The 288,358-nt window shown below is 36.5% G+C and overlaps 8 protein-coding genes across 17 annotated transcripts in view; 4 read left to right on the top strand and 4 right to left on the bottom strand.

The window, feature by feature from the left end:
* Positions 1–2,332: 2,332 nt before the first annotated feature.
* Positions 2,333–55,031, top strand: LOC128993918 (protein NDRG3). Of its 9 annotated transcripts, none has more exons than XM_054418031.1 (11): positions 2,333–2,583; positions 5,882–6,085; positions 9,267–9,311; positions 34,912–35,111; positions 36,000–36,120; positions 37,383–37,524; positions 38,211–38,357; positions 38,678–38,923; positions 39,744–39,828; positions 47,486–47,570; positions 54,583–55,031. In XM_054418031.1, the coding sequence occupies exons 2-10, from the start codon at positions 5,907–5,909 to the stop codon at positions 47,533–47,535; spliced, it is 1,215 nt and encodes a 404-aa protein (XP_054274006.1). In that variant the 5' UTR covers positions 2,333–2,583; positions 5,882–5,906; the 3' UTR covers positions 47,536–47,570; positions 54,583–55,031. The 9 variants fall into 9 exon arrangements, with proteins under 9 accessions (XP_054274006.1, XP_054274003.1, XP_054274004.1 ...); XM_054418028.1 differs by having other exon boundaries at positions 47,486–47,524; XM_054418030.1 differs by having other exon boundaries at positions 2,334–2,583; positions 47,477–47,570.
* A 696-nt stretch (positions 55,032–55,727) lies between these two features.
* LOC128993909 (epidermal growth factor receptor) lies at positions 55,728–198,705 on the bottom strand. 2 transcript variants are annotated; one of them, XM_054418009.1, is made up of 20 exons: positions 112,231–112,347; positions 82,231–82,369; positions 70,438–70,604; positions 69,924–70,092; positions 68,425–68,626; positions 67,713–67,836; positions 67,372–67,569; positions 66,390–66,691; positions 65,590–65,952; positions 64,807–65,083; positions 63,925–64,086; positions 63,342–63,518; positions 62,973–63,109; positions 62,095–62,365; positions 61,293–61,578; positions 60,542–60,772; positions 59,582–59,865; positions 58,834–59,053; positions 58,058–58,219; positions 55,728–57,628 (listed from the first exon to the last, which is right to left on the bottom strand). In XM_054418009.1, the coding sequence occupies exons 2-20, from the start codon at positions 82,328–82,330 to the stop codon at positions 57,360–57,362; spliced, it is 4,101 nt and encodes a 1,366-aa protein (XP_054273984.1). In that variant the 5' UTR covers positions 82,331–82,369; positions 112,231–112,347; the 3' UTR covers positions 55,728–57,359. The 2 variants fall into 2 exon arrangements, with proteins under 2 accessions (XP_054273984.1, XP_054273985.1); XM_054418010.1 differs by lacking the exons at positions 82,231–82,369; positions 112,231–112,347 and adding an exon at positions 198,533–198,705.
* A 4,399-nt stretch (positions 198,706–203,104) lies between these two features.
* LOC128995192 (mitochondrial-processing peptidase subunit beta) lies at positions 203,105–215,665 on the bottom strand. Its single transcript, XM_054420127.1, has 8 exons — positions 215,547–215,665; positions 211,517–211,735; positions 210,381–210,552; positions 207,395–207,551; positions 206,431–206,612; positions 205,018–205,301; positions 204,176–204,379; positions 203,105–203,472 (listed from the first exon to the last, which is right to left on the bottom strand). Exons 1-8 carry the CDS (start codon positions 215,613–215,615, stop codon positions 203,332–203,334), a joined length of 1,428 nt encoding a protein of 475 aa, XP_054276102.1. The 5' UTR covers positions 215,616–215,665; the 3' UTR covers positions 203,105–203,331.
* Positions 215,666–217,395: 1,730 nt separating this feature from the next.
* LOC128994986 (adiponectin receptor protein-like) lies at positions 217,396–235,734 on the top strand. Its single transcript, XM_054419848.1, has 9 exons — positions 217,396–217,525; positions 220,210–220,375; positions 223,708–223,812; positions 224,550–224,654; positions 225,266–225,437; positions 225,866–226,046; positions 228,631–228,818; positions 231,726–231,919; positions 234,042–235,734. Exons 1-9 carry the CDS (start codon positions 217,518–217,520, stop codon positions 234,171–234,173), a joined length of 1,251 nt encoding a protein of 416 aa, XP_054275823.1. The 5' UTR covers positions 217,396–217,517; the 3' UTR covers positions 234,174–235,734.
* A 13,135-nt stretch (positions 235,735–248,869) lies between these two features.
* Positions 248,870–249,646, top strand: LOC128995462 (uncharacterized). The gene has a single exon (XM_054420481.1). It carries the CDS (start codon positions 248,870–248,872, stop codon positions 249,644–249,646), a length of 777 nt encoding a protein of 258 aa, XP_054276456.1.
* A 605-nt stretch (positions 249,647–250,251) lies between these two features.
* On the bottom strand, positions 250,252–253,672 carry LOC128995463 (uncharacterized). Its single transcript, XM_054420482.1, has 3 exons — positions 253,159–253,672; positions 252,604–252,792; positions 250,252–251,570 (listed from the first exon to the last, which is right to left on the bottom strand). Exons 1-3 carry the CDS (start codon positions 253,670–253,672, stop codon positions 250,252–250,254), a joined length of 2,022 nt encoding a protein of 673 aa, XP_054276457.1.
* A 2,825-nt stretch (positions 253,673–256,497) lies between these two features.
* Positions 256,498–288,358, top strand: part of LOC128995868 (uncharacterized) — a 97,450-nt gene continuing 65,589 nt past the window's right edge. Inside the window, exon 1 of the mRNA XM_054420894.1 lies at positions 256,498–256,687. Within this exon, the coding sequence (XP_054276869.1) occupies positions 256,639–256,687 (49 nt within the window). The 5' untranslated portion in view covers positions 256,498–256,638. The remainder of the gene's footprint in view (positions 256,688–288,358) is intronic.
* On the bottom strand, positions 264,644–266,757 carry LOC128995869 (rho-associated protein kinase 1-like). The gene has a single exon (XM_054420895.1). The coding sequence runs from the start codon at positions 266,751–266,753 to the stop codon at positions 264,744–264,746; it is 2,010 nt and encodes a 669-aa protein (XP_054276870.1). The 5' UTR covers positions 266,754–266,757; the 3' UTR covers positions 264,644–264,743.

The raw sequence follows: 288,358 nt of genomic DNA on the forward strand, positions 1-288,358 counted from the left end.
GCATTGCATAAAATAAACCAGCCACGTATGAAATAGAGCTGAATGAAATCATTGACTAGGAAATAAAGGTTTTTGTTTCCCTTGTCTGTGATGAAATGGAAGGATTGTTTTAAACTTTTTATTTATTTTTAGCACTAGCCAATGTAATCTAAAATTAACGGAAATTAATTCAAATAACCCAACCATAAACAAAATAAATCTATCCTGATAAATAAATGGTATTTTTTGTCTAAGCGCAGCAAAAACAGCAGTTATTTTTAATACCCAAATGCGCTGTGGGTCTAAGCGCAGAAAACATACTACTATATAGTCTAAGTCTAAAGTCTAAAAGTAGGTACTTTTCTTCCAAGGGAGTAAAAAGCCTTGTTAGTCCCTAAGGAGGGAAAATTAGTTGTTGTAAACTCAGTTGTAAGCTTCGATTGTAAGCAATCGTATTATCGAAATTATGAATAGACTGATTTCATCGGTTATATTATTAAGAGTTTTATGATATCGAAGTGCTTATTGTGTTCTCCACGCCTTTGTTTTATGATACTTGAGACGCAAATTCCTATGAATAGTCTATTGTCTATCGGTTATTTATGATATTAATTGCTTATTAAAAATTCACCTTCTAAAATATCTTCTCGGATTCAATAAAAATAAATGGGGTTTTGTAGCTTAAAAATCACGTGAAAGAATTATAATTTTTCATTCATTTCCAAGCCTGAGAGCCATCCTTCTCATGCCCCAGAGCTACCCTCATGCCTGAGATCCATCCTCATGCCTGAGATCCATCCTGATGCCTGAGAGCCATCCTCATGCCTGAGATCCATCCTCATGCCTGAGATCCATCCTCATGCCTGAGAGACATTCTCATGACTGAGAGACATCCTCTTGCCTGAGAGCCATCCTCATGCCTGAGAGCCATCCTAATGCCTGAGAGCCATCCTCATGACTGAGAGACATCCTCATGCCTGAGAGCCATCCTCATGACTGAGAGACATCCTCATGACTGAGAGACATCCTCATGACTGAGAGACATTCTCATGACTGAGAGCCATCCTCATGCCTGAGAGCCATCCTCATGACTGAGAGACATCCTCTTGCCTGAGAGCCAACCTCATGCCTGAGGGCCATCCTCATGCCTGAGAGACATCATCTTGCCTGAGAGCCATCCTCATGCCTGAGAGCCATCCTCATGCCTGAGAGCCACCCTCATGCCTGAGAGACATCCTCATGCCTGAGAGCCATCCTCATGACTGAGAGCCATTCTCATGACTGAGAGACATCCTCATGACTGAGAGACATCCTCTTGCCTGAGCGCCATCCTCATGCCTGAGAGCCATCCTCTTGCCTGAGAGCCATCCTCATGCCTGAGAGCCATCCTTATGCCTCAGAGACACCCTCATGACTGAGAGCCATCCTCATGCCTGAGGGCAATCCTTAAGCCGGGTTTTCCTAGGCGCGGAGTCGGCCAGCGGAGAGAGGAACGCGGAGAGCGGACTCAGCTTGTCTTAGGTAATTTAATGTTACTGTTTTCCTAGCAGCGGAGCGGAATGCCATGTTAATTTCAATTCCGCTCTCCGCGTTCCTCTCTCCGCTGGCCTACTCCGCGTCTAGGAAAACCCAGCTTTAGGGTCGATTTACACATATCAGCTCAGCCACAGTTCCGTTACAGTCCAGTTACAGTTCAGTCTCAGTTGCATCCGCAATTTCTCAGTTAATTGTCTGTCAGTTGGTTTCAGACAGTCTTCCGTCCCTAATATTTACAGCAATTTACAGTAAAAAATTGTCAATTATAAACCTATATTCTATCAAATTATCATTGTCCATCTTGTTGATTGTTACAAACCGTACTTAAAATATAAACATAACCATTTATATAACAATAATAATATTTCCTAACCTCAAACAGTTCCATCAGGCGTCTGAACAATCAAAAAATATCGGTGGAAAGAAATCTGAAATTGACTGACGGATGCCGGCAGAGCGACTGTCGGGAGAGTTTGGCTGTTTACTTACGGGACACCCTGTATTCCAACCTACCTGTAGGTATATGTAACTGTTTTTAACTAGGTATATACGTAAGGTCAAAGGTGTTTTTTGCTAGGACAAGGAATCATTGCCGGTCAGTTTTGGCACTCATCATCAGCTCAGTTATCATATTCAGTGAGATCGGTAAGGAAGATTCTTGCAAAGGAAGTTTCTAAATTGGACACGAGAGTGAAGCACTGAACAGAAGAAATTTAGTTCAGTTGTTTGCCACTAGAGAGCATTCCTAATTCAAACAGCTGATTCAAGGTTTCCCCTCCCCACTATGCCCAGCGCTCATGCTGTCTGCTACCTTCTTAGCCTTTTGTCTGTCATAGCTTCTGCGTCATTCGCAAACGTGAATGTGATTTTGTTTATCGTGTTCTGAGAGTAAATGCTGATTAATTTGTTGTGTTATTTAAAAATATTATTTTGTTAAAAATCGTGGTTTAAGTTTCATTAGACTAATACACAAGTGTATGTGACTAATTGTCTGCATTTAAATTATTTGTGTAGTGTGTTTGGCGTACTCTAGAGAATTTTAGTGCTGAGTGAATCAATATTACCTAGGTGAGACAAACAACTGTGCTTTGTGGTCTTAAAATTTACTGCTACTATAGAATAGGGCCTAGGTTTTTTTTTTAATTGCGTGTCAAATTACATTGAGTAAATTATATACATAAAAATGATAAGACATAGGCCTAAGTTTGTCTGTTGACACAAAATGCAGCTAACGCATAGGCTATAGGTATTATTCAAAGGAACTGTGTTAACCCACATATTAAAAATAGCTAAATAGGCTAGGCCTAAGTTATCATTCAAATTTAAAATTCTAAGAATTTCTGTAGGGCCCTATATAAGTTATCCCTTGGGGGTTTGTCAGTTGCCGCCACCAAAAAAGGATGTAGGCCTACCTATTTATTCATATCAAGTAGGAACCTAGGTCTTCTTCGTCAACTTTAATAATTGTCCATGTAGTCTGATGTAAATGCTAGGCCTTGCACGTACTTAACCGCTAGATGAATAACTTACTGTTTCTAATCAGTTTAAAGTAAAATACACTGTAAATCTGCATTTAAATCAAGTCAGTTCAGTAACTAACTTATTTGGGTACACTTCCATATCTGTTGTCAAAAACAACCTAATGAAAAATTATTCGATTTGTCGATTATTTCATTCGATATATCAATTGATATTTTTGTTCGGTTGTTTTTGAGAACAGATACGGAAGTCTACCCACATATTTTACTTAACAGCCCAAGGAAAAGTAAGTTAGTCAGTTAAGTACACAAGTGGAAGGATATAATTTTGCAGTCAGGTCCTTACTTATATATAGTGTTTGACTTCTTTATTTAATTGATAACAACACCCTATGGCCTATCATGTCCTTTAATTGTCATCCTTAAATTTGTGTGGCAGGTAATTTCACTTACACTGTACCTATGCAGCCGGTATGCCAACACTTAAAGAACAGTAAAATACAGACAGCCTAAACTTAATACATTTGACTATTAATACAACAAAAATAGTCAATGCTAATACCCTAGGTACCAGCAGAGTATCAAGTAGGCCCATGGTATCTTGCCACAAATCTTCCGTTATAGAGTGGATTGATAGAAAGAGTAACATTTAGCTTTATTGCGTCTTTTGAAAAAAACAAAATTATTGATAGGTTGACAATCCTATAGGCCTAGGGCAATTTTTTGTCACTTAAACTGTTATTTATACTGTTAAGTAAAACAAACAACTATCTAAATTTTGTAATAACTTCTTGATCAGCATTGTACGTGTTATTAAATTTACGGAAAGTAAATAAAAGTAACGTCTTATAACACTTAGAACATATATTTACGCATATTCTGTTACTCACAAGACGGTAAATTTACAAAAAAGATGGCAAGTGGTGATCGATTTCGATTGGACACTCCAATCATCATCAGACCCAATAGGAGAATCTATTGTGATATTTCTATCTTCATCGAATCTATCTATCAAGATTCGCCTATTGGGTCTGATGATGATTGGAGTGTCCAATCGAAATCAATCACCACTTACCATCTTTTTTGTATATTTACCGACTTGTGAGTAACGGAACAGTATAAGCTTAAATATATGTTCTAAGTGTTATAACTAGTTTCTTTTATTTACTTTCCGTCTATATTTTTAGTAGCCTAGAACTGTTCATTAAGTTATGGCGAGTTCTTGTGACAAAACATCCTTCATTTAATCTGCCTAAAAATTAATTTAATTAAATGTTTAATTTTACCATCCCGTGTTACGTAAAACAAAATTACTTGTCGTACACATGCTTATAATTGTAGTTTCACAATGGAGCTTGAAACAGTTTAGACTGCAAAAGCATGAAATTCATATAGAATGATTGCATGAGATTTGAGGTTGTGCATTTTGTTGTGAACGTTTTGTATGCAGAGTGTCCAAAACATTTTAAACTTAGTTCTATGAAGCTATAGGCTACTATGCAATTTTCATCAACATTTAGACAGCAACAGCTTGAACAATTCTAAAAGTCAGAAGCCCCAGACCTTGCATATAATGTAACCTAATTCAAATCAGTAATAACATGTCTCAATGGGTAAACAATTATAATCTATGTAATGTGGAATAATGTTCAGATAGGTTTTGAAAAACCATTAAGTACAGTAGTGTCAACACATTTGTAGGTACCGGTACCAAATAAATTAAAAATTTAATTTTATAAGCCAGGAGTTTTGAGATCAAGATTAACAAGAATTTACAATTTGTAGATGCTTTACACAAATTTGGTTTACAAGTCTTCAATGGGAACATTTTTGAAATCATTCAAGTACATATACATGTGTCAAGAAGGCCCAATATTAAAAATTTGTTTGTTTTGTAACCAATCCTACAAGGCAAAATATACATTATGTTCATTTTAAATATACATTAAATTTTAACATTTTCAAAACTGAAAAGTAGTTCAGCAATTTTATAACTTAATTATATCAAATTAATTATTCAGTTTTTAATCAGATTAGAATAGGTTATTGTTTTCATAGAAACCTTTTGAATATTGAAAAGTTTAAAGTGTTTTTATGGACATAATACATTTAAGCTATGGTATCCAAGATACCAAAACTGATTAATTGTCCTGTTAGCTGTTACCATTTGGTTTTGCCAGTTATTACATTTGTTTAGCCTCTAGTTTGACTGATTATCACAGTATTTTTTAAATCCACTTATTTTGATAAAGCGTGCATTTTAAAAACTCAAAAAGCTTTACAAGTGCAATGACTGGATTACCAAGCTTAAGTTTATTTTACAAGAAGCTGTTAAATTTAAAATGTTTTATTTTGTTAAGTTTTTAGTCAGATTTAGTTGCCTTTTTTTAATTTTTGTAATGGTGGAAACAACTGCATGTGCCGTAGAACATGCAATGGCTATTATGAATGACCGATTGTTTTCATACTTGGTAGCTAACACCTTAACTACCTATTGATAGGGTTTAGCAACTCATACATATTTTCAATAATTTAGCTGTAATCTCCTTACTCACAGTTTACACTCATGCCTTCATATGTACCTAGTTGTCTTAAATGCCAAAATCACCAATTTCTGTTTTAATTACAAAACACAATTATTATTATTGCACTATCTTTAATGTGGTTCAACATTCTCAATACCTGCAGCAATACTGTTATATCATTAATGAAATAAATTCTGAATTTTGCTAAGCCTAAACTGTAGTTCTGACTTTTTTTTTAAATTTAATGAATCATTTTAATTTACTCCCTATATCCTTCATGCATATCATTTTATAATTAAGATTTTTAACATGAAGTTGTTTCCACTACAGCATGTCTCAGTGTTAGCCTGTTTTTGTGTGTAGCCTAGCCTAACCTAACTGCGCCAACATGCCGGGAGGGCTCGGGGCCTCGTACAGGTCCCTTGCAGACGATGTATACAAAACCACGACCATTCCAGACAATAAGTTTAGCGTGGTGGAATCCGTCAAAAAGGTGTTTAGTTTTACAGCAAACCAGAAACGCTCGGAACCTCTCATTGCAAAGGAACCCCAGCCAGTCATCACAAAGTAAGTTTGGATTTTTGTGATTTTTTTGTTGGATAAGCAGTTGAAGTATAAAACATTTATTTCAGAGTAGATCTATTCATTTTTTAAATGATTCAGGCTAATACTAAACAGTTACTAAATGTTACCGCTATTTATAAAAAAAATTGAGGAACTGAAGTGCTAAATTAATGAAAATGCATTAGAAAAATCCCATAATGAAAAAATCATATGACCAAAACTCAAGTTCTTTTAAGATTCTGGATCATGTTTATGCAAATAAAAGGTAAACATATCTTTAATACTGTCAAGTGATCCAATTTTTATTCTTGACAACTACTGGTTTCAAGCCTAAAAAAGTCTGAGATGGCTTTTCATAACTCTATAGGGTTGCCATCATTTGTTGACCCTAGATCCAGACATTGGCAAAATCTGGGGGTCTGGGGGGTATGTAATTTTGTAAAATTAGACACTAAAATTTGGGGTTTTAAGCATTTTGAGACGTATTTCTTTTAATTAGGTAACCTAGCTTAAGCTGGGTTTTCCTAGGCGCAGAAGCGGAGAGCAGAGAAAGGAACACGGAGCGGAGGGCAGAAAAGAGATTAATTTGGTGTTCCGCTCCGCTTCTAGGAAAACAGTAACATTAAATTACCCAAGACAAGTGGAGTCCGCTCTCCGCTTCCGCGTCTAGGAAAACCCGGCTTTATACAAACTTTTCAGTCAATGACAAGTATTAGTAAAGCTACGTTTCCATTCCTACAAGTCGCAGGCACAAGTCGCGGCACATGTCGAGACCATGTCGCGGCACATGTCGCACGTAGTTTGTCATGCCGTTTCCATTCCAGGCACAAGTCCCGCGACTACAACTGGCAGACAAGGTATTTGCTCTCTTATTGTGGTGTGGTGAGGTGCAGTGGCTGATTTTGATTACCGGTATATTGTGTTCTACAAATCGCCATGGATGACAAAAAATCCTCTGCTTTTTTGTTTATGGCTGGTGCATACAATGAACTTAGAAGAAAAAGAAGAAAACGACCTAGATGGTGGATAAGAAGTTTTTTTGGCTAAAAGGCCTTCACTCATATTTGGGTTAGAATCCACACACATAGTGACTCCCATCTTAAATAATCGATAATTGATAATTGACCATTAGAAGGAGCATTTAATTAATTGATGAGAGATTTGCTCGTACAAAGTGGCTTCAAAAATTTCCTCCAACAACTCGACGAAATTTGAAGTTATAATTACCTGTCATCTCTGAGCATGCAGTAGTTCCGAGGATCTGCACATGCGCGAGTTGCAGGCACATGTGCCCGGCCGTTTCCATTCCAACTGGGCACATGTGCCTGCGACTCGGGCACATGTTTTGTCGCGCAGTCGGCAGGCACAAAATTGTGCCGGGCACTTGTGCCAGGCTGTTTCCATTCCTACAAATTCTGAGATTTGTACCAGGAACACGGCGGGCACATGTGCCCGGCACAAATATGTAGGAATGGAAACGTAGCTTAAGCATTATGATAAATAAGATACCTACGCTATTACTTTAGCAGCTGTACTGTTACTTGCTTTAGTTAATTTAGCCAGCTGTTTGCTAGGAGGATTAAACATTAATTAAAATTGTTTAATCCTCCTAGGCTGTTTGGTAGCTTCAAAAGAGTAAACAAGATCTGTCAAAGGGTAAAATTACCCGATTTTGCCACTTTGTCCAGACTTCAAACTGGACACTCAAATCCAGACTGTCCGGACAAAATCCGGACGTATGGCAACCCTTTAACCCCAGGGATGATGAGAAACATTTTTGTCTTGAAAATTAACCTTAGGTTTGAAACAAATGGAAAAAGGGTTGCTTGACAGTATTGGGTAATTAAACCTTTTATTTTAAACCGTACCAATTTTTCAATAGTTCATGGTCGATAAATACAAACCATTTGTATTGCGTAGTAGTTGTATTTGAAATTAGTAACAAAACAGAGTGGATACTTGGCAGAACTTTTACAATTTTAAGTCTCGATGATAAGATATGACTTGACAACAACTCCTCAGTTGTTGTTCAATCCAGCGTCTAGAGGTTCCAATATCATCGTAAGTATTGAACCTCGTACTCTCCCCGTCCAAGTATCAAGTATATCTTTGTGTTCACTGCATGTAATTTTACAACTTTAATACCACCCCGCTATATTTTAGAAACAATTGCACTGCTTAAGCATTCACTTAAACTACCCTTAGTGTATTTTTACTCCTATTTATTTTTGCATAGTTAACTGTTATTCCACATCAGAGAGTAAACTGTTTCTAGATATAAGCATGATCTACTTAGCACCTAAAAAGAAACATAATAATTGGTTCCTTCTGAAAATAAGTGCACAAGGTATGCAATATCCTATAAGACTTTTGTAATGATATGTACATGTTCTTTATCCAGTTTATTGTTTGTATATAAGGTTTAGTGGATCCATCTTCAGTTAAAAGGTTATACTCTAATTTTATAAATCGGTTGTTTTAGAATCTATTACAAATACTGTCCTCACATTGACTATGTGAGGACAGTATTTGTAATTGATTGGAATTTAAGGTGCAATGTTAGCATTTCAATTTTAAATGCTTGCAAAAAACTCATTATTTATAATTTCACGCCCTTAAATTTTGGGTGCAATACAAATTTTTGACAAGCACCTACAAATAGCGAGGAAAATTACCTTGGTAACATTTTTTATCTATGGTAACATGTCCAACCAATCATTCATTGTTCACACTCACAATTCTTAATATTATGATTTGATGGTTGATTTATAATAATTTATGTTTTTGTAGTTTAAAAAATTTGTTATGTTATTTATGCTTAGTCATCTGGGAACTAAATCGGATGTTCAAACGGGGATTTACAGGAAATAAGTCTTTTGGGCATAGAGTAGAGTCTCAAACCATAGAGGACAAAGTTGACGAGTACTGTACAGTCTTTTTTGAGCTTTAATGGGGGTTTTCTCTGTGAAGACATATGTACTAAAGAGTATTTATTATGAATAATAATATTTCATAGTTTTCTTGAAGCTGGTAAAATGGTACAATCTTAAACCGAAATCACCCTTTTCCCTGAAGATGGACTTATTTTCACTCTCTAGTACTCTAGTATTATGTCAATGAGGAATGATGTACGTAGGTAGTTAGGTTGGGCATGTTCATGGTGTGAGATGTTTTTGATGTTTAGGAAGATGCCTGCATCCGCGGCGCCGGAAGAAACTGCCCTGCTCGGGTAAGAGATTCATGTTTACAGGGCGGTGATGGTGGTCATGGGTTCACAGTGTTTTCTGTTCTTCTGTTCACTGCTGCACCTAAATGTCGCTTGTCTTTTGTTCTGTTTCTCATTTCAGTGTCATTGTAGTTCATTGCCAGGATAACTACGGAGCTTTTTTGTGAATTTATAAGTTTTTCATTAGACAATTAAAAATTTTTGTGATTTAAATTCTTGTTCAAAGGGAAAGGAAACTTGAGTTCAAACCCTAAAACTATTTTGACGGACCAGTAACAGGTTCAAAGTTAAATCAATAAATGAGGTGAATCATTCAAAAGTATGCAGATTGAAAAAAACTCAAATTATAAGTGCGAATATTTGACACATTTTAATGGGATATGAACCAAATAAAGAAGATTTAACATTAAATTCAACCTAAATGATCAAATACAATGTGTGATTATCATTTAAAAAATGATTTGGTTCCATTAGCCTTAATGAGTCTATGTAAGCAAATTGAATTGTTCTTTTCAGAAATACATACCTCATTAATTCTGTCATAAAATTATATTAAGTTAAAGATAAAAATCTTAATCTTAAACTTGGGGTTTTTAAAGGTGTTGGAATGCATGTTTTATGTTGAATGGAAGTGATTGTAAATGCATTTTGTACTTTTCCAAGACCAATTGAACGTTCAGTGTGTTTTGTGTATTGCATGTAAGTGTTAAGAATTAGATGAAAAACAAAATGAGTTATTTTATTTGATTTAAAAATTATTAAAATTTGTTTATGTTAGAAATTTGGTTATGATATCAAGTGACTACGGTTGATCTTCTCTAGAGTATAATCTATCACTATCAGTTTATTGATTTTGTGGTGGACACATAACGATTATTATTTTTGTTCCTTTTTGTCTATTTGGTCAAATCTAAGTGACCAGTACTACAGAATATTTTACACTCATAACCTCAAATATCTAAACTAATTATCAGTAATTATTATTACAAAATTGTTCCCTACTAATTGCAATATATTCTACTCGTATATTTCTGAGAGCTTGCTTTGGAAATTATTTGAGTGTCTGCTTTTACGTAACTTATCGATCGCCCAGAACTATCTAAAAGGTAAGCTTGTAAATACAGTTGGTGTAAATGTTACATTAGCCTATAACATTTCTGAATGCACAGAAGCGTAGATGCATTTGCTTGGCTTCTGCATCGTAGGTCTTCTCCAAAGTTCGTTCGGAAACATGATTCTTTGCTTCTATATTCCCGATGTCTTATGCAATCACGAGAAACATCAATACACTTTTGTGAACCTTACAATACATTTTCTTAGTTTTGGGTTGATCAGTGCTTCCTGTCCGTTGTAATTTTCCTTTAACTAGAAGAAAGTACAATGCACAAATAAATTAAAATAATATTTGAATAGTTGAAAAAAAATGCTTTCAAACAAATTCTTAAATAATCTAATGTATTTTAAATTGTATTTAAGCTCCTTGAAATTAAATAATAATTTCTAAAGACCAACTGTCTTCATGTAAATTTTTCAGAAGCACCTCCTGTTTGGTTTTATGCCTTGCAATGAAATAATAAATTCTAAAGACCAATCCTCTTCATATAAATTGTTTTAAAAAGTGTCCATTGTTTCTATACGCTGAAATGAATATTATAATTGTTATATAAATGCTTCTTATCGTTATGAAAACAATCAATTCGACCAATCTCCTTCACATACATTATTTTGGCCACTGATGGTTCGATTAAGGTAATAAAACAATCAATTTGACCTTACATTATATTACGCTCTCGTTAGCTCTATAAAGTTCAATAGGTGATGTATCGTGCCAATAAAGCAAGGATTTGATCAGATGGCAACATAGGTCAGCAGGATTTATTATATGGACATAAATCAGTACCATTAACTACTGAGGACTGAGGGAAGGGTTGCTCATGGCTCAGAGGTATTGATTTCTCTGTCTCTACCAGGTCTAGTTCCCCACCTCCACCCGATGTACGCTAAAAATCTACCTTATCGATTGTATGACTATGTCGATGTATCGATGATAAGCTGCATTTATCAGACTGTATTGCTGGAAAGTAGGTCAAGCCTCTTTGTACTTGAAATAAATTGTTGGGTCTAAGAGGACGGTAAGGGCTTTGGGGAGTTTTAGTGCGGGATGTTTCTTGATGGTTTGGAATTTAAAGTGTTTTTTTATATAGTTACAATATCAAAAGGGCTTGCAGGATTAAGTATAGGGGTGAACTGGAATTTATGGGATATCTAACACATTTTTGCTCTGTGATTAACTTTACAATTTATTTTCTAGACTTTATAATAATGTACACAGTAAATCTAGACAAAGCTATTTGTTGCTAAAAAACATATACAGTAATAAAATTATCACAGATAAATTCAGTATCTAACACGAATATCCGTGGTATCTAATAGTCAATGTTATTAGCCAAAATATTTAAGTAACAGTTAGACAATAGACACACATCTTTATTAGTAATTTATTTAAGAAATGCATTACTATAGCGTCAAAATATAAAAATAGAAAATAGTTCATGTTTTTTTTAAAGAAATATACAATTACATTTTTTTTTATTGTTCAGAGAATAAGCGGTATCTACAATCTTAGAAATTTTTGAATCTAAACTTCTTTGACATAAAGTCTTTCAATCAACAGTTTTTTATATGCGAAACAATTTTAGAGTCTGTAATTTTACAATTACATCCAGCCTATCAGATAATAATCTTGATAACAAAATTTGTATAACAATCATTAATCGTAAAGATGAAATATTAAATTTATTTTCAAACAAAAATACTATCTAAAGGAAAGGAGGAAAACCTCTTCTAATGAGGTTTAAAGCAGCATTACACTTGAACCTGGTCTGCTAATAGGATTTGAGCTCCAAAGCTAAAACAAAAGCCTTAGGCTTGATGAGATTGTGGGGAGAAGTTAGAGGCATTTGAAGTTCATTGTGTTCTACTTAGTTCATGTGTAATTTTTTTGTTTCTGCGGCAAGGTGATTTTCTGTGCATCGTGTAAGAGAGCTCAAACAAACCCGGAATATTTCATTATTTTACATAAATAATCTTATTAGTGGTCTTATAAGCAACATGGAAGAAGTGTGTATTTTGCCCATAAAGACTTATCAGCACTTTGCAGACTTGAGTCCGCTATCCCATTTCACCATTAATCTTAACCTTACAGATCATTTGCTAAAATGAGTCTGGTTTTCCTTGAATTCGGTGAACTTTATTGAATAATACGTTGTAAATAAGTTGACTTTATTGTTCTAAACATCTTAAAACTGGTTTTATGTTTTTATGGTTGAAGAAGTCCTCGCACTTGGTCATAATATAAGTTGAAAAAAAAACTATCTTTAAAGCTATTTCACGAAAAGTGTTGGATTTTTGGATAAAGAGAAATTAGTGTTCCCTAGCCAATTCTTGTTGATCCTTTCAGATATTGAATTCAAAAGGTTGTATATTATATGTATTTGAACCTCTCTGAACTACTGTAATGTATTGAAATTTAACTGTGTATTTTGGGAAAAATCTACATGAATTATCTAGCCTGATATGAAAATTACTTCCCTTGCTCAATGCTCAAATTAACATCTACCACATTTTATAGCCGATGTAAATTGTTTCGGACTAATATAAACCTAAACCAGATTAATTAAAATAAAGTCTGATTCACTAATTTAGACGGATTAATAATCCAAACATACGTGAATCATCAGGTAACATTTCCCAAGGTAAAGTTTCACTATTTTGTGAAGAGAAGAAAGAGGATAGAATAAATGGGATGTGAAATTCACAGTTAAACAGTAGAATGAATTGAGAGGAACGTTTACTTGTTTTATTCCATGAGATCCTTTTAAGAAGATTAACTCTTTACAAGTTTGACAGTAGTGTGGGAATTGTTTATTGTTAAATAATACAATGTATTAATACTGATATATAGCCTTATTTATAAGCTGTGTTTCAATGTTAGTTCAGTTGGGTTTATGCAAACAAATATTGTTGTTTACATTTTGTTAATCTTTTTCCAAAAGTTTTTTAAAATTATTTTACTAATTACAACAATTTAGTTTTAAACATATCATAACCAAAGCGTTAAACAATATTCACTCAAACTACCCTAAAACAAGAGCCAAACATGTAGTCTACATCAAACTCTACAAACATCATCACACTCTAAAAGTCACCAACAACATCAAATACAAATGATTAAAACAGGCTTTAGATATTACTATAGAATGAGAATCTACTTGCACTATTTTAAGTCAGTGAAATTGCTATACAGGAGAATATTTTTAAGAGCCTGTCAGAATACTGTCTCGCCCAAGTATGTTTTAAAATGTCGCGGCTTCATGAATTTGTTTCATCAACATATCCTGTTTCAACAAAATGAAAATGAAAAGAATGAATAATTGTCACAGTTTTTGTAATTATTTCATTTTTGCTCTTGGACACAAATCACATTGTATTTTTAAATTTCATACCAAGTGTACAACTTAAGAGTCCTTGGAAGCTAGCAGCCCTGATGGATAATTTTAAACAGCTCCTAAAGAGTTAATTATCATCCAAAAATATTTTTTCAATCACTAAAGTGATTATAATAATTTAAATATCTAATATACTGTGGGATTAGAAATTCTCTTTGTGGCTTTGAATTGTTTGCCAAGGGAACAACGGCCATCCATGGAAGCCAACGGCCATCTTGAATTTGCCCAAGAGCAATGTTAATTTTGTTAATTTCAAACAGCCGCTGAAGAGTTATTTACCATCTCAAATTATTTTTTCAAATACCAAAGTGATTGTAATTTAAATATCTAGTATACTGTGGGATTAGACATTTTCTTTGTAGTTTTTTAAATTGTTTTACGAGTTAGAATATCTAGGCCCCAAGGACTTTGAAGTTTGGACACCCTTAGGGTACAGAATACAAGAGAAGCTAGAAGCACCTGCCCAGTTTTAAAAACACCTGTCCACACCACCTGGCTCCTTAGCCTTGGTCTTTAAAAAAAGTTAAAATTTATACTTTTTCTGGCAGCTTACACCAATATGCCTTTTTATTTATAGGATTATTTATAAGTACATAAAGGTTACAGAAGGATGTCAGAGACAACTATTGAAGCAAAATAACAGACAAAAAGTTTCTCTTTGAAATGCTAAAAGTATCAAATTGATTCACCTGTTTAGTGCAAAAGTTAAAACTGAATTATTTTCAAAAAATATTGAGATTTTACCTTTTTAATATTGTATATCTTAAGCTCTTTATTAACACTGTTAAAATCAGCATGGTTTGTCATGTTCTGTTTTATTTCATACAATTAAAACCATTATCTCAATAATTGCTTAGAATCCATCCAATTTTATGATTTTTTTACATTGGAAAAAAACAAATAAATTATACTCGTATGATATGATTAACAAAATTAAAATGGTATTTAGCAATTAATTTGCCCTGATATGCATTTAATGCAAGCATAGAACAAAACTATCAGAAAATATGATGGAATAAAATTTCAATTTATATAATTTGTCAAGACATGTTTTTTGCTGATTTGCTCGTTCATCAACTCTTTATTATATTACTTACAACATTACTCACTTAACCTCATCTTGTAACCGGAAGATTGAGGTTAGATGGATAAGGTTGTTTTTGTCACAACTGGTTTGCCTTATAGGATAACAAGGTCAGTTATCCAACCTCAAGATGTCTCAGTTTACTGCCACAGTTGCCTCATTTGCATCTTTGAGGGATTTGATGAAAACTACTTTTACTCGAGGCGTTTGAACCTCGTTTTTTGAATACGGTACTGAATTTCATCTTTCCTAACCCTGGACCAGGATAATCTTGGATTAGTTCGGTTATTTTGTTCTATAATACTCTTGGTAGAATATTATTGACCTATATTAATGATTTTATTTTGGTTTATTTGCACTACGGTTACTGATATATAAACTTAAATATTTAGATGATTATTTACTCAATTTTTATAAAAATATATACAGCTGAGTTTAGCTGAGTGCTGAGTGATTATTGCACTCACCTGACAATAAGATTTCTGGTTTAATTCTGAGATAAGTCAATATCAGTGATTTTAAACTACTTTTGTTAAAATCAGTTACTTTTAGTCAACAATAAAGCTACTCAGTGACAACTTTTATCTCGTATCTACAAACTGTCTGGTAAATTGTGAATTCAACTACCCAATCATTAAATTTAGGCAAAATTTTACAGATTTTATTACTTATTAAATTTCAGCAAATAAAGTACTTTCAAAAATTAATTTGAATGAGTTTATTCATAATTTATTTAAATACACATCCTACAAGAATGCATTGAGGTATAATTACAGTAGATTACAATGAACATTGTTCAGTTTCTCAGTCAGCTTCCTTTCCACAATGTTCTAATGTGTGAAACATTCATGGTTATGCACTTGGTTAGCAGATTAGTCACCCATGTGTCATGCCATTTCAACTCCACTTCTTGGCTTGTTTTGAAAACAAATAAATCTGTTCAAAGAATTGATCTGAGTAAAACATTGGCTTTACAGCTAATTTTAAACATAATAGAAGCAATGTGGTGAAAATCCTTTAATTTTAAAGTAAAATGGTTGCGTCACACTGTACTTTTTGTTGTAAAGAAATAAGAATAATGAGAAGACAAAATTCTCAAACTTGTCAAAATAAGTCGAGGGTTACACTTGATAGGTAATGATTACAAACAAACAGTTCTGTAATTTTTGTTGTATTGCAAAATGTATTGAATGGTTTTTAATGGAAAACGTTTTATATCACAATATCTGTCAAAATTAAACAATTTTGAAACTGGTTTAATGTAAGTTCCGTAGGATTTATCTTTATTGCAAAGTCCCCAGGTAAGAGTGTTGAGGTGATATTGTGACAGGAGTATAACCTATGGAAATTTCACCACAAAGAACCATAAATCTGTGAAGGTTCCGTATATAAACTCGCATTACTGTCAGTCACTGTAAAGAGTTAATCTTCCTAAAAGGGCTCTCCCGTAATAAAACGAGTAAACTGTCCTGCTGATCCATAGCATGGCTGATTTTCACACTCCATTTATTTCTTTTCCAGCCTCTTCCTCTCTTTTACCAGGAGAAATAATTTATTTTGTTATTCATGTACATTGAAAACTGTATCTTGTGTTTGATTTCTTTTGTGAGATCGATTTGAAATATCTATTTTTGAGGTTGGTAATTTGCTGTTGAGTTTTCCAAAATTGTCTTCTCTTTATCAGCCTATTCAAGTAATATGACTTGGTTAGTAACTGATTTGTGATTTGTGGGTAGAGTGCACGATCTTCTGTCCTTGACGTTTGCAGGTTCGAATCCTGCCAATCACTCACTTTGAGCTAAGTTATGATGCCTGATGGCCCTTTTGGACTCCTTATAAAAACTAAACAAATGCCAAGGTGTAAAATAACATAAATAAAATAAAATAGTATCGCTATACCCGCTATCCACTTATCTATAAAACCAAAGCTTTATTTGTCTTCCAGACAAGGATGTCTCTGCATTGTATAACTCCCTTCAATAACATATACGATTGAATGCATTAAAGCAATACTCTTTTTGAGTATTTTGCACCAATTTAAACGTCTAAAATTAGTGACATTTTAAAATTCATATCCTTGTTTACACTTTAAATGCAAATAAATGTCGATACCGGTGAAGCTTGAATTTCAATACAAGATATGTCTTTCACTGTGATGTATTAAAAACTAAAATATTTTATTAATTTACTCAAATAAGACGTGAAATAACTCAAAAAGAAGCAAAAACTGATTTTGAGTTTTTAATGTACGTTTTCTAATCGATCCAATATTTTTTTTTTTTTTTCGGCTCACTGAATTCTTTTTCCGACCCAAATGCTATCGGGCGTGGAAATCAGTGAAAGCAGAACAGATGCAACATTGTCCAGTGATAGACAATGCGGGATTTGACACGGAGCTTTCCCTCCAAAAGGACGTGACACCCGCCAAAACCGGCGATACAGTAGGGATAAAGAGGATAATGCATTAACAGTTACAGTGACATACAAAGTCGTCAGGGCGCGTTTTAGTTGAGTTTTTTCTATAAAACTGTAAAATTATAATCGTCGATTTGAAGAATTCAATTTATTTGAGTGTAGGGGTCCTGACCACTGGTACTAAATTCAGGGGCCATATTTATATAATCTAACCTAACTAATCCGGTTATTTAAACAAATATTGTTTTTCTTATCGTCTTCAGTGAACTATGTTTTCACAGAATAATTTGATCACAACACTCTTTACTGTAAGGCTATTTTTAAAACTATCTAAATAATCTAAAATCAATAACGTAACAGAATTTCATCAAACCGTACGAATCCAAAGTTAACCAAATTACTGTTTTCGTCAAGTGTCGTATCGGGATTCACCATGTCTCAAACAAAAATTGAATCGTCGTATTCCGGAAAGAGATACGTGATCAAACTTGTAATGCACAAGTGATTCACTCTACGTGACTTGACGTGGCACGTGCGTCGTGACGGATGTGTTTACGTGACCATCTGAGGTTTGTCTTTGTTATCTCTGTGAGCGTTGAGCTGTTTACTAGGTGTTGAACGTTAATGCGCATTATAGTTGTCGGGATGGAGACAGAGAAACAGAGTACATACATGTAGGCGTGCGAGGTTTTGGTTCGGTGTCTAGCTGGTGTCTACAATTGTAGTTCTCAGATTCGCCACGAGATACCAACACCTTCGCTTACCTCTAACCTCTTCCCTACTTTCCCCGTTTCCCCTCGTATTTTCCGGAAAGGGTTAAAAAGAGGTTTTGCTGCTTCATCGATTTTGATACTTATATTTTCAGATATCTTTCGCCTGATACGAACAATTATGCCATAACATAGGTGTAAATGCGATCTTGATCAGAATACTCTATGAATAATCGAACTATCGATATTACAACGTTTTTATCTTAAAATTATTGATGTTGCTTAACAACTACATCGATACTAGTAATGTTGAAAGTCCTATCCAAACCACAGACATTTTGTGAAATTTGTAATACCTCGTTAACAGCTAAGTTTAATGCTCTAGAAGTGAGAGGTTTTATAGAGTCTATCAATGCTTAATCAAATTGTATAATCATTTATGTACGTTTTTGATCGTGGGTTATTATTCTAAAGGTAATTTATTTGTAAGAAAAAAACTGATTAATCTGTGACGTCAAGTTTTCCTCTGTATACGCTAACCTATTATCACACCTCTAAGGAATTCTGTCTCCAGGAGATTTCACACGTTGTCGTGAAACTGCCATCTCAGCTGAATATCACCTCATGTTGTTTCATCTTGACAAATTTGTAGAAATGTTGGTTTTACAAAAGACTATATTACTTTGGCAATTATTTCATTACCTGGATTTCGGCAAAATCTGTACGTCGTGTTTTAAGGTCAATACATTGTAGTCAGCAAATACTTGTGAAATTCTTTAGTCGGAAACACTATACACACATTGCAATAATTTATTACTATCAAATTCTACGTTAAAACAAGTTACTTGAGACAAGTACGACCAGTAACAATGTGTCGTGTGTGACAATCTATCATGCACTTGGGAACTATTGCGAATCTAGAACTTGTAATACAATGTTTTGAAATATGTTAGAGCGTGGCACAATCGTGTTGTTAGTGAATTTGCAACATTGAATAGTTTGTTTTAATTTAATTTATTTCATTTATTCGCGCTCTAACTATGGAAATGGTATCTTATATATCTACAACAGATAATATCGTTGACTTTTGGATACTGTAGCCAACATACGATCCATATAGACCACATGTGACCTTTTTCCGCCTCTCGCAGTAAGAGCTACAGTGTGAAATAATTTTTTCCTTAGTGTTCTTGTGGAGGTTGATGTTATCTAAGATGCCCCAGCTTACGGTAGCATCTTATAAGTCGTCCAATCATTTAGACTCAGCCAAGTTCAAGTTCGCGTTTTCCACAGAAATCTGTAATTTGCATTAGCTCAAAAGTTCTCATGTAGTTCCAGTTGCTCAATTTAACTACGTCCCCTTTTAATTCAAAAAACCATGTTCAATATTAGCATTTAAATGGAACATCTAGCTTTAACAATATAGTCAAAGATTGCATATACTAGACGCATCGTATAGACGACGTATACCAGAGACAAGAGACACAAGCAGCAGACAACAGACAAGTTAATGAGGTAATGACACCGGGACCGGATGCATCGACGTGACAGAAATCGCAATTTCTTGTCTTCCCTCTTTATCTCTCAGTCTTCATCCTCCGTTCATCGTGTCGTCGCTTCTTGTGCATCTTAACAGCTTTAATGTTTAATTCAGGGAAGAATCTATCAATATATCAGAAATAATTAATCGAATCTTCAGCGTTATTGCCTCTGGGTAATTGTGAAAAACTTCCAATGTAACGTTTAGAATTTATTCCACTATAAGATGAAATTAGTAATTAGGAATTAGTTTCAAATAATAATCGGTAGTACACGAGAATTCTAATAAATTTTGTTTCTAAGCTCGAGAGGATAACCTAACTCCAAATTAGGCATTGAAGTCTTCCAACCTAACTCCAGATTAGCACAAATTGGTTCTGTAGTCTGTGATATTAGGCACTTAAGTTCCCTAACCATATTAGGTACCCTAACAGGTTTAGGTTCCCTAACACCATATTAGGCACTGAGGTTATCATAACACCATAACATAATACCCTAACACTATATTAGCCACTGAGGCTTTCTAACCAAAATCCATATTAGGCTCCGAGGTTTGCTAACGCCATGTTAGGCACTGAGGTTTCTAGCCACTCCATATTATGACCTGAGGTTTCCAACCTCAGTTTTAGACATTGAGGTTTTCTAACTTAATGCAATGTTAGGTACTGAGGTTACCAACCTAATGCCACATTAAGCACTGAGGTTTCCAACCTAGCTTAATATTAGGCACTGAGGTTTTCTAACCTAACGCAATATTAGGCACTGAGGTTTTATAACCTAACGCCATATTATACACTGAGGTTTCAAACCTAACTCTATAGTCTAGATACTGAGTTTTTCTAACCTAACGCCATATTAGGCGCCGAGGTTTCCAACCTAACGCCACAATATGTAGTAAGGTTCTTAACCTATCGCCATATTAGGAACTGGGTTTTCAGGGAATCGTAACGTCCTTTGTCCAGAGCAGTCTAAGGATTCTATAAATTGTTGTTAAAAGACTGCGGGGTGTGAGAAAAAAAGTCTTACAGCTTTGTAGTTTGTAGTGTGTAGTGACTTTCTCTTGTGCAATTTAGAGATTACAATGTCTTCTCTATATTTTCTCTACATAGTTCAATTATGAATTCTGACATCCAATAAACTAAGTAGTCCAGCAATTCAGCACATTCAGCATTCATCGCACAGCGCGTCAATGTATCGACCAACAAATGTAGGTTGCTCGCCATTATCTGACCGCTACAGGCATGGCGTGGCGTGAGTACAAGAGGCATTGATTATCCAGTAACATTTCGTGTTTGATTTAATCTCTTCTGGATTTGTCAATCGATTCGCAAAAATGTGTTTGTGTTTTAGGTTTTCGAGTTGAGGTTTTGAATCGTCAACTTTACAATTATTAAAATCAACTACCAAATCAATACTGTTTTTTTTTTGTTTCAAGACTGAGATTGTGCCCCCCATAACATAAAATGGGCAGACGTTTGTGTAATTTTCAGGTAGTCCGACTTTATAGTCGCTGAGTTACCAATGTTGCCAAATGTTTCGCCCTGGCTATTAGGGTCAAGGTTGAGAGTCCTAACCGCAAACATAAGCTACCAAGGGCAAAACCGTTGGTAGATCCATTTGACAACTCTTTGGATGCAATGATACTGAAGCGTATATATACAACATTTCCTGTTATAAATATAAACTTAGACCCTGTTTGGTCATCGATATTTGAAAGGAGTCTCGTGTGCGTACGCAATATTGTGTAAGGGTTGTGTCGTAGCCGTCCTAAAACTTTGTTAAGTATTGGACAAATGGTGCGTACGAAGTTAACGAAACTTGACACATGGAATGTTGGATGGTTTAAAGTAGTTTGCCGGTTGCCAAACAACAAAGACGCTGTTGAGTCATTACTTTCGCCTCATTTGCAGTAAAGGCGGCAATGGCGAGCAAGAACAAAAGAATGGATCGAACCTGCGATTATGTCAGCAGACTTATGATTACTTCCGAGACTAACAGAGACAGCAGGAAGTCGCAGCTTGAAGTATACGACTGACTAACAACGAACTTTTTATTCTAAATGATTCCTCCCACTGGATACACCTATTTCTTTACAATAACCCTACATAGAGCGTCTTACCTCTTTTTAAAAGTTAATTAATTATTCCTTGTTTGGTGAAGCTGGGTTAGCTAAATGAATCATGTGCTGGGCTAACAATTATGCGGTCACCAATTCAACCCTGAGAAAATTCAATAACTAAAATGGTTGTAAACTTGACCAACTCTTCTGGTCCTTGAGCTTTTTTTGAACAAATGGTCATGACTGAAGAAGCTGCTGTTTTTAGTCAGTAACAAAACTACATAGATCATCTCTTTCCATGACTAGATAATTTTAAGAATGACAATATAGATAATCTAAGCTCACCTTGCATTTATTTCCCTCTTAAAATACGCACCCAGAAGACTGAATGATCAATTATTTAAAACGAAAAGTATGTATAATACATATAATCATACTTCACCAATTGCTTTCTTTTTTATGTTCAGATTATTGTGCGTATTCGGAATTATCATCGCTAACTTCCATGGAACAGTTTTATTTTTAATACCTCCGAACACGTTTTCTGCAAGACATGATTACATTCTGTCACGTTCCTCGTTGATAAAAGATCGTTCATCGACGCCAACGCTCAACGCTCAACGTGTCCCTAGCTCCTCTCATTATGGCTTGCTTCTTGAGTATGTTCATTAATTGGATTTTTATTGACTATTGGTACGAGTCAAAATGTGTTTTTACGTGTACATTGTATATCGTGGTCACAATGCTGTAGTGATAACATTTTTCGTCATAACAATGAAAACTGCTGTTTTTAGTACGTTTTGCAGAGTTGAATTTTTAAAGCCTAAAAAAGAATGAGCTAGAGTCGAGGACGTATAAGCTGTTCCCTTCTAGTAAATAATTTGACGTATTAAGAGTAGTTGTCAATTATTATTATAGATTATGCTTCCTTGTTGCGTTCCTTTTTTGTAATCGGTACCTCGAAGGTTGATCATGTATCGTTCTGTAGAAAATGTTTCAAAGACTATTGTACACTGACATGACCGTTAACAGACAATACTTAATACTTTACTTTGGAATGGCGACCATACGAATGTAGGTATTCTGCCAAGTATGAATAGAAATAAATAGTTTAACACCTCGATAACAGATGCTCGTTTCTAATTGCACAACAAGATGGCTGAGATGGATAATTTTGGAGCTAATTGGTTTTAAACTAGTCAACTTAAATAATTGTTCGGATCGGTGAAAAGTGTAGTTTATAACATGGGTCAAAATAGTTATTTATTTAACAATCGCACATTTTCTGATTTCGGTTTTTCTTTGTCGTTAAATTAAGAACACTTGACAAAAAGAATCACTGATGAAAGTACAACTCACAAAGAGGAAATATACTACGCCAGGAAAATATATAATTTAAAATAAATAAATAAACAAATTAAAAATAAATAAACATAACAAATATAATGAAAAACTAAGTCCAACTGATTAAACCACAATCTGTTGCATTTACATTAGAGTCTTGAAGGAAAAACTGTGTTCTAATCCGGGAAAGGAAAGCATGTCGTAATAGCTTCTCTTTTGATGATATGAATAATTGCAGGTAAAAAGGGTCGAAAATCGAATCACAAATTTTATTTATGTTCAATCGTATAGTTCACTTTAGATACTGAAATAGACATCCATTATAAATGGACCCGCTATATCCAATTTTTAGCCAAAGGAAACATAATTGAATGAACCTCATGACATTAATTGAATTTTTTTCTCTTTTACTTTTAAATTTTGCCATGGGGACATAAAGGACGCTCTATTTAATATTATATGTTGCTATTTAGGTTTGAATTATAAAAATATATGTAATGTATTTTGAAACAACACAGAACTTAGCACACTTGAAATTCGTTGACAGCTGAAAGCTACTTTTATTCTAAAAAAAGTTTCTTTAGCATGGGAATGTAGCCTAATGTCTACTTCACGGCATTGTTTAGTCGAGCATCTATATTATCTATACTTATTATATACGCAAGCAGTTTTTTTGTGACAATTACTCCTCCGAAACTACTGAACCGATTGACATGTTTTTGGTGTCATTGGAAAGAGCGTAACGTGAAGTTGTGCAGGAAACTTTCTTTTTAGGGAAATAATTAGAGAGTGAGGCCCTGGGGCCCTTTAAAGTTTCGTATTTCTCCATAAGATTAACATGGGAAACAAAAATTGTTATGAAACTCCAGCTGTTGTCAGAAATTAAAAGTGAGAAGAAGAACATATGTTAAATGTAAACAGTCAATAAGTTTGATAATTGAACAGTTTGCTACAAACATTTACTGACTTATAACACTAAAAAACTAGAACACTAAAAAACAAGATCAGCTTTTGAAATATGATGAGATATTTACAAACAATTTTGATTGTATTGATCTGTTATGTACATCTTGAGTATTTCCATAATCTTTGAGTTGAATATTTTAAAGTCATCAGAAATTATGATGGTTATTCGTTTTAAAATAACGCCTGTAATACTTAGCAATTGCTCGAATTCGAGCAACCGGTACACTAGTTGTACTTATTACACAATAAACTAACTTTGATCACGTTAACAACCGAAAATTTCATCTTTATTGTACCATGTTTCAGTTAGTTAAAGCTCTAGATTCATTTTGTTCACTTCGTAGTTCAGTAACCCAATAATTTTTACACTCAACTCAGACCATCAAGCCAGAAGCTACACGCGCGGAAGTGTGTCTGAGCGAGCTTGTATAATTATGGCGGTTTAATTAGATCTAGATAAATTGTTTCCTTCTATCACTTGATAGGCAAAGACAAAAACCATAGCCTTTTCGACGCCAGTTCTCTTGTTTTTATTCTGTATTAGTTAAGTGTTGAATTAAGATGCTGTAGGTTTTACTCATGTTGTATACCAATATTTCGTGACGTCATATTTGGCAAAATAAGTTTATGATATGCATTTTACGTGTTGATGTCAGATACAGTTTTTTTTACGAATAACCAGTTTTTATTTTTATTTTCTAAAACTGTCGCCGATCCACGATATTTTGCATAGTATTTAGATGAATCAACAAGTTTCGGAAGACGTATCCTTATCACCGTATATTCGTGTTAAATTATGATAGGAAATGCTATAGCTATAGCTGTAGAAGCTACCTTGACCTGTAGTATCTTACCTAATCTTTAATGCAAACTAAGTTATCTGAGGAAACATGTGAATACGAGTTTCGATAAATTGTTACATATATGTTTCAGTTGAATCCTTGACTTATGGTACAAGTATTCAATGTTATTCAATAATCAATGGTTGAAAATTGTGAGTTGATAATATTGGTAAACTATTTAATTTGGACGGCAATGAATATTTTTTTGTAGTTTAATATTTGATTTATCGTTCAGCTTTGTACAATAACATTGACTATAACGAATGTATAGCTTCATAAAAACTGAAACAACCCTCACGAGCGATCTTTTGACATGATAAGCCCAACACAATATTCATTGGATTTAATTAAACTCGTAAGTTAAACGCGCTGCTACGCTTTGTGACATGGTAAAGCCTGTATCTAGATAAATGACCACACACAGCATTGGATATGAAATGGACGCTATGTGGGTATGCGGGCCTTCCACCACTACAGTGCAGCACCCACACTCCACACTACACTGGCGTTTGATAAATTGCCTTCCTGCCTTTACTACACTGCCTCTGAAAGTCTGAAATCACATATCTCTTCCTGAAATATATTCTGTTACGCCAGTAATCACACTGCGTAAAACGAACTGTGTGTCTTTTTAGGTTTTGATAGTATAGTTTGTTAGCTGTACTATAGATTAAAGAGTATTCTTGCTAATTAATCTTTAATTTAAAGAGTAGAGTAGGTACACTCTTTAATCTGTGTTTGTACGTAAACTTTCAGCACGGTTTGTTTGTAAGCAATATAATTTAATATACTGTAATTCAGTTTTCTATTTACATTACAGTGTTTATTTCAGTTTCACTTTACGTGGACTTGTAGTAATTGTCCGTAATGGTTCTAGTCTAGTCTATATCATTAGCAGTTATCATTCTAGATAGACTGTTTCCTCGTAGTTCTAGTGGGTTAGAACAATGCAATTGTGCCTATTTCATTCTATGCTAAAGAAGGGTTTGGTTACTCAATCGTGCATTCATGTCTCTCCAATATTTCAGTTTTATTTGCCGATATGCTCGATTCCTTTTATTTTAACTTGAAACTTACTTCGGTGGGAGTTAAATATTAGTGCCTCGCATACGTTTGAGTACAATTCCTATGCAAAAATGTTGTTTACTGAACTTGTGTAGTAGAGGGAGTACGGAAGGCCACCGATTTGACACTGAGAAAGTCACAATCTTTTCGATGGTTGTCAACTGGACCCAGTTGTCCTTGAGAGCACCGGGCTTTGAAAATGGTTTTGGGTTAAGAACCAGCTGATCTTGATCAGAAACAAGGCTATCGTCTCATTCATTCCGCTCTCATCTTTCACTTATCTTCGCCGTATTATAAGCAGATGGGTCGGCGTCGTATAACTTAGTTAAAATCAAACTAAAATAGTATACTGTAATATTACTATCATACATTCTTATGAAGTTAGGTTCCAAACATCTGAGTCTCGTCATTATTTTATAGCTTGAAACCACTTGTAAGGGGCGAGGTTTGAACCAAAGTGTTCAGTATAGACGTTCTGCGCTATTATCATACTCACTATTGAATTGCCAACGTGAACGTGGAACAGAGTTGAGTGGTGTGTTAACTTACCAACTGGGGATTGTAGTCGTGTACGTTTCAAAATATCTCCTCGTTGAAACATAAATGTTCGTGCGTTCTAGAATACAACATATCTAGTGCAGGGGAGAGCTCGTGATACAATACAGTCCAATATCCACAACTACGCACGCACGTCTAGACTATAATACGGCTGGAAGTCCTATAGAATTCCAAAGATTCATTTTGTAGAATTTGAAAGCTATAACTGCTTTTGGTTAGTGATAATTCTGTAATTCTGTAAAATTTGAAGCCTGTTTTCCTCTGTTTCTCGTTTCTCGGTAACGTACAGAGTACGCGGATATAGACTAAATACTTGTCTATTCAAGGGGTAGGTTTTACGAATAGTGCTTTCGTGTCATTTTGGAGTGTTTAAGGTTATAAGCTACGTAATACCAGAGGCCAAGCAATAGGGTACAAGTTTTTAAATGAGTGCAATAATCAAAATGTAATGGTAATCAACAAAACGTACGTTAACTAATCATAAAGTAGTCTTCTGCTGCTCCCAAAGAATGATGAATCTTTAAAAGATTACTTTCAATCCTTGACGACGGAGAGTAGTAGTAGTTGACATTCCTTTTATAATTATGAAGAAGTTTTGACGTTCTCACCTTTTACTAAAGCATCTTTTATGTCACATTAACTATCTTTCGTATCAAAAACGGAGGAAATACAATTACGAATTTGGACGCTCTGGATGGCTGAACAAAAAACAAAATGGCTGATATTCGAACAAGAAATCTGCTATAGCGGGCCCATGTAGATGTGATGTCTTCTTCGGTATCTTAAGTCAATGGTGTATATGTTTAATCGATGGTTATGCCAGTGCCCCAGACGGGTGCAGTGCGCTCGATACGGTATTGCACGACAGACGGACACATCGCGTGCTACCAACTTTATTGTTTTCAATCTTGAATTTCATGACCTCTTTACACGCCGGTGCACAGGAATCGCTCCAGACTTTGTAACTAGATTAAAGTTTGTATGTCGTTTGACCGAAAGTTAGGGTTAACTGCAACGTTTGTGATTGCTACTGATTGGCATTGTTTTGGGGTCATCTTTGGTTATGTTATACGTTTGTTTCAAATGCACTTATAATTTTGAATATGGTTAGATGTTGATCTTAAATATGTATCCAGTGTCATAAAAGGTACACTTTGATTTTCTTTTGATGATATACTTGAGTAACACAGACTACACTGAAGTAGGTAGTAGGTTGCCTTTGGTTTTGCACCCAAATAACATAGTTGACTAAGCATCTAATTGAGAATTCTTCTGTAAAAGTTTAATGTTTTAGCTTTCACTACGTAGATGAGTAATCCATTCCTAAAGTTGTAGCTACTTATATGGTAAAACAATCACAGATTAATCGAACCCCAACAGTGTGCTGCAGTCAATCACTATTTCTTAACTTTGTACACAATTTTTAACAAAGACAGACCGAAAGGTCAAATTTATGTTAATCGTAGAATATTTTATGCCACATCATTTATCAAAATATTGGACAAAGATAATTTGTCCATCGAAACATTCAACACCCTGATTGTTATTATTGGAGCTGATAGTTGCTGTGATATAATTTTTAGTTAATTATTTAATTATTAGTTCAGGAAATATAGTTCACTAGCCATTGCCGCAACTCTGTTGTGTTGTCGGTTTATTACTGATGTGGCTGTGTTTACATCGTTATCACCTCCTTATCACAAACCCAACACTGTCGTTAACCAGGTGCGCCCTGATAACGTTATCTATATCTGTGTTACGTTTAATGACCGAGTAAACTGTCAACATTTATCCTTGAATTTTGGACAGTAGCAGAGCATAAAGTGGGTTTATAAATGAATGATGACCGCTGTGTCATGTTGCGATGGTCCTTACTACTATGTAAATCGCAAGGGAAAATATATTCAATGTATATGTAGATTATCTATTGTAAATTGAGTTTTATGAAAGAATCATAGGTGAGAAAGTTTACAGCGTGTTTAACTCCACGAACATTAGTACTCCAAGTTGTTGTAGATGTTGGTTCGACTCCGAGTGGGGATTTTGGACTCATTTGACGTTTATTTGCCATAGGTTACCCGTAATGATGCATTACAACAAAAGAATCGATGTTAAATATAACCAATGACTATTGGATACAGAAGTATTAATAGTCAAAGATATAACATAACCAGGGGTTTGACAGATCCTCACAAAATATGCTTAATTATTTATTGAATCAAGGATTACTTAATGCATACATTAAAATAAATTGTATTATTAGTTGACTCATAAATACCACAAAGTTGTCTTTGGTTGCTGTGGTTGGTTTTGCATAGCCACTACGTTTAAGTTACATAATAAATATCAGGCATATCGTAAGAGAAAAACAATACTAAGGACGATAAGGAAACATATTATGTCAAACGATATTTTATTATAATTATTGTCTAAAACAATACTAAAAAATATCACTTGTAGACCTAAAATTAAACTTAAAATAAAAATAAATTAAACTTTCATGAAATTATATTTAATACAAATAAATTGTGCTGATAAGCGACTGTAAAACGTAGTGAATACGTACTGTTGAAGCTAAAAATATTTCAGCAAGATTAATGCGATTTCAGACTTTCAGAGGCTGTGTTAAAGGCAGGAAGGCAATTTATCAAACGCCAGTGTAGTGTGGAGTGTGGGTGCTGCAGTGTAGTGTGTAGTGGTGGTAGGACCGCATACCCATATAGCGTTTACCATTTCATATCGTGCTGTGTGTGGTCATTTATCTAGATACAGGCTTTACCATGTCACAAAGTGTAGAAGCGCGTTTAACTTACAAGTTTAATTAAATCCAACAAATATTGTTTTGGGACTTATCACGAATAAACAAATATCTGAATTTATTATACAAAAAACTCGCATTAATGCGGGCCCTATAAACATTGGCTTCGCCAATCTGGATTCAGTTTGTAAAAATTGTTTACATATAAGTTATGAATGTGTCACTACGCGATTTTGTTGTACTTCAGTAGTATGTTGATTTTTAGTTTGGAATACACTCGTCACACTTGTTCCTATAATTAGCCAGTGTTCGACATTGGTAGTAGCTGTAAAATATGTCCAATACCAAACATTCGGTGGCTCAGTTGCTCGCACATTGCACGACGGACTACGAATCAATGACAGCGATGTCGTGGGTTCGCGCCTTTGTTCCACCAACACTAGTTTTATTTATCAGCACAGTTCACTCAGTCACTATACCGACTCACTCCTTGCTTTGCGGTATACGTTCCACGCACAGGCCCGAAGTCTTGTACGGACAATTGCAAGCTTGATAGATGCAATCTTCTAAAAAAAATGAAAGGCATGCTTAAATTACACACCATTTCTTTAAACGAACACTTTGTTTTATTTGGCTCTCCGTGGTAAGTGAGCTATTTGCACCACCCTCGCTGTATGGGACTCTCGTGATGATAGGTCATCATAGTGAAATGTGTGTGTTCGCACGCCACCGGTCGCATTATCGTATACTGTAAAAATGTCAAACATTTCCCTTTCAACCATCACTATATCCACTCAGCTAGCCAGCTTGCGAGGCATATATCGAAGAACCAAACCACTTAAATACATACTGCATGCATGTTGTTTTGGCTATTCCTATTTTTAATTGTACTTAGATATGCATTAACTACAGAAATTCATAAAGAAATTGAATTTTGAGCTTGTAATATTGGAAAACACAGTTTCCAAGTCGGTGTTTCTGACCAATGCACGCTAGACTGGATCGCAACTTTCTGTTACAAGAATTGTTTTTAAAACTCGCCAACTGGAAACTCCTCCTCTTCAACCACTTTTGCTCTTTTGCTTCTCGTTTTAAATCTCTGTTAAACATTGCTGGCGCATAGAACGAATTAAAACTTTCCGTTCTTACACGGAATATACGAAGTAGGTAACTATTTTCGCGATTTTCAAAATTTGTTTAAGATAGAGATTTTTTTTCCTTTTTCAATAAAAAATACCTCATATTGCATCAAATAATGGCTAAAATGTGTATAATCAAACTGGAATTAAAGTCCCATCACGTGATTTATGTGTTAACTTAAGGATGGTTTCTGTGTAAAATCACTTTTGCTATGTAAACTTGGTATTGACCTATGAATTATAAAGTACAGTTTCTTCTAACGCTATAAGGACAGATGTGTTAAATTTTGTATGATGAGATATCCTATTTGATCATAGTTGAATGTACCTATCCGAGCGCGCAACCGTCTAAATTAATTTTTCTCCCTTAGTTTTTGATTCTAAGATGGTATTATGACATCAAAGATGCTTTAGTTTACTACACGTTGTCTTTCCTCGTTTGGTTGGTTATTGGCGTATTCGACAAAAATAAGGAGCTCAATTTAACTACGTTCATTTCCATACCAATCCGGACTACAGCTTTGCGACGAGTGGAGTGAATACTTAAACAATAGTCAACAGTTTTAACCAGCACCTAAATTAATCACATTAACGTTATGTAATTATTCACGGCCGTAACCACCCTTGGGGGGAGGGGGGGTAATGGTCGCGTGACAGCCGATGCTAAGGACTCGATGCTATTTTAGTGAATTTGACACGAAAATGCAAAAACGCCGTGTGATCAATACAGCAATACAGCGAATGGCGAGTGTTGGCCTGTAATTATTGTTGTATACACAGCTGGGAGGCGATATTTCCCTACGTAAGTCTACATTTGTCGGAGCATGACACAATAGAGGCTTTAGGCTTAGCAACGGGTGTTATATAGATATGTAGGAGAATGGTAGTGCTCGCCTGGTAATCAAAAGATCGCCGTATTCATCCCGCGAAAAGTTATTTGCTTTTTGGTAGTGACCTGGCCCCAACTGTCCTTGATCATTGGCTTTTAATAAATGGTCTTACATCCATGCTTAATTTATATTTGGGGGCAAGATATGCCCAGCAGCTTCATCGTAATTGATATTAGCTCATCTAACGCTGAATGTGAATCCAAGAAAAAGTAAAATTGGATGAATGATATAATAAGATTTGTTCACGACTGCAACGAGCTGATTCATTAGCCACACAAAGTCCTGTGATCAAGCACAGCTTGGCTCAGTTTGAACGCCACTAAATGTTCTCAGGATAGAAGGCCAATTTTTGCTTGTCAGAAGCACGTAAATTATTTAGCTACCCAGGCCTGAAATTATTTTTAAAACGCTCATAACAAACGCACGTAAAACTTTGTATTTTTCTGTCATGCTAATAAATCAATAAAATAGTTTTTCTACAACATCGAAACTTTGGAACTTTCCTTGATGAAAGAGTCCTGAGGGCTTTTAGAATATGGAACAGACGAAAAATCTTCATATGCAAATGTTGACCATTTTCCTTGAGTATTTCACGATAGGATAAATGGTTTGGTAATTCAATAAGTCATACAGACTTACATTTTTTTTATTACTATACAGTAGGAGTAGATGATTCGCTAAGCCTGCTGTTTAAAGATTAGTACTAAACCTAAAGTTTTGAAAACTGTGTTCTATTACAATTATTACAAATTGTAATTAATTGGAAATTTCACGTGTTGCGAACAATAGATGCTACTGCACCTAATCATCACAAATTTAATTACAAAGATATTTATGTTATGAAAATAATTATTTACTGTGATTCGTAATGTTATGTGAATCGCATGAATCTAGGTTCATTGTGGTACCGTAGTTTTCTTTGTTAAATAAGCCGCCACGCAAGTTTATCTGGTGGAACAATATCTATTGTTCTAATTAATCTTCAGATTTGTTATTCTATGATGGAAGTAAGCATAACGTAATCCCAGCACAAAGACACGAATTAGAAGATTCTATTGATATAGGCCTTCTACTGTATAATATGAAATGTTATTTTATTCATCCTATATTGAAAGGACTTGTTTCTCCTCGCTCTCGTCTACGTTTTCAAAGCCAGTATTTCAAATTGTAGCTAAAACCTATCATTGATTAGCGTATTTTCTAAAAAATATATATAATATTATATAGAAAGATTAGTTAACACTTAATAAAATCTGGATTGACTGTACAAAAATGCTTTGAGGTAAAATGCGTCACCTTCAGCATTCGTTAGAGTTATTATCAAATTATCAGTAATTAGGAACACTTCCCGTACGATTCTTTTACTAATGATGGTATTGCTTGATAATTACTTTCAGTGTCGTTTAAACTTAGTAGTTTTACCAACTCAATACAGCTTTTCTGTCTGAATTCCTTGATGAATTAATTTAATATTGTTCTATGTTCATTTGTTTTTGTTTCCCATATTTTCCTTCACTAAACTACAGAGAATTCGGTCCGGGTCAACAACTAAGTAACATTATTCTATCTATCTATGTACATATAGCCTACCTTAAAGTTAAAATGTCCTCCATATAACAACAAAATCAATCGCAACCAAGTATTATTGAACAATCCTGACCTCTAAAAGCATTGATAAATACAACACCTCAGCTCCATTTTACGTTTAGTGTTAGCGTTAAACGTAATTTTGACGGAGATGCAAAAAATCTCTATTACCAGGTAATGATTACGTTACGTTAAGTTACACCTCATTTGTTTTTGCTTAGCCGTTATAGACAAGTGATAGTAAAATCTTTTGAGGTAGACAACAGTTGTCTGGAAATTGTTTGAAATTTTAATTATCTGCCACACGTATAAAAGTGTTTTCCTTCACCTTCACCGAAGGTTTTACGTTACTACGTCGTTACGTAACGTAAAGTTAGCCTCAACCGTAACGCTAGAGGCGGGGTTGTGTCCTTGGTTGAGGAGATCGATCAGGCCGGCGCATGCTTCTACACCTGGCTGTCATGCCTCATGCCGTCCTATGCTCATGCCGTCACATGCCTCATGCCGTCATAACCACACACTTGATCCTTATATTGATCAACACCTATTGAACTGTCACTTCAGTTTGAATATCATTAAACTCATATTCAACTTGCTCTACTGGGTCGTTATACAGTGAAGAGATGTTTAAATGGAATATTATACTGAACTTACAATGGGGTGGTTTATTTTATTTAACTTCTTGTTTATTTTCGAAGGTGTACTTTTTAGATTGGTTAAACCGTACAAAGTTTTCCCACTAAAAATAAAATAAAAGAAGTTTGAAAAAATTATAAACCAAGTGTGTTTTACAAGTTATTTTATAACATATTTTTTTTAGAAAATGTCTCGATACATTTATTTTTAATATTGGTAGTTTGGTAGTCTTAAAATATGCAAAAATCTTTTTACTTTTCACAAAGATTTTTCAAGAGTGTATTTATTTAAATCGGTCTCATCATTATTAGGTATTGTAATCTAGGGACTGTTAATGAGATATTTTTCTGGAGTCGTTTTTTCTCATTGAGGGATTATTGTCAAAGGATTCTATTGTCTATTGTTTTAGGAACTATTTTATGAAAGGACTAAATTATTTTTTGTGAAACATTCACCGAAGATATGTAGGTACTTGGGTATTTCATTATTGTACCTGCTACACACCCTTTTCTACATGTAATTATTTTTTCATTTAACTGGTGAAAAGAGGGAATTGATTTTCTGTTAAGTTATTTCCTGACATTCGCCAGGACTGCTGGAGAGCATCCAAGCTTCCAATTCAGAAACCAATTACAGAGAGAGTGAACCAACTGTTTGCTGAACTTTTGCCAGAATAAACATATTTGATGCTAATGAAAGATACGTTTATAATGTTTTTATAGGTAATGATTATAATGCAAACTTATTTTATTGACTTACAATTCCTATTTATAGGAGTAGAATTCCCATCCCTTTGTCAAAGATGTAGCCAGTGATTGAGCAAAAATAAATATATTAGTCTTGAGCCTCAGTTTTATAGTTGTTTGTTAATTATATTCCAAACTCCACATATTCACGTTCCCTGTAATACCAATAAGTAGGATGTTTTAACCTATTTTACCACATTGTCTAACTTTATTTACTGTTGAATATTCTCAATAATTTTTGATATTTCTGTAAAGCTTTCACCATAACAATTCCTATGTAAACTTTAATTAGGCTTTTTCCACTCATGTTTTCATGTAATCACCTCACAATCTGTATTAGCATTTCCACTGTGTGTGTGTCTCTGAATCACATTAAAATAGGTTGTGGGTTTTTGGTAGGATAGGAGACTTACCTGAATAGGAAAAAGTCTACTCTGGAAAATGCAACACAAAGACGTTACACTTTATACACAAATTAACTTATATGACTTTACTACTTTACTGTAACACAGCATTTTATACCTCTCTTCCCACAAGAAGACCTCTCCTCTTCCCAATTTCCTCGGTTGAAAGTTCTGTCAAAGACAGAGAAACATTTTGTCTACAGTGTAAAGTTTTTGTGTTTCTTTTGCCAGAAGTCAACTCTTACCCATTGAGGTAGCCCTGCTATCCTACCACACCCTTAAAACTAAGCCCCTGTGCTCTGTGTTACATCCCTGATTTGTCTGACTCTACTAACTCTACGTGTTATTTACAGCACAATGCCTTCAGACAGCATGGACGACATAGAGCTGCGTAACATCCAGCTACAGTTTCCCTCCGTAAGGTCGCTGAGTAGAGACGACCCGTCAGTGGAGGAAGTGAGGGTGGAGACAGACAGAGGCAGTATAATGGTGGCAGTGCAAGGCAACCGCAGCAAACCTGCCATCCTCACCTACCACGACCTCGGCCTCAACTGTGAGTACAATCACTATGGAGAGCTAAAGACATAATTTAATTTGTAGCTAGCTTTGTCAATAACAATGATGAACACCGTTGGATTCATCCACAGACTGAGTGTGCTGTTGCAATTTATAATTTCTGTCATATATACTGACATTACCTGGCCTAATTGAAAGGACATGTTATTGTATTGGAAGCTGTATAATCTTTTAAGATTTAGAGCATGTTTGGTCCTAAGGCGAAATAACCTCAGCGGCCCCTGCCTCTTAGGCGGAACTTCCTTGCGATCACAGTAAAATCGTGAATATTTATTTCCATGATCATGGGCCCATCATTATCGCCACCTTCGATTGAGGCGAATTAATAGTGTTCTAAGAAATTGTCCTTGTACAAAACGCTGTTGGTGGTAAATCCAGTACTGGCTATGAAAAACTAAAAGGAACATATTTATGGCTGTAGCTGCCTACACATGGTTAGTATGGATGAAATGTCTAACCAAGTATCTATAAAAGTCCAATAGTACAGTGAATAATAAAAATGTTTTCTAATTTAAAACATAGTAGGCCTAGCTAATTTCTTATGGTAAGTCTGTACAGTCTTTGTACGTTTTGCCCACAGAGCTAGTGATTTCTCAATATGCTATTGCTTTTAGGATTAAAATAACTACAAGCAGGGACAGCAATTGTCCATTAGGAGTGTAGAATGGGGGGGATAAATACACAGAAGGCACGGTTGTATGATACATAAACATTACATTTTATCATAATCCTTCTAAAAGTGGGAGGTGCATCTACATCACCAAGTTGCCCTAATTGTAGTCACTGACTAAACGTTTTATTTTATCATGGTACATTACAGTTAAATGATCCCAGTTGAGTTGACCATAGGTAATGTATGTTACAGATGTAGCTAGTTTCCAAGCGTTTTTCAACTACAGTGACATGAGAATGCTACTGGAGAACTTCAGTGTTTACCATGTAAATGCCCCAGGCCAGGAGGAAGGGTCTCACCCTCTACCTGACGAGTAAGTCTTCTTGAGTAATGAGGAGTAAGGTATATGGATGAAAATGAGTTTCTATAGTTTCAGTGTTATATCTAGAACCATATATAAATATAGGCCTACTTTGGAAAGTATATGAACACACTAAAGATTTGAAAAAACCTTTAAAAACTTATAAAAAAATAAAATAGTAGTGTTGTTCCTCATTGCATCCTGGGCAATTTTACAGTTTTACAGCTACAATCTCATCCAAAGTAAATTTTACAGGTTTGTTTAGTCAAGAATGAAGGATGAGTGTGAAATGGAGTGAGATGCCTTGTGTAGCTTTGTTTCAGCTTTGTTGTGTCTTCTGTCAGCTGTTTCTTAAACCATGACCATTTATTTTAAGTCCAATCATAAGGGACATCTTGGTACTGCCTTTTTCACAATCTTCTGATTACTAGGCAATCACTTTACACACTCAGCTACCCAGCTTACTAAGACGCTAGAAATGTAGCTCAGACTGTGAGGCAAGATAAACAACCGACTTGACAAACTGTAAACAAATCTGGTTGAAACTGGTTTCTTCCAGTTACAACTGGACCTTATACCTGCTGTGATTCACCTGATCAGGATCTAGTTGCCATAATACAAGCTATTTACGTTATCGAGCTATTTACGTTATCGTTATTGTTGGCATATCTTGTATTGTCAGATTAACAAGCCTAATAATATTCTTAATAGAGCTTGTTGAAAAGTATATGATAATTTTTATCGGAATTACTAAATGTTTATATGACAAAACCAAGTTCGATGAAATATTTAAAAATCAGTAAGATATTTAAATGTATATATACAGGTAGTCTTGAAATAAGTCATTATTTTTTAATAATAACTGTGTTATATATTCATAATAACTGTGATTTATAAATCAGACAAAGTTCTTTTGTAAGCTCGATTTATGAATTGTTGACTTCTGTGATAGAAGTTTTTTACAGATTTTGTAATCACACAGTAAATGTTTTTTTTACCATAGCAGTATGCAAGCATAAATACTTTTTTGTGCATTTCTATAATTTCACAGTCCTAAAGATTGCTGATTCAATTTTCACGGGCTCGATTCTGTAACCAGATGCTATTTTTCATTGGTTCATCAACAAATGATGCTATCCAATAGTTCATTGCTAGTCCAATAAATTTATAGCCACAAGACTAGAGTTTGGACCCCTTACAAAAACCTAAAATATGCCACCAGTATGAACTTTTACACAAAATACAAAAATAAAATTAGTATCTTTACATTCCAGTTACGAGTACCCGACAATGGACGAGCTAGCTAACCAACTAAACTTTGTGTTGAGTCATTTTGGACTCAACTCTGTGATTGGGCTCGGGGTTGGTGCCGGGGGCAACATCCTGGCGAGGTTTGCCCTCAATCATCCCAACAAGGTACAGTCTTAACAAAATTATAGCGATTCAACATTTGTATTGGCTACTATTTTTATTTTTTTAATATACCTATAACTAACATTAATTAGAAAAAAGTTGGTTTTCTTTGGGAAAACTGTTGTACAGGGTACTATGGCTTGAAGTTAGCATGTTCTTTCACCAACAACAGCAATAGGTGGCATGCAGATTCCTCCTAATAAAATCCCTGCTCTAAGAAACCAGTTTTGCCCAGTGATATGGTTGCTCGTAACTCCTGGAAGTATTAAGTAGAGACAGGTCTAAGATCACTCATAAGAGTGTAGGTGAAACTAACAACAAATTTTATATTGATAAATTAGTTAGTTGATTGATTATCTTTAACATGCAATATCAAGTGTATTAATTGAGCTCACGATTGAGATGATGCAGGGCTAACTTGTAGTGCTAGTGCAAATTTAATCTTGTTCAAAATCATTCATAAATTTGGTGTAATCTAGTTTTTAAAATGAGAATTCGCCCCTGAATAACCATCAGAATGACAAACTCTTTCATTTCGCAAACACAACAGAGGAAGAGCAAACCAAACATAATTAAATGACAATAGATAATATGCATGAACAGTTAAATTATTGTACAAACCTAAAGATGCTCTCCTTTTTTCCATACTACGTAGCTTTGCATATTCATAATCTTTTCTATGGGTTCAGGTTGAAGCTCTAGTCCTAATCAACGTAGTATCGACGCAAGCTGGTTGGCTGGAGTGGGGTTACCAGAAAATCAACGCTCGCTACCTCAAGTCAAAAGGCATGACCCAAGGAGTGCTAGACTACCTCATGTGGCATCACTTTGGAAGGGTGAGTTTTGTAGTTTTGAAGCCTTCTTCAACAGAATCGAATAGATGCATAGCACACTAGTAGTTATTTCGTCAACTATTACATTATGAGGAATACAATGGTGGAATAGTGGACTAATACAAGTTTAAACAGTCTCTGTACATGTTGAGTATATGAATTCACATGTCATGTGAATTTTAAAGTTCCATTCAAAATTAGATTGTTCCAAAATCCAAAGAATCAATGCTTCTCCATCATGCCTAACGTAGTTAATATGTAAATCAGTGTCCCATAACAATAAAAAGTAATTTTACTAACTTACACTCTCCCTTTATTTGTAGGGCACAGAAGAGAGGAACCACGACCTTGTTCAAGTGTACAAGACGTACTTTGAACGATTCATCAACCCCGGGAACCTGGCAATGTTCATCGACAGTTACGTGCGGCGGACGGATCTGAACATGACACGTAACGGAGCCACACTGTCCATGCCTGTACTTAACATATCTGGAGCCTTGAGTCCCCACGTGGACGAAACTGTCACTCTCAACAGTCGACTCGACCCCACCAACTCATCCTGGATGAAGGTAAGCCAAGAAACTAGTTAGGTACCCAAAAATTTACATTTAGATAAAATATATGAATTGATAAAAGATTTTATGGTGGAAAATCTATCACAATTATTGAGATTTTTTATTCTGAAACTTAGATTATAATCTATGTTTGACCCGATAAACCATGGCTAGAATCATCATTTCAGCTTTTCTATTAAAATTGATTGCTTTAGAACACAATATATCACTTGTTAACATCCAAATTTGATATTTATATATCACATTATGAACATGAGGAGATAATCAAGTAATAAACACAAGTTAGTTTTGTTATATCAGAACAGCCCTAATGCACGTCCTATTAGATTCCCATGGCTAGATGCGACTAGCCCCACTTGGCATAGTAAACCTAATAATTTGAGGTACAAATAGTTATTACATTTATAACTATTTTTATAATATAATTTCAATGATCTAAAGTAATACTCAGGAGGCCATGGTGGGAATTGCTTTTGACAAGAATCTGCTATTTAGTTAAAACATTTAAAACATTCACTCAACCCTAAAAATAACCAATATTCATTAGGTTACTACCACTATTGGAAATAATCTTTAAACCGGTGGTATATTTTACATGCCACAATCTTGTTCAAGACTGATGGATGCCCGCAGCCAGCCTTCCCAGAATTCCCTCTATTACTTAAGCACATTTTTTATGTTCATAAAATTTCCTACTGGGTCAAAAACAAGACTTTGGATTTCAATAGGAATTGAACTCTGTGAACTAAAAAGAGGCTCATAGGAGGACTTCTTACACACAACCTTTGTAATTGATTCATTTCCCCTGTTCCAGATATCGGACTGTGGAATGGTACTGGAGGAACAGCCCAACAAAGTCAGTGAAGCTTTGCGTCTTTTCCTTCAGGGACTTGGCTACGGTAAGAAGTAAACCCTCTCCCCGACCAAAGCTTACATAGGTTGTGTTGTCTAGGCAATAACTAATCTTGTTATATTGTCTAATGTTATATAATCCAATGCATTGGCATTTCAAACCAAGTAACTTTGAGTGAAAACATTCTTTTGTAAGTTGTTGGACTTGAGGTTCTATTTTTATCTGTTGAATCAAGGGGTAAAAATATAAACTTTGGTTTTGAATTGTTGAATAACTATGGTGTTTTAAATATGATTGAAGGAAGCTTGACCTTGATCTATGTGATATATTTCAGTAAAGCTATGTCATAGTCTGCTGTATTGATGTGGTTGGGCAATAACTATGAATCTCATTGGAATTGAGATATCGATCAATATCAGCGAAATTCAGGTTTATGTCTTGTAGAATTGAACTACGGTAACAGTTGCAATATTTATGTTTTTCAATGTGCAATGACGTTTTCTGGCATTGTGACTTTGAGTTTAAGGTTTCTTTTAATTGTTTCCATATTTTTGTAAATTAAAGTTTCATTTTTTTGTAAATTAATGTTTCATATTTTTAAATTTTGCTTTAAGGCGTATAGGAGGGATGTAAATGTTGGGATCAAAAAATGGTTTACAGCTTACATAACAGACTGTATTTACTTTTTCAGATGGAATCAAATTTATCCGATGGTTAAAGGTTTACTCACATTGTTATATTTTGTTGTCTTTAATGGTTACATCGTGAATATTCTGTTTTATAAACTCAAATAGTATTATGAGATCAAGGTCGGGCTTGTGATGTTTTTAAAAATTAATAGCAATTGAAAATAGTTTGCATGTCCATAGATCAGGTAGGTCCCTCCTTGTCAAAAGTAAGTAGTTTCTCTGTCATCATAATTTTTTTTAAGGTTAAATCATTTTGTTATATAAAAACCTAGATGTACTTCTTTCAAAATGGTTAAGCTGTGAAACTGTAAGAAAGTGTAGCATTGGCATTTTCAATTTGTGTAAAGTGCCAAGGCAAAGTTTCAGTTTATGAAAGTAGGAAAACAAAAAACAATAAGTAGGCCTAATACATTTCTGTAAAATTTTGTCATGTCAGCGTTGGAGGAAAATATTTTTCTTTTGTGGCTTTTGATACCAACATCAGGTTCAATTTGATAATCACTACCCCACTGCCAAAACTTACAAATACAAATTTACTATTTTCAACAAGACAAAAAATTATTGATAGGCCTATTGTTATTTTTTACACTTTCACACCACTAATGAATGAGTAAAACAATGCAATTTATTTATCTTGACTAATGTGCATTTTTATTTGAACAAATATTCAAACAAATGCATATTTAACTTTTTTACGGCCATGCATTTTGCTCTGACCAAGGAAATATTTTTAAATACAAAGTCATATTTTCATGTGATATTTTAGTGATTCGTAACCGAATATTGTGTCGTATACAGGGTGTTAATTTTATCTTGACCAACATTGGTATACGATAAAGTATAAGTATTACAGAAAACCGTAATGAAGAATGCTACATTTCAGTGATCTTTAAAATTTTAAATCATGTTTTTTGTTAATGTAACTACCATTTCCAACTACAAAATGTATTAATGCTAATCCTTATTAATGAATTTGGATTCTTTATGAGATTCTAAGGAGTTTCAATTACTCATTTTTTTAACCTAACTGCTCTGAAGATGAGTTAAAATAGTCCAGTAAAGCATTTATCACTTTACTTTAAAATTTGTTGTATGAAAAATATTTTAGTTTCGCTCTGTTATGAATATTTACATGTTTGATGGAAAGGCTATGGAAAATATTTTACTTTCAGTCATTTATTGGATTTTTAAAGATTCTCTTCAGTTTTTTCTAATTGAAACTCATATTAATAGAAACATTATTTATTGACATATAGTATTAGAACTTGATTGATATAGTTTAAATTGATTTACAGTCAGTTTAAATTTATTAAGTTTTTGTAGAAAATAATTTTACAACTTTGTATTAATTGAATTTCTTGTACTTTTTTCCGACCGTGGTGGTGGATTTACCCTTCTTGTAGGTCTATACTATTTATCAACTTGATGTCGAGCACAGTAGTCTTGAAATAAAACACTAATCACCTGTAATTGTTATGTTTACACAGGCTAAAAAAAGGTTTTAACGAAAATGCACGTTGATTTATAATAATTTGTATATTTTTCACTACCACCATTTGTACAAAATTCTAGCTGTATGATTTGCTTGCAATCCAAATATTTTCTTTGGTTTCAGATTTCTTAAGCTATGTTAAAACTAATTTATTAGATCCCTTTTTAAAATTCAATATTTCTGGGACTGTGTGTACCCTCCCATGATTACTCATTGAAAGTAGACTCTCAAAAATAAAGCAGAAGGGCACTCTGGATTTGGAACAATTCTTTCCCAGTAAAAAGTATTTACTTAGCACTACCTTGCTGCACAAGCAGGCATGACATGTTTGCAATGTAATTAATTAAAAAAATTAAAATTATATATTACTATTACCATATATTGCCAATGAAGATAATGAACCAACTTTGGGTATTTTTTACCAAATAAATTGATGAATGGGTGTAGAATGGAGTGAGGTGCCTTGTAAAGCTTTGTTACTGACTAAGACCAGCTGTTTCATTAGCCAGAACCCAGTTTATTCAGCCTAATAATCTAGGAAAGCTGGACCAAGCTATAAGAAATCAATACAAACCCTTTAAGAAGCGAAATGCTTATGGAGAATAGTCAGACTGGAATTTTGCTACCGAAATGAGCTTCGCGCGGCTGCTACAATCACTTGCACAGTGGCAGCGCTATTCTATATCCTCTCTCTTTAAGCCGATTCTTTGTTTTACTCTCTCTCACTCAGTCAGCTGACTTGGCTGCGTGCTTTCGATAGTCTACCTAGCGGCCGCCATGGGAACTACCTGAAATTCTAATATTCCCAGACTGAATTTTTAACAAAGGCATAAGTTTTGTATTCATTGGTATAAGTCAGTAGTTATTGTGAAGTGTTAGTTAGTGGGGAGCTGGCAAGCAGTTTTTAACTTTTTTATATAGCCTATAAAATATATTTTTCCAGTTTTTTTTTAAGATTTGGATTTATGAGAGTCTACTGTAGATAGTTTATAACAAATACCAATTTTACCCTTTTCGTGGTATGTTTTTTTTAAAGACGTGTAAACTAAAATCAACTATGCTATTCTGATTGTACTTGTATGAATCCATAATGTAAGATCCCTATGTTTTCTGCTCCTTCAAAGCAAGGAAAAAATAAATGAAAATTAATTTTCCACGAGCTACAATTTAAAGTTGGTAAAAAAACTAAAACTCTGAAAAAATTTCAGAACAATGGTTGCTTTTTATTGTGGTTAGATAAAATTTGAAAGTAAACAACCAATTAAACCAATTAATACTAGTATGGTAAATTTTTAAATTACATCAAAGCTTGAGTTTTCTTATAAACATAATGCATCGAGTTTGTACAATGTTTGAGTTGCCAAGTTTCCATGACTAACTCAGCAATGTTGGGTTTTGGTTTTAACCTTGTTGTCGTAATTAATTGTGATTTGATATCTTATAGAAATATTGTCAAGTGTGTGTTATGTACATTGTGTGTTCAATATTGAATTGTGTTTTTGACCTTTCTTGAGTTGGGTAACAACTTGCAACAGTTTTTGTTCATGTAAAAAGCCCTGAAGGGCTAAAAATTTTCTTTGTTTGGTAAATTGTAGTTATCATGTTTTTATTTTTATTTAAAAAAACGTTCCTTGAAAAAGTTACACATTTAAAGTTTTTCTTCGGTTTTATTAAAACTATGATAATTATGTATCAGCTCAAGAAAGGTTTATGTTATTGTTATCAATTTGAATGTGTGTGTATCTTGCTTTTTGATTAACATCCTGCTCAGCTCTATAACTAATTGCCTGAAAGTACTTTAAACTTATATTTCTAATTCAAAATTTGGTAGCTCAACCCAATTTCATAGTTTTACATAGATCAAACCAAAAAAGTAGATTTTTATTTCCTGACACATAAGTAAGCTACGGTAGGCACATGTTTTGTCTTAACTATATAATGATAAATATTTATAAAGGTGTGGTTCTTTTGTAATTTTTAAAAAACTTTTTAGTCTTAAGTAACTTAACCTAAAGCAACTTTATCTTAAAAGAGTAAAAAATATCATACAGCGTTGTAAAACATCGCTTCAAGCCTTTTTAGTTAGAAAGTAAGTCTTTACCTGTTCCATTTGTTGTGCCCCAGTTTAAGAATTTTAAAAATCACTTTGTTCCTCTCCTGGTTGGATTAGATGGATTATTGCTGTGGCGGGATTCTCATTAAGACTTTTCTGTTGTTATTTTTTTATTGTTAGCCAGTTTAGAGGACGCTGGTATAGTTTTAAAGGTGGTGCAGGTTAACATTTCAAATAATAACCTTGTACGGTTGTGAGAGATTGTGAGAGCTGAGCAGGGGCTTTTAGAGGCTTTAGTCTCTCACTGAGGTCTGCTTTGTTTCCATTGTTGCCTTGGCGAGTCCCCTCCACACCCGGTTTTGGTATGTATCACTTGCACTACCGCTTTCGCTACCTGCTCTGGCTTGGTTACCATTACACCCTCGTTTGAGTAAAAAACCAAAATCTATTGTATATTTTTGGTGATGCTAATTTTACAGTTTAGGGTGTGATTGTCTGCGGTCGATGTTTTGGATTTCAGTAAGGACAAGATTCATTGTAAAATTTATCTGGCTTGACAAATTCATGGGTACTTGCAAATATAGTTTTGGTTACTCCCGGGTCTGGGTGTTTTCCTACAGTCCCTCTTCCTCTACTATCAGCTATTCCTTTTCTTCCTCTCTTCATCCCTCTTTCCCTTTTGTGTTAGGTGTTCCTCTCAGAACTTCATGCAAGTTCATGCAGACTTTGAGTTGTGCTGCCATTATAACAATACAGTTTGTGAGGTGTTTATGTCGGGTAGGGCACCTATCGTAAACTTACCTCCGATTTGCTCGGACAGCTCGGGAGTAGTCCAAGGTCTCGCTGACAGTCCTCGTCGCTCGCTTTCCACTTCTGGATCTTCGTAGATGTTACTGTCGCGCCAATCTGCTAGTACACAAGTACACGCTGTGTACCTCGGCACGTCGACGCACCGTACACGAGTTGCTATTAAGGAATACACTAAATATGGTTACTCTTATAACTTGGTGTCAGCACAGCGACGCGCTGACAAGGCCAAGTCGAAGTTAACTACTAGGGCTGATAGATAACTAGGCGAAGATTAGAAAATAAAATAAATACCCAGCTCCTAGGCTTAACGAAAGGTCTCACTTTTCAAAATAAAACAAAAAATAATCTTCTCGGAATTAAAAGAAAACGACGCTAACTCGCGATAAGTAAATAATAAAATAAAATAAAACGTAGAAGGCGCCTATGCCAATTCTTCTTGGCTTTAAGGAAAATAAATAAAAACTCTTGATTAAAAGAAAACAAAAACGTTTTGGATTACTAAAAGTAGACGTAGGTGACTACGACACTACACTCGCAGCGTCGGTCGTTAAACTACGATATTCTATAAATAACGTAATTTATACGATAAACGTAATTTACGAGTAGGGGTATAACGTATACGCTAGTTATAACCAGTGTACTAACGTATCACGATACTTCCTGATTCGTCTCTATGTTTCGCACGCCTTCGTCCGGATACTTTATGTTCGCTCGCACAGCCTAAAGAAGGTTGGTGTGCGCGAACCTAACGCTCGCCACCGACTGTCTACTCGAAGGGTGTTTGGCAAACAAGCGCTCGCCACCGACTGTCTCAAGAACTGTCCACTGTCCGCTGGTCTCGGCTTCTCCCCACCACGTCTACGGCAGCGCTTCAAGGTGACAGCGGCCGAGTCTCGAACTAGGAGACCTGCAGTGGACATGTTTGACATTGTTGCCGTCGTGACGAACCGCCGCGATTAATCGTTCGTGTATATAATAAAAAACTACCCCTAACAAAATTTGACCATTACAAATTTATAAAGATAAATGATTGTTCATTGTAAATTATTGTCTCTAAAATAAAAACAAAAAACCAAAGAAGCAAATTAATTCGACAAAATAAAAAAATAATACCCCCGCCGCAGCAAACCTGCCGACTAAGCGAATTTCCATTTGTCTGAATAGATTTTTAACCAAACCTATTTAAATAACATTAGGTTTAATGAGTACCTAGGTTTGCTGCCAAAAGGAAACTAATAAAGTGTATTTTTTTGGAAAATATTAATAACTTAGTATAAAATAAATAAATTTGCCAAGTTTGATCAAAATATATCCATAAACAAGCAAACTAAAACAGTTGACTTTTTCTCCATAAGAATAACATGGGGATTTTAAATTCACAGTTTTTTGGAATTTTCTCCGTAACCATTAGGCGCACAATAACGCTTCAATATACTAAATTATTTGTTTTTTTATGCTCTACAAAATGGTGTGAATAGAAATTGTAAAATTTTGTGTTTTTAGGGTCAAAAATGGGAAAAACCTATTTTTACCCCATAAAACCCCCCATAAACCCCCGTTCCCATAGTCCGATCATGCTGGTTCGCGAACTCGTTCGAATAAATGTAGGTTTACACGTTTGTACCAAATTTCATCAAAATCGGATGATTTTTGCTCGAGTTATCGTGCTAACGGACACACATATATATATATATATATATATATGAATTTGAACGGATGGTGTTTTTGGCCTCTGGGGACATCAAAATGAAAAAGTAAATCGGTCCCGGGTCTAGGTCTTACCGTGCCACCTACAGTAATAGCTACTTCCCTATAGGGAAATTCGCTAAAAATAAACACACAAGGGTATACAGTTATGCAAACAATAGATTTTGGTCATGTATTTTCACATGTTTACAGGTCTGATTATGTTCCAAATCAAATATTTGCTGTTACGTTATTTTTCTATATAATTGTATTGTTTCGTTGTTTTTACTCTAGCATGAGTTCTTGCATAAAATGTTTCAGCTTGTTAATATAATAATAAATATTGTTTATCTTGTCTGGTTGTAACTTTCATCACAATTAAAGCTAATTAAATTGTAGCTGTTTTTAACAAAACTTGAAACAAAATACCACGGATACTCATTTTGGTTTTGACTTACTTGGGTAAGTTTTCTAACTGCAGCAGAAACCAAGAACAAAGATCAGTATTGATTGTATGCGCCTTGAAAAGTTATTGAAATGTCTGCTCAAACAGTCATTTCGAATAGGAATGGATTTAGTCTTTGCTTTCTATACAGTACTTGGTTACTTACATTTCTATACAGCACTGGTCTTAAGGGAGATGTTTGACTTAAAACATCAGATATTGTGTAAATATTGTAAAATAAATACATTTTAGTTATTTCTGTAACCCTAAGAGATTGGTATTTTGATTTAATGATTTTGACTTTGCTATTTTAAAAACTTAAATGGTGGAAAAAAGTAAGAAAAAAAAAATTAAGGGGTATTTTGCAGATCTATATGTTTTTAGAACGGCTACTGTACAGTGATCATGGAATGGAGTATAGAATTAGCTTGAAGCCCTTAAAAATGTGTTATGAAGCCCACAACTTGTAGATGATATGGTACGGTCGTTGTTGTTTATAAAACCTCTGTCATGTTTCAGCCATTCAAGTGGGCCGCAAAAAGTTGATGTCTTCGGTGTCGGCTGAAGGTAATAGTTAACGTAGTGAGCCAGACGCCCGCTTGATGGCAGCACAGTAAGTGTCCGCTTAGCTCAGCCGCTTGATCATATCACTTGCCAATTTCGCTTCAGTGCCGTGTTTTAAATTTTGCATTGGCAAAAATATTTGACAAAAATAGTTGTTTTAAAATGAGATTCTTTGTGATTTCTGTAAGATGTGGTGACAAGTCTTATCCTTCACACCTCCGTTTACTCCGCAATTCCAGAAGATAGTGAATCTGGTGTGTTATAAATGTAATTTGAAATTTATTCACATAAAGTTTACAAGACAGATTTTTCCCATGTAAACGTGTAAAAACACTTCAATATATAATAGTGCCTTATTCAAATATAGTTGAATACTTTTTCTTCACTACTGTAGTTCAAAACTTTTTTTCACCTTTTTGTTTTCTCCAGGAGTATATTGTATATTTTACTACACATGGCGATCCTTTGCCTACAACTGTTTTATGGATTGGGTATTGAAGATCACTCTTGCTCTGTTAGAACTCGGAGAACTCTGTTTAAACAAGTTTTTTAAGCATTGTCTGTAGAAATATCTTTACTTGTAGCCAGTGCTGGCTTTATTACTAGTCAGACTAAGCAAAGGGAGCCCTAGCATTTTGTAAACCATTTTTAAACAAAAGTTAAATTTTTATTTTTTTTAATTAATCATTGATGAAAATTGAGGCTAGTGGTGATGATATCCCTACGATTGTGGGATTTATTCATGACTTGTTTGGTTTACTTATTGCGTTGCAAGAGTAAATGGAGCTCTGAAAGGACAATTCTTTGGTTATCACTACAGAAATCAATAATGAATTTAGTATGTTCTTTTTACTAAGTTTTATCCATAATTTTACTTAGATTTAACTTAACTACTAATTAGGATAAAGATGTTCAAACATAAAACTCTACAATAGGACGACCTGTCTTTTGGCAGTATCTATATCCTATATTTAAACATTTGTTTCTGTACCTACAATCAAATAAAACCCCTTCTACACTATCTCTACATTAGCACATCTAAATAACTCAAAATTAAATTTTCATTGAGTTCCCAATAGTGTTAAGTAACTTATATGAACGATAGAAATAGTCAAATTACAATAAGAAGTTGTTGAAGATGACTTGAGTTAAGGCCGTGAGCCAGATTTCGAGCATGAATAATGAATGTGTGTGATTATTAGCGTTTAGCTCTCAATGTATGTCTCACACCAAAGGTAATGTCTTCACTTTCCATGCACTTTGTCATTTCAATATTGTTTTTATAATTTTAAACGTTACTTCATACTTCGCATGCTTATATGATTGATAGTTTATTCTCTTGACAATTGTTTCGTAAACGTTCTTTGTTGATCAAACCTGTGTTGAGTATGATGAAATATCCTCAATAACTAACTACCTCTATTTAACAGTTTTTGCCGTAGTTATGTCGTTAAAAATAAAATTAAGATTAAAAATCTCGTCTTGGGCTCCCTCAGTGAAAATGCTTTACTTCAATGTATAAGATATGAAAATTAACAAAGCCAAACTATCTAGGTTCTCTAGATTTAATGGCATAGCTAGAATATGGTGTTTACATAAAAAATTACACACAAAAAACAAACATTCTAGATGAAGTGTCAAAATTTTTTTTTTTTTTAACCATACACAGAAATTTAATATAGATAGTTACAAGACAAATAAATCTAAATTTACAGATATTACAAAAAATTTTGATTCTTTCAATAAATATGTTGGATGCCTGCTCCATCTTCGAATTCTCGAGCAGATCTCCATTTTTTTCGAGATCTTCTCAGGCACATACTTGTTGCCCTTAAAATTGAGCAAGTCAGTCTCGTTCTGATCCAATTAACTACCAGGCTGTAAGGCTTAACCCATTTTTCTGACAATCTCTCAGCTAGTGCTCTTATTAGTGTTTGAAAGTCTTTGCCTAGGATTCCGCAGACTGATGTTATCAAAGGAGTGAAAGAGGCATTCCGGCTTTCACAGGCTGAAATATACTTTCTTTTCTTTTCTTCTTCTGCATTTTGTATGACATTGTCATGAGGTTTGGAAGCATATGAGGGAGCATCGGTGTCTACGACACGGATATCAAATAATGCTTCCCTCTGTGTCTCCCATACCCCTCTACATGCCAAGTCAGCTTTAATTGCAGGCCCGTTTGCATTTCTATTCTCTGCTATAAGGGGTTCTTTGATACAATTCCCCCATGCCTGTTCCATAATGTTTCCTAAAGCATCTCTAATTTCATTGTGTCGTTTGATAATTAGGCCACCTACAGGACATGTAAGGGCATGGTCTGTATTAAATTCTTTCCCACAGCCATCACATTTGGTTGGTAAATGGATCGGTGTCCGACCATATCTCAGTGCCAGGGAATCCCTAAATTCTTGGGGTGACATGTCTAAATTTAATTTCTTCAATGGTACACAGGATAACCAGCTGCCATGTTTTGATTTAGGGTCAGCATTTCGTAGAATTACATTTTGCCTTTGTAGTGAAAAATATTTTAAATTTTCATTTAATAATTTGTTTTCTTCAGTTTTCTTTTGTTCTCTATGGAACTTTAATGCTTTTTTTAAAGCATCTTCATGCTCACTGAACTCAAAAGAGGTTTTTAATGCAAGAGATTGTAAGAGAACTTCACACCCTCTTTTTGACGTTTCATATATGTGTTTAGATTGTACTATTGGATCAGCCATCCCTATTCCTCCACTTTTTACTGTTAGATGAAGTAATTCATGCTCTTCTTTACATAAGCCTTCTTGTAATCCAAACAGATTGGGGAAAAGTGATGTTCTAATAGTGTGCTGGATTGGACTGAACATTTCTGGTTCAACTTTTACTACTCTCTGGAAAAAAGTCCATTCTGCTTGTAATGATTTTGTAGCAACAGTATGGGCTGATTGAGGGTGTTTTTCAGCAATCCCAGCAATATTTTCAACACGCTGGGTCCAAGCATTGATCTTTTCTGTTGCAAACTTTTTCTTTTCTTCCTCGCAGCCAATAAAGCCTCCTAAAAACTTGCTGCCATGAACAACTTCAATTCCCTCCATTTGTATCATTTGTACCTTTTGGGAAATTTCAAAATCATGGTTCCAAATTAGTTTGGTTTTTTTTGCTTGAGGGTAGTATCCATATTTTGGACCAATTTCTTTAAGTTTTTGCCACCATTGTATCACATTATTAAGGGATCCTTGACAAGATGAATCATCTGCATACCAGGTCTGAAAAACATCTGGCATTCTTTTTAATTCCTGAATTAGTGGAAGAGTTGCTAATCCATACAAAATCATTGATAAAGGGTCACCTTGGGTGACACCTTCTTTGCTGAACAGTTTTTTACTAGTTCCAGGGATTATCAAGTCTGCGTTGCATTGATAAGTGTTGTAAATAAATCTGGCAGCTCTAGGCCAATGTAATCTTGCTTGCCACAATGCATTTACTCTGTTAATTTTATTGAAGGCGTTATCAGCATCAACTAATATCATGCACCATTCATTTGTATTGTCAAAGTTCTCATCCATAACAGTTTGCATAAAATGTATTGCTCCCTCTATGCCTGATTTTAGGCCTCCACATAGTTGATTAGTACCTAAAGCATGTTTTGCATCATCACCAAATGCTACTATCATGCATTTAGCTATGATCCGTCTTAGGCATTCTCCAATTCCGATTGGTCTCACTCCGGGACATTTGTCGATGGCTATCAATCTATTTGCCATTAAGGCTCTTATTTTATGCCAAGGTATTATTTCTCCATTTAATTTCATGGCTAAAGAGGCTATTGAAGATCTAAGAAGCGCACTTTTCTTTCCATGTCTTAACAAGAAATCCGTCCAATTTTCTGAAGAGCTTCCTCCTGGACCACCACTTCCATGAAGTTGTCTTGCTACTTTCTCAACATGCTCTGCTGTTATTTCTGTGTTTTCTAGTTTGGGAACTTCACTCATGGTTTCAGGTAGTTTTATTAAATCTTTGTTTGGAATTATTTGGTCTGGATGTTTTTCTTTTAATAAATCATAAACTGTAGTGTTGGTGTCACCGATATAATCATTAGGATTAAGGATTCCTCCTACCATATTTTGGTTTACTACTCTTGATGCATCTTTTATTTTTCCACATTGAACAAGTCTGTTGAAATAAGTTTCTGTAAACTGTTTTTGTTCATTTGCATCAAGTTTTTTACACTTGTTCTTTAAAGATCTATCGCATCGGATGGCCTCATTTACTAGCTCATCATACCTCTCCTCCTTCCACTCATTAATTCTTCTATCAATTAGTCTTCTGATGTCTTTTGTTTGTTTTATCATTTTTTCTCTCTGCAAAATAACAGCAATGAAACATATTACTCTTTCAGAGGTTTCTTTTCCAGTTGCCAGCAATAATATTTCTTCCGCTAGTAATTGTACAAATTTGTCTCCAATGGATCCATATGGCAAATTATATTGCAATCTTTTAAGAGTAACGATCTTTTCCCAACGAGGCAACCATATAGATGGTACTTGATCCTCAGAGGATTGTATTGGATTTACTTCGAAATATTTTGAAAGATAATCAGGAGATCTGCATTCGGTGTGTTTGGGTGGATTAAGAGTTGTCAATGAATCATTAATTTTTTTAGAATGATCTTTGTTCAAGTGATTGAGGAATCTTGCATGACTTTTGAAACTAATCTCACATTCAGTACATTTGTTTTGATTAGTTTTTGAATCTATTACACTATAATTGCTGTCTGTATCTATTTCCCAAGTTTTAGATTTTGGAATAAGTAGGTCAAAATGTCCAGACACAGGATTGCCAGATAATAATAAATTTATTATTTTATTGTTATCACCAGAAGAGATTTTTATTGGAGGCTTCCTCATAGCTATCGTTCTTGTCATTATTCTTGGTTCTGTAGATTGAAGGTATATATGAAAATTAAGTTGGTATATTTGGGATAGAGCAAGGCATTCAAGGGACGTGCCGTATGTTCCATCATTCCTCATTAGTTGAATATATTTATCTTTCTCAGAAGCTTTGCTTTCATCAACTACAAATGTTTTTACTTCTTCCCAATGTTTATTTAAATACTGAACTGCTTGAGTTCGTAATTTAGAATGGCTATTTTGATTATTAAATAAGTGTTGACTTACAGTATTAGTCAAAATTGGTTTAGAGACTAAAAATAATATAGTAAATATAAAAATATTGATTTATTCATGGTTAGAAAATCATAGTGGAAGATTCAAACTTACGCATCAAGAAAGTGTTTTGGAAATCATTACATAATACTCCAAATTAAATATTCAAAGTTATTAGTTATTTAAAGAAATTGAGCAGAAAATCTGTTGAGCCACCATCAATCCATTATGAACTTTTTCCCAATAATTCAATCATGTAACAAAATCATATTTTGTTTTTATATTCAAATTTTTAAAAAATATACTAATTCATATTAAAAATCAAATAGATTTTTTCATAAAACGTCTTACATTATATGTTGCTTCATTTAGTTAATAGATGTCAACAAAGCATGTTTGTCAATGTTTAGGACAAGATTATTAAGCTGCAAGACTGCATGATCAGCTTCATAAAATAAATGCTAATTGTTATCGTTGCTTTCTAGATTATATTCATTTTGTTGTAATAACTTTTCTATGGTGTTTTTTTATTCATCAAGTAAACTTGTCTGAATTAACTAGATCTTACATAGCACATTGACATGTAGAGAACCAATTTTAAAGAAACAATGTAATGTAATTGACCATCGGCCACATTACCTTAAATGTTTCTGTTTCTAAAGACAAAAGTTTAAATCCTAAAGAGGTGGAAATGTTACCAAAACTATACAAAAAACTGACCAAACATTGCTGGGTAGATGAGTTGTTATAGTGCGCACGTAGTAGGTATTAAGAAGGTTACTGGTTCGAACATGAGAACATTAGGCATAAGTAGCTTTTTCATAGTGAACTGAACCCAGCTGTCCTTGATCACGGGGGTTTTTGGTAAAGGGTTCTGGCTAAATAAACAGCTGACCATAGTTTCATAGATACACAAATCATCTCGCTCCATTCTACACTTATCTCAGTGTTTTGATAATGATTATATACTTTATAATGTTAGAGCTTGTATGCTGATATGTTTATTGGAACATTTACACTTTTAGGACCACAAAAATGAATTGTTACGCTATGAAAATTGAATTAACTGTGGGTTTTAAAGCATTTTTAGGGAAACCGAACAATTTGCTAATCACTGACATTTTAATTTGGTAATTTTTTATTTCAAATAACATCACTATACGAACCTTTCTCATTTCTTGATAAAATGTTTTCTAAAATATCAACCCTTAACCTCACATTGCATGGGCGTTTCTTAGTTTCAGGTTGGGTCTATATTAAATTAATAAAGGATGTCTTTATTTGTTTTCATTTTATTAAAAAAAGTTTTAGTCACTGTAGTGCATTTATTCAGTACTACAAACTCAAGTTCTCCCTCTATGTGTCTGAAACATATAAATTTGAAAACTTCAAAAGCTCTCGTTATATTGTGTTTTACATGCCGAATTAATACATAGCGTTCTTGCAACATTCCAAGTCAATGTTACATTCTAGTATAATGGTGTATTTTTTACAAGACACAAGATATATATCTAAAACATAGAACCTCATGCACTAAATATTTGACACTATTTATGTATGTATTCTATGCTACAAAGAAATCAAGATTATTTAAATTTGAATCAGTTTACAACGTTTAGACTGTTCATCCATGGTTGAGGAAAGATATTTGAGAGTCACCGTTATTTCTTTTTTATTTTACCATAAAAAATCGAAAGTATAAGATAGTTATGTCTTCAGCATGAAAAATAACCATCACAAGCGTAGCATTAGCATTAGATGTAGTGGATAAAATAAAATGCATATTTTATATTTCAAAAAGTATAATAGGTGTTCATCAGACCACAAGTATTTTAGACAATTACTCTCATTGAGTGAAGTATCAACTGTTCCTGTTGTGTCATATGTGTGTAACCGTGTAATCTTGGCTCTGCCCAGGGTTGATGGTGAAGACATCTCGGTCCGGTGACTCTCTCCATAGCGTCTCCTGGCCGATTCACATCACGGAGAATCCCATCTCCGAGGCAGCCGTGTGCTAAGCTCGAGATCTGTCTACGCTAGTACTTCACTACACTACTCCAAAGTAGCTTCGACTCTTTATTGTGCTTTTATTATTTATTCTCGTTTCTATAGACATTTGTTGTTACGCCTTTGTACAGTTTAATATTGTATTTTTGTCAGTAAAACTAGGCAAATGATATTTATAATCACTGTACTCGCCTGAGCGTAATGTTATAGTTGTTGTCGAGCTTACTCGCGTAAGCTTAAAGTCGAGTTAGGTTAAGTCACCGGTGAACTCGTTGGAGTTTGTACACGCTAATAAGAATTGATTTGTTTTTATGTATTTTAAGTATTATTAAGCTGTAAGAATATATTTGTTTAAATGATTTTTGTGTTGTCCTTCTAGACCTCTTCCTGAAAATTTTCACAAAAGGGATTACTAACAATTTTGATTGGATTGGTTAAGATCTTATTGAGATAACTTTCTCAATGTAATAACAAGAAAGAGTTTGATTTGTTCCCAATAAGGGCTGATAGCTACAAAGCTTAACAACTATTGATTCTCATTCCATCATCTATATATATAAAATCCAATGTATGCTTGTTTGTATGTTTGTTTGTTTGTTTGTTTGTCCTATATGAACTCCGAAACCACTCGACAGATTGTAATGAAACTTTCAGGTATTATTAAGCATTATTCAAGGATGGTTTGTGTGAAGTTTGGTGCAGATTCATCAAAAAGGCTCAGTGGCTCTGGAGTTTCCAATGTTAACCTTATGAGTATCTAAAATATTAAAACGAAACAGTGTTTTTTATTTCACGATTCTGAATTAACCACTTGACGGATTTTCATGATTTTTGTGTTGAAAGAAAGACAATTTTGAGAACTAGGGAATGTCAAAGCCATAATTTTAGTTTAGGTAATTGGCAAATTGCCAAATTGGTACAGTGAAATCTGGAATGATGATCACCAATGTCGCAATATTAATTGAGGTACGCAAACACCTTTACTTTAATGCTTCTAAATACTGTAAGATGAAAAGTAGGCTAGATATGTATGGAGATGTGTAATTAAACAACAGTTTAGTACAATATAAAGTTTATTTATTACATTTTAATAGGTACAATATTGTACAGTCTGTCAAATGTGACATCGCAGTAGTATAGGGACAATATAGTACATGCTGCCAAGACGATAAGGACTAATTTTAATATTACTAAAATTGATGATACTACATTTAAATGTTTCATTTTTACTTGAGACCAAAAAGCACACTTAATGTGATAAATATTACAAAGGTGTATAAAAGTTAAAAAAGCTTGATTAGAAATACAGAATAAAACTTGTCTGAAAATAGAATCACAATTTGATAAGGCAGCTTTGGCAAGGAGGCTAATGGCACTAGTGGACAAGACTACAACTATTACAAATATTTACATTCAGTGATCCTGCCATTAAGTAAACAGTTACATGACAAAGTACTTTGATGCATAAGTACTTCAGGTATTTAAGTGTTAATTTTTAAGTTTCATTTATGTTTAAGTTAAAGCTACGAAGTGGTTTTACTTTAATTTTGCATCCGGAGCAAAAGACACTCTTGCCAGATAAAAATATTCTATAAAGTAATCAATTTCTCCCAAATATTTCTATTTTACTATCTTTATAAGATAATTTTTCATTTTTATATTATAAATGAGCTAGCACATTAAAATAAAAGTTTAAAAATGTTTAAAATCTTACTGACAATGAGAGGTAACTAAAAAATATTATTATTTTTTAATACATGCAAAATCTACTTGTTACATTGGGCCATGCAAAGAAAATGGAAGACACTTCAATGATATTTCAAGATTGAAAAGGACAATTTTCACTATCAATGATTCATTTAAATTCACATCTTAGTAAAAAGCAGAATATAAAAATATAAATATTTATTACTACTCGAAACAGCTGTGTTAACCTATAACATAATACATAATTACAGTTAAATTTAAAGTCTTAGTTAAAACATGTATAACAAGAGTATCACAGTCGTAAGTTGAAGAAGTGAGAAGACAGTGTCATTTGGCTCCGAGAAAACATCTTTAAAACTAAGCAAAAAATAAAACATTCAAATATAAAAATCGGAATGTAGTAAACTTAACTGCTTCTCACTTCTTCTTTATTTAGTTATTTACAAAAATAAGTTTGATTAACACATAAGTACATAATAATCTTTACTAATCTACAATTTCGCCTACGTCGTTTGAATTTATTAACACGTTTAAATATTTAAACACTGTAACAAATTAGAATAGCCACAATAAAATGGCACTTATATAAATATTTTCACAGTCGACTCGAGTTCGTTGTAAATCGATACAAACAACACCGGGCATGGAATGCGAAACACGGAATGATGTAAACTTCTCCAAAATCTTGCAAATAATCTAAAAATTGAGCGGATTCACCGGTGTACCCGAGACACTACTGAATCTTTGGATGGTCGGTCTTCACACCCTTTAATCGTGGTCTTAAATACTATACATATGTACAAACCTCGAATCACCGATTTGTCTTTTATGAGATTCTTTTTCTACCGTGATGCTGGCAAAAGCCACGTAATATTTTACACTGACTGTATAAATGTACAAGTATACATTAACAAAAACACTGTCGATAGTGAGGCTCACTGTAGCTAACAGTCTGTTTCAGTGGCCTCAGCTATTGATTGCTAAACCGTAGTTTCATTCCTCCGCAGCGGCTGTAGTTCACGCTGTAGCCGGTCGAAGTCGTTGTAGTACTCGTGGTCCGACTCCTCCTCCGAGCCCTTGTGACTACCAAGGGGGTGTGTCCCGGGGGGGTGTGGGCCAGAGGGAGGGTGAGGTATCCCCAGCGAAGGTCCAGCCACCAGGTGGTACTCTGGGTTGTCCACACTCGTCTGGGGTGGGAGGAAGTCTGGGTTATAGTTACGCAAGATTCCGTTGCCTTCCACATGCTCGGCTGTTGAAACAAATACATTGTCAGAATTTTGGAACTCTCTTTGAAATATTTTATTTATTGAAATGTAATTGTGTGGATCCAAATAAATTACTAGAAGGTATGCTTTCACTTCCAAAATAGTTTAATTGTTGAGGATGGATTACTTCAACCATCTAAAACGTTGGCCAGTATATTTGCCATTTTAACAATACAGTCATCTCTTGCAGACCAAGCTTTATAACAATCAATATAAATACTACTTTTGTATTCACAGTGAGAATGTGCAGCATATTTTGTACTGCAAAATGTGTCCATTTTTAGTATTTGTATCTATGAAACAACTTGTACTGATAAAGTAATAGAATTGAGGAGTTTTGCAATCATATAAAGGTGATTTTACAAAAATGTTAAACTAAGAAGAAATTTGTATGTAATGTAACACAAACAAACCTGGCAGTTTGGAGTCGCCAATCAGGTCCATGTAGGTGGAAGGAGCCTGGCTTTGCTGAGGAGAAGGCATCAGGTAGTCATCCTCATCTAGAGGCAGTTCCAGCTTGAGGGCTCCAACTTGGGCCTCCCGTTTGCCAGAACTGCTCCCGTCGTCCGTCACATCTGGAGATACAAGAGGTCTTGGTTATGATCAGGTGAGTAAAGTACAAACCGTTAAATAATTTGATTACAATTTAACTAACCATTTTACATGCATTGGAAAGCTGTACCAATTATAAATTATGTTAGTGGCAATATGTTGAAAAGTAACATTTTGTAAATAAAAAAAACCTAATGACACACAGAAAACACAACCTGATCCGCCATAAAACAATTGCAACATTGTTGAAATGGTTGTGTCATAGTTTTAAAATCAGATTCGCTAGTGTCACAGAGATTAATGATAATGATATTTTTAGACTAAGTCAAGTTAAGAAGGATGAAGTGCTGTCACAATATACAATAATATATTGATACAATATCACATGACCTATCACATTGAAGGCTGGATTAAATGACAAAGATAGGACACTCCTAATCTCCAGGTAAAACAGTTGGTACAAATCTACTCCATTACATACTTAGGTTATTCATATACAAACTTAGAAATTAAACATGTACAAATTCATAGCCAATGGCATTGATCCCTTTTGACATGTCATTTGCATATATCATTTCCCACAGTCAGAAGATAGCGCTTTCACCGGTGATCAACCACATTGCAAAGTGAAGCCTACCTTTATGCAGAGACTCGCTGCAGTATCTGCCAGGCTGGTGAGTGTGCGGGTCTGCTGCAGCGTACCTCAGCATCTCCCTGTCCCAGTTGGTCTGGTTTTGAGGGGTGGGGGAAGGGTGGGGAGACACCCTCTGAGGCTGTAGGTACTCCTCTGTGTCCACCCCCTCCGTCTCCCCAACCACTCCTCCGCTACTTTTCTCCTCCTGGGAGCCGTGGCCGAACTGTGGAACAAGCAGACAATCAGTACTTCTGAGAGAGGTTTGTAAATAGCGCTTTCGCAAGAAAACAAAATATAACATTAGATTTTCTATAGTATCTTTTATGAGGTAACAATAAATATTGCAATAACAATAAATCAAAGAGGGAAATATCATTTTATATTAAATATTTTAATATTTATTCCATATGGCTCATTCAACTGTGTTTGTTTATTAACAGCTGGTTCATATAGATGGAAGGGCGATTACAGTATCCGTATCCAAAAGTCGATGCAATAAAATATTGTTTATGTCACTGATAGATTTTAAGCTTGTTTTGTGACTGAACATTGCTTGTTGCATTTTTTATGTTTTAAGAAGAAATAAGTCTTATTCTTACTCACAACAGTTAGAACTAGAACCTAATAACAATGAGTAAATGGTACCGTATTTAGATTCACAACATGTTTCTGGAATCTTAAAAGTCAAGTTTTATTGCAGCATGTAAACCTAAAGAGAGGCAAGCACTGAATATCAAGATTATCCACTCACCTGGCTAGAGTACGAGGGCAGCCTCATGAACCTGTCCCCGTGAATGACTAGGTAACGGCCAGGGTCTCTGGCCATCTTGGCGAACTCATCGGCCAACTCCTTGAATGTGGGTCTACTCTCTGCGTCCAGCATCCAGCACTTGATCATCAGCATGTAGACATCAATGGTGCAGATGGAAGGTTGCGGAAGACGCTCACCTTTCTCCAGCAACTCTGGGACATCCCGCGCTGACACTGACTCGTACGGTCGACCTCCATAGGTCAACAACTCCCATACTGTCACACCTAGTGACAACAAACATATGAGAAAGGAAGAATAAGCAAGAATATATCTTGAAGTTTTTAAAGGGATGAAGTTCAGCTATAACTTACTTAACTGAGTAAATTGAGAATCATTAAGGAAATTGACAGGAAAGCAGGCTTACCTTTAAATAAGTCCATAGAGACACATAAAACATCACAAAATTAAAAGTAGAAATTTTCGTGGTCACTGACCACTTTTTCAACCACTGGAGATTGGAGAAATGGCAATGGCAGTTGCAATTCAGATTCAGATTCAAATTGCAACTGCCATTGCCATTTCTCCAATCTCCAGTGGTTGAAAAAGTGGTCAGTGACCACGAAAATTTCTACTTTTAATTTTGTGATGTTTTATGTGTCTCTATGGACTTATTTAAAGGTAAGCCTGCTTTCCTGTCAATTTCCTTAATAATTCCTGGCAAATGCCCTATCTTTTTATAAGATAAATTAAGAATCAATTGGCTAACAGATACATTAGTAGGTTGTAAAACCTTAACACTGGTATTTCTTCTTTAGATAGTAGATTGAAGGAAAATATAAATCTGTATTAAAATTTTAAAAAGATTTTTTGGGAGCTCGATTGGATAAAATAATACATACTCAGCCTAATTTCAGGATATTGATTATACAATAATATAAGATATATGGATTAGACACTTACCGAACGCCCAGACATCGCTCTTGTGAGTGAATATCCTGTGCTGTATACACTCCAGAGCGAGCCACTTGATTGGCATCTTGCCTCCAGCAGCTTTGTACTCGTCTTCGTTGATGTCCAACAGCTTGGCGAGACCAAAGTCTGTGATCTTGACACAGTTCGGCGTCTGCACCAGAACATTCCTAGCAGCCAGGTCTCGGTGGACTAGACGCTTCTCTTCAAGATGTGCCATTCCTGGAAATATTGTGAATTTTGTGAATAACTGTGAATAAGTTTTTTCCTAAATATCCTCCAAGAGTCAATCAAACGATTCAAAATGTTTAAATGTAATGCTGTTTATGGATGGAATCACCAAATTTTGGAGTAGGACTCACAAACTACAACACAACTAGGGACAGGGGCCTTGGTTTTAATAATTAGCAGGCTTGCCTAAATGGGTAAGTGTCCACTCTGGCACAAGAAACACAAAATCCATCTTTCATGTTTCATGCTATTCCCACAAAATAATCCAGTTATGGAACTGTTGCCATTCTTAAGTTCAAGATGGTGATTTTAGTTGTAAATAAATAAGGTTCATCTGAACCTGATTGTGCTGAGTGCTGAGTAATGTTCGATGAGTTATAAAATGTACTTCTGTGTTTGTAAGGCAATTTGAGAAGATTTCAAAAAGGATTTTTAAAGATTTCAACATAGATACAGCTTTTAATTTTTTTTAAAATTTTGTTGGACATGTTTCAAACCACTGTCAACATACCTCTTGCGATCTGCGTGCACCAGTTGAGCAAAGGCTTGGACCCGATCTTCTCCCTGTTGTTTCTCACATAGTCCAAAAGACATCCCAGGGGCATCAGTTGAGTCACCAGCATCATGTTGGATGTCATACACACGGCCAAGAGTTGCAACAAGTTAGGATGTTCTACACTGGCCATGATGTACGCCTCCTCTAGGAACTCCTTGCTGGTGTTGGCTCCTGTACGCTCCCTCAGGACCTTGATGGCCACCGGTATCTTTACATTTTCCCCCTCAGGCAACCACACTCCCTGGAACATCCAATAACTCCATTAGAACAAACGAACAAACATTGGTGGATGTAATTTTGAATTAATCTAAAATTTTCAACTAAGTATCAATGAAGTTTGTGCAAATTACACACAACTAACTCACCGAAGAAACGAGTCCCAGTTAGTCACTACGAGTCACTACTGTTTTCAGAAGGAAGTGGAGGAATGAACTGCTAGGAAATCTTTTCTTATGTGAACTAGTTGTGTATCTGTATGTACAGTATTCCTAAGCCAAGTGCCTTTTCCTCCAAAAAACTGTGCAAGTTCTAAGTAATTCTAAGTATTTGTTTTGACTATTATAGTGTGTAACTTGTTGTCATCACACAATATATAATCCTCATCCAGAATAATTGAACTGTAATCACAAGCATTTTTACTCTGCAACAAAACTTGGTTGGCAAATTATAAAGATTTTAACTAGAAACTAATAATATGCGTGCAAAATCATAATATCTTGATTATAAAATGTAGGTGATTTAAAAACCTTCAACATACCCTGTAGACAGTTCCAAATGCGCCGAATCCCAAGACACCTCCTTTCCGCAGCTCTGCCTCCTTGACAATCCGCAACTTGGCCAGGTTAGGCTTGACGTTGGTTGGTCTGAGAGGTTCATCTAAGCCTTGCAGCACCATGGACATCTTCACTGCATTATCCTTGGCCTTCCCCTTGCGCCACTGCCATCCGATGGCCAGCAGAAAGATCATCAGGAGAAACACACAAACCACCGCTCCGGCGAGTATGGCTGACAACTGGTCCGTCTCATGTCTGGAAATGTGATGGCTGTGAGTTAAATCTTATAGGGTTTTGATGAAGATAATGCTAAACTATGATGAAAAATTATATGGTTGATTTGAACATTGTACAGTTCAGTCAGCTGAGATTTCTTCATGTGGCTTAATGTTACATATACAAACTGAGGGAACAGATACAGTTTTGTCTTTCATCAGGAATGGATCTGATTCTAGATATCTAATGCTAGACGCTTTGTATGACTGTAAGAAAATGCTAAAAATATTAAAAGGGCATTTTCATTATACTTTGTCTTTCTCAATATATTTAAAATGCCTCGATGGCCTTGCGAGTCTAGGAGCTGATGAGTTAGGTTCACTTTTACCAAGACTTTTGCCCTAAGCTTAAAGTGCTTGAAGTTACTATAAAATTACTAAGTTGACCATTTTTTTTTTAAATCTTAGTTTATAGACTACTCTAGGCGTTTTGACTATACTAACTTTGGGACGTAAAGAAACTCCTCCCGTTTTCAAGGCACTACGGTAACTATTGATCTACTTACCTATCTACCCTATCTAACCTAACCTAAGTTGACCAAGTAAAACTAAGTAAACACAAAGCTTACAAGTTTGTTAAAACTAACCTTGACGGCACTGCGTGTGGTTGACTCCAGCAGTAAGGATCTCCGTTGTCCAGAGGGAATATCTTGTAGGTCAGCTCAGCAGGACAGTTGGCCGTGCAGTTGAACAATGTGGAATTGTCCTCAGGGTCAACTCCAGGCTGTGAAAACGGTTAAACACCAATAAATAACAAGGCTAATAGTAAATATTCTATAGTCACACTTAACTATAAAATCACCATCTTAGTTAAAAACCTTGTGATATTATAGGTGATCTGAGCTAATGTTTCAGCCTCGTTTGAGACTGCCATCTTCATAGCAGTAACGGAAAATTTCAAAAATAAGGCTATAGGAAATAATGATACTGTATCAATTAACGCTAGCTGAACTTACAGGAAAGATCTTGTAGTTGCGACAGTTGTAGCAATGGTTACTATCTGGTCCATAGCAGCCTCTACACTCTATGTGGCAAGGAACACACTCCTGTGAACGATCATCAGCGAAGTGGTCAGCCGGACACTCATCTTCACACTGCTCCCCTCGTTTGTAGGCACTGCATTCTTGACACACCTATAACATCAAGGTATACTGTCATCTTTTCCACCCAAAAATTAAGTCAAATTCTTTTTATCATTCCACCTCATCTCAAATACCGCAATAAAATTAATCAATTAATGTGACTAAAACCTTTCATAGCAAACCAACATACAAAGGCAGAGTTTTGTCTATGTCTCCTGATTCCACAGACCTAATAACTAACCCTTTTTCTGTTTGCTTTGTTAGTTTTTTACTGTTCTACATAAAGTTCACCCTTTTGTTATTTCTGTGTATAATTGTTTTTCTTATGTTTGTTAAGACTGATAATTAATTACTGTAAATTTTTTTATTATGTAGACATGTTATGTAGAATAAACAATTCACACATTCATTCATCTTTACTTCTCATTTTAACATTTATCTTAGGTGTGAGGTTTACCTGTTCATGGAAGCCGTAGCCGGTACATCGACGACACCTAGGATGACACTTGCGGCAGATAGCCTTCCCTGCGAGTGGCTTGAGTGCGCCTTGCTCCTGTGGCAGCACCCACTCATAGTAGTAGCCATCTGGACACGACTCATTCCTCTGGAGACACCTCTCCTATAAAACAAACAATGTTGACGTGTGGTGCTATTTAATGTAGCCTTTTGATCATTCAACTAATGAAATAATGTTGTGACATATGAGAGATTACACTGAATATATGCAGGATAGATTATAGGTAATCGCAGGCCTGGGGCTCATCACGCAACCATTTAACGTGGTTTGGCCCCGAACAAAATTGTCCCCCCCCCCTTCCTTGTGGGGGAGTTTTTCTCTCCCTTGCGTTTTTAACAATCATAAGCCTCTTGGGGCCCTGTATAATCAATGTTAAACAGCTCTACTCTAGAAGCTTTAAACTTTGATGAAATAACAATATTGTGTTATTGTTTTTTTTGTGAATTTATTAGTCACTGAAATATAATTGATCCACCAGCTGAACTCTATGCCTCTAAAGAAAATCTTCAGTTTTAAAATTTAAATGAGAGCCAAGTGTCTGATTAAGAATTCTTCTGAAAAGGGACAGCTAACTTACCTTAGAAAATTAGAGTGCAGTGGCTAATAGATCTATTAGTGTATCCATTAACCCATAGAGTCTAATTCTTTCAGGTACAGTAAGCTAGCTGACCTCTAAACCTTTTTCATTTTCTCCACAGTATTGGAGTGAAAATATTTTGTATTCTTTTACGCAAATACATCATAAATAATATATAAACATTTTCTACAAGATTACTACTTGGTTGATTATCAACCAACCATCTAGAAGGTGGAAAAACTCACCACAGACGCGTCTTCGTTGATGATCGCCTTCTCGCAGGAGTTGCAGCCGTTGATGCTGATGGTGTTCTCCGGTCCCTGGCAGCCGTACACACAGTTGGGATGGCAAGGCTCACACACACCGTTGCGGCTATACTTGCTGCTGGGACAGAACGGAACACAGAACGGACCGTCTCGCACGTTCTTGCAGCGAGAACAGTTGCTGGCTCCCGGACCCTTGCAGGTGGACTCACACTCTTGATGGCACGGCATGCACTTCTTGTGGTTTGCTTTGTACATTCTGAAAAAAAAAAACAATAGATTAGTAATTTAATGACAGAATATAAAACACTACTTCAAGGAATTTTGGAGGACAGAGCACTTGGCTTAGAAAGAAATGTTAAGTACAAGTATTACATTAAATTAAACTCATGAAGTTTAATTTCTTCTGAATAAGTCTCCTTTTAGAGGTTAAATATAACGTTGGGTGTTATCAACTGCTTGGAACTCTTTTCCAATGTAAGTTAGTTGTGTATTCATTCCCTTTACCCTAAGCTCCATTGTTATATTATATGGTAAAAGAGTGACTTCAAGCCCTAGTGATGAAATCAATTAACTTGTTATTGCAAACATATAGAAAAAGTAGTTTCTAAATGATTGACAGTTCTGGAACACTTCTGGATATTTTTTGGCCCTACTGATATACTGTATGTGTGTAGCCCGCAAAGGTATACAATGGGTTGATAGCCAATTTTACACGAATAGTACAAATTTCAACCTTTCTCTATGTTTAACATGTAAACGTACCCTGGGCCACAGTCCTGTAGACAAGTGTTGTTGAACTCGTAGTTGCCACAACTCAGACACTGGTCTGGTCCTGGACCCCAGCATCCCTCGCTTGTACACTGCTCATCACACACCAATCCCTCCTTGATGCAATCCTCGTCCCTCTTGTTGTTCTGCAGCAGAGTCCCGTGCTCGCCCGACTTCTTGATCCTCTTCCAGTCAACTCCTTGCGCAAAGCACAGCTCTTTGTTTTCCAAAATTGCGATGCTTCCCGAGTGAATCTTTTTTAGGGATCGTAAGCCTAAGGATTTCAGCGACGTTTTCACAATGTACAGCGAGGCAAAGTATTCAGTCAGGGTTCTTCCTCCAATTACTTCCAGGTTTCTGAAAATGGAAAAAAATTGTCACCCATGGATTCTTTAAGTTCTCATAGAGAAATAGAAAATCTGTTTTGAAACGTGTGTATTTTTTACTCTCAGTAGATTAAGTTTTGATTCCCTCAAGACTTTATAAGCAATCTACTCCAGCAGCTTGGATTAACTCCAAACTTCCAAATTATTGAAGCGTAATCAAGCACAGCTCTATTCAGCAAACTAAAAGCAAACCATCATGTAATACTCTCTAACTTAGCTGACATGTTAAAAATTAACCATTTTATACATAATCTGGACATGATCAATTTATATTGGTGTTATTTAAACTATAACAACAATATTTTTCAAATCTATCAACAGAAGTGTAACCTTGACATTAAACACCAGTGCACGAGAGTCCAATATTTTTATAAAAATCTCAAAGATAACATTTCAATCTTGACTTACCGGAAATACGAGAGGTTTTTGAAGTCCGGATGAGATCCTTGGATACTAATGTATCCAGTGACTTCCTTTAGGGTGCTGAACACTTCCAGCCGATCTGGATGCATTTTCTGGTAACGCTCGCCGAAGCTGTAGTTGGAGTAGACCTGCTGGAACCCCTCGAAGGACTGGTCCAGGATGAGGATGTATCCTTCGATGACGGTGCAGTCCTTGAAACTGTCAATGTTACCAGAATGGATGATCTGGTTGCTCTCGCACATCTTGGGGCAGGGACCGTCACACAGGACACATTCACCGTTCACAGCCTGAACAGAACATTGTTGTTAGTCTTCAGAATGTGATAAAAACTGGTGCAGATGTGTAGAGCATATTTGGTTGCTGCACCAATCACCTCATTGAGGGACACCGGTGCTCGTTGAAAATAACTCTGTAGCAAATAAGAGCAATACTGCTAAGGGAAATTTTGTAGATGCAAAAATACCTATGGAAGACAGATCGAAGATAGGAAACAAAAATGAAAGACCATTAAATTGTGGCCAGAGGTTACAACGGATATGGAAAATCTTAGAGTAGCATAAATTATGGCGTTCCTAGACATGTATTGCCATATTTGCATTTCTTCTAATATGGAAAATTGAGAATGAATGATTTTTAAATTATTTATTTCCCATTTTTTATCCCAGGACGCCAGGTTCTAGCTCGGAACTGTTTTTACACATTACTTTCGGCGAGTCTTATAGGGCTGCAGTGTTATCACATTATTGGAAGGATTTGAACCCAGGACCTACAGCTCCAAAGTCCCACGCTCTACTTCTAAACCAGCTCGCTCCCCATGAATATGTTGTATGGGATTTTAAATTATGTTATGTCTTAACCAAATACTTCATCATTCCAATACTTATATTTTGAAAAAAGTATGCTTTAATGCTTTCTTTGTATGGTAAATATGTCACTCATTATATCACATTATGTAAACCACACTAACCTTTTTCTTTGGAGGGCAGGACCGTACGCAGGCGCCGTTGTCCTTCAGTAGATGTTCTGGGCAGTTCTTGACACAGGTTGCCCCATAGGCATACTTGCCCAGAGGGTTGGTCTCCCAGGAGTATGTGATGGGGTTGTACCTCTGCATAGCGGGGCACTCCTGAGTACAGACCCCGTCGTCGTAGAAGTTACGACACGCCTGTACATACACACAAATGAGACTAGATAAATGAACAGTGTTGTGATTGTACTCACTGAAAATAAATTAAATTCTAGCATAGCAAACTGTGACAAAAATCAAGATGAAATGTTATTAAGAAGAAAATATGAAAATTTACTCACCAAGCAATCGCTCTGTTTTGGTCCTGTGCAGCCCCCGGCACAGAACAGGTGACAGCACTCGCGGGGCTTCGGACCAAAACACCTTCCATCGGAACATTGCGGACTGCAGTTCACTTTTGAAAACCTGTAATAAATATTAAAATCATATTAAGAAATAGCAATATTTTAAGTTTAAACCAAGATAAATATGAGTCTTCAAATAAAGATCTTTATAAAAATAAAATGGTAGGATACTGTAAAATATTTGATTGTTGTACATATCACTGAAAAAGATAAGAATATCTATGAAAGCTTTTGGAAATCTTGTGAAGTTTTAATTTCATAAATGAAATCATACCTCAACCTCAAGTTTTTGGACAATTATGTCTCCCGGGCTTAAATACTGTAATTAAATAAGATATAAAAACTCACAAACTATTAAGAATGTTGTGGTGGAAGGGTTTAACTTACTGACAAAAATAAATGAAAATGTAAAAATAAACACGCTACAATAAGTTAACAAATATACAAAAAGGTAGCATTTTCAGTAGTAGCGCCTTTCTCTACCTATCCACCACCAAAAACCTTAAAAATCCTGACCTGAGGCCATCTTTATAAACAAATTTTACTATAACTATTCAGATTGCCTATATAGAGCAGCCTAGAAAAGCTATTCATATATCCGCTTAAATAATAATTTAAAAATTGTACTACAAAACCTTTCACTACGTACCTCTGACAGTTGTCGGGTCCCTCGCCCCAGCAGCCTCGCTCGCAGCTCTTGTCGCACGGTGGACACTCTCTCTCCGGAAGTGTGAAGTTGTAGACGTACATGAACTCCGCTCCCGGTCCCGTGATGATCTCGTCCCAGTTGATGGTCTTCATGTGACAGAGGTTGTAGTTGTTGAGCATCGCTACACTCCCTTGTAGAATGTCTGCAAGAGATGAAGAATAGTTTAAGTCTTGGTATTCATCATACATACTTGATGTAGTAAATATATGATATACACTCACCTCAAGTAAAAGCCCATGGTGGTTTTCATTAAAAATATAGCCTAACTATTTCTCCAAAGGGAACTGTTATGAATAGTTGCAGCAATGTCTCTATAGATTTTAAATCAATTCTGAAATAGTTTAATAAAAGGTGTGTAGGAAATGTAATGTCTCTTGTGGAACAACATTAGATTATAGTTATTTGTGCAACTAGTGAGAAAAGTGAGCAATTGACTCACTCGAGAGAAATCCTTACTCACGAGCCGTAGGCGAGTGAGGAATGGTTTCTCGAGTGAGGCAATTGTACTTTGAACTCGAGTTGCACATTATACTTTCCCTACAGTTACCATAAAACAAATAAATTTGTGAAGAAACATAACCTATTTTTACACAGAAGTGAACTTTTAACATAACATTTAATGTGAAGTGACAAATACAACAGTACAACAGCTGACCAGCTGATTTACAGCCAGTGATGCCAACGTATTTCGCGCGCATACGACGTTGCCTGCATGTTACGCGTTCACTATTTCGTGCCTTCACGTTGCAAATCTGGAGTGAGACAAAGTAATTAGAGTGAGACAATGTTAACATTGTCTCACTGATGAGCGAATTGGCCACTTTGCTTTCTCAAATCAGTGAGAGAACATGTACATTGTCAGGTAACTGTAGGAAAAATTTATATAACACCAAACACCAGACATCTATGAAGGTAAAGATGAGTAAAAGATGGGAGTTGTATGAATCAGATGACAGCTTTTTTACCGACTATGATCAGGCAGATCTTTAGCCCAATGATCAAGGACAGGAATTTTAAAAAATGACGTTTTACATTTGTATAAACGGTAGCTGCAAAGTTATAAAACAGTATCCATCACCACCATATATAATCATAAGTGTGATTCACTTTAAGTTGGGAATAAAAAAGATTTATTTATTGTCAATGCTATACAGTACCAAGTTGGCGCAACAAACATTAATAAGAGTGACAGAGTCATGTCATATCACTCGTAAGCAATCAGTCCTAGTTTGGTTGACTCATGAGTGATAGTTTTCCAAGCAACAGCTGTGACACTGAAAGCGAACTTATCACATGAACTGGAATGGAAATTATACAATAAATTAGAAATGAAAAACTACTTTCAACAATATTCTACAGCCTACAGCTTCATTTTATTGGCTCTCTGGATCAGAAACTTGTATGACTTAAAATGTAGAAGGACGTCGCTTTTAGCCTACCTCTGAGCATAGGCATCTCCAGATTGTGCATCTTTGACAGTGTGACCAGCAAGGCCCACTCGTTGGGATAGTTGTTGAGCTTGAACAGAGTCCGTCCTCGGATGATCTGCAACCTCGGCAACACGATGCGTCTCACATCCACGTGGGAGATGAGAACGTAGCCAGTCACCTGACAAACACATCCGGTTAAACATACAAACTTAGACAATTGGTCAAAACAATTCACTTTTAGATATTTAAGTACATATTCCATCTATGGGCCAGTTGCAGCCAATTTTCTTGTAAAAAAGAACATAGTTGAAGAGCTACTCCCAGAGTGAGCTGCAAAAAGTGTTATTTCTAGTGATAGCCTTCTATGATAATCTGACTGCCATACTTATAAGCTAGCCTTTCACTTTGGCTTGGTTATAAAGTTGGCGAATTCAACAGAAATCATTAATTTACATCAGTAATATCTGATGGAAGATATGTCCATTTTACATGTTATCAAGGTAGTGAAGACACTTCTCCTTACCTCTCTGATGTACTGTAGGAAACTGAGGTCCATGTGTTCGTCCTGCAGCCATGTCAGCTCCAAGTTGCCGTCCACATACGTACAATTGGTGTACCTGTTCTGAAGATTGCGGTAGTGGTGGTCCCTGTTGGACGGAACTGACATTCGCCCGTTCGTCCCGATACATACTGCAACAAAAAATATCATTGTTACTTGAGTTCAATCATGTCGGAAGTTTAGGCGAACACATCAGGTCAACAGCAGATTTGGAAGATGAAGAAAATAAAAGATTATCTTACTATAGGTCGGCCGCTTAGAAAACAACCTCCTCCAGCATTGGTTTAGCATTAGCGCACAGGTCGTTTTCTAAGCGGCCGAACTATAGTACACCTTAAGAGTATCACTCATTATCATTATTTTTAAGACTGCAATGTCACCTAACTTTGCAACTTTCAGTCGAGATGAGAGTAAAATGGGGTTTGGCGATCTGTGTTAATGGCAGCTTTGTTAATGAGTAAGATTAACTGTTTCTTTAGTCAGGATAATTAGCATCCCCATGATCAAGGACAGCTGTGTCCAGTTTCAAAGCTTCAAAACTACTAGATTAACCCTGTATCAGTTCGGCGACTTTCTGATTGTTAGATGAGCACTAACCATAACCATTGTCTTTTAATAGTGCAAGAAGACTTCTCATTCTATAGCAAAATCTGAAGACTCTTGTGTTTGTGTTTTATGTTGGTAGAGTTCGCTGTCTCCTGTCACTGAGTGTGTGGCAAGAGTGTAGAGTGGACTAAATGTTTTTTTTTTTCTTTTTAAGATAGATTCTATAAATTTCCAATTGTGCTTTACTGTAAAAGGCCATGAGGACAACATATTGCTTGTGAATAGATCGTTTCATTTGGTTAAAATCATTTTAAAATAGGTCAAAGTGCAACAAATAGTAAACAAGAAAGTTTCCTATACAAACCGGACAAGACGACCCTTTAAATTGAGTTACTAAAAGGGTGATAAATTCATTAGATAGAATTTTCAACATATGCCATAACCTATAGGGCTTGTTCATTTAATTTGTCTAGTACTATAGTTATAGTGCACAAACAGGATGGGTAGTACGTGAAATAAACCTTGGAAAAAAAATACAAGATATATGACAAAGGCGAACAAATAGCACGCAGGTGTTGGCAAGCCTGAGGCAGCGACTATGGCGATGGCGGCGAAGCTGCTGCTGCTCCACGGAGGTTCATTGCGTGCTGCGTGCTCAGTCCCAGTCCCAGTCGACACCGACTCGCCGCAATTTATTTGGAATCCCGCATGCTGCTTTGATTTAGTGTAATTGGTTATAACTGGTTATTTGTCCCTTTCCAGCAAAAAGGCGAACGCTAATCTCTGATAAAAATGTTGCTCGATGTCAAAATGTGAAAGGAAGTTTTTGAGTTGCTGGAAGTCGGAGAAAAACGGGGTTTCATTATGAGAAATGTCAATATTTTGAGCACAAAGCTAAGGCGTATTTAAACGCAAATATGGTTGGAAGATCAGTGAGGGATAAGTAATTATTACTGATTATGGTCAGTAAAAAAAGTAACTACTGAAGTTTTTTCTGATCGGATAGGATAGTAGGTATAGGCAAATTTCTAAAACAGTAGCATACAATGTCATTTCATCATTATTGTGGTTACGTGTGATCAGTTAGTGTCATTACAATTTGAGTTGTTCATTTTGAGTAATGTATACTTGTATTTATCTGTGGCAAAATAAATACAATAAAATAGAATGTAAATTAGGTAAATTAGGAGTGTAAATTAAGGGAAATAGGTCCTATATCATAAGTCGGTGGAGTTCTGGGAGGACTTATATAATATATATCCTCCTAGGTGGAGTTGCGCTATCAACCGCTCGTTTCCACACAAGTAGTGAGTACAGCTTGTTTGTTTCACGTGGTTGCATAACAATATATTGTTAAGATCACATGTTTATTGTAGCTATTGCTATTGTTACTTGTTATTGTACACATTAATGTTTCCTCGTCTTGCAGCCTCGTGACTCATCCAGTTGTACGACTACAGCCTACAATCAGGATCCTCAAGGTCGAATAAGGCAACGCAATTTCCAAGATCATAGGAATAGCATTAACACGGACTTTGGTAGTTAATCCAGTCTCACACCATACAAGGTCCTTCTCGGTCACAAACTATAATGGGATCTACATAGAATGTCCGATGGTTATACCCACACAAGTGGTATCTAAGTTGCGGAAAACACGGTTACGTAATAATCCAGCTTCATCCAGCAAGTTGTCAAACTAGCTAAGTTTGGAATGCTAACTTTGAAATGATTAACGAGCCGAGATATTTCACCGAATATTCCGAGAGTCGCCGTCAAATTTACTTGCACGCTCCATCGATCAAACTCATAACGATGGATATCAAAGAATGTAACGAGTAAAAAGTTGGAAGGAATCCTGGAATAGAACTTGAAAAGATGGGATAAACGTCTTGGCAGACCAGAAATGCGGGATGCCGGAGCCGGAGCGGGGTTTGAAGTTATTGAATCGTGGTCTAATGTTGACGGACGGAAGATAGTATCGCGGTCCGGTCCGTCGGTCCCTGTCTAGTGTCGGTCCGTTCCTTCGTTCCTCGCCCAGAGACACTGGAATGCCGGATCTGAGGAGATGGAGGTGATGCACAACCTTACCTACCACCTGCTCGGCGACGTTTAAGTCGAGGAAGAAATTACGTAAATGTAGTTAATTGGCTACAATCCCATAGACGTCGACCTTATAATATCGATTTAAACATATTTTTACCATTCGCTTGTGCAACTAAGATGAACATGTTAACTCGACATGATAACTTGATGATAGTCTAAGCTTTCTCCATACTCAATAGTATTTTGTACGTTTATGTAAAGAAGCGGTCTGGATCCTTATCTAGCCATCAACGATAACCCTTTATTCTTTATCTTCTTGATAGTCAGATCAAGACAAACGGCATGACAATGACTGGGCGGGCACATAATCAACCCAGTTTGGGACCGAACCAGCAACATTCAAATCATAAGATTTGTTGAGTTAAGGTCTATATCAACTCAGCCAACCATACAATTGGCTTCATAAACATTGCCTCCAGGATACCGAATATCAGCATGGAGGTGTGGTCTTCTCTTGTAATATAACAATTACGAGAAGTAATGTGAATTGAAGAATAGTGGATTTTCAAACAGCTAGCTACTCTCAAGTATAACCAGGCCAGTTCAGTACCCGACCTGGGTGCGCGAAGCTGTGCAAGCTATGTCGTACACTCCGCAGTAATAACTCGTGATACGACGACCAGCTGTCGTCATACGACGTCCAACAGATCGCAGCACAGATAAACAAAGATTACCAGTCCGGGAATGCAGTTAGTTCTCTGATAAATTATAAACGCTATTTATTCTTAGCGTTAATCGACGAGAAGAATCCACCGGGCGATAAAAATTCCCTGGGTGGATTAGCAGATGAAATGTCGCTTTCCTTGAAGCTTCTTCTTCGACTTATCCGCGACAAAGACGCATGTGCCCGCGGAAATGTATCGCGCTCGCCTGTTGTTAAGGGATAAGTAGTACGGACGACCTGATAATCTGCTGTATTTATGATATAAATTGCTGCGACTAGAGATAAGTAGGGTTTACGGCGAGTTATGAGTTTGCGCTAACGACTTGAGCTAAACAACGCGAACGTGTGAAGAACCTGGCTTGGCTGACTCATGACTCGACTAAGGGAATCTCACGGCAGAGGGGAGAGATAGAGGTCATAAGTTATAGTGTTTGCCAATAATACAGTTTGATGTTTTATATTCACAAGGCGAAAGGCCTCGTAGTCGACTATTCTTGCTACTGTAAATTATTCTCGTCAATATATGAAGACCCTGAATTCACTTCATAAACTACCAATGAATTGAGAATACAATGTCAGTATATAGTCTCAGTTCTACCCAAGGATATTATTCGTTCGGATTTTTCTCTAGTTAACCCCAGTTAGATCTCTCAATTGACGAAATCGTGTGCATTACCGTACGTTGCGATGTCGCGGATGCGATTAAATATCTCAATATCCATGGACCGCATCACGTCCTTTGCGGAAGGGAGCAACGGTGGCTGCTACTTCCGGTTTGACAGTTTCGCCGTTTCCGGTGGTTGCGGAAGTCGCGAGAGTTGGTCAATTAGCAACACTAATCTGCAACATCCGCGGCGATCTGTCCAAGCAGTTTGTCAACTTAATTAAAATATGTAAGAAAGATCGAATAGTTGGGAGACGAGAAAAGGTAAGCAGTTAGACTGAGTGGATATATCTGTTGGGTTGTACGACAGTGCGCAGATACACTGATAGTCAAGAAAAGTAAAAACATTTAATCAACGTAGAATGTATGGAAAAATAATATGCAAAACGTGATTTTAGTATCACGTGAAATGTTATCACAAATGGTTGCGAATCCTGAGACTATCCCGGTTGTAGTTCAAATAACGAGTATGTGCATTCAAAAAGCCAACACAAAGGGGCGCGGTCAACCACCAGGGAGCTAAAGGTCATTTTCATCAGAACTAATGGGGAATTCACGGATAAAATACGTAAATGGCAAAAACATTCTCATCTGTATCGCAAAGAGAAATACCAACGCGCGAAGAATGCCAAGACCGCGCGCTCTTCCCTGCGTCTGCGGTTATTAGGAAACCCCATTATCTGCATTTAATTACTTTCTCATTTTTCGTAAATTCTTCGTTTGAAATTCTCAAAGAGATTAATCACACTGATAAGTAAGCTCGGCGTTGGATACATCAAAGAGTGCTATTCAAATACCTGGAATAAAGATTTAGTATTGGGCCACAAAAACATAGCTCAAGAAAATTCAATCAACAACAGACCACATAGACAACTATTGAAGGCAACACAACTTAGACCCAAGCAAACTTATATCCCCTTTTGGTTCGAGAGGTTAAAATACTGTGCTAGAAAGCGAGCAGTCGAGGCCACTTTATAGACAGAGCTTTCTATAAGACGGCGATCAGATAAGTGGTGCGCATAAACTGAGACTGCGCCGTGGACTGCCTGGAGCATTGCGCATGCGCGGCCGGCAACCATACAACCTCGCCGCGCTGGCTCCACAGTCTACGTGCTAGATAGATAACATACAGAGTGATCGTAAACTATGGTTAACTATTTAAATCTTCTAGAGATTTAAGTTTTGTGTCCGAAGCAAATGAGAGACTACTATATACTAACAAATGTACTCGCCACAGTTCAGGTAAAGTTTGAATTCATCTACGTGTAGCCAGTGATGTTAAAAAACTGTAACAATTAATCCTACTTCGGTTTTGCGTGCGTTCAAGTCACCCAAAGATATCAATGGTCACACCATCGAGTGAATATACCAGAGAAGCGGAGGGAATAAATCATAGAAATTAGTCTAATGTACGGGGTTTAAAATAGTAAAACCAATATGCTTAAACCAATACCTAACAATTGAGGACATTAGAATTGAAGTTTAGCAGTTCATCAGTTTTCGAAACATTTACTTGAATAGACATGATGGGAATCTTGAAACAGAATAGACCTTTCCAGTACACTTTGACAAATATACCAAATATTAGCAGAGGTGATTGGATTTTAATCACTTACTGATAAAGTAGCGTTTGGATTAAAGGGTTTCCTAGTAATTGTTTTCGCAATACGCACTAAAATAATTTACAACACGATTGAAAAATGTATTGACATTTTCGAAAGATTTTAAATAACTCAGCGACGAGCAAATTTACCCTTTCAGATAACAAGACAAGTTGGGAAAGACAATCCGTTGATTTAAAACCCTTGGTATTTTCAAGCTAGTAACAATTCACTATATCTGAAATCTTACATTTGACAAGTACAATGTACTATCGAGCAAGTGAATGTACATTATGGAAGATCGACAAGGATGAAATGCGAGATGTTCGCCTCCTGGGAGATGCCTGGACGTGGACCTCCCAGCCGCGGGTCACGATGGGATGACGGACGACCAACGACTCACGACCTCTCTCCGTCTTTCTCGCTCCTCTAGAGTCTCCTCGGCACTAGAGACCTCACGACACAACGCGGATACCACTCAAAGTCAAGCACCTGAAATGAGAAGCGCCTCTTGTGGTGCTATAGATAGACACTATAGAGGGGAGTGGAAAATCGTAATGTAAAACTTCGCCCAATACTGGCGTGCCAGTTTGAAATCGTGTGTTTTATTTCACTCTGTTTGGAATCCATGATTGAACCAAATCGATTGAAAAATTATTTCGTATTGCCCAACGGTAGGAAATTGAATCCGCAGATACTTGACAAATTTACTCTGGTGGCTATCGCGGGACTAGAAATAGGCAATCATAATGAACGGCGTGAGGAGGTCTAATTTATTCATTTATTTCTTATATTAAGGTCTTGTACGTATTTTTCCATTGAAGAAGCAATCCAGGCACATCATATGGCAGAGTGCGGGCGTGTTCGTAAAAATGTGCGGGCAATAAGATGAAGTTGAGAGTATAATGGACATCATAGTTGAACGCAGAAATCGTCGGATGTCTAAAGTAATAGATCGTGCACTGGGTGCACCATCTTTTTGGGTGGTAATTCTGCTATTCTACGCCATTTTAGACGGCACTCAGAAATCCACATTTTTTGTCATCTGAGATTTCTCAAAGGTTCTGGATTAGTGAGTTTCTACTGCGATAGTAAATTAATTAAATCAAAATATTACAACTGTTAACCAATTTAAAAATGGAACTGGCGTATTTGACATTTTAAATTTAAACTGATTTCTCTATTGACGCCCACACATTTTATATAGTATGAGGGGAGATTGACAGCCAGTTTCACTACCGGATGTTGCCCAACCTGCCTCCGGCTATCAGCTGATCACTCCTTCCCGCGCCTTCGCACTTTTAGCCGGACCAATTAAAAAACAAGTTTTGGACGCATTGAATGACAGGGCGTAGCACGGCCCCGGAGTCTAAATGCTTGATTAATCGCAAGTTGTTTGTTCATTTATACTAATTGTCAATTAATAAACCCACGTATAATATTAGTTTAGACAACCAATCTTAACCAATACTTCGATTGCTATACATTTTGGAGGGATCTCTGAATAAGCATGCTACGACTGGACAATACTTCCATTAGGTTTCGTTACGTTTTTAAACTCCCTATAAATCTAAACATTGACTACATACAGGTAATAAATTGTATGAAAATCTTTGTTTTTGCACTTTCACTATCTTACTGTGATAACCTTTTATATTTACCCCTTCATTTAAAAAAATCGAAACTGTAGACATTTCTCCTGACAGAAGATCGATACTTAGTCTTTTATATATTTTTTTTATTTTCAAAAGATCGGATTAGATTAATTTCATAATCAAAAATATGACAACGCGGAGAAATAGTATTCTCAGATTCCACAAGAGTAATCGAATGTTATCAATTACACTACTGTGTAAGATATAAGATAAAACACCCGCCAAAGGTCCTGGGAACGAAGAAGCAACTTCGGATAACCTCGGCGTCTTTCGGCGACCTTCGTAGCGGGACCGACATTACGTGGCACATAAAGTGGTGGAAGAAACGCGTGATAGTAATGGAAATATAATGGACACTTCACTTATAATAAAGTACTTCCACTGGAAAGGACATCGCAGTAACTTTGGATTTTCTACGGTCATATCCTCGAGTAATGTCTTCTATTAAATAATACAAGGTAATAAAAGTAAAACGGGGTGTTTCTGGGGGATGAGATGGAATTATAAATAACTGAAGAGAGAGTGGATAAAACACATTTTGTGAGGATTGCGTTGAAATTGTAAATGACCATACATTATACTCCTCACAATATTGGCATGTTATTTTTTTTTCCTGGGACTGTTTGACAAACATTATATATACTGGTTCACGGAAAGCGAAACATGAGTACAGTTGGTTGATTTTTATCCTATACTTTCTTTGTTTCAAATATTAAAGGAGTGCAACGTAATTTAATTATGTATTTTCATACACTGTTCGAGAAAAATGTATAACCATAATTTGTTAATTACCCAGTCGTCTTCACTTATACCCTTATACTAATAATAAATTGTGTGTAGAATTTCCTGAAGAGATAATGAAAATACTCTCGGTTTTTGTGTGATGTGGAAAAAAATCTAAATTAATTCACAAACCGATTCTACATGAAATTTTACACACAACATATTGTTAGTATAGTTGAAGATGGCTGGAACGCTGAAGGGTACAAATGGGCCAGGCAAAAGCTCAAGCAATATCTTCAACTCTGTTATAATTGGTAAATTCTTCACTGCCAAAACTTTACCAAACTATTGGTTATGCACTGGCGGAGGTATGTTTAATGGATGGTCGGTCACGGCGATTATTAGCTGGTTCCACAGACGGCTCCTTTGGATATCAACGTTGCAGGTGTACCTGGACGTGGCTTATGATTAATATCTCTACATTCCGGACTCTCTCTCATTCTCTGTCTCTCTAGTCCGATTTGAGAGGCACAAACTGGGTAGAAAAGAAGATACACACACTTTGGTAGAAAAGAAGAAGCACACACTGTGGTAGAAAAGAAGTAGCACACACTGTGGCACAGACGTCACACAGAGTTGTTATGTATTTGGTAATCTCATGAAGAACGGGGTGAAATGAAAAATGTGCCTAAAACACGCCAAGGACCTGGGAAACGATAAACTTTCTAAAAAAGAAATGAATCAATAGTTTTATTTCCTTGTTTTAAAAAGAATTTACAATAAAAATTAGGTTGAGAATATAGGAAGGCATGTGGAAATTATTATGGGAAAGAATGATCAGACTGCGAAGGAAACGATTTAAGAAACGGAGGAATATTAAAAGAACAATAATTGATTCCACCCGCTGATCCTAGTGCTTCAGTGTTAGTTAAGAGGAAGATTTGTCTTCGTTGATGGAAATAGTCCACGAAGATATTTACAATTATAAAATACTCGTACAAATTTAAACAACTCCCTAACAAAAATAAATCCCAGCAGTAAGCAAAATCAAGTGAAAATTAAATCAAACTACAAATAACTAAATAACACTGAAAACAATTTGAAATTAAAACGAGCATTTCACTAGTAGCGAGGCTGCGCGTGAAGCGGTGTCAGCGATCCGCGTGTTAATGCCGTGTGATTATAACTAACAAAACCAAAAGTCTAATGCCGCAGAGAAGAGGAAATATTCGCAAGTCACGGAGTGGATCTCCTTGAACGATCCTTGCCATGTAGGGAACCTGTCCGTGCGGTACTGCGGCCACTGCGGCACCTCGGCCACTAACTCTGCCACTCTACCACTCAGGATCTTCCACACTCTAGCTCTTCCACTCTAGGGATTCTACCATTCTGCCACTCTAGGGATTCTACCATTCTATCAGTAAGATTCTAGCCCTCCAACACTCAACAGAAAGATTCTATTACTTTTGCATCCTGTTTTGTCTCCCTACCATTCCGCTGCCTTGGTGAAGTAACTTCATACCACTACGGTACCCCATCACTGTGAGTTATAGAATGGAGTATAGATCATCTGAGCATTCTACCACTGGTAGAGAAACATTCAAGCACTCATGCACCCAAGCCATGAGCGGCAATCTGATAGGGTAACATTAGTAGACACTCGATAACGAACCTCTCATGAGTATTATCAAATAAGAATTTAATCAGGGTTGGTTTTTTTATCGAGGTTGCCTTTTTATTAGGGGTAACTCGTATAAAACAAAGGGTATTTGAAAATGACACATATTATCAAGGATTTGACTTGTTATCGAGGTTTCATTGTGCTCCTTCGTAAAATTTAATTGCCATATTAACCTACAGTTCAATTCCAAGCAGAATTAAAAGCTCCGTCTTATTTTGCGATGCGAAAACTATTTCACCAAATGTTGAGGGCACTGACGCAGATATAGTTACACAAACACAACTACCGCTAAACAAGTTAAACGTTTGCCCTGCTTGCTATTTTCTTTTTTTTTACCGAAACGTCAAACAAATTTGAAGCCCTCCTCACAAGTGAACGTACAAGTAGAAGGAAACTAAACGTTGAGCTACGTCTTCAGATTCGTGCTCACTAATTATCCACCGTCATTTACCACTCTCCAAACCTGATATGTGATTATGAAATTCTCGTCGCAGGAATTAACGATAAACGACAAATTCCCGGGTGACGGGACAAATTTAGTGGTTTTTGTCCATTTGCGGTAGCGGCGTAGTTAATGGACTAGGCGGACGGACGCTATCGGAGCAGTTCGGCGAGGCACTAAAAGCTCCTTGACACGGCGATTAGTAAAAAAACAAAACTGATCTGACACCCCCCCCCCCTCACTGACACCGAGTCTATACAACTTAATGGGAGCTTAAGGTTTGATAGTGAGCAAAGGTTGGGTTATTTAGATATCTTCTAGATGTTCGCTGGACCTCCTGAGACGGGGACTTAAGGTTTACATTTTTGGTTACTACGTATCAGAAATGCATGTGCGAGGAACAACTCACTTTGGCAAAGTTATTGACCCGTGACGTTAAGCGAATCAACCCGTATTGTAATTCGCTGCTAGAAAAAAACTATTGACTACTTTTTCATTATTTTAGCGAGTCGGTTGCTCAATGTGTACCCAAGGCAGTGATTTCGTGGGTTCACGTCTGTACCGTTTTGCTTGATACGTTATTAATTTAGGCCCATGTGGACGAGCATGGCTAGGAAAATGCTGCCAACCTCATAACACATAAAAAACATTTAAATATTTGCTGCAAAATTTGTCTTTTTATCCTAACCCAATTGAAGTTGGTGTAAATGTGAATTTGGGCCTAATTTCAAGTAGACTGCTTTGATTTAGCATATTATTAACAATTAATAAACTGGTGAGACTGAACAAATGAATTTCGAACGTGATTGTTAACTAAACTTAACCAAAGTTACAGAACTACTGTGCCCTGAGAGAAAACGTGTCAGACATGACAGCAACACACGACACCGACTCGGCGCCCAAATGTAAACTAGGATCACAAGGTGTGAACCAGTTGTGAGATTGGTGACATAAGGGTGACATTCGTGGCACAGGTGAGCGACAATGGACCGAATTGGGCGACAGACGCCCGGCGCCCGAACTTGAGTGCTTTGGTATTGAAATGTCATTGACACTATTCAAATGTGTTTTTGACAGCTGCGAGATGAACGGTTATGTTGAAGTGTAAACGAACGCATTCTCCGAGTGTGTTAACAGCTTCGACAAGTTTGGCGATGTACGTTGTTATTGAAACACTGGTTAAAACACAGTACTGCATATGGTGAATGAAATATTCTTTCTTCAGATGTTGTTAGAACCGAGGTTGATTCCCGTGCAAATTGTGCCATCCACAAAAACTTGAAGGTTTGGGCAGCTATCCCTTGAATGCGTTTGAAATTCCTTGATGCAAAATTGTATTGGTACAAAATCGTACCTTGCTTACATAGTAAAAATACTACAGTAAAGTTAAACAAACATTTTTAAGGCTATAATATTGCAATTTAACATTAGGTACACAATAAATCTAAACTAAATTGACTTAAAATAAAACATGCACAAGTTACACCTTGACAGATCGTGTAAAAAATATTGGGAAATAATATCTAGCCTACAGTTACTAAACTGTACGTTACTTTCTCAGGGAAAAGGATTATAATACGAGAAATAAATTGTCAATAAATTGCAAAACCTTAAATATTTATTTTCAACCACTAAAAATAGTAGTTGTATACAGTATGTTCTGTGGCGTTGGACTCACTTTTCCCTTTGACGAATTCTGATTTGTCTGAGGCGACTCCAAGAGACAGACTGAGAAGTGCCAAGCTCAAGCATGCTAGCCAGCTGCAGCGATCCACCATGGCTACCCGTCATGCCCTGGCTACCACACTGTCGGCATCCTGTGAAAAACCCCAACAAAGTTAGTAAAAGTGTGACAGGAGGTTGGTAAAAATGAAAAGTCTTAGGACCTATCTCGGTTGTCGGTAGATTATCTCTTTGTAAAAAGGCGGACTGGCAAAGAAAACTTGTATAACAATGAGAGAAGTCGAGATCTACAACTTGTTTTTGTAAAATCCCTCTTTGAGTAAAAGTGGACAGACATGCAATCAATGAGATGTCGGTAATAGTATCCTAGAACACATTCCTTAAACATCCTCGTTTGTTTGAATCAAATTTGCAAAATTTAAGTGTAACGATGAGAAATTGTTAGATTTATTATCCCTGTGTAAAATACAGTACCTATGTATCCCTAAGAACATTCTCTTTATGGATATGTTTAGTGTAACGCCTATCAAAAAGAGTAAGATCTAGACTGTTTATTTAGTTACTCTTATGCTTATGTTATGGCAAGAGGAGAGGAATCGTACTGAGAATGTATAATTGAGAGTAAACCATTCACTAGATACTTTCATCAATAGTCAAACGAAGAAAATGTCGATATATGGTAATGTAGGGTAGTATCGGTTGTACATTATGATTGTACATGTTAAAATAGGCACTAGATGTAACTTAAGTAGCTTATATGCAACAAGTGGGGTGTGCTGCAAAGCTTGATGTGTTACTATACTATTAACTAAACATATCAAAAGTTCTTGTTTAGCATAATTATATAACAATCACAACATATAAATAATAACTTAACTACTGAGTTTATAACTACTGTACTTATAAGTAATGAAGGAACTTGTGAAAAGAAATGTTACGGAATGTTATATCAAGTAAGAACAGCATAACAAATTAATACATTTTCTTTATTTGGGTGAAGCGAATAAATAATTATTGGATGTTTTAAACTACAGCACTCTTCCAACAGCGACGACTCTTCATGTACTGTACAAGTGCCTTGAACAACTCCCGCCAAATCTCGCTCATCTCCCGCCATACCGGTCACGCCGCGATCAATTAAGACTTGCTTTGTCCCGGCAACGCTTCAGTTATGTTCTGGGGTTTCACGTATTTAGCTGATAATAGGTTGCCCTTAGCAGACCTGTTATCAGATGACATCATTCAAATAGCTACGTGACCAGAGCTAATTAATAGGAGCGCAGTTGCGCGGTGGAGTGGAACAAGCGTGCGCTGCGCTCACGAGGAGTGCGCATGAGCAGAATGTCGTGTCCGTGTCATCCAGGTAATGTACAGCGCATGCGATGGATGGATCATGTCTGCATTTTGTTTTATATAAAGAGCCAAGTCGGGCTTTCATGATAAGGTACATAGACTTTTAATAGTGCAAGCAGACTTCTCGTCCATTAAAATCTTAGCATGTAGGTAACATTTGAGTGTGGTTAACTTTAACTCGACGAAATATATGAGGAGGGTGTTATGGCACTATAACATAGCTGGCTGGGTAGGTTGGTGGCTATAGTGCTCGCCAAAGAATCAAAAGGACGCCAGAACGATCCTGAGAAAAGTCAGTACCAGCTTTTTGACTGTTCGAAACTGGACCCAGTTTCGTTGGTGATCAACAAACAGCTGATCTTAGTCAGTGACAAAGCTACACAGATCATCTCACTACATTCTACACTCATCCGTCACTCACATATTCAAATATGCCGAGTTGCGATCCAATCTCAAATTATGGTTAATGATAATGATTTTAAATATGGCAAAAGTTTACTCTAACGCACTTCCACAGGGGTAAAATAACGCGCTAGTCATTATTTGGCTTTAAAACGTGTTAAGGATCGCTGTTTTGTTTATTAACATAAATAATTTTGCGTATTGTACGTTATAATACTTGTTGCGATACCCATAGAGTAATGACTGTCTAATCGTAAAGTTGGGGCGTTTTTATTTCAAAATACCTACTACATAGTTTAAAAACAATTGGGATATGAGTGATAAGACTAAATAAAAGCAAGTATTTCCAATTGTTTAATGATGTTAGGCGTTGTAGGCTGATGTATAAGGACGTCAATAAGGAAGAATACCATATGTTGGAGACTCATCAAGAATGTAACCTCGCTAATACACCTAGGTAGAGTTTAAATCCTGATTATCCTTTTAAGGAGTTTGCTGCAATTTATAGGGTTTACGACTTCACCAGGATAGTACATAAACCGGTAATAATTTGAATGATAGACTTAAAGTAAACCATATACTCTGGTTTTTTCTGGCATTGTCCGAGAGTAGGAATACAAGTAAGTATTCCAGTCTGGAACCACTCTACTCTCGAAGTAGTGGGGGAAGTATCAAGAGTCATAATACGAGGATGATATGATCGACAGGTAGAAGAGAAGAAGTGATAAAGAGGGGGTGGGAGGAGCGAAGAGGAATGTGAGCACAATAGACAGCTTCCATACACGCTTGGGAACATGACGCACAAAGAAGAAATTAAAATGCCTGCAATGATTAGAAAAACCTGTCACAATAGGTTCGGTCATGGTTGTCCGTTAGAGGCTTTAGTGGTTTTAATTGCGTCTTTAGTGAGTAGGCCTACCACGTCCACCGATGAGAATCTGCTACAATAATCTCGTGGATTACTTTGCCGAGAGGACATTGAACATCTGAGGACACGACGCCTTGTGACCGTGCATCTCTGACGGGGAGAAAAATATGAAAAGTTACCTTGTGAGTTGGATAAAGGATTAATTTCACCGACCACGCCAATTGCGACCTAACTAAAAACATGGACACTGGTATTTAAATTTTGAATATTAAGTTAGTTTCATCCTCTTTCATGATGGTTTGAAAACATTTTCTTAGTTATACCAGAGAAAAATATAATGTATGCATTATTTCCAGGGTAACTTTAAGTGAAACTGGAAGAAACGTATAATTGCTTCTAGGACAACTGATAGACAGTAATGCCAGAGTGAGATTGTTTATTGTACGCCGTAGGGCTCACGTGCACTTCCATCTGGAGATGTGGAGGAATGTGACGCTACACAAGGAGTTTGTTGACTTTGAGGTCCAACAACCAACAGGGAAGCTGTGGCTGAAGGCACGAAATACGAAGAATTCAACTTTAGACGTATTATCGTGCAGGTATGAGTTAACCAGATGAGTCGAAGTAGACACGTTACAAGGGTTTAGACACGCGACTCTAGGACCACGCAAATGTATCAACTTCTGAAAAATCGTCCAATTTGAGGTCTAAGATTGTTTTCTTGATTAAGAAATAGCGAATATAGAAATAATTGTGTAGCTTTGCGAGACAATTTTCATATTGAAATGTCAAAATAACTTCAAACGATGCTCGTATAATTTACAGTGATTGTGCTAAATACATAACTCACACTTTCTGTATTCTCATTTTTACGGGGAAGTCTTTGGAAAAAAATACTTTGCACAGTTTAGAAGAATTATTGAGGTTGTGGAAACTTATGAGGTATTTTCTCGAATTCCATCCTACAAGTTTTGGTTACATATTTTTTATACTGAACATATTGTGGAGTGGGCAATAAAATAAATTTCAGCCTATGAGGTGGGCGGGCACCGACACCCCGGACTCCTCTTCAACCCTCGGCCCGCAAGGTCTTCTTGTCCGTCCCTACCTGACGCTTCCCCACAGGCACTTGTTTCATCAACCCAAGATTCCTGCACAGTCAGGGGTACTGCCCTTAAATCATCTTGGACAAAAAACCTACAAATCTTCGGGAATACCTCCACCTTTTGTCTATCAATTTTTTATTTGCTAAATTAGTATTATTTTTTGCCCTGACTCCCTGCAGCTAAGAGTGATTGCTTATTAAATGGACTTATTAGTTTGAATTTTAAAATTAAATACTGTGAGAAAGGTTTGAAGATTGTGGATGTCTACTTTGTCTTCAGGGTCTCTCCTGTGAAGATGATATTTCATTTTCGTGATAGATGAGGAATCTGTGTATGGTATCTGGCTAACGTAATCCCACTGAAAGATATTTATTTATAAGCTCTGAAGGCTTTTAAATCTTTATAAACGGGATTAAAATAGTATATTACTACATATTATACAAAATCTAGACGTGAAATCTGTGATTATATCAATATACCTTCTACTTTCAATCTTTAGTGAGTTGACGCAAGTTGACGTATTGGAATTCTTGTCCCTCCTTTGTAAACTACAGTAGGGTATTAATACGAAAATTCAAGTGTAATGACGATGCTTAAGTTAGGTTAACAAGTAGTTTTACTGCTAGCCTATAACAATTGAACATTTTATTTGCTGGTAGAATATCGCCAGTTTGAACCTGAGACAATCAGTAGCTTACTTGATCAGTTGGCTTTTAATAGCCAAAGATAAATAGATAAATGGTCCTAACTAGAGAAACACCTGACCTTAGTAACTATACAGACGGCATCTCACTCAGACACTCATGCGACACCCTTATGTCATGAATTCCCCCCTTCTAGGTCTAGGCTCAAGATATTCCGTAAATGCTGCTGATTATGAACCTCAGATCCTTCGACTTCCACGATTCCCTCACGTCGCGGACGTCTGTCCCACGGCTGGCTGCACGTCCAGGACTCCGCCCCTCCTAATCACTGGTCACCGGGGTGTGATTCCCTGTCGTGCCATCCTCTTACCCGTAATTTTTCCCCATTACGGCAAAAGCCGGCTCTAGCCCTTTGTTTTAGTTAATATACATAATTCGTCCCCCGTCAAATGTCGAAGGTGATGGGTAAAAGTTTAACACGTAGCACGAAGAAGAGGATGAGGGATTCATCGGGTTGTGAAGCAATGGATAAATATTTTTCAAATTGTAAAACCAAACTAACCTGATAATTTAAGAGTTGACATATTATTTTGGAGAACATTCCATTTAAAATAATTAGTCAAAGTTAATATTTAACAAATCTACTCAAATTTTCAAACCTACAACTGCTGTGTTTGGTCATAATTAAATAACTTGAAATTTTAAGTATCTGGCAGTTATTCAAGTATTTACATAGCAAAAGTTGCCTCTTGGTATCTCTAGCGTTATTCCTTGAAATACAGCATGATTTTTATCTATCAGGAAAGACGTGTCAAATAAACTGATATGCTTTTCAGTAATTAAAATTCCCTACAAAGCTGTGCTGTAATAAAAACTTCAGCCTTCCATTAAAGTTTCTCAATCAGCAGAAACAGAGCAACACCAATCAATCACTCGTCGTTAACATCGTATTATTCTCCCTCCAATCCGTCACCGATTCCCGCCATTAATGATACCACTAATGATAGTAAACCGAGGCGTCGCTGCGTGTGTGGCATTTCGCGCCTTACCGCTTACTTTATTTCAACCATCACAATTTATGTTCCTGACCCTAGCGGCTCCTCGTATTTCAAACTTTATTTTATAATCTCCGTGAACTCGCTGACTGGTCACTTAATTTACAGCTTTGTTTATTGCCGCTTAGCCACGGGGACGCGGGAATGGCGGCGGAGATTCCTCTAATATGGCTACAGATAAAGTAGCTTAAAAGGTTAAACTCCCGGCTTTCCAGTGGGAATGAGGCTTCTGCGGGTGATACCGGTAATGTGGAGGATTTTTTAGAGAATCGGTAGTAACGGATTCTAGTTTTATGTACGTGTTTTCTGTTTTGTTTTTCAATTTTTGAGTATATTGCTGTAACTTGCTGCATTATAATGTTAAACTTGTGTATGTTTTTAAAGCCTTGTTGTACTTAAATGTTTAGTTTCTTTGAACAATAATGAATCATTTTATGTCTGCAATTGGATGGATAAGAGAAGAACCTTCTTATACAGTTATAGAATCAACATTTCCTTTCTCAACCACAGCTCAAGGAGTTCATTCTCCCATAAACCTACTTTGAACTTAAACCGCCATCACGCGCAGGAATACATGACTATTCCTTTAACAAACTCTCTCAAAACAATAAGTAACAATAAACAAGACATCGATACATCAACACCGCTAGCCGTGAGCTATTCACGGTCTGGTCTCACGATCCGCAGCTGTCATGCTGTAGTGTTCAGAGGTTCGACTCTAGCCTCTGATTAAACACTTGTTTGAATGTATTGAGGAGAGTCTGATATTCTTTGTCCGCTTCTCTCGGCTACATTAATCAGCTGTTCTCGCGGACCGCTCTCCATCTGACAACGACCTCTGTATCCTGCTACACTACTGTTCCTCTGTCCAGCCATTCTGTCCTGTTACTCTACTGTCATTCTATCCTGTTCCTCTGTCCAGCCATTCTACCCTGTTCCTCTGCTGTCATTCTATCCTGTTCCTCTGCCCAGCCATTCTATCGATTCTATCCTGTTCCTCTGTCCTGCAATTCTATTCTGTTACTCTTCTACCCATACTTATTTATTTCCTATCCTCTTTCAATTTGTTTTGCATCTATCCTTATCTGCATTGTACCACGCGAGAGTCAAAATACAAAATTTGATTGCATCCAAACACATTTAAAATCTACCGTAACACAATATACGTAAACAGAATAATTGAAAAATCTATTAATCAAAACTAATAAACATTTTCTTGAATGTTTATTAAATGTTTATTAAAACATAGTATAATGTTTATGTCATTGACCTCTTACCATTTACCATACGTCTGCAAAAATTCAAATTATCCCTTAATCAACGACTTGTATCCAATCAAACAACGCTCCCCAAATAACCTATCGACCTATTTTACAATACGTATTATTACAATTAAATCCACACTATTACAAAGACAACCGAACGGAAGACAAATTTCACCTGACGAGTGAGACGATAATTCATTTTTCAAAAACCATATTGTCCTTATGCTAATCTGATTCAATTATAATTGCTCCGTAGAATAGAGAGAGCTCGAGAAGGTACACGAGTGAGTGAGAGAGAGGGAGAGAGATAGAGATAGAGTGAGTGGTCCAGGGGGGGAAGGGGAGCTCGGAGGCTGCGTGCAACCCGTGTCAACATTCCACGAAGATGGCCGGACCGCTCCAAGATGGCGGCACGTGTTCTCAGGTTCCAATCTTGTACGTACATTAATTACAGGCAGATAATTAGTTATGACTGTGACGTGGCCAGAGCCGCTATCTCTACATCTCTCGTCTCATGAGAGATACGCGGACCTGTTATCTCTCAAGTATCACCCAGGTTAGCAAATGCGTTTACGCTGAAAAACTCCATCGGGGCAATTAATCGGCTGATTGGTTGATCAAAAATTAGCAGCTTGTAAAGTGAGACGTAACGTGTCGGCGCGTAGTGAAGGAGATGAAGGTATGTTTAACATGCGATGGAGATTTGCACGTAGAGATATGTGGATCAACTGGTGATGATTGATGGGAATGATTGATGAGACGAATTCAACATCTTTGTATATGCATGTCCTTGTATGGAAACAATAATAGCTTTCAACCAGCGAATCGAAATATTTGAACAATTAGAGTTTTTATTCATAATGCTACCTTTCAGCCAGTGAATGTTGCAGAACCTACGCTTTTAAACGTGTCTTTTTAGTTGGGTTTCTAGCTTTGCGATCAAGCCTGAACGACTACGAATTTTCATTTATCATACCCTTGTTACTTCTCGCTTGAACAATATATGTACTGGTAGTTTTAAGTCTGCCTTAATGTTTCGAGCTGTAATATTGATGAAAATCTCTGTTCTGTTTTGTCAAGCTATTCCTGTACGTGTCAATGTAAAATGGCGTATGCCGTGTAAGAAATTAATTAATATTTCGAATGATAGTATATAGGCCAAACTCTATTGTTGCACGACCACCATCACGACCTGTCATTGCTGCGCTGTTGACGATAAATATTAACATGTAATAAAAAAGGGGTTACTGTACTGTAGTACAACGAGTAATGCTTGTAATGTATTTTAAATCAAATAAATAAATTCAACTCGATCGATCTGTTACCGTTATCGTTTTTGAAATTATTTTTTAGGAATTCTACGTTAATTTATTCAAGATGCTATAACTGTTTTAACAATTACAGCACCGTCATGATTTTCCGTCCCATTAGAGACAAGTGTTTCCTCGTCTAACAAGCTCAGATATGGCTGGTTATCGCTACATGTTTACTAAAACATTACTAAAAGGTTTAGCGATATTTATTGCGGCCGTTATCAAGCTGTTAGGCAATAAAACAGCTTAGCGCAGGCATAAAACTACACAACTGCCGACAAACGAAGAGCTGTGCTAGTACGGCGACCTACAACTTACACGACGTGGCTTCGGGGAAACGTCTCTGAAGGATGAGAAAGCAACGAAAAATATCTGTAAGCGAGTTTTATACTCGGTATTATACGCATAGATTTTGTATTTCGATTTACGAAACGAAGATTGCTAGAAGAGTGTATAGCAACTGTGAGTAAAGTATGTGAACACATTTATACACATAAAAATGTAAACACAAGCTACTGTGTCTCAAGCACTTGGCGTGGTTAGAGGTATGTATGGTGTAGGCAGCGTTTTCTAGCGACCGTAAACCACACAATGAATTTAAATCGAAAGAACATTTTTTTTTCTAAATTTCATCCTCATGGCAAAAAATGGACCCGAAACCAATCAAGTCAAAACCTTCCCAAAAGGTACTCTACCAACGACCTGTACTGCAACAACCTACGCACTCCATTCATATATTGGTCTCAAAGAACTAGCAAATTATTCCGTTGTCAGCGACTTCAGTACTGTAGTACGTTGAAGTCTCCAATGTGTGTAGGACCTTTAAACTATGTGTAGGACCGCACAGCTGATGTACAAGTCACCGCAGCAACCTATATTCTCAATGCATCAAATTGGTCTCAAGTAACTACCAAAGTATACCGTTGTCAGCGACTTCAGTACTGTAGGACGTTGAAGTCTCCAATGTGTGTAGGACCTTTATGTGTAGGACCGCACAGCTGATGTACAAGTCACCACAGCAACCTATATTCTCAATGCATCAAATTGGTTTCAAAGAACTACCAAAGTATACCGTTGTCAGCGACTTCAGTACAGGGCGTCGAAGTCTCCAATGTGTGCAGGACCTTTTAACTATTGTAGGATCTTACAGCTGGTTTACACGTTACCGCAGCAACCTACATTCTCCACGCATCAAATTGGTCTCAAAGAATTACCAAAGTATACCGTTGTCAGCGATTTCAGTACTGTAGGGCGTTGCAGTCTCCAATGTGTGTAGGACCGCACAGCTGTTAGGTGTACACGTCACTGCTGCAACCTACGTACTCCATGCATCACTCTCCATAACAGTCTCTCTAGCTCGCTTATAGGTGATGAACCACAGATCATGCAAGGTTGACAGCTATTCAGCACAGTAGGGCGTTGCAGTCTCCATTAGAGTCCTCTGTTCGTTTACGTATTTATAGATCAAGAAAACTGCCGAGTAATTTGGCTTCAACAATCGTTATTACATAAAAAAAAAACATCTAAAACTTGTCCAAATAGAAACCAAACAGTTCTGGAACAGCTTAAAAATTAAAATAATTAATTCCCGTAGTGAGCTTCAGAAAAGTAAGTCTTTTCGTTCAGTGCGAAGACAGCGACCAATACCTTTTCCCTCACTAAACGCAACCACCATGACAAAAGGATATGAAGCAATTACAAACGCTCCACTCGAATACTGTAATTAGCGATTCACGCACCCAATATGTAATTACCCGATGAAAGGCAATCCTCCGTTTTATGCTCGCTGGCTTCAATTTACGAGCTCGCTAATTTATTCATTGCGTATTATGAATTAATTGTCTAATTAATGGTTACCCACTACTTCCGGTATTGACTGATTCGTGCTTTGGGACGGAATCACGTTTTCTGTTAATGGATTACATTCTCTATTGAATGCTGTTAAATCGTTAATTATACCTTAGTACGAAAATTTGACTGAATAGAAAAATTATCCATTAAACGTTGTGGTTGGTCTCTACTTCAGCTAGATTATATAATCAACTATAATTAACCTGCTATATGCTTAATAGCAAATGTTTACGTTATTATACATTGAAATCGTTCAAAGAAGGTATGCAATTTTAAATATTCGTGTTACAGGTTACATTTACGTGCAAGAAATTAATGTTTATACTACATACAGTATTATCTGTATGATGAAATATATCAGGTTGTAACTATTTGACCATATAACTTTAGGAATTTGACACTCGCTGTAATTATAAGAACATGCAGCCAGTATATAGCGTCTGGCCACATAGTTAAAAGTAAGTAACTTTTCCTGAACTACATTCTAGGGGTAGTACAGCTGCATCTAAGCTGTAACCTTACATGGGTAAGCACGACGTGGCCACCACACCGCCATACCCCGGCTCTCCACACATTTTGATTTGCATACGTTTAGTCTGGGACCATTAAGACAACATCGGAGGTTCTGCGGCCTCAGGGACGCTCACGACGTCGCCGCCGCTCGTGACTGACCACATCACCACAGAAACATCACCAAATCACCACAACGCTACCCACCACAGACTGCCACTCATAGCGTGTCCCATTGCAGCAGTCACTATGACAACACACGTGGGGAATCGTGCATCAATGTTTAGACCTTTAGCAGAGAGCAAATCAAGAGTACGAATCAAAATGCAAGTAGGATACAACATTTTCAACAATGTATCAATAATGTAGATTACAAAGTGTTAATAGTGTTTATTAGATATGTAATTGAAGGCAGGCGTGAGGAGGAATCGCAGCTTTCATCTATACATTTTGAAGACAGAATTTGTAAAGTGGTTGTATAGAAATAAGTATTTGAGTTACGTCTATCACATGTTGAGTGACAGAGTGCAGTCCTGAGTGTTCGTTCCATGGTCTAAATACTGTACTACAAAAATGCCTGCCTGTCTATGTTACTGTACTAACACTTAGGATGTTTCAAAATAACATATAAAGTAGTTTCCAAAAACATGTTGAGATGGGTATCCAATTACTATTTTCAAACAATATGCCCTACATAATTCTATGTTCAACAGATAAACTTAGCTTCAAATGTATTCTGTGAATGCATAATCAGTGTCACCTCTTTCTCTACTAGTAACTAATGGTGTTCAAGCCTCAGTGCGGGAGGCTCACTGAAGCTCAGATAGCCAAGTGTCGGCAATCGCGCTGGCCACTATTATTATGTTGTACCATACGATTAGTTTAATCGATTCCAAGAGTGTTTCTGCAATTTGGAGATCGTGAGCCCCCGGGGCCGGGCAGCCACACGTTTACTTTGAATTGCTCCTCTCCAGTGCCCGGTAATACCCCCAGGATCGTTTTACCACTAACTTATCGTTCACCGCGGCCGCGGCGCCGCTGCCCCACACGTTTTACAACCTAAGTACGGCCGTTGCCCATTTATGGGGGAATTCGAAAACATTCCGTCGGGGTTCCTGAAGTAACGCAACCATCCTACACGCACTTTGTTCAGTTTACAGCTACTACTGAAACACACGTACTGTAGCTCAACTCTTTGTCAAAAAGTACCCCATCGATATAAAATGGCCCATTTAATTTGAAATCATCAAGAAAATTGGGTTAAACCAAAGTTAAAGTAAATGCTTATCCCTGTAATCTATTACATCAGTAGAGATTTTAACATGGTTTATTGGAGAGATGGCCCTTCAAAGAATATAGACTGCACTACAGTTTACAAAAAGAAAAGCTTTCTTTCGATTTAAAGGCTAACCCATATTTTGGTCACCTCTAATCACCCAGACAAAATTAATAATTCAGACTAGTGTTGGTAAGTATTTTTTCGTTGAATCGCTCTTCGTAATAAAATGTCTACTTCTGACTAAATCATTTTAAACTGCGAAAACTAAAACGCGTTGTTTATTAATTTATCAACCTCCTCAGATAGTTTATTTTGTTTATTTACTTTATAATAACCCAAACCTGTTACGATGGTCATGACACTAGAATAGACATAATATCATACACAATGAATGAAGTGGAGCCATTAGAAGACCTCCCCCCTCCCGAGTTCAATACCAATCTAAATTACTTTGACTTGCCCTACTTGGTATACACATTTTTTACAAACTCAAATGATATTGAGATGAAACAGTATTGCCGGCATTTCCGTCGCACAAAGGTAAGTGGTCCAATTTAGCAGCATCCAGTTCCTTTCTACACCTGTATCTCCCCCTCTTTTCCCCTCTTCATATACCGCCAACACTCACGGAATCGGTGACCTTCGCGGCCGCTCTACTGTCCGTCTCTCGGCTAGTTGGCGAGTCTGCCAAGTAAATGTGGAGCAAGCAGTAGATAAATGTGTGAAACCAATATTAATTTGTGAACAATTAATTCAATCCTGAGGTTTGAAAACAGTTTATGGTTCTTGTACACAACATACGTTAAAGAAAGTGAATTTGTTAACTGTGCTAAATATGTGATTGGTTGATATGTTTTAGTTTTAAATATACGTGTTTTCTTTTCACCAACAGTATGAAACGTCTCTCTCAAACAAAAAGAAAGAAGAAAAATTAAAGACAAAACTACTTTTAAAAGGTGCACACGGTCAGTAAATTAAACTACTGTATAATTGTAATGACGTATGTCCAGTCCCATTTTGGAACCACTGACTATTTAGTCTAAAAAGAGGTATGACCCGACATGCTGACAATTTAACACGTAAGTGACAACCCCGTGATACGACCGAGACTACTTAGACACTGAATCATAAGTGAACTCGTGGTTAGACACCTTAGAACACTTACCAATTAACTAAGTTAACCAGGTTTAAGTGTTCCGTAGTAATCAGTCAGGATAAATCAAACTAAAAACCTTTCAATTGTTGTTAACTAACAAAGTGCTGTGTGAAAATTACAAATTTGAAATAATGAGTTTTAGTTGTGAGTACGGAGAACAAAATCTGTATAAATAGGTAGCAAGCGAAGATGATCGCCAAGAATTGTTAAATCACTTCTGAAATCGGAAATTTGAACGATTTTCAACCCAACACACTTGGTAATATGGAATTCCACAACTGTATGAGGCAATGAATGGAATATTTAATTCTTTTCCCAGAAATACCATCGATGACAACGAAGTCAAATAAAGGTCAAATGCTAATGAGTTCTCAGAGTGATGATTGAGTCCACAAGTCGGTGCTAACTTGGTTCTCGGTAAGCGTGGGTTTCACTAGGAAGTTACTTAAATAAACATGTGTCAACAACCAAAAGATCATTCGAGTTGTGATGCATTTGCATTTGATTTCCGACCAATTAGTAAAATTTGTATTCCAGTAATGTTTTTGAGGTGTCGTCTCACAAATCCCACTGCAAGTTGTTTACACAAGTTGTTGTTGGGCATTTTTATAATGAACAGCAAGACGTCGAAAATCACGAACTCACAATATCTCAAACCGAGAATGATTCCGGTAAACAGGTATTATTGCGTAAATTTTATAAACTGTGTTAACTAGTACCGATGCATGCGTTTATAAACACTTAACACCAACAAGTATACAACCTGTGTTCTGAAAACGGAGCTTGAAACTCGTTGAGCAGCGAAAATTCAAATAGTCGTAAAGGGATCTAGAAAATAATTTTCAACATCTCTTGCTAAATAAACGACCTTGGCATCCGAAACATCCACATACCACATACCTTCACCGCGTACCTGCGCCGCCTTTGCCATTGTTTCTCTTATTAAACGTTCGATGTTTATCACCACACGACCGTGAGATTTACGCTATACTCGCTAGTTGTATTATTTTTCCTGCGAGTTTATCTATTTCGGAGTCGGGGGAATTAAAAGATATTATCGAGGGCTTGAACAATGGAGGCCCCGGGCTGGTGGTAACCGGTTCTGCGTTCCAACAGAGAGATAGCGCCTCGGTCTCAGCATCTCGCCTCTTAGCTCGCAGGACCCGCAGTGTTCGCTGTTCGCTGAATGACAGATATAACACTGCTTTCTTGTATTTGTCAACGTAAAGACGTCGCAGTGACGTGAAATGTCTATCTTTTAAGTAGTCTGGTCATGGTGATAGAGGTTAATAACATTTTCTCCCTAATATTTTCTAAAGTAGGCGACTAATTCCTTTGCGATCATGTCTTAACCGGATAAGTGTAAGTACCAGTATCCTTAGTAACGCACCTAGAGAGAGTTAATGAAGTTATGTTCTGCTACCACCAACCACAAGGGCATTAGCGTGGGTAGGCCTACAAGGCTCCTTGTTAGGCTCTTATGATATGTTTGGAATATGAACATGATTCTGTTATTCGTGCTGTGAAAAGTTTCCCCGCAAAAGTCTTCCTACAACTACAGTATGCGTATGGATACATTATTCCCTAAAGGCTTCAAGGTGTAATTCTGTCATTAATGTTTTGCAAGGGTTTTCCACGCATATGGAAACCCTCTCCGTAAAGGCCCGTTTTGCCAGAAGCGTCTCGTGCGTCTGACGCTCAGCGTCTATCGCTCCGCGTCAATCGCTGCCCACTGCTTTGCATTGTTTTAGGTTAGTATATTTTGCCAGAAGCGTCAGCCGCTACAGCCGCCAGCGTCTGTAACTGAAACGCAAGCGTCTGACGCGGACCACTGCTCCTGGAGCAGACGGAGACGCAGTCGCTAGCGATTATTACTGGAATAAGCACGTGTTTAGTTGTTGACTTAAACTTTTGTTTTCAAGTTTAGTGACATGTCACAAACAAAGTGGGGATTCATTAGTGGAGAAGATAAAAACCCGATTGAAGCCATTTCAGCACACGACTGTTAAGTCAATTGTTAATTGATTTTCAATTAACAATTTAAAATATCCCTCTTCAGGCCTCTTTAAACATAGTACGCATTTCTTCCCTAGGTTTGCACAACATTTCTAAGATCTCATCATCGTCTAATTCCTCAGCTAACCAATACTTTACTATTTGCTGTTTACAGGTCATTTTCAGAAACACTCCTTTTGCCACCAAAGTAAATCACTTATACTGATCAAATAATCGCAAGGAACAGACGCTTCTGGCAAAATAGGCACGAGCGATAGACGCTCAGCGATTATCGCTCTAGCGATCATCGCTGAGCGTCAGACGCATCAGACGCTTCTGGCAAAACGGGCCTTAATGCCGCAGACCATGAGTTGGTCATGTCGTCATGCCTCGACGTGCCACGTCTCGCGCCGACCGCCCAAGAAGACATTATTAATGTCAATGTCTAATTATACCTGCCACGATGACGGTACGTGCAGAGAACCAGAGGACCACAATGGCCATTATGGATTTGACTCTGCTGGAAATGTTATTGGGAGTAATTACTGTCTTCACGACTCTGGGCCGCTTTACGTACTCTTCCACGACTTCAGAGCTAGGAAAGTTTGGAAATAAAAGCAAGGTGGAAATATTCTATTGTATTGGTGTCTTAGCCCTAGTGTTGAATTTCATTTCATGAAGTATAAGATGCACTTTGTATATCCGGGATACTGAAAATCCAGAAAGCACTTGGATGGATCTGAGAGGTTTATTTTGCTCGTTCTCTAACGAGCGGGACACTAAATCACTAGGAGACGCTTCCCTAGTGACAAAAATATAAATGTATGTGGTAACCAAGAAAACTATACTACGTGGCTGACACTCTACGTCAAAGATACTTTATGTTGCCAAAAAGGTTACGCTCAACTACCAACCTCTATCGCAATGCAGGTGAAATCCGTTGAATAATGTGATTCCTATCTCAAAATATCCTTACTTTAAGAGTTTGAACAGAAAATTCAACAATAATAAACCAGAATCAAGACTTCCTACAGCCATAACGCAAGCCTGACATGAGTAGGCGCAAACAGCTGTGTTAGACACAGCTTCACTGAGGCACCACGTACTACAACGCTGTGGTGGGGGGAGGGGGCGTACATACATTACCATACCGGCCTGCCCCCCTCGCGTTGTTACAAAAACGAGAATTAAGTGAGTGTTAATTGAAAGATATCTTCCGGCTCGCCTTTGCTACGTTTGGCTGGAAACGTCGTTTAATAGCTCAATCAGGCTGCAGTGATCTGCATAATGGAAATGAACGGCACGCCGGTAATATGTCCGGTCCGGTGCCGTGCCGTCGGACGTCCGGGCGTGCGGTACCGCAAACCTTCAGAGTAATGCCGGGTCTTCGACCTTGTTGGGATGGAAGATTTGACGGACGAAATGAAAAATTTACTTCTTTTGGTTTCGATAAAGGCTGGCGAGGACCACAGTATTGGAACACCTGCCTAGGCTCATCACTCATCTAAATATGAACGAGATTTTGACGGAGCTTGCACGATTGGTCAAATTTCCAGCCAACAAGAACTTACCATGCACATTTCAGGGGGATGAGAATTATTTATATATGTTTATAATAACTTTTATTCTTTTAGAGAGGTCAAAACAATCATGGGAGAGGTTAGTAGCTTTTCTCAAATGTTTTTCTACATTTTTCATGTAAATAACCATATTTTATGGGCAAATTTTCATTTTCAAGCAGTCAATCTCTCTTTATCAATAGCTATTACTAATAATGTAATGTGTAATGCAATCAACCTGCAATGGATCTCTGAAAACAAATTCACATTCTCCTACATTCATACAGAAACATACTATTTTTCTGATTCCTATAGACCATCTAGTAGAATATTGTTATTCCATCAACACTCCAGATTACCCTACATCTTGGCTTTTCTGTACAAATAACACTACACGGATTTCCTTAGGGGCAGACATACCGCGTCCAAGTCTCTAAGTTGCCAGAGAAGAGCGGAGCGGGAATATATCTTCATGAGTATAATTGGTGATGTGGCGACGGAAGATAATTGAGGGCAGATGGTGGATGGCGAGCGCGGAACGTCTGCAATGCAACTCTGTCCTTCCGAGGACTGTTTAGCCACATCGGCGTTTTGTCCACCTTTTTGCGGGTTCCTAAGTAATAAGCAGTGGTAATGAGTGTGAGAAATAAGATTGCCGACCATCTGCCGAGCTCAGAGGACAAGTAGCGTAGTTCGTGAAACTGTTAACGTGCATTATCTTGAGAACATTGAGAAGGCTCGTCGTGAAAAGGGTTTGAAATAGCGAAGAATTATTACGATGGGTTAAACGATATGATATGTAGTTTCAAGGGGAAATGTGTATTTTGTTCATACCCCCCCCCCCCCACAGTTAGGAACACGTTTCCTATATTTAGGATATTGTATGCTAATCAAGAGTAAATACCCGACTGCAGAGAGATCACAAGTAAAACAACCTATTATGACTATCGTAGTTGGAACCACGAAAAAAATGCAAATGAATATCTTGCAATTAAAGTTGGAATATAATGGTTAAATTTAATTTACGTTTTATAGCATACTAATAAGGTTCGGGTTTGGCATATTATTTACTAAGTCCATCATAAAACTGTAAATCGTAATTTAAATGTTATCAGAAACAAATATGTCAATCATGTATAGGTATTTCTCGCTAAAGCATAAACAATAGTTTAAACGGTAAAATTAATAAAAATTTAACCATAGCAAGTGACAGTTTTCATACGATATTACAAAACAAATCGCAGACTTTTATAATGGCATTGACGTAAGATTATTACATATATTAAGCTACCTCAGACCTCCTAACCTCAAAAACACATTTGAATTAGATCAACGACCAAAATGAACTCTACCGAAATAACCTCCCGTTAACTACCAGCGACGCAAGGAATGTGACTGATTATTGTAATGAGCAGAACATCAGCTACATACAGACAGGGTACGTGTGCCTTTGTACATCATCATTGGGCGTCCGTGCCCCGACTGTCGCTCACAGTATTAGTGCCATACTTCGTAAATAATTCATGTGACTATTTACATCCATAACTCAACACATGTGCACGCTTCCCATTACCAGATAAATCGAGCCAATAACAAACTAACAAGCGATTTTTGAGAACGCTTCGCGAATAGACTGCGTGGATGTCGATTTATGATCGGCGCCGTAACGCCATATTTGTCCGGCAAAAACTCTTAAAAACCTGTGATGCACGATAACACTGTGACGGTTCAAGTGTAGGTTATGTGATGTGATGTCAGGCGTATATTTTGACGTTTGAAACAGTTTTTGAAATGCGCTTCAAACGAAAACAATGGGGCAACTTGTTACGTTCGCGGAGTTAATTTAATGAAACCGACTACTCGATGGTTTGTTGATTAAAATACTCTTAGAGAATACAGTAATGGTGTTTCGATGTGGCTAATAAATTGTTTTTCAAACTCAATTCGTTAAAAGATTATTTACTTTTGATAAAATGGCGTAAATAAGAAAGATTTAAAACATTACGGAAAGGTTTTAGACTATACAAATAAAATTACACTGACCTTGTAGTATGGTAATTTATCTGTGTAACAAATAGCATTGCAACTACTGTTTTTTTTTCTATAGTCAAAAAGCATATTTTCAAACTATTTTCCAATTAAATTTGTCATTTATAAGGGGTTCCCATACGGCCCTAGAATACCACTGGCTTTCTTCATATTACTTCAACTTTCACTAATACGGACGTCATAGTACGTTCAGTAATCCGAATAAATAATAACTCACAGTTTTTCAAAAAGATTTTTTGGATACAGTATTTACCAGCCCAAGCTGAACTGATACTCCAATGGTACAACACTGGCCACATCACATGCAGTTAACAACGTACGTAAACCAGTTCACACGACACGGACATTGTAATGTAGGCAGACACAGGGCGAGATGACATCTATAAGGACAGAACAGTCCAAGGGCCAAACACTGGCTTCCAAAAGGAGAATAAAACAAAAACGAATGTCGGAACATCAATTTGGGCTTGTGAACACGCCGAGATGGGTTATCTCTGGGCTCTGGGCGTCTACCTGCCTCGGACTCGACTCTTTCTCTCCTCCACAGTCGACTGTACGGTGTACGCCCCAGCTAACATTCAGCTGGTTCAACATTAACGCAATTAATATTCACATAGAGTAAGCTGTTTTGTTTTGTACACAATTGAAGAAAACTAAATTACGCTAACTGTGTAACTCGACAAAAAACAATATAAAAAGCGTTGTCAATAATCAATGGAGGTTGTACAGTAATACATATTAGAAACATGGAAATCTTTTCCAAACAGAGGTACAAGTGGAATTGCATTCTAAGTTAGCAAGTGTCCAAGTCTGTGTATTTTGTATACTGTAGCACCGTAAATATGTATGTGGTTTTATGTCAGTGACATGAGATGTCTGGTGTTGTGTTGTGAGCAATATGAGACGTTTAAGCAGTATTGGAGGTATAGTGCGAGCAGTGTTTTGTAGCGTGATGCGTGACTCTGTAGTATGACTACGACTGTGTGAGCAGCCCTCGGCTAGACCTGGACGACGATATTTCACACACTGTGGATGGTTCACCCTGACTCTCTAATTGGCCGCATTAGTCCACGGCCCCGGGCCTGCTGTGATGGACGCTCGCGTGCTCACTACATGGGAAATGTCTCTGTTCCGAAAACTGATCGTTAATAATTGCGGGGCCTACGATTTTTAACAAGCACGCCGAATATAACGCTCGGAACGTATGTTAACTTACTGGAAATGATTTGCAGCTTACTTATCATCGTATTTCATCAATTTCACATAATATTTCATCTAAAATTTGTGTTCAGAACAACTACCTTCAAAACTGTATCTTGATATCTAATGACACACATCACAGGAAAGGAGAAGGCTTGCGATTGGTTTTAGGAAGGTATACTTTACTCTTTACTGCAACTTCAAGCACTTCAAACGCTCGATGTGCATTCCAAATCCCCACTGGAATCTTCCCACCGTGTAAAATGGTTAATATGTTTAATCGTCGCAATAAAGCGATGTCACGCCGCGGCGATGCGCGACCTCCCATTAGCTTTACCGCGCATTTCCATTTCGGCGGGAACCGCGCCGCCGTGTCAGCTGATCGACAATTAGAAGAGATTAGCAGACGCGAGCTAATGACACTCGCTCACGAGTCTAATGCGCGCTAATTGCAGTTGTTGTTAATTCGATTTATTTCCTCTATTAATTTCACGATAAATCCTCACTTGTAGAACAGTATGTAATTGTAATAATTATAATCAACGATTGTTAATAATTGGTCACATTTGTAACTACTAATTACTTACGTGTAGTACTGTATTGTTTATCTGTGAATATGTTGTGAAATTTTGCTTGTGTGATGTTTTATTCTGGGGAAACACCGTGTAAACGTGATCCTGCAATATTTATTTCATTTATTATTTATTTATTAAATTTATTTGTCATTTATCGCACTGCGTATGCTCAATAGTTATAGAATTATAAGTTGTTGATGAAATATCAACTTCTGAGATAATCACACAATGTTAAGACTTATACTTGACTTTACCAACATTATACAAACAAGCGTATTTAAAGGCGCATTAGGCTAGACAGGTACAAATGGTTGCCTAAGGCAGGGGTGATGGTATCTTGAGTTATGGTAGGGGGTGGGGGGGGGCACGACCCACCATAAACCTAGGGATGGGGCTGTTAATCAAAATATTCCTTCAGCCAGATCATCGCTGCGATACTGAAGAGGCTCTTAAAATAGGAATTCTCCGAGAAATGCATTCGGTCCTTCGAGTCGTTATTCGAAGATTTATATACAAAGGAATGTATAATAGGATGTCGTTGTATATTATCATAAATAATTTAGATCGACCGATGAGTTTTAAAACGTCAAATATTTGTGTCCTTATGTATCTCAACCGTCTGCTCTACAGTCAAATTAATATTCATTACAATCCTGAATGAATTCTAAACTTAATAAAAAGCAAGGGCATGGCGAGAGGAGCTTCGTCTAAGCTGCTACTTATAAGGATCTGCCAATAGGCTGATCTGAAGCGTAACGGGATGCGTAAGGCAAGGCAATGGTGGAATCTTAGTTCTCAAGGATATAATCTAAAGAAGTGAGCACATTTCAAAGACATTTTCTTAAAATGAAACAATAGGCAGCAAGCAGTAGCCGGCGAGTGTGCCGGGTGCTCAGTCCCACATATGGACACGGACAATCTTCAGCTGACATTTGAAAAAACCGCGGACAATTCAGCCCGATTTTGCCGCTGTTTCTTTGCGCCTTTGCCGTGATGAATAGGCCAATCTCTCGACCCGTCCAGCCAATTATTTGCCTGTTTCTGTCTTCTACTCTTCCCAGATTACTGTCCGCTTGTCTTTGTTTTACAGTCGGATTGTGTAAAGTGATGTCAGTATATGACAATGGGATTTTAACTTTGACATATGTTTCTTTTCCATTTTGTTAGATGGATTGATTTTGAAATTTGGAACTAAGGAGCGTATGTGACAGGAAATAAAGCAATAAGTCAACTACAAAAACAATTGGTTCAATGTTAATAGTTTATGTGGGTCCACTTGGATCTAAAGTTTAAATGTATTTACTGTGATTGGGAATTTTCCTGTATTATACATGGGGTTGTTTCCTCATCCTCTATTATTATACCTTGCCTATCCCCTATACCTGGTGTTTTGCAGTATCCACGACTTGCTATTGCTAATGGTTTTGCGATGTGATAAGTTAGAGACCAACCACAATCCTGAAAACAGTCTTCTAACTCACTATTTGTCTCATTGATGGATATAAAGTTTTTAGCAAGTCTTAGTAAGAAAAAAGAAACCCCTAATGCAAATACGCAAAGTTCCAAACAAGCATAAGGCAAAATTAATAGTAGGGAAACCTAATATATCATAATAAAAGCTCACACATTTTTTTAGACTGATTGGTAGACATACATTGATGGAGTGTCTGCTAACACGTTTCTCTTGCACCCCTCAGGAAAAGAAAACTAAAAACACTTACTCCATTGTGTCTTATCTTTGCACCTATCAAAGGAGCGAAAGAACAAAGGCATACAGAAAGAGCAAGCGCAGCAAGCATTCCAAGGTGACTAGTATTATTTACGAGGGAGTCAGGCCCCAGTCGAGGGTTGGGGGGGAGGGGTACAGGTGAGGGTTCGAAATGACAGGTTGGAAAGACAGGTCGCGCCTGCCCCAGCCCGCCCCTGGCCCGTGTAAATGGCTTTCAATTATGTTCGGAACATTAAAATTGTAAAACCTTCTGGGAAAACCGTTTCTCTCAAATCATGATTATGGACCTCCACTTCGGTTTGGCCCACTTCTAGCCACTTAATAAGGTCTGACTTTAACAGTTTATGACAGTAAAATAAAGGGGATAGCACATAAATTAATTTTTACATTCCTCTACGTTGTTTGACCAATCTGAGAATACTCGTATGGTAAGATGTGAACAGTAAAAAGATTTGCACCACGACCGGAGTAAGATTAGCATAGAACATAGAAAGGCAATTTCTTTTAAATACATCTAAAACTGCCTAGGTGATTGGTTATAGTAATCTCCTTAAAATCTCTCTTTAAATGGTTCATTCAAATGGTTTTGGTCTGAGTCCAGGCGGGATTGTTTCTGGACCCAGGTTTGCAATTGAGCTATCAATTAGCAATATCTGCAATAATTATTGCAAAACGATAAGCACAAACTACTTTATTATTTACGGGATTTTGTGGACATCGTCTTCCAGAACTGAAGCTGCAAAAAGAAAGAATAACAACTGACTTCCACTCCTCACACGCCTTGATACCAACCCACCTTGGGCCGCCATTCCCACTACTACTTGATAGTACGGGAAGATGGCGGTGAATGGTCTTCGCCCACGTCTGCTCCCCGCTCTGGCCAATGCTAATTCCACGACGGCTGCTGGACCATGCCTACGTATCTTGCATAACTAGGACTCCGGCTGAGTTTCCGAGGACACTAGTGTGCGGAAGTGTTGACGGTCCAAACGGATGTTTGGGAATATTTGCTCACGGCTACTTTCCATTTGAGCTAGGTGCGGCTGGACAGGGTTTAACGGATTTCTCAAGCTCTGCTAAATTCCACGTCCAATGTAAAGAACAGGTCTTCTTATAGGAGATAGTCTTGTTGCTATTACTACTGGAAAGATGTTTATTGCCTTGCGGGTAACATCGCGCCCAACAACAATTAACCCTTGGGTCTAATGAAGGCTTTAAGATGCATTTTACTCTCACTCATTCCTGTAAAAGTTTATCAATCAAAAATAAAGGATTCTTTTGCAGATCCTGATTTTTTTAAACGACTATTGTCGCTGAGACTACCGTTGAAAAGTACATGGCTTATGATGGCTCTTTCATATTTGAAGGCAAGCTATACAACCACTCGGCTCACAGTCAATTTTAAGATATGAAACTATATCAAAGACCTAACACAATCACGTCTCTATAAATCACACGCGACAGATAGAATAAACCACCAGACATAGCTCTCGGTTCACGATTGAGCTGCTACAACAAGATTGAGTGAACCAATAGAAGCTTCGTGACCAGGAGGTCAGCGAGTCACGGCGCTGGGTTCACACGGCTCAATGCGGCTCAGCACGGCTCTCACGCGGCGCGGCGCCTCACCCGACCTTCACACGGACACGATAATCCTCCAGAGTAATTGGTACATCTGGAACCACGTCCGAGGTAAGGGATATCACTTTGCAAGGTTCACGTAAATGAGACGTATTTCACGTACCGGTATTGCGTTTTCTCCTCTCGCATAAAATAGAACTAGCTCTCCACGCCTAAGATAAATTACATTGGGCTGATATAAAACAGTATTAAGAGAATGAGAACGTAGCTTACGTTCGCCATTTAGATTTTCTCCCCTTGCACACTTGGAGGGTCAGGCTTCCCTTCAAACCAGATTCGTACCCTTATAGGCCAAGTGAGTCTTCTCCCTTCTTCGTAGGTCCATTTAGGGTTCGTAATCAGCGTCCGTATTGGCCTAGCTTATAGCGCATCCCCCTTCTTTAGGTGTTTTTGGAGTTCGTTACCACTTGGTCATATTGAAAGTGCTTGTGCGTTTACGAATGATCTAGCTGCAATGTTTGTAAAATGCACTGAAATTGAATGGTAAAATAAATAGAAATAAGTCATACACATATTTATCCCTGAAATAAACAGAAAGGCAATCAATGACTATTTTACCTCCTCAGGTTCTAATGTAGAGGCTCGTTGTTCAATCCCTGGTCGATTCTGGTACCAGAGATTGTCATTGAGTTATCAATCAACTAAACAAACAAAAGGTCTACTTTATTAGCAAGACTATATAGGGTTTGGGCTGTTTCCAAATTTGAAAATACCAATTGCTTTGAAACACAAAAAGTCGTCATTTTAGTGTTCATTACAGAAATTCGGCTTTACTCCACCAAGTAAGTATAATAGCCCAAAACAAAAGGTACTTAGCAGAAACAACAGAAACACGTAGCGGCACCAGGGTAGGGGGTGAGGGGAGGGGCACAGGTGTGGTTTGCGCATGCGCCGTGTTTACCGCGCTCGCGCGTGGGCTGTGACGTCATCCGCCAACACGTCGCAGAATGAGGTTACCACCACTACTGATCGTCCACACACACTTTCTCTCTCAAAAACTGGATCCGATTCCATAAATAATGCCTATGTAAATGGAAGTGAATATTATATCGGCACCCACGAGACTAAGCGGCAATTGTTGATTAACATTTGTTACGGATTGACGGATTTATCGTTCCTGATCTCGAGTTAACGTAATCGAGTTTGTTTTCAAGCTATAGTAGTAGGTTTACATACTTATTACATTATACGGGTATCACATATCGGTGTAGTGACTTACTAGTGTTATAACTTCTGACTGAAATTCAGGTCAAGGAGATACTGTGCTAATTAAAATTATTGATAGTTATGTACAGCACTTATTGGTTGGTAACCAAAAGCGAATAGTTTGGAAAGTGAGTTTATTTGGAGTTAAATAATAATCTATAACGCTAGATAATATTAATAATATATTTCATGATTTCATCAATATCCTTTTGTTACATTTTCGGACGATCGCAGAATCCACATATAAGTTACAAATTATTTGTTCCAAGGATTTCAATATTTCGACTCTCTTCGTGGTTAATACAACAGATCAAATACGTGTAGCCTGATAAATGCAAAATCAACAATATCCCCTACGACTTTCTTCAACACCTTCCACATCCAATACATTAACGTATGAAGGAGTTGACAATTCAAACGAATCGACACGTGAAATGAAGAGACTCACGAAGGGGTGAGACAAGTGTAACAATGAACAATAAAGGGGTGAGAGGAGAAATACATAAGTTATAAGTCGACCAGGACACCATATGGTGTCAGGAGTGCAGGCAGGACCTTGGAGCTATATAAGCGCAGGACGAACTGGTGGGTGGTGAGATAGACAAGGATAGAAACTACGAGACTCGTGTTATACTGTGTGTACACAATCATCACAATGAGAAATACGAGAAAATATGGTAAAAGTCAATCAGGTCGTTAATATTTGTTTTTTTAAGACACTTATTAAAATACGAATGTTGATAAAAGAATAACTGCTATTCTCAACGAAAATTTTGAAGAGTATAAGCGAAATGTTGTACATTAATTGTTATTCGATTATTTTTCCTGATGACTGGGATGTCAACTTTTTAAAGCTTTCATTTAAAGAACTTGTCGAGAGTACAATAATGTGTAATTAGATGACATTCGTATAAGTAATATTACAAAGCACAAACAGCGGACAGTAATTATAAAATAATATGAAAAACCGACAACCGATGTCCTTGACTTCATCTGATTCTAATTTGCCCAAGGGATAAAAAATCCGCTCTGCAAACAGTAAATAGTTTTATCAAACCAAACAGTTGGCGCTAGAATAAAACAAAAATCATACAGCCTAAAGCAGGGAACATTTTACATACATTTCATCTGTCTGGAGCCGGACTTGTTACTGAGGTTACAGCATCCCGGTGGCATCCCCAGAATGTTGTTCCGACGAAATAAAAGAAGAGCGTAAAAGTCGGAAAGCCAGATTGGTTCTTATGATTTTATTTTCAATTTGGACCGTGATATCGTATCTCGGATGCTAATTGACAGCTATAAAACGAGATGGCTGGACCCGCAGGTGTCCTCGACCTCTTCTTCTTCTCGCTTGATACATGGCCACCAGGTGACATTTCTAATATAGTTTTCCTAATTTATCAGAATTGAGTTTATCCTTGCAAATGTCATTAAATATTTGTTTGTTCAAACTGAAAAGCACGTTGATATGTGTGAAAATTTTTTGTGGGACAAAGGCTTCTTTCGCGATAACGATATTTTGCATGAGGCGTTTCCACTGTTCATGGAACCTAAGGTAAGTAGAGGATAAATTCTGTAGTGTTTATAGAGAAAGTTATTTGTTATAGTCCAATAGTGTGATGAACAATGCTCTAAAGAAGTTTTAATTCATTCCTGCATGTTATTTACCAATACAAACGTAAACTAACATCGATCAGGAGTCGACCCAATAAAGTACTTTGCAACTACCCGGTATACGTTTTAGTGACACAAAACTTCATAGACAAACAGCTACACCACAGAAATATCTAGGATTCATCAATATTCCATGGACCCAGCTGTCCTTGGTCATTGGGCTACTAATAAATGACACTGGCCAAAGAAATAGCTGATCAGAGCTTAAAAATTAATGTCGCTCACACTCATCTTCTGTTTATAAGTGGACTAAAATGCGCAATAATAGCTTAGTGTCTTCTTTACCCCGCAATAGTCATTTTCGTCTAAATAAGGTTACCCAGGTTTTGCTCGTTCAAATGGAAAGTATTCATAATCAAGACGCTTAGAAATTTAGAATATCATCTCATTATTTATTCGAAATTCCGGTAGCTCACGACGGCGCACACATTCAACAACACAATTGTAGCCTTTTCAAAGATTCCACAAGTAAACATAGGCACGACCGAGCATCAACCATCAATCTACATATCAATGTAAAAATCAATAGAGCGACACGAGAGTCATGACGTAAAGCCAAACACGACCGAGGACTGAAGAAGAAGAAGTGCACGTGGGCGAGAGGGCTGCATGGTACAGATCGTGCTGGCCGCGCAGACGTCCTACCTGGGAAACAAACAAAACGGGCCGGACAATGACTTAAAATAACCAACCCCGAGTACAATACATGACACCGATACCCTGGGGTTTGACAAAGGCGACACCTTGCCGCCGTCGCCTCCACCTACACCGGGCCACAGCACGTTCTGGAGTGGATAGTCTACCAAAACTACACCGAAGTGTGATATTAAAAAATATCTATTTGCGTAAATCTATAGTGTGAATATGGACGATATCGTATTGAACATGTTTCGAACGCATCACGGTTCATCATTCATCGCAGATCGGCGCGGCGAATTATTACAATGTTTGTCAAGTTCACAAGGACTAAGTTAAAAATACTACCAACCGTTTGCTGACACATTGAATATATACTAGTGTCCCTGTTGCTCCAATTCGAGCAATTTCTAAGTAAGCTACAGGCGTTATTGTAAAACGAATGTCAACCAAGTCAGCAAATGTTTGTAGCAAACTGTTAAATTAGCAGACGTATTGATTGTTTACAATTAACATGCTCCGCTTCTCACTTTTAATTTCTGACAACAGCTGAAGTTTTATAACAATTTTTGTTCCCCACGTTAATCTTATGGAGAAATTCGAAACTTTAAAGGACCCTAGGGCCTCACTCTCTAATTATTTCCCTAAAAAGAAAGTTTCCTGCACAACTTCACGTTACGCTCTTTCCAATGACACCAAAAACATGTCAATCGGTTCAGTAGTTTCGGAGGAGTAATTGTCACAAAAATCTTGCTTGCGTATTAAATAAGTACACCTTCTTACACAATACACCTAAGCACACCTTCTTGCAGTGAATAATAATATAGTTTCGATGGGTTAAAGAGAAACAAACGTAAAATTGGTGAACTTGGTAAAAGATGGTAGTGCGGTTCCTGGAGACTTAAACGAACGGATATAATGAAGGCTCTGTGTTGTTGGGCTAGAACACAATCAACCAGAGTTGTATTTGGTTATGAAACGTACGTAGTAACCAAATCACAAGTGAGCACAAGTTACACTTTATTTGTTACATATTTCTTCCTGCATAATGAGACAGCCTATCACATAACTCACTATGATCCGCACCGACCGTTCTGGCCTTGTAATCTATCAATCTTGAGTTACCTGAGGTGTTCATTAGACAAAATCACTTAGGAAACAAAGCGGGCCGAGAAGAGAATACCTAAACCCTCTAGACAAAGGAAGGCACGACAGGGGGTGTCCTAGACATTCCTGCTATTGTATATCAGACACGGACAGTTGTTAATTAAACATATAGAGTGATACACAATCAGGGAAGATGAGTTGCGCGATGGTGAAGCATGTCAAAGTGACATGGGGTTGTTTCAGGTGATCATTACTGGGATCTGGCATGCTGAAGTGCAAATCATCCAGTAGTAGATGACATGAGAGATTAGGGTTGTAAAGCAATTAACTCAAGGAATTAGAGGTACTAGATGTGCTACTGTGACAAAACACATGGAAAACGTTCAATGGATTAGATTCAGAAGTTTCAGTAGAAATAGTTAGTATTTTTGCAAAAGATTATTGGGGTTGCGGAATGGCACAAATGTTGTGTAATTCCCTAATGACATCCTAATAGGCTAAAAGGTTATTAGGCCTTAAAGTAGTTTAAGCAATTGTATCAGCTGTTCGTCAGAACTATAAGAAAAATACGACAAAAATCTACTTCAATTTTTACATTACACACCCTATCCCGACAACGTGGGCCTATATGTCCATCAAAAGTTACACTAAATACACGTCAAGTTCAAACTAAAATGTCAAACTGTACCGGAACTCCACTGTGGGTGTTGATGTAAACAAGACCCAACTAGGAAAAGAAGTTTCTCTCCGGTAGAAACCACGCAATAGTGTCCTTCGTGGAATACCAGGATGGGAAAAACAAGAGTGATTTTCCTGTTGGTACTTTTCCTGTTGTAAACGATTAGGTTAGATGACAGTTTGTAAATAATAACGTTTAATAACTCTTTCATGTTGAAACTGTCCATAAAAACTAAAGAATACGTAATAGAGATATTCCGACCTGTAGCTTACCCAAATCGTTCCCTAGTTTACATTTTTATTGGTGGAGAGAACAAGAGCAACTCGTTAACCACGTATCTGTTACCGCGTGACCTCAGGACCATACTGATAACATTGGTGCAAACAATGATAAGGGATTTAAAACACCTGCTCTGTAGTACAATGCTTGTTGTGCTCGGTAGAGTGGTGGTAACCGAGAAATGTCGCAGTAAAACTGATAGCACGGAGAGCGCAGACATTAACTGATAAGAATGCGTCTTAACAATGGATTCAGGTGGCTGACAAAATGGAAGACTGTATTGTTAAAGGCTAGAAGGGTGTCATGAAGATGCCCTGTGTGGAGTTACAGCAAGTGGACATTTCAGGAACAGTTGTGTTGTTTTAATGACTTTGTTTGCGTTATTTATTTAGTTTTTGGGTTTTTTTACGAGACGAGAGTAAAGCCCCTGAAAATAATGAGCATAAGAGTTATCCGTCAACAATGAGGAGATAGAATCATTCGCGTGCAATTGATTTGCGTTCTACGCTCAGCACTTTTGCCTAGAAAATGAATCTGTATGACTAATTGATTGTTTAACCTAACGAATAGTACAAATATAAAAAGGTTCTAAAGTTTTAATGTCTTTTTAGGTTTTTATAAATAATTTTTCTCTAAGCCACAGGAGTAAAATTGTAACGAAACATAAGTCTAATTTGGTCTTATATCCTTTAACATCTTCGACAATACATAAAACTGTAAGTTTTACAAATTTCATGTTGATTCCTCAATAATCTCTGAACAAAAACAAAACAAGGTATTATCCAACAGGTGTTCTTTAACACGACTTTTCACGAGTTCCTCACACGGAAATCCAATTAAACTCAATCAAATCGCTTCATTTACCTCAGAAATCGACCTCCTGGGTTCCTAGTGGGCTGGAGAAACACTCGAACACACAAACACACATAACACAATAGTAGTTTACGCGACACGACGGAGGTTCACACCGCACGGGCCTCCAAGACAGACTGACGCGGTGCATGCCGGGAGACAGCCCAGGTAGTTCTACAGGTAAGAGCGAGAGCGACAACACGGCGGGATGTGGAGTCAGGGGGAACTGGAACTGTGGACCAGTGAGGCTGGCCACAATAGTCCGTCTTGTATAAAAACACTCTCACATAATTTAATGCTTTGTTGACATTAGGACACTTGACCACGGACTGAACGCGGCATTGTGCGACTCGAGTGGCGGAGTGGGAATTTGGTTGTTTGGGCGGAATTTGTAACGGAGATGTGATGGAAATGTATTGTGGTTTATTTTGTGGTAACGCACGTAATAAAAATAATTCAAGCAATCATTCAATGAAGGTAGTTCTCAAGTATAGAGAAAGTTCTCCTAACCTGAGGGAGTTATCTGTAATCTTTCAAGGTAGGTGACTCGGCGTCACAGCATTAACTGACAACTAAAAACCATTGGTGATAGGTGGGATTTGAACCCGTGACCACAGGAGAGACGTTGTACGCTCTAACCACTATACAGTATAGACCAGACCCGTAATGAAATCTAGTAAATACCAACTACCCGAAGCCTCGTCTTTAGAAGAACAATTGACAAAGTTATTTATCACTTCATGGTTACAAAGGGTGTGGAACTCGGTTTCCATCCTATTTTATTTTATTAATAATAAACAATCAAGAATCTAAAATCGTTGATAAAATAAGTATGTAGATGTGAAAATTGATCTTTTATATTCTGAGAGATTCACGTCAAAAGACAAACTTAATACACCTGCTTTTCTAGATTGCTATACATGATATGTATAAATTTATAATTTCAACAAAACAATCCAAAATTTTCTACCAAACATTTTCATTAAAATACAAACTGCCGTCTTTTACAGTCATTAAAATCAACCAGCAACCTAAAAATCCAGTTGGTACACCGAACACGAACCAATAACTATTCAAAACTGTTACTATTTTATAAGCCATTAAAATCGCTGGACCGACGACAAATGAGACTGATACGAGATAACATTGTGTTTATGATGATTAGTGTCGAGTTGTTCTGCAGCGGCTGCACGTAGCTACTTATATCACCAGTGCAGCAGCGGTAAGTAGCCTCGCTGGCTTGTCAATGGTTGGTTTACTTCAACTCTCTACAAGGAAACCTGTTTAACCCACTTGTATTGCGATTTTAAAGCTGAATTATACCTAAGTCGCCACGTTGTGTTTATATAACACTAGACATTACCCCTGGATGTAGAGGGTTTAGAATGGTATTACATGTGCTTAAATTGGGAAACCAACAGAAGCGTTGATGTAAATTACTGTTTTCCGTATTTTGACAGATTTTTGTTCATCCCAAATACCTTAGCGTAAACTGGAGCTTCTTTTAGGTTGCATCAATTGTCATAATATTGGAAATTAAGAGAGAAAATATGATAAGAGAAGATACTAGTTGGTTGTATCACACTCTATGAAAGGCTAATTCAACTACTCTCTATTGGAATCAAACTTTGGCTACAGAAGGTACATCCGCGAACTGCCTTCTTAGCTTCGTTTTGCCAATGCTACCACAATTTTTGTGAAATATTTTACTTGTTTAGATAAAGTGTTGACGATGCAAATATAAATAACCAACGTATTGGGTATTTTACAGGAAACAAGTTATAACGATAGAAAAAAAGACTTAGTTTAAAATTCTTCGTAGACCCATAAAAATTGGAGAAAAGAATATGTACAGTTTAGATAAATAATAGCATTTGTGTGCTACGAATAATTTGTAATTGTAGGGGCTCGGTAATGCTATAATCAATATAATTAACTGCATTTTAAAGCTTTAACTACGTTACTTCTTTCACAAAGAAAATGAATCATCGTAAACGAATATAAATAGCAACAGTAATAAATACTAGGTAGGCCTATATTGCCTGTGATCAAAACAAATTCTTTCAAAAATACTGGTTATAAAAAAAATTTTAACATTTTTTGTCAAACTTAAGCGAACTCATAATCATTTAAAAAGAATAAGCTGAAAACAAAAAGGTGTAAGTATTAAATGGGAGAACCGTGCCGGGCGCCTGAAATAAAGAACAGGCAAAACAGAGGCTGCAAGCGTTTTGCATACTCTACCCCTTAATGTGCAATATTATTACAACATATTGTCACCAGTGTTTCTAGTCTATTGGTTAGTTAAATTGGTATTGTGTTAATTAAAAACAGTACTGCCTATATTTTAGAAATCGATTTTTAAATGATTTGTACATTTATACGCAGCCTATGTTGAAAAGTACTTCTCTGTAGTTATACAAATAATAAAATACAAATGCGAAAAGTTTCCATATTCATGTTGTTGGAATATATTTTTTACTTTACAATTATACTGCATGAATATCGAAAATGGGTATTCATTAATGCTGTAGAAATGCACGGATAAATACAATTCAATTGAATAACCACATAACAACGATTCCTTTACGATTATTTTCTCCGTGTAAGTCATCAGAAAAAGGAAAAATGTACGGCTGATGCCCTCGTCTTCGGCTGACTATTTTTTACCCGAGAGGTAAAATTATTTTACCCCCAACAACGCATGTATTGTAAACTAACGTTTTCGATGCTGTATAACAAAAAAATGCTCAGAGCAAACGAACTTGAACCACCTCGCAGCAATAATGTGAGCGGCGTTGCAGAACAGATGATATCAAACTCCCGCCAATTTATTGGCAGAACTGCCCCATCGACCCGCCTTATTACCACTCAGATCAATCCGCAGATAAAATATTTATTATTTATAATTAATTAAAGCCCAAGTGACAGCCGTAAAGAACACGCCTCATCCGGGTGCTACAAATGCTGCGCGAAGATTTTAATTCAGATTTAATTAACTTTTTGCACGGTCGGATACTCAGAAATGAATGGGACTGTAGTGAATTAATTACTATAAACACCTTGGGTGTAATAGTATTTTTATGGTTTGTTATATTATTCCATTATTAACATAATGTTATTCTTATACGTCGACATTTTTACCACAGATGCGACATGAAAGGTGTTAATATACAGTAAATAATATACAGTTAATATGTTAGTCTACATTAAATTATTTTCATTTTGATTTAGTAAACGTTCAGTGTGCACAACATATACTCGTAGCCTAATTATCGACATCAGCAGAATCTTGGTCTCTTAGAGTATCTTTGTGGAAGGGGCTCCTCAACAACTACGGTAGTTTCTTTATAAAATTTAAACATGGGAATGGGAATCTTGTTCTATCCACATTCGAATGTGCAAGCTGAACACGTTTAGTTTTTTTTTCTAAGATCAGCTGATTCTTTAGTCAGGACCACTCTTTAAAAACCCTTAAATTACCCACGATCAAACCGGTACCCTGGTTATTTTGAGCATTTAAATTAGGGTCACGAACATTTCAAATTAAACTGTTTTACATGAATTATAGATAATATTGAGAATGTTGGGGCTGGAAATGCGTAATAGCTTATTCAAAGGTTAAAGTTGAAGTAAGAGGTAGGCTACTAACCTAACTTAAAAGCATCTAACTTTTCTCAGGATCGAACCGGCGGCCTTCTGATCATGAGGCGAGCACGTAAACCCAATCGTAACAGTAAATCGTGTATTTTTCGGTATGCACTCACTTCGTGTACGACGGGACGGTCCGTAGACGTTTCAGTATTCCACAACGCAGGCACGACGCAGTATCGGCTGTGCGTGCTTCTCTTGTAAACACTGAGCGCACGCTCGGCCTCCACGATACGATAAATCACTCTTGGCTTATTTCTACGCTGGTTGATTTGCAAATGCGGGTTTTCCTCAAATAATTTACTACCGCAGTGCCTTCGGGGTCTGTAGAATTATAATTGGCACTGGTAGAGTTAACTATGTAGGTTTCGGAAGAGTTCAAATTCATTAGCTTTTTAACATACGAATATACAACAGAAATCGTGTTAACATATTAGGTTTAAAAACGGAGGTGAACTGTGAATGTAGCTGGGTTACTCACTTAAGACAGGTATAATCCTAATAAGTACTGAGGCCAATGACACATGTTTCACGATTGTTTACAGTTCAATTCTACATGTTTATTTAGTTTTAGATAAAGCCACTCTCGAATCCTTCGATAAGAGATGGCTTAGGTGTGAGGTAACGTTGGATTGGAATGCAGTGACACTATTGACTTTGGTTACTACATGTGGTATCCTCATCTTATAGGAAAATCTAAGGCATTTTAAAGTCCGCTAGGTATAGATTGCGTTGTCGATTCTTTCATGAAATCGGATTTTATATCGGTGAAAGATAGAGATGAAATTAAAAGAGAAAGAATTGGTTGACAACATCAAAAGCAGAAACGTACTGTACCCGCAGAGGGTGGTCTATAGACTCACAAAAATTTTCGTTGTTATATAATTTATGTAATGTCTTTGTAATATATTACTGAGCATCCATCTCATCCATAAAAACAATAGTCAGAGTTAATCAAATGTACAATACTACATTCGATTTGGAATACACTATTAAGATTTTGGTTTGTCAAGGTAAAAAATGGATATCAAGCTAACGTTAAATTAATAAAATATCAGTTAAATAACATGCTAAAAATATTAGCATGTTAGCATGTGTTTAATATCTTTAAAATATTAGTTTGTCGATATTAAGTATTTTTGATGGAAAACTAGTCAATACACTTTGGCATACGTTTGAGCCGTTGTGGAATAAATAAGGGAATTTAGTCGAATAGCAGCAGTATTAAAGTAAATTAAAATAGACTAAAATGTTTCTGCATTTGAAATTGTTGATGGTTTTAAAGTAAATTAAAATATACTAAAATGTTTCTGCATTTGAAATTGTTGATGGTTTTAAAGTAAATTAAAATATACTAAAATGTTTCTGCATTTGAAATTGTTGATGGTTTTAGTAGTCTACTAATTAACTATACTTGTAGGTCAATTGATCACTGTTCCTGTGTTTTAAGGTTGTAAAGCTGATGAACTCGATTCCAGCGGAATATCTTTCTTACCCTAGAAAGAAACACAACTGCAACGCTTGTATTTAAAAGTATTTTTGTTCACTTGAGTATGGATAAATATAAATATCTGTATCACTTTGAGCACTCGAGCATATCTGGTAGTTTCAGAGTTTGTTCGAGGTGGTGGACAGATTGTTCCTCACAATCATTACACAGATCTGATACAGTATCAACACCGCGGTGGGTCCGGTCTACAATCACCTCACAAACAGACTGTCACCGACCAACAAACGTTTTTCAACGTCTCTCGCCGTCAAATGCCGGGAATACTCCGCATAGTTTATTGCTATATTTGAAGTTTCACAGGATTTTATAAATTCTACTTGTTTACAAGCGGTAAGATATTATATTTCGTGGCCGAGGCGATTTAGATGGTCTGATACGGGCATTCCGCGTAGGACCTGTTCCGAGTCAGCTGCGACGCACATACTTCTCGTATATGATTTGAGTTTTATTTAATGGAGTGGTTGAAAATTAATTAGTTTCCTTTTCGTTGTCTGTGCACGTTTTAACGTATTACAAGGTACAGCCTGTGCCTGAATCACAAATTCAAACATTCATCAGATTTTAGCATAGGACGTGAAGCCTTCACGTCCTATGCTAAAATTTAATGAATGTTTTAATTTGTGATTCATATTGGTGACATTTGAGTGCATTTTTGACTGAATGTTTCTCTTTGAGTTTAAGATCGATTTATTTTCCGTTATAATATACTACGTTTGTAGTATATATAGTACTAAGTTTTTTACTCTTTATTCACTCTAAGTTTTATTTACTAAGATGTATTTACTCAGAAGTTTATTACTCCAAACTTGTTTGATGGTGGTCATAAGTTTACAAATAAATTTATAAATTATTTATTTATTTATTATTTATTTATAAATAAATAATGGAGAGAAATGTTGAACAGTCTAATGCTCTCTGTAAAAACCGAGCAGAACTAATCTTTAAATCGTCTTCAGCTCGTTGATAAAGATTATAAACCCTCCCTGTACGTTTAACTTATTTTGCAGCCTGTAACAATATTAAAAAATCAATTCCCAATATCCAACATTACCATCTTGCATACTAATAATATAAAGTAACTTTTCAGCTCAAAAATGTTCTTCAGACATTCCTGACTTAGTAACAGCAGAGAAAATAAAATGTCATTAAGTGAACTCATAAAAACTAGATTCACTTAGCCAGAGAGGATCAAGCTACTCATGGGGATTTTAAAGGATTACCCAATAAAAGCTACCTCTTGGCTAATTTGAATACGAATGTTCCACTCTGCAATGTCGACCAACGTAAATCGGCGACTGGTCGAATCAGAGAAACTGCGATGACGTCACGGTTAATTAATGACGTGGACGAAACAAGTCCGGCGGCGCCTCGGGACCGCTTGTGAATCGGCCCTCGAGTAGCGGGACTGCTGTGAACCATTCTGTCATGCATAAATGTTGAAGTCAAATAGGATTTGATACTAACGAAAATTTGCTAAGGTGTTACAGTATCAGCCGAACTATCTAAAGGTCAGCTGGACCCTTTTTGAAGAATCCATAAACTACGGGTTCTTCTCAAGATCCACCTCTCAGCCACTCAGCTATTATTGGATTTATAAAGAGGCGATAAGAGGGGTTTAGTAAGAGTTGTATGAGAACACATGTATCTTATAAGCAAAAGATAACTCGATTAAACCACGAAATTCCACCTTGACAGCAAAATCTTTAATTTGTCCAAAAGGTGAAATAGATGTTTCTCTGTGGTTATAACTACTATATTTAGTAATATCTACAGCAATATATTTCATCATGTTTGTCTGGAGGTGTTTATGTATACAAGTCGACTAGTCCAAGGTAATGCAGCCTTTCAACTCAAGGTTTAGCAACATCAGCTGTTCCTAGCACACAACTCTACCAACTTTATGGTCGTCTTATGTAATAAAACAATATTTATTTATTACTAGTGGCGTAGTAACAGTGTATGACCACGGAATAGAACAAGTTAATACTTTCTACTGTACAAAAATGCCTATAATATTGCCGTGTAGCGATGCATTTTCTGAGAGTTCTGTTATCTTTCTAACTTACACACTGACAATGTAACAGTTCATATTGGCATTAGTATTTTTGTCTTAATTATTATGATACATTCCTTGATGTTTTCTCAAACTCTGATGTAATATTGTTTTTTTTTACAAGGAGCATCACTAATCTATTTTACCAAAACGTAAATTAGTTAGTCCTTAAATAACTAAAGGGATACTGTAGTTTATGCCTTTTAATATATGCTATCGTCTTCTTCATGCAATAGGGCAATATGCAATAACAGTAAAACAGCTGATCGACAAGTACTGTATTAACAGAAATTAATTATTGTTGTCAACCTTTTACGTTTCTCTCCTGGCTGTGATTAAAATTTTGAGTTTTCGCTCTAAATCTCTGGAGTTAGGAAATGTAAAAAGAATGCGACAAAGTAAAAGTATGCAGAATAAGCTTTTTTCCTAATTGCAATCCGTGAAAAGTACCCGTCTAAAGTAAACGTTGAAAGAAACCCCCTTTTTGGATCGGTATCACACAAAATGGCCGCCAAACTTTATCATGTAACATCAGTAGTCATTAGAACATTCCCGTCGCCAGCGCACGAGCTATGGCTGCAGTCTGCAGTTGTGCAACACGCTGCACGATGTCGGAGGAATGCAGGCGTTCATTGCAGCGATCCTGCAGCAGCCACTCCGGTACAGTGACGGAGATATGTGGAAAGGTCATCAGCAATAGACTAATGGCATGTAACGAATACCTCGCCATAGAATGTGGGTGGTAAATACTGCAGTGTAGACAAAGGGAGTACGATAGACAGGGGTCTGGAGCACTGAGGCTCAACTGATCAAAATATATCTGCCGCTGTTGAGTGTTTCGTGGGAATGGAGAGTTTACTGAGGTTGCAATGACGTAGGCTGTCTTTTACCTTGGCTTTTTTCAATACTACCATCCACGCGTAAGATGGGGACGTATCTATTTTGCCTAATTAACCAAAACCAGGATGAAGGATGGCTGTAGAACGAAGTCTTTGTTACTAACACTATGTGTTTTACCCAAGGAATGCCATTTATCAAAAGACCAATTATTGATGTTAGTTTGGGTTGAATTACAAACCAACAAAGGGCTACTACTGACTTCCCCAGGATGAAATTGCTTGGCAACCCTTATTATCGTAGGTTTTTCAATGTCGACGTTTAAGAACACTCTGACTGTTTATAATTCTCTTGGAGAGTCAGTTGACTGTTGTCTTCAACATTTTCAACAAGCTGTGTTGAGGGTTCAGCTGTACAGTGCGCAGCGGTCGTGACTAGTGCGCCACGGCGGGAACAGCCGCGGCCGCCATCTTGGATCGTGCCGCGCCGCGATATACCGCGATATCGACTATAATTAGTAGCGTCGTGGTCCGATCGTTTAACTCTATTGTTTCAGCTTTATATCATCCTTCATGTGGAACGTCCGATATGGCTCCGTCAGCCATCGCGGCGACGCTCTAGGCTCCGGGGATGATCGGGTGGAAGAGGAAAGATAGGGTGCAGAGGAAGAAGGAGAGAATGGTTTATAACGTGGTAGAACATGATAGTGTGACGTGAGGTTCAATAGAACATTGAAACAGCTACAATTGTAAAATAACAGGTGGAGAGATCTGGCATCAGAACTTAATATCCTGGACGGGAAGATATGGTGGTTAGCATAACTTGAGATTCCTAAATAATTCAGTAGCTTTTTCATGGTTCAAAATTGAAGCTGTCCCTGATTGGCCGTTTAATAAATGGGTAAAGCAATAAACTGATCTTTGACAGTAATTAGCTAGGCCTACACAGGACATTTCAATTCATTCTACTCTCACTCTGGATCCATATGCAATTTAAATGCGCGCTCAAAGAGGGATTGATAAATTGAATCGTCTAGGAAGCCATTACATTTGTAAGTTATTGAATAAATGTATTTAAGAAATGATTAGGCCTAATAGAATATGGATATTCCTGTTGAAATACGTATAACGACAAAACTGAAACAAAACAAAACTTATTCTTAACAATGTTTCCATAAGTACCCAAGTAACCTGGACCTAATTAACATTCATACAGGAATTGGGAAAACCTTTATTCAGACCGAACAATTACATAACTCACGATCGCGACCCGTCTGGAATCCGCGGCACAGAAAACCCGCCAATAAATTGTAAAGGTTCGCAAGCGATGCCGGACAAATTTAGGGAGAACAGTAAAAACTTGTTTGGCATAAACAAAACCAAAAGGAAGATAAGAAGTCGGAGTATTCAGCGGCCAATTCGAGGTATAATTCACAATTAACATACCGCGCAAACGACGAAAAGCGGCCTAAGTGGAACAAAGAGGGCAACCGAGCAAGCAACAACAATATATCTGGCCATTATTGCGCGATCCCATCTCTGCTATAACTCAACACGGCGCACGGCCGGACAAAGAACACAATAAAACGTTGTTGGAAAATATCGAAAATCGATCAAAACGACTGCTGGCGATAGTGCTTCACGTTTTTACGAGTTATGACTCGCCCGTGTACCGGTCGGAAAATAAATACTGTATTACGACTAACAATTCATATTGTAATTGTCTTTTCACAAGTTCCATGGCTAAATATTTCTAAATAACTCAGAATGTGTAAACTTACCCAATTTGCAGAATATATTCATCATGACGCCGGTGACAGTAGTGATGTTCTACAACTTTGAACTCAAACCTAGAACTTTACATAAAAACACAACACGTACATATAGCCCATTGCCCATACACTGTATACCTGTTCATTGAAACATATTCTTGTATATTTAAGGACGTGACAGGAGCGTAGAATAAGTTATCGAATAGGTAACAAAAAAATAAATATATTGAGCTTTTAGGGGACATGATAGAAGAAAAACTAACATTGCAAATGACAATTTATCGAGCTTGTTAAAAATTAGGATTTGAACATATCATCAAATTACGGTGCAATTAAAATTATGAACTTTTATAGATAAAATAAAAAAGAAATTGATGTAAAAAATTAAAGAACATAATTTATTCAGGTTTGTAATATATTATGGTCGCCATTTCAATGAAAAGTATTAAAGTATTAGCATCAGCCTCATAAGTTTCAGCACTCGAGCAGCTTATAATTATTTTCCCGATGAGTTGAATGACACAAACTATGATTCGTATTTTTAGAGCTGTCTAGCTGCAATGATTGAGGCCGGCATATGCCATCAGATGGACTAAATGACTGGCATATGGCACTGGCAACAGTGACTGGCACCTCCAGGAATGTAATTTCGTTCCATGGATTAGCTGATGGGAGTTCGAGGCAATAGCATCATTTGTGATGGAATGTATCTTAGATTTTGCCACGGTCTTCATATTCTCAATATACAATTTAAAGAGTGTATGTTTCTTAGGTATAGTTTAATGGAAACTATAATTTGAAATAAGTAACAGACATTAATAAAACTTAGCCCATCATTATAAAATAAAAAAAAATTTCTGGACTAAACATAAACAATAACCCAGAACAGTATACAAGATCTGAAATATTCCTCAAAAGGAAAGTATGCCCAACCAATTATGTACAAATATTATAACCTAGGTATGCAATTTTGTCTATAATTTACTTTAATTCCCCTCTGATCAACAATCTGCTAACAATGAAAGTCTCATGATGATAAATATATACATATATATTTATTCATATCAAAGGGCTTTCACTAGTAGGCTACTGCATGTTTCATTACTATGGCCCAAAGTGGCGTTTTTCGACAAATAATGTCGAAATTTAACTAATGGAAAATAAGTAAGGGTTGAAAACACACTTTTTACCCGTGCATAAAATATACTTACCCTATATTGCGTGACGCATGTATTGATCAAATCCTTTTTCACTACAGTATTACATCAAGGTACGTACTAACCGTTTATGAACAAATAACATAAAACAGTAACATAAATTCATACAACATACATTTTGGATTAAAAAGGCTATTTGGGTAATTTAAACCATTGTCCACAGCACAGCTGTAACAGCGTTCCCAAGGTAATTTACAAGCGGACTACCTATCAGGCCATCAGGCGCCGTATGATCATTGGCACCGCGAAAATATCCGCAATTAAATACAGCAGAGATATGATTAGTCTAGGGTATTTATCACGATCTGTCAAGGTGTAACTTACCGTTGTCGTGCAGACTTGCCATAACGCTCACCAGGGGCGATATTAGCTCACCTGAAACACAGAGTAATGAGTTAGATCTGTCTGTGCACTGTGTACTCGGTGGACACAACGTTTCGTGCCAACGTACATAACCTCACATTGCACTATTGCAGTTGATTTACACCTCTATGGAATCATCTAGTTTGCACTTGTTTATTGCTTGAGTCATAGAGTAATGTGTTGGAATGTTGGAAACTTCAGTCCTCTATGTACGAGCGTTGATTAAACATACAGTACTCTTGTAAATTTATCTTCCATATGGATAAGCTGGAGAGAAATTTAATCCACCAGTCTGTCCGGAATGTGTAGAGCCTGGCCTTATGTTTACTATTTTACTTGCGGTATTTTCTGCAGATTGAATTTTATGTTTGCGAAATAAAACAATTTATTTACTTTATAAACTATTGCTTTTCTTCTGATATGATAGGCAAAGTGTAAAGCGTACCGGTAATTAAATCAATATTGAAACAGGAGGAAAACCTTCGGTCGTTATCAGGGTTCAGAAACTTACTGGAAATCACCAAAACAGTTATCAGACCAGACTAAGTATTTTATAAGTATTTTAAGTATTTTACATTATAGGATGCGAAGACTACTTGCGGTGTCCACTGTCCAGTCAAAGTCAATAATGTAACCACACTAAGGTTTCACGTTTTGCAAAACTTCTTGAAATAGTTCAAATATTCCGTATTAACTGAAAGAATTACAGTTATCTGAAACTGCAGAGGGAATTCCGCAGCGAGCCATTCTTATTTTGTGTAATATAGGCTACTTTGGAAGTTTAATCCGCACTCTGTTGGATTGCTTTTGAGCATTAAGAAAAACATAAACTGTAAAATAGATAAACAATCCGTGCATAAAGAGCACTTCACTGTCTTTAAGAAGTGATTACGCGATCAATGATAATCCGTGCTAGACCACAAAATAAAAGTAGATTCAAAGTACAAGGGTCGAAAAATTGGTTTAAGTAAAAGAACAATAATTTATAACTGAATGAACTCATAAAGTGTATTTTTGTCGAATGGTACACATAGAGTAGTGCGTGTAGGGTGGTCTGTATGTACTCTGTGCATGTGCAAGAGACAGCATTTCGCGCCAATGTACATAACCTCACTCTCACATTCGCAACAGCAACACCTGAGTTACAACTGACTGCAGTCATTAAGTTTGCATATGTTTACCGCCACTTGATGATATACTGGCTGGTCCAGCGTTGTAGATGTAGACTTGAGACTAGACTACAACAAGGCCGTCTATATGTAGGACAGAAGGTTGGGTTAGCACCGCATGCACGTGTTTATTTCATGTTTGAGTAATTAAACCTACTTAAACAATAGAAACGTCCGTAAGCGTGTTTATTTGTTTTTACCCCAGCAGCATTTGCTATATCGTTTGAAAGGGTAGTTTTACATACCCAAGTCTTCTTATGATTGATTGTCGACCTTATCTCATAATTATTTGATTATAAAATAATATATAGACCATTGACAGATGGCGTTTTTGTTTTGGGACGATCAAGATTTTAATAAAGTGAATGCATAATAATTATTGATTGGAGATTATATCTATAGCTTGACACTTAAGATCAGGTGTTTGTTTAGCCAGAGTAAAAATGAAATCCCACAATGATCACGGGCTGATGCTAGCTGGGGCCTGTTTCGAACCTTCAAAAGTTGACTTTTCTCATAATCGAACCGGCGACCTTTTGATCGTCAGACGAGCACCATAACCACTCAGCGACTCAGATTTCATCTGGACGTTTTGATACATTTAATAACTATAAAATATTTCAAAAAGTTACGACATTATCTTTTCTATCTAAAACAACATTGAATTATAATTTAAGATAACAACAGCAACGTGAAACTAAAATGAATGCAAAAACATTCTACACCTCACACATTGGCAAACAAATTACAACGCAACAAATCGAAGCCGTCAACTTATTAATTTTTGACAAGTCTCGACAGCCAACTTTGATTGGTGGGACCAAAAACGAAAAACCTTTCGAAGAAACAAGAACAAAAGTCGTCGGTCGGCGTTCATCAGATAAAAGTGTCCCACGGAAGAGTGGTCAGTCGGAGCAGGTTAGTGAGGCCGGTCTTGGGCCTTTCTCTCAGGTGGAAAAGACAAATCCGACAAAAACTCTATCTTCGGACCTATTTTCAAAGGAACGCGCAATAATAACGAGCGAAAACGATACTTTGGTTTATCCGCCCTTTGTTGGTGTAAAATAACTCGCGTGTTTTTGGACCATTCTTTTGTAGTGTATCTTAAAGCTCCATTGTAAATAAAGTCTATACAACTTTTACATCAACCTTTTAACAATCAGTTTTACTCCATTTGAAAGCATCGTAAAATCATATTGCCAAAGGTGGGAAGGGATTAACATTTGGCAGATACAGCACAAAGACTGTGTCTGTCAGCTGATATTGGCAACAGCTGATTGTTGACTCTGCTATCAGCTGATGAAGAGCTGCTTGTTCCACCACCTGGTAACATCTATACTAACACAAGATAACAGCTGTAGCACACATTCTCACGATACTTGACTGGTTTGGATATGGTTATATATAAAAACACAACTAAAAATATTAGCAAAATGCTTAATGTTTAGCATTAAATATATAAAAAGTCAATAAGTTTTGGGTTAAGCTTGCTCTATTTGTTTAGTATATACGGTAATATTTAGTAAAAAATGTTTAAATAATTATTTTGACATTTTTACTACAGGAATCAGTATGGCACAATTTTAAATATTGACGTTTTAATCATGAATAATCAACAATATTTGATGGAGAAACATATTTTAACGGGTCAAAGTTATTCACCAAAAGGCAGCTCTAGATTTTGACGGGGTTTTGTTTAGAACAATAAAGATTTAAGTTATTTCCTTGAGATAATAAGTATTTCGGCTTCGGGTCGGTGTGGACAGTAAATGAAGGGAAATGCACCACATGATGATACGGTAACCTCGACTCGCCTGCTGAATGAAATGCGAATGCACTGAAAAGAGATAGGGTGGGGATTAGAGTAGCTGGAAGAGGGACAATATTGACTCTTTAGACGAGGTTTGTGTGAATTTAAAACACAAGTTAAAAATTATTACTGAAGATCAGAACTACTAGAAGGAAGTGGGACTGTAGAGGGGCATTGCACGATGGCTTGGCTCCTTGAGATGAGATTGGCCTGATTCCTAAATAGATATTGTAACAGAATAGAATGGCTGGAAAGACAGACACCTCGTGATGATCTCTACCTTTGGTCTCTCTCGAGACGTTGGTCTTCGCTGGAGGATAGTGTTGGTGAGAGCTGTAAAGAGCTGAACTGGACATTAGAGTGGCGGGAGAAGGGTATAAGATGACACGCTCGAAGCAGTAATAGCATCCACACATTCTTCCATCCATCGTTTTATTACCGCACTTAATGCGAATGTGAGCTTCTCCGAACCAAGCGCAACGTTTAATTATCTCGCAAATGCCCCGTGAAACCCCGTCCTCTGCAGAACCTTGGGCCCTGCAATGCATGTTGGCCAGAGATACAGTTGGACTTAAGACTTAAATAAAGACTTAACATGTAGGTGTGGTACATAATAGTTTGATTCTGAAAGCTAAAAGCTGGACAGAAAAAGACGTTTTAGATTTAAACATAAAATGGCTACATGGTATGTGCATGTCAGTATTTAAAATGCGAATCTTTAACTGTAATCAATTCAGTTTACCATCGAAATAGTTTTAGCAGTATATTTAGAATAGAATTTCATAACATTGTTGGTTTGACATTTATGAAGAACTATAAGAAGATATAGTGAAAAGTAAAAAATAATCTGTGCATGCAACAAACCAAAAACTTTCATAACTTTCTTCCGCGTGGTAGTGTATGAAAGGTGTACGCCTCAGTGACCTATCGAAATTTCAGTTACAAAATATAATTTGAAGACACGATATACATACGTCCCTGTTACAAACAACAGTCTGAAGACAAAGCCAACATTCCAAGTCATTATTAAGTGGCTCGATATCCTGAGAAAATCTTCCAACGCCAGCAGGCATTCGATGAATTTGAGGGACCAATGTATTGTTCATGGTATTGTTAAATCAAAAGGCGTTGTGATTACCAGAACGAAACATCACAGAAACCTTGGACCGTATGAATCATAGCTGATTATATTAATTTGCAGATTCTTGATTCTATCTCTTTCCGGTCACACTCTACGCTGGTCAGCTGTTGACAGCTTTTCACTCGGTTCAGCTTCTGTGAACCGAAAATCTGCTCTCACGTGGTGTTCGGACGATTCTGTTGCAAACAATGCAATTAGAAACAAGTTACAGTTTGAATAAATAATCACAATATTTGCATTCGCAGCGCAGGCTAAGAGCTGACTTATGGGTGGACAGTAAAGAGTAACGTTTTCTTAGGGCTCTGATTTTAAGCCTAGGTATGAAACTGGGCCATTCCAGTCAAAATGCCCTTGTTCATTGGCGTTCAAGGAACTAAAAATTTCTCAGCTTAAGAACCAGCTAGTCTAAGTCAGTGACAAAGGTTATTCAGATGGTTGCTGGTTCAACACTGACATAAGCCAGAAACTGACTGAGGGCAACAGAACCATCTGATCATATAGTGCGTAGCGTAACAAAGCTATAAAATCATTCAGCCTTTAATCAAAGTTGATGAGTCTGTGTCATATAAATACAATGATCACGTACAGCCATGTGTTTGTGTCCACTTATTGTACGAAAAACATAAATGTCAAACCCTGTTGATATTACTCCGCTTTTATACATTAGTGAATGTTTTCAGTTGAATGAAAATTAAAAAAATCCTGCAAGCAATATTTTCTCCAAGGTGTGAATTTGACCATACTTCACACCTCAGCGGCAAACATTTTTACGAAAATCCATTTATTTGGCCAACGGTTCGCCTCAAGTCGTGCAGCCACTGTCACGTCGCGGAGTTCACACGGACCACTCCATTCGGCATTAATTAGAAATTCACACAGAAAATTGTAAAACACGGAGAAAGAGAGGAGATGGAGGGAGAGAGATGATGGGTGCGCTGCGCGAGAAGCGAGAAGCGAGTGCGCCGCCCTGTAATCGGAGGTCGTGTAGTGCTGGAGGCAAGATGGCGGCCGTCACGACGCGCATTCCTTCACCTGCGTGCGCTCTACTCCTCTCACTGCGTCTGCGCAGAGCTACCTCTACAACACTGCGCAATGCGCACTGATCTTTGCGCTATACCGCTGTACCAGTGTACCGTACATACTGCACTGATATACTCCGTAAAGCCCATCCATGGATGCGGCTCTTCTTAAATAAATGTCTAAGAAACACCATACCTTAACATTTTATGGAGGAGGGTAGTTCTATCTGTAGCCGGTGAGTTCCAGAACACCGGGTTGCGATTGTTAAAATGCAAACCAATCAGCCACCGGGGGGATTGTAACCCGATTTGGTACTTTGGCATTATACCGACCACACCGATTAATTGACTTCCAAATAAAATTTTAATTAGTTTAAATGAGAAAATCTTCTCAACCTAACCTAACCACCCTTAGGTTAGGTTTGATTAGAATTATTAGGTGTGGTCGGTATAGTACCAAAGTACCCCCAATTTTGAGCACGAAAAACTCTAATTAATATATTTAGTAACCTTTGTATACTTGATTTTCTGCCGACAGTGCATATATACAAGTCCTATAGGATAGGGTGCAAGTGTGCTATGCGGGTTGCAACCCTCTAAGAAGACAATAATCAGTTGAACTAGTTTAAAATCTGATTCAATAACAAGAAACTAATACCACTAATACTAAACGACAAAACTCTCTCCAAAAACCGAAAACAACGAGCCTTGCTCTAATCTTCCCAAAATAATTAATTGTTTATGATTAATCTGCAATACAGATCTATTTAAACATAGAAAAGGTCCAAAAACAATCTTAACACTTTAAAAACTACAAAACATTGTACAAACATCTTTCCTTGGGCGCGTTCATCCGATTGCCAATAAATCCATCAAACAGAACGTACTGACAATTTGCAATTACAGTTTACTGTCATGGTTGATTTACTAGGAAGTGTCCGTTTTATTTACGAATCGCAGTAACCCATCTCCAATCTGAGGTAATCCTGACAACAGCGGCCACTCTCCAGCACGCGGGGAGCTAAGCTTGTAATTAGCTTTACGCCCATTTGTGATTTACTGTCGAGAGGTGAGCTCCCGCCGACACTTAATCGAAAAGCCGAAACCGCCTTTGAAAACGATACTTCCCCGGTTTTATTGTTTAGGAGTAAAAAAGTTACCAACTTTATGACTAATTGGGTATTAAAGCTGTAACGATGTTCATATTCGAAAGTATTTGGGTAAAAGATAATCTTGATTTATACTAGGTGTCTTAATTTACTTTAGTTCATCTTTGAAATTCTACAAATTCAAAATTCCTTAGTAACTCGATTTATGCTGTTGTAAATATTACGGGATTAAACGGCCACAGAATTGGTTGTCGACAAAATTCAAGGTGTATTTTTTATTGTTTATTTCCATCCTCGTTGGTGTTAGATTTCAGAATTATTGTATGTCACATAGCATATCATTACAGGGTTCTAGTCTGACTTAAATTTTGGATAGATTCTACGTGATGAAAGTAATCATATTCCTTGTGGTTTTTGTAAAACAAGTTTATCAACATCGAACTGTTTTTCTCTATTTAAGATTTTCTCAGGTTTACAAATCAGCATAAGATATTGTAATGTAATGATATCCAGAGATCCTACACTCCGTCGATGTGTGTTGTTTATGGAGTGAACCACGCGTACTGTACAATTTACTATAAATAATAATAAACCCAATTTAGACCCTCAACGCACTCCAACATACTGGAGTAATCAAACACACACCAAAAAGTATTTCCATTTTAAGACCCGACCCCTTTTTCGATATATGTATTGCTACGTTTGCGTGTGCTGATAACTAAATATTTATCTCTTTTTAGGGTAGATTCTTCGATTTGCGCTTTACTTTAGTCGGTAGTTGTAATATTGGTAGTTAACTAAAGGAGGGTTAATTAGTTTTAAAGTTTCAGGTTGGTTAGGTAGCCCTCATAGTGCACAATAAGCTGTTCCAGCTGCGATGCAATCCCTGGTCTTCTTTAAGCCTCTGTTATTACCCTCTACATTATTAGGTGTAACATTTTCTACATAAATGTAAGACAGTTTTTTTATTTAATTTTTATTTTGAAACATTAAGAACAACGCTGACAGTACAAGGGGGTGCTGGTATTTACCGGCACCGGCGAGTAGCGACCATATGGCAAGGCTGATGATTATGAGCGCTAATGCTAATACACATGGAAGTGTTGTGCTTTGGTCGTTAGGCGGCGCCACCTCAGACCACAGGTAATTTGGAAATTAGCGAGACTTTGTCTTCAAGACACTCAAACTGGGCCGCTGGACACTTGGCAGAATAATCCTAAAATCGGAGCTGGTATGAATAGAGATAATTGTGAATTTTGTTACATTATCCAATTCCATAATGTTGAAAGGATATTTGAACATTTTTGTAACTTTTACGTTAATGATTCGTAGATTAACAGGGTAAGTCGATATTCCGCCCTTTTTTAATTTAATAGTTTGTTGATGCTTTCTAGACAATCGTCGATTGGACCACAGACAAGGAAAACAAACTTTTATTTCCTTAGTCAATAATTGGACCCAAGATGTATACATCTTGGATTGGACCCACTCGTCATTGGGTTTCAAAATGCAAACTATTTTAAACAAGTCACCATTAGATGAAAACGTTTGGGCTATTCCTTTACAAATAACGTAAGAGGTGTATATAATGGTGTACATATAGAGTAATTTAGACATTTCAATATGTGATTTAATTTTTTCTCAACGTAACACACTGAGGACAAACTTTTAATACACCTCTTACTTAATTTCTTGTACAACATCGGAAAGTTATTAAACTAAATCTATGAATAGAAGTGAGTGTCTATCAGGTATTCTTAATTCTTTAAGACTATAATCGACGATTCATTGAGTATGCTATGTAAGTAAGTTTAAACAAACGTGATCAATGGACACAGAATCACATATTGAAGAATCTTGAACACATTGAATTACATATGTATTTATTAATATGGAAGACCGGTATACCGGGTTTTTGCATAACACCATGATTCAGAATAATTGCCAATGTTTATTTTTTATTCCACGGCTTCGAATATGACGACTTGAATATTCCCTAGCGTTACGTAAATTTTACATGAAAAAATGTTTAGAAAATGCTGCTTAAAAGGAGGTATAAGTTTTAAACATTTTGACGTTCATCAACGATGTATTTATTATTTCAAGAAATGATTGAGGAGAAATGATCTAGCGATAAGGATTTGCGTTAATTTATGTACAAAACACTTTCACAAAAGACGTTTAGCTTTTAAATGTGTAGATTAGGAAGAACTTTTATAATAACAGTTCTGTACACGATCATCAATAGTTCCTTAAGTATTCTAGGAAAGAAATAACGTAAAGTGTCTTAAAAAGTCTAGTTTTGTATCTTTTAAATTTTTACATTTTAAAATATTTTTAATTTTTGTGCAACAATTGTTTCATTCGTGATGACTACCTTTAAAAAAGCGACAGGACATACATTACTGAGCTTGCAGATGACTATTTAGTACGGTCGAAACTAGTTGCTCTATAAGAGATGGATAGATGGATGGGTCTACCTTGTGAGTTTTAGGATGCTGACATACACCAATGTCTAGTAACTAAAAGTGATCCGGCAAAAAGAGTTTAGGATAAGTTACGTAAACTTTACATCAAAACATGTTTACTGCTTGACTGGAGTTTACATAACACAGGCTCGTGGATTACTGCCAACCTTATTCTTTTTTATTAGCGAATTTCCCATATAGGGAATAAGCTATTACCGTAGGTCTCATGGTAATACCTAGACCCGGGACCGATTTACTTTTTCGTTTTGAGGTCCCCAGAGGCCAAAAACACCATCCGTTCTAATTCATATATATATATATTTATATATGTGTCCGTTAGCGCGATAACTCGAGCAAAATTGATCCGATTTTGATGAAATTTAGTACAAACGTGTAAACCTACATTTATTCTAACTAGTTCGCGAACCAGCATAATCGGACCATGGGATCAGGGGTTTATGGGGGGTTTTATGGGGTAAAAATGGGGTTTTCTAAATTTTTAACCCTAAAAACTTAAAATTTCTAAATTTCTCTCTAGACCATTTTGAAGAGCTTAAAAAAACAAATAATTTAGTATATTGAAGTGTTTTTGAATGTTCATTGACTACGGAGAAAATTTAAAAAATTGTAAATTTAAAATTCCCATGTTATTCTTATGGAGAATAAATAAACTGTTCTAGTTTGCTTGTTTATGGATATATTTTAATAAAATTTGGCAATTTGGTTTATTTCATACTAAGCTATCAATATTTCAATTGAAAAAACACATCTCAACATCTTCCCTGTAGCAGCAAACCTAACTACTCACTAAAATTAATGTTATTTAAATAGGAAATAAATCTGAAAATTTATAGGGAATATTTTAGTAGAAATCAAGCCTGGTAAATGGAAATTCGCTTAGTATGCAGGTTTGCTGCGACGGGGGTATTCATTTTATACTACAACAGAGCATGACGACTCCACAATATTCCCTGAGAGTTGTGAACTTTTTAATGGATTATGGTCAGGGGAGTTCTATGGGTCTTGAAACATATTCAGCCTTATATCCACTAGTTCTTCCTCCGGGTGGGGCTCGGACACGTGGACATGAGATGGAAGGTTTCCGTCAGAGGGTGTGGCATTTGATGGTCTCTGGGGCGGAAAACTTCTCAGATACGCGCGAAGGCGGGAGTGATAAGCGCATTTGGAGGGAAGAGCAGCGGAACAAAAACACTGCCTTGCGCACCGCCGCGCGACGAGTCTCTTTATCATGTAAACTGTGTCCAGCGACACATTAGAAATTTAAATAAAACCCCAGCTGGATACGAGGGCGACAGTGTAAGTTATATGTTATGGACACTTCCAAAACTGGTGTGTCACTTTCTATTTGTCTGATTGGTCAATGAAAGAAGGGAAATTACAATTCTTTTATTTAAAGTTCTTTTAATAATGCGAAACATAAAATGAGCTTCAGTGTTTTAAGGAGGTTGGTAGCAGCTCTTAGACTTGAATTTGACTATGTAAAGGGACCTAAAACACTAAAACACGCGATTAGAAAATACCTATGTAGCGAAACAAGTTATGAGCCGGTATAGCACAAGATTAAGCTGTGCTGATATATTTTGGCGGCAACGGGGTCTGGGAAGCGAATCCACAAAACCACTTGTTTTGGTTTCACAGTGAATTATAGTAAAAAATATAGTAATTTGATGCAGTACACTTTAAAAATTATAAGGTAGTTTGCTAAAGCGTCAAATTTAATGTATTATTTTGGCAATATTATGGCAAAGTAGTAATTATGGCACCACACTTTATTATATCCAAGCCTATTTTTGAAAGGCCGATTCATTATTTTAGAGACCTGTGTACAATGTACATACATGTCGCCGCGTTTGTTTGAGGGAACGATGTTTTCGTTTACGTTTCTACCTGTCTGGGTATTCCGTTTGTTGAGGACTGAGGTGTGAGGATGACCCGTTATCCTGAGATGTGAGATGGATTTACTGCGAGGATTAGGCTACAGGAGCGGAGTGGGACGGTCCGGACAGGTAAACAAGATAACAGACAGACAGTTGATAACACAAGAGACGCGTAGTGGGGACCGGCTGAACACACAACACACATCATCATCTACACACTACAGTTATACAGTCTACTGGTACTGTACGTGTACACACTCTGATCTGGAATAGTTTACAATAGGATATTTCGTATCTAGGGCCAAAAATGAGGTTTTGCCAGTCCGAGATCATTTCTTAAGTTCGAGACGAAGTCGAAGTCACCATTTTTCACCACATTATACAAAATTGAGAAAATATATAAAGTATTATGCCCACTAACAGTCAACACAACTACAACTGTAAGGTTACGTGAGGAAATATTGAGATGAATCAGTAAAAATAATAATAAATAGTTGATAAGCAGCGGTGACAGTAAAACAAGTCCATTGCAATGCATATTGATACAGTTTGTATATTAAACATACATTAATGTTTAAGTAAATAAGTGAACAACCGATTTCGGCCCTTTTACACAGATTATGAGTTACCAAAAAATCATAGTTTTCGGGAATAAAACTGTGTATTGTTGATAACATCTACTTCAGTAGTAATGCTCTGTTACTGATCTGAAGTTACAATATGCCCAACTGAAGCGAGGCCGAAAAGTCAGAAATGCACGATTTTACCCCAAAGGACATACAATTGTGAATTGGTTATGTTTGTATGATTGTGGACTATTTCTTCTAAAGTACAACTAGTCAATTATATTAGTTTAATAATCGCTCGATTATGCCGCATCTTCTAGGTACAGTACGAAATATTTAAAGTATGTACCACTGTTCTGGCACTAGCAGTTCCCACCGCGCGCCGAGCCCCAGATCCGAGTGACACGGGCCTCAATTATGGGCAAATGTTTACTTTATTATGCGCAACTGTGCTTTGAGCGGCTCGTTATATGATACAGCGCATAATGGCGCGACCGACCTCATCGCCGTCAAATTGTCTACGGAATAGATATTTTGATTGATAGTGGAAGTCAAGAGCGTGGCTCCGTGATATTCCGCGTTTATCTAACCTAGGTTGAGTTTAGTAAGATTTTACATGATTTCTTGTACTGTATGAAATATTATGGTGTTAAAACATATGTCCTGTCATCGTACAAACACAGATGTTCGGCCGCTGATGATCCTATGAGGCCTTCTGTCCAGAAGTTGTGGGTTCAAGTCCTGACAATAACGAATAGCTGTAAACTTCGTGACACGATAATTCATAGCATCTCCAAAATTATAGATGTGCATGTATAGAAAAATTGATATGATTTCTCAAAAGAAAGAGAAAATTCACAGAAACACACCTAAGTGATTGAGCAACTTTGGATATATTTACTAGCGTGACAAGTTGCCAACAATACAGTATGTCTACAACGCTTTGAAAAACATGTTTACGTCACTTAGATCTCATAAAATACATTGTTTATGGAATAAAAAATTATAATCTACGTAAAGCAATAATGTTATCGACATTTATTCAAGTATATGTAGATCATAACCACAGAATAATGGGAGAAACTAAACAGAGGTAATGTATAGAGAGCGGAGAGCTGAGAGCGGTATGTGTTGAAGAGAGAGGGGATGAGAGAGAGAGACGCAGCATCTGAAAGAGTGAGCCACATAGAAAGGTCACTAACTCGTGGTCCTAACTGTAGACCTGGGAATTACTGCGACGTACTCTGAACTGTGGGATGGTTTAGATATTAGACAGAACAAATTTGAAAGAGAAAGATGCAAAGTACTTCAATTGTTTACATTTATAAAATACATAACTTTTTTACACAGTTTGTAAGGGTAAAATAAGAAAACTAAGAACACGTTTCATTACGATATTCATCAGTGTTAAAGTTCCTGTCGATTAAGAAAACTATACATTCCATTTTCCATTTATAAGTTAAATTTTTAAGCCAGTTTAGAAAGAAAATGAACGACGTCGGATTCCCTATCAGAGTACGCTTGGAATCTTGGTTACATTACTGATTTCTATGGGACGAGCAACTTTTTAACCAAACTAAGTTGAAGAGGTAACTTATTGTAGGATATGTTTTGTGTATGTGGCAGTAATATGAACACTGAGGGGGAATGTAATTTTGATTGTAGTACACTGGACATTATAAAACAGGTTTATTCAACTGTGTCCCATTTTAACAAAATAAAAAAATGGAATAAGTTAGTCTATACAAACATTACTCCTATATAAAAAATCTATAAATGTAAGCTAACTTATAAAACAATAGATTTTTTATGTCAATCGTAGAAAATGTTCTTTCTCCACCACTTCCCCTGATTATAATATACAATTTTAGTAAATGTACAGCGTTATGAATTGGTGATTGGCCAATAAAAAGGCACATTAGCTCAGCTGTTAATTTAATTTCGGTGTAAAATATATGGAGAGGTGTAAAACATAAACTGAGCAGTTCTCCATTTTGCAGCTGAGAGACTGTGGTGACCTTGGCTGAGGAATGTTCAACAATAATGCTCGTAGTTCGCGAGATCACCACATACAGCAGCACCGGCTTGGGATGCTGCGTTGCGCCTGCAATCTGGCAAACGCAGTACAGCTACACTACTGTGTCTGTATTGCCTGCATCGATTTGAAGGCAAAACAATTATGTGATCTCTAGTAATTAGAACGCAAATTAAACGAATTCGGAAAGTTTTTTTTAAATATAACAGTTTATAACAGATAAGTTTATAAAATATTAGTTATTAGATAAAGGGTATTATATACAGGACGAATTATCAGTATACTTTCAGTTTGAAATTATGATAAAACTAAAAGTGTATTTCTAGATCAATATGTTTTTAATGTTCAAGTAATGTATTGAATTGGTTATTACTTATTGTAATAATTGGTTATTATCTTATTGGATGCATATTAATAAGAACCGTAGATTATTCATACTCTTTTATACGTACTTTTACGTATGCATATTTTAAATTCGCCCTTATTTCCTGTTGTGGTTTCTAATGTTTTTTTATATTTAATTTTAATTAGCTGGGCAATCCCTTCTCCTTTTTTTAAAAAGCGTGTTAAATTAATTTAGTCATTTAATTTTTCTGTAGAATATGATGTTTGACTGCTGGTACAAAATTACAGTATTTCCCACACACAGGCTATGCCTGTGTGGGAAATAATCCATCTTTTTGTACAACTCTATGTAACAATTATTGTGTTTTTGATGGAATAAAGTATTTTTCATTTCATTTTTAATTTGAATTAATTTCATGTCATTGATTAAAACTCATAACCCCAAAAAAAATTAATTTAAAAGTGAGTTTACTGTCTGACATGTATAATAATAATTTTGTTATTTAGAATTTATTAATTGAATTTTTTTTAATTTTTTTTTAATTTTTTTTTTATTATGGTATTATAATCAAGTAAAAACACGAGGTATATAATTTTCCTATGAGAACACATAAAATATGACAACATCGGTGCTTATCAACGTAATCGTACATGACAGGCAGGCTTCAGATTTAAAAACAAAATGGAAAGTTTAATTACAATATTCACAGCAAACTATAAGAACACTGCGGTAACCGTGGCATCTTGCGTGTCTTTGGTAGGAACACTGTTTCTTACAATTGCCAAGGAAACTAGTCAATAACAAAAAACCTTCTGGTGACTCTCACTGTTATGTCAGGAGACTGCGGCAAATCAAAGATCGGGGAAAACTGTAAAAACCTGGTACAAGCTTCTACAAGACTGAATAAGTGACGCTTGGCCACTCGACACATAACTGAGGTTTGTACTGAGTTTTTTTGGTGTGGGAATAAGTTAACACCTAACCTTATCTATAAGGTGTGTGATGTACAAGAAATAGAGGTTATTTAGTGTTACATTCGGTAAAGAAATAAACCTTGAACAATCTAAGTATGGTAAATGAACACGTTGACTTCTAATTTGTACAAATTAAAGCTTGCTTCGATGTTTGTTCACCATTGGAGAAGTTTGCAAGCGCTAATACTGACTATACGTTTTTCTATTATGGAATGGATGATTTGTACTTTAATACAAGACACTAATTTTCTAAATTGATCTAATAATCGATCAGTAATATGTCAAAAAGTGTGCAGTACTATTGTAGAAAAAATAGCGTAGCTCACCTATGTTAACAGCTACTATGATCTTTTGTTTTTAATCTTATATATTTAAAAAAATGGTTTTTCTTTTCCGAGTTCGTTTGGCTCTTCTACCCAACCGATTTTCATCATTGAGGTCTCGAATTGAAGGTATGCACGATTTGCCATCAAGCATCGGCATAAATGTATCCATAATCCCACTCGGCATATACGTAAACGAAATTTGCTCCCCATGTATTTCTTATGGGAGTTAAATTTGGTTTTTCTTTGCCGAGTTCGTTTAGCTCTTCTACCCAACCGATTTTCATGATTGAGGTCTCGAATTGAAGGTATGCACGTACAGATTTGCCATCAAGCATCGGCATAAATGTACCTATAATCCCACTTTGTATATACGTAAATGAAATTTGCCATCCATGTATTTCTTATGGGAGTTGAATTTGGTTTCTCTTTGCCGAGTTCGTTTGGCTCTTCTACCCAACCGATTTTCATGATTGAGGTCTCGAATTGAAGGTGTGCACGTACAGATTTGCCATCAAGCATCGGCATAAATGTACCTATAATCCCACTTTGTATATACGTAAATGAAATTTGCCGTCCATGTATTTCTTATGGGAGTTGAATTTGGTTTCTCTTTGCCGAGTTCGTTTGGCTCTTCTACCCGACCGATTTTCATGATTGAGGTCTCCAATTGAAGGTATGCACGTACAGATTTGCCATCAAGCATCGGCATAAATGTACCTATAATCCCACTTTGTATATACGTAAATGAAATTTGCCGTCCATGTATTTCTTATGGGAGTTGAATTTGGTTTCTCTTTGCCGAGTTCGTTTGGCTCTTCTACCCGACCGATTTTCATGATTGAGGTCTCCAATTGAAGGTATGCACACAAAGATTTGCCATCAAGCATGGGCATATATTTATCTTTAACCCCACTCGGCTTATACGTCAACAAAATTTTCTCCCTCATGTATTTCTAATGGGAGTTAAATTTGGTGTCTCTTTTCCAAGTGCGTTTGGCTCTTATACCTGACCGATTTTCATGATTTTGGCCTTAAATTGAAGGCCTACAATCAAAGATTTCACATCAAGCATCGGCCATCGAAGCAAATGCATCGACATATATTTACCTACTGTATCATTTGACCGAAAGACATAATTTGATTCATTTTCGAATTCTTACTTCAATTTAAGATGTATTTCACCAATTATAATTATACAATCCTATATATTTTGGTCTAAGGACCTTCAGTGTAATACCTGCATTCATTTAAGCTACTGTATTAGTTATTCAAATTGGACGAGTTTCAAGCAAAAGCAAGGAAAACAACCAAAATAAACATTATTTTTCATAAGGTTTTTCTATGACTAAAAATCAATAGCTCCAGTATTGTTCATGTATGTTTTAGACTCAAAATAATCAGTAATTATAGGCTTTAAATTGAGCTATTGATGGTTCGAATCAGTATCAAGATACTGTATTACTCATCAAAAATCATAAATTTGATTAGTTCTTGGATATTATATTTTTAGTTTATCGCTGCGGAGCAGCATAGGTCCTCTAGTTTAATTATTATTTTTACAAAAAACATGGCTACCTATGAGCCTAATATATATTTATATTATTTCAGAGGTGGTGACTCCGTCAATATATTTTTAAATTAAATCCCCTACTTCTTCCGTTGGAGGTGGCAAAAAGATTCGATAAATTAATCCATTACCTCTTTTTCCTGCACATCTAAGAATTCTGAGATTAATTTGTCAAGTGACCAGGGATTGTTTGTATTACAGTATATAATATTTAACGAGATATAATATTTGACTATTAAATCGATGATAAAATATGGCACAGGATTTGTGGTTTAATTAATATTGTATTTAAAGATAACTATTTTTACGGTTTGGGCTATATGAATATCAATAATTTCAAGCGAATAAGTATATCGTATTGGTTAAAAATATATGAGCGTAGAAATAATTTATGATAGGACTAGCTTGTACCCGCGTCTTTGCCTGCAATGGTATAACCATAAATATTATACATTATAAGAAATAAACATAGTGTTACAATCATGAGGCCTATAATAAATATCTGTAGTTAAAATTGGCTGTTGTAATAATTGCAAAAAAATATAGTGTTGCACCCAGTTGTTAAACCTTAGGCTATAAATTTTTAATGCCATTGAATATCATAGAACAAACTTTTCTAGTTGAACCAGCTGACAAAATTTTTTAATTCCTTTTAAATATGAATACTCATAAGGTTAACATGGAAAATTCCTCAATCGGGAATGATTTAAGTATCATAATGCAAAATGTCAGCCCAATCCTACCAGTAGATAATGTGTAATTGAACTTCAAACAAACAAACAGAAAAACTGACAAAATTTCACATTTATAATATTAGTTTGATTTCTAACTAAGTTATAACTTAATATAACTAAGTTATAACTATAATCAGCTGTTAAGATTCAATAATTCCATTTCTCATAAGGTTAACATGGGAAACTCCAGAGCCACTGGGGCGGAGCCCGAAAGGATTTTTGAAATAAGAATATGCCTATATGTTAATCGGGAATGTGAGCTATCATCATGCCAAATTTCAGCCCAAACCGACCAGTATTTTTCGCGTTCACTTGTCACAAACATACATCCATACATACATCCAAACTTTCTCATTTATAATATTAGTAGGATGCCAATGTCAGGATGCAGACTTTCGAAAGATTTATACTGCTCCTTCAAAAGCCAGCCGCTACACTCAAACAGAATTGGCAGAGTCTTGCGTCCGTGGATTGTAGGCGTCGCGTTATTACAGGCGGCGGAGAATTTGTAAAGCAAAATATTTGGGAGCTCAAACTAGTTTTGCACATACAAGAGTTTGTTTTATACTGAACTTCCTTGCCAATAATTTTGAAATGTTACAGTTAAAAATACTGCACTGATGAACGGTTTTTAGGTTAGTCCTTCCCAGTTTAATATGACGTTTCTAAATTTACAGGTTAACCCAACTTTTAAAAGATTTGTGGGGAAGCAATATATTAATTATCAGTGAATTAATACAATAACAATGCGTTTGTAATGTATCGCACATCTTCTATTAAAACTAAATATTATAGCACAAATCTAAAATATTATAATCTAAAGTTACCTAACCTAACCTAAAATTGATCGGCACAAACAAGCAAGCGCACTAACACGTAACAAACAATAACATGAAGAAATACTCGTGTGAGCTTCCAATTTTACCTACAGGCTTAAACTGAGAAGTCCACATGCTTGATTTACAATCAATGTTAAATCACGTTGAAAACGGGAAAGTGTTATTGTTAGGGTGAAGGTAGGAAGCATGTTTTATAACTATTTAATGTGCTCAAGAACTGCAAAGTTAAATATAATTTACTAAAACCGTATTTTGTGTTTATAATGCTAAGTTCTCATCAAAGAACTGAGTGATGCTTTAATCCAGTTCCAGTACCAATTTTGATATCAGCATTATTGTTTGTAGCTGTAATTTATTCGCAAACGGATTAACGTTCCCAGATGTAATTATAAGAGGCTGTCTACATTATACGGATATTTCAATTTTCAATACATTTCGCAAAAAATCACAAAAGATAGTCTTTGTTTCACAGCTGAATCTCGTCTTCGGTCTTACTCTATGATTTTTCTTATTCCTCTATGGTTAAACGAAAGCTTCCGATTCTCTCCGCCAGGTCGCACCACTGCAGAGCTACGTCGCTGTACAGTGGCGCTGTACGGGTCCAGTGGCGGAAAGGCGAACTACGTCGGCGCTGTGGGAATGTTTATTGTTGTCCCTTGATTAGCATATTTCAGGAATACTTGACGTTCAATTTCACACCTCTTGAGAACAAGAATTAGAATTTCTCAGAATGTTGACGTAACCTACGGGGTAGGATTGGTTTATGAGGAAAAACACGAAAACTAGTACATTTCGATTGTTATATGGAACGTTTGATAAAAATTACAACACGCTAGATGTTTGTTTCTTACTCGGAAAATAAAACCATATATCTGAACTATTCTGATACTGATATAACAAATAATCGGGATGATATTATTACCTTCTGGTGGGGCATAATCGTGTCTATATCAAAATGTTTGAAGCTATTTTCCATAATAAACCGCAGAGTTAAACAGACTTTTCTTGCAGACAAAGTGTTAGAACCATCAGTATTCTTGAACATAGTGATTATTTTTTGTTACTACGAAAATACTACTTTGTCTTGTCTTCGAGAGCAAAAGTATGATATTGATATTATTATTTACTTTGACAAGTAAAAGTATATTCCTAACAAGTAAAAAGAATCGTTCTATAGACTGCTGAGCAGTATGTGTCTTGGTGCCGTAGAGTAAGGACTAGACATGACATGTTGGTGCTGAACAATGCTGAAAACAAATCACAGTATAACTTATTTGGCTTCACATTATTAGACTCATTCTAATTGAAAGGGAAACTCGGTACCAACAAGTAAAAATGATCGCCCTATAGTCGTGCGGTGTTTAGTCCAGATGTGAACTGTCCAGCCACGTACGTAGGACGAGTTAGCAAATATTGACTTTACGCTGAGGAATGTGTTAACAGTTAACATCTTCAGCGTGCTGACTCCTCTAGATCTCTCTGTTAGCTGAAGACGTCTAAAAACAAACCACGCAACAATAGGCGAGGTTTGTATGTTTTTTTTTGGTTCCATGGTTATGTCTGGACCGAAATAACGATGACGTGGGCAAATGTATCTGATACTGCTGATTATAGTGAATTTAGAACTCTTCGTATTTGACAATCAGAAAAAAGTAAGCGTTAATAATACAGTGGTCGGTGTACAGTACTACGGTAGACTATTGTGAAGCTGGCGAGATAAAACGATGATATTTGAGACTAGTTTGTTATTACAAACATTATTACTACACAGGAAAAGAGTTTACGTTTATAACAACAGTATGTGTTAAAATACTCCTAAATGTTCTGTGAGTACTACATCGTTGGTGAGTACTGACGATACCTATGAGATATTACCAATGCCAGTGCCACCTGATTTTTTCTGTAATTAATGCTACTGAGCAAATACTACTTTTTGATGTTTTGAAACTGAACCCAGCTGTTGTTGATCACTGTTGCTTTTAGAAAGAGGTTCTGGCTTAAAAAAAAACCTTCTGATTTTAGTAACAAATCTATGTACACCGTTCAACATCTCCGCTCCAAACTCATCTTGCACTCATATTCAGGTTAAAATGCGTACAAAAAGTAAGTATTTCTAACTTTCGGCGATTTAATTGTTCAATCCCCTGATCCACTTGTCATTTCCCGCCAAACGACGCCGCCACACGTAGCTCTGTCATCTGTCACTCGCCATAGCCCAGTTATCTCAATTATTTTTAATTGCCCTCTTCATTAACGTATCCCAGCGCTCTATTTTTCCCCAGTTTCTTCACGACTCTTGCAGTTCTGGATATAATCCGTGAATATTTAAGTTCGTATGGTAAAAACGGGAATCGATTGTGATAGAACCAATCAATTGATTGTGGATGCGCATTGAAGTTTGATGGGGAATCTTACTTTGCAAATGGTAAAATAACAGTAATGTTTTGATGTGGGGAAATAAATCCCAGTCAATAAACACCTAATTATTATTACCTATCATGGGACTTGAATAGTTTTAATATGTTTCATGGATCAATGAAAGTTTTGTTTCGTACCATTTAGTAAACCGTGCATTTATCGTCATAGGCAATCTTTTACGTTTTACCCCATCGTATTATTAAAAAATGTGTAATTGAGGAAAATACACGTCGAGTGAGATTGAACATCAATCGTAAGCCTATTTTACGTCTAAGTTAAAATCCAAAGGATACAAGTTACTGTATAGCTTATTGTTCGTCAATAGCAGAATCCCAATCTCTGAGAGAACGAGACGAAATGAAATGAACATTCTTATGGGACAAATGTAGTAATGTTGTGGTAGCGTCTAGAAGTGATAATCCACACACTGCTAGTACCATATGTACAATCACAATATGCTATGTGTTATCAATGCAGTGACAGCACTGGATTGCATTTCATGTTCAGCATCAAGTAATTTTACACTGGTGTCAAATGATTCAGATAAATTGGTGAAAGCGTTTATTTTAGTTCTGAGTTCTGAATCCTCAATGGAAAAACCCTACTGACTCTCTACAAGATGTAAACGGCAACTTTAAGATAATTTAGCGAGCAACATAACCTTCCAGATACTCAGTCAGCTATTCAGCAATAACGACCGCGAGGATAACACCTTTAGAATAGAGCTTAAAAAGTTTCTATTTCAAAAATCTTCCGACTCAACGAACTCCAAATTCCCAGGGGGAGACACTATCTTGTTACCCAAATCCCAGATGACAGGATCACCCGCATCCCCGGAAGAGCTTCCTTCCCATTTCACTTTGCACTTCCTCCCCGGGTCTTTCAAAGCCCCAATTAGGGGCTGCTCTTTAAGCGTTTCCGCGCTACAACCCTTCGTTACCTGCATATGCGCACACATTGGGCTAAGTGCCGAGGTGTCGGGTTGTCAATAAACATATTCAATATCAAAATCCATAACGGTCGAGCTATTTTTAAGAGAAGGTGTACTTTGTCAAAATCCTTTAAGGGGACAAGACTTCCTTGGAAGGGACAAGGGATATATTTTTTTCTACCCCAATAACATTTTACATCGTAAGGTTACGATTCAAACTCCGATCTTATTATTTTAATTAAGGTACATAATAGTAAGGTGTCTGTATTATGTGTCGAGCTTTGATTAAAAAATATCATTAGTTGGTAGAATTGAATATTGATGGAATGCAAGGGTTTTGTTACTTATTGTTTTCGTCTATTACTTTCTAGATTTTAATGTTGAAAAATGTTTTATAGGCAACAAGTAAAAATTATCAGTAATAGTTTTTCTAAATTAAAATTGTATTTGGCTATGATTATATAAACTAGAGTAGTCTAGAGTAATATTTATTAACCATCGTCATTCACTCACGCTGGGTTAAAAATACGCACCTAAGTGGGGTTATCATCTCAATATATTGATAGACTAATAGATCTTGAGTTGCAAGGAGAACTCTAAATAATAATACAAGAAACTTAAGAACCCACATACTTACAAAATTACGGACTGCCATGATTCTAACCAGAGGATACAGCAATATTTACCTGAAACAGGAGAAATTACGTTAGAAATTTATAAGAATGCAACACCGGCATGAGCTAATGTAACTTATTCATGAATTAACTACTTTAAATTTTTCGTCCCTACTTATGGAACAAACAATAGCTAGTCAGTTTATGACCACAACTGATTTATCACGTAGGTAACGTGTTGACTCATAAGTTTCTTAGATTTGTACGTTTCTGTTTCATTATTTCCCTGAAACTTAACTCCAACATTATCGTGTGAGATTGTGGAAAACTGCAATCAACATTCCACAAATGAGAGTGTATTTACCTTAATTTAGAGCAAAGGTTATTGGTTTTACTATCCGAAACCGATTGTTAAGTTACGTTTCACGTTTCTCTAGCATCAGTTTACCTCGCCACAGCAAAAATCTACATCGTCGTGCGAACAATCGACAATACATACACAGTTGGCAGAACTGTATACCGAAGATCTCATTTCCCACATTGGGTTTTTAATTACCAACAAAACACAACTCAGGTCTGCCAACCCACACAAGTGGGGCAACCTCGGATCCTTCTAGTTTTTGTCGGTCCATAAGGGTTGTTTTCGGTTCCCACGCAATCCTAACCCTCCTTATCAGACGCTCGCTTCGCTCTCTGTGGTGGATTCAAGAACTGCTAGTTTTAGTTGCATTTAGTTGTAGCCAGTTCCATAAGAAAAATGAATGTGGTCGAATTGAGCCTTAAGCAAAGTGTGCTAATGTCAATCCTAAACTGATTCCTGTTGTATAAGCTCCTCAATTAAGCAATACCTTAAGGTCAACTCAACCTTTTGTAACATTTAACACCTGTATTAATAAGTCATTGTGGTTTAAGAAACTAAGAGGTAAAACTGACCATAAAAAATATAACTTACTCTTGGTAAGTGGATCATTCATCCATGTTCTATTTAAACAAATCAATTGGCACAGCTATCTTACAAACGTTATCTAACCACTCCTATACCTTGGTATCTTGAAGTCGATGATAACACAATGGGTCTAAAAGTTTTGCTAGCTGGTGAAATTTTCACGAATTCTAGAGAGGAACACTTGCAGGATACGATTTTAGTAAGGAAACCAACCGAGAGAAGGATATATCCTACCAAAGTAGTTTTATATGGATGATAATGACGATAAATATATTCTTCAATATTGTATTTAACACCATGCAAAATAATAGTTTTGCACTGCGTTATAAATCACGTGAAGCAGCTACAAGAGAAGGGGTGTAAATCCAGAGGGGTCCCACCTTCACTTAGTTTATTTTATTAATACTCATTATCATCAGCTGCCGAATATATATTCGGCATACATGGTAAATTTAATCATGTTTACTTGCTGTGGTCATTGATGCACTATATAGTGCATAAATGACCACAGCAAGTAAACATGATTAAAATTACCAAACCAAATCGATTATGAGAACTTCATGCAGAGTTACACGAACGAAACCAAATGGTCTATTAAACTTGTTTAATCTTTGAACAAGCAGATAATGCGAAAATGATGATAGCCCGGGATTTAGTTCCCAGGCACAGTGAAAGTCGCCATATGGTGAACTGCGATCATGTCAGACGCAGTTATGACGTCATAAAACAACCGTTGCGCCGCGCGAGCAGTTAATAATCGCGGGTAAACATTACAGTGGAGAGGTTCGTAAGGTATCGTTACAACTGATTTATAAAGCAGCAATGATGAGTTATTAGAAGGAGAGAGTAGGAGGATAAAGGGAACACTGAAAGTTCTAGAATATTGGTCTTCGTTGTTGAAGCACTGGATGCATTTAATTGTGTGGTTGAATCATCGAAGTTAATATACCTCAATGGGTTGAATAGGTTTGAAAATACTGGCAGAAGTTTCGTACGCGTTTAGACAATCTATCTTCGGAGCAAACTATTACAATTCTAACGAATGTTCAGTTGAACAGTTGGATTGTATATTGCCAATGAGATGGATCGCTGCAATGTTTCTGCAACTTTGACCAGTATTTTTGCAAGTTCAACGACGGATTAACTCTTGAAGACCATGTGTCGACATTCTACTTTGACCGTTGAAGCCAATCTCCCAGATAAATGGGCTGACAACGAACTGCACTCACGGATTGTTGGGACAAATTCATGTTAAGGGTTGTTATCAAATCCTAATTATTTTAACAAGGTTAAATTTTAAAATCGGAGAGACTTCAGGTCAAGCTACATTAAAGTCTCTCAACAATAACTGTAGAACGTGAACAGTATTACTTTAGAGCGAAAATCTCAAGCAATATTGACTACTAAACAGTCTCATACAAAATGCAGCTAAGCAAACATGCGGGAACGTGAACGCGCATAGAGAAATAAAAGTTAGTACCAGAACCAATCACACGTTTACTGTTTGCAAAGAGCAAGTGCGACATAGAGTTGTGAATTCTCACGAAACTGGTTGTTACTCCATGCGTCACTTCATTCACTTCTCACAACTTCGACTCTTTCTCACACTCATTTACAGTGTAAAGCTTTAGATTATCATAATGAGAGTGAATCTTATCAAAATGATCTCGGACAGGATTTCTCCTCGGATACAACTGAATGACTGAATTTCCCACAAACTATAGTTGTAGATTTGTAGCCTGGAAAACTTGATTTTAGACCTCTGGATTCATTTGTAGTTTTGAAATTAAACTTTCCCTTCGACATATTTTTGTGCAGAAATACTTTTCCAAAGTATGTGGAACATTGAAAATTTGGAGGTTTAGACTTTCGAAGGCGCATGGTTAAATTAGCGTAACTCTAATGGAAGTAAGGTTGAAATCAATTGGTCCTAGGCTCTAAAATTATATTTATGATCCGACAATTTCGGTTCCGAAATCCCGTCACCCATCTACATGTGTTTCGCTTGTTAATTTGATTTGATCCGCGGCTGGTCTACTGGTGAGTAAGGAACTTGCAACAATATATGAGTCAAATACTGCAATTAAAAATGTACAAATGGTAACCTTCCAGCTTTAAACTTTACTTCTTAGCCAAAAAAACCTCATCCTTATTGGTATAGGAAATACAACCTTTTGACGTTCCTTCCTTCGCAATTTAAAACACAATTTCTCGTGTTTCTGTTCCACTGCGTTCTTCACTTGATAAACGGTTTGTACGATTGGATCTAATCGGATGCTGTCAGACATCTCGTAGTTTACATGGAACAGCTGATTACAGGCGCCAGCTGATTGATTTATACCAGTCTACGTCTTCGACATCTCGAGTGATGGCCGCCATCAAGTCCAATCCTATATATTTTGCATCCGTCTCGAGTGTACTCGCGATTGTGCTTTTGATTCACAGAAAGTCAAATGCGCATGTTTTATTCATTTTTTGTACTACTTACTTCAGAACTAATGCACTTCTGATTCACTATTTACCATTCATTATTTGTTAAGATTATTTTCAATCAAATGGTTTAATACAACCAAGGAAATATATTCATTTTCTTCACCATCTGCTATATTAGTTCTTATCATTAGTGTATTTTTTATTTTCCAAAACCGACTTTCTAGAACATTACACTTAGAATAAAAGCCAAAATGAAAACGGCCCAACGCAACTGCTTGTTGAAGAACTGCTGCAGACAAGCCAATTTTTCCTGGCTTTTGCAGCAAGCTTTGTTTATGAAATGTTGTAATATTTTTGAAATTTTCCAAAATAAATAAAAATTGACTTTGAACACAAAGCCTGCTTTCCTTCAAACTTGTGCAGTTTGGTATTGGCTTTAAACTCAACTAATTTGCAGTTATTTTTTGCTATCTTTATACATTCTCCCATTATTGACACAACTCTGAGTGTTATACTATTGTATACAAGATACAACGTCGACACATGCACAGCTCAGCCCGGCTCAGAGCGGCAAAAACATTGACTCGGTCATGGCGTGACGCGTGTGACGAAACTAAATTTCAGATCGGGCTTTTTGTGCGGGATTCCTGTGTGAGTGGCCGGGAGCTGGGAACACACGTCTCTTGTATATCCTGTGTCCAGTGGGATAATGGTTCTTGGTGGCAAGGTCATCGAGTGAGGACTCCCCACATGATATTCATAAGCATTCCAAAATATTCGAGAAATTACTTTTAGTGGCTTTGTACGAACTATAAAACATAACTAATTTTAGGGAAGAGCCAGAGCAAGGTCTACTTACCCCTGAGCACTTACGTGGCAAACATTTCAGCCATGAAGAGAGGTTAAACTTGAGGTAAGTTACGCACTTATGAGGAAGTAACAAGTTGATCAAATAACTTGAGGTAGTTGTGTTGCTACTCATCATGTTTGACTTGCCTCAAAAATGATATGCAGTACATGTTATCGGCTGGGTAAAAGTTGTCAAATTTTGGTCACTACCAACGAATCTAATGAGATGACAGTCAAACCGATTCAAATTCTCGTGACGACTGACGAGTGAGCGACCAAAAGAGGCAACATTGCTGTCAAATTTTGACTATTAGAAGCGAATCAAGTAGCAACAGTCGCTGAAGCCAATTACTGACGTGTTACATTCCTTTCGCTTGTTAACAAAATGCCATTCTTGCAGCCTCATATATGATACATGATCCGTGATACGAGCAACAAGCGATGAAATGTAGATGACAGCGACGCCGGCGTCTGTGGTTGAATGTGGCGGGGCTTCTTGTACAGTCTGATTTGGCGAACTCTGAAGTGGTCTGGGGTCTAGGACCCTGGGATAGTAGAATAGTTTACCGACAATGTTCCAGTAGGTATTGAATTGTGCCAAACAACATTTAGAATGTAAAGAATTTACAAGTTATGGCGAGAAAAATAAAGCATATTTTGGAGTCTAAGGAAGAGTCGAGAGAAAATGGGACATCAGCCAATTTGTAACAAATTTGATTTTTGGTTAGCAATCCAAATGGAAAACTGTTGAGTTTAAGAAGAGCACTCATTTACGTGGACACTTTCTTTTGATTTGAACGAGAACGTCGTAAAACATTTCCCAATGTCTCTAAAAAACGTGCTAACATAAATAAAATAACGGAAATAATTTGTCAAACACGGTAGAAAAGGAAAACCCCCGTTATAACGATTTAACCTACGAAAAGTCGGGGAATTCCTCTGGAGTTGAACGGAGTCTGTGGCGTGGGTGTGAACTCCGTACATTGCCTCCTCTCTTTCTCTTTCTCCTCAATCCTTCCCCTCTTTTCTCTTCATTCACCTCAGTTCATTCATTACCTGGCACATTCCGTCGTACCTTCTCCTCCTACATCAAAGAACATCGTCACGATATAAACGCATACCTGGTGCACATTGTTAGGAATTTATATGCATTAGAATAATATTAATTCACTTTTAGAACTTTCAAAGATTTCATAAAGGTTCGATTAGTTTAATACGACGCCAGCATATGTAATTAGGGTGCGTACTATTTTGAGGCGATGAGTGAAGTTGAATGAATGAGATATATTGTTGCTAAGATTACCTGGTTCTTAAGTCAGGACTTCTTTAATATCCCAATAGCAGTTGGGTCCACTTTCGAGACATCAACGAGCTTCAGACTTCTCCAGGATCAAGACGACAACCTGCTAATTACGAGATGAGCACTAAGTATATCTCAGTTATCCGGATGTAGCCACCAAGGCGTGTTTTCACTCAAATACGTTCGGAGAATTGGTGTGAGATGCATCGTGTAGCTTTGTTACTAAGATCACAGTTTCTTCAGGATGGACCATTTATTAAGTCCAACAATCAAGGACAGCTGGGTCCAGTTTTCAGTTTAGAACCATCAACAAGTTTCTGACTTCTCTGGACTGAATAGACTGTGCATTGCACTGACTAATGATTAAGAGAGCACTCTATCTAGCTATCTATTACAGCTTAACAAATTTTCTATCAAGGTATAGTTACGGAGAGTGCAAACTGCGTCTTCTACAACCCAAACAAACTACAAGAGAAAGGTCAGGTGACAGATGATCTGTTGACTCAACAGGGGAGAGCGGAGAGCTACGGCGAAACCTGAGCATCGCATCGCAACATGACGGGCAGCAAGGAGGTGGGCATCGGGCACTTCCGCTAGAACTGGTCACCGGTCCATTAGAGGCTACGGCTACATCGGGTACTCGCCCTCCTGCTCGCAGCCAACCTCTACAAACATTGGTCATCCTTATCACCATGAAGACGTTCGTATCTTTGAACGGTGTCGTCAAAGATGCGAAGGGTGAAGCAAATTAAGAGGTTCTTAGAATATGTACTTTTATTTGTAAAGTCAGACTGGTAAAATAATTATAGAAATAACGTCCTGACGTATTGCTGAACTTATTGCTTAAGTATCCTCGACATATCGAGAAAATACACTCTCAAACATAAGGGTAAAGAAAATCGGAAATTCTAAAAAGTACTTTTATTCATTAAGCTATACACAACCAAAATACTTCTAGAAAAATTTAATACTCCTATGTATGCTGAGATAAATTTGATGACAACCATTTATAACCATCTACACTGCTTAGTGATAAGTTAAAGAAAAGTAGGAGATTCCCCTTGTGATTCGCTTGTTTTTGAAATCAAAAACAATAATAACACTTTAAGACGACATGGATTGCATTACTCAGGTTTCGTCGATAAACTGACATTGTACTGTACATCGAGCAGAGGAAATATAAGATAATTTCCTAAATATTCGTCCCTCTGCAAAATCCACCAGAATGCACTTGGTGACAAAGATCACACTGGTGATAAAGTAAAAGTAAGAAAGTAAGAAAAGTAGGGTATCCCCTTGTGTTTTTTGGCACAAAAAGTTGTAAAGAACGCCTGAAAACATGAAATTTTTTCGACGATGCCTGATGTAATCTTATTTATTCTAGACCTCTTATAAACATACATGTGGAGACGAGAGAAGAATGAAATTAACGATGATTTAAGGCTAACATAATGCCCTACCATTACAATCACTTGGAGAAGTGATATCAAACGACATTACTGTAACGATTATGAGTTATGTGGACATAAATCCACGATAAGATATGACAATGATCAGCGATAATCGTCCGGAGAGTTTCCCAGGAGGCAAAGAGGCTGCAGCCGATAAGATAGGAGATGCGATGCGAGATGGGAATAAAATATATACCAATTAGTTGTTGAGAAACCGCTATTCCTTGGTTTAACAATATTCTTAACAACTATAACCCCCAATTGGTTGTTAGAAATCTTTGGCCTTTTCGACGATTCCTTGTACTTGAACAAGTATAGATACCAATAAGTTCTCAGACACTGCTGTTTCTCGGTTTGACAGCTAATTACTCAAAGAAACCCCACAATTATTTATTGGTAAATTTAGGTACCATTCTTTGATTTGTAGTGGAAACAAATGTATATTAAATATCAATTAGTTGTCATATAAAAAACAATTTTAACTAGGCTATCTATATACCATCCTACCAAATACTAATTTTCTCTTTCATGCTGAAAATCCCTTATTAATGTGCTAGACAGAATTTCCAACAAATATTTTGTTGTATTAAACTGTTTTCTTAGTACTTGCAGGGATACAACTTCCTGTAGACCTGCTTCACTATTATAAATCTCACAACACATTAAAGGTGTGCAGTTTGTTTACACGATTCCAGAGAAAACAAATACCCCTGCAATTATGTCGTAAAGATGGCTGCCTGTGATGTTTGCCGTAAAAACAAACAAGGAGATACAGTAGTCGTACCTGGTGAGATATGGCAGTGCCTCGCCTGCAGACAATTAGAATATGATCATAGATGAACGATATGGAGTTGTGTGTTTACAAACAACACGTCGAAAGCATTTCAGATCTCCGAATGTAAAATGTTGAGATTCATAGTTTAGATTCACAGTTGAGATTAGTACACAGTTGTACTAACTTGTGTATTCGAGACTTGTTCATTTGATTGAATTTTGGGTGAATTGAAAACCTAAATATAGGTGTTTCCACTGTCCCTTATTTTAAACCTTATTCTTAACCACCAAGTGTTAGTATGATTACTTCGGTATTTCATTTAGGCAATTTTGGATGGAAGCTAGATTTTTTGTAGCAACACAGCACACGAATTGAGCAAGGTACTTGATAGCATAGGGGTACCATTTTATTAACAACGCTACTGCGCTTGACTGTCAAACTGATCGCAAAGTTTTAGACACAGCTAATTAATTTCTGTCTAGCCTATAATCAGTAATAAATGAACATTTGCACTTGGTAGCTGAAAAATTAAATGCGAAGGGAAATAACAATACGATAAAGCATAAAACTCTAGCATTGAGTCACCCTAGATGTCACCTCTGACGATTAGAATTACAAGAAAGCAGGCTTTCGCGGTCAAAATCCCCATACTGGTGAATCTTTGTCTACGAGGGATGACCGCGTCATTGGCAAAAATACTAGTCGACGCTACAGCCATCATCAATCGTTGTTGAGCTAAGAATCGGACCAAGATTCGCCAGACGAAGAAATATTTTCAATTTTAAAAGTCAAAAATAGACTAAGTCAGCTGAACTGAGCCATCCCATCTGTGTTAAACTCTTACAACGAAGATACCGACTAAAAGGCAAGAATCTATGGTCATTAACGAATTATATGCTGAGTCTTCGTCTTCGGGAGACGACCGCTTCGCGTCGTTGAATTGGCAAAAATACAGACCGGCGTTACAGCAATCCATCTTCGGTACAAGATTCGACGAAGAGATATTTTAATCCAAACTTTAATTTAATCCACAATCAAGAGTCAAAAGTATAACGATAAACTGAACGGGAAGCGCACAGTCGGCCAGCCTAGTACAACATCCGCAGCGGCGTTCGGCGGTTGTCTGTTGTCTGTTCCGCACCAAGAGGTCCTTAGCAAGCACAATGGAGGCCACTTGACATTTACATAATCTGTACACTGCACAGCGGAGCGTGTCCACACAGACTTGGCGTTATTGGCGCACACACTCACACGCCCGCACATCATCACAAACAGTAGTAAGTGATGGATATCGATGAAGGGCCTATTTCCATCTCTTGATGGATCCAAATAAACAGCCGTACCAACCGCGAAGAATTGTCTTGAGTGTCTTATAAATTGCCGCTTAAACCCTGAGAAAAGCCAGAAACTTTTTGATGATTCGAAACTGGACATGGCTCTTGGCTGTGCTAGACCATTGGACTACACTGGACTATACTCCGCTCACAAAATGTAGACGGTTTGAGGGGAAGTCCCTCTACTATTATTTTTTTTAAGTATTTGTTGCAACTGATTGACGTTTCAACAAACCTCAGCTGTTGAGCTATTGTTTTGTAGGTAGGATCAAGTGGAGGAGATAGATTTCTCCTCTAAATTGTGTGAATGGAGTATAGTAAAATAAACTGGCCGAGCTAAGGAAACAGTTGGTATAGCCGTTAGCTTGTGTACTGTAGTAACGTAGCTATAATTTTCATCCCAGTGTATTGAGCCACGCGCCCTGATCTGTCTTGGTGAAATAGTCAAGATACTTACGATTTTACATACAGTAATTCAATAAATCTCAAAATCTTCTGTAGGTTTGGTTGGAACGTATAACCTAATGTTAGACCACTGTCTATACTAGCATATCTTTTTAGATTTCACCAAAAACCTTTGAAAATAAAAATGCTACATACAAATAACAACATTTCCAGAATGTCTCTGTTGTTCGTTATGCAAATGTGGATTACAGTGCATAACAGTTTACTCCTACTGTGATATCGATACGAGTTGCTTCCCGGCTCCACTCTATAGTTACCTTTATCGACGGTTCTCACATAATATGTATGGGATCCACAGTTTAGTATAGATTTATGACTAGCGGCCTCTCTGTTACATGACGACCACTTTGATAATCACCACCGTCCGGTCGAAGGTGCCAAAATGAAGAGTTAAACGGAGGAAATTAGCTGTAACACCATCCTAGACATTCCACCACAGCGGGAGGAACAAGTGCTTTGTACCAAGGTTAGATTGGATGTTAATCGAATCGGCAAGAGTTAAATTATAACTATAATTATAATAGTTGAATTACTTGTAGTTAATGCTTGTAAATACTTTAGTTGTTTTCACTGTAATATAAACAAGATGTTTTATAAATTAAGTATTAATTTGACTTGACGATTTTACTTATAATTTTGATTTTGAACTTACAGAAAAGAATAAAGCAAAACATATTCTACGTTTCATAATTTGTGTACGCTTTTTTAGCAGAATTAGAATGTAGAAGAAGTGCAGAATGAAGCATGAGTAATGGAGTTATGAAATGCCTTGTAGCTTTGCAACTAAGACCAGCTGTTGATTTAGCAAGACCATTTTTAATTAAAGCCCAATGTTCAAGGACAGCTGGTTCCAGTCTCTGATCATCTCAAATCTACTGACTGTTGTCGGAATCGAACTGGTGAACTTATGTGAACACCAGAAGCACTCACTCAGTTTCCCGACTAAGTCTAAAGCCATATATTTAGAAGTGATACTGTATTCGCAGTTAAGAAATACACAAACTACTGTTACAGTTTAGCATTTACCTTCAAGTAATTCTACAAGGCGACAATGTATTCCAATACATCCCTGGGTGTTTTTATTCCTGAACTGAAGTAAGTAAATCACAACACTGCTTAAAAGATAAATCCCTCGATGAAGTCTTTATTTAGAAATTCCAAATCAAAGTGTAAATATTTTCCATCAAGTCTAGTATTTACTACAGTAAGTTCACTACAAGGTCAACAGTTACACAAACTGGTATGGTAGTTGAGCGTTCAACTTGTGTTTCGCTGGGTCAGCGGTAACTCGACATTACAGACGCGGCGGTTATACGTGCGTTAACACCAGTGGACAACAGTACAGTAATGTGAGAGGCCTGGGGAAAGAATGGCAATGGCTCATGTAGCTATAGAGGCCAGGTCCTAGCTGATACAAAGACTTTGGCTAGAAAACCCGAAAATACTTTGGCTATTGAAAATATACGACACTTTTAATGCAAAGTTCAATAGCACTGATGATTCTGCATCAAGACTTGGACAACGGTCTTGCTTAAGGTCAATGTGCTCATTATATTAGATTTAGTTATCTGTCAACCTAAAAGCCGGATCTAAATTCTGGAGTATTCTACATAGCCATGCCTCAAGATGTCTGATGTTGAATGTATAATTAAACAATCAGATTCTTAAGACCCAAATGCTAGGATCCTTCCATTCTATTTTACACTCACAGTCACACTGTATTCGTATTAAGCTTAAAACACGTACAGAAAGAAGTAAATAAGCGATTTAGATATTATTGAAGAATTTGAATCTGGTATTCTTTGAACACTGATAACCAATTTATTAATTAAAATAAACACATTGATAAACCAACAGTCTGCTCAGTGCTCAGTTACTGGCGATGTAATGGCCGCATAGTTCCATGTGGATTTGGAGGTCCAGAGAATAATGGCATCAACATTTCTCAAGATACGTAAACTTTTCTTTGTGATAAGTTTCAATCGAACCTTCGTCTGTATCGCTGGCACTTGTGATTGTTTACTGCCAAGATAGACGCCGCGTCAACAAGTCAAAGATTGTCTTTATGCAAGTTGGGTATTTTCTATCTCTGGTGAAGAGGTCGCTACAGACTTGCAAGATGGTGTTCCACGTGTTGGATTTGTGTTGTTATTGTTAAGTCTACAATTTTATGCCTCAAATAGTACACAATCAATTGCAGCATTTTGCAACCAACTTAACCAGCCCCAAGGTGAAGGTATAATGATCAACAATGCACTTCTCTATAGATACAGAGTGATGCCACAATGGCTAGATTGGCTGTTCCACTAAGACAAGAGGAAGAAGACGTACTGTGATTCTAATTAAGATCAGTGAGATATGATGTCTGATGGTGGGGGGGGGGGTAATTATAAGGGGGGACAGCAGCTGACACATTAACACACAATGTCGTGGGGGAGAGAGGCTTCTGGGCTCACACAACACAAGTGGACATTCATTGAAAATGCCATATCACACCTTCAAGTAGCACAATAATCAGGCTGCGACCTTAGAATTCCCCCTTATTTAGGATTTGGTAAAGTGAAAAGATAACATTTCAGAAAAACATTCGACTATTGATCTTCCAATGCATTGTACTCTTTTCCCCCAATGGATGTGTGTTGTATAGAATATGAGCAAATTGACAAAAACATCTAGGTTGAGTGACAATCAAATCTATTCTCAGAATCAAACTGACACTTGACAGATTTTTCTCCGTTGTCTGAGTTAAATCATTCACCATCAAGTTGTAAACATAAGTTCCTTACTGTTATTCAAACGCTGAAAAATCAAAATTCAAAATATGTAAACATGAATGAGGTTGTAAGCGGCGCAGCAAAAGGCGGGGAAGGACAATGAAACAAGAGTGGATTTGTCCTTGGACTGGAGCCAGCGATATCGTATTGTGATGTAAACAGGTGCGAACTGCCAGCTGATTAGCCACACCTGGCATAGAGTAAGACACAGGGCACGTGCTGCATAGAGTATACATTCTTGTGAAGCTGCAATCAAACAATTAAAATAACTTGAATTCATGAAAGCAACTGATGACTGTGTTTGAATTGTACAATGATGTTGAAAGGAAAGTTACGCCAGCGAAAACTGATGGTGAAGGACTCATGTTGCTTAGTGACTTGTCCCTCCAAATACTACTGTATACAAAAATGTACTTGTACAAGGAGTAAGACACAGGCTGAGACACTGGTTCTGCTGGTACAGTATTCGTTTTAAACAGTTCGACGGTTCTCTTCAAAAGAGAAAGTATGTACAGACCATTATTCCTATAGATGTTTCAGGGACTTCTTAAGCCTTTTATCAATGAAGATATGTCAAAGGCTATGTGTCCAACTAGCAGCTACACGCAGGACGACGGTGAGGTAGCCACGACCGAGGCGGGAGGACGAAGGACTTGTATGTAAATACGCGGAGCAGCGAGGATGTAGTGCTCCATCAGTATGCAGAACTGCCTCAGCGATGGCTATAATTAAAATAATACCACCGACGATACGATACATGCAGATGAGCGGAGCTGTGAACCACCACCGCCGAGGAACCAGCATATACACGAGCGATGGAGGAAAACTCAGATACCTAGAAGCCCCGAGACATGGTATGTATACCTTTCCACAAAGTTTTAAACTAAACATTTCCTTGATCTAATTTCTAAATGTTCCTGGCTGAAGAGTTAGCTAATATGAGTTCTTGTTACTTCTACTTTCGGTTTAAGTTGTAATCTTCAGGCCCCTTAATCAAACTTTGTTTTTTTACTAATCGTGATGCAAAATGCCTCGATAACTTTCCAAAATCATAAGAGAAAATCTAATCGAACAAGGCCCCTTGATTATAAGGTTCAAGCTAAATGATTCTGGTTAAAGAGCAAGCTCATCTGGATCAGTATTATCCTGATTGTAATTTACTAAAAGTGAAAGAGCTCAGCTTCAATCTTCTATCTTGTTACTCCCATTCTTGGTTTAAGTGGTACCCTTACTGAGAAGAGGACCCCTCTGTCATGGACTCCTGGCCACAACGGCTGGAATAATAAAAAAACCCCCGCCGCAGCAAACCTGCAGACTAAGCGAATTTCCATTTGACTGATTGGATTTACACTGAAATGTCTACTTAAAAATATAACATTTATTCCCTATTTAAATAGAATTAGTTTAACAAGTACTTAGGTTTGCTGCATCAGGGAGGGTAAAACTGTTTTTTTTTTGTAAAATGTAAATAGTTAGTAAGAAATAAAAACATTTTCCAAATTTGATCAAAATATGTTCATAAACAAGCAAACTACAACAGTTTACTTATTCTCCATAAGAATAACATGGGAATTTTAAATTTACAATTTTTTGGAATTTTCTCCGTAACCATTAGGCGCATAATAACGCTTCAATATACTAAATTATTTGTTTTTTTAAGCTCTGCAAAATGGTTTGGAAAGAAATTGCTAAATTTTATGTTTTTTGGGTCAAAAACGGGAAAAACCTATTTTTACCCCATAAAACCCCCCGTAAACCCGCGTTCCCATGGTCCGATCATGCTGGATCGCGAACTCGTTCGAATAAACGTTGGTTTACACGTTTGTACCAAATTTCATCAAAATCGGATCATTTTTGCTCGAGTTATCGTGCTAACGGACACATATATATATATATATAAATATATAAATATATATATATATATATATATATATATATGAATTTGAACGGATGGTGTTTTTGGCCTCTAGGGACCTCTAAACGAAAAAAAAAATCGGTCCCGCGTCCAGGTCTTACCATGAGTACTACGGTAATAGCTTATTCCCTATATGGGAAATTCGCTAAAAGTATAATGAAAAATAATTCCAAACGAACGAACCCGCAGTGTATACAAGAGGAACGTTTAGTGTAAACTGGTACAGGAGTAGAAGAGGTCACAGACGAGTAGCTGTGACCACCCACACACACAGGGAGTCGCATTACAAGCATACCTGGCCCACGCTAATATCACCTCTACTATTAGTACTCTTGCAGTACGTTGACATATAAAATACACCCCCGCTGCAGCAAACCTGCCGACTAAGCTAACTTCTATTCGTCAGAATTGATTTTCAATTAAATCTAATTAAATAACATAAGGTTTTAACGAGTTCCTAGGTTTGCTGCTACAAGGAAACTCAATAAAGCGTGTTTTTAGTAAAATATTAATAACTTAGTATAAAATAAATATAGCTTAAGGTGTTTCTATACAGACTCATGTAAATTTTAATCATTAAGTACTGTACACGTTACACAAGCCAGTAGGCTCTCATAGACCGCCGAGAAGTTAGCTGATAAACAATATCACTTTATCCGTTTTCGAATACTCATAACCTTGGCTCCACAGTGCCACGAGGTCTAGAGGTTCCACTTGTTGTGTGTGGGTGTGTGGATGAATATTGAAATATCTGCTCGAGGGTCAACCCCCTCTCCATTCCCTCTGGATCTTAAACCTCTCCTCCTTTCTCTCTCACCTCCATAAACCACAGATTCCATCCGGTAATCTTGAATAGGCGATTTCTAGATTGCAATATACGATTACATGGATTACATGCGTGTCCAGCTAATCCGCGAGAGATGTATGAATGTATATTAAATTCATGTTAGATTTGCATCAGAATGCATTTCATCCTCTCAGCAGATTCCTCGTCGGTCACTGTATTACCATAACAGACGTATTCTGAATAAGAGATTCCTAAATATAAATGTATGGGCAATTCACGCTCCTTAATCAAGCTACATAATCAAGATTCAACATAAAAATAAGAGTCTGCAAAAAAATTTACATGTCCACGATTGTGAAAAACTTGCCACATAAAAACATAATATGACACAAAAGTTTATAGACTGTCTTTGGAAAAAAACGCGCGATAGAAGGCGAAGTCCAGTTAAATTATTAACAAAAGATAATGGAAAAAACAAAAGTTCACTGACAGAGAAAATTAATTCCGTATTCAGCAACGATAAACCAAACTGATGACAGAGAAGCGTGGTGTTACGTGTGTGCAGGTCGCCGAGGTTATCTTCAGTTGTCATGAGAGAAGATATTGAAAACTTGGCACCAGCGAACACTTGATAGTTTGAAGCCAAGAAACAAGCATAAAGCTCTGATAAACCACATGAGGCATCTCTTCGGTTATATGTTTGTAGCGCGAAGGAGCGAGTTGTTTAGTATCCACGTCAACAATAATAAAGCATCTTCATAAGTGAACATTTCAAACAAGTCTTCTGAGTGACAATGATTGACATACAAATATGAGTATGCAAATTATACCTTTAAAACTATTAGCTGGTATATAATTAGGGAAATCGATGGTTTTGGTGAATATTTTCATAGATATCTCAACCCCGCTCTACTCGTCTGTTTAGGTTTGTGATCCCAAGTGGAAACTTCAGCATACTACTATTGTATTGATTAGACTCGCCAAGAAGACTTTACCATTGGTTTTGGGTTTTGGGTTGTTTCAACAGTCATTCTTAGCTAAAGGGGACAGTCTTATTTAAAATCAAAAGTAATCCCGCAAAATAAGACTATTGTAACTCTTTACCGCCGAAAGACTCAGGTATGCCAATGTTCGTAGTCACCTCAAAGGTTTGAACCGGGTCCGCTGTGTATGCTATCTTCACAACCTCTTGTCCTGTGTTTTGTAGTTGTTTGTTGTGTTTACACTTTGCAGCTAACAGTCCAGTTTGCTTGCTCCATGTCGTTAGCAGTTGCTTTCTCCTCTCAGGCAGGATGCGAGACCAGGTCAGCATTGACAGGGACCGAGGCGACGTCCGCCGCCCTCTCTCTTACTCTTTAGAAGTTGAAGCTCTTGAAAGTATCAGCGAAGGAGAACACTTCAACTTACGACTTACTTACACAATAAACAATAAAAATTCAAACTTAATGTCATACAAGTCCAAGAGACTTAGAAGGGAAGGACACTGCGGGATATCCTCTTCCTTCCGTCAACTACCAAACTTCATCCATGTCCACGAGATATACCCAAAGGTATAGATGAAATTTCAAAGACTTGAGTCCTTTGAATCTTACTTCTTATCCTTTGGTATTTGCAGATAAATGACCCAAAAGAGATTACGTCAAGGAAAACACAAATGAGAATTAAGATTACTGTCTCAGACGAAAACGATTTCATTTCAACGCTTCACTTCTAAATCCTTCCCGAAAGGTAAATATCTAGGTCCAAAGACATTTCATATCAGTGTTTCAAAAGGAGGACTCCAGATTAGCAGGCGTGAGAGAGGCTCGGGATTTGAGGGGGAGAACTTCACATGTGTACTGTAACACCACAACTGACATCTGGAGCAAAAACTACGCGACCTTCGGTTTGTAAACAACTCCTGAGTACCACAACATTCACACCAACAGCCAACACTGGCCGACAAGTCTGGTTTGCGGCTGAGAGGTTCAAAGGAGAGCGAGATTATCATATGTATTTTGACAAGAGACTGGTTCGTTTACTTAGGCTGTACTATGACACCAAGATTACGCTGCAATCAATTTTACACAGGAGTTGGTACAAAAGTTGTGTCAATTATGTAAAATTTCCATATTATATTTTTAAGGTATGGACAAGAAATTCCTTATAAGTAATTTCAACAAATTGAGCAAAACAGATCAAATTTGAAAGCAAACAATGCACGAAAGCGCTAAAGTAGTGGGAGATGCAAAAACAAACTAAAGATTGTATCTTTTAAGCAGCCCATTACATGATTTTTTAGTAGGGAATTACGACTTTTAATTATTTATGAAACATTTCGGAGGCCTGCCAATTCGTTTGAAGGATAACCGTAGCAGTATGTTTCATTACCAATGATGGATGCAGACAAAAACACGTTCAGGGCCAATGGCCATCGAGAACTCTGGCACACATAATTTGAAAGTCAAAATATGCAGACGAACAAAGGCCTCCGGTACGTTACGTTTGGCGGGAGGCAAGACAGTATTCAGCACTCAGCAGTGTCTGGGTGAAGTGCCAAGTCCTGGTCCTGGGAGTCGTCCTTGGGACCTCCTGCATGTACTGTGTCGCAATCACTAACACAAGACAGCCACATTTATAACGACATCCGACAGCCGATGGCTCTTGACTACTTCACTACTTGTAGTTGGGAGAGGTACAATCTTACAATCGCTGTGTTTCCGCGAAGTGGCAGTTTAAGGTGCAAGGTTAAAGGCATAAGAAAAAAGTCTTTTCGATCGTGTAAGGTAGCTTAAATGTCATTTTGGAGACAACAAAATGTTTAATCCTATGGTAAATTTGATCTATCACTGCATTCCTAAGTATCGTAGTTGGAGATAATGGTAACAACTAAGTTAGTCCTTAATTTTAATGAGTTTTCTAGGTTATTCTCAGCTTTCCTTTCTACGTGACCAAAGAAATTTGGCTCCCAAATTGTTTGATCAAATAGCAGAGTAGCGTTTTAAACCAGGTATTAATGTAGGGTGAGCGTGAGAAGGATTTGATTTCTTTCGCAGCTACCCAACTACTCACAAAGATCAACTCATCTTTTGGCTAGGATGTTAAAGCCAAGCAATGGCAGCTGGGTCCATCTTTGATGAAAACAGCTTAAGACGTTTTTCACGATATTCCACGCAGCCTGTTTGTAACTACCTTAAAAAAATAACTTTAACGTAAAAAAGACTGTGCTGTCAATCCTAAAGAACCGCGCATGAACGACAAATGGAACACCCTGCGTTTCTTTGGTGCAATAAACCATCCTATACTACTGTAGTCCTGTGTTCCTGCGTGTTTCTACAATCAACCGCCGTCACAACGCTCTAACGGTCCGGCGGAAGTCTCGACTCTGGATGACGACGACGGTCAACTGACAGCGACAGATCAGGTTCTGGTCACTTCGCCATATACCGCGGCCTCGCCGTTGCTTCCCAGAATCACGGGATTTCTCCTGTTGAAAGTTCATCAGCCTGTTCCTAAAGAGGGCGAGTCCCTGAGGAAGAAAGCTTACTTATAGACGACTATGAAAGCTCCTTCAGATTAGGTAAATTGAGGGTGTGGGTAGCTTTCAACTTATGAACCATCTTGGAAGATTTTAAAACACGAAAGCCTCTCTTCGATTTCCTTTAAAAAATATCAAATTCTCTATGGGTTTAAACCTACTCAAATTCCAATACAGGAAAACTTAATATTAAGTATTTCAAGGGCGAATTATTTGTCCAAAGGGTGGTCCAAATATGAATAGTTGGAATTCGATAGCAATTTAATTGCTTCGCTGGGAAAATAACTTGTCTACCTACATTTTGGTCCCAGATTTTGAGAGGCTGAAGTTGTCATAATGCCCAAATTTAATGGTGTACCTGTAAATAACTAAATTGACCAGTTGTATCAGTTGTGATACAAGCTATCACGAAGACATTGCTGGTGTTTAGAGTCAATCGAGCTGGATGGTTGAATATCCACAAGGTTATCCCAAGTGTAATTTTCTTTGTTAGAAGTTTTGCAGAGTGCGAGTGGTCGATGAGTGTTGACTGATGAACATTTTAGCGAGGTTTAATTAGGTTCGCACACGGTTCGGACGGTCGGACACGGAGCGTGAGCACGGTACACGCAGGATATCCTCTTCTTGCCAACCCACCGGCAACTGCCACCTAGCACATAGCACCTACAACCACCTAGCACACAGCACCTACAAGCACATAGTACCTAGGTGAACAGGGTACTCGCAGGATATCCTATTCTTGCAGACCCACCATTACGTACTGCCTACCACCCAACAAATCCCGTAAAGAATTGGGATATTTGAGAGAGCGATACATTAGTTTTTCAAACAAACATCAACAATTTAACCCTCCATCTTACAGAAAGTTATTCTATGAGCAAATTTCAATTCTTCGAAATAAAATGGGTTGCAAGGTTGTCTAACACAAATGAAAAGTTGATGAATTTATTCGTGGGCACATTACTGAGAACAGTTATCCAGATCATATTGCATTTCCTGACATACAGAGAAGCGTTGAGAATTGATAATTCTCTATTACGCAACGTTTCTAAGCTACACTGACTTGTGTGGATTAAAACTGTACCTTCATTCTCGACAGGGATTCATTTTAAAATTTCATAACGCCGAGTGAATGAATGGAGATGAACACCCAACGATGGCGGCTTGTGCCACGGGGATTGCGATATGCATGTTAATCGCGAGGGTTCTCGCCACTCAGACGGGACCGCAGTACTGTAGGGTTGTTAGAGGCAGTAGGCGTGTCGCTTCCCATAAGAAAGTACGTTAGTGGAACTGGTATAACGACTGTACAGCCATTACACACCCGACATGTGAACGTTAAATCTGCCACCTTAAGTAAAGGTGTCCTCGGAGTTCAGGATTGCTTGTCAATTAAAAATTAGTTTATACCTTACGGACTAGCTTCAGGGGTTAATTGGGATTAATTATTCCAGATAGACTATTGATTACAATTATCATAAAGGTTTTAGTACTACTTCCTTCTTTAGTTTAAATCTTCTCCAACACAGAGAAAGATTTCCTCATCCTTTTCCTAGCCTGGAGGACCTACAGTGTATCTTACTGTGTCCACCGGGTCCAGCATCATCACATCCCCAACAGTCTTCGTTGCTTAGCTGTGGTTTAAAACGCGTCTCTAATAAGAAAAGTTCTAACCACTAGTCCCGACCGAGCGTGAAATGTGATAATAACGTGATTCAAGTTTACCATGTCAATTTACTAAAAAGGTAAACTAGAGTTCATCTCATCGCCTAATATTGCTGAAAAGTTGCTTCAATCCACAAAACGACGAATTAATGGTAGTACAGGTTGGTAAAGACTGATGGAGCACTTAAGATAAGACGTTAAGTTAACATTACTTGTGAAATGTTTCATTTTCAATGCGGTGTGTCTTGGACAAATTTAAGTTTTGAATACTGTAACCGTGTACTGTAGGCTACAACCATACACGGTATTAATCAAGTTCATCAGTTGGTCGTACATGTGAAATTTTAAAAGACGCGGGAAAACACAAAACTGAACATAAAGACACTCCGACCGAACAACAACGTGACAACGAGGTTCAGGTTTCTTCATTATACGCACAGCCGAGCTCGGAGCTATTGAAGTGCCAGTTCTGCATTGAACTGTGATGGTAACTAGGCTACGGACATACAGACATACATATTTAGCAAACAAGGGGATATAACTCAAGTGTTCTGCGGTGAATGAAGTTATTAGCATAGCTCGGTCACCACAATGGACAGTAAACAAGCGCTGTAGAAGTCTACACTGCAGCGAGCACTCAATACATTAGTATACATGGTACATATAGCAGTACGATAACTACTACAGTGAAATATCTAGTAAAACTCAACACAGCTCGGAAGCACAACTGAAGCCTCCATTAAATAAAATACCCAGCAGTACTAATTATACGATGGTTATGGTTAGCACGATAATTCGACAATTTTACACATAGACAAGCAGTCAAAAAATTTCTGTAGCATAACCATCAGTCCTGAAATAATTACCAAACGTGTCCCGATAGTTCAGGGAACTAAGAATCCGATTGTTAAAGCAAACATGTATTTGTAAAGCTAACATGTTCGCTTGTTATGTTGATTCAGGGTACATCAGTCACAGACTGCCATTATACACGGTCTGTTGGGATCTGGTTGGCGCCTATACAGAGTGCGAATATGGGAAACTTAACAATCCACATCTGTATAAATATTATGCAAATAAATCCTAGAATAGTTACACACAAATAAGAAAATTAATTGATCATACGGTTTATTTCAATTAAGAAGTAAATTCAATGAAGTATATTTCTGTCGGAGAAAAATTTACATATACCTAATTATTTATGTTTGTAGAAATTCCACATCTGCGTCAATAAAAACATTGATACCAAGATCTCGTATGTCTACACTTGACCGATCTATTTTTGGCGAGGGTTTTTTATTACCTACGCCCAACTTTATTTGAGATAAATATATTTACCCATTTTTCTGGAACGCTAGCCTCGGCCGAGGAGATGCAATTACACTTGGACCACAAGAGGCGCCTGCGGTCGAGACTAGCAGTAACACCCGACACAGCTACACCGCTTAAATGATACAGTTATTTATTGTATATACAAGGGTTTGATGTTTTATAAAAAACAACACATACAGCAATTCTACATTCATGTAAGGACCTAGGTACCTCTTTTAAATCATCAGATTATAAGATTACACTATATTTATACGAAGAATGACGTAATTTGCGACAATTTTTCTGATAGGAAATCTATGTACAGGAGATTACTATGTATCCCCGGATTTGTATTGTGACTTACGCGTTTGCTTTAACGATATGCCTAAGGGTTTTAAACGTAAACATGTGATTGTATCCACATCAACGATAGTATAACTCTTACGGTTGGTTTAATCTAAGGTAAAAGCTACTAGTTCTCTGTAACACAGCCATGAACAATCAGCCTATCAGCCTCCAGTGGCACCGAGATAAAGGACCATATCCATTATACGACCCCGCCCCCGCGCAACGTTGTCTTTATGTACGGAGAACCAGTTTTCATCGCGAAATTAATTTGAAACTAATCGGCAGCGGGGCAGGTTGAACGGCCGGGCGTGCAGCCGTTAATTGCTGAGGAATCCAGTAGCTCGATTATCTGTTTCCTGCGTCAGCGCGGCCGGCGCTTCCGTCGTCCAGGAGCGGAGGAGAGGTCCGCAGGAGGAAACTGGGGAAGCTGGAGGCGGCGGCGCACTCCCCGCCCCAGGTCCGGAACTGGCCCAGAATCCGAGATGTGGGGAATTTAACTGTCTCGAGGAATCTTAAAGACTCAATTGCGTTGATTTAAGAATTGCTACAGTGTTAACAAAACTGGAGTGCCGATGGAGACCAGGTCAAGTCCCTTCAAACGCACGCACCCCCACAGATCTCTATCGGCACTCCCGTTTTGCTAACACTATAGTGATAAGAAACCATGCGGTAGAGATGGATTGGAGCTAATTGTTGTTAGAGTGAACATAATGTGTTTTAGTGGTGTTGGGAATAAGTAAGAAATAACGAGCTATCAACAAATTGTAGGTAAGACCCCCGGATACGAGATGTTTGGAAAAGAATTGAAACTGCTCCGAGGAATCCAAAAGACTTAATTTCTACGTCGATTACAGCATTGCTGATGATAGGAAGCGATGCGGCAGCGGTTGATTGTAGCCGACAGTTGTTCTAAGGAGGTATAGTACTAATCGTAGATTTACAAACAAGCAAGTGTTAGATAGTACAATTTACTAGCATAAACAAAGCCCACTCTTGCTGTTACTTTTCACATGATAAATGAATAATTAGCAGCATCCTAACAACATCGTTAACAGCCCGCAATTACTACACAAAGAACCTCAAACATGTGTGACCTTTGAGTATACACCAGGCAATAGCAATCAAGCCTTGAAAATGTGTGTCCAGCCTTGGGTTTGTAGTACAGAATTGTAAAAAACAAAACAAAATATTCGATCGTTATCTTTATTTTTGTTTTACCATATTATGTTTTCCTATACGTCTACACAGCCTTCTCTGAGCAGTAAGCCTTGACCCAGCTGTGTCTTCGAACAATTTTACACTTTTCAAAGCCAACACAGAATAACCTTTACGACTTCAAAAAAAGTGGAAGAAACGTGAAAAACGATAACATCATAACTACACCACAGGTGAATGTGCGAAGCACTTTTTTGACAAGTTTCTTATTTCTGAGGTTTTCTTCCAGGGTTCATCAAAGGTTGTAAAGGGAGCCCAAGGAGGGAGAAGTGGGAGAACAATGTAAACACACGGTGCGGCTGTAGTAGGTAAGGTATCCATTATGGGAAGTTCCCAGCGAGATAGACAGGTGTTAGTACGAGGCTCCCACGCCAGCTACCAGATGGCAGAGGCCGCGGTGGAGTTTAAATGTACCTGGGATTTGGACATTTAAATTGTAAATGTCCACGTTATCAGGGATAATGTGCCCGGTAACATACAGAGATTATGGCGTGGTGCCGCTGAGAGGTGGGAATACAATACTAATAGTCAATTAGGCTAGCGACTTAATTTATGCACGTATTTTATGCTGTGCAGTATGTGTATGAAGGGTAAATGTAGAATAGAGTGGAAAGAATTGTAGGTATAGTCTTATAACATTAAAGCAAAAAACCAGAAAATATACAATCAAGATGTAAAGCATGATACCTACTTGGCAAGAAATGGCACAATTCTGTTACTGAAGGCCACTAGAGACAACGCAAGGTTGTATTGCACCGTAGAAATGAGGAAGTGGGAAACACTAGTCATAATATTTAGTGTTTACATCTGTGATACAGATTGGTCGAGGGATTTACAATTCATTGTTTAACACCGTTGAAGTACTATAGAGGTTAGTATCAAAAGGTATTGTACAGAACTGTTTATTTGATTTAATGTCCACGTTTTAGTAGCAATAAGAAAACTGTTAATGATTTGCACATTTTAGAAACAACGGCAAATTTCCAATATGGTAAATTAACTATTTGAAAGTTATATTGAGGCCATATCTGTAAATTAGGCCTAATTAGGACGGTTTCTTTGTTTAAAAACAACATTAACAGGCCATTTAAAGCATTTTACTGCAATCGCAACTCTTACAAAATATGTAGTTTAATATTCGTCACGTTTAGTTCTGCACTTTGAACTTTGTACTTGAGGAGAGTTTGAAGTTGCGCACTCTGACTAATACTATTTACTTAGTAATACATGGTAATACTGAGGAAAGGCCAACCAGCCCTACTGTTAACTGAGCTGTAGCGAATTTCAATTTTAATCGAACACAGCTGAATGAGGTGTCACAGTATGTTTCCGTAAAAAAAATCTATTTAGTTTTCAATATCTAATAATTAACTTATTTCCTACAGTATATATAGAAATTAGTAATAGAAAGGCAATAGTCAGAAGCATAACCTGTTTAGCTCAACTCAGTTTCGTCCATTTCATATTAAAACCGTCTAAATTTTAAATAAATGGATATGTTGTCTACACCTCCATACCCAAAGCTACACAAGAGTAATATGGTCCAAAACCAAGAACAAATCACTGAACACTCATTATCAATTGAACACTTGAATAACAGCAGGAGTCACCTAAGTGCCATAAACCATCAGGGTGAGTAAATGAAGGGGGCGTGCAAGGCAAGGGACGGGGGGGGGGGGGTAATTGAGAGATCATTGATACAGCAGGGGTGAGGAGTAATGAGAGAGACAAAGCTTCTATTACCCTCAGACCCGCATGAAGGCTCGAACCCGCGACCCCACGGCCCGGGGGTCGACACGCGACATAGCATTGAACAACGTACATGTCAACGAGATAACAGGGGCTAGGTGAAGGGGAGGCGCTAACTGTGGGATAATAGATCTGGTGAGACTTCATTGTGAGTGTATCTTAGGGGAGATTTTGTCCGTACCGCATAGGTAACTAACAGTAGACATGCAAATAAGTTCTATAGAACTATGGACAGAAGTATACGTAAATTAGACATCTGAAGTAGCTATCTAATTTGCTTTGAATAGTGCTGGTAGACTGTCATATTGACTGCTGATGTGTTTTTCGCCTATGCAACGTTTAGAGCACACGTATGCCAACGAAATGTAATTATTTTAGGGTAGATTCGTCATCATTAATCCAACTTTACAATTCGGTTAAAATTCCAGAGGACAAGAACGATATGTTAAATAGTTAACAACTGCACACTCTGAAATGCCGTAATGGGAGTTCAATCCAACTATACCAGTACCCATTTATATCAAAACATTGGTAATAATTATCATTTTAACAGGAAACAGAATGTCTAACTCAATCCGCAATCAATGGAATGTTTATATGAGAATAAAACCAAGACACGAGAAACTGGCAGGAATCACTTTAGAACAGTTACAGTAACCACTGGGTGTATCTCTTTGTTTACTTCAGACCAGTAGTTAACTTGCTAACCGCTGCAGGAAACACCATTTTGTGACTTGCAATGTAAAAAGACGAACAGCAGTGACTGAGGAATGCTAATGGTTTAACTACGGGGTTTATGATCCACGAGAAAATGGTTTTTGACCTGACAAACAATGGATTATGGGTAATTCTGTTTGTTCTTTTGCCAAACGGCGAAAAGGTTAGTTTCTACTAGCTTTCTTCGAATTATTATTTTTTATATATGTTTTACGTATGTAGAAACTGTATAAATGACATATCGTTGAAACTAGCCGCAAAACAAAATGAAACTATAAAAAGTACTCAGTATCACCAAGATTTTGTAACATATTGCAAGAATAACCATTATCACAATCATTTGCATATATATTATGTTGTATTATACACGAGATGCATAAATTACATAGTATTTAGGTGGAGTAGAATTAGTTAAAATGTACTCACTACCAGAAGGTCAAGTGGATGTTAGCTCTCCAATAAACATTGATGATTACCTGAAACAAGGACATTGTTAAGTAACAAATTAAAAGTAAGTAGGTTAATTAAAAGTACGTTTCATTGTAAAATGATTCATTAGTTAATGCTATTGTGTAAAACTAAAAGAAATCTCTATTATATAAAAGATATGCCATTACCCAAAATCTCAGGCCACAGTAAAACCCCTACGATGGGGTACTGAATTTATCGATTTACGATTTGAACCCATTACTGATGAATTATTCCCTTGGTTGAAACTCAAATCAGATTGATTGTATTTTCCAAATTTTGTATATGAGAAGAAAATTTATTTTGCATTACGAATTTATTTCAAACCAAAACCAATATTTATCTCTGTAAACACTGTCACTACATTTCAACGGACAAATTTGAATCGTCCTCTACGGAGGTTTCGCAGCATTGCGCCATCTTTCTTGTTTTGGTCCTTCGAGCCGGATTCGACAATGAGAAGAAATGAATGAACCCTCGTATAAACTGCTCGAGGGGAAGTGAGTGTTCGTGAGTTCAACAGGTTGTGCATCTACATCTGTTTCCGGTCCGGATCCCACCCCCCACCTGTTGGTCAACCCCCCCTGTCACCTCCACAAGTTTTCGATTAGCATAATCATTGCTCTCGCCGCGCTCAATGCTAATTGCTTCGGACAAGTAATTGACTTCGACTTGGACCGCTTGTGTTGAAGGACAACGGAAAGAGTTGAATTGTGAAAACGAAACCCTGCTATTAGAAATCAAGCGAATTCGTAAATACATAAAACGACGTAAGCCTAAGGTACATCTTGGTACGTCACCCTTCAAATTAAAACAATTTTTTTCTCATTTAGCACATTATTAAAATAAATCATTTCACAATACATAATCTACGTCATAACCCTTAAAATATAATGGCATTTTCCAGCTTATGTTATGTTTTACAACATCAAAATAGATAATTTTAAATACTAAAGTAGTACCGATACTGTGTGAAACATTCACTATAAATGATTTTTCATGATACACAGACTTAAAGTTGAGCTCTGCAGAACGGAACAGAAACTGCTGAAATTTGTATTGATACAATTCTAAACCAGGATATTTAGCAGTTAATCGTCTTGGTAGAATATAGCTAGATTAGTTTTTTGACATCGAAGCAATAATTGATGAAAATATTAAGGAAATAGTCACAATTATTAATGTTGAAGAAAACTGTCCAAATTACTACTCACGGACCAATATATGATTTAGTAACATTTTACCAAATTACACACCGTACGAAATAATGGCGTGTGATGACTGGCAATTAAAAGAACCGTAACAGGCAAGTTTTACACGGAATGTTGATTGAAGCAGACCACAACATGTGTTAGAACCAGACAAATAATAAAGGTCATCAGCTGAGAGTGCATTGGACCGATGCATCATTTGCAGTTGCACTAGACATACCGTCATGCCTGCATGTAGCCCTACCGTGGCTTGAACACTAACTAGGTATAGTCTACCAGCTGGTCTTGTGGGCCAGTACAATACAATTTCAAATATAAATAGAAACTACATAGCGGTTAAAGAGGTAGTACCTCGTAATTAGTAAAAACTCTCTAATGCAACATTTAAAATCATTGTTTCCCTGACTCCGAATTGTTCGATATAGTCATCAAATTGTTAGGTAAACTTTTATGCAGAGTACTATTTTGAGCGTCGGGTTTGGGGGAAGGGGAAGTTAGACATTGGCAGTTTTGGTATATGAAGAAAACTATGTGGTTTTGCGCAAGGCGGTCATGTACAAAATTGGCCAATATGAATTTCAAATAAGAATGGTAATTTTCCTAATCTCGCTACAGTGAACGGTTATAGGGCTGCAAAAAGATTGAAATCAAACACTTATTTTTTTGTAGGACTTCATCACTATTGAAACATCTGATTGTATACATGATTTTGTTTTAGTATTTGTCATCAAACGCCTCGATACACAAGGAATAATTTACTACTAGTGTCCCTGTTGCTCGAATTCGAGCAATTGCTAAGTAAATATTTGTAGCAAACTGTTATAATACTATATTAGCAAACTTATTGACTGTTTAGGATTAACCTATGCTCTTCTTCTCACTTTTGATTTCTGACAACAGCTGGAGTGTTGTTTCATAACAATTTTTGTTTCCAATGTTAATCTTATGGAGAAATACGAAACTTTAAAGGGCTCCAGGGCCTCACTCTCTCATTATTTCCCTAAAAAGAAAGTTTCCTGCACAACTTCACGCTACGCTCTTTCCAATGAAACCAAAAACATGACAATCGGTTCAGTAGTTTCGGAGGAGTAATTGTCACAAAAAATCTGCTTGCGTATTAAATAAGTACTAGCATGGCAACCCATTTAACCCATGTTAATATTTAAAAATTTCGAATTCATATTTTGTGCTTATTTTTGAGCCAATTTTAATTTATAAAGGGATTGTGCACACCTACAGAAAAATATCTTTCTAACAGTATGCGTAGATTTTCCTATGATGCACATGAGCTGAGAAAGAAGGTTTTAAGGAAACATGCTTGCCTATTAATATATAGATAGATAGATACCTTAACTCCAACGTCTTTCGAGAATGACGTTTTGCTGTTAACTTAATGTGTCTAGGAATAAAAAGTAAACCTTGTTGGCTATATTTTAATCATTTTTAAGAACCTTTTTTCGTAAAATTCTGTTTTAAATGTTACTTTGAAGACCGTTATATTTCATTCATTTAAAGGGCAAGTAAAACTACTAGAGTCCGGACCCGATCGAACACAAATCCTTATTTTGAACCCTAGAACGCTTTTGTTGAATCTTTTTTGTAAACTAAAGAAAATTGACATTTCAAATGACGCATCAAAATGATTTGAGCAATCTTTCTCCAACAACAAAGACTTTTCTTTTGTTGAATGCGATATTTTGCAGAACAAGTCATGTTGTTCAGCTCCGGAGACAAAGGGGAATGTGCGGGTCCAAGGGTCAACCTCCTGACGCGGACCCCAGGGGGGCGTCGCCCACACTAGGCTCTAGATGAGAGATACCACGGGACCACTGGAGTCACCGAGGACGGGAAGGTAGAGCACAATTAGGAGGCGAGAAAAATTCGCTAGTGAACACGTAAATGTGGAAAGTGGTTGGATTGGACGTAAAGGGGGCGATTCAATTGCATATAGATACAGGAAATGTGATTCAAATTAATATGAGCTGAATACAATATAATATTCTGAAAACAAAAAGAGATTTTAAACTTCCCTAGATCGAAATAAGTTGATTTTACAAAACGTTTAATAAAACTTTACAACTAGTTTGCAAAACTAGAGAATTGTGAAGATCCATAAATTTAAATGTTTATTCATACGATATTACGAAGATTTATTGTATAATGTAGAGTAGTTAATTACAACGAGCTGCTCTATTATCTGGCGTGGTCGTCTACACAGCAAGTTCAGTTATTGGACTATTTGATTCACATTGCGATAAGTCAACGAGCTCAGTTACAGCTAAGTTTGTAATAATAAGTAATATAGAGATTTCAAGAAGTAATAAACATTATTACATACTCGTAATTATGATTAACTCTATGTGCGAGAACTATAAGCTTTTGTTATTTGTTTTAAATCGTTATCGTTATCTTTACATCCTCGCAATTCTGAGATTTATAAAATGAATATAAACGAAAGACTAAAATGTGAGTGTAGAATTGTGTAAGATGCCTTGTGTAGCTTTGTTACTGAATAGACAAGCAGCTGTTTTTTTTAAGGACAGCTGGTTTAGACAAACCATAAAAAACGCAGCGATTTTCTTTAGGGTTGAAATTATTAACTGAAGTGAAATGATCCTAACAAATATTTGCACCACTCAAAAGACATTTTTTTAAATAAAAAGGATCCTAGCCATGCCTGCACCTATTAAAAATAAGGAAATTAGTACGGAAGTTTTCAACAAACGCATCAAACACTATAGCATGTTTCCACAAATAATGCATTTTACCTAACACCCACCACATCAGCAAGTACTTTTGATGGATTACTTTTAAAACTAAATTTGATAGGAAACTATAGAGAGAATTATGCACTATCAGCAGATCAGAATCTTCAACGAGCTAGACAATATGGGAATTAAGGACCACACAGAATGGGTGGAAAGAATCGTGTTTAGAAGAGTTTTTGTAGAAAACACTCACGTTCTGAGGGCTAACAATAACAGCTGTGCGTTATGTTTATGCATCTCTTGCTGCGGAACGCATAACGCATACGTGATGGCGTTACTGATATTGTATGACAGCCTACAAGCGTGATCGTACACTCAAGAATTTAGGGGAATTGTCTTCCTTGTGAGTTTTGGCTTAGAGTTGGAACACTGAAGTAAATCTGTACCGACCAACTGTTGAAAGTTGTTGAAATGATGCTTATGAACTATTAAAATTGTATTCGCTCTCCTGGCATTGAATACTAGGATGCAAATTGACAGCAGCATATTTTGTCGAAGGCTCAATTCAAACAGTTAATATTTATTATAAAACTGGCTATAGCTTCAACATGGGATGGAATGTCTATTTCGATCCCCAGTTAAAGCTTTTGTATTCAAATTTGGAAATTCAATCATTTTTTTTTAGCTATGACTACTTTTTTTTAGAGACGACAGTACGACATTTTGCTAGTCTGTGAAATGTAGCCCTATGTGAGGTTATTTAACTTCAGCGCACTAAATAGTCACAAACATGAAAGATGAGCAACACATTTACAATAAGATGAGCAATACTCTAGTGAAAGTGTACTTCAATAATGGAATGGCAAGCAGTCAATGATGCAGTACTTAAGTAGTACCTTCACACCAGAATACTCAAGTTACAGGTGTGTTACTGTGTGTTGTGCATATCAAGAAGTGGTTCTGGGAATCGCCGCAACATCAGCCTGCTACAAACAACGCGTTATCATTTGTGATAAAGGTAAAATGAAAGTGTGTTCCTCCTCTCAAGTGTACTTACAGACAAGAGTTCACCTTCAGTGGAACTACTCAAAGAGAAGTTACTGAGAAAAAAGTTGCCAGAACCGCGATATATCCTCTAACTGATTAGATAAATGTCAAGTAGAATAAGGAAAGCGAACGTGGTAATATTGCCGGTTGAACTTACAGGTATATTTCTTATTCGGAGAAATTTTAACTTTCATCCATGTTTGTAATATTTTATTCAAAATATTTTCTCAATCCTGCATGACTCTTTACCGTAATCAACCATACCAGTACTTTTATCAAAATTCTTCACTTCAAATTCACAATTTTCATCCTCTTCCTTGCAGACTTCTAGCGTCGAATACTTTCAAGGGATCATCCAAGACGCCTATAATCCAGGTTGTTTGTTGGACGCCCACCTTTGTCCGAGGGCCGACCCTTCACGGCCGAGTGGCTCCCTTTCTCCGTAGTTTTTGTCCAGGATTCGCCGCTCCGGGCTTCGCCCTTCTTTACGCTCGACTCGCATTCCTGAACCTCTGTATCGTCCTCGCCCTGCCTCAACCGCAGACTGTGCTTATCACATTCCTACGTAGACACGTTGTGATAACAGGCCATATGGCCACGTGATTGCTGATTTTCTGGAGTTGGTGAACGGATGAAGGGTGTAGAGTTTACTACTGGACGATGTGTGTGGCACTAATCTCGAATGAAAATTCATGGACATTTACTACAAATTATCAGTGTATATTATATAACCCTTCACAGTAACGAGTTACAAAATAAGTACGAAATGTATTTGCTTAAACAATTGTTTGGTCGTTGTTTCCAACCAATCTGTACGTTCCAATATCTGTTTTCGAAATATATGTTTATGTTAACTAGTTCTTTGTGGTTTTTTATGTGTATGCTTCCACTATCATATGGTTTTTTAGAATAATCTTGGACAACGAGGAAAGATCGCGTAGCTAACTGGCGAAAGTACTCGCCGAGGTATTGAATGCGTTGCAATCCACCTCTGGAACAAGTAAAGCTAGTACAACCCCGTTTAATTTAGCCAAGGGTAGATTCGACCACTTGCGTTGGTTTTTTTGCTGAATATGTGGTTGATTAATGGGCAATGCAGTAGGAAGAACGTTAACATACAACCTTTGGATAAAGGCACAGTTAAACGAGGTAAATTCCCGTTATTCTGAGGTAAACGTGACAAATAAGGCGAGTTATGTACTGTATGTACGTAAGGGAAGACATGTTTGAGCTAGTTTAAAATCAACGTATTACACACATTTGAAAAGAAACAGCTCTCGTGTTGTTAGGAAACCCAATGTTCGCACATCTTTTAAAACATCGTATATAGTTCGAAAAATAAGAATTCCACATGAAATTCAAGATTTCATTTTATTGAATACGAACAGAAATATAATATGAATGAAAAATGGGAAAGGAAAGAACAGAATGAACGAAACTGATTGAAAAACAAGAGATTGGACATGCTTAATGGATAATGAATGGATGAAAGGTCTAAGGGTCTGATGGAGGTCTGAAGGGTCTGGGCTACCTGGAAGGTGGAAGGTAGAAGGCAGAGAAGGCGCCACGTCTCTTAGCATGTGGCCGACAATCGCACCCTGACAAACACGAAAACTATACCTCGGAGTCAATAAAAACTACCACTGTATTATTTTGGACCCCAAAGGAGTGCCGTCCGTCTTGGGGCTTACTAAACTAATTATAGCGTTAAGAAACGTCTGTGAGGTGTTCCCTAAGGTCCTTGAGGAATCTTTTGGTCGACAATATTTGCAAAGTAAAATAACGAAGATTCTCACGAAGAAGACTTTTGTGTCACACAAATGTGACATTTTTGTTGCGAAGACCTCTTCTCAACACAAAACTGCGATATATTGGACAAAATTAGGTGAGAAAATCCATAAAAAATATGCGTAATGAGGCCCTTTGGCATGGAGAGTAGTAGACATTCCATCCCCACATCAAAGATGAAGGTTTAGTATGGAAATGATCATGGTTTAATTACACCAACAATCACTGATTTGTATATACGCAAAATTTCTATCCAAGCCAAGCTGCTAAGTAAACTCAATATGAAGTACAGCATCGTTTATGTCCTATCAATAATTAAAATATTCAAAGAGATAAAATACAGTTTATACAATTCCACAATCAGCTATGAATGAAAAATTGGCTACATCTAGAGCATGAAGATGAGATGTCCACCTTGGTATCCAAAATTAAATAGCTAAACCTACTCTGACGATGGAAATCCACCTAGTAGAAAGAACCCATTTAATAAGGCATAAGCTTTTTTGACATCCGAATGTTCCCCAAAACAACTCGGTCGTTCAGACCCTTGAACATTCCTAAAACATGAGCCGTTGTAAGCGATAAATTACAATTTGAGTGTCGGGGTTAAAGGGGCGCCGAGGACCCAGACGTTTTGAGTTGCTGCGGGTCGCGTAACCGAACACCTCCCAGTTTCTAGCTTCTAGAACACTTGGGCTGGTCGACACTCGATAGCTGGTTATCTGGGTCTCCTTCCAACAGTGCAGGTCTAGCCAATATATGAAGTACGCTGGTGTTTTGGTTAGTGCAATAATAACTTATCCTATGTGGGACAATCGATATTTTTAGGATAAGCAAAACAAACAATGATACAGTCTTAAACCATTAAGGGGTTTTCATTTTGGGAGGATTGATAATACTGTGAAGCTGGTGATGAATTAGAATTGGGTGTCCTTTCATATTGCTCTAGGTATCCCATGTGTATCTCTAGGTGCCTTAAAATGTACATAAAAGAGTGTACAGAACAGTTTGGCTATGGAAATTAGTGAAGAGTCGAGAATTATTTACAATGTCTGCCATTTTGTACTGCGTTGGGAAAAGACTCCACGGGGCAATTCTGATGATTCCCGTTGAAAATGTAAAAAGGGGTATCTAAGCGTAAAAAAATCAAGTATGAAGATTAATGTAAAAAACTCCAATGGATGAACCTGTCTTAATACAAATAGATTCCATTTTCAAAACACAATCTTTAAGCTCTCCCGCGTTACAGCAGATAGCAATATCCAGTAGCCGTTGCAAAACACTGAAATTGGCCACGGATTACTCGAGGTTGAAGTAGTCCTGTAAAAACCGCGGATCTACAATCTGCTAAATGTGTCCATATCATACACTGCCTGGCATGAAGGTCGCATTATAGAATTTTGTAACCACACGAGGATTGTATCTCAAAAGTGTAATATAATGGCAAATAATTGCAGAACTAGAAACAAATACATTTATTCATGATTTTGTTCGGTCAGAAGTTGTTGTTATCCAAAAATAAGTATAGAAACTAAAATAAATTGTTAATTGAGTGATGCGTTTGACATACCACTGGTAACAGTAGTATGGTAGTATTCAAATCCTTTTGGTTGGTAACGGCCCAAAACCCTATGTTGTTGTGGAGCCCAAGGCCGAGCCGTCAGGTGGTTGTTAGTGCGGGGGTCGCCACATGTGGAGGCATATTTTGAGCCTCTGTACGACAAAAAGACACAATTTACATCTGGCTCGAGGAATCTGAGCTGGAAATACAGCTTAAGTCTCAACCTCGAAGCAGTTCCGTCGCTTTATCCTGGATGACAACAAAGTATTCCAACCGTGAGAGGAGCAGAGCATTGGATTTTAGAAAATCGGACAAATTAAAATTATTGTGTGGCTTTTAGTTGCGGGTTCTTTAGCACAGAGATGGTTCATAGTCCTGAGCACCTCCTACTTTATTGTTATCAAGGTCAACTTACAGCTTGAGATATTTTTACCACCGGATCACGATTTTATTACATAAGTTAGTTAAACGCATTGACTATATACTATGGCCATGGCGATTGGGAGATTTCAACCATGCTTGCGCTCCAAATACTACACCAGTCGCGTTTCAAATAATTAAGATGCGAAACAAATTTCGTCAAGCAAAATATTGGCAGATGTGCGGCAGGATTTTGGAATTAGCTTCGTAGGATCATAACTATGATTTTAGAACCTGGAACCAATCGATTTGACCAAACTTCCACCAGGATTACGCTAACACACTCCTCCGCCTTAGAAAATTGGACCGAAACGTCAAATTAGAATCCACTTCCTAAAAACATACATCATTTGAAAGTGAAAAGCTTAGCTTCGAAAATTGTCATAAGCAATGCAAGTATCAAAGTATCCTACCTTGTTACCTTGTTGTTGTTAATCCATTCACAAATATCAAATGTTCTTTCCTGTTTACAATCTAGAAACACCATTCATGTGAGATTTACTCATACCCTTGTATATTGGAAAAGAAATTCTAACCGAAATTATTTTGATCACATTCATACTGAAAGTTGTATATACTTTTAAACTACCTAAAACTAAGAGATTGAACGGAAACTTGTAAATCACTCCATGAGATGTTAGTCAACAATTCCCTTTAGGTTAAAAACTGAATACAGCTGGTTTATACAGATGGTTTATTCAGTTTTCAAAGTCAATTAAATTATTCAATTATATCCTCAAAGACAATCAAATTAGAGATTTCCCTTTTCAATTACAGCTATAGTGATTTTTCCTATGGTCAACATGATTGCATACAGTCATCCTCGATGTTGATTTCAAGATTTTTCAACTTATTATTTTCAAACCCAACTTTCTAAATATGTCAAGTTAATGAGTAATTCCAAGTTATTTGCTCACTTAAAGAAACTTGTGTAAAGATTTGCTCGGCCAAAGATTAATCACAAGACTCATAAAACGTATCGCGATAACACAAGAGTTCTTTGATGTTGACGTCACATCACTGTTTTATGGGCTAATATCACTGGATGTTTATAGGAATGATTAGCAAACTCATTACTAAATATCAGTTTATGTGTTCCAGAATTATTTGGTAGATAGTAGCCGTATTCAGAACATCGTAGTCTCCCTTTCTGAATCCTACACTAATTTTAAACTCTAGCTTTTGAAAACAATTATTGTAAAAATACTATTTTATTTGTAAGTTTTGGAACTAAAACAATTTCCATTTTTGCATACGAGGGATTGAGTTTAAACAATTAAAATAAACTTATTCAACATCAAATGAGAGTAACTTCTAATGCTCCATAAGTTTTGACTTGTCAGAATCTTAATATTCAAAAAAGTATTTAAATGTCAAAAGATCTTGCCTGTACTTTAATTCTCCAACAAGTCAATAAGCCCAGTACCGGTACAGTATTCAGATAGCGTTAAATAGAAAATAAGACAATCAAATTAATAAAGCCTTATTTATAAAATACTTGTTTATGTAAATCCGAGAACGTAAATGTTTACTTATGTTTGCTGTTGCCACTTAAACTGCGTCAGGTCGTATCTGGAACGGCCTAAACCAATTACGACTTTCAACAAACGGGTCCATAAAGCTTCGTTAACATACTTCCGAGCACTTTGTGATGCTTGGGTCCTGTCTCGGAAAACTTAAACTATCGTAAGAGATAACGTCACTCACAAAATTATGACTTTGATTAGCATAAGTATCCTTATCATCTTACAAAACATTTAAATCCTGCTAAATAAAGTGGTTTAAACTGCATTTTGCTGATCCTTAGGTACGATATATTCGTTTAGGAGGACGTTAAGTTTATGATTCGTGTCTATAAATATTGCTTGGAAGCTAAACAAATTTTCATCAATAAGTCAACCAGGCGAGGACATTTCGATGCTGGATGGTACAACAAAATCAGACTACGAGGAGAGATTAGTGCAAACAATTCTTCATCAGACACATGTGTTAACTCTTTCTATACATTTTTAAGTTTTTTTTTAACAATTTCACAATTACCTCTTGCTCTTGTCCTTCTGTCAACTTGACTTACACAACTCAACTTTCACTAGCCTATATTTTAACACCACGTATTTATAGTCCATTTCCTCCGTGTTGAAATCGCCAGTGAACGCTGGTTTAATGAGCGGGATGTGGTCCATTGCTTGCTTCCCTGTGTTTAACTAAAATGCATTGCACTTTACGTTGCACTTTACCTAGCTCGTTGTATAAGAGTGACTCTTAATTTTAAACCGAGCCAACATTGATTAAGAATCAAATAAAATAAAATCAGCAATAATCAGTAACAAACCATCCATGAAATTTCGTACTACATCCATAATCATTTTGCACAGTCAATATTCTTTTACTAAGAGAATATATCATAAATATAATGTAAGAACGAGAACACAAGAATGTATGTTGAGAAGATAAACTAAACAATAAATTAAGAAAATCGACTATAAAACTTGATACAAAATTTTCAAAATAATATTGTTTTCGGCTAAAACACTTTCACTTCAATACCACTTCTTCACTTTACCCAATAACACTTGATGGCAGTTGAATCATTGGAGAGAAGAAAAAGGGCTACTGTACGTGAGGTGAACCTGTGGTCAGATGGACTTTGACCACAGGAATGGACCGGCACTCGGCAGTCCGCTGCTATCAAAATATACAGGCCTTGGACAGACATTGCCTTAAGCTGGGTTTTCCTAGACGCGGAGTCGGCCAGCGGAGAGCGGACAACGGAGAGCGGAATTGAAATTAACATGGCATTCCGCTCCGCTGCTAGGAAAACAGTAACATTAAATTACCTAAGACAAGCTGAGTCCGCTCTCCGTTGTCCGCTCTCCGCTGGCCGACTCCGCGTCTAGGAAAACCCAGCTTTACTGGTCAAATATCATCCTGTACACTGAATCAGTAGAAGGTCTACTGTTTTCGGATACACTGCTAGTAGTCTTGTCGTCGAACGGGGGAAAAGCGAGGTTGAAGGAACCAGCGCAGCAAAGTTTACTCGGCGTTTGTAATATTATTGACTTTGTAATGGTATCCCTTTGAAATTTAATATTCTATCTAATCTCAAACACTTTTGAAATATTATATCAATTTTCTTTATCTAGAGGTCAAAACGTCCATTAGACAAAGAAAAAGTTAGAAAAACTAATTATTTATCCTAATTTGTATAAGTCATACCCAACATGTTTGCCCAAAATAGTATTGTAATGACATATCTTTGAAATCTAATATTATATCTATTAATGCAAGTTCTATCAAAATATCTTGTAAATTTTTATATCTAGAGGCCAAAATGTTTAACAGATACACTGAAAACCTAAAAAATATTGTTTTACGTATTACGTGCCCCAGGAACCACTTCCCGAAGTTTGTCAGGGTTCCCGTGAAACACCCTGTATAATACTTCTAAGTATATTAATCTCCATAATTTAGGACTGTAACAAAATTGTTACCCAAGGTAGAAGTTGACACCTAACAAATAGCATTTGTACCAGGATAAACCATCATATCACTTAGCTGGAGATAAGATAACCATGTTTACTAACCCCAGTCTTAATGATACTGAACAAGAGTGGTTTAAATTGCTAGATAACTATCTAACAACACTTTGGTCTTAATTCTTTAAAATCCTGATAAATTATCTTTCAGGTGAAAATTAGTACTTAACATTATATGGAGCAACACTCTATTTAACGGTAAAATACTAGATTGTAGATAATTCTAAACAACAACATAAAGATTCATCCATTAGTCATGTATTGCGGTTGAAAAACTACACACAATCATCGGAAAAGCGTTCTAAACACTGTTTATTTAGTTTTCAAAGCTACGATTACATTTTTGCTTTGTTTACTTTCCTCAAAATCAATCAATTATACAGCTGATACGCTTTGAAACAGCTGATTCAAATAACATACTAAATCAATGTGATTTCCTCTAAGATACTGTTAGTAACTACAGCTACACTACGCTCTGTAATCATTCAAAGGTCTAAATATTCTGCTTTTAGTATAATTTACGTTTAGGTATTAGGATATATATCCTATCCTTAAAGGACCAGCTACGACATTTTATAATAAAAATATGACATATCGATTGCGTCACTCGAAGGAAGATTAACTCCCAATATTATAATTTCTTCCTTAGTTTTAACACTACGGTTGTTTATGTTAAATTTTACACAAAGTTGTCATTAAAGTAAACGACGGCTAAAAACTGGCGTATTACACACAAATTTTTAATCTATGGATTAATCATACTACGTTTATTTTTACTCCAAGACTGGTACGATTTTAATATAGAAATGAAAATATCTATCCATTGTCGACGATTTAATATACTATATAATATAATTACAACGTGACATTGGTTCGACTTTGCGGTACAACACAATAGTAAATAGATTATTGCACATTGTCACGTCCGTTCCCAGTAAGGTTAGGTCAGCTGATACCGCGATGACGACGCAGCATGCTGCAGAGGGGGTGTCGGTTGCAGCCGCACAAGTGCATTCTGGGAAATATTTCTCCACATTCCGGTAAATTGTTACACTTAAGTTGTCTTTGGCGGTAAAATGAACCTATTGCTCATCAATGTATTTGTCTGAAAAGTATAGTAGATTGAGTTTGAATTGAAAATATTTGATTTACTACTAGGCCTACGTTATTTGAAAATTTAACAGACACACATATACCGTATGAAATGTTAAATGTGTATATGTTTAAAACAGAGTTATTGAACAGTGCATCAACATCCACAAGCATGCATGGCACCACTACAATATGGGGATTCGCTAACAAGACAAACTTACATGTCAGCGAGTTTTTTTTTAACGCCTGCTGTAATAACAGGGGTTTTAAGCAATGATTATCTAGGCTTAAGACACATCTGATCAATAACAAAGCTACACAGAACATTTACTCTGTCTGATCTAAAATGCAATCATAACCAGCCTAAAATACGTATAAGTACATTCTGTCTTAGTGGAGGGGAAACTATATCAAACTGTTTAATAACTCATTAATGCATAGTATTAAATCAATTGAGCACCTTTGAAATAATTCACTTGAATCTAAGATGCACCAGAAGAAAGGCAAATAAATGTTTTCCGAAAATAATTGACTACTACAGTACACAAATTTCCCTTCATAATATTTTATTATTTCATGTTTTCACTTATTTCTGCCCTTAAATAACTCCCCTTAGGAATTCTCCACCATATTATCAACATTAATTTATATTGTGAGTAGGCTACTGTACCTCAATTAGGCTATAAAAGATTTTTATTTCGCCAATCCATACGATAAATCTTTACTTCCATAACATTGAAAGTCTTTAACGTTTAAATATAATTATTATCTCACAGAGTGTTATAGCCCTGCTGTACACTAGTGGAGAAGACGCAGGGAGATTATTATAATTACGCCATCATCTCTACAGATGCTGCTGGGTTATTAACCAGGCTATGGATATCTGGCAAGGTCATACAGGTCTGGGGACGTTGTTAGGATTAATTATCTGGTTTAATCAAGAACATAGCAGATGCATAACTTAGTCAGAATGTGTAACAGGAAAAAGACTATACCTACAGTTTCTACAAAACCCCTATTTATCGAATATGCATTTACAACATAAAACTGCTTATGCAATTGCAAACTTGCAAAGTTTATTGTAATTTTGGAAGTTCCAATACGCTCTCGATCTTCGTAGTTACAGTACATTGTAAGTGCTGTGGCACACAACGCTAGTACTTCTGAATGTCGTTACGCACTGCAGGGTTTGGTAACGCTACTGACCTTCATAACGCATTCCTGTAACGATGTTTTATGTTATCATAACGCTACGTTGCGTCGTGGCGCCTACGCCAGCATTTCTATATCATGTTACGTACTGCTACTGTACAGTGTACACAGACCCACAGCCTACTTGATTACATTCTGTCTCTTCGCCGACACTTCGGCCGCTGCGTTGTAAAACTAGGCCTATAACAGTGTTTATGTAATATTTTGAGTTAAATTGTTTCATTGAAATGGACGCAATATAGTAAAATTCTTGTATGGTTTACGGAAATTAAATATCGGTTTGTTGCATTAAATAAAACTTAACTGTACGACCGCATACATTTGGAGTCAATGAATAGGATTTGACCCATAATTCTATCAAGCAACGACGTAATATACTTTAAAATAGAGAGTAAGGATGTATAGAGACATTGTAACAAGAAAAACCATTTTTTATTTAAAGACACCAGAGAGTGTGCGAATATTCGAAGCCCATACAACATATTTACTGTCACAGTGGCCCGATTCTAACACAATATCCTTGACGGTGGTTAGTTGACCTTAGGTCATAACATTTTTACAACTGGCCGGGAGGAGCGGATGTGAAGCAACAGTTGTGGGTGTAGTAAGCACTCAGCAGTAGCAAGGGTGTGTGTTGCTGAGGAAATGCTAAGTCGGCGTCAGCACTAGCGCGTCGCGGTGTGGGGCGTATCAGACATCAGCTGGGACCCAACAATACTGGGGAAGTGGGGAACCGTCTGTGAGAATGTCAGTACGTGGAACAACAAAACTACACCATATGTTAAATCATTGACTTTCAATTGTGGAAGAAAAAATCCGATTTTTCTGTAAAATTTAAACCTTTGTTTCATGTTGGTAATTTTAGTGCTCTGATTTTTGTTGTAGATTTTCCTATTTGTTTTTTAGTTTCTTACTAGGAATCGGAAGATCTACCCATCGATTAATAACTCCTGGATGAATATGTTGAAAAACATATTCATCCAGGAGTTATTACACATCGATGGATCTACCCAACGATCACATAATCTACCCTAAGATGAGAGAAAAATTTAGACGGCATTATTAGCGTCTACTGACATCGCCAACATAAACTCACTGGTTCTATATTTTATGATCGGGTAAGACAACTTTGACGTAGTATCCAAGGTCAATATATAACATTTTTTTGTCGAAGAAGATAATTTTAAATCTTTGGGTAAAGTACATTTCTAATGACACCATTTTAATTTAATGGATGAATAGTGAACTATCACAGATTACATTGCATGCTTATCCGGAGTTTTAGCACTCAATTAAGAAACAATTCTCACATAATATTCTTTTGACCTAATAACATAGTTGGAAATCCCATTTAACTTTAAGACGAATGCTAATGCTTACCTAATAGCCTTGTGATTAGTGTTAACACGAAAAATAATGTGTGTCCTCTAAACCGTTTAAGATTGCAAATATCCAGCTTAATGAATACATTAGGTTTCCTTTGTATGAGCATGCAATGTAATCTGTGATAGTTCACTATTCATCCATTAAATTAAAATGGTGTCGTTAGAAATGTACTACTTTACCCAAAGATATAAAATTAGCTTCATCGACGAAAAATGTTATAATAGTGACTTTGGATACTACGACAAAGTTGTCTTACCCGATTGTAAAATATAGAACCAGTGAGTTTATGTTAGCGATGTCAGTAGACGCTAATAATGCCGTCTAAATTTTTCTCTCATTTATTTGCTAGGGTAGATTATTGTGATCGTTGGGTAGATCCATCGATGTGTCCCGTATGAACATGTTTTCAACTGTCAGTTTTTAACCGTCAGTTAAACCAGGTATGTTTTCAACTGTTTTCATCGATTGATAACTCATAGGAGTTATTAATCGATTGGTAGATCATAAATGTGATAGGAATTATTTTTAACGTGCTAACCACAGTTTTTCAATCAATGCGGACAACGATAGTAGTTTTTCCAATACCCAGCCAGTTAACACGTACATGTTAAGCCAAATAGAGTGTTAATCAACTTTCTACAAAGTTGGATCTCGATCTATCACGCAAGGCAATTACTATTACCCCGCTGTGAATCACCTTCGCACGCAAGGTAAGGGTAGCGTATCAGGGGTTTGTCCGTGGCTGGCTGTTCAACATCAACCGATTCATAAGGCATAATAATTCCCAGGCAAACTACAATATCCCATATATCTGTACAAATTACATTCATTTAATAAGACGTTAAGTCCCATTGTACCATTCTGTGATGCAAACCACTTTCTCATACCTCTATTACTAACACAGCTCCTATTCATACCAAACGCCTAAAAGCTCCATACTAACCTGTTTCAATCCTATTCCACATTCAACAATGAATTCCGTCATAAAATTTTGTCTGAAAGTTATACAAAAATAATTTCCACCATACGAGTTAGCTGATAAAATTGGCGGACGATTTTGGACAAACTGCCTCGATAAAATGCAAGACTAAACCAGACTAAACCACGTGACAACAAAATGACGTCACTGTCATCCTCGTCAGTTTGGCGGCAGAACGCAAACAGTTCAATTGATTCCCAATTGGCTCCAGATTATGTATGAGTCATCGTTTTGAATCAGACATGGAATCGTATAAACAAGAAACAAGAGCATTGTTGAATCTACGAAGCAAGGTCGCGATCACAATCGAGACATAAACGCGAAACTCACAGAAATGTAACGGCAATTTTGAGGAAACTATGCTTATTTCTCATACTACAGTGTTATAAAATCTAGAGTTTGTTTCGATGAATAAGCTCATAATGTCTTAATATTGTTTCTATCTTATTTTATGTAAGATTTATGGGTGGATGTTTATGTATATAGATAGGTTTATGCAGAGGGCGTTTGTTGTTTACGACATAGGTGTTGTTATTTATTCTCCGCCGAAATATTTAAACTGCAGTAAATATAACAACGTATATAAAAGGTTTCTTGTTCTCTTGTACTTTAACCTAAGAGTAGAGCACAACTCTTAAACTCAACAATTAACAAGAGAGAGTAATATATAGTCGACATCAACCATCAACGCAATCAAAGTACGTACCTAAGCAACATGAAACATACATACATTTATTTATAAACAAGCTTCAAATTGAACAAAAGCAGTTGATTGCACTAAACGATGACATAACAGGAGTTTAAAATTATGGCTTTAAAGATGCCTCATAAAAGATCTTTTATTATACAACATCAGGGTGTCCCCGTCCCCTATTATCAAATTGTAGAAAATTCTTTTCCCTAGACAATATCAGGGAGTATACTGATTTCCAGTGAATTCGCACATCATTATGAAGTGTCGTTCAGAGAGAAATCCATGGGAATATTCCTTTACAATGGGACTGGATGATATTTAATTAGCCTCTGACAAAGGTCTTGTTAACCTTCAACATCGAGGAAGTTTATTTTATCCAAGTTTTTCATCCATTGTGCAATGTTTACATCATAGAGTTTCACAAATATTGCTTTATATGGTTAATTAATGAGTGTGGTACTTGATGGTACTGTTCTAGCTAGTTGTGTGGTTCGCTCATTTATCACTTGCGGATTGAGAAAGTGTACCAATTAAACAACTTATAAGGTTAAATAATATTGCTTTGGATTTAGATAAGTTTTACAATTTAAAGATGTTTTGTATGACACACACTCATAAAAACTCACCTCTCTGACACGATCCTTTTTACTCATTTGCAATACCCTGATTCACATTTTAAGTGAAAACGTGTAGTTGAAATAAAATAACGAGACATTTATAGTTCCTGTCCAAATATGCAGTATACTTAAATTCGAAAACAATAAGTCTTAAATAACATATAAATGGGTCAGTAAACCCGAATTAATTAGAGATAAAAGTAGGGTTCAAGTAAAAAAAGCATTAATATGTATGAAGAAAATGACTCAGGGACTGATTTGACATCCCTTGTATAATAAAACACCTTAAAAAACATGAATAATGTATACTGAAATTGGAAACCCATAGAAGTCGGGCATAAGTATACGTACAGTAGCGGCTTGGTTAACAATAGTACATTCACTCTTAGCCATATGACATTTTGAATTGGTGTCTAACCCCTGTCCAGAAGAAGCAAACTTTCATATTAAACAGTTTAGGATTTGAGGGTAAAACGTACTAAATTTTATCAACATACCAATGTATGCTCCAATTCAAAGTTCAACTAATACACTTTATCGTGAACCAATAGGGTTGGTTTGACATACACAAAAATTTACTATAAACTGTTATCAACAAAGAATTACGATACAAAACAGAATAAAAATTAGACTTTTGAAAAATATCTCAATCTTTAGTGAAACAACTTTGAAATCCGGAAAATACAGGAAATAATTGCCGTGGAGGAGGTGAGGTGGAATCCGCGAAACGCAGAGGCAGTGCTGGGAGTCGTTTAGTGCAATGAGTGGAGTCAATTAGTATTGACCTAGAATAGAATGTGTGTTACCAGGGCCTAGTATCAGCATTCCCTGGGTCCACTATACCACCAGCCGGATATGTCTTAATCCGTGCTCATTAGGGATTTGTCAGGTCTTGAAGATTCCCTAGGTCACTAGGAATTAATTATTTTCTATCACTCAATTATATTGGCTGGGTACTTACTCGGTTAGGAAATTGCTGCTTCATATTTAGCTATAACTATTATTTAAAATTATGGTGATCAGAGCCAACAAATGCAATGTTCATACGAGGATAGCTAGAGAAATACCTACTATTAGAGTAAGAGAAAAGGCACCTCCAACCTCCAAGATAATGTGTTTCGCCCAGACACAATTTCCAAAGAAAAGGAGACAATGAAGAAACCTGTTTAGGAAAGTTTTTTTCTTTATATTATTGGCTTTGATTAGTACTGTAGGCCTATTGCAAAAATCTGAACCTTATAATTTGTTTAAGTTTAAGTGTATTTCATATTTATTTTTAAATGGGACCGATTTTACGATTTGTGCTGTACTATTTATTATTCACATTTACCAGCCAACAACCTAGAAAGTTTGTCCTTAAGTCTTTGCCTCGATCGACTGATATACAACTCAGTTCTCAGAATTCTAACGTAGTATGCATCGTTGGTGATATCAAACAGTGTGACGTTCTACAAACATTTATCTTAAGACAGTTGATATTGGTATTTATGATTTTAATGAATCTGAACGATCAAATAAATGATTTAGTCGAAATTTCAACCGAATATTTTTCTACGTCACCGGATATTACAGCATTGGCTTTACCACTGTAACTACAAAGGTATAAAGGTTATAACAGCTCTACTTAAAACTACAATAATACAATTGAGCAATTAGCTGACTAGGTATGTTTCCTGTTACGCGCAATAGTTTTCTAATCTTGCGTGAAATGCACTCCGTCATCTTTGATAAAAGGTAGAACAAAAGATTGTGCCACGTATACATAATAGTAGTTGAAACTCAGATATGTTATCTTCCAAAGCGATAAGCGTCACTATAAAGGATCGTGACCTTGTACAAGTACAAGAATAGTGCGAACAGTACATTGGAACAGCTAATGGAATTTTTCACTCTAAAATTTCAATATTCCAGTGGCGACATCGCAAGTCAAACAGATAAAAATATCTCAAGAAAACAATAAGGGTTTGTCTTAAACTATTCCATAGCCTTCGATGTCTGTACCATAAATCTACGCTATCCAACCAACGCACACTTTGCCTAGTCATGAAAACAGACGTAAAAACTCCGTGTGCGCTGGCACACATGTTGGGAAGGATGCGGAGAGGGGATGACGAAGACGTGGGAGTGAGGTAATCCTTCCAAGGGTCAAACTCTTGGTCAAAGGCTTAAGAGGGGAAGGACCGGAAACATCCGGGCCGGAAATTCATACAGAGGCCGGAAGAGGTAAGCGATCTCCTCAACATTCACGCTCTGCGCATTCCGCAGGTACTAGGGGTGGAAGACGAAACTGCGAGGGTGTGAAAGAAAGATAAAACGTGTTTTATGTTTCCGTTAAAACATAAGTCCGTTAGATCTAGCATGAGAGATGGTCCCGGAGGGGTCCTTCAGCGAAGGCTGAGACTTTGTTTTAGAAACATTTCCAACGGAATTCAGGAAAAAAGAAAGTACTGTATTCTTGTTCGGTTGTGTTGTGATGTTCGCAGTTTTGGTGTTGGTGGAGGAATTACAGGGCTAAATAATATCTCAGGATTCAGAGTTTCGGAATAACGCTTCTCCAAATTCACAACATTAACTTGGGACTCCCTAGCACCCCAAATCACCACCAGAGATCGTCAGAATAGATTCTTTATTTATCGAAGTAGCCTGAACTTGGTAAGACACGATCAGCTAGCCAATAAAAGGTTCAAATAGAAGCAAGCTCATGGTAAAAGGTCAGGTAGTCTGAATTATCTTACAAAAGCTCTGCTTCCTAAGACGAAGATTTCAACACCATCTAATTATAGATCATACGAGGATCGTGTAAGTGAACTATGGATTACAGTATTTGGAAAGCATTCACAATTCGAACAGTTGAAGGAAACTATTGACAAAGAGAAATCAGGTAATATCGTGTCTGTTCATAGCTCAGCTGATTTGATTGATTTCTGCCAAGCCGTCGTCCAGATACTAGCGTGTAGTAGGGTTGTGGTTGTACTCTGGGGCTACCAGATGTGGCCTCGTCCCAACCTGTTGTCAAGTCAGTTTTACGCTCAACCACCGACGTAATCCAACACCAGAGAATGTGAGGACCCTGCCCCAGCTGCGCCACCGTCCACCATCAACATTTGCTACAATAATCCGTTCATTCACAGAGCTAATTTCTTTTATAAACTGTTACGTATGGTGAAGAGACAAAGTTTCAAATGATACACCTCAGTCAAACAATTACTATAAGATTTTTACTTAAGATCCGCGTTTTCTTATGACCATCCCTTTACACGTCAACTTAAACCTAGGGTCTGAGCGGAGAAATTCCCGCCTCTACTAGAGGCGTAGAAGTGAAGAGACGCCTACGACTAAGGACTAAGGTGAGTAGTAGACATCCCATTTTCAAATTAAAGTTCCATCCAGTTTAAGGATGGCAATTCAACTACAGTAAATTGAATTTAGCCACCGACAGAGAGAGCTGCTATAAATTACGGATTTTTGTTGAATACGCCCACTTTTTAACGAAGAAAAATTGAAAAGACTAGCAATTAATATAAAGCATCAGTATTGCGGTACGTATTAAATAATTGAGAGAGGACATCGGATTTTTTACAATAGCTTAAATCTTTGAGCTGCTCATTCATCTAGCTTAGTATTTCAATGACGATTTTGCTAAAGTTAGTTCATTCAGAAAAGGTGTCTACCGTAGTATAAACATCAATGGTGGAACATATGAGAAGCAAATGTACGACATCGATGCCGTGGTTCAAGTCGTATTACAGTCTGAGCCTCATCTGTACTTTAGTGCGAAAGCATTAAGTGCTAATCTCTTGTTAACCATTAGAAGATTTCCAACCAATTTTCCCAACGAGAAATTTCAATTTCCAAACAAAACTAACTAACATGTTTATTGGGGCGGCTTGATTAATCTTCATGTCTGAACAGTTTCAATGTACCATCTGCCCTGGCCGACATTAGACCTAATCCTAAGCAAGCAGTGGTGCCCAGCCCAAACACTGAGAGAAGACTGGTGCGTTTGATTGATATTTATTGAGATGTAAAGAGATCCGTGAGTGAGACTGGACAGCGGCTATTATACTCATAATCCTTGAAAATCACCTAAGCCGGCACTTCCTCAAACTGCTGGTATAACTTATAGATTAGAAGATTAAAAAGTGCATCAGTTATTAATTACCAACAGATTAGCTGAAGATAATTTAGTCACACATTTTCAGAATGTACTAGGTAATATTTTTGGTTCCGTCATTGAATTTCAGATGATGACGACGAAGACAAACTATCATCTGTAAAAACCAGCTGAAGCTAATCCAATGAACGTTTCACTCATGTAGAACATAGTTGATTGTCCTTTAACACTTAAACGGAAAAATAAAACACAATTTGTAAAATCTACCCTATAAGAGAACCGTTTGGTCTATGTTAAAGGTTTCAAACTTCGCCGACATCAAATATCCTTCAACATAGATTAAACACAATATGTTAAAGTCTTAAAAATAGGATGATATGCACTATTCAACGTCTAAAAGTATCTCCCTTATTTTAGGTTACATTAGACAATTCATGCTGTACTCTGGCTATAATTTAGATTTAGAGTACACGTGGTGATTAGGCCTAAAGTTGATATTCAATTGATAATTTTATATTTTGAATATTATTTTATTTGGCCTACTATGGAATCCCATAGAGATGAAGCAATAGTAAACTAGTTACTAGTTTGAACGATTATGACAAAATACAGGGTATAAACTGTTAGACTTACGAGAGTTGCATAGTTGGTTAAATAACAAAAGCAAACAATATAGACAAGCTGAGGTATAACCTATTGTCCTTATTTGTGCAAATAGTAAATAAGACGCTATCTCCATACACCACACTGAACTCAAAACTGTCTTCAGCCCAAAGTTTAAAGGATAACAAATATATTTTTATCTATGCTATAAGGGTTTAACATTTACAATCAATGCTGGTGAAGCGCTCTCGTTTAAAGTTGTCTACTGAACTTCATCTGTTACTTCGAAGAATAGTTGAAAGCCAACAAGGAAAACATACGTCTTTTTTCTCCCTGATCATTACAAACTGTTATGAATCTTGTGCTGTTATGAAATTACAACCTCGATATTGTGACAATATTGACGTTTTAAGTTTCCCGAAAAGCAATTAAGTACTTGGATTTAACGTTGCTATCGTACGTTGGTACGTTACTGTGTGTCTGATCCAAGGCGGACAAAGTATGTTTCTCCACAACATGTTTCTCTACAAAGTATACTTACGAGATCTGCGATCTTTTGTATATCTACATCTGAAATGGCATATAAAGTGACATTTCATATGAAATGTTAACGTTTTCTTAAGGGTTACTATCGAATATGTATTCAAAGTCACATAACTAACTAATGTCTCAAAACAAGTTGAATGGGCAAACCCGAGCACTGACGGTCAAAGCAAAAAGAGTAAATCGCCGACAGACTTATAGAGGCGTGGGTAGTGTAATATTATGCATACGGCCAACTTCTTATGCACGCCGCGGGCAAGACCAGGGCAATCACTGTGTTATGGGACAGCGACACATTTAACATAATGTTTATTGAAACGACGTGGAAAATGGCCCAGCGACTTAAGTAGCCAAGAATTATTAGTGGACTCATTTTCATGTAGCCACTTATGTTGGGGAGGCATTATAAACATGAAGTTTTGGGAAGTATGTTTACAAAAAGTTCGAACAAGAAATTCCTGTTTTGAAAACAATTGAATCTGGTTTAATGTTATTAAAGTAGTTGGAATAGTAAAGAACAAACCGCCCTCAACGTTATATCCAGATATAAACATTAGCACTTGCTGAGTTTAGCTCATAAAGAGTGATAAATCTATGAGAAAGTACGGTACACTGTATTTTATCATTGACTGTGAAAAGTGGAAGTATACTTGTAGCCTATCATCTAATTTCAGAATCTGAAATATAATGACGACTCACGGTACTTCACCTATTTTATTAGCTTTTCACGTTAGTAACGTGTATGTCGATTAAATAAGGTTATTCTGATATTTTAGGGAATATTTGACGAACTGTTATTATTTTATTGTTACAATACCAGGCACGAACACTATTTAAAAAACACATTGCTACATTTATAAACAGAAATTGTCAAAATAGCTTTAAACTTGGTTAAATAACTAGAATCATCCTAGAAAACACTAAACATGAAACGCCCTCTTCGAAAAACGGACACGATTTTGACATTTAATATTCGGCCGCTCCACGTAGATGATAAAATGTATAAGGAATCATAGCATTTTGTATGACACAATGCAACATAGTGAGAATCAATTCCAAACAATAATTTGACAAATCCACAATCGTCATGAGTTAGAAATCGCAACCCGACAAACTGCACTCTTCTTGACCGCTGGTCTCCTCATAATTATTGGCCAGTCCAATATTTCAAACCAGCATCAGTTGATTGTACGGCCGATTGCTGCCAGATGTCAATAACATTAGAAACACTGGGAAGACGAAACACAGTGAGATGGAGTGGGGGAAGTTCCCACGAACACATGTGCTCCCACCCCCTCCCTCCACTGGTCTCTAATTTATAGTAAGACCTAATTATCAGCTGGCTGGGCCCTTACACAACCAACTGTTTCTTCGAGATTCCACGCCTCAAGTGGGTCAAAAGTCGGTGTAGTGTGCACTTTCGGACCCCCTGCATTGGTCATCGGTATGCGATCTGTCTATTTTATTATAAAACTAGCAGAGTTACCTGTCGTTCGTACGGGGTTGGCGTATAAGTACAATAAAATGCTTATCGCAGTCATACTCGTGCTTTGCGTTTGCAATGGTAGAGGACACGGTAAATATGGGTCTTTTAATTTACGGAATGCTATAGTACCTATACCGGTAGCACATCTACCATAGCCATAATGTTCTACCACTGCCCCTAAACAATAAAAAAAGTTAAATTCCCATTTTCACAGATTTTTGTTGCTAGTTGGTTCAAATTAGAATGTTGTCATAAATGCAAAAAAATAAAAATAATGGTGATGGTAAACCTTATAACTTTTTAATACAATTTAATATCATGACCAACTTGTGTAGTTGAAACAGCTAACAAAATTATTTTATTCCTTTTAAATATGAATACTAATCAAGTTAACTTGGGAAACTCCAGAGCCACTGTGGCGGAAGGTGGAGCCCGAAAGGTTTGTAAAGATAAAAATGCGTCTATATGATAATCGGGAATGCGAGATATCATCACACCACACCAAATTTGCAGCCCAATCCGACCAGTATTTTTCGCGTTTACTTGTCACATTCATCCAAACTTTCTCAGTTATTTTAGTAGGATAAAAGGGAGAATTACGTCGTGGTAACTGCACGTCGCGGCACGTATTTTCAATCAATGCTAGGAAGTACTGGTAGTGGGTTTTCAGATTAAATAGTTTTGACACTTTTTAGCATTGTGCGGGGCTTTTAGGGCCCTCTCTTTCCATGAGTACATGTGGGACATCGATCTCTATAGTAATAGAGATCGAGGATGTGGGAGCGAGCGTCTTGATGTTGACTATTTTGTTTATGGTTTCTGTGTGGCATATCCATATTAATCCACTTAATTTAGCTGTAAGGTTTAGGTTTTCACTTCAATAAGAGAAGACGTTTTATGAAAACTAAACATCAGCGCACTGGACCAGACATAACAGATACAACATCAAAACTGGCTTGAGATTCTACTTGATGAGAAGTCGGCTTGCACTTTTCACAGTCTACTGTTCAGATTGAAAGAAATCGGGGCACCGAAATTCCCCCGTATTTCAAAATTACCTATATATATGATTCCTAATCCCCGAACCGAAACTACCCCCGCGAGCTCGGCAGGACAATAATACCACGTAACGTAATGACTTGAAGGATGTGTTTAATCCTCCTCCTACTGGAGAATTATCTTAGTTTGCGATTAGGACGTCAAAGAAGATTCTTGATATTAAAATGGTCAAGTTAAAATTCCTGCGCATTTAATAGCATTTTCCGTATTCACACAAACCTAGTCTGTTCTTGTTAAAAACAATAACTTCTTATATTCCAAACTGAAGTGGGCTTGTCAAAAGCTAGCGGCAACGTTGGTCCCTTTTCATTGTTGCTTCTAACCCAGAGCCAACAGCAAAGACGGGGTCACCCATGCGTAACTTATTACTACTGTTCTTCCTTTCGTGCTTCGTCTAGAGTCTCCATGTTATTTTCACTGTTGCACAACCAATCCCAAGTTCAAGGATAGAACGTGAAATGTTCTGCAAATGCGAAAATAGTTTGCTACGCTCCGACAACAATGTAACTTTCATTGTTGGGTGACGAGTAGTAGGTCTAGTGCAAAAGTTTGTTGGACGCAGGGATGCTTTTAGAAGTGTATAGTTTTTGTTATGTTACAACTATTGAGTACCTATATTATTAAAATTATTTATTTTGCTACCTAACACAACTTTACTACAAATAGAATGAAGAAAACTCATTGTTTAAACTTTTATCATGAATGTACAACGCGACTGGGTTTACTGTAGACATGTGAAATTGAGTTGAAATATCGCAGGTATCAGTATAAAAATTACATATATGATTTCTGTAAAACTAAATCCCAAATACGACCAAAATTTAAATACTTTATCCAAGCTAAACTAACTCCAAACATAACCATAAAACAGACCTCTTTCCTCAATATTGGCATATCCTAGGTCGAAGAAAAGAAGCGGGAGAAAAACCAAAAACCAGCGCATCTTGGATCGATCGGTCAACACATCACTCGCGAATTTCACTTTACACTAGACACAAAAATGTAAACAAAAAGTGCAACACAGGTCGGAACTTGACCACGGTGACAACACGACCGCGACACTACGTTGACTGAAGCGCTGCGGCGGACGCGCTGCGACCGTATAGTTACTAGAACTGCCGCTCAGGCCTGGAGCGCTGTTGTCCACGGTAGATATTGGTATGATAAGCGAATCATGATCGTTCGTTGCTATTGGCTACCGGTTTTGCTACTGTGAATCACGAATGGGCAATTGATGAAGGATGCGCTGGGTTAATTTGTCGTTTTTGTCTAGTTTGAGCTAGAACCGATGGAGATCAAACTGGATTGATTGATTGATAGAAAGACAAACAATTAGGTGATGGGTATTTTCGGCACTCACAAGAGCTATCCCCAGTATGTCCTTTGCCATAAACATAAAAAGTTTTTAAACATCACTTTCAAATCTACGATTCAAGGCAGGCTAGCGAGGAGGCCACTCTACGCTACGCTGAAGGATGGAGCTGAGCGAAGAGCCCCTTAAAACTTGAAAGCCTACTTAGGAAACCACATAAGCCCCTCAATATGTTCTTTTTTCCCCCACAGCCGAGTATTAAGTGAAACGTTTTAACGTTTTTATTAAATGTACACAATACTGTTAAGCCCAAATGTTTAGGTATTCATTAATCCAATATTTTCACTTATGGTGAAGGCAATTAATTTTCTTTCTTTAGATGAGGGGTTTAAACCGTTTAAACATCCTATGCATCCAGTACATTGTATAAGCAAATGACTATGAGCTATCCTGGAGACCATAATCCTCACAGTAAATTCAAATCCAATCCTTCGATCCAGCCAACACGACCACAACACCCGCAACAAAAACAACATTCACCTTCCACGCCATAGACTAAACAAAACCAGTAAATCACCATCTCACTCGGGATCATCCCTCTACAATCTCCTGCCACAACACATAAAACAAATTTACAAGCCAAACATCTTCATAAAGTCACTAAAAAGAGTACTTAACAGTCAGACCCTACTACTCACTATCAGAATACATTAATACACTGAAGAACATACATACCAACACCTCAAATAGGGCCCATCAAAGCTACGACTTCAATCAAATATTGACGATTCCCCAATCACCAGATTGTGGAGAAGACATCGAAGGTAAGGTAAAGGTAAAGGTAAGTGGTGCTGAAGTGTGTTTAAAAATACAGCAACTCTATAAAATGATTTAATTTTCAAGATAAACTGATTTTAAAACGTAAACCTGCTTACTTTCTAAACCCTACTTTTTCTGTCAATAGATCCAAAAATATATGACTACATACCTTAGTGTAGCAATAACATCAATTACTTGTGATGCTTCATGGGTTTTACCATAATTCTTCAATTTTAGTCAAGCCACTTGAACAAATAAAACTGTGAGCAATAATTAATACTCTACATAACCCTTACTAAATAACACCTATTTCCTCAATCTAAATAAAACATCACAAACATATTTTTTGAGTAAATAAACAAACACCAGTTAATTGCAATGACTAGCTGTTTCATTAAATCTTATACACAAAAAAAAACTTTTGTAAAACTTACAACAGCTAGCCTGGTCATACTACTGGACCGACTTGTTAGTTGGTACCAAATGAAAGCTATTTACCTGTAAATGTGCAGAATCCCTTTATAAATTAAAATAGGCTAAAAAATAAGAACGACAAATGAATTTGAAATTAAAAAAAAAATTAACATGGGTATTATGGGTTGCCATGCTGGTGACAAAATAACAAACAGAAAATCTAAACAAATGGAAGAAATTGCAATCACATGTTTTATTTACAGCATGGGGTGAAAATAGAGACGTTTGCACAATACATACTTTTGGTTGAATTTTCGACCACGGGGCGAGCTCTCGTAAATTAATTAATTAAAACTTTGGAAGCATGTCAGGATAAGCACTTTGTAAATCGTCCTGTGAGGCAGAGCTGTTAAAATATTTCTTGACTCAGCCATTTTTGATCCTTGAACGATTGCCATTTTTTACCCAGCTGTTATTTTTAGCTCAAATTTTCGGCATTGTATTTTATTTGTAAAGACCTTTAATGTGATGTGCATATCGACCTATATTTACGTTTATGATTTTCTTCTGACTTCTAGCAAGCGCCCCACTGTATTCAAGCGATCTTTGGACAGCTGTCATTTTTTACTCAATTAATTGTCCGTTTGGGTTTGGGTTTGTGGCATTGAGTTTTACTAACGGATACCTTTAATTTGATACCAAACTCCACCTATGCTGCTATTAAAAAATACTATGATAAACGCATGATAATGGTCTGCCATTCTTGTTTTTAGATAATAATAATAATAATATATTTTCAAATATGAAAACGGCAGATGTGGTCAAATGCATTTAAAATTCGCCAAAAATCTATACCTGTCTTGCCTGTCCAGTGTCCTCGCCCTCCGTCCACCACTTTGGGATTAATGACTCCCCACCTCATATATGGTAGGTATAGGGATATCATTGTACAAAACCCAAATCTGGTCAAATAATACAGGTAGCTTTTCACTGGCTCTTAAGACTATAATGCTTTGTTACTGACTAAGACCAGCTGTTTTATTAGACAGGACTATTATGGCCCACAATGACCAAGGACAGCTCGGTCCATTTTTGAACAATCAATTAATCTACTAACTTTTTTCAGGATCAAACCCCCAGGCGACCTTTTGATTACTAGGCGAGCACTATAACTACTGTACTCAGCTATTTTGTATAGGATAAATGAGAAAGGGAACCAGTAGGAGGCACCTTAATTTCTAGACATTAAGTGCTGTGTACAGTTATGGGAAAATTAACTTTACAACCAATACACTAAACAACATATCATATTTAACAACAAGAACTAACATCAAGACATTAACTTCATTCTATGCTTCCAAAGTCAGCTACACTAATTTTAGAGATAAATAGCTGAGTAGTCAAATGATAGTGCTCGCCCCCCAATCAGGTCACCAGTTTGGACCTGAGCAAACTCAATAGCTTTGTGAAGGTTCAGAACATGACCCAGATATCCTCTTCATTGCACAAGAAACAGCTGATCTTAGTTAATCTCAAAAACCATCAAAACTTTGGAAAGGTTTCCGTTTAGGTTTTGAGATTTAAAATTAAGGATTGATTCAACCTTTATCAGTATTTATTCGTGATGGTCAAAACCAGAAATTTCAAATCTCAAAACCGAAACCAAAACTTATCATATCATATCAAATCATCACTGGCCATATCAATGAGTTCATCTGCTAATAACATTTGTGTTTCTTTGGGCTTAGGAGACCATTTTTGGAACCATTAACGAACAAATTCGATGCATGTTCAAATGATCATGAAGTATGGTGTGAACACTTCCAAGAGATAAATGTACCTCAAATGCAACTTTCCGATTTTCACACACAACTTGTCGTACTCGCTCAATATTTACGTCATTGACTGCTGTTGAAGGATGTCCACTACGAGGATATTCGTCAATGCTTTCACAGACTTCACAAAACCATTTGTGCCACTCATTAACTTGACTTTTCTTCATCACCTCTTCTCCATAAGCTTGAATTAACAATTTAAGAGTCTCACAAGGGGGTTTTTAAAAGTAAAACACAGAACTTAATGTTCACACAAAGTTCATGGAATGCCATTTTTCAATGCAGGTACACAACCTACAGTAACCGACGATGTAGACTTGCAAGTACACGAAAAGCGCTTACCAATGTTGCACTACGGGGCTTGTCAGCTAAACCCTTTCTACCCTCTCCTATATGCTATATGCCCTCCCCAGGAGTCGTACTAACTACTGCAAGGTGAATTTCCCACTGGCGATCACCCCAAATGTCTACAGAAATTCATTCCGGGAACTTTTTGACTGTTATATTTAGTATTTAAGATGGCTTTTGAAGTTCAGTTGTTACTGAATGGTCATCAGTTTGCTCTATAGCTAACAGCTTGTGCGAAAACAGTGTTAAAAACAATAATAATGATGAAAAAAAAATAAAAATATCAGCAGTTTCAAAAATAAATCTGCCAAAATCTTCAATTTTGAAACTTTTGAATCTCAAAACTGAAACTTTTCCAAAGTTTTGATGGTTTTTAGATTTGAGATTCAGTTTTGACACATCCCTAGTATTTATATGATCTCATATTAATGTTACATTTTGTCAGTTTAGGAGTCCTCTTTATTATAGTTTTGAATGCATATAGAATTTTTTTAATTTTTTATTATAACAGAAAAGATAGGTTTTGAGATTCAAGATTTGGGAATCAATTTTTTAAGGTTTGGGCTCGGTTTTGAGATTCTAAATTTCTAGTTTTGAACATCGTAGTCAGGACTCTCATCTTGCATTATTCTGCTTAAGTGTTTTACAGAAGTGTCAAAGAAAACTGCTAAAGAACACGATTATCTACAAACATAGGTTACAAAAAAGAAAACCATAAATAATTTAGTATATTTATTTAACGCTCTTTTAAAATTATAATTAGCTGTATATTTAAATTTACAATTTCAAAAATCAGAAAACTGATTCAGATGGTAAAAAAAGGAGAACGTCTTCACAGTTTGGTACACAGAGGCGATGGATAAAATAATACCTAAACAGTTAACAGCTATGTCCACTATGCTGTGAGTATAAACAATTTACAATGAGGAGTGTGGAGGGTGAGTTTAGAGTCGAAGCCAGTACATGGATGCACGGATCCTGGTGTAGTCGGGCAGTTGCTCTACGGGTCCGACAGCAGCCACAGCAGGACAACGGTCGTAGATGTACTTTGTAGCTACTGCCTGTACATCCTTGGCTGTCACAGCCTGCCAATCAATCAACACACATTTCACTTGTCAATAGTATTTAGGGCGATTAATTAATTTCTTTGATAATGTCTACAGAAGTAGCTTCATATATGGATGAATCACAAACACTTCAAATCTTGTTGATATACTGGGGATCAAATTAAGAGGTAGGCCACCTTCACACACGGAAGTGCATCAAGTTGTGCGTACAAAGTGTATCGTAGTTAAGCAAAAAGGGTGTTGAAATTTCCAATACATTATTTGATTTTACTTAGAGGAACCTGAGTGGTTTGGAAGGTAAAAAAAAACTGTTGAATCTTGGTCATATCATAAGAGCAAGATTCAGCAGTATAAGAAAATTAAGTTTGTGCGAACTAAAAACGTTAGTTGGATAGGGTAACAAAATAAAATTAGAAATTATCTTAATTCTTAATTCCATTTATAAGATATTTTAACATATACAATTTTACTGGGTATATAACCCTGTTAGGTAAGTCTGATGTAATGTGTTAGGTAAGGTAAGATTGTGGATAATGATTCAATCACAATACTGTAGAGGTCTAAGAAGTTGAGAGTGCCAAAGGTTGCAGTGATCCAGTAAACTATTGAAATGAACCTAATTTATGTTGTTTAGGCCTATGCATATTAAAAAATCAAATTGTAAATCTTGAAGTGAAGTGGATGAGCAGCAAAAATAAGAATAATCACAAAAATATCTTACGTTGATCCTAGCCTCCAGTTCGTGGACAGGGATGCGACGTCCGTAGCACAACATCTGGCGACCGATGTCCTCGCACACTGGGGTGGTGCCGTCCAGCTGCAGCAACATGTTGGTCTTCAGTAGGTTCTTAGCTCTCTCCACCTCTCCCTCAGTCAGGGCGTTGCAGATTCTCATCCACTCTGACTGAATGTTATACAACATGTCCTGCAACAACACAATTCACATTTAAACTGGCCATTCTTGGCTGCTCTAAAGAAGTTTGTAGTGTTTTCTATGTCTCCAATCAGTTACTAACATAAGAAATCTATTTACCACCAAACAAAGAGTATTCCTCAACAATAGTGTTTACTGACCTTCCTTTTACATACCACATCAAAAGACAAACGTTTTTGGTGCTACTTAGCCACATCTAGGGGTGGTTATGGATGGTGTTTGTCTATTGTATTGATAATCTATCCAACCTATAAACCCAAGATGGTTACATTTTATGCATGATAAATACACAAGTGAAGTAAGCAACTAAGCACAGTGCTCAAGGGTCCTAATTTCTCTCATATTACTAGAATACCAACAATTATTTCAAGTCAGTCACTTTCTTACGTTAGTTTAGCAAAATAATCTTGACCTTGTTCTAATGCCTTATAGAAGTTACACAGTTGCCAAAGAGCTGTGAATTACTGCTGAAAAACCAGCCCAAACAAATCCATAATCATACTTATACTGAGAATGTCATTTACATAATCCCCTCCCTGTGGCCTCTACATACCACAGGTTGAGAAACATTGCACTGTATGGTGTTCTGAGTCACTGTATGACACAAGATTGCTACAGTGTCAAGTTACCTCAATGTCCAGCCTCTCAGAGACGAAGTAGACACCCCACAGGCCAGTGTCCTTGTAGCATGTGTTGAAGCTTTGGAAGGAGTGAGCAAGGTTGTCCTCGGCAGCTGCCTTCGCCAGACGAGAGGCGTTGTTGGTGCCGCCGCCCTGGGAACGGTCCCACGCGCCGATCAGAGTGTTTGCGACCATGAGGGGAATGTTGTCAGCACTCTCCCAGCCGGCACCCTCTACTGCGATGGCAATATGCGCCAACGGGATGCTGTCGTCCCTCAGCCTCATCTCCGATCCTGCGACAGAGAAGTACAGTCACAGTATTATCATACAGTGTTATGAGTGTCAAAAAAGTGAAATTTAGTAAAGTACCGGTATAACTCTGATTAATTGAAAAAAATAAAGAAGACAAAGCTATTTAAATTCAACCCTTTTTTAATTCAATCATTGATTTAAATTTAAAGGCTATCTTTATTCCAAGTAGGCTAAACTACAACAACAAAGGTTTTTTATAGTTATTTTATGAACTTTAACTAGGCTATATCTTAGTATGAGATCCAAGTTGTTGTCATCTCCATTAAATTCCTTCTATTCCCACAGTGACAAACAATTTCTGTTGCATGGCTAATTTTTCAACTGATATGTACTTTTTATGATGGGTTTGGTTATCCTGGTGAGTTGGTGGGTTTACAATGTACTAAAAAAAACAACAAATGATAATAAGGAAAGTTTTTGTCATTGAAGAAAATAGTGTTTTTGTTATCCTTAGCTAAATTTAAACAATACATAAAATTACCTTGACTCAAGAACAAATATTTAAGAAAAAAAAGAAAAAAATTAACTTTTGGAACTTGCAAAAAAATTCTCTTCAGGTAAAAAAAAAAATAGTACGTATGCATTAAACATTATTCTTTTTGTTTCACTAGATAAGATTCTAGAAAAAAACAAAAGCAGAAAAGTATGCAAATCGTACTGTAAGTTAGTACATCTTACACAAACAACATTGGAAAAAACTACAATCCCTTGTACATATCAAACAGTAAAACTCCCCTTAACCAAGTCCTTTCCGGACCTCTCCACTGCAATTTTATTCGTATTTTGGCCATGCGAACCTCGTTACTTGTACAATTTGACCTCAATTAAGTTTCTGCCATAGCCTAGAGTGGTCCTGCACCAAGACCAACATAAGATTCATATAATAACCACTTTACACATTAACATTACTACTTGGTAACAGCATTACTTTTGATAAAATCCATAGGTGATTGGCGGGATTTGAACCCAGGACCTCAGATACCGGAGTTTAGCACTCTACCACTAGACCAGCTCGCTTTAACCAAATAATCCAGTAGATCCAGTGGTATTGATGTCAAGGTTAATCGGTTAACCATACTGTATCTGAAATCAGAGTGATGAAGGACGTACCAGTAAAGCGGCAAGCCTTGACGTCAGGTATGTCAATCTCGTAGGAAGGTTTGCCAGTGAAGTACTGACTGGCCAGCTTGCACAGCTCCTCATGGTTCACTCCCCCAGCACCAGCCAACACCATGCGACCAGGCTTGTAGAAGGAGTCAATGTACTCCTTCAGGTCCTTGCGCTGGATAGACCTGCACAACAACCCCAAGCACAAATTGACAATAATTTACTAATCAAAGAGATGGGCATTAGTAATGAGTCATAAAATGAATATGAGGCCGTCCAAAAACGGATGTGTCACATGAGCCGGGGATATTGCCGTCACCTTAGCATCAGAGCGTTCACATCATTGAGTATACATCTAGAACAATAGCATGCATGTTATCTATTAACTATACAGCCGGATGTGTATCTCTCTATACAGCCAGAGGTAAAGTGTGCTTTGTGATGACAAAATATCACAAGCCAATTGAAATTTATCTCTAGATTTGTTTACAGCAAAGGAGTGGTGAATGAGGGCAGAGTGGGACAGCAGACATAAGATGTGGACGCTACCATAGCTGAAGGCAAAAACTCTCTGATGCTAGAAGGCGGCAATAGCCCAGCCCAAAGCAAGGCCAATGCAAAACATCTGTTACTTTCTGGAAATTGTAAATAGCTTATTTCTGACCTGAAGATGTGCTCTATTTTCTACGACACAATACAAAAAAATATGTACAACTGTAGTGCTCTAGTTGATTTTTCCAACAAAAGATTCTTCCATAGACAAAACAGGTACCGCTAACATAAACCTTTATTGATTGTGATGACCATAATGTTTCTTTTGAATTTATTCCATATGCATTGCAGATGGGTTATTTGCAAAACATTAGATGTATCTAGACTGGTATGACTATGCTTACTGTAAAACATTATTGACAGTAAGACATGATAACAAACTGCCTGTAGCCTATACATTAGTTTGATTACTAACTTGATGTTTTTGGTGGGTCCTAGGATCGTCCTTCCTAGAGATGTTCCTTGGAAGGCAGTGGCATGTAAGTAATCAAACACAACTTCCTGAAGGTTTGTTTCTACTTCTTGCATTTCTCTCAAAATCACTCCTCGTTCCCTTTCAATTTCAGCTTCTCCTAAAAATAGACGTCTTAGTTTGAGACTTCTGATTAACTGAGGAAATAAAGTTGTTACCTTCTACCTTTTAAGTTTTTTTTTTTTTTTTTTTTTTTTTTTTTTTTTTTTTTTTTTTTAAAGAGGTAGGTAGCCTCTTTGAACATTCACAAGAATGAACAGTAGCGGTACTGATCAATTTTGATTAACGGCATTGGTAAGAGAACCCACAACATTGCTGCATAATTTCACAGCCCATTGCACAAATGACTTAATATGTTTTAGGGTTGGATTAGATCCCTTTATTTCAAGCAGTCTTTATGTAGATTATATTTCATATAATTATACATTGACATACAGTAAAACTCCTCATATCCAACCTTAGGTCCCATCAAAAGTCATACATATCAAAAGAGGTGTACAAGCAGTTACATTTTCAAGTAAAGCCAAATTTCGCCTACAAGCATGAGGGATTGAAGTCAGTAAATCAAGTATAAGGCAAAATTTTACAATCACGATGTAATTGGGATTGTAGGACTCATCTGTGCAATCAAAAAATTAATGCTTTCACCACGATTGTAAATGATGACGATGAAGTTTCAGTGATCACAAGAGACTACGAGGATATTTCAGCGACTGTAGGAGATAATCAATATTTTGCAGAGACTCCCGGGCCGATAATGATGTTCATACGACCGCAGTAGAGGTCTAAAATTTTCCCGCAATCACGGAAGACGATGATACTGATTTTTTGTGATTGCGGGAGACGATGAGAATGAGTACACAAGCCGGTGGGTATTTAAGATTTTGCAGCCATCGCGGGAGTCTACGATGGTGATGATTAAATGGCCAAGTGAGATGTTCTTGGTTGTACCACGATCAAGGAGGGCGATGATGATTTTTTGCAGCAGATGTTTAGGATTTTGCTGCTATGAAAAAAATCAAGAAAATTGTGAAATAAATAAACTTCCTTGCGTGAAAACAAATTTTTTATCCTCCTGATATCCGACCTCTATGCCGTTCTGACGAAGTCCTGGTTCTGACACGATCGGATATGACGGGATCTACTTTAGTAAAATAGGCTAAACAATGAATATGTTTTGTGTAACTACAAATTAAATACGAGGCATGTTTGTTAAGTATGTACCGTTTTTAAATTTCTCCGATCCAGCGCTGCAATTGGCATTTTGGACATTTGTGCTGTGTATGTGCATACAGGGTGACTGTTAAGTCTTAGGACGACTTTATAACTTTTAAACGACAAACGATATCACAACCACATTTGGTATAACGTTACTGGAAATTGTAAGCTACTTTTCTGTGTACATGGTGGTCGGATATCACCTTTGGGGGACGGTCCGTCGGAGGTCAGAAGAAAATCTTTAATGACAACCTATGTTGAGTTGTACATCATTTTAAAGGTCTACTTCAACTGAAAACAATGCCGCAAACCGCACTTCAAAAGGTTGATCCTGCGCAAAATGGCAGATGTTCAAAGATTTTCAAAATTAGCCAATTTCTTTAAGTTAAAACACTTTTTTAAATCTTTAAGCAACTGTAATTTTTTAACGGATGGTCCTTTTTAAGTACGGTTTGCGGCATTGTATTCTACTAATAAATACCTTTAATTTGATGTGCATATCGACCTATGCTTCCATTCAAGATTTACTTCCGACTCCTTGTGGGCCGTCGCCCTGAAGAGTTATTTAGATCACTGAATGTGAAGTTATGGGGATCATTTTAAAGGGAATTTTAAGCAAAGAAGAATGCCGCAAACCGTACTTCAAAAGGACCATCCGTTAAAAAATGACAGTTGTTTAAAGATTTAAAAAAGTGTTTTAATTTAAAGAAATTGGCTAATTTTGTAAATCTTTGAACATCTGCCATTTTCATCATTACAGCCATCATTACGGATGGTCCTTTTGAAGTACGGTTTGCGGCATTCTTCTTTGCTTAAAATTCCCTTTAAAATGATCCCCATAACTTCACATTCAGTGATCTAAATAACTCTTAAGGGCGACGGCCCACAAGGAGTCGGAAGTAAATCTTGAATGGAAGCATAGGTCGATATGCACATCAAATGAAAGTTATTTATTAGTAGAATACAATGCCGCAAACCGTACTTAAAAAGGACCATCCGTTAAAAAATTACAGTTGTTTAAAGATTTAAAAAAGTGTTTTAATTTAAAGAAATTGACTAATTTTGAAAATCTTTGAACATCTGCCATTTTGCGCAGGATCAACCTTTTGAAGTGCGGTTTGCGGCATTGTTTTTAGTTGAAGTAGACCTTTAAAATGATGTACAACTCAACATAGGCTGTCATTAAAGATTTTCTTCTGACCCCCGACGGGCCGTCCCCCAAAGGTGATATCCGACCACCATGTACACAGCAAAGTAGCTTACAATTTCCAGTAACGGTATACCAAATGTGGTTGTGATATCACTTGTCGTTTAAAAGTTATAAAGTCGTCCTAAGACTTAATGGTCACCCTGTATATTGGCAAGCCTGCACAGGAAATTCGACAACAATAGGCCGTGTTTACATTCGGTTTCGAGCATTCATAATGGTGCCGCCAATTGAGACTGCCACCGACTGTGAAGTGTGCGCTGTAATTAGATTTTAAAGTGCTAAAGGTGTGAAATCCAATGAAATTCATTGACAGATTTATGGCGAGAACATTAAGAGTGACGGAATGGTACGCAAGTGGGTAAAGGCATTTAAAGACGGCCGCACCAACGATCATGATTAGCAACGCACTGGGCGTCCATCTGTCATTACTGCTGGATTGAATATAAATCAGTTTTGAATTTGGTAGGTAATCAAATAGTTCTAAAATATGAACACCCTTACCTAACTTTGAGTTTTGAAGAATGTCAGCCAGGATGTCTAAAGCTTTGGGGACATCACTTTTCAAGCACTTGGCATAAAAGACCGTTTGCTCTCGTGAAGTGTAAGCGTTCAAATGTGCTCCAAGGTTTTCAACCTCCAGCTCCAAATCGGTCTGGGTTCGTTTTGATGTGCCCTAAAATAATATGGTTATAAAGTTGACATAAAAATAAATGACTGTAGGTACCTATAATTGCACATGGCCTACATTACCTATGCTATGGTACAGCCTAATTCTAATTAAAAATGTTGTGATGCCTATCAAGATGTTTTGCACATAGGGTAAGTTTGAAAAAGGAAATTTCCATTTAAATAGGCCTAGTATAATAAGCAAGTTGCTAAAAACACATAAAAATTGCTTAGGAAATAAGTTAGCTTGGGATAGTAATATTAATTTCTGAATAAAAACAATGCTGAGGGATACTTTTATGTTTCAAATTGACCATAAAACATTATATAATCCTGAAGGGGTTATAATGGGGATATCTATGTTAAAAAATATGATAGTGAGATCCTTTGTAAAGCTGTTTGGTAATTTTTAATAGGGAGTTTATCATAGAAAATATAAAAATTAAGATTAAAAGTAGGTTAATTTATTCATTTCTAATTTTTGTAGGCTTGTATCGTTTAAAATAGTTTTTGTTGTTGCTTGTATGTCGTATGACAATTGTTAATAGTTGAATTTTAAGGGGGAAGTGACTGGTAAATACTTCTAAACAAGCATTTTTCTAAAGCATTTTACACAAATGAATTTTTAGAAGAAAACTAAAATGATAGGCGAGAGTCATAAATATGAATCTAAGGAGTTTAGGAACCTTCTTCAGATGAAAAATATTTTAAAAGTTAACTGAGTAATTTGAGAGTACTTAAACGTCTGCAAGCGCTTCTCGCGGCGCTGTTCAATGGCACAACATTGCTACTGAGGCCCGAGTTGAGATTCTGAGCTGAGGTAGAGAGCACCCTTAACATTTTTTCCTTGTTGCCCTGCCTACCACCTTATTCAAATTGTAGCACCAACTGCATAAATTTGTAGGCTACAAATAGACCTCAAACTTTTAAGGATCACATTTTAATACATGAGATAGCCTATATTTACATACCTTAAAGGCCATGTGTTCCAGAAAGTGAGCGACTCCATTGTTCTCCTCAGTTTCAAATCGAGATCCAGCATCGATCCACAATCCAATGGTGGCAGTTGGAGCCCCGGTGTCTTCGGTGGCTACCCTCAACCCACTGTCAAGTGTGGTAGTTTTTGTGGGAGGAAAGTTAACCAGGATCTCTTTAAGTTGAGGTGCAGAGCTAGTAAATCGCTCTGGAATCTAGAAAGGAGATTTTTACAGTGGGCTAATAAGAAATAATGAATTGTCACTGCTATTCACAAATGTTCAAACCCTGTTTTCTTCTTCGTTCTATTGACTAGAAGTTAATCTCAAACAAATAAATCACAACTAGCCGTCTAACATTTGTTTGGGGTTTCTACTACAGTTAAGCTGGCAGAAAGTTAAATGGACATTCATACATTCGGCATTTACAAAAGAATTGCTTGTCTCTGCTTACGATTAAATGTGTAGTTCTACAAGCTCCTCAGACAATGGTAACAGTCCAGGCTCATTTGATAGCTTATTTTACTTTAGGGAGTTAGGCTTAGCTAACTTATTTGGGCTTTAAATTAACTTAAAAATATAATGTTACATTTACACAATTATATGAATTCTTTTCTTGTGCAACTGTAAATTAAGTAACGTGTTTTGCAAGTTCGTTGAATTTTATTTAGATCACCTTTTGTGATGTCCTTTGAGTAAACTGGAAGACAATAATCAAATAGGCCTAATGACAGAACTAAGGCCCTTATTAGTTTTGTTTTGGAACTCATAAGTAAAATCCCTTTAAACCTAGACCTTGCAGCCGGCCGAGGGCTAGGTAGCTGACTCATGGTCAGTCGGGTCAAGTCTTAATAAAAAAATCACTCCAAGCGTTTTTAAATTCTTATTATCCAGGAATGTACCTATTCCCCTAAGTTTACTCATCCATATGTAAACCAAACAGAGCAATAGATAACGCCATTACTCAAAACAATCAGCCTCAAACCAAGAAAGTATTTCTCAGGTTCGTGTACAGCTTTAAACAAGTTGACATCAGGGGTGGACAGACGGGTGTACCTAGGGAAGGCAGCCAAAACAAGATGCACGCCCATCCCCAAAAGCTTGGTCGCAACCACCTAATGTGACGGGCCAGGACATACTACAATGGCCTGCTACAAGTTGAGTCGCTGAAAAAGCACGGTGGCAGCCACTGACTAGCTATACTACAGTCCTTTTGCTGCCACCGAGGTGGGTGGATGCGACCCGATTGTGTGAAGTGCTCCAAGTTTGATCAATTTTAGCCTTTGATGTCCTTTGAGTAAACTGTAAGACAATAATCAAATAGGCCTAGGCCTGCTGACAGAACTAAGGCCCTTATTAGTAAATTGAAGATGTTAGCCTCCGGATTGCCAAATAATATAAGAAAAGGTGCAAATACCTGCTATTAAGCAATCCAATATTGTTGTTAACACAACTAGTTTCGGTGCCTGTGTCATCATGGCTGTACAAGGACGGTTTTCTTTCTTCGTACGAAGAGCGTCATATAGTTTACGGTGAAAATAATAACTAAACATTTAAACACGACACAAACACGAATACGAGACATTTATAGTAACTGATCTGTTTTCTTAACTGATAGGCCTAGATTGATATATTGATGGCCGATTTGCGGGAAAATGCAGTCGCACAGCGTTTTACCTATAGGCCTATGGTCACGAGATAAAGGACACTTTCACGCACGTTCGTTCCTGGTATATGATCATGATACTGTCGTGTGTGTGAAAGTGTCCTTTAGGGTTAACTTAGGCTAAGTATTACGGTGTGCGACCACATTTTCCCGGGAAACGGCCATTAGTAGATTTTAACGTAAGCTTTCTTTAATTTTCCCTAGGCCTACATTCGTTCCTGATAAATGACCATGATAGGCCTACTGTTGTTGTGTGCGTGTAAGTTAAGTGTCCTTTATTTCGTGACCATATAGGTATTAAGACGCGAGGCCGCACCTTTCTGCAAAAGGGATAAATGGATCATCCATAGATTTTAGCGTGCGTGATTTGTCATTTTTCGGACATTTTGTATGACCCACGTTCGTTCCTGGTAAACTTATATGACCATGATACTGTTGTGTGCGTGAAAGTGTCCTTTATCCCGTAACCATATAGGAATTACCCTGCGCAGCCTGATTTGCCCAAAATAACGCCGTTTATTGATATTTGCAAGCGCAAGCACTTACTTATTGGTGGGTTCACACAAGAACAGGGCTTGCTTAACCCTCCGAGTGTCCATAGTTTAGGCCTTAATGTCCGCCTATTTTTGGCGCATTTGCAAGGTTTTATTAAAACCGATCTGAGAAGCTTAAAACAATGTTAATTCTACTGTTCTATATACCATTTTGTTTGGAAAATCATGGGCTTCAATATTATACATAAAACATAAGGAACATTTGTTTCAAAAAAATTTTTTAGGTAAAAAAAAAATATTTTGGAAAATTTTCAAAAAAAAAAAATAAGTTCGCGCTTAATGAAATTGTATAAATTATAGGCCTATAAATATTTGAAAATAGCCACTTTGTTCTAAATTTTATGAGGATTACAAATATATAATAATATAAGGAAGTAAGTTAGATTTGCAAATAAATAAGTTATGGGCAAAAAACAGTCTGCTACAATTACGATCGGCTCGGAGAACATACAGCGCTGAGACAGACCTCTGGAGAAAGCTTAGAATAGGTATAATGAAAAGAACGATACCTAACTCGATCCAGTTCAATCCGATTCAGTCAGTCATAGAGCCTTCGCCGTAAACGATGTTCGTGCGTCGAAAAATCGACGCGTGACCAGGGCCGTCCGAAGGGGGGGGCAACCGGGGCAAGCTGCCCCGGGCGCCGCGGCTGAGGGTGCGCCGCGCAACGGCTATTGGTATTAACCCGAAATTTCGGGAAATTTTCGGGAAAAATCCCGATTATCAGGACATGATTACATTTGTTTCGGGATTATTTTGGGACGAGATTTGATCCGATCATCGGCGATTTTGCCGCTTCGCGAGTGACGATGACGCCGCTATCGCGAGTGATGTTCACGGTAATTCCACGAACGCAGGAGGCGAAGTCATTTCGACGATCGTGCCGTGATCGCGGAGTCATACCGACGATCGCATCGTGACCGCTGAGTCATACAGACAATCGCGCCGTAACCGCTAGTCATATCGACGATTCCACCGTGACCGCGAGTCATACCGACGATTCCGCCGTGACCGCGAGTCATACCGACGATCACGCTGTGACCGCGAGACATTTCGACCGTGAGTCACAAGTCTGAAATCTATACCTGTAAATTTTTACCCTTTTTTGGTTTTGATAGATCAGTGCCACAAATAGTAAAAATTAATTTTGTTTGTCTTTTTTGGTAACTGCAATACTCAAGAATGTCGTTTATGCACAGGAAAAAAATCCTGTCCATCCCCTATTAACATAGTATTAAAATATGCGAATGCGACTATTACTGTGGGGGGGGGGGGGCACCACGACCACATTTGTCCCGGGCGCCGCTAACCCTAGGGACGGCCCTGCGCGTGACACTACACAAAGTGTGTAGCGCGTCGATTTTTCGACGATGGACGCCCGGAGGGTTAATTGGTAAATCACTTCCAATTATGCCAAATAGATTGAGGTCTATAGCTATTCACATGGAAAATAAAAGAGAACTCAAAAGACCTGACTGGGTTTGGGCTTCAGCAGAAAAGTCTGCAGGATCCTGTGAGCCTAGAACTACACTGGCTTTTACTCACTGTTTAAATCTAAGTTTCTTACCTAAAAAAACACTTCTGGATAAAGATCAGATCTTATTGTGGCTTCAAATGCTGAATATAAATGACTAAACAAAGTTAACATTCCTCGGATTCATAGCGTTCAAAGAAACTTGACTAGGAGTACCTTAGTACCTACCTAATCGAGTCGTAACACCACGCCTAAGAAAAACAAACTGCACTGCACAGGGCACGCATACATTGGAAAGAAAACTATGATAAACCAAAATTAACTATTACTTACCTTTTTAATTGCCTTGGGGCCTCTAATTCGGAGCGAATTTCCTAATTTTAATAAAGTTGCCATTTTCATTTTCACGTTCACGAGAGCAGACGTCTTCCTTTGATGTTGGAGGTCAAGAAGAAGAAGGCAAGGTTTGGTGGATTGCGAAGAAAATAAAAAATGTCATATGAAGAGAAGAACATGTATATTGAAGTTGAGGGTATTAGCATAGATTAAACATACTCCCTTGTTTTATCTATGGTTAATAGTATTAGCATTGACTATTGGATTGGATAGCATAAATAAAGTAAAACGGGATGAGAAGTCTACTTGTTTTGGTTAGTTTATGATAAAACCATAGATAAGTAAATTTCTCTTCCTTATAGAACAGGTGAAGCCAATTTTACTGTTAGTTCTGTCTGGTTCACACTAGGAGTAGAGTGTCGACGAAATTTTTTTTCTATTATTTTTTTGTTAATTCCACGATTTGTGTTTTACTGTTTCGTTATGTAAATAAAGGACGAGCTATTATTTGTGGTTGGATCATTTTATTTGGTTAAACGAGGTTTTAACGACTGAAATAACAAGCAGTTTGTCATTGGGCTATGGATTAATGGTGCTATCTAACAAAAAGGTTGACGTTAGGCAGTAACAAAGACAGGACATGGTCCGTTCCCTTTCAAATTGTAAAAAATGCCAATGGCGTAGAAACACAAAAAAGAATTGTAAACAAAACAATACCTCTACCAAAGGTGACCGTGTACTAGCGATCAGTGTCACCAAAGTGAACTAGACTTGAAAAACGAGTTCCAATATTTTTATGGGATGGGATGAAAACTGAAAAGTCTACTTGTATTTGTTAGTTTATTGTTTTATCAATGTAAATACTTACTTAAAGACCTGAAGAATTAATTTTTTTACTAACACTGTTGGATGGAATGTGTTATACCACGGTTGCAAAAAAACCATACATAACATTTCATTTACATTTGAATGTAGCTTAGCGGATGTATTTCAATATTATGATTGTAAATATAGGCTCATCACTTAGTTTCCCAATGAATAACCCCAGGGCATTTACTTGAGCAGTGGTTTCAGTTTCAGTGTCATCCAAAATAAAATTTTGTTTGTTTTTGGTTTTCCTATAATTGAGAATCCAAGAAGCTGAGTTTTTGTTGGATTGATTTTGAGGAGATTTCTATCGAACCACTGCAACAATCAACTGGCTTGTATAAACGCACACATATGTTTAGTTCGAGTCGGTTTGGGCTGGAGACAGCGAGAGAGGTGTCGTCAGCAAAAAGACATATTATTATTATTTCACCCTTTTGAACCATGGGAGGTCGTTGAGGAAGAGGAGGAACAGTACACGTACCGGACCAAGAACCGACCCCTGAGGTACACTACTGACGATCGTAGTAGTGGTGCGTTGTATGTTTTTAATGTTTTTTATGTTTTGTAAATATTTACAAAACGAGCTTTGACGACCTTCAGAAGAAGCGACAATGTCTTATTTGGGAAAACCTGAAGAAGGCTCCATTGTGAGCCGGAACTAGTTATTACACAACCACTTGGATTATCAACATTACATGTTTTTAAACCACTTTAATTAAAGTACACTGTCAGTCTCTCAAATATGTTAAACAGTTCCCCGGGATGATAGGTTTAGTTACAGTAATCTATAGTCAATGATTAAACAAGTAAATTGTAATATTGCCTTTTAATCAATGACAAAACGCTCACATTTTGTGTTAGTGGTATAGGTCGTTGAAAGAATAAAAATGATGAAGTCAGCTGGCCTGGCTTTACAAAGCCAACCATATGTGTAAATATTGAACTGTTATTGGAAAATTTGCACTTTGCAGACGCCACATTATTATTATCGGATTGACGGGCGAAGGGTTCATTGGTTATTGGTTCATGAAAGTCTCAGGAATTGTATTGCATTGCAAATTGCAAGACAGCAAGTGAGCAAGACGCGTCAGCTCTGAGATGTCAATGTAAGTGTATGTGGAGTTTGTTGAGGGTTCAGTACTTTTTTATGGAACACAATCTTGGCCTATTATGAATCAAAACATTTTATTTTTACTAGGTTTTATTTTGAAAGAACCGCTGACCTTGTGTATAGTTTTAGCCAACCATTTGATCTAAGATAGCCTAACTTAACACTCAACTTACAATTTAGATAGGCCTAATATTTGTTTGTAATATGTGTAGCCTATTCACTACTTTTAATATTTTTCATTTACTTTAAAACGCCATCAATTTAGAAATCTTTAAACCGAGAGGTTTTCCTATCATCAAATTCTCACAGAATAGACTTAGGTAACTTACCACACTTATTAACTTAGTTTCGGTATTACATAACTAAACTGTTAAGAAATGTAGCCTAATATAAATTTGCATTGGTAAATTATTGTTTCTATAAAAATATGACTTTTACTCTAGCCATAAAGTGTACAAATGATTTAGGAAAAAAGGCTTAGGCCTGTTTATGACTGGCCACTGAGAAGGACCTGAGTAATCCGAAGATGCTTTCTTATTCCTTCTGTTTGCTGAATCCAACAGTTTTGTATTGTATTGTACTGTATGAGGGGGCAGACTTAAGATCCCGGCACGTCAACCTTAAAGCTTATTGTGTATACCCCACATGCCGCTAACTAGGTACCGGTAAGCCTATTCCCGAGTCTTTGATCAGACGTACGGGTTGAACCTCTGACCTTCTTCGAAGGTCCTTTTGCCGAGAGTGGAGTGACTGTTGAACCTCTAGGGTTCTTAGCCACCCTCATATCGACATCCGGACCCACAGTTGAGCCTGGTGCTCCTCTCTCCTCTGGTCTTTGGAGTGATTCTTTTTCCATCTGAGTCATTTGTGATCGGGCTAAGTTTATTTCTTATATAGGAGGATGGATAGGCCAGTAACATTGCTGCTATTTCAAAATGCTGACACAATAACAAGGGCCAGTAACAAGGGTATGAATGAAAAATGAATGTGAAATAGGACTGAGGACTGACTGATCTGTAACAAGGCCAACACTTATGACCAGCTGGATCTAATTTTGAATGCACAGAAAATCTAGGACATTACATAGGCTATCTTTTTATTAGGTTTTTAATGCTTTTAGAATTTTTAAGTTTTATTGTTGGGTTAAATAAGTTATGTAGTCTAAAACCTGGTCTTGTTTCTTAGTAGGGTATGCCTATGTAATGTTAATATTCCGTTATGCGTAGGCTTACCATTGAATGATAGCTCAATGACAAAAATGGCATTTGGGTCTAGAATCTGGAAGATTTTATACAATAACATGATTTATAGTAAAGACTGAACAAGAGACCAGCACAGAATCAACCTTGTTTGCTAGGCCTATGTATATTTTACCAAGAAGACTAGGGCTCTAATGATTTTCATCTAGATTTCAAAACTTTGACTTGAAGCATATTTAATTAATAGCTTAGATTCAGTGGCGGATCCAGCCTTAGATTGAGGGGGCCTCGAGATTGGAGGTACCCCCCCCCCCCCAAAAGATGATTTTTATTGTGACAATTAATTTTATGCAATGTTTATGCACTATTACATGCAGTAAACAAATATGCCCGAGGGATCTGCCACTGCTTAGATTATGAGTTTTGCCCATTTAGTAAATAACTTCATATTTTTGGGCTGAAAAAAAAACAACTAAAATTAAACTTAATATAGGCCTACGTGTTTTTCATTTAACTTAGGTTAAACAGCAGACTGAAAACTGAGATTTGCAAATCAATTTTTACAATCTTGATTGTTTACAAAACGTTTTTTTGGTTTAAGTCAAAGTTCACATGCGGCAGTGATAGTAATATATTTCTTTTATCAGAGTCCAGGGTCATGAAACATGATACTGAGTAGTGTTACCGTTACATAGCCTTCGTAGTTGATTAATTAAATACTTCAGGCCAAAATATTACTCACTATTATTTAATCATCGAAGGCTCTGATGAAAATAAAAAAGTCAATTTCGTTTAATTCACTCAGGTTTCCCAGTAAATGTTAAGCTTTTTATGGCCTGTTGTGACACGATGTTATACGTATTAAATCACCACAATTTCCATGACAACCTTACAGCATACCATAGAGTACATTCAACTCAATATAAAGCTGACGCACCAGGGTGGATATTAATTCTGAAGATAATAAGTGAATAAGTGACTATTGGGTTGTATTAATAGTCAAAGGTGATAGCCTAGGGCCTATAAGCCTTTCATATACTTGGTAAGACTATGGATAGAACTAGTCAACCCATTCTCATGTTAGCATATTTGACAGTTTTAGAGTATAAATTCTATCAGTCACTTATTTCTGTCTTACCCAAAATTTCTAACCAGGCCAAACTGAAATAGCCACATATTCTAGTCTGTAGCATGTTCGTTTCATACAGTTTGGAAAATCACAATGCTTTTGGAAAGGAAAATAACATAACAAATTGCTTATGTGAATTACAACACAAACTTTTATTTACAGTATTGACATTTATTTACTGTTTAGCATTTTGTTAACTGCAGCATGGGTTAAACCTACAGTAAAGGTAACAAAGTACAGATTTTTCAGGTGACGAACAACAGAGATTGGCAGTTAAGTGACCTTTAGTTGCGGTTCTACTGTACAGTTGTACAAATTGAGGGACGTGTAGTTAAAGCGGTTATGTTACAGCATGAGTGAATACGAAGACGCCATAGAAAGCCTGGAGGATGTGTCCCACCCTCTGGCCAATGGAGGTATCGGTCTGCGTCATAGACCCTCCGCTACCTCCGCCTCCACCTGGGACCCTGATCAGATCTCACTGAGCTCCGAAGTCCCAGGACTGCACGAAGTCAAGGTGAGACCATTGGGATTTCTTTGTTTGAAGTTCATTTTTGGAGTCAGATTTATGTTATTTAGGGGTTTTTCTACGACAGCGTAGAAGGGCCATGGAGTATTTTTTTTTTTTTAATTCTGACTTTAATCTCAAAATTTTGACTTTTAATCTTAAAATTTTGACTTTTAATCTCAAAATTTTGACTTTTTATCTCAAAGCTTTGACTTTTAATCTCAAAATTTTGACTTTTATTCTCAAAATTTTTACTTTTAATCTCAAAATTTTGACTTTTTTTTACAAGTACAGCCAACCGAGACAGTATGACCAACATAACGGCACAAGCGGAAATCTTGGATGGCACGCTTTTCTCCTATGTTCAACCAGAGAGTAGTGACTCCAGTCTATCTATTCATCTCTATGGTTATAGTAGGCCTACTTACGGAGTTTGGTGGTAATTTAACACTCAAAACCAGATGATTTAAACAGTAATTGAGCTCCAGTTGTAAAAGCGCTTGCAATAAATACGACGTTGTAGAATTCAATGATACAAGTATACATTTTGAGATAGAAGTCAAAATTTAGAGATTAAAAGTCAAAATTTTGAGATTAAAAGTCAGAATTTTACAAAAAAATATTACTCCTTGGCCCTTCTACGCCGTAGTATTTTTCAGTCCACAACTAGTAAAAAAACCAGTGTCAGTGTCTTGTTTGACAACTTGGTCAGATGAGAAAGTACCTAAGGCATAATAAGATTAGTACACACACTCAGTCCTCGGGTTTGAATCCTGCCGATCTCCAATAGATTATATTGAAGTGACAATGCCCCAACCATCTAGACCAAATGTGTTAAACAGTGTAAAAATGGGTTAAAATTTTCAAATACTAGGCTAGGTGGCATTCCTCAATTGGTTATAACAATAAAAATACATGAAACGTTTTTATAATGAATTGTCTTTGGTAAGTTTTTAGATAATAACATTCCAAAGACATGTAGTGTACTTGTCACAAGTTTGATGACCTAGCTTGCTAGTGATAGGGTTGTTTAATCATTTGCGTATCGAATAAAGGTCAAGTTATATAAACCAGCTGATACTGCAAAATAGTGTCAACTGCTATTATTTTTTGTTTTTGATATTCTAGACAATAAATTTACTAATGCTCTTGCTATAATATAATATTTTACCTAACCCGCCATGTTAAACTTCCCTATCCCAAGCGTGATGTATACAACTTCCTTACTTCTCGAGTGATGTAAAGTTGAGAAAAACTCACTCGGTGAGGTAATGAAACCCATTTAAATAACATTGAGTGCTTAACTTAAAAAATATACCTCTATGGAGCCAACGACGTTCATATTTCTTCCCCTTAAACAGTCGTGAACCTATAGCAAAAGAGACATAACTCTGTTTGGATACTACAGTGTATTTTATTGTATTTTAGAAAGTTTTAAAGAAAATAGTCTATATTTTTGTGGTTAGTGTTATATTTGACTATAAAAAGACTACCCTAAAATAGAAATTGCATTCCCATGTCAAAGGTTTAGAACCAAAAACAAAAAAGAAAACTAAATGAGCCATCGATATAGTGTGCTGCTAAAAATAACATCTAGTCCATGTGTTTAGATGGTATGTCTACTTCAGTATTTGAGGTTGATGCGAGTCTCACAGGTTGGTAGTCTATATCTACATATCCTCATAAGTAAAGCCTAAGTATGGATAGAGGTAACAAGTATTTCAATCAAAACATTACAAGCATTGCCAATGTGAACAATCTCAATAATAAAACCCTCAAAGCTTTATATGTGTAAATAGTTGGAATTAATTTTATTTCAGCAACACTCCTATCTAATGGCAACTTAAAAATTAAACTGCCTAAAGGAAACATAATGGTTGATTTATTGAAAAGAATACATGGGTTGTAAAATAAAAAGTTAGGAATTGTTTTAGGTTATAATCACGTATTTAACTTTGACTATTATAAGGTTGTTAAGATCATATATTCCTGTACTGATTATATTTTGAGCATTAAGGATTTTTCAATGAAAGTAGACTTTTTATTGTTAAAAATTTAAAATAAGTTACCACCTGTTACTGCCTAATGAATGATTCCTCTGCTCCTAGAATAGACTAGGTGTTTTGATGTTATACATACCGGTACATCATCAGGTAGCAGGGAACAAAATACTGTAGGCTTACAAAAACTAGTGTACACATAACAAGTGGTGGTTTTCGACTCTCCTTTTTATTATAATGCTGAAAACTTTTGTTCAAAAAAATTTTTTAAGCTGTAATACGTTACTTTTAATACTATATTTTCTTCAGTTATCAGAAGCAGTGTACTTTGCTTATAATTTGAAGTACCGGTACTTAATATAGTTAAACTAAAATTTCAAGCTAACTTATCCAAGCTATGATAACAATAATGCATGAAACTACTCATATTGAGCGTCACTGTGACAGCTGTTAAAACTCCCTAACAGCTGGTAATATTACGCAACACTCCGAATGCTTGTGCAGCTGGTATGTTGTATGTTTGTGTGTTGTATATGGATCATTATACACACCATTATTATTCTGTAAGTTCTAGAGAATTCCATTAATTTCACTTGAAAATTACTAAAATTAGATTGTTTGGCATATTTATTTGATTTATCATTTCTGCAAGTAAAATTTTTTCAATTTCTTTATTGTCATAGATAAAAGTAAGTAGCAGGGATTACAAGTTTTGACCTGTAATACCTTGCTCAAGTCAAAGTTAACCAAAAGATAACTAAAAACTCGTGGACCTATAAATATACCATTGATTACGATAACCCATTGTAATTTTTTAAAGGGGTTGTGGTTGCTAGTGTATTATTTTATCGTAGAGTTACTATAAGAGCTGTTACTTGCTGTTTGTTAACTGCGGATTTAGTTTCAACATTGATTTTAAGGTCTGGTTATTCAAAACCGTCGATAACAGAGGATTTTCAAAATGATGTTTTGAATTATTTAGGTGCTGTTAAAGCTTTAACACATAAAGTAACTTAAAAAAACCTTCACTCAACAATTTTGTTGACTCATTACATAACAAGTTGGAAATTGTACGTGAATGCTGCAGCTTTGAAGACGAGCTTAAAACTATTATACCTACTGTGTTAGGGTGTTGGGCTTACCAGAGTTGTCATTAGTTCAGGTCCTATCAAGCCGGGTCCCAGTTTTAAGTAGATTATACCAGCATCCAAAAACAACATGGTAGGTTAACAAGTTTCAAGGAATATTTGAAAATTTTGTTGTATTAAAGTTCAATTGTTTTGTAATCTATACTATTAAAGTTGCTTTTCTGAAGTAAATTGTTGTCTTGTGTTATGGCAGGAGCTGTTAGAGATAGACAACTCTTCAGCACTATCAGAAGATGAGATGGCTGGAGGTTGTCCTCTTCCTTCCACACCGGTCGATCCTCGCCTGTTGGAAACTGAGGTCTGCGAATACTAATCAGCTCAAATAATATATATTAAAGGAAAATTAACCTTTCTTTAATTAATTAATTACTTTGAAGTAGCTACACCTGTGTGAAATTTTAAGTAGGCCTAGCTTATTGCAAATGCTTTTAAACGAAAGCATTCCAAATACTTGTGGATGCGCTAAAGTTTTCAAGTCCATAACTATTGCACTGAAGTTTGTGACGCTAGTTATTATGCTAGAAAAGACGTTCTGTGTCTTTAAACTTTTAACAACATCCATGCGTAACAACATCATTCATCAAGTTTTATACACACACCAAACTCTCTAATGATCAGATTTACTATTATATTTTGCTTACAGAAAACAAATTGACTCTTTGTGTGTTAATTAATAATGCCAGCCATCTTAACATAGCTGTAGCACAATGCAGACTTATCAGAAGACAGCAATGGCAATGTGTGTAATGTGGAAGTTGGTCTTTCACTCCTATGCACACCCGCTTTCAATAATCAGTTCTGGAATTAATTGGAGGTTGAAAATAAAACAACCCTACCATATGACCCTTGTATTAATTAGTTTTATACAACTGGGTAAAGACCTTGACCTTACATAATGCTGAACCACAAAACAGCCTGAAATCCTTTGATGTTTTTCTAACCTACCGTGTTTTTCTTTAATTTCCTTCATACTAACTAGGTAATATTTATGATTAGGAATAAATGTTTAGTTTTGACAATGCTTCACTGTGACAGGCTACAGTGGAGGTTCTCAAGGCCCAGATGAGTCATGGAGATGACATGGACCTCAGCACCATGGCTCACAACGCAGCTGAACAAGCTGAGGAGTTTGTACGCAAGGTGGGTTTGGCTTATATTGTACAAACAATAAACATACCATTAAGTTACTTACCTCGACGCTGACAATCGTCTGTTATCTACAAATGACAAGCTATAAAGATCATCACTCTATTCTCAAATATGATTTTGTCACAAATTAAATTTATAAAACCCTGAAAATTGATAGCAATGAATATTAAACATTAAATTAGTTCACATTGCTGAAAAAAGAGTGTACTGTTTAGGGGTATCAACTCTTAAAAATTAGTTAATGTTAAACATTTATTATGGCTTTAAAAAAATCTATGAAATCACATACCCACTCTATAACTTTCAATTTAATTTTCATGTTTCAATTTAATTTAATGTAAGTTTAATGAACAATGTATTGGGACGGTAAGAAATAGGAAGAAAGTACCTAAACTCTATGACTAAAATTGAAATTTGTTATCCATCTGTAAAATAATTAGATTTCAACGCAGTACATAAAATCCTTAAATTCCTCCTATTGCTGATGAGATATCTTGGCTCTTATGAAATTATAAATCTATATATTTTATACATATAAATAATGAGAATTAAGAGTAAATATTGAACAGTTTGAACACTTGTAGGAAATTTTGTTGTGACAGGTGTGGGAGGCCTCGTGGTCTGTCTGCCATTTCCGTAGTCTGCCGCGATGGCTGCAAGACAATGACTACCTCCACGCCGGCCACAGACCACCTCTGCCATCGTTCTCTGCGTGTTTTCGATCAATCTTCCGCATACACTCCGAGACTGGCAACATATGGACACATCTACTCGGTTTGTAGTCCATAATGTTTTTATGCCTAAATGGAACAGTGAAAATGGACTAGTATTGTTGGCTAGTATAAATCTCACTGTTTGGTATGCTCCTTGGTGTTGATGTCATACCGTAAGGTGTTTTGTTACCCATTAGATCAATGCTGCTGAAAACTTGTTTTCCAATTTTTATCTTTAAACATATTTAGACAAATGTCTTTAAGCACAGCACAAAATGTCTTATTGTGGATGCACAGTGCTCCTTTGGAACTACTGAACTACCATACATGTATAATTTGTGTTCTAAGTCTGTACGTTCTTTTTTCCTTTAGATATAGAAGTCACCAAGCAATTCAGTGCTATTTGGCTTTTCTTTTGTACAATTAAACACTACAACAAATACAATCTGCAGCGACACTTGTAAATTTTTTTTAAACCACTTGTTACAGGGTGCGTAGCATTTATCGGTGTGGCCATTTACTTCCTGTCGAGGCCATCTATCGAGGTGAACCTGCAGGAAAAATTAGTATTCGCAGCTTTCTTTGCCGGAGCTATCGTCTGCTTGGGTTTTTCCTTTGCGTTTCACACAGTCTACTGTCATTCACAGAGTGTGGGAAAACTGTTTAGCAAGTAAGTGATCATCTGTAGACTTGAAAAACTGTAATGTTAAGAAAGTGAATAAATACCTTTTTGTCACACTGCAGAAAAAACAGCTGTTTTTAATGCGTATATTGTGGGTCTAAAGTAGCTTTTTTCTATCTAGGGGGTAAAGAGATTTTTTATCCCCAGGGATTAAAAGTCAGCTGTTGTTAAACTACAGTTGTAAACTTCGATTGCGAGAAATCTCACATATCGAAAGCAGGGTCAGCTCCAGAGGGTCCTACCCAAATTTTGGCAGTTATTTCAAAATTATGAATATATAAAGACATTTAATTATATGTAAATAAAGGGAAAGCATCAACACTCATTATTCTACATTTAATTTTATAGTTTCCCCCTTTTGCAGGGAAGCCCCTCAAACCTCTCATACCGTGATTAAAATCCTTCTTGATCCTTGACAGGCCTACCCAAAAAAATTACCTGGAGCCGCCCCTGATTGAAAGTATGCATAGTTTGATTTAATTGGTTATAGCTTATTTTAGCATTATTTTCAACTAGCTGTACCCGCGGGCTTCGCCCCGTTTAGCTTCATAAGTATTTGCATGGCTCATTCACGTCCTGGTTGAAGTTCGTTCGCTACGCTCACTCACCTTTAGGTTGGAGCTCGTTCGCTGCGCTCACATGCCTTCAGGTTAGCTCGTTCGCTACGCTAACTCGCCTCAAGGTTGAAGTTCGTTCGCTACGCTCACTCACCTTTTAGTTGGAAATTAGCTGTTGTCATAAATAAAAAAAAAAATTAATAGTGCTGCACCCTGTTGGTAATCCTTGTAACTTTTATGCTGTTGAACATCATAGAACAGAACCAACTTGTTTAATTGAGACAGCTGTTAAGATTCATTAATTCCTTTTAAATATGAAAAATCATAAGATTAACATGGGAAACTACAGAGCCACTGGGGCGGAGCCCGAAAGGGTCTTTGAGATAAGAATATGCTTTAATGTTAATCGGGAATGTGAGCTATCATCATGCCAAATTTCAGCCCAATCCGTCCAGTAGTTTATGCGTGATTGAGCAACAAACACACACACAAACACACACACAAACATACACACAAACATACACACAAACTCACAAACTTTCAGATATATAATATTAGTAAGATAGTTTTACATATTGATAGTATAATGCACACTAACATCTAACAATCCTAATAAGTAGGCAATTTAATTGAATCACTTACTTAACAGCTGCTTGTTTGCATTTTCAAAAATTGAAAACAAGTTGGAAGTCTTTTTCAGAGGTTATCTCTGCATGGAAAGTATTTTGGTTTTCTAAGGCTACGGCCACACTTGAAGACTTTGTCGCGGCGACAAAGCTGCAGCTATAATGAATGAATGTACGTTGCATTAAATTAAATGGAGACGGCCACACTAAGTGACCCATGACCAGCGACCACTGGCGACTGAAAGATAAATGCGACCGGGAGGGTTTTTTGGTTGCAGTGACAAATACCATGAGATGTTATCTTACGGCACCGGCCGCACTAGGCGACAAGTCGTTCCCTTACACACCCACTAACTGCACGGTTTTCATGTCTATATTGTTCAGTTTTAACTGGGGATTGATAAATATGGAAAATATGCAGTTAAAATACAGATATTTTAAAAAGTTGAATTTAGTAAATGTTGAAAACCAACTTTTAGGAAAGAAATTTTAAATATGAAGCTCTTATGATAAGTTAATTTTCTATTTGTGTAAATGTTGTAGAATTTTGCAAAATAGCAAGTGTTACTTCTTAGTGCTCACTTGGTTCAAGGCTTTCTTTTAACATTGAGTTAAATAATTTTAATAAGTAAATTTAAATAATTTATGTCCCATTTATATAAAATTTGGCTTGAAGGTGTAGGTTGAAATAAAGGGACGAAAGTATTATATTATTTTGGGTTCAGGGTGTTGATTATCCAATCTAGGCCTAAGCCGACCATATTGAGATTGGTTATGCGGGTCAGAATACACAAAATCAAATTAAATGATTTTAAAATGTTAACATTATATTCAAACATAAAAAACCTTTGAAATACCTGTTTAGTAATGACATATAAAGCAAATCAAACAAGAAACAAATCTAGTTTTTTTTTTTAACTATAATCTGAAATCAAGAATTGAATAGCAAAGTTAAACCACCACCACTGAAACAGTCGAATACAAAATAAAGCATAAGCTACACTTCACCATTCCAATGGTTATCATTCGCATTGAGACCAAGATTTTAAGGGAAACAGAGATATGCAGATATGAGCAATTGACAAACTGTGTGGTGTTTTTAAGCAATGGTAGTATGTAGCGGACTAGGCCTAGTACTAATAGTGATGAGTAAAAGAAAAAAACCGTCAAAAACAGCTGGCACCTTAAGCATGGTGCATATCTTACAGGTAAAGTCAGAGTCATGGGTAGCAAAGAGCTTCTCAACATATGTACTATTGTGTAGCTATACCACACCTAAAACGCATGCGATCCCATGTTACTGGATTGTGTACAGGGAAGGATAGGTAACCAATGATTGGAAGATTGAAACTCTGCTAAACTTTGTATGCTCGTTTGGTTCGTCGCCAGGTTGGACTACTGCGGCATCGCTCTACTGATCACTGGCTCATTTGTGCCTTGGCTGTACTACGGCTTCTACTGCCACTTCCAGTCCAAGGTGATCTACCTCAGTGTCGTGATCACGCTGGGTCTCAGTGCTATGATAGTCTCACTGTGGGACCGCTTCAGTGAGCCAGCCTTCAGGCCAATCAGAGCAGGTAGTGTAATATAAGGTTGCCGATGGTAGGAAAGTACAAATAGAGTTTAGAAATTTCAAATAGTTTAACCAACAAAAACTTTAAATGGTCATAGTCATAGTCAAGAATCTTTATTGATAGTATACATGGTTGTACATGAATAGTGTCAAATTAATTTAAAACTAATGCTTAAAACCATGATAAAGCCATTTTTTATTTATCTGAAGAGTATATGTACAGGTCCATTAAATATTCCTTGAGGCGTTTTTTTAAAATGTTGGGTTTTGTTCTGTTTTAATTTTCAAAGGAAAAATTAAAAAAAATTCATGCCCTGCATTGACAGTCTTTTTTTGAAGAGCTCTAATTTATGTTTTCCAATTACAAAGTTATTTTAATTACGTGTATTGTAGTTATGGTTGTTTTCTCTAATTGGTGGATTGAAATTTTTGTTTTTGACAAACATAATACAGTCAAGAACATACAAACCATAAACAGTAAGAATTCTTAAATGTTAAAAGTGTTCTTTTGCAGAATCATCGTTGTTCTTTTAACATAGCTCTGATTGATTGCTTCTGTATTGTCATAATTGGTCTAGATTTGAATTTGAGGTGGCTCCATATATACATGCCATAAGATATATGAGGAAAATAAATCATTTTTAAAACTCCAATGCAGTATTATAGTATTGACATTTTTCTAATCGCACAAAGAAAAGACCGGAATTTTTTAAATTTAAAACAAGTTTACAATGTTGGTCCCTTCCCAAGATAAGTTACTGTCCAATGTCAGGCCGTGGAACCTTACGGCTTCTGTTATTTCAATTGGTTGGTTATTTACTTCAATGTTAGGATTGTTTTTGTTTTTGTTTTGTTTTGTTTTGAATGTGACACATTCAGTTTAACTTTCATTAAATTTTAAATTCTGACAAGCTGTTGGCCCGTCCTACGTACGTGAACCTAGTAGTCAATTAAATCTGAATATGATCCAGAACAGCTAGTTTACAACTTGGTGGCCGATTCACACACACTGGTTTGAGTACAGTAGCTACATAACACCTTCTACACTGCATACTATCACTTACCGTACCTTATTTTACCACCTTGGCCACTGAAACCTCTAAAATGATCCTGGCCTCCCGTTCTCTTCTATCCCCTGCCATTTCTAAGAAAGATACCAGTCTAAAGACGTCTTTCATTAATTGGTCTTCCAAGTGGTCGTCTACCTTGTAGTACTACTTGGAATACACTTTTAAAAGTTGAAGTATCTTCTCTCCACCACGCAAAGCCTGCCCAGCCCACCCGAGCCTTTTGGTCTACTTTTGGAATGTACCCCTTTATCAAGATTCTGAATCATACAGTACTACTGGGATAGTTATGATGTATGAATCGATTTTGGTTTCTACTGACACCCTGCAGCTTACTGGTCAGTTTTCTGTAGACCTACTACACCGGTTGACACTTTTATTACGAATAAAATGTGTACTGTATGCAGTCATACCCATCATTCATGCAGTCATTCAAACATATAGAAAAATATGTATCAACACGTAAACCACTTATATTTTAAAAGGATTAAGGACTTATACTTAGACGGATTGCATTCATGACAAAACTTGATTATACGTTTAAAAATGTTAGTTCAAAATTACACAATCTCCTGATAAAATTAATCTTTTACGGTAGGAAAGAAACTTTATTTTAAAGTGAAATAGTGTGTAGGCAAACTCTGACGATCAATATTTTTGTATACAAACAACTTGTAACATAAACATTTCAATGACAGTTAGAAACCAGCTGTCAGTTAAACCACCACTAAAACGACTTAAACTCGTCCGTCGGCTGCTAGACTTTTTAAAAACTTAAACTTAATAAAAAAAAACGTCGTGAAAAACGAATCGTGAAATAAAAAAACCCTGTTACGTTTTAATATATAGGATTATTAAAAAATCCTCAATACAAGCTATTTCTATAGTGGATGGCAACTCAACATCTTCTGCAGTTTTCCCAGATACTTTAAGATTTAGTCATCTGCATAAAGATACAAACCTGTGCATGGGGCATAATTTAGATAATCCTTGAGGTACACCAGATCTTATTGTGCCCATATTTGAACTGTATTTTAATTTATAATTGTCTTTAGTGATGTGAGTTATTTCAACAAACTGTTGTCTATTTGATAAGTATGATTTAAACCAATTAAGAGAGTTATTCCTGATTCCAATTTGTTCTAATTTAAAAAGTAGGCTAATAGTTCATGATTAACACTATCAAACGCCTTCTATAAATCCATGAACACTCCCAACATGTGCTCACCCTTGTCAATTGACTCAATGACTGATTTGTATGTAGCGTATAGAGGCAATGCCTAAAACCCCTGGAATGTGTTATTTCCCCCCACCCCCTCCTCTCCTCTACAATCTACATGCTTAGGCGAATATTCATGGAAATGCCTTAAAATGATGACTCATATACTTATATTCATGGAAATGCCTTAAAATGATGACTCATATACTTATTTGAAAATGAATAAACAAGTTTTCTTAAGAACAAATGTTCTTACGCTACCGATGGTGGGTTAAAGATTGATATTTTTCATTAGAGAGATTTTATTAAATTAACAAAATAAAGTAACTTAATTACTTTAGGTGACTGGTTAAAATCATACATTAACTTTCAACCAGATAACAAATGCCTACAGACCCACTGTTGAATGTGTCCAATGTGTCTCTGTGTGTGTGATTACCCTAGTAGCATGTGACGTTTAGGTCTGAGAGAAACTTGTTCAATCTTTGGTTTATCCCCGAAAATATTGATGTTTGAACCCCTTTCCCTTAAAAAAGTCAAATGTTTGTGATTATTTTACTAAAACACTACTATAATTGACAGTAACCAATGTTTCTAGTTTTGTGACTTAGAATCTTGTCCGCAGCGGTGTTCACAGTGTTTGGTCTGAGCGGAGTAGTCCCCGCTGTGCACTACGCCATCGCCGAGGGATGGGTGAACGCAGTCAGTCACGCCTCACTAGGTTGGCTCATCCTCATGGGTCTTCTCTACATCCTGGGGGCCGCACTCTACGCATGGAGGGTACCTGAGAGGTTCTTCCCCGGGAGATGTGATATTTGGGTAAGTATAATGCTTATCACTAGATACCTTTTTGAAAAGGGATAGGGACCAGCTAGCATACATCTGAGAGAGTTAGTGTACAGGTTATAGATAGCTTTAACTATGGATGGAACTAGTCATTCACAAGAGACAGCTATCCCATCAACTTCCACCCAGGTGGGCCTCTGACACCAACAAACCCTGCCACTGACAGTTGAACTCCACATGAGTTGCACAACATACCTGAGGGGTGCTACAATAGGTCAAAAGGCCAAAGTAGCAAGAGGTAGGATTACCCCAAACCCCAACCCTTTACAAAAAAATTGAAAAAAACAGATCAGTAGTGACACATGTAATGACATGTAAGGGGGTTCCGTTAGCATACCTGAGAAAATTATAGTCCAGGGATGGATACACAATAAAATAACATAAAACTTAACACTGATATTTCGTCCTGGTGTAAGACTTCTTGAGAGATTAGGTTGAAGAGATTTCTTTGACCTATTCTCTGAAGAAGTCCTAACTAACCATCTAACATTTGTGAAATGTGTTAATGAGTCAGTACAAATGTTGGCTTGTTAATGAAGCACTTCAAGTGTCATTAATCTGCACTGATTTTAGCTTATTGTTTGGGTAAGAATTACTTTAACACTTTGAACTCAATTCATTGATTTAATAATTTGAATTTTTATTTTATTCATGTTTTTCATTCAACTGCAAAAGTCCTAATTATTTCAAGAAACCTTTTTGGCGGTGTTTATTCCACTAATTTTACTAATAAAAGTTCACATTTTGTAAGAGAAAATAGAAAATAGATTCTTTTGTTGAATCACAATCTGTAGGTAAAAACATAAACAATTCAATAGGTAACCATCATAACAATTTGAACACATGTTGGAATTAAATGTAAATAAAACATATGTTAACACCCCCTCCTCTATTTCTGTGCTGTGGCACTTTGCGAAGGATCAGCTGATCAACATGTCTTTTGATAATGCGCCCATAATCTAGCTGAACTTTGTACATTACATGTCCTTGCTTTTTAGTTACATGGCCCAAGTACCACTTGGATGATCCATTGGCGTATTCCCGAGCTTGCACCTTATCTCCAACTTTAAAATTCATTTTTATACCAAATTGGAGTCCCCATTTCTGATGTTTGTTTGATTCTATGGTTGGAATAATAGTTGCTAGGTTTGTTCGTATGCTTCTTCCAAACATTAGGTGATATGCTGGGGGATTGCCTGAGTTGCATTAGTCTTTGGATTTTATTTTGCAGTGCACCCTTTTCTCCCTCCATGGATTTTAACACATTTTTTGATAGTCTGCTTGTATCTTTCAGCCTGGCCGTTTGAGTTTGGGTGGTATGGTGCCGTTGTTCTGTAAATAATCCCACTTTCATTAATGAAATTCTTGAACTAATGGGAAACAAACTGTCTTCCATTATCTGAGACTAAGATGTGAGGAAACCCACAATCTGACAAGATTCTTCGTAATTCTTGTGTTGTCCATGCACTTGTAGTTGTTATTGTATGTATCACCTCCACCCACTTACTGAAAGCATCCAATAATACCAAGTACTGTTGGCCATCATATGGTCCTAAGAAATCGATGTGCACCCTCTCCCATGGATTAGAAGGATGAACAGGTGGATTCACATTCAATAAGTTAAAGCCAAAATGAATAAATGCCTGATTTGTTGTGCAGCTCAATGAATCTCCAATCTACCTATACTGTCTACCCGAGCCATCCACTGTTTATTTAAGTGGGCTCTACAGACAGGTGAACTCCTTATGAATTACATATCAGATCTGACTGAGACAGGATTTCTAACCCTCAATTTGTGGTATTTTCAGCCAGAGAGACAACAGCTCAGACTGCTCGGCCATTGATTAGAGTTAACGGTCTTGCATAATAAACACTAGTCATAAACCCAAGTGTAAATTTCAGAATTTTATTAGTTATAGTTTTAAGATGATTGTAAATGGAAGTTTGGTTACGTTACTCATGCATCCAATGCAAGCCTTTAAAGCTCTAAGGGTCCATCAGCCACATGATTTTCTCTCATTGTAGGCTTGGTATGTTTAATTTAGTTTATGCAATATTTATCTTGCATATGAAGTTAACCTTGTCTTGTCAACAGTTTCAGAGTCACCAGATATTCCATGTGTTGGTGATTGCTGCTGCGTTTGTACACTTCCACGGCATCACGGAGATGGCGATGCATCGGATGTCCATCGGGGAATGTTTGCCGCAGAATCCAATCTCCCTCTGACATCATCTCCTGTATGTCTAGATGCGAATTTTAAATATCACACGTTTTCTCTTAGGCAGTAATTTTACCAAAAGAGTGCAAACAATCTCAATATATTTTTCAATAGATTTTTATCTCTGGATTAGGAGCATAAAGCTTTGTTAGACATACTTGACCCCTTCATAATCTGCGGGCTCAGTTGAAAGCGTTATTATCATTATAAATTGAAAAATATCATATTAAGTTAGAATTTGAACATGAATTTTTATAAACGTTTTAGCAAACTTCCGTCTAGTGCAGCTTTGATATGCTCACATTTCCTTTTAAAGGTATTCTTTTACAATCCACTACAAATAGTAGTCATGACTTTGATCACTTTGTGGCTTTTTTAGCAATACGCTTTATATAAGTATCTAACTTTGTACCCTAAGTCATGCACTTCATAGAAAACCTATTGTTACCATACTGTGGTGGTGGCCTGGGATATAGTTTTGTTATTTATTGTATTGGAATTTATTAATTTTGCAATGTTATGGGGATGGAAAAATCTGTAGACAAATCATGCTACTTATATTTCGTAATAATTATTATTTAATAAATTTGAAATTGTTATCAAGTTTTCGTTAAACAAACGGATTTACAGAGATGGTCTATTTTAACACCTTATGAATTAATTATTATCTTACAGTTAAATGTTTTAATTAAACTGCTCAACATTGAAAGACTTTCTCCCACTTGTTATCGCAATGTTAGACAATGATTATAAACGGCATGTCAGTATTTGTTATATTGCATTTGGTGCTTTAGTTTTAGTCTATAAAACACATCAATACTAAATAACGTAATTGTACAACGTAGTGTAGAGCTGTAAATTCTTCATATTTTTCCAAATTAGTGAACATTTCTACTCGTAACTAGCCACTGTCCTCAATGTTATTTTTTCTTCAAAGTTTATTCTTCTGAGTATGAACATCTGCGATAGTAACACAACTATTGCCAGACAGAATTCAGCGTGGTGTTTAGAACGTAGTTCCATCCTAATTTTCACGTTCTCGATGAACTGATGGAAATTAAACCTCTGTGATAAACGGGCAAAGACTGGGTTGGGGCTTTTGATTTTATAAAGGTTAGAATACCCTTGTGTACAAATACGATACAAATAATGTAGGTCTTAATAGATTTTATCTTGCACGCATACAATGCAAAATGTTAATATAGTATTATAAACACTTTGCAACACTTATTTTCTCCTAATTTATATTTTACCATTCAAATTTCAAATCATCAATGTTAGTTTAGAATTTCAATTATTGCCTTTTATACCTTACGTTTGCTTTGGAATGTCATTAAATTCTTGGTTTTTTCTTGAAGCTATTGCAAAATTTACGCTAATTGTAAAACTTATACAAGTGATATCTGTATGTTGATTTTCCAATATTTTTAGTGGAATACTTTCAGTTAATGTAATTTATAAGTTTATAAGATTGTCCAGCTAGACCAGAGCTAAATCGATTAAATTAGTGTTTGTTTTGTATTGCATTGTTGTTACTTTAATATAAATATGTTGTAAGATTGTGTTTAATAGTGTGTTTATTTCATTTAACACCCTGTTTAATATTTTAACGTAGGAAAATACACACAAAATAGTTTAACTTGCTTTTAACAGCAAAATGGAAAATCTTTTTAGTTTTCTAAAAATATTGCTCTGTAATTAAAAGGACACATTCAAGTTGTGATTTTTGTAGCAACCATTGCTTCAGTCAGTTTTGAGAATGGAGACTAGTATTCTCAGTCACAATAATTAATGGACGTCATGGCTGTGAATTTATGGAATATTCTATTAAAAACAGACAGATCTCCTTACCTTCAAGACGTCTTCCTTGAGCTATGTACTAAGATGGACTTTAAGGCCTGTGCTGAACTGGCCACTGACTGAATAAAGTATGACATTGAGCATGAATGTCAAATTGAGTAGCTTGTGTTTCATGTCGAATAGGTAGCCCAGTTTAATTACATTTTAGTGGAAAAACCTGCACAAGTTTGCATTGTTGCAAACAAATTCAGAATGTTACTGTTAAATTTTTCCATGAACTAGTAAATATAAAGATTATATCCAATGAAGATTACATGTACGTATTGGTTAGTACAAAGAAGAATATTTTATTGGTAACCCCAACTATACAAAGGGCTAACAAGACTGCTCTCAGAACGGCTTCTTCTCGATTGGAACCAGGCACTGTCGAGTTTCCCAGCCTTTTCTAATAAATTACTAGTTTTTAAGGCCAATGCAGTGTGGTTGTTTTACAGAGTACAATTTTATAGAAGTTACGAAAACTATACAGGGTGATTCAAAAAGGACTTTACAACTTTAAAAATTCATATAAATCTTATTAAACAAGATACAGAGCTGGTTTTGGTGTTGTTTTAAAGGAAAACACTTCAAGTTTTTTTACCTCTTAAACTATAGATGTTCTATGTGACTTCCATTGGATTTGGGGAAAATAATTATTTAGGTATGAAAAAACAGTGAAAACCGGTAAAAATTCGAGATAAATTTACAAAATTTTGAAAGTAGGGCGTTTTTTGACGGTGAAGGAGTGCGATTTTTGAAAAACGCATAATTAGTGTCTTGTAGGAAATTTAATTTTGAACCTACGTTTTTTCCTCAAATCTTTTCTAGCTTTAACCGTTTTTGAGCTATAGCCGTTTGAAAAAAAACGTGTTTTGTCGTTTTCAGAGGTCCGCCATTTTGGATTTTTGGGGGGGTTAAAATTTGAAAATGCGACTTTTTGGAATTTTATGGGTGGTTTGGGACCAAGAATAACAAGTGTGCGAAATTTCAACTCCCTAGCACATCTAGAAGTGGGTGTATCGCACTCCTTCACCGTCAAAAAACGCCCTAATTTCAACATTTTTTAAATTTCTCTCAAATTTTAAACGGTTTTCACTATTTTTTCATACCTAAACAATTATTTTCCCCAAATCCAACGGAAGTCACATAGAACATCTTTAGTTTAAGGTAAAAAAACTTGAAGTGTTTTCCTTTAAAACAACACCAAAACCAGCTCTGTACCTTGTTTAATAAGATTTATATGAATTTTCAAAGTTGTAAAGTCCTTTTTGAATCACCCTGTATGATGCGAAGAGTAGAGCAGGCTGTTAGCAGGTAGCACTGGAATGACTCAGACAGCTGAGCCTATTTGAGTGTGATTGTTGGCTCTGTGTCTGACACTTGAAGACCGATTGTCGTTGCCAATCTTGGGCCTGGCTATAGATAACGGTAACGATCTATGTATGTGAATGGCCGTTCCACTTCTGTTGATTGCTATTCTTAATCCTAATTGTTTAAGTGGGTTTTATTTGTTGCCTTGGTTTATATAACATCGGTATTTAAGTTTGAAGCTGTAGTAGGACTGTTCTCATACGAGAATGTTTTAATTTTTAGTTCATTGAGAATCTTTTTGGTGGCTTCTACAGATGTATTTCTAAATAGGTCAATAAGTTCAGGCCACATGAATTCAGGTGTACCAGACAAAGGGGGTTTGATAGTAAGTCTTATTGACCTATTTAGAAATACACCTGCCTTACTCTAGGCCTACTTCCAAAGGGACTTACTATCAAACCCCCTTTGTCTGTTACACCTGAATTCATGTGGCCTGAACTTATTGACCTATTTAGAAATACATCTGTAGAAGCCACCAAAAAGATTCTCAATTAATTTTTAGTTCTGTATTGTAGTCCTAGATGTACAGTATTGTTACAGTTGTTCTTTAGCTCATTCATTATAAAATGTTATAGATAGGATCTTTGTCAAATGTGATTACAATTGATTGGTTGCCTGTGGATACAGTACTTACAACTAAAAATTGACTGACCATAATAAATACTTTAGATACAGAAAAAACATAATATAAACAAATGACCATGATAGAAATAAATAGCCTCATGAAAAAAACAATGATTCAATATCAAATCAAGATAAAAATGCTGTTAATTTTTTTAATGTACACAGAAACAAAGTCTATAAAAAAATTCTCAAATGTTCTCAAACCAGCAAAGAATGAAACATTCAAGATGTGACAAGAACGCTATAAGTGGGATCATTTGTAAATGTCCCCAAAACAGCTGTTTTGTTTGTTCCCGTAAGATAATGAAGTATTTTAGGACTGTGGCAGGTGCGAGGAGTCTGGACATCAAACACGCACGGACCAGTTGGGCCGACGCCACCGACTGGTGACTAGATTAACGACTACAGCGGCAACTATACTCGTGGTTATAGGCAGTCAGTCGAAACATTCCTTCAATTAGCCCTCCGAACAATGGTGTCGATGGTGACTAATAAACCTCAGTGTTCTATGCTAGGGTTACATCAACAATGCCACTGTCATTGCCAAATGCTTGTTTCTTTATTGGTGGCACAGTAAGGATAAACTTAGGACGTCTTAAAAATAAAATTTGAAGTTTAAATATGAGTTAACTGTTTATAACGTAACATACTGTACCACTTTATAGGGTACATAGAATCAACTACTGAAAATGAAAGACTTACATTTTTATGGATTTTAAATTAGTACACTGCGAATGGGGATGTTAACTGCTTTTATCAAGGACCCCCACAGGCCAATTTTGCAGGTTGAAAGGCCGATATTTTATTCCTAGTGATGGAAAATACCCCTGCCGACTAAGCGAATTTCCATTTGTCTTAATTGATTTTCAATTAAATCTATTTAAATAAAATTAGGTTTAACGAGTAGCTAGGTTTGCTGCTACAAGAAAACTAAAGTGTCATTATATTGAATTTTAGCCTACTGATCATATTTAAATACTAAAGCATTGGTGTAAATACCTGCATTTGTGCGATCAATGTGTTACACATCTGTACTGACCCGACGATGACTCCTATGTGAGTCGAAATCGGTTGCAATTTAGCAACACATTGATCGCGTAAATGCAGGTATTTACACCAATTTTTTAGTAATAAAGTGTGTTTTCTTAGTAAAATATTAATAGCTTAGTATAAAATAAATAAATTTGTCAAGTTTAATCAAAACCTAGAAGTATAAAAGAGGATGTTGGTTTGTACATATATTTGGCAGTGATAAACTCAGACATCGCTGGACTCTAAACTTGGTACATACATGTAGAATTTCATGGAATAGGTTTTTACACCATCAACTTCGTGATAACTTCAACTTCTAGTGAGCGCCTCCCTGAGGAGGTAGCGTGTAATATTGCATAATTAACTCAAGGAATCTTTGAACGGCTACAATTTTTTACTCAGTTGTCTGTTTGAGTTTGGGGTTGCAGCATTGTATTTTACTAAGACCATTAATTTTATAGTCATATAAACCTATGCTTAATATTGGGATTTCCTTCAGACATCTAGCGGGCCATCCCCCTGTATATTAGTAGGGTAACTGTCATTTACAAATTTAAAAAATAAATACATACATCAATTAGCAATCTAGTACAAAACAAATTCATCGAGCTTCTTCACAATGAGACCCTTTTAAATCCCTTTAAACACCTCCAGCCTCAAGTACAAAAGTGTATCTTGATAACACAATCTTTATCATATTCATTGACAGTTGTTCTATAAAGATTCTAGTGATCACTTAAATATCAGTCAAACAAACTTGATCACTTGAACAGCTTGTTAGTTTCAGGATCATTTGACGGCCTATAGTTGGCATATCATCCGTGACCTAGAGACTAAGTATGTGGTTTAAAAATATCGGCCAGCTATTGTCGTAACAGTGTTGTCTTGTGATCCCCTCGGGTAAAGCTTGATTTGCATCCGTGTTTGAGTCATCTACAACTAAGCATACTCTGTTTGTGTAATTAACTAAACATAGTATTAAAATAAAGAACGTTAATGTAAGTTGGAGACGTCAATCTGTTTGTTTAACAAAAACAAAAAAGTTTGTTTATCTGATGGGCTTTTATTCTTTATTTAATAAACCACGTTTTAGCGAATTTCCCATATAGGGGGGGGGGGTATTACCGTAGTACTCATCGTAAGACCTGGACCCAGGACCAATTTACTTTTTTTTTGAGGTCCCTAGAGGCCAAAAACATTGTTTACCCTAAAAACATAAAATTTAGCAATCTATTTCCAAACCATTTTGTACAGCTTATAAAAACAAATCATTTAGTATATTTGAAGCGTTATTGGGCGCCTATAATGGTTACGGAGAAAATTCCGTAGTAAAAGTACCGGTACTCGTCAAACCAATACTATTTAAATAGGGAATAAATGTGATATTTTAAAGGAGATATTTTATAGTAAATCCATTCAGGCAATGAAAATTCGCATAGTGTGCAGGTTTGCTGCGGTGGGGGTATTAATTTTTATCTCATCAGTTTACAACTGATTTTGTAAAGGTAAAACATCTATTTTTACTGTTTTTTTCTGATAAAAAAAGCTGGGTTACCTTTTTTAAGAAACACTGTCCAATTCCTGTAACCCAGGTGACACCATTTTTGTAATGAGTTAATGGGACACATACAACGACTTCTACCAAATGAACAAATGAAACCTGTGTTAGGTTGTACATCATCTTCTTGATTAGCCATGTTGCCAAAAGATCAAGGCGTGGAAATGACACCGTGTAGTGACTGCCTCATTTAGTTTAGGATTTAGTACGTTATTGAATCCATTTCAGACTTGTCAGTCCACTTAATTCTGCTGGAGCCAGTTTCAAAATGCCTGCATGCCTCTCTTTGTGTTGTTTTTGTCATTTGAAATGAGTTTATGGACCATAAACTAACTACACTTTATCAAGAAAGGATCCACCAACACTGAAGGAAATCATGTCAACATCTACCTGAGATGTCCCTATCAAACTCTACTTTAGACTAGGCGATCTTCTCATGAGTTGCATACCAGACATGACTGAGACAGGCTCGAACCCAACATCTCCTGGCCAGAGCCACGCCTTAGACCACTCAATTATACTGATCAAACCTAACGATCTCTCGCACTATCAAAATTAATCAACCCAAAGTCAAGCATAATAAGTTCTAAACTTGGCTGCCAATCTGTAGCAAATGTAAAGTATAGCTTTCCCCAATTATAGTGGCAGCTGTTTGGAGTTTTTAACTTTGAAATTGTCAAGGTGTCATTCATAAGAGCATTACCATTTACTATAGCTTCCTCTAATACAGGGCCTTTCTTCATGTGTGGCAACTTCGTACCGGACGGCCTGCCGTGGTAACTACAGTAGTAATGTAAAAATTTTAAGTTTTAAGTAAACATTGCGAAGAAGCTTCATTATTAGTGCAACAGTTCTTTTTGTGTGCTGGGGCTACTGCGTTGTATTAGAGGAGGCCATGGCCATTACACACGTTTAAAATACTTTTCCTCACAAAAAATATAAAACACTGCAATAAAATATTACTCTTGCAGTGCTTTATCACCCAGCCAACGTTTGAACTGATTTATTTACACATTTCCTGACTGTCGGCTAGTTAGCACCCGGTTTGAAGATGTGGCTCAACGTAGGACTGATTTACAAGTTGGACTCGTCTCTGTTATGCGTCTACTTTGGCTCTGGCAGATCAGACTGTCCTGATGCAACTAATATCCCAACAGGCCAATATCCAATACATCTCACCCTTCTCTTAGCCAACAATCGTTTGGTTATGACCTCTGTTTGACCTGTTAGTGTTATGTCAATTGATGATTGGAGTCTCCAACAAAACGTTGGAATTGGCTAATCAATTTGCATATTACCGTACATTTTTGTGTGATGCACATATTAAACATAAATATGCTATGGTTAAGAAATATTTTCCTTTTCATCTGTATTGGTTAAAATGTTGGCGTACTAATCTGAAATCAACTGACTTCAGCACATTTTGTAGGAGACTGAATTTAAATGGAGAGTACCTTCATTTTTATTCTAAAACTGGTTACACATTTTTATAAATGGGTAACTAAAACAGATCTAGACACCAGAGGAAAAGGTTGTGAATCGCTTGAATCAAACGTTTAATAGAGACACTTCCTGAAATGCCTGAGAGTAAAGTCTACAACTCCTCATAGTTGAGGTTTTGATGTTGTTAGGATGGCCAGGAGACAGCAACCGTGAGGCCTTGAAACCTGCTTGATTCAGGTCTGGTGTACAATTAATGAATTTAGCTGAGATTTAAAGAGCAGGTGGGGAGATCCACCTAAAATCAAAGGGAAGGGGTTGACTCGGATAGATTCCTTGATTTTTCATGAGTTTATAATCAAATCATGTGTTTTGCTACTTTTAGAAAATTTCCCTGTAGTGAAGTATTTGGTTATCTTACTGTGTGTGTATACAGAAAAATTGATTTAAAATGTTTTCAATTTTTGTATTCTTATTGAGGTAAAATTATATCAAAGAGTCATTAAGCACGAAACACTATAAATTTCTCTTAATCCTACTTTGCTCACTTACATAAACAATAGATATTAGAATATTATAGAACAGAGTGTAAAGATATTAGGGACCAACGTGCAATAGGAAGAGACGCAAAAGTAACTCGGACGCAATACAGCCACTTCACCACCGACACACATCAATCTTCAACCTGCTGTCATTGGAGCTGGAACATACAGAGACGTAGGAACGTAGACAGTAGTTGTCAAGGAAGATATAAGACAGCTTGTACCTTGTGTCTGATACTATTCTGGACTCGGCCTCTCTGATTCATCTTGAACAAACAGTTACATCCATAACTCTTGTCCCATATTAGTGACCGATAGGGAAAATAAGGAAATAATGTCAGAAAAATAATGAATTCAGTCATAAAATTGAAGAAATATAGAGCGAGAATAATTTATTTTTAATCATACCAGCATAGGTAATCCCAAGTTGCTGTAGTGGCAACTATTTTTGGGTCTAGAGGTTTATTTTATTTTCAAGACAACACAACAAAAATTAGAAAGGTGTTCAAGAGTTTTTGGATAACATTAAACTAAAATAACACAGCACAGAAGGAAAGCATATCATGTTGTGAACCTTTTGAGTTTTTATCAGCTAAATTTTAGCTGCAACTTTAACAAAAACCTAATATTTTGTACTTTAAAAATTAAAATAAATAGGTTACTAGTGTGATAATGCTGTGGACAAATTGTTTCCAAGTCCACCTAATGATTGAGGTACATCTCTCTAGAAAAAATAAGGATAGCTTATTCCCTATATGGGAAATTCACTAATAGAAATAAGTTTAACAGGCAAGGGAAACTTACACTACTCCTCAACCAAATATAATCAAATTATATTGTGACAAAGTAAAAATGTTTTATAAAAAAATTGTCATCTTGGTAATTTTAGTGTAAGCTTTTTACAGGTCAGGATAGGTTTGATTTTGTTTTTGATAGATCAGGCTTACCTGTACATTTTTGGGGGAGTATTTTCAGTACCGGTATGAAACATATTTGTATACCGTACACATGCATAAAATTTAAACTTCATGACACAGGGCACTGTGTCAATGATAAAGAATGGCAGAGTGTAATGGTGGTGTAGGATGCAGTAGTACCAACCCTCCAAGTTAGCAACACTGAAATTATGTTAAAAATTTAATCACTAACTAATTTATATCAGTTATGGTACATAAATATTTTCTGTTCAAAATAGCACTCATTTGACTTTTAAAACTGTCTATCTATGGTACAAAATACAAATGCCCTAGTATAGTAACAGAGTATAGTGAATGAATGTTCAGTGAATGGATGATTATATTTAATATCATAAATGTATCCTTTGTTTACCAAAAATAAACCTCTCTAACATGTACTGATGATTTTTGAATGGTTTTAACTTTAGAATACATTCCTTTGTTTTCTTAAAATAGACCCTAGCAATGACTACAATCAGTAAAGTAATTAATCTGGTCTTGAAAACTTGCCAGAGTCTATTCAATTGTAACTGTTATTAGAATTTACTCAGACATACAATTTTGTCTATCAACAGATATTGTGGTATTGTTTTAGCCAGAAATTAATCATCACATTGAAATGCTCAATGTATGTTGTTGAAGCTTTTGCTCCAAAGAATTATAAAAACCATTTGAAACAATTATATACAATTAGTAAATGAATTTGTTTGAAAAGAATGTTCCAATTCTAGATTCGGGACATTCTTTCATTGATAGACTACCTAACTAGACTGACAATCCAAAAATTTAAAAGGGGATACCGGATTTTATTTTGGGAGGGATTACAGTTTGTCTTTATTTCCGATTTCAGTGCTGCTTGATTATTTCAGCAATTTGGTTGGCAATCGGGACATACAGTTAGTTAACGTATATAATTTGTTCCGGATTAGTAAGTGTATATCAATAACATCAATCTATTATGGTCTGTGTGATGTCGCTTATCTTATGACACATTTTAACTTACATCATTGTATAAAAAAAGTTTATAGTGTCTAAAAGTTAAGCGTTTCAGTTTTTAAAAAGGCAACATTTACATTTTATTATGAGCTAAATTTATACAATAAAAAAAAACGTTTACCTGTATGATTTAAACATACGAGTATTTTTTTATATCCTAGTTTCGAGAACTTGAATTGGATTAGATTTACCTTTGCTGTTGTTGCCTGTGTTCTTGTAGGTAAGATGTTTGTGTCACCTCATGTATTTCACCACTGTAAACTATAAACATTGACTATACACTCTGGTAATTCACAAGAAGACCCCTCAAGATGCCACACACACAAGGTGGCGAAATGCATGGGGGGACACAAACATTACCTACAAGAACTCAGGCAACAACAACAAAAGTAAATCTTAGAGCTTTTATAATTTTATTGCACCAGATTTTTAACAAAATCAACTCATCTTACGTGAAAGATCCAAATACATTCCAACACTTCCAGTGAATAAAAATAGTCCAAATACTTATACAGAGCTTGTATAAGTACCAAGTATGGGAAGCAGCAAAAATAGAACTTATTGTAAATACAAGAATGTGTAGGACTGATGGAGACAGACAGTTGCTATATTTACCTTCAGGTCACGTGACAGAAGTCCCGTGATACAGTGCGCGGATCACATGGTCTCACGGTTAGGTAACTCAGGCACTGGCACTACCTCTGAACGCTTCTGGCGCTATGTTGGCACCGAGGCAATACATTCATGTGACTCAATGCGTACAACTGCCAAATTCTTTTTTGAACTGTTAAATGTTATTCTTTGCAAAAAACTGTCGTCACAAATCTTTGCAGTGTGCAATTAATTTCTTTATGCTCTTGTGGCAATATAGTGCAAGTAGAATTATTATACTTGTGTTGAAGAATAAACAAATTTATCTAAGTTAAATGAAACAACTTTTTACAAAACGTAAATGAAATAGAAGCTGAGACACCTTGGCTTCTTCAATCAGTCAGTAGGGATAGTTAAAGTTGTAAGAAAACAATCCAGTGCAATAGGTTATTGTTGATTTGTCTTATTAAACAAAATGAAGAACATTCCTTCACAAAGGAAGACCTATGGCTATTAAAGTTATACAAGTCTAGTTTTGCTCCTATACTATGAAGACTGAGCAATCCAGAAGAGGTATCATAGAGTATAATGAACAATATGTGATTCATAGTCAAAACTGTGCACCACAGTTAACATGTTGTCTGACATTCCACATATCAACCTCCAATCCACTGCCTGGCTGGAAGGTCCAGTCCACCCACCCCTACACAATGACTAGTCATATATCCTAAAGCTATTTCAGCCCTGGAAACCCTCACAGGAAGAAAACTAATCACCTTGAGACCCAATACACAAGTAAACTCTGGTGAGATGGTCCTGAACTTCATCTATTTTCTTGGCTTCAAATTTGTATATCACATGGGAAGTCTATTCTGTGTATAGTCAATGGTAGAACCTTCTTAAGCTGGGTTTTCCTAGGCGCGGAAGCGGAGCACGGAGAGAGGAATGCGGAGAGGGACTCCTCTTGTCTTAGGTAATTTAATGCTACTGTTTTCCCATAAGTGGATCGGAATGCCATGTTAATCGCTTTTCCGCTCTCCGCCCTCCTCTCTCAGCGCTCCTCTTAGCCCCTAGGAAAACCCGGCTTTATTAACCTTATGAGTATTCATATTCAAAAGGAATTAAATAATTTTGTCGGCTGTTAAACAAGTTGGTTCTATGATATTCAATAGCATTAAAAAGTTATATTACCAACAAGGTGCAGCACTGTTACTTTTTTGCATTTATGGCAACAGCTAATTTGAACTTGAACTAAGCAGCAAGAAAAAGCTGTGACACACAATGAGAACACATCATACTTACATGTTCTGGTGGAAAAGTTTCCCTACCTGTAGAAGAACCAAAACAGCTGCGTAAGAGTGATACCTTGGAGAAACTGAAGAGTCATGACATTTTCAGTTTCAAGATTTTATGTTGGGGGATTTTTTAGTTGATGATTTTGTTTTGTGTAAATGGTTTCAATTTTTGTTTTTAATAGTAATTTAATTGCTGTAGAATTTTTAATCGTAACATGATTTTTTTAACTGTACGTGACACTGTAAATAAAGAAAATATCTTATTTTGTGATCCTTGGCGAAGCCACTACAGATAATCATGGTGGAAGGAAAATACATAGACGTGTGCTTTCCCGTCATATTCTGACGTCACTCGGATTGCAAAAAAAAGGTCACCTGATTGTAACCGTCAAATTAGTATGTATTTGTTTTGATTTGGTTGTTATTGTTTTTATAATAAACACATTCAACTATTTTTAAAATATTTAACCGATGATGTAAAATTGTTTCTCTGAAACAGAACCTTCTCTGTAAAAATATGTTCTTCTAAATCATCTATTTGATAGTCAATGCAGGAGTTCCACAAGGTTCAATATTGGGCCCTGTATTGTTCAATCTATACATGGCAGACATCCCTCTTCCAGAAGACGCCTCATTAGCTCTGTACGCCGACGACACTGCTATGCTGTGCCAATATTTTCCGATATCCACAAGGCCACGTATTCTCTGCAATACTCTGTGGACGTTCTCATTTTGGAAATTTCAACTAAATGTGAGACCAAAATATTTTCCTTGAAAAAACACACATTGCCACATGAAATTCAAATATATGGTAACTTTCTACCGTGGAACCCTGATGACCAGGCCATAAAATATCTTGGAGTATGGCTGGACAAAAAACTTAATTGGAACTATCACGTTAATAAAAAACGGTCCCAAGGTTATGCACGTCTTGCAAAGCTTTTCCCTTTAGTCAATAGGAAATCTACTCTGAAGCCAGCTTGTACAGTTCTAATCTACAAATCAATCATTCGGCCTTTGATTACGTATGCATCTCCTATCTATATCAAAAAACAAACTCTTCAAACTTCAAGTGATACAAAACAAAATTCGAAGAATAGCGGTGAATGCTCCCTAGTTTGTTAGAAACAGGCATATACATAAAGAGCTGGGAGTGGAGTCTATCTCGGCCTTTTGAAAAAACCACCTCCAAATTTCTGAAGTCTTTAAACAATGTTCCTGGTGCACTAGCTTTTCATCTTGGCGAAGTAACTGAGAACAGGAGGCTACGTCGAAGGCCGAAGGCTTCCTCAAGATCTATTGGATGAATGAAACCTAAAGAAGATTAAATATTTTTATCTAAATTAATTATGTTACAGGGTGTCTCAGGTCTGGGGCGAACCTACGATGTTATTATTGTTATTTTCTTGTTTATTTTGTTAATACTTCTGTGAATAATGTCATAATTGAACCAGAAATAAATGATGTAAAAAAATCTATTTTGAAAACATTATAAAAACAATGACAATCAAATCAAAACAAATACATACTAATTTGACAGTTACAATCAGGTGATCTATTGTTCGCAATCCGAGTGATGTCAGAATATGACGGAAATAGCACACCTATATGCATTTTCCTTCTACCATGACAGATAATTATTTGCAAAACCATAACAGAACCAAAAACATAGACCTCAATAAAAAGATAAGGTATTAACTTTTATAACCCATAGGATGGTCAAACTTGTAATTAAAATATGAAATCCAGAGAGTGACAAACAAATTGCACAAGCTGAAAGCGAGAAGGATAATAGTGAAAGTGCAAATAATTCAATTTAATTTTCTAGTGTTCCTAACTGATGGCAATTGCATTGCAGAGGTTGACATTTACTAGGCAGCTTGTAAATGGAGCAGAGTCTAGTGACGGCAGAGAATGGAAGGTCAGCATCGCCGCCAGGAGGGGGATCAGAATAGCTGTGAATCGTAATCTTATAATGGATCCTCGAGGTGAAAGACCGCACAGTTTCAACCCTATAATTGTCTTCCAGTTGCGATGTCGATGACATTTTTACTTTATCTATGATAGATACTAGGAAAAAACAAATCTTTGATAAAGAACATCTTTAAGATCTTTAAGGGAAACTATTTTGACTCTTGCTGACTGAAACATGGATAAAATACCTTTAATATCACAAGCTATTCACGATTTCCTCGAAAAAAAAAACAATACCTCAGTCAGATTTAATCAAGAATTAGTGTACTATAATTTAGTTAGACTATATTGTCCTACTAGGCTACCTACATAGTTTTTCAAACCGAAGGGAAAAATATCATGTCCCATCTTCTTCCTAGGACATTAAGCTCTGGATGGATTTCGCATTGCTTCAGACTAGGTAGGCTCTTCCAGTTGGTTCATATAGATTTGGGATGTGTACTTGAGTAATGAGTATCCATAATAAAAGTATTACCGTAACTATGCATGCTATATGGTAACAAAACCAAAATATCTCTGGCCTTGGGCAGAACAACAACAGTTTTTCAATCAGAGGTCCTGGCGATTGAGTGCTGTGCTAATAATATTATTAGCAAGAATCTAAGAAAGGGTAAAATCCTTATTCTCTCTGACAGCCAGGCAGCATTGAAGGCGCTGGGGTCATGTGTGACACAGTCACGAACAGTAAAAGGGTGTAAAAACACCCTCAAAAAGTTAGCAGAGCGAAACCAAGTCAAATTGTCTTGGGTTCCTGGACATTCGGGGCATGAGGGGAACAAAAAAGCCGATGCATTGGCCAGGAAGGGTGCGGAAGACCAACTGTCAGGACCAGAACCCTACTGTGGTACCCCCATAAGCTCAGGAGTAGCCAAAGTCCAAGACTGGGTTAAGGTTCAAAAGGCTCTGGCCTGGATGAACCACCCGGGTATGAGGACGTCCAAATTACTAATCGACCCCGCTGATAAAGGTTGGAAAGACTTGCTGAGCCTTAAGAAAGGGGACATTAGTCTGCTAGTAGGAGTGTTAACAGGGCACGGTCCTATCAGGAAACATCTCAGGACCATAGGGAGGTCACAGACAGACCTCTGCAGGTTCTGTGAGAACGAGGTAGAAACCTCAGAACACTTATGGCTGGACTGTCCAGCGTTGGCCTATAGAAGGCTTACATCTCTGGGGAGGTTATTCCTGGAACCAACAGAGATAAGGAAGCTGGGTGTCTTTCAGCTCCTGGGCTACTTGAGGAGCCTAGGGCTGTCAGAATGAATTAAAGGGTGCTACAAGAGGTCTCCAGGCCGAAGTAGCTAGGGGTATGCCATTACCCCAGCCCCCACAAAAAAAAAAAAAAAAAAAAAAAAAAAACTATGCATGATTTTGAGCAAAGTTTTTAACGAATTTCTCATATAGGGAATAAAACATTACCGTAGGTCTCATAAGACAAAAAAATCAAAAAAGTGTAAATTTAAAATTCCCATGTTATTCTTATGAAGAATAAATACGGTAACCCGTTGTAGTTTGCTTGTTCATAAGATATATTTTAATCAAATTCGGCAATTTTGTTAATTTTATACTAAGCTACAAAAATAATAATAATAATAATAATGAAAACACCTCATTACCTTCTCTGTAGCAGCAAACATAAGTAATGTTATTAGAATAGGAAATAAATCTGACAAATTTAAGGGAATATTTTAGTGGAAATCTAGCCAGGTGTTGTGAATAACTGAACCTTTTTAGAAAATAAGGCTTTAATAAACTTAAATTGTTACATAGTTGTCAAGGTAAACAAATCTCTAATACAAACAACAAGTAAATCAATAATTCAGCTGATTACTAAAAACAGTAATTCATAACATTCTCCCCCTCAAAATTTAAACAATGTAATCAGCGAGGTAACTTGGTGGTTTTCTTGATCTTTTCGGCCTTTCTAGAGGTTGGTTTTCTTCAGAGTCTTGTTCAGGAATGAAGTTCGGTTGATAATCATCATTTGGTTGATACTCATGGTCTTGGATATCAAATGGAGTGACATTCTGTTCTGGATTGACATTTGGATCTGGATTAATGCTCGGCTCTGGAATGACATGTGGTTGTGATTCATCTGTCACCAGTTGAGGATTTTCTTTTAGCGTTGGAAGGACTTGGTCTTCTAGTAGACTTACATCCCCCCTTGGAGAAAGGTGCTTGAGGGATACAGTTGACTTTCTTCCATCATTGTGTTTAACCAAGGCATAATGAGGGTTAGCATCCATCAGCTCTACTTCCTCTACTAAAGGATCAAATTTTGATGGCCGAACATTTCTTTTTAAGAATATCGGTCCTGGTTTCATGAGCCAAGCTGGCAGTGAAGTGCCATTGAGGGATCGCCGAGGATGAATGAAAAACCTTTCATGTGGCGTACTGTTAGTCGAAGTGCACAAAAGAGATCTTATGGAGTGCAATGCATCATTGAGTACAACTTCCCATTGTTCTACCTTTAGTGACCTGGACTTTAGAGCTAACAAGATTGCTTTCCACAATGTTCCATTGAACTTTTCAACTTGGCCATTCCCTGCCGGATTATATGGAGTCGTTTGACTGGTGGCTATCCCTCTTTCATGAAGGTAGTCTCTGAGTTCTTTTGAAAGAAAAGATGTCCCTCTATCTGAATGAATGTAGTTTGGCATTCCAAATATTGAAAATAGATTTTCTAAACAGCGAACTACTGTGCTTGAGGACATATCACTGCAGGGATATGCGAAAGGGAAGCGTGAATATTCATCGATTATAGTCAATAGATATCGATTACGTGTGCAAGATGGCAAAGGACCCTTGAAATCTACATTTAGTCGCTCAAAAGGTTTTGTGGCCTTGATAAGGTGAGCATTTGTAGTTTTGTAGAAACGAGGTTTAATCTCTGCACACATTGGGCATTTATTTGTCATTGTTTTAACATCCTCAACTGAGTATGGGAGATTTTTACTTTTTACCCAGTGGTACATCCTAGTGATACCAGGGTGGCAGAGTGACTGGTGAAGTGCAAAAAGCTTGTCATCACAATTTATGTTTGTGACAGCTCCACAAACGCGTGAAAATGCATCTGCGGTGACGTTTTCTTTGCCTGGTCTGTACTGTATGTCAAAAGAATAAGGTGACAACTCAAGACGCCATCTAGTGATTTTCTCATTCTTTATTTTACTAGTACCCATGCCGACTGTTGAACACAAACGACAAAGCCTGTTGATCGGTGATTAATAGAAAATGTCGCCCAATGAGGAAATGTCTCCACTTCTTTAGAGATTCGACTATGGCTAGGGCTTCCTTCTCAATAGAGGGATGACGTTTTTCACAATCGGTCAATGTTTTTGAAAAGAAAGCGACAGGTCTACCCTTTTGACTTAAGGTGGCAGCGATAGCAAAGTCAGATGCATCTGTTTCCACAACTAATGGAGAAAGATCATCAATCACGGTAAGTATTGATTTTCCTATGTCTTGTTTAATTTCCTGAAAAGCCAAAGCTGGCAAAGATGAGGGCAATATAGGAAAAGATTTGCAATCAATCAGAGGCCGAATCTTGTTTGAGAACTTGGGAACCCACTTTGAGTAGTGAGAAAATATTCCTAATGCACGTTTTAATTGAGATGCATTAACTGGCAATGGCAAATCTAACAAGGGTTTCAGACGCTCTGGATCTGCTTGCATAGACTGGTAGCGAATTTGATATCCTAGGATTGATATTATGTCTTGAGAAAATTTGCTCTTCTCATTGTTTAGAGTAATATTATATTTCTTAGCTACCTTTAAGAATTTATTCAGCCTTTCATCATGTTCTGACTGAGTTTTTCCGGCTACGGTTATGTCATCAATGAAAGCCCACACCCCTTCTAGTTCTTCAGTGGAAATAATCTTATCAATCGTGCGCTGAAAAGCAGACACACCATTTGTCACACCAAATGGAACCCTACAGAACTGATAAAGTTTTCCTGCTGCCTCAAATGCTGTGAAGCATTTCTCATGTTCCGATATTGGTATTTGATGGTAAGCCTCCTTTAAATCTATAGTACTGAATACTTTATTTTCTGCTATTTTACTAGCTATGTTTTCAATATTAGGCAAGGGGTAGGCATCTAATAGGGTAAACTTATTTATAGTTTGACTATAATCTATTACTAATCGCTTTTTATGAGATGAGCTTTTGGTAACAAGCACTTGTGCACGCCAGGGAGATGAACTTTCTTCAATTATACCACTTTGAAGGAGTTTTTGCACTTCAGAGTTGATGAACTTTTCATCATCATTAGAATACCTACGAGACTTAGTTGCAATGGGCTTGCAGTCAGGTGATAGATTATGAAAAAGGCATGGTGGTTCCACAGAAGCACAGGCAACATTACAAATGGACAGAGGTAACTTATCTCCTCCAAAATCTAGATTCACTGAAGAATGCAGTTTCATTATATCATGACCAACCAATATGTCAGTGCACAGATTGTCAATAACAAACAGTTGTACTCTCTCATAGTTATGGTCAGAGAACTCTAAGTTCACATTAACATAACCTTTGATGGGTGACTTTAGGTTTGTGGAAGCCATAGATACCTGTTTCCGTTCTGGAATTACATGAAAACCATTTTCAATTACCACAGCTCGGTTTATAAAACTATCGGTACTTCCAGTATCAACCAAAACTTCAACAGGTATTTTATTTGCATAACCCCGCACAACTGCTTTTGACAGTCCATTGGAGGCAGCTGCACATGAAAGCGTGGTTACTACCAAAGAAGAGGCATTAAAGGTCTTACCTTGAGTTTTCACCAACCTGCATACCTTCACAAAATGTCCCCTTTTCTTACAACCAGAGCAAGTAGCATCTTTGGCAGGACAGTCGTTTCGAGTAAAATGACGCCGGCCACCGCAGTAGAAACACTTCTGTTTAAAGTTTTTCGCTACAGCTGCTGAAGTAGGAGACTCTTCAGGATCTATATTTTCATCCAGTTGATCTGGTAGTGTTGATGAAGTGTTGCAATATGTGACTTCAATTTGGTTGGAAGATCCATATGCTTCACAGCTCTTCTGTGCAGACTCAAGTGAACGTGAAATGTCCTCAGCTTCTTTTAATGTCAAGGACGATTTTTCTAGTAGTCTTTGTCGAATATGGGGGTTCATAATTCCACTTATAAAGGCATCTCTAACGGCTTCATCTCGATAAGTATTTCCATCTATGGCACGAAAATTGCAATCCTTACTCAGAAGTTTAAGTTCTTGTAGATACTTGGCTATGTTTTCTTCCTTCTTCTGCTTGCGGTTTGCTAGCATGTGTCGAGCATAAATTTCATTCTTCTTAGGATTATAAATAGTTTGCAAAATTTCAACTGCTGACTTAAACGTGGAACATTTAGAAATATACTCGTAGACATTGTAAGAAAGAAAATTAATCAACACTTTAAGTTTCTTCTCTTCAGTAACTGCTGAGTCAGATATGAAATTTTCAAGTGTCCTGAACCAGTGTTTGAATGCTCTACTTGCAGAAGGATTTTCAGGATTAATATCAAACCTGTCTGGTTTTAAAAGTTTTTCCATTTTGATTTTGATTATTTAATTATCTTAATAAATTTAAGTTTATTAAATTTGTTGTGAATAACTGAACCTTTTTAGAAAATAAGGCTTTAATAAACTTAAATTGTTACATAGTTGTCAAGGTAAACAAATCTCTAATACAAACAACAAGTAAATAAATAATTCAGCTGATTACTAAAAACAGTAATTCATAACACCAGGTAAATGGAAATTCACTTAGTCTGCAGATTTGCTGCGGCGGGGGTATTAAATTACAAATACTGCATATTCCAATACAATACTAATCTTGGATCCCTAATCTACACTCATATTTTGACTAAAATATACACCTATGGGTCCCCATCTCAATTGCTAATGGTAATTGCAGTTGGAACCCTTTGTTTTTAAAAAGCTGTATGAACATAACAGAGAGATTACTGTCACACAGGTTTATAATTCATTCATGAAGGTAGAGAGAACAACCGAACAACTGTCATAGACTCTCCTCAGGGATTTGAGAGTGAAGTGATCAGGGCATAGCTGTGGAATATTTTAAGTGAAATGACATGTTTCAGGTCAAAAAACATTACAAAGTTTATTCGTCACAAAAATTATACGAGATTAAACAGTTGTTTATTTCTTTATTTGGGCTTCTATTTTAATATTGCCCAGCAGTAAACTAAGTAGTTTACCTACTTATGTATAGGCCTACTTCAAGAAGATAAAATTTAAGATGACCTATTTACTATTTAGCCTCAGTAGTTTACTGATCAATAAATTGTTCTATTTGGTTGTGTTGATGAACCATAAAATTATCAACTAAAGGGGTTAAGTTAATTAAATATTATGTCTTTGGTTAATTTTTAAAATTACACAATAATAGAAAAAAGTACTTTATGAAAAATATACATTAAGCTTAATAATTGAAAGTCCAAGATGTGTTCAATTACAATTTTCTCTAGAACCTTTTTTCAGTACAGTATATGCAATTTTTATCAACCCATATGAAATTTATATACCAGCATGGCCCCCACAAGGGTGGGGCTGGTGCAAAAGGGGGCCGGGCCTACTTATGTTTAATATTGTTTGTGTATTGAAGAATATTTTACATTGGATCATGGATTCAAAATTGAAATAGCCTACATATAGTTATTAAAAAATCAAAGTTAAAACTTAATATTAATTCTAGATTTTAGGTTCAGTTATGAATTAGTTAAAACTCACTTGACTTTTCAGACGTTAATAATGATTTTTGTGAAAAGAATGTTAAGAATGTTATGATTATAAAGACCATTCACCATCATACATCAAAGTAAGGTTTTTGTAATCTACGGTAGTAAAATGAAGGCAACATTGTCGATGAGGAAGGTACCGTAAACATGGACAATTTGTAGAAAACGCAGATCAATTTTTGAAAAATTATATAATATTTACAAAAAATTTTGATTATATCGAACTGTTATGTAACATTGTGAGTATTTCCATTAGTTGCATAATATTTAAGTTGACTCTTTTAAACTCATCGGAAATTATGACTGTTATTCGCTATTACATAATCCTGTAATACTTTGCAATTGCTCGATTTCGAGCAACATAAAATACACTAGTCAGAGTATTAAACACGCTAAAAAACATTTTAATTATTTAGCTCTCAACTTAGTCAAAACTTTATTATTTTTATAACTTTAATTTTATTGATTGATTGTAAGAGGGTGGACTCATGGTCCAAGCACGTCAACCGAAGCTATTGATTTGATAGTCTCAATTATTCCTTACTTAGCCTACATTGAAAAATTAATAAATGGTTGAAAAATTGCCATGTACGCATACTAGGTGAACATAGTGGAAGGGGGCCCGAGCTCGAATTTGGTTACAGGGCCCACAATCGAATGTGGGGGTCATGTAATACCAGCAATGGAGACAAATATATGTGCATTATTTTCAATTACAACGCTTTACTTTTTATAAATTTATCGTTAGTTTTTAGAGGTTAACTGTAAGAAAGGGCGAGGTCCTAAGTTCGCCTCAATAAAGAAAGATTTTCATTTCATATCATAAACACAGCTATAATATTTCTAGGTTCTAGGTGTCTATCATTGGACCTATTCGTTTATTATTGTACAGCTAATAATAAAATATTATGACACAGCCTATTATTTATTAAATTTATTATTCAATATTTACATAAACATACATATATTCTGAAAACAATATCTACTTCGCCAGATGCTTTTCAATTTAAAACACTTTGAAGTGTAATTTCTCTGTTTTACTTCACCTTAAAAATGTGCACAACAACAATAACAAACAAACAGCTGATCGATCAGCCATTTAATTTATTTACGTTGGAGGATTAACTTCTACTTCACATTTTTTCTTAAATTACCACCAATTATTGAAATGTCCAACTACATTTCATACATTATTGTTTCTGAAAGCGAAGTGTCTGTGAATTACGTCTGTTTGTTCCTAATTTTGGACTATTGTGGAAAAGAACATTCAAAGACTTTATTTTCGGAAACCAAGATCGAGTGAGAGAAGGGGTGAGTGTAGTATTGGTTGTAACTAGTTCGCCGGCGGCCTCACAGAGTGCAGTGGTGTCGTATATATCGTGTTCCACCTAAAACACCGCTAGTCGCTAGTCAGTTGTTGTTTGATGTGATGGTTGTCGGTGCCCGCGTGTGTGCATGATAACTTGCCGGCCGCCCTGCGAAAACCACGAATAAATGGGAAAGAAAGGGAAGAAGACTCGATGGAGGCGGTTACCGATTGGAGGTAAGATTAAAATACTACTAAATTAATCAAACTGAATACTAGGCTATATACACTGACCTCCCTTTTTTAATTAGGTGATTTGCATTTTCGTGGTATTTTAGGCTAGATTGAAATATTTACTATTTTAAATTCTGTAACAAATAATGTGCTATGAAGATTTCATTTGCTAGTTTAATTTTAGTGAATTAATTTTTGTACATTAAAAAAATCAATTAGCTTGCAAGGTTTGTATTGATTGATTTAGCTCCAATCTCAGGGACTTCGCAATCAGAGGTTATCAGTGTTATCTCAGTTTGTAGAGCATACGTAATTAGCTGATAAGTAGTGTTATTGTTGTTTTAGTTTCCAGAATATTATAAAATGTTGCCCAACACAGTTAATTGTGAGGAAACTAATACCATGCAATCAAGAAGAACAACAAGGCTAAATTGATGAATTATAAGCCTAAATCAAACAAATTTGCCAACGCTGTTCAACCTTTAAATTATATTTAAATATTTTTGTCATGTTTACTCTTGTTTACCTAGTAGTAACTTAAGAACATTTTAATTGCCTATCTAGTTTCAATCACGGTAACTGAATTTTTATTCGGAGTGTAGGGTAGGCCTATGTAGCTTAAAAACCTTCTGCTTAAGTTAATTCATATAGTCCTATTCCTACACCTATTGTCTTTACCGTACGTGTGTATCGCCTTGCATCTTTTAATTTTTTTACGCTGTACAAAATCATTTAGTGTTCTTACGTAACAACTAGGCCTAGCTGCTCTTAAGACTTTCTAAACTCATTTACGGGTTACTTCTTGACAACTTAGCTACAGCAGTAGTAACACGCGTGTCGTATCGTGAGTTGCGTGATTCAACACGCACGCGTTTTGCCGCTTGTCGTGGACGTCTGATTAATTCTTCCACATGACTCTTGCTTCATAATTGTGAGAACAACTTCATAGCATTGTCTCTTTGTCAACTTCTATTGTGTTGCTCAAGTTTCCCATTATTTATCAGCAATGGAAATGTTTGAAGGAGATTCCTGCCTAGAAATGTTCACTGAATAGGCTATCATAATCAAAGTTAGACTATTTTTGTGTTGATCAAAGTGTCGGCACAATAGACAATTAATTATGTAAGTTAGGCTACATTCTTAGATTAATATAAGGACTATTGCAAATTGCGATAATTTAATTTTCAAATTAGGTATGTTTTTATGTTAATTGCTATTTCTGGGCAACTTAAGTTTGGCATAATGAATTTTAATTGTTTTCCTACAAAATGACGGCGTTTAGTATCACTACTAGTAGGTAGCCTAAGTGTTGGACAGTTGTATTACAACCTCAAAAAGATACCAGCAGGTGTACCTTACTATACTTACTGCTGTGGCTACTGGTACCCTTAATGGTAGGCCTACTTGGACTCCCAAACATTTTGCATCTTACCTATTTTATTATTAATCTCACATCTTTTCTTTTTCATCTTTTCTTGTAACAGCAGTGCTCTCGTAGGCTATCGTATTCGTATATATTAGGGTTTCAGCGGAAATATTGTAGGATTTGAGCTTTTGTAGTCCTCACCTCGAATAAAATCCAACTTATTGTGCACCTCTGTAGTAAATCACATCTATTGCGTGTTTAACCTAGGTATACTGTAGTGCCTACTACATTAGGTACTGTCCTGTAACAATATGTCTCGTCATACCGTTAATTAACCCAAATGCTGTTAGTTCAAAAATTATCCTATTTAATTAATTTCAACTACCGGTAACAGTACTACATAGCCTAACTATCAAAATTTACACTACACTACACTACTGTACATAAATTGAATAGCCTACATTTTGACTGTCTAATGATTGACGCTATTTTGTACCAGCCCAGATGTTAACATAAAGACTTAGACTTGCAGAGAACTCTATTCAAATGATGAAGTTTGATCAATTTTGCGTTATATAATTGACTATTGGATACTGAAGTAGATCTATATGGACCAGTTGTTGCCAATTTTTGTATTAAAAAAGAACGTAGGCCTAGTTGTGTGAGCAAGTCACAGAATGCGCTAGTGTCTAGAATTCTTTTTTATACCTTATTTTTTGTTGCTGACCTAGTTCATGGGTCATAACTGTTGCTATATAGCTCACTATAAGTCATTCCATAAGTTTTACTTGGAAAAGATGTTTGTGTATTCGACAGAAGATCAGCGCAATCTGTCGGTAGCTCACTTCAATTACGACGATTTTGATCAACAATCTGGCTACAAATTTAACATGGGGATAGAATGTCTAATATCTTTTACGGTACAAAACTTAAATGCAATCATAAAATGATTTTATTGTTGTGTATAGTTCTAAAAGGAGACGCATCCTGTCCATGATTAATCCAAGTTATATCAGTCCAAAGATGCACGCCACTGGTATTTATAAACGTAACTTCGGGTGGTAATCCGGGAAGTCAAAATAAACAAGGCTCTTGATGCTGATTCCTGTACGTATCTCAATCTATAAACGGTTCCGTGCCTATCTGTGCGGTGTGCAATATTGTGATGTAACGGAAAGTGTACAGTTTTTTTGCGGAAGCGCATTAACTTGTCTGAGTTGTTGAAAATAACTTTGAATATAGGTATGTAAGGTTTGGTTTGAATTTAGCTTTAGCGATTGGGTTTGCTTATACATAAAAACTAAAATAGTCAACATCGGTGTTCGATTAGTTTACAAATCATGCATAACTTAAACAAGTTATATTGTATGGCAGACTTTCATAATTTTACCATACACGCTATACAATAAAATTGAAAACTGAGATTTGCTAAAATATATGTTAAGATTTGTGATAATTTGGCTGAGCCAAACCGGGAACGTGAAACCTGCCAAAGAGGTGGGAAGAATGTGATCGTGGGTCTAACCACAGAAAACATACTACTATAACCGGTCTAACTATGAAAATTAAGAACATATAGCCCACATACAATCTAATATTTTCCCCAAAAAAATAATTGTTTATCAACATGCATTTTGTGATTTTTAACTTAAGTAGGTTCCATAGAATAATATTTATGATTTTCATTTATTTATCATTGATATTTCAGGGAATATTTTATGTTTATATTTAATGCAATTTAGAATTTCTTTTGCAATCCAAGTATTTTTCAAAATAAGCTTTTTTCAGAACATAGGATCGTATTACCCTATGTCTACTGAAATTATATTAAAGTATTCTCAGACGCTAAAATACACAAGAGACTAATAATTTTCAAAACATTTGTTTATTAATACAAAATTGAGGGATAACTTACAATTATGAATCAGAAGTTAATTTGTTAACTAAATTATTGCAAACCCTCTTTGGGCTGGATATCTCCATCGATATACGAACTCCTACTAGTAGTAGTTAGTATATCGATGGATATCTCAAAATGAAATGCTACACTAATCAGAGATCCACTCCCGTCCTGTTTGGGTATCGACAATTTGTTCCGATAACCGAAGTGTCTACAGCGCACTAATTCCTTATCAGTACCAACAACTCACTGATATAAATGTCTGTAGTTTGATGTAATCTTGTCTATTCCCGCTGTGTGACTTGGGTTGACATCTTGTCGATGTTGTTACTGTCTGAGTTATTGCTATGACTGAGTAATTTTGATTACAGTACGCATTGATATACATAGACAATGTGGTGGGTTCGAATCTTCGTAGACGGTTACTTTTCTATTCTCCAATATTATCACCGGTTCAATGAGTAGGTAGTGTAGCAGGTGTGGATTGCGAATCCAATCTGATATGAAGTCCAACCCCCCAGGGCGGTATACGTTTTTGTTTTAAGCCTTTTAAGACGTACTCTCAGTTTGTAGAAGCGTCCTGTTATATCAAATAATACAGTACGGCATAGGTACATTTTACCGTTTCCTTAAAGCACATTTTAATAGTAAACAACTTTTGAATTTGGAATTATGTAATTAAAAAACGCCCTACTTTGTCTTCATATTTGTACCAACAGTTTGTTAGATTTTTATGCTAGAACCAACTTTGGTGAGAAGTATTGTCATTCAACTATTGTTATATGAATAACTTTAAAAATACATTCTGAAGAACACAAACAGTTCAGACATGATTTTGTAAAAAACATTAACAAAAAAGTTAGATTAAGCTTGGTAAAATGTACCAAGCTTAATCAAAGTTGTAGGCTAACTCATTAATATGTGACTGTTTATTTGTTTAATATTGACAATTTATTTGCTCAGTTCTCAAATCGGACCAACTACACGAATGAAAGATATAGGCCCAAGATATATATTATTTTATCTTTTTATTATTCTCAATTTGGATAAGTTTTCTTCCGTAGTTATCTTGTGTTAAGTTTTGGTTGTCATTAGACCTGGAAACTCAATATTTTGTGCGTCTAATGCAAGTTATAGCAATGTTACCATACAATAACACAGTAATATTGGTATATTCCTTAGAAACTACAGTATTGCATTGGAACGTAAGAAATGTACCTTTTTTCAGGAACTCCCGCTTGTTTTATTTCTAGTGTCCCATTTTATACTAATAAATGTCCGCCTCTCATGTCAAAAACAATTTAGCGATCCCAAATATTTATTCCAAGACTTAGAATCAACGCAATCCAGTTGATGCTACAAAGATTGCTCCATACTCGTGGACAGGTCTAAAGTCAAGAGAGCTGGCGGTATAGTGATCTCTAACTTACAGGGTAAATACCAAGAGTCCGTGTAAGTGTAAGGTGCTATTATTGGACCCATTCGATTCTCTTGTCAATAAACAGTTTTACACGGTTTAACGGTGAATGTCCCTGTTCCAAGTTTGGCGTGTTGTTTGATCTAGATTAGTCTCGTGTCACTCGCGAGTCGTTTATTAGATTCACTCCGCTCGGATATAATATTGTTTCATCTACCGATTATGCTCAACTGCTTTGAACTGTTATTTTCATGCACTGCTTTCATGGAATAGGCGTTTTATACGCTGCACTAACGTGATGTGCGTATATCCGAAGTCAATGTAATATAGGCTTGGATACCCTTGTTGCACCATTGCGAATAGTCTACTGTTTTTTTCTTAACTTTTGATTTTTTTCTTGTTCAGCTTAAAGCTCAGAATGTTCTCATTCCTTCACGTGTATAGGTGTTACAAAAATTCTTAATTTTTAGAATCTGTTCCACCCGATTTAAGGGGTGACTTCAGAATGTTTGAATGGATAAAAGGACCATTGACTTTTATCAAGGGAATTTTACTATCAAGTATTAATCATCTCCATTCATACTTGGCTTAAAATACCTACTTTCGTATGATCGCTATTTCAAAGTAAAGTATTAAAGTATTACCTGAAGTAGGCATCAAATCTATATCAACTTTACAATTTGTCAATAAAAATAACATCAAACATACAAATTAGTAAAAATAACATAGTTGAATGAGGTAATCGCAGAGTATGCAACAGTCTTAAGATTCTATTTCCGCCCAAGTTGTTGTTACTGTTTCAAGTGGAATCGTCGACCTTCTCTTATTGCTATGCACAACTTTACAACACTTGAACACTTATGTTAGTGCCAACTACACCCATCTTGTCTGTCCAAAACAATTGTTGTTGTACATTTCAGGGAAGTTAACTTCGTTTCGCATTCCCTTAATAAATAGGATGAACAGTCTCAATGCACTCTGTACGATGGTTACTCTAAATTGGTATCTTAAAAAAATATTTATTATCATTATCGTCTTAAGTGACTTTTTTAGACTCCAAAAATACATGGCTTGGGGTGGCGAACTACATTTTTCATCGTGTTGCACTATTTTTATGATAATAAATAAACACATATTGAAATTCTCACAGGTTCTACATAATTTATTTAATTAAATTATCGTGAAAATGACTTCCACCAATGGCTGTTGCCGTTGATAATTTTACTTCGTAAAACACAACAATAAATAATTCAAATTACCTACTTACATATTTTTACATCCTAGCTTGTCTAAGTGTATGTAAAGGGACTTATATTGTACCGGAGTATACATTGTGACGTAGGCCTATTGATTAACACCATGAAGTTTAGTTTCGACACATTAGTATTTTATCAATCAGGACAATTTTCTTTGACAATTTCATTTAACTTCAAAGTCAGTTTTGCCCTACAAGAACTACTTTTGCCACGCAACGTTTTTACTGTATTGAAACCTAAGTTTTCGCTGTTGTGAAACTAAAATCATTTCCGATATATTGTGTGCAATCTGCAAGACAGACAGGAACGCCTCCCCTGTCTAGTGCTGTAGGCCTACTCGCACTGTATCGACCAGCCATCTCTGTCGGACAAGTCACGCACTGTGAGGGAGTCTCAGAATTGTGCTCAGATTAAAATAACGACAACATCGCGTTGTCTGGAGACCCCATGAATAAGAGGTTATTTATATCGAGAGTAGTCAATCGGATGAACACTATAATATTACGATTGCGGTACGTTTGTTTTAGTGTGCATTCATTGAGATTTGAAATGTATCTGGTTCGTTTGGACATTATATGGCAATGGAGTTAACAACTGGAAGGATATTTGGAGTGTAGTTTGTGTTCCTAGTTTAGTTGGAGACGTTTTCCCTCTTTGGTGTAAAAATTGTTGGTAAAAAACTATTGATTGTGATAAAATGGGCGGATTCTATTTGGGTAGGTGCATGCGAATACAAGTTTCATAACCCTTTAAAAAGGAAACGCACTTTAAAATGCAGCTGAGTTTGTATGTTACAAATTTTTGTATGGTTAAAGTTTTTGTCTGAAAGTTTTAAAAGAAACATAAGTTATTAGAATTTAAATACCTTAAAAACAGAAAATAAAGATTTTATTAGTGTTTTTGTGAGGATCGGTTAGAATATGACTACTGTACTTCTTACTTATTTCACTTTGGGATAAGGGTGGTACCCCTTGATTCTTGTCCATCAGCCTTTCCGAATCCTAACTGGATACCGGTACCCACATTTTAGGCTCGTTGTCGTCTTTCTTAGCTAGAACTGGACAATCTAGTTTTGAAAAATCACTGTCTTGAACGTATGGGTTATATTGAACAGTGTTACTGAAATTAGTTAAAATCATGAAACATTTATGTATTGAAATTAATTAAGACTTAGCAATTGCCAATTATAAAGGTGTTATTAGATTTTTTTTTATTGTGATACATAAACAATCAATTCATTTTAGCAGAATTGAGTTACACAGCATGGTGATTTCCAGTGTTGTTGCCCGGAAAATCGGACGAAACGTATAAAACTCGCAATTTATTCATTAATCAACGCAGACTGTTGACAAATGTTGTGAATGTATCACAGACTGAAACAGCCGATGTAGGTTGGATGACCAGGGTAGCTGGGTAGTTAGTCATCCCGCATTAGCTTTGGTTGTAACATGTCAGGCCGTCGATCTGAATTAAATTACACCCTCTGTCTCTTGTGTTTGCTAAACAGATATACACTGAATATGCAAATGTTTCACTCGGAGCTATGTTCAGATCATGTTGAAAGGATTCTCTAAGTAAATATTAAAAGGGTGGCATTATACAGGATTTATAAAACTCATTTTTGTTCTCTGAGACTTAAAAGATTTAAGTCATTGCCTCTAGATATTTAATAGTAATAGTCTGATCAATAAAAGGCAGCAGCTTTTTTATCGGTTGAAACTAGATGCAGCTGTCTAAATGGGCTTTAAATTGTATTTTATTCAAGAAACCACTGAGAAAAAGCTAGTAAAAGCGTACCATTCTGCACTCTTATTCAGGTAAATTACGCCAATTTGCATCTCAGAATCGTGTTTCTGTCTCAAAGTAATGGAAAATGTAAATATTAACAATGCAAGTTATTTAATAGTGTTCACAAATTGTACAACAGTATAAGTACGTGAAAATCTGATTGACAGAAATCAGTTATCAAACAGTGAGAGCTGCTTTGGTAGAATATAGCAACTGGTCAAGCGAAACACCACGAGCCAATATAACATTGTTAATAGAGATAATAATATATTAAAATGAGAAAGTTAAAAGGACAATCATTGTTTTCAAACCTAACCTAAGGTTTGGCATTCCTAAATGGTCAGTTGCTTCATTGTTTTCTGCCACATTTCACATGCTGATTGTAACCCCGTCTCAAATCGCTTCTTCATGTTTTCGCATCGCTCTTCTGCTTCCTGTATTTGTTTAGTGAAAGCTACAATCTCACATTTTGCCTCATGAATTTGTTTGTCCTTTTCTTGGAGCTGGACGTTTAGGTTGTCTATCAATCGCTGTCTACTTTCTAGTTCCATTTGGTAGTTGTCTGTAGCATCCGCCAGCTTCCGCGAAGAACACGCCAGTGCTTCAAGTGCTTCGTTCTTCTCTTTCATCAAACCTGTCTTTAACTTTTCCCATTCACTTTGTTTGAGTTGGATTTGTTTTTCAATTTCGTCTAGTTTGGCTGTCTGTTCTGAAGACTGTAGACACTCTTCTTCTAAGTGATCTACTCTACACTTCAATTCTTCTTTTCTCACCTGAAGCTGTTTGATTTTAGAGAGAAACTCTTCCTTGTTTGTTTTCTCAATTGCGAGTAGTTTTTCTGTTTCAGAGAGTTTCCTTTTAAGTTCATTTATATCTGACTCCTTTTTAAGTAGATCGTTCTTTTTCTCTGATATGGTTTTTTGATGACTTTCAATTATTTTCTCCTTTATTAGTGAGGTTTCTTTCTCACTTTCTAGCTCCGAATGAACTCTAGTAAGTTCTGCGCGAAGAAAACAGGTTTGTTTAGTGTTGTCTTGGTTTTGGAAATGTGAAATCTTATTCTCGCAATCGGTTAGCCGTTGTGATTGTAGTTTAATGGTTTCATGAGTCAATTTCAGCTGTTCCTCCTTGGTATCAATGGTGTCTGATTGTCGGGCAATGAGCTCGTTTTGTTTCTTCATCATCTCCGATATATCTTCCAGTCTTGAGTGAAGTGCGTTATTCTTAGTTTCTGAGTTTTGTAAAAGCTGAGACAGTTGTGTCTGTTCATGCTTGCTTTCCTCCAAACGTCTCTGAAGATCTTCCGAATGCTGGTGACCCTGTAACATCCTTTCTGAGAGCCTTTGACAGTGTTCCATTGTTGACTTAAGTTTGTTCTCAGCAGTTGATAGTTTGTCTCTCGTTACAATCAATAAATCCCTTAATTTCCCACACAATACAGTAAGTTGCTTTATCCTCCTGCTATAATCTTCAAGACATCGATTCTTGTTGGAGATTTCTATATTTTTCATTTTAATCTCTTCCTTAAACTTTTTTACCAAACAAAGCAGGTTTTCATTTTGATCCTTGATCCAGCCTGCAGTTCTTTGCAGAGTCAAATATTCATCTCTGTCCATTAACATGTTTTGAACTGTCGTTTGCAACTGGCGTATGTTTTCTTGTGCTTCTTTATTTTTCAGTTTCTCGACTCGCAGCTCCTTAGTTAGTGTTTCGTATTTCAACGGCCACAAATACTCAGCAGATCTAAACTCATTTACACGTCTTTGTAATTCACGTTCAGCCTGTTTCAGTTTTTCCAAAGTGTCTCTTAGTTCGTCTTGCAACATTCGAATAGTATGTTCCGTCTTCTCTTGTAATTCACATTTGGTATTTTTCAATTCGTTTTTCAAACTCTTCACTTGGTTTTCCGCTCTTGCACGTTTATCTTTTTCTTCCCTCAGCTCCTTGAACAGATCATCTTCGTTGGGAGTTTTCTCCACAGGGCATTTCGAAACGTGATTGGAGTGTTGGTAGTTGTTGTTTTGATTGTTGTTTTCTTGGTGCGATGTTGCCAGTTTGGTTATCGCCTGCGTTCCCTTGCTGAGGTTGATGTTTATGTGCTGCAAGTACCTAGAGATGTCGCTGAGTGGTGCTGACGTATTCTCGGGGATGCAGCAGTAACGATGGCTGCTGCTGAACATTGTTCTGCTGCGACTTGTCAACCTGATCGTTGCGCAATTTTGTAGCTTGCTGTTGTGCACGCAGGTCAACTCTCCATAGTCTGCACGTTGTCTTTTGGTGTTCTCCTGTAAGCGTAGGAGATCGTCCAGTTCTGCTTCCAGCCTTCCAAGCCTGTCCTTCATCGAAGGACGCTCTTCAGCCATAGCATTTTCTTTTAACTGAATGATAATAGGTTAAAAGTCAACTAATTTGGCCGATAGAATGTTTGTTTACAATGAAATACAACTGGTAAATAAACTGATTGTTTACCTCATCAGCTGTCAGAGACATCTTTGGTAATCTTATGTTTGGGAAAAATAATAGAAAATTTGACACAGCTGCAGAGTCAATGTTTTGTTTTTACATGTTTTTTTTCACTACGTCACATAGGGTTGTGTTCAGTAAACTTTAACCATTCATATTATTTAACACTCTATGTTTTATTTAATGTACATCTCTTTTCCTTGCAACTAACATGTGTTCTTAATCAAATTAAATTATTCTCTATTGCTAACACATGTTGTGTATCAAAAAGTAAATAAAACAGTGCTTGTTCTCCTATCCCAAAAGTGTGTTCATTTTTTTCTCATCTTATAATCTCCATTTAATTTCATTCTCTACAAAACATTCAGGTTGATTCTATAGTAGTTTTTGCATTAGTATAGTTTGCATGTTTTTTTTATCACAAAAATCACCAATGTGTTTATTTTACTTTTCAAACGTTTATTTCGATGATCCTTTAGTGATAAATGACAAAGCGAAGGATGTTCGATGCGGTAGTGCGAGTCCTCAAACCGTCATCATCGATATTAACACTACATTCTCGCATTATGAGTCAAATGAACGATGAACACACACATTTATTCAGAGATGCCGGCAGTCGCTTATTAGACGTTCGATTGTATTCTAACTAGCGAGGTAATCGCTCAGCGTCGCGTCGTAGAGTATGAACATTGGTGAACATGATCATACACTATCACCGAATAGAGAGTGGTATCAAGTGTTGTATCAGGTATTGTGTTAATGGATTTCGTTACACTTTCATTTTTTTACAAGTTGGAGACAACTATTTTGTTCAGATTACAATCAGGGGTAGTTCATATAACAACTTTTAGCGATGCTATATTTTCGTAACCGATTTGAGCCCTTGAATTATCACCAAATCCATCTTTCTAGAATTAAAACATTTTCTCTTTCTACACAATTTGTTCAATTGTATTCATAGTTCAGATAGTAACTTAGGTGTCTTAATAAAACCTGTCTCTTGTTATAGATCAATTAGACTTGGTATTGTGAAATCGGAAGGTTTTTTACGTGTATTTTATGCTCGTTGAAATTTTCTTCAGTTGGATAGCAAATCTATCAAACAACCAAACAATGATAAACCCAGGGCAAATCAAACCTAGGATTTTTCTGTAATGATGATTTTGCTGAGCACAAATTGATAAATTCACAAACTAGTACCGTGACGGTTTGTAAAAACTCTAGCAATTTTAGTTATTAGGCCTACAAGAATTTTTCTATAAATAAAACCATAGTTTATGAGTTATTTTAGTTTTTTCAGGGATATAGAATTTTATGGTTTTGGTTAAGAAGTAAAGATCAATTTTTATGCTATGCATGTTACGAAACTAGCAGACGAAGTAGTTTTAAAGTAATTGCTTTATCACCTAATTAATAATAACTGCTTGGTACCAATTTAAAAATGCGATAAATTTTAATTGGACGCTGATTATAACCCTGCTAATTAGGTAATCTAAATCTCTTTATGATTTAAAATCAAAGTATATTGCATTTATATGGTATGCAAACATTATAGACCCAAACGTTCGCGTCATTAAAATTCTGCAATACGTTTAAAGTACGTAGGTATTTAAGTTCTACGTTGTGGAAATACTTATATAGGTTGTTATTTAGGTATACCTGGGATTTGGAAATCCTTGTCCCTTTTGTCCATTTGTTTCCCCTCACCTAGACAAGTTTTGTATGCACGGTTTTTTTTTATTATCCTTCCTCTGGTCTTTGTTTGACTTAGAATCCTCGCATTTGAGAGTCAATCTTGAAACTTGGTATGATTTATAAGTTTGTTAAAGACCATGGTCCGTTTTGAATTTTACGTTTCAAACTTTGACCATTACGGATCTTTTAACTTTACAAATCATCTGTCTAAATGAAAATGATCAAAGATCCACAGTATTTGAAAGGGGAAATAGCAGACATACGCAAAAATACAGGGATAGCTACGCAATTCTTATCATTTTTTCATATAAAATATATTTGTTTTGGTGCAATGAACTAATATATAAAACCGTACCAAAGAGTTCCAGGATTCCCTGGGTAGTGCTCGCCTTTAAATATGAAGGTTTCTGGTTCAATTTCGCAAGGAGCGATTATAGATTCAGACGCCATTTGTCATGTATATATGAAGCTAACAACAAGTCGACGTTATAATAGTATAGTAACTAGTATAGTAGATAGTAACTAGACCAGGCTTTGAACCGTTCCCTGCAACACTAAAAAAATGACGTAGAAAACACAAATAAAACTATGTATCAATTAGAAAAACGTAAATGTTGTCGTTTTTGACATTGTAACGTTAACTAACTAACGACTACAAGGATGAAGTCAACACGGTGGTCCCCCCCTTGCCCCTCTGCCCCCCTCGTCACTATCTAATTGACATTCTGGGCCTGTTTAGCAACTAGGGTCCCATTATCTGTTAGGCGAGCACTAATCGTTCGACAACACTCTACTCGAAGTTTCCTGTCTCATAATCACCACGCTAGATCTATGTCACGAGTGACTTTACGAATATTGTTAAATATTATCAGTTGTCTCATAATTACCATGCAGCTTTTTGTATCAAATTAAGTTAAAGTTTGTAAGTTGTCAAGTATTTAGATTGTTGTTTGAAAATCTAAATCTATTCAAGAGAGCGATGTATTGGATTAGCGATTAGCGGATGCACGAGACTTGGGCAGCTCGACCGTAAATTCAATTTCCTCCGTTAGCCGACGTAATGTCGTGTCCCGCACTGTAAAGCCCGGCGCTTAGTAGTTTCTAAGTTAGTCTAATGGTAAACCGAAACTTCCAATGAGAAGAGCAGTGTAAAATTTAACTTTTATGAATATAAGCCCGATGTAAACGTTTATTTGGACATTTATTTAAAGATCCATTTATTACCATTATTGTTAACATTCATTTTGAGGCTTACATAAAATTCGGTAAACTAAACTTGCAGTTGGTTCAGAGGAGTTCAATGTAAAATTCCGAGCAAATCTTGTGAGAATATATGTATATATGTATATGTATATGTGTATATGTATATGTGTATATGTATATATGTATATTGTAAGAATATTTGTAAGACTCACCAGGCTTCAAATACACCTACCTTCGTTTTCGTGGTTGGTTGATTCCGTAACATATTGGTGAACTATGACTTAAATATTACCAAAAGCTACTCTATGCCATATAGTATTGTAGACTACAATACATTTGAAGATGACACTTATAGATAGGAATATCGTTTTAAAGATCCGGGCAAATTTGGAGAAGATTTAAATATTGTTCTCTACTTTGCTTGAATCAAGAAAGAAATCAGTTATAGTATTATTTTACTTTAAATAAATTAAGATATTAAATGGAAATTGAAGCACATTACTAGTCTATTGGTAAAGTATTGCAAAATTTTAGATTTGTTATGTGAACAGTTCAACAAATCATAGGTAGGTACTGAATATTAGTACCAAATTAGTTACAACAATTTGCAGTTTGAATGTTGTATCATTATTAGGTAATAATGCATGATATTGTAATACCACCTGCAGAGTTATTGTTCTCAACAAGCGACTACAATTAATATTGTGTGTATTGCATTCGTACATGTATTGTACTATAGTGATATTAATCTAATTTATTGCTATAGAGATCTATTTGACACGTTACTATATTTAGTTACCAATTTCTCGTTCTGCAATAAACTGCCCAAGTAAAAACTGTCCATGTAGAATTGATATAAAGTAATTTATTTAGTAAAAACCAAAAACCCGTTGTACTAACTTATGATTTAGAAAACATTAAAATTTCCTTGTATATTTCCTAGTTTACACATGCTATATTGTCCCAATCGAACTTATAAAAGCTACGCTTTTTCTACTGTATTTACGAAAGCATTGTGAACTTATAACTTGTGTAAAAGCTTGTTTTGTTACATACTGTAAGCAATGTGTGGGTGTGGAATCGACTGGTTTAACATGAATTAACAAGTTGTTGAGAGTAAAATTAATTCGCTAACTTAAAAAAAGGTTTCACAGTCAGTATGCACGAGTTTAATTGACATACATGCGGAACTATATTTTTAACCTAGGAAACTAAGTCGAGATACGAGATGAATGTGAAGGGAGATGGTCTAAATACGGTTGTGAGATGCTCTTTCAGCCGCTGGCCTGGGCTCAATCGATAACGGCACAGTTTTGCCGAGTGTCGCTTCGCTAACAAGTTTAGTTCAAAAACCACACTTTTAGGCCGTCTCGTCTCTATGCGGGGCTTCACCGGTCACACTCACACATATACAGCACTTCATTCATCTGTCAATGTGTAGTACTACACTACTATGGTCACGTGACTACTAGTGCATGGCTGCAGTTATATAAGTGCACCGCCGTACGCCACGTCCCGGTTTTCCTAAAGCACACTGCACACTGAGCTCTCAATCAGCATCAATCAAAATTTTTAACAATAATGGTCCGGTTCCCGGTTTGATTACTCGATGGCGCGACCGCTACCTACAACGAACCCAGAAATGTCTGGAAGTCGTGGATTTGCGTCTCGGAGCCGTCTTAAAAAATCTGCTCTACTCCTGGTGGAAATTAGGTACTCCTGCTGACTGGATAAAGCAAAGACCAGATTAATAAGGATTTGTTGGAAGATCAATGTTTTTTGTCGTTTCCTTACAACAAACGTTATTTGACTTTTACTAGCGTTATTAATTAAAGATATACAATGGTTTAATCGTACATTTCCCAGTGAGGGAATGCTTTCATTGGCTAACAGCTGACCACCATTTATGATTCTTGGTGAAAATAGGTGGAAATGCCGTTTACACACCAAACTACACTCGAGATGAAATAAAAAGGTACAAAAGGTCGAATCGGAGGATTTTGCTATTCACCAGAACCTGTACAAAGAGTATGCTTAGCTGTTACATGTTTCGGGATAATTAGTTTCTGGCAACCCTAACAATTGGCAGCACTGAGTATCGCGGATTGGCCAAGTTTGCCGGCTTTGGTTTAACTGACAACTTTTGATCTCTAATTGTGCCGCAGTATTATTATCATTACACCGAGAGTTGAGACTAATCGACTGTGTGTTTACAATGGTACATTGAATGCATTGATTCAACATTGTAACGTTGTGAAATACAGTACTGGGTGATCTTCGAAGACGTTACTACTTAGTGGCAACTATTGTTATACAATTTTGTCATAGTTATATTTTAATCCGTAAAGGAAGTAAGAATAAACTGGTCGAGGACATTTAAAAACTGGTTTTGATTAACTTAAATCATATCGTTGTTTATATTTGTTGGGTTCATTATTATGTACTAGGATTATTATTGTGCATTATGACCATTAGTATCTCAAAGTCAAGATAGTAGCTTTAAGACTGTAGTGCAAAGTGTTGTATTAGCCAAGGTTGGACATTGGATTGTAGACACATTCTACAGAAATCAGATAAGATACAAAAAGATATACTCCAATCATCGGACCAGTCAAGTAAAACTATTTTCTACAGTCGATTTAAAAAACTCAATTTTCTCTTCTGTATCTTCATCCATTTGCGAAGAAGGTGTGAGGAAAGTAGGGTTATTTGGTATCTTAGCAAATGTTGACCCTATCGTGAGGGCGGTACGGCAGAGTTACCTCAGTAGTATGTAGTGTGAACACTCCGCGGTGGCGCATAATATACAATGTTTACACCGGCGCGGCGCGGCGAGCAGTGCGTGTTGGTAAACATACGCTGGTAAATCTTGGATAGCCACAATAAACACAGACACCTGTATCGTCTTTGTGGATAAACACAGACATTAGCAGCCGGGGGCTTAAGATAACTCGGTTTTTGCAATAAAGCTTTGATGGCACTTATTTGCCAAAATTAAGTAATATTTAAGCATTTAAAATATTTATACCTTACCTTACCTCCTTGGCCGCTCAAACCTAAGAAGGTTTTTGGCCTCGCCAACAAGTTGCCTCCACTGCTGCCGATCTGCCGCCATGTCAAGAGATGCCCCCACTCTGCGTAGGTCCTTCTGGACTTGGTCTCTCCATCTCAACTTCGGTCTTCCTAGCGGGCGAGTGCCTCGTGGCTGCCCATTGGCGATCTTCTTAAGCATACTTTCTTCTTCCCTTCTTTCTACATGGCCTGCCCATCTCAGTCGTCTACTCTTCACTATGGCTACAATGTCCGGTTCTTTGTACAGTTCTTGGAGCTCTTGGGTTTTTCTTATTCGCCACATACCTTCTTCATTTATAGGTCCGAAAATCTTCCTCAAAATTTTGTTCTCAAAAATAATAAGTTTGTTTTAATGATTTTTAGTTAATGTCCAGGTTTCCGAACCATATAAAAGGACTGGTTGAATTAAAGTTTTATAGATTCTTAATTTTGTGTTTTTGGATGGTATTTTTGAACTAAATATTTTTGATACGCCCCAGAAACATTTGGTTGCTGCAATCAGTCTCTTTTCTATTTCTGTTCTTCTTTTGTTATTCCAGTTAACTGAGACTCCGAGGTATTTAAATTCGTTTACTCTTTCAAAATTATAGTTATTGACCCTAAAAGGTTCAGCTCCTTCAATTTATAAAACAATTAAATCCAAAATACCAGTCACACCCATCCATCATCAGGCCTCATGATTATAAATTACACCCAAGCGGAATTGATCGCAATTGTAACATCATATAATATTTATGACGTAATTGTTCTTAGTATCAGAATATGGACATTGGAAAATGGTTAAGAGACGTATTTTATTAAATCCTTACAAAAACTATTTAATCATGCATTTCGCCGGATTTTGTCCGAAGATGGCGTAGGCCTACTTCAGTTCAAGAGTGTGGTGCCAACATATACAGTGCCGTTTAAAAATCTAGTGGATGTCCGGCATTTACTTTCATTGTAAATAAAGCAATCTTTTTTGAATGAATTATTTAAGTGCACCTATCCGCTAGTAGGGTATATTACTGTTAGCGAATTTCCCATATAGGGAATAAGCTATTACCGTAGTACTCATGGTAAGACCTGGACGCGGGACCGATTTTTTTTCGTTTTGAGGTCCCTAGAGGCCAAAAACACCATCCGTTCAAATTCATATATATATATGTGTGTCCGTTAGCACGATAACTCGAGCAAAAATGATCCGATTTTGATGAAATTTGGTACAAACGTGTAAACCTACGTTTATTCGAACGAGTTCGCGATCCAGCATGATCGGACCATGGGAACGGGGGTTTACGGGGTGTTTTATGGGGTAAAAATAGGTTTTCCCATTTTTGACCAAAAAAACATAAAATTTAACAATTTCTTTCCAAACCATTTTGTAGAGCTTAAAAAAACAAATAATTTAGTATATTGAAGCGTTATTATGCGCCTAATGGTTACGGAGAAAATTCAAAAAAATTGTAAATTTAAAATTCCCATGTTATTCTTATGGAGAATAAGTAAACTGTTGAAGTTTGCTTGTTTATGAACATATTTAGATCAAATTTGGAAAACGTTTTTATTTCTTACTAACTATTAACATTTTACAAAAAAACAGTTTTACCCTCCCTGATGCAGCAAACATAAGTACTTGTTAAACTAATTCTATTTAAATTGGGAATAAATGTTATATTTTTAAGTAGACATTTCAGTGTAAATCAAATCAGTCAAATGGAAATTCGCTTAGTCTGCAGGTTTGCTGCGGCGGGGGTATTTATTTGTTTTTTTATATCCTAGAGTTGTAGATATAGTATTTCACATTAATATTGTTCATAAATAAGAAGTTGTACATTTGTTGTATTAGTTCATACAGTAACGCCCTTATGTGTATGCATAGGAGTTAAGTTATTTTGGGATGTACATACAATTAATTGATTGTACAGACAACAGAGTGATGTCAATGAAAGAATCCGTATTCGTAGGTAAATTATTTAATTCGAACTTATAAACAACAGCATAGCATGTAAGCGGGTAAAAATTTGAAGATGCAAATGTATTATTATTATTTACGAAACTTAAAAATGACAAACCAAAATTCCATCACACTTCAGTCCATACAGCTTATCAAGGGAAGAATAGTGCGAACTATTTTTACGACTGCGGCAAGATCGTAATTCTTTTGATGGGCGCGCTTTTATGATTTAATTGGACTGTAAACAATTCAACTACACGAGTCATAAATTATCACTCATCAGCGCCGCTACTTGCTGGTCTGTTTAGATTGAGCCTGCACACTGGGCTCACAAAGTGATTAACATGTTATGGGTATTCATACATCCGTGACTTGTTTTAGATTAATATTCAATCATCAAATCTGTATTCAAGTCGTTAAACCATTTAAGTCCTGCCATATAATATGTAATGATGATCATCCTATGGGCTTCACAGTATGAGACTGCAACGCACACAAAATTGATCAACTGAAAATTCCCAGTTAAACTTTCAATAAGTAGTACCTAGTAGTAGTATACTTACAAAAAATAAAGAAAGGACTAGAATTTACGTTAACTGAAAAAAATGAACTGATTGAAAACAAGTTTCAATGCAAACTTGTTCCTGACGAAAATGAGCTGATTACACTAAGTTTAAAAAGTCTATAGCATGCAACTGAAGTTTTAACAAAATCAAATAATTTTGAAGTATTTCATAAAAATTGTAAAGAATGGCCAACTAAAGAGAATATCAATTTAATATAACGCGAATATCATTTGAGGCCAATAAAATGGAAACGGTTAAACAGACAACGCGACCATTTATTGATTTGGTTAATTCGTGATCAAATAATTCGGAAATCTTGAGACACAACTTTCATAAATTGTTAAATTAACCTAAAACAAAGGTATGGAAAATAATTATTCCAATTTGTAACCATTAGCCCACTAATACAAAAGCACATACATTAGTTTTCCTTGAATATGTCGAATTGCGAGTGGAAGAAAGAAGAAATATTTCACTATAGTGGTTGGTCGTCGAGTGGGCAGGTTGGCTATTGATTGTCTGCTCTCGGGTGTTCAAATGGCTTATTGTTGTTTTGGTTCCAGCTATGAGTAAAAAAATAAATCATTTAATCTATACGAACACAATAAATATAGTATAGTGCACATGCTAGTTTATTGTTTTTGATAAATACAATAAATACGTTTACAATAAATTCAATAAAGATTGCTAGGTTGTGTTTAAACCCCCCAATTCTCAAGTTCTAAATGCTATTCTCAAGTATGTATGACTCGCCAAATAAATTTAAATAAAATAATCTTTACTGTTGCAATTGTTTGAACTTGGTTCAGTGTTTTCTATACTAATCTCCAACAACCAAGTAGTCAAGGCCCGCCAAATTGTCATTCGTATGCTTATTTGTTAAGAAATATCACTCATGAATTGATCGAAATTCACAATTGAATCATGCTGAGAAGTTCGCCTTTTATGAAACATTCGTCTATTCGTCTTGGTCACTTAATAAGTGCACCATGTGTGTGGATAAACCAACGATTACGGATTTGATGTAATATGAACTGTCTTGATGGAGGTCAGAATCTATACAGTGAAAATAACAAAACAATATCGCATAAATTACCAAAATACATGTGGGACAATTTCACTATTATTAGATTGGGACGAAGAAATTGCCAAGGAATAATCACAATCGAGAGAATTACCGATGTGTCCTACAACGGGCAAAATAAACAAGTAAATAGTATGTGTAGTAAATATGTCACACAGCATGGCTCAATTTAATACAAGCATAAATGGAAATATGTAATAATATGAGTCACCTATTCAAGAGTTTTAAATCCCAAACAATATAAGTTGTGAGTTAAATAGAACAACTATTGTGTTTATACGACTTTCTGGACGATCTTGGCACAACTACAAATCCCATTCTACTAATGAGAAGTGAATGCGAGCAAATGTACATTCTACTTTACTGGTGTATCTAAAGTAAAGACCGGTGTATCTGCCACTGGGGACTGAATGAGTTTAACAACTTTTGTCCATTCAAACATTGTGGATTAAGGGATCGCGTAGAATTTCGCGTAGAAAATACCTATGAAACGTTACAGTCAAGTGTTATGAGTCGATGGGATTTTTGACTGATGATGTTCAGTTCCCGCCCAAATTTGACCATCGAACCGAAGTATTTCTCTATTTAGTATCCGTGGTAAGCTAACAGTAAATAATCACCAGTGTAGTATGTTTATAAGCAAACAGCAATCTGTAGAGGTCACAACCCGCGATAGTGCTGCCATCTGCCCTGATCATGGCATCGTGAACCTCATATCAGCGAACTTTGCCTCGACAGACTTTAATGCCACTATGGTGAAACTGCAGTCCCAGTGAAGCATATACTGTAACTCTGACTGGAACAACCTTTAGAGTGGTCAAGGCTTGTAAGGTTTCAGAAAAACATAACATTTGGTATAATATGTATTTTTATCACTGTGAAAAAATATTTGAAGTGAAGCGTGCACACCTCTTTTGGGGCATCAACTAGGCCTAGTATAAACTTCAACCTCTGTTTTCCGCGACTTTAATTTTTTTTTATATATATATAGGTTCTTATAACTTTTTAACTATTACAGCTATATGAATTAAATTTTTACCACACATTGTTTATACTATAAATCAACTTTCTGTGCATGGATATTGTAATTGGGTTAATAAAAGTACATGAAAAAAATTATAAAATTTTATTACCTATACATTTTTCTAAAACTTATTTTTGAAGTCATAACTTATAAACTAATTGAGAAAATAATATAAGTATGCACAGAAAGTTTGTACTTTCTTTGCTCTTTAAAATGAGATATCAAACAATAAAATTGGTTCAGTAGTTAAATAGTTATAAGAGATTTTAAAAAACCCCATTTTTTTCCGCCAAAAAACTTTAAAAACTCCAAAAGTATGTAAATTTTGTTTTCTTACTTTAACAACAGTAAATCTTTTTCTAAGACTAAATGAACTTAAAAAAGTATATATGATAATTTTTAAAAGGATTTTTTTAAATCACTAGTTTCAGTAGCGACTCCCCTTAACTAAATGCAACAGTTCGTTTTGGATTGATTAGCCTAGGGAACGTTTATATGAACTAATAAACAAGGTTTGAATGATCTGGTTGCTGTCAAAATGGACCCATGTAGTTTGAATGACTACAGATGTTCCGTGCTGCAAATTGAACACATTAACAACAAAACAAACCATTTAAAATACTGATCAAGCTTAAGTCCAAAGGATATTGAATTTATAAGGGAATAGGCCTATAGTTCAATCTCTGCTATAAAGCTGTATTTTTTTCGCTTACAATCAGTTTACAGTCACTAAGCATTACCATCGATAAATAAAATTAACGTGACTATACACACATTTGTTGGTTGGTTAGAACACTTTGAATGAGAGTAGTTGGTTAACCATTCAGGCAAGGGGTGTAAGGGTGTGGTAGTGACCACTGAGCACCAGAGACTGTGTAAACAATGGTGTTTTAATTGTCACACTCTGCAAAAGATTTGCATACATTTGACTTTGTCGGTTTGCAAACAATTAAGTCGGATGTGAATATCTCTTTTACCTACGACCGTTTTATTAAAGTAGCCGTTTCAGTTCAGTTCTTTTTTGAAAAGTTTCACTTAACAGCATTGTTTACTTTCATAACAGCATAGTGTTACTCATAACAACACGGGTAACGGAAAAAATAGGTTCAAGGATTGAGAGAGAAGAAGTAAAATTGTAACGATTCGAACTTTAACTAGTCAGCTGTTTAGGCCAATTTAATTGTTGAGGGGTGCAATTAGTGTTTAGTACAATGTTTCGTTGCACCCATTGCACCTCTGTTAGTGGCAATAAAAGGTTGTATACAAAAAACATAACCTCTCTTAGAAGTTATGAGTGATTTTTTGTAATTAAATCATTGTCGTAGGTAAAGTAGTGTACGCAACTCGCGTAAATAGTGTAAAAAACTACTACTTGCGACACGAGTAGAAAATTTAAAGTTTGAGCCTTGCGTAAACTACTATTTAATTTGTTTGCTAAACCTGTCATGGCGTATAGTTAGCAATTTTGTCGCAAAATAGAAGGAGCTTAAAACAGAGGCGGTTTTATTGGGACAAAGTCCTAAGTCAAAATAATATCATAACCTCAATATGCTTATACCATCCTTGTGTAAGTTTACACTGACCTATGTCAAAACTGTGTCAATGACATATTTTAATGTAAGCAAAACGTTTTTATATAGTTTGTGCCAGACAACTGTAATGTTTGTAAATATTTCCATAGTATACAGCTGTAAAGAATTAACTGTAGCAGTTCATCAATGATAATGTTGTTTACGTTTACAGATTGTCATGAGCTGAAGCCAATCCAAAATTTGACCAACTACCATTACTCATCTGGCACTAGCCTGTCCGACGACCTGAATATTGCATTGGGCCGTTGTTGGCTTGAATACATTGTGCGAGTCTGAAATTTTATTTGATCGTAATGTCTAAATTGGTCTAAATCATGAATTAAATAGGGATGCTCTTAAATGATGATTTTTACAATTTAATTGCTTCAATGTAATTTGTTTGAAGCTTTATGTACGTGAAAAAAACATTTAATAAAAGATAGCTAAATTTTAAACCAGCCTTAAACCCATTCTAGCATTAGTTCATGTCTTGTAAAGTGTTTTACCGCGTTTGGATGGAAATAGTAGACCATATTTCATCACTAGGGCCTAAAGTAAGCTCAACTTGAAGATGGAAAAAAGCGTTGAAATTGTAACAGACGAAATTTGTTGTTAAACTTCACAATTCTTTTACATAAAATTTACATAAATAAATGTTTTATATGGTTTATCTTGGTAAGTTAGCCTCCAAATTTATTTACATCCTATTTAGATTCTAGAAATAAACAGATGTTACAGATTTATCAAGTTATTTGGCCTGGTTTCGGTCGTTTGGACCTGGAGAGATGCATGATATTACTCTGCCAACTCAATAGAAAAAACAAGTTCTATTTACTATAATATTTTTTTTTAATTTTCGTTAAAATGTAATATTGTTACACCACCAACTTAATATCAATAAGGAAATTTTTTGTAGTAAAATATATAATTAATACAATGATTTGAATAATATCGTGATACTTTTTCATATCGGCAATATTCAGTTCAATCAATTTATTATCCAAAGCGAAAAAAAAATTAAGCTCATGTCCTCGACTCCAGTTTACATTTTTATGGCTTAGGGGTCAAAATAACTTTTTAGCAACTGTGTACTAAATTAACTGCAGAACGTTTGATATGTTCGACATGAACTAAAATTACGTAAATTGATTTCATTGTAGTGGCGTTCAATAAACCCGATTCCTGTGAAATTAATTTACTGTACAATACCTCTGAAGCATTAGGATGACTAATAAATTATGATCACTAATTGACCATTAGTAACCATACAACATTTTTAAGCTTAAATTATGTACCACAAGTTTTTTCAAAAATATTTTATCGTACGACCTTAAAAAATCTACGAGGGAACTTTAAGTAAAACCAAACTGTAAAAATTTATGTTTTATGGTTATTTTATATGTTACTTTTTGACGAAACTATGAATATCGAGGCCGACACGGCAAGGTCATTTTTTTAGAAAATCCTTTTTTAGTTAATAAATTTGAGCTTCACTAATAAAATGTCATCGGATCGTAAACTAGATAGTCTGTAAGTGCAATCCAAACAATTAGCTCGTGATAAGTACCAATACTACCAGTTCAATAAGGATAAATCGAGCTGATCCTTGGATAGGTTTGTAATTTGCTTAACTGCAACCCTTTTGTAATAAAACTGAACGGCATCACTCGCTTGGGTATGTTTTCTCTAGAGTGCACATTTACAGATTGACGTCGAGTTAGTTATGTTTTTCTGAAAGGTTAAACTACAGTATTAATATACGCATACGGATGGCTTAGTGATTTGATACGGATATTAAACCGTATTTACATATTGCCTTTTGTTTGGGAATTTGCAATAGTTAATTGCAATAGTTAGCATAATTAACGTTACCATCACAAGTAACCATTACATAAATTTTGTCAATTATCGTAGTGTAGCGTGTAGGTTTATATACTTTAATACTTTACAATTTAATACTTTTTAGTGAAATGGCGACCATACAAAGTTGGTATTTTAAGCCAAGTATATGTTTATAATGCAGTAATATATTTATATGCAGAGTTTCCTGCAGTCAGGCTATCAATGGCCGCTTGGTTGACAATTTACGGGGCGAATCATCGCAGAACGGACAAGTAGTTCGAAACTATCTCGACTCGTGTGGGCGGTTTTACGTCTGGACCTGTTGTCTAGAATAGCCACACAATCGTAGTTTAATTTCGGTTGTCGATTGAGGAAAGTCGTAAGCTTTATTCGCTTCCAGCTCACGTGGCGAGGGTGCGTAACGTTATAAATTAACAAGTATATTTAGGACAGTACAAGTATAACCGTTCCAGAGATAATGGAGCCGTTGCCCAAGCGATGCGCGATGATAAGCGGTTCAAGGCGAAGCCATTTGTCTACCAGGGGATGATAAGGCTTATCAGTGAGTTTCGTAACGGTGGAACGAGTGGATAACCTCCTGAGAGACTGCAAGGCTGGTAGTGGTTCGCAAAGTACTGATCCTTATTGTAACTGTAGGGAAGGCAATCAGGGAAATGTGTAAAATGGCCAAGTTGTGTGCGAAAATCTCACCAATCAGAATCCAAACGGCGCTTCTTTTGAATATTTGACTAAGTGTGAGTCATTATCACTGAATTGGTCTCAGGATAGGATGGATATTAAACTGTTTTTTTTCGTTATGTGGCAAACGAAATTAACATTTACACAGTAGATTAAAAACTACATCACTGTCAGTATCTCTATAATTACTTAAAGACATCAACAAACATCTAGGTACAAAATGTAAGCTGAGTTTAAACGCAAGGTGGGTGTAAAATAAAATGAGATTTAGATTTGATCATCATCTCCAGTGAGGATATTTTTTTCATAGCCCAATTACAGTATTAAAGATTGCTAGGACCAGTTTTGAACAAGTGAAACGCCACTGGCTTTTCTCAAGATCGAAGCGACGTCCTTTTGGCTGTCAGGCGAGCACTAATCACTAAGCTATCATATATAACTTGTGTACTCAGCAAGTATAGTTTTTCGTGTGCATACAGAGTCTACTCGAGAATATGCACTCTTCAACACGGTTGGCAGGTGTTGATGTGGTGATGAACGAGAGAGCTTTGCAAAGAGATTAATGAAGTCTGAAAACAAGAAATGTCACAGTGTTGAGAACGTTTATTCCCGAGGTCGCGCGATTTTATCGCAAAATGTAGGTCTAACCGTGTACAATCGCTCTTATTGATAAACAATACCCCCGCCGCAGCAAACCTGCCGTCTAAGCTAATTTCCATTTGGCCGAATTGATTTTCAATTGATCTATTTAAATAACATTAGGTTTAACGAGTACCTAGGTTTGCTGCTACAAGGAAACTAATAAAGTAGTGTGTTTTTAGTAAAATATTGATAGCTTACTATAAAATAAATAAATTTGCCAAGTTTGATCAAAATATATCCATAAACCGTACAAAAACACTTTGATATACTGAATTGTTTGTTTTTTTAAGCTCTTTAAGAAGGTTTGGAGAAAAATTGGGAAATTTTGTGTTTTGAGGGTAAAAAGTGAGAAAAACCAATTTTTACCCCATAAAACCCCCCATAAAACCCTGTTCCCATGGTCCGATCATGCTGGATCGCGAACTCATTCAAGTTTATCCCGCCTTACACCTTCAAACCAAATTTCATCAAAATCGGATAAAAATTACTCAAGTTATCGTGTTCACGGACACACATATATATATATAAATCTATATATATATCTATATATATATACATATATAAAAATTTGAACGAATGGTGTTTTTGGCCTCTGGGGACATTAAAATGAAAAAGTAAATCGGTCCCGGGCCTAAGTCTTACCATGAGACCTACGGTAATAGCTACTTCCCTATAGGGAAATTCGCTAATATGCGAATATAAAAAAATAAATAATATTATTTGGAAAAAACTAACAACAGATTTATAGAATTTATTGTTGCAATTCAATCCATCTGATAATGTTAGTTATAGGGATTTACCGATTAAATTTTAGCAAAAATGCATTTTTTGCACTAGATTCCCGCACACGTTTAATTTTGTTACAGGGCTAGTTTTTTAAACGTCGTTTTTTAAAGTAAGTATTTTGACAAGAACTACAGTATTGCTCTTTATTTTTTTCAGTTTTATACGTCTTTCGTTTTAGAAACGTCTTTGAGCGTATTCGCCAAAAAAATCCCCAGACCTAGTTCCAAAACCATTGTACGATTTTGGGGCATCCAGAAACTAAAAGATATCTTACACCTCCGATTTTGATATAATTTTTATATAACGTGTACATTTTGAGAAAAATCATTATTAAGATTTTAAAACTCAACAACAAACTCCATACGTGAATTAATTGTACATCTAATACAAAAAGCTGTGTTAATACCAAGTGTGGGTTTATGAACATTTTTTTAACCTGTTTGGATGGAAAGTTTGACAATCAACAATTAGCCTACAAGTATGCGCACATATCGCCATTGCTTGTCATACTATATATAGTATTGTATTTTATATATATAATAAGATATTGCTTGTTAGCCACCCTCGTATCAGTATCAGATAACAGACGTGAGAGCTTCCATCCACTTCACACCCCTCGTGTGCGGCTCCTCTTGCAGCAATTATTCTAAAAGAGCTCTTCTTTGCTTTAAGAACAGCGCGATTCCCGTCAAATTGGAACATGAATGTTGGATTTAAAATCCATTGCCCCTTTCAAGACCCTTATTGTATTTGATGGTAGTATTGTTATTTCATTATTGACTTTTAAATAAAGTTTGTTCATTACCGTACTCCCTGGTGTGTATTAACGTCCGCACGGGTGAGTACTACGACTATCCGCAGTACTATCATGATAATTAGACCAATTCGTATATACCAAAGGCAAAAATGTGGTTAGGATTCCAATAAAAACTGTAGGTCCTTTAGTTGCCATTAGCTGTATTATGGGCTACTAATTAACAGCTGTGTCTAAGGAATATGTCGGCCTTAGTAACTAACAAGACTACAAGATCGCGCCACTCATCCTACACTCATCTCCATTCTTACTTGGCTTAAAATACCTACTTTGTATGGTCGCCATTTAATTGAAAAGTATTCAAGTACCTGGTGGAATCACTAATATAGTTGACTCATTACCCTATGGACGACCTCGCGTTGCCCTCATTGGGAAGAACACTTCTTGCAGACGACTGTGAAACGAGAACATTAAAAATACTCAAAAATTAATAGGGAACATTTGACAATTGAAAAAAGTCACTTAAGGTCCCATTGATGAAATGTGCTACTTTATTATTTTTTAACCGCCCCACAGTTGTCATTGACAGCAGATATTGTTGATATGGATTATACAATTGCGCTTGTCTTTCTAACTTAGAGTGGCATTTTGTAATAAATAATTAGTTACAGTAATTTGCTACAATTCGCTGAGTGAGTAATCGAACAAACATTTCGTTTTAATTAGTCTGGACTCAACTTATCTTCACGTGATTGCTAAAGAACCAATGAAGAAAATGGCTGAAGATTATGAAACATGCCGTGTATAAAACCAAATTTGAATTTCAAATCGGATGCAGTCAATTTAGTACCAGTCACTTATCGTCTTGAAAGTTATAAGTAACTTCTTTCGTGTTTGAAGACCATTTAACATGTTTTGTAGGCGTTTTATAGTGTTGCTAAGGTGATTTATTTTATTGTACACAGTAACTAAAAATGTTCAAAATAAAAGTGTTTTATTAACTTAATACCCAATAGGTGTTGTTAAGTGAACTCATTTAGAATGAATTCGAATTTTGTCGGGATTTTAAATACTTTATATCTTGAACCTTCCAAGATATAGCTATCAGCTTAGCTGTTTTTATTTAATTAAAGGCAGTTTTTGAATTGGTGGCAGTGGGGACCCGCACTTTCTTTCTTTTTACACAATAATAATTCCCTTTATAGTAAGGTAACGTTAAAATTTATTATCATCTTTCTACAAATATTTCTTTCAGGGAATTTAGCTCACTGTTTGTTTGATATTTAAAGTTGTCTACAGTTTGCAAAGAATTTTTTACGTTTACTATACTTTGAAATTGTTTGTAAGGAAATACTTTAACATGAATATCTGATGAGAAAAAGTAGCAGAGGTAAAATTATTTTTATCTTTTGCTGTGTAAAAAGAGTTTATTCAATTTATTTTAAATCTAACTTTACATATCTTTTTCCGCATTTTCTTATGAATTATTCACAACTTTCTAATGTTACACACAACAAAACATTACATACAGTGTAGAGAAACTAAATAGTTTTATTAAAATTTGAACTTCCTTTTCCATAAGATGTGGTATGAATATTAATAAAATGGTAAGAAGAAGAAGAGTAATTAGTCGCCGGGGTTTGATGAAGTTGCTGTTTGCTCGACACTTTGTAACTTTGTCTCTAGTGTGGAGGCACTTTAGCTCAAGTTGGAGTGATAAGAATGGTAAATAAGCAACTTTGTTTTCAGATAATACGTAGCACTAAGAGAAATCAACTCTTCCACCTTGCATTCGATCTATTCAACATTAAAATATGACAGTCATTTTCAGCCCATGGACTATTTTTTTATAAAAAATTGGGTTTGAATTTAATCTGCGAAAGGCTGTTGGATAGGTTAGTCACAGGCGCGACCCTATCAATATTTGCAGTTCATAAAAATACGTTGATTCTTCACCATTTAAGGTAACGGTAGTGAAAAATTTACAGTTTTGTGAAATTCAAGTTTCGAAATTTTCTTCATCTGAACAAAGGGAAGGCACAAAGATTATCCAAAGACATTGTAACGGTTGTTCCTAAAACGTATTCATTTTCAAGGCGAATTGTTTAAATTCCTTCGAACGATTTTCAACTTGTCTATTCTTAAAGTGGACCCAATATATCTAATAAAAATTTGTAGTATGTCTATAAATAGGTATGGACAAAGGCTGTAATAGTATGCATGTCTCCAACTAGTAGATGAAAATGGAAGTTGGATAACTAACAATCTTGCCCATGACTATTTGTTATGTTAACTGTATCATTCAACGACGTCATATAGGCCTAACAGCAGATACTGGTGATTATTTTGAGGTTAAATCTGTAAGTTTGGGGTAAAACCATTGAAGCAAATGACATAGACCGTGATAACTATTTGCTCTTCCATCGAGGGTAGCCCTCGGAGTATTTGTTGCTTGGCTTATTTTGTAACGAAGTATTTGAACTGGCAATCTTGAAGCCGTTCTTGGAGCTTTGACAAGACTTCAATCAGCCCCACAGTTTGAGAAGGTTGTTGGCCACAATGTTGCTGATGGAATCTGAAACCTTACGACTTGACAATTACATCAGCCGATCAGCGCGCTCACTTCTAAACACACAGCTCTTGGACAAGATTGTAAATTTTGTCTTTGACGAATTCTTCGGCTTTAGCCATACTAATGTAATGTAAGCAAAGTGCATGACATTCGCATGTACAGTGAAAAAGGACTTTTAAATTAAGCTACTGACTGGGTATGCTGATATTTATTGGGCAACTTGTTGCAAATAACCTTTACATCTCCATTAACTGCGAGAGGCTCCTCAAGTAGGCTATGATACCTATGGGTTAAAAACTGGCGATTTTATAGGTAAACATTTAACTGCTTACTTTACTACATAATATTCTAAAGTAAATGATTAATGGAACTACATTGGTAGTTTTCTGAAATGCCAGTGTCTTTTCCTATGCTACGATCTAATCTGTGCTTTCTTTTTTCGTAATTTTCTTTTTATCATTTTCAATCATACTGCAATTTGACAAGAAAGTAATACACTATAATACTTAATAATTATTTCTCACCATGGTTATATTTAGATAACCATTTAGAATAATTATCCATAATTTGTGATGCATTTTACCACTTTATTTAATCAATTGTGTTTTACAGGTGAGTTGAATTCCATGTCCATGTCACCAACTGGTAAGATATAGCATATAATTTTATTACCTTTTGTTATTGTCACTAATCAACTTCATCGTAGTGAATTGAATGTTTCACCATTACAGTTGAAAATTGAATGGTTATTGAAAGATGTGTGTACACCATGAGTTAACATACATTGCATTAGGCCTATTAATAATAGGCTTTATTTGCGGTCCATGATGAAAAATTGAGGTTGTTGTCATACAAAAGTAAGATTTTTATCGGGATTATGTGACTCCATTCGTATAAAGACAAAAGAAATAAATAAAACGAATGAAAAGTTATGAGTGATGTTATTTACTGTAGGGGCAGCGGCGCGGTGGTGGCAAGTGGAGAAATGGTTTATAGTATCCCAAGATCCCAGTTCATTACCACAACCCCTCTCTGTTTCACTCTCGCCAATTTGCGCCCGGATTCATTTTACTCTCTGTTGTTTTGTTTTGAACAAACGCATTGTGCAGGTCAACGCCCTTTCAGTGGGGTACGATTCGCAGATAAACGGTGAAACAATCATCAGATCGTCGTTGATTTTCATATGTTACGGGTTGATTTTGTAAAAAGATTGTAGGTAGCTTATAAAGAAATATATATACACATCAACAAATCAATGCAATACGTTGGTTAAAACGTCTTTAATTTTAGAAATAATGTTATTTGACATTAGTTTCCTTACTAAGATATATTTTGGTAATTGAGAGGTTAAATCACCCGCCTGACAACGAGAATATTGCCGGTTTGATCACATGTCAGTATTTGGTACAACTATTCTATTTGAATACATTGTTCGAATTAATTTCTTTATGAACCACTCGAATTTTGAAATACTGTCAAATCTATAATTTCACTCTGTTGGCTATTGATGCTATGTATTTGTATGTGATTTAAATGAAGCTATAGTTTATAATGATAATAACAATTCCATTTCTTTTCGTAAAAATTTTGGATTATTTAATAGTAATCGACAGTAGCACTATCTTCCAAGCAACTATCCAATGTTTAATTTTTTTCTACAATTGGCTACAACTTCTACAAGTAAATGGAATGTCTAGTTGACGATGTAACCCACTGGTTACATTGTTTTAACTTCTGTACTAATGAGGTGTGTTGTACTGTTATAATATGTCTCAATGTTTCATATCAGTCAAGTGATATGGTAGACAAGCTAGTGTCAATGTAGGTGAGCCATTACGCATACTTGGCGATAATTAAGACTTCGACTCGCTTAATAGTTGATCACGATACGGTGATAGCACTCTACACTCATTAACTCTTAGTACACTTATTGAGTGGAGGTCAATGACTTTAAAATTATGTTGATAGTTTATTGGTTTTACTAGTTTTGGTTTGTTGATCAAATGTAATAAAACTCACAAGGATAAAATAATCCCAA

The sequence above is a fragment of the Macrosteles quadrilineatus genome, unplaced genomic scaffold (genome assembly GCF_028750875.1).
Source record: "Macrosteles quadrilineatus isolate MER2022 unplaced genomic scaffold, UCM_ALF_1.0 Scaffold_5__1_contigs__length_97177068, whole genome shotgun sequence".
Lineage (NCBI taxonomy): Eukaryota > Metazoa > Arthropoda > Insecta > Hemiptera > Cicadellidae > Macrosteles > Macrosteles quadrilineatus.

Bases quoted from the DNA above. Each gene is read 5' to 3' on its own strand.
- LOC128993918 (XM_054418026.1), top strand. From the start codon at position 5,907: ATGCCGGGAGGGCTCGGGGCCTCGTACAGGTCCCTTGCAGACGATGTA. The intron at 35,112-35,999 runs GTGAGTACAATC...TGTATGTTACAG, and splicing joins CCACGACCTCGGCCTCAACT to ATGTAGCTAGTTTCCAAGCG. The intron at 37,525-38,210 runs GTACAGTCTTAA...CTATGGGTTCAG, and splicing joins CCCTCAATCATCCCAACAAG to GTTGAAGCTCTAGTCCTAAT.
- LOC128993909 (XM_054418009.1), bottom strand. From the start codon at position 82,330: ATGGTGGATCGCTGCAGCTGGCTAGCATGCTTGAGCTTGGCACTTCTC. The intron at 66,692-67,371 runs GTTAGTGTGGTT...TGTTCTGTTCAG, and splicing joins CCTGCCCTCCAAAGAAAAAG to GCTGTGAACGGTGAATGTGT. The intron at 63,110-63,341 runs GTAAGTTCAGCT...CCGTTTTCACAG, and splicing joins GCAACTACAAGATCTTTCCT to CCTGGAGTTGACCCTGAGGA.
- LOC128995192 (XM_054420127.1), bottom strand. From the start codon at position 215,615: ATGAAAATGGCAACTTTATTAAAATTAGGAAATTCGCTCCGAATTAGA. The intron at 205,302-206,430 runs GTACGTCCTTCA...TCTCTGTCGCAG, and splicing joins CAAGGCTTGCCGCTTTACTG to GATCGGAGATGAGGCTGAGG. The intron at 203,473-204,175 runs GTAAGATATTTT...ATTGATTGGCAG, and splicing joins AACTGGAGGCTAGGATCAAC to GCTGTGACAGCCAAGGATGT.
- LOC128994986 (XM_054419848.1), top strand. The intron at 220,376-223,707 runs GTGAGACCATTG...GTGTTATGGCAG, and splicing joins CAGGACTGCACGAAGTCAAG to GAGCTGTTAGAGATAGACAA. The intron at 225,438-225,865 runs GTTTGTAGTCCA...CACTTGTTACAG, and splicing joins CATATGGACACATCTACTCG to GGTGCGTAGCATTTATCGGT.
- LOC128995462 (XM_054420481.1), top strand. From the start codon at position 248,870: ATGCTATATGGTAACAAAACCAAAATATCTCTGGCCTTGGGCAGAACA.
- LOC128995463 (XM_054420482.1), bottom strand. From the start codon at position 253,672: ATGCTAGCAAACCGCAAGCAGAAGAAGGAAGAAAACATAGCCAAGTAT. The intron at 252,793-253,158 runs GTAAGACCTTTA...TGCATTCTTCAG, and splicing joins CAGGTTGGTGAAAACTCAAG to TGAATCTAGATTTTGGAGGA. The intron at 251,571-252,603 runs GTATAATTGAAG...TGTGTTCAACAG, and splicing joins GCAAAAACTCCTTCAAAGTG to TCGGCATGGGTACTAGTAAA.
- LOC128995869 (XM_054420895.1), bottom strand. From the start codon at position 266,753: ATGAAGGACAGGCTTGGAAGGCTGGAAGCAGAACTGGACGATCTCCTA.